This window comes from Parasteatoda tepidariorum, chromosome 6, assembly GCF_982258835.1.
Source record: "Parasteatoda tepidariorum strain Cologne lab strain chromosome 6, Ptep-v5.0, whole genome shotgun sequence".
NCBI classification, from domain to species: Eukaryota; Metazoa; Arthropoda; class Arachnida; order Araneae; family Theridiidae; genus Parasteatoda; species Parasteatoda tepidariorum.
The window spans coordinates 64,922,785-65,211,142 of NC_141760.1; the positions used below are offsets into that span (position 1 = coordinate 64,922,785).

At 28.5% G+C, this 288,358-nt stretch overlaps 2 protein-coding genes and 1 long non-coding RNA gene across 3 annotated transcripts; 1 reads left to right on the forward strand and 2 right to left on the reverse strand.

The window, feature by feature from the left end:
• Positions 1-12,925: 12,925 nt before the first annotated feature.
• LOC107439547 (acetylcholine receptor subunit alpha-like 1) lies at positions 12,926-233,281 on the reverse strand. Its single transcript, XM_016052181.4, has 8 exons — positions 232,819-233,281; positions 152,514-152,558; positions 81,851-81,960; positions 68,577-68,757; positions 62,915-63,402; positions 61,171-61,313; positions 53,592-53,821; positions 12,926-15,800 (listed from the first exon to the last, which is right to left on the reverse strand). The coding sequence occupies exons 1-8, from the start codon at positions 233,035-233,037 to the stop codon at positions 15,624-15,626; spliced, it is 1,593 nt and encodes a 530-aa protein (XP_015907667.1). The 5' UTR covers positions 233,038-233,281; the 3' UTR covers positions 12,926-15,623.
• On the forward strand, positions 49,369-57,279 carry LOC139425147 (uncharacterized). Its single transcript, XR_015434710.1, has 2 exons — positions 49,369-49,604; positions 56,948-57,279. It is a non-coding gene; the product is annotated as an uncharacterized LOC139425147 (long non-coding RNA).
• Positions 103,263-105,382, reverse strand: Cdc45 (cell division cycle protein 45). The gene has a single exon (XM_016052180.4). It carries the CDS (start codon positions 105,206-105,208, stop codon positions 103,553-103,555), a length of 1,656 nt encoding a protein of 551 aa, XP_015907666.3. The 5' UTR covers positions 105,209-105,382; the 3' UTR covers positions 103,263-103,552.
• Positions 233,282-288,358: the final 55,077 nt, after the last annotated feature.

Consider the following 288,358-nt stretch of genomic DNA (forward strand, 5'->3'; position numbering starts at 1 on the left):
AGTTTTGGATAAGTGAATTAATTCTTATAAGAATGTGTCTCTTTTTTTACTTAATAAAAAAGGTTTTTATGTGTAAAAAATAACGGAAACACTCTATTTTAAATTGTAATGCATTTGTAATAATTGGCTTTAAAATGCATTTGATTAAATATTTTTCCAATGAATATATAACGAATTTTAATTGTATGTTTACTAAATTTGTTAAGTCCTTATTTTAAAAGAACTATCATTTTGTAATTTATAAAAGAAACATCAATTATAAAGTAAATTCTATTCGTAAAGTACATTAGATCATTAATGAATCCTAAATTTTCACTATGCTTATTTTTCGGGAAAAAAATAGAACAATGGAGGGAAAATGAAAATTATAATTACTTTTAAATAGTAAAATAAAACTTAAAAGCGTGCTGGTTAAAATTAAGCACTGTGAGTTGTAGGTTATTTGCAAATTCAGGAAAAAAGAAAATATGAAATGTTTCCTCATTTCCTTAAAAGAAAGAGGATATTTTCTAGATCAAAGGTGTTATTAATTGATGTACTTAAAGAACTAAAATCAGTAATTATCGAAAAAAAAGTTCACACATTTACACTAAATGTGATGATGATACGAAATATTCAAATAGTTTAAAAAAAGTATTCACGATAAAACGTTAAATTATTTGTGAATGGGGTTAGTAGAAGAAATTCAGCGCTGTTCTTAAATGATGCTACTCTTAGAGGAGTTGGAGTGATTCTCTAAATTTAAAAAAACATTTTAGTCTTAAAAATTGCAGCGGTCTGTGAAAAGGGAATGTATATCTTCACACATTTTGGTTAAAATGGAACATTTAAAATCAGCAGAATAAATATTTCTAAACAACGAGTTATTATATTTTTTAGTATTTTTCATCAATGTTTCCTCAAAATTACTCCCCTGTCAGTACTTACTCATTTATCTTCCCGCCTTCGTCACTATTCTTTTCTTTGTTCCCCTCTACGCTTGGACAAGAAACATTTTTTTTCCTGCAGAGCTCATCTTCACTATGTAATAACTCTCGGGGGGAACTGATTTTTCCATGATATAGATTAATTAAAGCTTAGTAATCCTCGAAATGAAAGTGATGGCGATCCAATCTCCATTTTTGTGACAAATGGACATAAACAGCTCATCTTCACTATGTAATAACTCTCGGGGGGAACTGATTTTTCCATGATATAGAATAATTAAAGCTTAGTAATCCTCGAAATGAAAGTGATGGCGACCCAATCTCCATTTTTGTGACAAATGGACATAAACAGCTCATCTTCACTATGTAATAACTCTCGGGGGGAACTGATTTTTCCATGATATAGAATAATTAAAGCTTAGTAATCCTCGAAATGAAAGTGATGGCGACCCAATCTCCATTTTTGTGACAAATGGACATAAACTGCTTTTCCTCCTTGGTCTTCAAATATCATTAAAATGCACTGTTAAAGTTTAAAAGTAAATGTTGAAACATGATATAATAACATGTGTTTGTTTCGAAACTGTTAGTATAAGTATAAACTTATGTAACGTAGCGCGCAGTGTGACAAAGGGGTAATATATATATATATATATATATATATATATATATATATATATATATATATATATATATATATATATATATATATATATATATATATATATATATATATATATATATATATATATATATATATATATATATATATATATATATATATATATTTATTTATTTATTATTTTTATTTTTTATTTATTTTTTTAAATAAATACGAATAGGAAGTACATTGAAAATCTCTTGAATAAAAACCCATTACATGTATGTTTAAGTAAACAAGTATTGCATATAAACTCGTGCAAAACATGCATTTATTAAAGCACAACAGTGAGACTAATAATTTGGTCTAATTATTATAATATTCTAATATATTACCTGATATAATAATTATTCTATATTTCTATAATATATCTTCTAATTTATCCAATAGTCGAATTTTTATTATATATCGTAAAATTTAACCGATTGATACGCGAACGCAAACAAGTGTTAACAGGTTTCAGTCGCGTAAAAACAATAAAACTGTATAGTATCATAGAATCATAGTATCATAGAATCATAGAATATAGTATCATAGTATCATAGATTTTTCATAGAATATTATAGTACACCTAATAATTTCGCCAAATTATAATCTATTAGTATTATACAATCTGGTATCAAAGAAAGTAGGTATAAACTGTCTTACGTTTCAAAAATTGGATCGCATCTGTTAATACCATATTGCAGAAGCTATGTAACTGTGTTAAGGACAACTATGTTAAATGAAATAACCACATCATTTGATACATTTTATTAACCATGTAACAATTTTACTCACAAATCTACACAAACACTATCACCAGCAACAACAAAACTTTTCAATTCAACAAGATGGAGTTTAAAATTTAAGAAAATTATTCGAAACGCTACAAATATGATCCGTTGCATAAGAAAAATAAACAATAAGTTTGAAATATCACAAATCATAATGATTTTATAGTTTTACATACCTTGCACAAGAGTTTTACATACTTTTCAATTTCATACAAAAATAATTTGGTTTATTGTATTTTCTGACGAAATATTAAAAGATCCCAAAAATAGGATTGGAAAAAAGCACTAAACTGAAATAAGAAATATAATTAGAAATCATGAAATATAATTAGACATGACATCAAAAAGTGAATAATTTAACTTATTTGCAGTATTAAATTGAAGAATTAAAAAGTATTGATAATTTAAATATTATAAATTGAGTTTTGTATTAAAAAAAAAACCAACTAAAAAGGGAATTTTTAGAAACACAAAATGTTTCTTGCTCCGAAAAGCACAAGTTAAAAAAGAGATTAATTTTCAGAAAAATTTATTCCAAATTTAGCATATCTTTTTAGAAGAAATTAAAAATATAGAGCATAGTTCTTTCTTTAACAATTGTCCTCTTTTAAATTTTAAATGAATATTTAATTTACATTTTACTTTAGAAGAAACATGTTGAATTCAGTTTAAAATTTTACATAATTCTCAAGCATTTCCTATAAAACAATTTAATAGCTAATAATTTGTTATGTTATACCCATATTCGACAAATATATTGTTAGAAAGCATATGAATGATGCCTTTTTTAATCTTTTGCCAAATTACACTTAAATACTTTAAAATGGTTTAAAAATTTTTATACCTTAAAATTCAAAATTGTTCGACTGTTATTAAATAAAAAGCAATGGATTTTTACAAAAATTTCTTTCTTTCATGAAATTATTTTTGGAAAAATGAATTTTATAATTGAGTGCAAAAATTTTTTAATTCGCTTAAGAAAATCTCGAGACATGGTGACATACGCAAAAAGTAAAATTATCATTAGGAGGTCGAAATTTTTGATCTACTCCCTATATATTAGGGATCTAAAATCAAAATCCTTTGAAAAATAGGTATGTTAATTCAGAGAAAGTGCGTTTTTGTGTCGGATATCATGACTTAAAATATTGTCTGCACTAGTTAATTAGCCTATTTTGAGATCACCCCCTCAAACCATTAAGATTGAGTCATAGAACGTAAGGATCAGATCATTAGATCAAAAGTTATTCAGGGTAGTCTGTTTTTTTTCTTCCTTTTCTTATGGCGCATGGTACAAATATTACGATTCAGCAATATTTCTGATTGGATGAGTGTGGCATGAATTAAGTTTTAAAGAAAACTCTCATGAGAGTTTCTAAATGTAGGCAAATATTTGGAAAACATTATGGGTAAAAGTATCACAGCATACTTTAACATTTAAAATTTTAAGAACAGTTTTGATAACTTAAAACGAGATAATGAAAAAGAAAATAAACGGTTTTAAAATTATTTCCAGAAATAAAATTTAACTAGAAATGTTCGTTATTTTTTTAAAAATTTTATAATCTGCCTTTTTTAAAAAATACATCTAAAAACTAAATGGAGCTTTTTGGTCCGTGGAAACTTTTAAAATATGAAGCATGCAGTTTTGTAAGTTTTTTCCAGTAAAAAATAAAAATTAAAAAACATTTTCCTGTGTGAAATAACAAGTAAATAAATTTTTCTAGTGTAAAATAACAATTAAATACATTGTTATTTAACCATTTTTTCCGAGAAATTTGTGACGGAGAACTATCTGAATAAATATTTTTTTATTATCACTGTGACGTATATTTTTCAGAGTTTAGCTTTTGCTAATTTGAAGGGTTCTGATCACATCTATAAAATATTAGTAATTCAATTAGAGGTAACACTTCCTTTTGAGAAATCTTTAAACAACGCTAGTTTTTTTTAAAACTTAAAACTAGTATTGACAAATTCGACTTAATGAAAATATATAATTATTCAACTTGACAATAATCCTATGTTTTTATGATAGATCGAAGATGAAAGTTCTATGAATAAAATATTGCAACTGAGTTCTGAATATAATTAAAACAAATGTCATAAAAAATTGTGTTCCACTAAATGATTTTTCCAATAGTGCATTTTATTTCTTAAATAAAGTATTATTTTCATGCACGAAACTTTTTTTTGTGTCTTAATGAATGTAATTTAAGCATTTTTAAATGAAAATAACATCCCGTTTTATAAAATTTCAATACTTGGACAAAAATGGGTTAAAATAAACAGTATTTAACTTCAAATAACTGTGACGAAGAAGCAAATTATATATAGTTATAGAAATAACTATCTCAATAACTATTATAATAAATAACTATTTCACAATAGAAATAACTATACTTGGTCAAAATAACTATACTTGGCCAAAAATGGGTTAAAATAAACAGTATTTAACTGCAAATAACTGCGATGAAACAAACTATATAAAGTTATTTCTATTTCACAATACTTAGCTTTTATTTTTTGATACCAAAAACACTTAAATAGAATTCAATGCCTTTATTCAATTTAAATCCAGACATATGCACAAAGATAATATCATGAGTTTTCTTTTTCAATTTCACTATCCTTAAATTTTATTTATCTCTTGAATTCAAAATACCTTTGTTAATATAAATTATGGATAGCATGTCAGAAACAGCATATTAATGAAAACTGAAGAAAAAAACTGATGATCATTAATTTTTATGACGTAAGACTTTGAATTGAGTTACAACTGGTTTAATATTACATTTGTGATGGTCAGCATAAATAAATGCAAAATTTTTATTATGTTTATGCAAATTGTTGTGAAAGTTTATTACACATACCACACGAAGGATTTTATTTTATTATTTTATTTGAACAGTGGGCTAACTTCACGAATTAAAAAACTCGAGTTAGTCATACTATCGCGATCGGAGAAAACTTTCTAATGCAATTTGAAACTAGCATTTAGCTTCTTTTTGCTCCCTAACAGATGACATAACAATTAAATGGGATAGAAAAGCAATACGCTTATTGGAAATTAGAAACCTGATTCTCAAAATAGACTAAGAGTTGGCTCTCTATTCTAATGAAGTATATAATTCAATATATATATATATATATATATATATATATATATATATATAATGATTCATTATCTATAATAATATACACAACGCAAATGCCATAAGCTGATATTCAAATTCTCAGATTTTTCGCTTTATTTACCGGCAAAATAAAAGTAAAAAATAGATTCGCTCATAATTAAAATAGAAGAAGAGTTGTTTCGTTTTATGTGACCGAAATATATCAATCGTCGTCAAAATGAAAATGCCGATGATGAAAGCTTTATAACTGGTAGGAGAATAAGAAACCCAGTTTCCAAGGAAAAAAAATAAATAATAGGGAAAAAATAAAGGAAAAGGTAAGAGAAACACCGTAACCGATAGGACTGGAGTAACTGAAGAATGATATTTTCAAGTGTAATGCAGAGGTGGAGCTGAACTGGGATCATTTACTAGAAAATGAACTGCGTAGTTACTCTATACATACAATTTGAATTCTTGTTCAAAATCTACTAAAAGGATTAATGTATTTTATCCATGTATTCTTTGTTAGTAAATTATGTTAGAGATCTAGCAATGTTAAATTACTAATTTAAAGTTTCAGTTGAAATCTTGTTTTTCCGAGGAATTCAGAAATATTGTACATCTTTACGTAATAAAAAATTAGTTATTTATCAATGATGAAGTAATATAGAACAAATTTTGACCCTTAATTTCAATGTTTAAAAAAGTGCATTCTTATAAATTGTCTAATTGACAAAAAAGCATTGTATCAAGATAATGTAATGTTTCTCTACAATGCATTTAATAAAATGTTTCGAGTTAGTTGGTTTTTTGCTGAGTCATTCAAACTCAAATGGAAATATAATGTACAGTGAGTCATAAAAATTGATCTAATGATCGAATCTGTACGTTCTAGGAATTGTATCGAATTTTAACTATACGACTTTTTTTTAAATTCGATTTTCTTAAAATATTTGACCGATTTCGGTCAAATTTTGTATTTTGCCATTTAAAATTACGTTAACAATTAAAATTTAAAATCACGAAAAGAAATTTATACCTTATAATTCAAAATTCTTTCCACTATTATTAAATAAAATAATAAAAAATAATAAATATTTACTAAAAGTTATTTTTTGCATGGAATTCCTTTTGAAGTGATGAATATTATAATTGTGAGCAGCAAAATTTTTCGATTTACTTAAAAAATTCTCGAGATATGGCGAAATAAGCAAGAAATAAAATCACCATTAAAGGGTTCAAATTTGAATAGCTCTCTAGATTGCTGCTACCCCTAAAATGTTTTGGTCAGAAATCTAAATCGATCAAAAAAGGCATATTTATTGTGTCTGATTTTGTACCTTAAAATATTGTCTGAATTGATTAATTAGCATATTTGAGGACACCTCCTTAAACCATTAATATTAAGTCCTCGAAAGTGAAGATCTGATCATTAGATCAAAAGCTTTTCAGGGTGGTCCGTTTTCTTTGGAGCACTGTACACTAAAATAATGTGGATAGTGCGTAAAATGGTATTATGTCAAAGTTGTTTAGTTGCTGAAGGTGAAGGTTTTTTGTTTTAGTTTGGTCCTTTAATTTTTAAACAGATATAAAGTAAGTGGATTGTTGTAAAATAATTTTGTTAGTGCATAAAATAGCATTATAAAACTGTTTATTTTTTAAAAAATGTAAAGGTCTTTTGCAATAGCGTGGTCCGGTAGATTTTAAGTGGATAATTTCAAAATAACGTGTTAAGTGCGTAAAATTGCCTTATGATAAAAATAGCTTAGTTCAAAAAAGTGAAGGTCATTTGCTTTATTGTGGTCCTGTTATTTGTAAGTGGTCCCAATTGCTATAAAATTAGCCAAAAATAGTTTGGGAAAAGAGTATACATTAATAATAAAGGATGTAAAGGACATAATTGGTAGAGCAATATTATTGCTTTGGGAAATATTATTTATTATACATATTTCCTAATTCAAAAACTATACGACTTGTGAAGTTGTTCAAACTATATTGAAATATGCAGAACTACAAAGGGGGCGATATATAAAAAAATGCGTCAGTTTAAAAATTATAATGTATTTTTTCTCATGCAATTTTTCACGTTGATGATGAATATTAATTTTTGATGCAGATATACTTTAAGGGCACAAAAACAATTCGTCATTATTTTCTAAAAAAAGCAAGTTATCATTAAATAAGTTATGCAGTAAAATCCAATTTTATACATTACACTGTTTTAGTTTGTACTATATATCATTACATGAATTGATTAAAAATGTGTCAATTGCATTTCACATTAAGATATTTTAGAACTTTTGAAAGAACGTAGCGTAGTTTTAATTTTAAAAACAAATATTTAAACAAAACCTTGTTAATTAGGGAGGTAAAATTTAAAAACAATTTATTTTTATTTTTTTTCTAAATTAGTAAAAATTTAAAAAAATATATTTACATTATGTAAATAAAATTAATATTTTCTGTTTGTTTTTAAATAAATGAAATTTTAAAATAGTTAATGAAATTCAGTTTTTTGAGCGTATTTTACTTAAAAGACCTTGAATGCATTTTAAATTAATAAAAGAATAAAAACCAGTTCTTAAATTAAGAAAAAATATTATTTATTGAATTTTTTTTAAATTTATTGAAGATTGTTTAATTGAAAACTGTATAAAAATATACTAAGCTGAAAGCTCAAACGCTGTAATATGCTGCGAATAATTTTTTTCATATTCAAGATTGAATTTGGATAAAAATATAAGTACAGTCGAACTCGTTTATAACGAGCTCGGATTTAACGAGAACTCGGATTTACCGAGGGAAACGAGAATATTTGGTTGGATCAATGTTAAGTCTATCGAACAGAAGTCGCTTTTAACGAGCAAGACCCGATTTTAGCGAGCAATATTTTTCTGTCTTGCAATCTTTTTTCTCATCTTTTTAGTCTTTCTGTCTTATCTTTTTTTTCAAAATGATGTGAAATGAGCGAGTTCAAAGTAAGCTGACAGACTATTTTAAATATCTAAATTAATGAAAAAAATAAATGTTTTGGTAAGAATCTTTTCCTTTATTTTTCTTTCCGTTTATATATTCTTTCCTTTAAGACTGTAGCGCAACTAGAAATTTTTTTGCTGGTTGGGGGGTTAGTTGTCATTAAATTAAGAAAAGTATTTAATTAAATTAATTAATGTAATTAAAGTAAGTATTAATTAAATTTTAAGTCAACTCAATCATTTGACCTCCCAAGCCCCCCCTTCTGGTTGCACGTCTGCCTTAAGGACCCGTTTATTACGAGCACTCGGATTTAACGAGTACATGTTACGGTCCCTTTGTGCTCGATATAAACGAGTTCGACTGTATCTCGCATAAAGTTGACGTGAGCACAATACTTTATGATGTTTTCAGGAAAAAATTGCCTTGTTCTAATTTAAGTATTCATAATTTAAACTATCTAATTATATTAGTTGAATAATTTATTTTTGAATTCTCTCTAGTAGGTAATCAGCTTCATTTTAACGAGAGTTTATTCTTTTAATAGTTAGAAGAAGAAACTGGGAATATGAATAGAATAATTTCTGCAAGTAACTTTTTTATTAGTTAATAAAATTATTATTAATTATGTAACCAACTAACTAAAAGTTTCTAGTTATACCAACTCATTGGTTAGGTACAATTGGGACAATATGGCTAAAATTCGGTAGTACTGAATTAGAATTTGCGATCTCTTCTATCTCTTTCTATTAAATTTTTTTTTTGAATAAAACGAAAAACTTTTTATTACAATAGTTAAAAATAATGTACTGCTAAATATAAATGTTGTACTCTTTCTATTAAATTTTAAAAAACTAATGAGAAAATAAATTTTTCAAGTTGAATTATTTTTAGTATTTTTGTATTATATTTTGATTATAATTTTAGCAGTTTTTTATTAAAGATTCAAAAAAGGTTTGCAATGGAATTTTGATTTTTAAGTATTTGTAAGTAAAATAACACTCGTGTGAATTGAATCTATGTAGAAAAATAACTAGAGCTTCTCTTACGTAAAAAAATCACAAATATAATAACAAAAAAATTGTATTGTTTAGACTTAATGAAAACTCAAATAAACGTACAGTACTGGCTAAATTATTATAATAATTTGATTTATTTTTCTTTTTTTAAGTATGTAATGACTTTTTCCAAGAAATAATATTTTTTAAAAATCACAAATATTTTCCTGAAGATTTCAAGTTCATATTTATGCCTGTAATTTTACCGAATCTTTATAACACTGTTTGTACTACATAACATATCAACGAAATTTCCAATAGTATCAGTAATGCAGGGAATAAGGTAAGTAAAGCCTTATTCTGTTTTGAAAAAAGAAACAATGATAGTAAATAATGATAAGGAATTATCCTCTTGTATTATTTTTCCATAAAAGTATGAAATGGAAACTAAATAAAAATCTATTGAATCAATGTCAAGCAATATGAAAGGCAATATATGTTCCTACCAAATACTGAAATGCTCATGCAACAGAGACCTAAAATAAGTTTAAAATTAACGTAACTAATACTTTTAAAATAACGTATAAAACAAGTTTAAAAATAAAGATTTTTTTCTGCTTTTTAACTTTAACATATAAGATAAAAACGAAATTATTATAATAATATGTCCAGTACTGATTATAAATTGCACATTATTCATATGTACGCATTGCCTGTAACCCACCACGTCTCAATTTGTAACAGTAATAAATAAAAATAAATAAATAAAATAGTGTTAAAACAGTTATGAAATTGTTGCAATAATAAAATATTACATTATATAGAATAATAAAAACAATATTATTCAAAAATGTAGTTTCGAAGAACAATATTTAATAACTCGTAAAAAAGTTGATTTTTACGAATAATTAAAACTTCAATACAATAGTACAAAAAATAAATATTCATTTTACACATATAATATAGAAACATTTAAAATTCAAATATGTCCTAAAATAAAATATCACCATATTGAAATCAATGAGGAATATTTATAATGACTAAGGCATAAACTTGTACAACCTGCGACATTGAGATGGTGTGCAAATATGCAGTAATAACTATGAAGGCAATTCTAACCTACACATTTTTTATCAATAGCCTAGTTTAATTCTAGTTAGCAACAACCAACTATGACAAAAATATTTCAAATACGACTGATTCTATTGCATTTAAAAAAATATTTTTAAATGACAATATATCTAATAAATTAAAAATTGTAAAATTTCTACAAAATTGAGTTTGTATAATTTACAGACACAATTTTTGGTTTCCATTTTCAAAAATTTTAACCATATTTTTCACAATAATATTCTAAAATAGATTTGTATCTATACTTAAAAACATATTTTCAAATTATATCGAAACAGCATTATCTAAATGTTTAAGTATAAAATTTATGTAAAAATATTTGTAATTTCTACAAATGAAGTTAGCTCATTTAGTTACTAAATCTTTTCAGAAACAATTCAAAAATTGGTTATGATAATTTAATGATCTCATGCTTTAAATTGTGAGTTTACAAATTGTTTGCAAAATTATTGTAATGAACTAATCATGAATTCTACAAACTCCTAAATTGAATACAAAATTAGAGAGTAATTTTATTTCATTTATTTACATTATATTCGTTGCTAGTATATTTGAAGCTGGCTTACTCTAAAAATATACCAAACACATTTGTGCAAATTATTCCTCGAGATTAAACAAAAATGATTTAAGTAGGGAAAATTTCCCCTGTGCGTTGTTGCTGCTAAACATTGTTATAAAAGTTGTATTTAACAATAAAATGTTACAATATTGCACAATAACTTAAACATTTTATTTGGATTCGAGGAATAAATACTAAATAATATTATTTACATATTTATAATAAATGTACAATAAAAGTAAAAAGAACAAAATTCAAACTATTCACTGAATTTGCAATCTTATCTCTTTTAAAAAATAAAATTCTTTACATAATATTTTTTGATATTTTTTTATCACTCAAATAATAAACAATTATTGTTTAAACTAAGAAAAAAAAAGACATAACCGAAAACTTTTTGCAGTTTTGAGGGAAAAAAGTTTCTCAGAAAGTCCATGAAATAATGAAAAACCTACACTAGCAGATAAGTCCCAGAAATTAAGCAAAACTTTTATTATATTGTAAAGAATTCCGGATCAAATTATGGTATAAAGTACTGCCACTTTGGGTGCATCAATCGCAAAATCCATTTTTACTGTAAAATATAACATCTTAATTTTTACAGTAATATTTATTTAATTAGAGTGATTCCGTGATTTTTCTTCAATTATTGCTATAATAAATACAGTATATCAGATTTTTTATTCTGAAAACAAGTTCCGTTAAAAATGGCTTTTATAGTAAAGGATATTGGCACCCTGAGTGCCGGCACTTTTCGGCATTTCAAAGAACTTTCAGCACTAATTTTTACTGTAATTTGATTTGGAATTTTTTACGGTGCAGTTATCTAGAAACATGTATTGATAAAAATTCCCTAGAACATTTGATTATTTGTCAAAATTTCCCCTGAACTTTCATTTCATTATTTGGTAAAAGGTTGCTTGAACATTTGAATATTTGGCTAAACTTTCTCTTACTAAAACATTAAGTTTCCTAGTAAATTTAAAATAAAAAATCCAAACTTTTCGCCAAATTGTCATAAATTATTAGTAAAAGTAGAATTCAAAATAGGATTTAGAGGCAAATACAGTAGATTTAGATGAAGTATCGAAATTGAGATTTTTTATCGATAATTTCTAACTTGTGAGTTTTATATCATATTTTAATACAATCAATGCTCTACACATTCTTATCTTCTTTTTCTTATATATTCAATCAAAGACATTCATTAGATCTTTTTAAGAAATGCAATCGATAAATTTTGCACTAGATAGTCTACATTTTCACAATAGTTATATTTATTTTGTTTCGATACATAAAAAAATTATGAAAATGATTAAAAAATTTTTTAAATTTATGATTAAAATGTGAAAAATTTTCAATCGAAAAAATGGTTGGATTAAAATATTCAAACTTGGTATTAAATATACGACAATTGACTAAAAATATCAGATTGAGCCTCTTGTATCAAAATATTTTTAATCAAATACTTATTTGTACATTCAAGAAAGTTTTTTATATTTATAACTTCAGAAAGCTTAAATAAACTCGAAAAATTTAAAATTTTAATTATAAACTGCATTTATTAAAAGCTGATTAAATATGCTGTTTATTTATTTCCATAAAAATTTCAAATTAATTTAGGTGCCTCTTAAAGATTAATAATGTTTGATTAAAAATAAATTTTATTCTAAATATAAAAATGGGTAAATTAATTTTGAATTTAAGCATTTGCATTAATTAACATTGCATTAATTAACATTGAATTAATTCATAATTATATTTTAACATTTTCCTTTAGCATTTATTTTCTTCAAATTTGGCACTTTTTTCTCAGATACAAATATAATTTAGCTTCATCTTTTTTATATACATATTTACAACAGTTTTATTCATCATATGAAAACCATGTATGTAGCTTTCATTTTGAAATTGACTTCGTGATGATCAATTTTCGAAAATGCATAATTTAGTTTTCCTTTTATTTGTTTCCGTTTAAAATTATTATATGAATATTACTTTAAAAGAAACTTTTTTCTAAAATTTATGCATCAATATCATAAAAGGATTATTACGACTTATGGTAGTAATAAAAGTAATTATAAAATCCATAAAAAAAAAGCTATAACGTATGTATTTCCTTAAATAATACTCATAAAATAGCGCTTTTGCTCAAAATAAACAAGTTTAATATTTAATTCATATGTTTTACACCTGTAGAAACCAATTAATAAACTATGAAATGTAGTTTTTCTATTTAAATTGTTATTCGTTTTTAAAAAAAACTCAATATCTGAATAATTAAACTTGTCTAATAGAAAAACTCAAACTATGAATCTTTAAATAAAAAAATTATAATGCGTTTAAATTTTTGAAATTGACTTTTATGCAAAAAGTTTGTTTAAGTAATCAAACAATTGCTAAATTATGGCACTGGCACTAGGCTAAAAATCATGCTACTCTAGTTGAAAAAGTAAGTCCATGGTTTGCATACTGACACATTCAAAACAGAGTTTTAAGTTAAGACAATTAAATACCTGTAGATTACTTGTGTCCTTTAAAATTAAATTATTTACAAAGAGAAAAAAATCAAATGATGTTAAACAAATATTAGTAAATTTTTTTGATGTGCTAAATAGCTTGCTATAATAATTATATGCTCAACTATATTTAAATAATGCTTAACTGTATAATTATTTTAGCAATTTTTTTTTTAATCGAATAAAAATTTCACATCAAATCCAATCCAACTGCATTAGAATTACACGGACTCTTAATAAACATGATTTTAAAAATTTTTTAAAAATTAGAATTTTAGATAGTGTTTTTCCTTTTAGCAAATACGTTACGAGTGTCATTAGTGTTAACATTTTCTTTTCATTTTAAATAAAAGTTTATTAAAGTAATTATTTTGTCTAAAATATTAGTTTTAAACTGTTTTCTCATTCTACAACACTTTATTTAATGTTGCTGTCTCCTAATATCAATGTTTAAGGAAGCTTTACATACCTATATACTTAAATAAACATAAAACTAACTTGAACATTGTAAATAACATAAAATAAAAAATAGGTGATTTGACTAATGTTTGATTGATGTCACAATAATTTTTGATCCAGTATTTGGGCTTTCAGGAATTGAAATTAAATCTGAATAGTTCGTGGGTCTAAAGTACAGCCAGCAAATGACTCAAGACTTGTTTTTTTTCCTTGAAAAACATGACTTTTAGCGAATGATTTGGTTTTTTTACCCTTAAGATATAAGAGAAAATCCAACTGTTATCTGGTAAATATGGTCCCAATAATTTAGTCAAGAGAACATTTCAGAGTTTGGACCGCTTAATGTTAGTCATCCTTGTTACGTATTTCGCTATAACTCATGAACTATTTAAGCAATAAAATAAATTTGCACACTATTTTAAAATTGTTTTCTCTAACTTGTAGATCTACGCAGCTTCACATAGAAGGATACAAGCTTGTCTGGAAAACAAAGTGGTCAGTGCATAATGCTGCCCACATTGCTATTTTTTTTGGAACTTTGAGGCCTTACCCTCCTTGACCTTTTTTAGTCAACAATTGACTGCTGCATAAGCGCTTTACTCTTGAAGTTTTAATAAAGAAAAAGAGTGACCGATGGAGACTCACGAGCATATTTTCTTCATCGAGGCAATTGTGGTGTTCCTCGGGTACGTAACTCTGGGCCTTGTGCCAACGAACCCGCTTCTGCTTGAATCTCCGGTGAGATTGTTGATGCTTTAATCACAACGAGGCATCCGTATCTTGCTCGTGAGATTTATTAGCTTAGGTCGCATTTAATGATAAATCTTACAGTTAAAGGTTAGACCATCTTATCACTCAGATTGTATATTGGTACATGAAAATCCAACCACTAAATTAAAAGATATTTCGGGGTTTATTTTACATATCTCACACAACATTACAGCCAATTGTGGAAGAAAAAATTTGTAATCCGAAAATTTTCAAGATATGCCTCGTTTTTTTAAAATAAAATTTAATATGAAAGCGTTTGTAAATACCTGCATACTTCTAATTGACTCCTTAAAAATATTTATATTCGTTTTCTTATTTGGAGTTCCATTTTTTTTAAATAAATTATTCAACTGTAAATGTTTGTGTATTGTACAAAATAAATTTTTATTAATAAATCATATTTTATCATATTTCTTAGAGAATGTATGCTTCAACATTAGGAGACAGCAACAATTTTAACCTCACAAGTAATATTTTCATACATAAAACTTAACAAAAATCTCTCCTGGATAAAAATAAATAAAAACTCATAAAATCTAGCTTCTTGTCAACCTAATACCATGTTCAAACTAAAATCATTATCTAGTCTTTCTCCTAAGGATGATAATTCATCACATTTTCATCAGTTGACATATGAGGAGGATAATTAAATGCTGACAGCCATCATATTTTATCTTGGCTCTTAACACACGAAACACATCATGATTTTGATTCCTCTCGCAGACTATGTGCTACACGTCCAGAACATGACCCACTTTGGAGCTGATGACGTCTATTGGTAGATCAGTGTCGTAGATCAGAGGAGCTTGTAGAAAAATGCCTGCTGTACCGATAACACAAGCTCCCGTAAACATCCATAAGAAGAGACGATCGAGAACCATAGCAACATACTTCCATTCATCCTTCACCTGTCAGATAAGATAAGAAATTACAGGATGCAACTTTAACTAATCACTATAAAATGTTGCGAATAAATAATATAAAGTCTTTTAAATTTAAAAGATAAAGATTTTTAAATTTAACACTAGATTGCCCAAAGAAGTCACTTCGACTGTTTTTTCATTTTAATTACAAAATGACACAATTTCTTAGAATTTTGTGACTTTTATAAATTTTTTTATAGTTGTTGACGTATGCCTGTTTAGGCAGAGGGGGTGCGATTGTTCTTATTTTTCAGTGGCGCCATCTATGGCCAATAATTCATTTTTATTGCTGATAATTACTAATAACTTGTTATATAACTGAAAATAATATCAAAAATATTAAAAATTAATTTTAAACAAATTTTTTTGTAGATTAGTTATTCTTTCACAATGTAGTAGTTTTGACTGCTTTTGGGCAATATAGGTATTTCAGTCTTTCCAGTGTTAACTGTAAAAATTTGAAGGAATTTTTTCTATTGAACTGAATAAGTGAATCAATTGATTATTTATTTAAAATTGTTAGATTTCACTACGGATGGAGAATATGAAAAACTGTAGATGACCCATCCCAAAAAATGATTATAATGCAACATTGCACACATTTGGTCTCTGGCGAACCTATGTTCTCAATATGAGAGGTTGGTAGGTTCTTTATTTACGTCGTACTAAAGCTGCACAATAGGTTACTGGCGACTGTCTTGAAAACATACCCGAGGACGATCCGAAAACATATAATAAGAATTTCAATCCTCTGCAGAGGGGGTAGCTCCTCCGTTTTGGTTGGCAACGACCTGCGAGCTAAGCCGAACACTTTACAGTAGAACCATTTAACGAGGACTAATACCACACACCCTCGTTTCATGAATGCAAACAGACTGCATTCATGAAACTTCACAGACTGATCCAAGTAGTCACCCACCGGCTTACTGACCACAGTCATTAATGCTTGATTTCGGCGTTTTATGGGGAATCGTTTCACTGCAAAATGAGAGAATGGAATAAAATTTAGTAAAAAGGTTTAATAAGACACGCGTTTAAGAATGAAAATAAAACCATTATCCAGTTTTTAAATGGTTAAAGTGATAGAATTTTGAAATATTTGAATGGCGACAGCTATTTTCCCCCCATAGAATTGTACTTTTTAATGAAAAAAAAACTTTACACCAAGTGGGAATGATATTTTCTATTTTATGCCCTAATAGTGGTGACACTAGACAGATATGAAGAGAAAGACTGAGCTTCATTCTCATTGTCGGCAATGATGATTCAGTACAGATAATCGTTGAATAATTTTTTCTTTCTCTCTGACTATCACCATCGTTTTTAGCCTTAAAAATATCATTCCAACTCCATTTTTGGCTTTTTATAATCAGAAGTTATATCTGTGTAATAGTTTTTAGCCTTATTTTTGAGCACATGCTTTACAATTTCTTTTTTACAAAAACTTCATTATTTTTTCTTTTCAACTGTATGATCGTCACGAGATCATATACTAAAAAACTTATTTTATATTCATCTTGCGTTTTATAAAAAAATCAAGAGCAAATATGTTTTATTTATAATTTTTGCCACTTTCTAAACACTGCTGGTGATAAAGGCTCGTGGATACTGAGGTGCAGAGAGAAACAGAGTCTTTAGGACTGTTTTGTGAGAAACAAAGTACTCAATTGTTTGTTTATATCAACTTACTTTGAATTACTTAAACCTATAGAATAAGAAAAGTTGTTAGTAAGCCAATTTATTCAATAAAATGTAGAAATTACAAAACGTTATCGTTTTCAAAATCAAAGAATTTTACAGTCTTGACCATACAAGGGGGCTAAGAATTCCGAAATTCGCAGAAGAGGTTTTATTTATCCGATTCAATGAATTATGAAAACATAACAGTAAGTAAGTTTACTGTAATGAATGTACGCTGCAAAAAAGTCTGTATCAAATTACGGAAAAAATATGGCACTTCTTTACCGTAAAATCCATTTTCACTGGAACATGTTACGGAACAAAAAAACTGATATACCGTGATATTTACGGTAATAATTACCGTAAAATAACTGAATCACTAATTACACAATTTCTCTAAAAATTACGATTTTACGGTAAAATGGAATTTATAGATGATGTACCCAAAGTGCCGGTACTTTATATCATAATTTGATCCCAAATTTCTTACACTGTGTGCTAAAAGAGGAAACGATGCAAAAATGACTAGTTTTCAAACTGAAAGAACGACATATTTTTAAATTGACTTTATAATGAAATTGACTACATAATAAAATGCATAAGGTACTATAAGTATGAGATATAGATAATTAAATTTAAGACTATTTAGTTATGGTTTATCTAAAAATAATTTCAAAATATTTTAGAGAAAAGTCTAGTCTTTGTCAGTTATTATTGCTGGTGATCCTGGAATATATAAACAAAATAACTGCATTGCAATATATGCTTTCATTTTTCTTTCCAATTTCTTTTCGTTTTTTAGAGTAAAATATTTATATTCCAATCTATTTAAGTCAATTTTCTCATAAAATATTATGCATTTCACTAGAAAAATGAAGTTAAAAAAATACCAAAAAGACAGTTTTTGCAAATAAAAGCTTTACTTTTATCGGCTTAAATGAAAGATATATTTAATATTCAAAAGAAGAAAAAGGAAATTTACTATTTCTGTTTTTACCTTTTTTTCGGCGTTAGATTATGTAAATACAAAAATCACAAATGAAAGAAGAAAATGAAGTACGATTAGCATTGATATCCGAGATAAATTTTGTTGAAGAAGACAAATAAATTTTTTTCTCTTAAAAAATAAATCCTTAGTAGTTTAATCATTCAAACAAACAAAATTTTTGTTTTTAGCAACGGATTGCTTTTGTAAAAACAAATGTCATTTTGAAAAGCTATCTGTTTATGCTATCTATTTTTTTACTAAAGAATCTAATCTCGATTCAAATTATATTCATAAAAAAAGTTTGTCGTAGTTATTTTTTAATCAGAAATCCTAAGTGCTCGCTAAAACCATCGTTATGTTTTATACTTTTGAAACACTATAAAAAACAACTAAATCACTTTCGTTTTTTTTTCTATTTTGCTCAGATTGTTGAAAACCGTAATCTTCATTAGAAAGACTTAAAAAAAGTAATTATTATTTGTTTTTCGTGTCTTTTTCTTCAACTTTAATGTGCACTTAAAAAAAGCCATTAAACAATTCAAATGTTTAAACATTTCTTTGAAGAAGCAAGTTTCGTTATAGTGTCAAAAGGCTTAAGTTTTAGATAACTTTAAAATAAATACCAGAAACTATTATTTTTTTAATAAATAAAAACTAAACCATGATAAATAGATGTTTTTTAAAGTTAAAATGTTTTAATAAAAAGATTAATTAAAAATGACACGTAGAAAATTAAGAACGAAGATTTTTACTGTAACTACGAAATTATAAAGTTTAAACTCTAGATATTGAGGTTAGAAACTAACTTCTACCGTTTTTTCTTTTTTTAAAATTTTAATATTTTGCATGTCATTAAATATTTTTGAAATTTTTTAGATAATTTGAAAGTAGATATTTTTTTCTACCGTAAAGCTTCTTTTTCTGTTCAAGTTTATTTATGTTAATTTTGAAATCATTAAAATGTAATTTCAAGTTGAGGAAAAGGAGAATTTTAACACCACTTTCGTTGCTTTAATCAAGGTGTTAAGGCTACAATAAAAGCTGCTCGTGACGTTTGTGATGTGCATGGAGAAGATGCCATAGCTGACAGAAACACTCGAGATTAGTATGACAAGTTTAAAAATAGAAATTTTGACCTCAAAACGCGCCTTATTTTTGACATTTTGTTGAGAACGATACAGAATGATTACAGAATTTTGCACGAAAATTAGGGCAAATGACAAGAGAAATGTCAGAGAAAAGGAAATTCTTTCATACTTTAAACTTTTAAAAAATGTAGAAACCTCGTTGCCGGCGCAATAACAGATTCATAATAATCTAATTTTAAGTAATGATTATGCTTATACTCCGTTACAAGTTATAAAAAAGCATAACAGTATAGGATTTAAGTATTCATCCGCTACTGCATGTAGTTCCGTTTGATTTCGTTATCTTATGGAAATCTAATTCGTACTATTGTTTTCGATTTATATCATAGAATTATTAAAATAAAGAGTTATAGTTTCGAAGTCTTACAAGAATTGCAGATTTGGTGACGTATTTCAATAAATAAGGAGAACATTCGTTCGCAAAAAAATGCAACAACTATATGTACATTGCAAGATCATTGGATTTGGTTGGATCACTAAAAATGACACGCCTTATGCTGACATGCTTTTAACAAATGAAATGTGCGATAAAAAATTTTTACATTTGTTTCGCTGTAGAAGAAAATTGTCTGAAAGAAACAATATTTAATGTTCTTTCATCAGTTTCTTTAAATGCGACATATATTTGTAACAATTATTAGATATCATTTTTATTAATTCTTATTGCTTGTAAATTGATTAGATTTTGTTCTCATTTCCCATGATTTAAGAAAGCTAGAAAAAAGAAGGCTGAGAAACGTTTCAAGAGTTGGCGATGTTGATACACACGTTTGCGCTGTGAGCTTGGCATCCATTTGGCGTGCATTTAGATGCAAACAGGCTCTCTCCATCGGGATAATGGTTTCTCTGGAATTGCAATCGAGTATAGTAATGAAACAGCCGAGATGGTGCAACACCTCCTAGAAAAGAGTAGGCCTCTGCACGGGTTACCATAAATATCCCTTAGTAGTCCAAACGTAATGACATATTTCGTATTTTCAACCACTGCGCAGCTTGGTACCCCGAACGTAATGACATCTTTCTTATTTTTCATCAACTGCGCAGTTAACTTCGTCACATCGGACTACTAAATTGATCCGTGCTGAGGCCTTCCTTATTCTAGGAGGTGTTGGATGGTGTTAGGAAATATGTTTATACAAATGAAAGGTAACGATATGAAGAAGATATGAAGAATAGAATAAAAAAAACCCTTCGAGACATAAAAATGTAGCATAAAAAATGTGTACTTTATTCCTCTAAATAGTAATAAACAGAAACAAAACATCTATTAATTAACGCTTCTAGAAACATTCGGCTCGAAAACCTAATAATATCTCTGTCTGTTTTTAAATCATGCCAAAATCTTCACAGTTATTACTTTTTCGATTTTAAAAAGGTTTTTAGTTTCTTTTGAAAGAATGAAACATATAATCAAAATAGTTTTCATTTACACAATAAAGTTTTTTGTACCTGGTGGAACAAAAAGTAAAATTAACATACTTGGATGGTAATGATTTTCTGTTAAAGAAAAACCATAATTCAGATCATAAAACCAAAATTGCGGCATTTAAATCATTTATTTGGCAGTTTTTCAGTTCGTATAGTTACGGTTTACCAGAAATTCTGTTTTTTAAAATTATAAATAATTATAAATAAATAAAATATAATATAATTTAATAAATATGCAAAACCGAAAAGTAAATGTAATACAATATGTCATGTAATTTTAGTAAAATATGCATGAGTTTTATGCCTTACTTTAAGGTATCATGATAAAACTACCAAGTTTTTATCAAATTTTCTACCAAACAGCATGGTAATAAAACCATATCTTATTGTTCATTGTATCAAAAGTGATTACCAACTTACTTCGGCAAAAATAACCGAATTTTTTTTTTGTGTGTGTTTCACTAGAACCAGAGACAGGAAAAATATTTCTATTTTCTGATGATGTTTTTTTTCTCAGTCTGTTAACAGAAATTAAAATTATTGCTTTGTAAATAAGTAGGAAAAAATTATCTATTAAGATGCCAAATTTTTAAACAAATTAATTAATTCAAAGGTACAAAAGCATTTTCTAAACTGTTTCATGTTGACATGACTGGCATTTTAATATCTAATTTCAATTAAAATGTATAGCTGGTTTTGATAAATTTTACCTTTAATTTACCTTTTGAGTTATCTACTTAAAAAAAAGGTTAGGCACTTTTTAAATCACCATATATTTTGAATACCTTTAAAATTTCACCATAATTTACACAATTATTAGCTTGTTGACATAAATAAAGCACTGACAAATACAATCTTTCCTTTTGTAATATGTTAAAAAATTAAAAGTATAACGGAAAATAAACATATGATAAATTATCATTTCTGGATTTATTAAATAATTTTTCGTTATATCAATCATAATATAAATACATAAATTTTCATCACAAAACCATTAGTATTAGTTAGCTAAAATAATTTCTTTAATCATTTTATAACAAACCATGTTACCTTTAAATTGCAGAAAGTCTACAGAATAGTGATCCTAACATTTACTAAGTTGACTAGAATGGTTTAAATTAACATTTTACTAAAAATGCAGAAAGTTTACCGAATAGTATACTTCATAGTGTAAGGATTCAATCGACATACTTGAAAGATCATGAAAATTCAGGAGTTGTCAAGAACAGGACAAAACAATATGACTTAAACTGTGCTTCAATATATTAATACTTCAAAATGTTTTTCTTTTTCTAATGACATAGGAAAAATCATTCATAATTCACTTAGAAAAACTTTTAAATTAGCTGTTAAGTTCAGAATCATATTTACTTATCGTTATCTTTCACAACTTAAACAGCTATCAAACTAACTCACCAGCTAAACTTGACGGTTCCGACAGCGTAGGAGTGAATCAATATTAAAATTCCAAAGGCGAGCATTAATTTCTTATTTTATATACCATTTGTTTCCACAAAACTGCGATTATTTTGATAAAATTTGCTTTTAAAGACCTACTTAATCACTTTACTTTCAGAGAGAAGCAAACAGAACGAAAGATAAAAAAAATAGTTGTTATTGAAGTCTCTTTTCATTACTTTTAATAATCTATGAGCTCTGGAGAGAAGTTTTTGAAGTTGTTTAGAGAATTAAATCATCTAGAAAAGTGAATCGAAGGACGACAAATATTCATTTATTAATTTCTTTCTTCAAAAAAGCATTACTGATACGTCATTATTCATATTTTCGAATGAAAATGAAAAATTTATAACTGTGTAGGTTTTCTAAAATGGTGTTGCTTGTTCAATAAAATAATTGAGCTTTCTTAGAATTGATAAAAAATGATTGTGAATTAAAGGGATATGAAAAACAAATTTATGAATTTTTTAAAAAAAAGGTATGCATGCACTTTTTTGAAATTTTTGTACATTTGTACTTTTTAATGAGTTTAAAAAATAATTTCACATTTCCTCTAAGACATTTTAAAAGCTTTAAATTTAAAAGTGTATCTTTTTAATTGAGTTATTCTTAATAAAAATATTAATTTTGTTACTTTTCTTCAGTAGTTTTTACTTTAAAATGAAAAATAGCAAATAAAACTAAAATGCTTATATTAAGAAAAAACATCTATTCAAAACTACCAGAATATGGTAAAATTTACCGAGTTTCTGGGGAAAGCCAAAAGACACGGTAAGTTTTACCAAAGCGCTTTGGTAATGACTTTTGGTAAGGTCAATAATAAAAAATGGTTTCATTGCTATGCTGTGTGGAGTTGCCATGCTGTTTGGAGCTGGGATGTTGCTTCATTCCCATGCTGTAATGAGTGTGGTAAAATTTCATAATTTTATCCTACTACCTGAGAGCACGGCATAAAAGCCATTTACTCAGTTGCATTTTTACTAAATGTGCGGTAATAAGAATTATAATTTTGAAAACCAGAATGTCCGGTTCCGGTAAATCGTTACCATACGAAAGGAAAAAGAACCGCATTTTTGGCACGTCTCTCTGTAATTCTAGGTTCAAGAGATTCTGAAACCAAGAATTTGCAAGAATTTTTTTCACTTAATTTAACATCATTCGAAAGCGAGAATTTAGATATTTTGATTTGTTCTAAAACATGTCACCACTTAGACTTGAGGGAACTTTTCGGATTTGCTTAATGAGTTTTGCTGCCATGAAAGGGTTTATTAACTCGGAAAATTGGAATATTGTGTGTGTGAAATCTAAGGATTTCAGCAAATTTTTTTCTGAAAGCATGTTAAAGACTATAAATGTATATTAAAAACTTCATGTGGCCATCCCCTTCAGGATTTTAGAAACATAATTTTAAAGTTTAAAACAAAACATTCTAAAAAGATCATAGATAAGAGGAAAGAGCTCACATCGATATCACCATTAAAAGTTTTATGGCAAAGAGAAATAAAGTAAATCTTATCAAACACTCAAATTGATGTAAAACACATAACCTTTTACCATTTGCATGATATTTAATTGGAGTATTTTTTTCAAAAGGATAAAGAATATCAAAACTTTTATTCTTCATGCTACCTTGAAAAAATTAGTGCACAACAATATTTGGGTTGCAATTTGCAATGTAAATATTCGTTAATGGTTTTACCCAGGATCCAAACCAGTTTTAGTATTAAAACTAATGTAATAGACATGAATGAAATTCGGTATACAAATGACTAATAAAAGAAATGTTATAAACATTAATGAAAACGAGAATGAATGGCTTAATGTTAATTTAGATTTTTTTTTTTATCATTTTAGCTCTACTTTCATCAGATAATCACTATTGATAGCTATTTTTCTTCCATGATACTTTCTTGAATGAAGTTAACTTTGGTTTTAAACCTAAATGGGTGTATCTTTAAAATAATTTGCACAAAACAAGCTTTTAGCGCATATGCAGAATTGTTACCACATATTATATTGCCCAAGTACTTTATTCGATCCATATTAGAAAATTGTGCCGGGGTGGCGCAGTTGGTTTGTCGTCGGCCTTTTGAGCCCAAGTCTGCGGGTTCGATCCCCGGCCCAGACACCGGATTTTCGGGATGCAGAAAATCCTCAAGGGCCATGTCGTATGATTATGCGGCATGTAAAAGATCCCTGGAGTGCCTTATTGGCTGTTGGCATTTCCGGCAAAATTAAAATTCCTAGTGCACTTTAGCATCCAAATAGAGTCTCGGTGCTGCCATCTAGTGTGGCAGAAACTAGACGTCCAAATTAACATGGCCAACGGTATCTCACCCATTGTGGTGGTCCTGAAAGAGTGGATACCACTTCTGGAGAACGCACCAGGTCTGCTCATCGGGAAGACTTATTGTGCAGCTCATAGGAAATTTAAAAAAAAATATTAGAAAATTTCCCACTCATAGCTTTTTTCTTTAATCAATCTACGCGCTTCAAGATAAAAAAAATAACATTTTTATGTGGGAATGTAATCTTTTACAATTACCAATCTACGCAGTCTACATAGCACAAAAAAATTATGTTTTATTTTAACAATGGAATCAGTAAAAAATTACTCATTATGTATTTTCTTTCACGATATATACACTTAGACTAAATTACAACTGAAATATTTCGTATTCAATTATTTCCCAGAGTTCATTTTAATGCTCAAAAGCCTTATTTCAAAAGCGTATTTAACGAACGTAGAATTGTATACGTGCATGTTGACTTTTCAAAACAATTTCTACAAATTGAAGCAGAAGAGGTTGTTTGGAGTGAATCAGTTTAACTGATCTGAAAGGATTAAACATTGATGGGTCTCAGGGATTATCTTTTGTTCCAAACGAACACACAACTTATTTTCGAAGGCAGATAGATTCTTGAATAGACGATATAATTCAGTCTTTTCTATTGAAACAGCGCATGTATCTAGATTTATTTTGAATTACTTGAGCATTTAAAATGTAAAATATTGAAAAATAAATCTTATTCTGTGAAAGACCATTACAGTTCATTGCAATTTCTATACTTTATTTTACGATCGTCTCAACTCTTATTACATGAAATCTTCCATTAAAAGCCTTAATTAAAATCTAATGTGCTTAAACTATGAGATATACGTTATTATTTTAGACTTTTCGTTTAGAGCTAAAATATATGTTTAAAAGTAATAGTTATTTTAATATGTTCTGACTATTTCTTTACAAATTTATTAAACGTTGTAGGATGCTGTATTATATTAAACCTGTAGGTATTTAAGAACAAAAAGTAAAATCATGATTTAACAAATATTACGTAAGCAATGAGCCAAAAGTGAGAAATAGTTGATTCTCAAGTTATTATTTTAACTTACATTGGCAAGCAAAATAATTTTAGTAAAATATGATTTAGCAAATATTACGAAGGCAATAAGCCAACATTTGAAAACTAAAATTAAACTAGTTACACTGAAAACATTATTTTAATTTTAATTCACTTGTAAAATATTTTTTAATAATTACCAGAAATTTAACTAATTAATAAATTTTTGCTTACTTATCAATGTAAGATTCAATTAATTTATGAAAGATTTCTAAAAGATTCCTAAAAACTACATATAAACTACATATTATTTGGAATCATACTTGATAAATAAAAACAATTAAAGCTTATATGGATTTAAAAAAATGGGAAATTAAACACAGGAAATTCACAATGACAATATTAATTAAGAAGCGCAAAACTTTTGTGATGCTTAATTTAAAATGTTAAACCTTTACTTAATTTAATGAATTACATAAATGAAACAATGCAAATAATTGCAATTATACAAATCCTTAAATTTATATAAGTTCAGATTTAAAAAATACGAGCTTTGATTAATAATGTAGCAAAATGTTCAAAAACACAAAATTGCTTTAAAGCATTGGCAATCTTTTTTTCAATGCAATAGTTTTTCTCTTCTTTTTTTAAATAGTTTCTGAAAGTGTTGGAAAGTAGCCAAGCAAAAGTTAAAAACTTATCATGACTAGAAAAGAAAAATAAATGATTTCAAAAGAAAAGAAATCCGTTGCTCTAAAATGGTGACAAAATTCGATTTTGAACGTTATTAAGCTTTGGTGAAGAAAAATAAATAAAAATAAGTTTCTACTGCAAACTTAATAAAAATGAAAGAATAAAATAGCACATTTTGTTTTTGAACTTGTTGAAATTTTAAATGCATATACACAAAATTAAAAACAAGTTTTTATTTTTAAATACAATATTCTTTTATTTTTGTGTACATTTTAATTTAGAATAATTAATGATAATGTTAAAATTAATTGTTAAAAAAGTAAAAAGAAAAAAAAATGCTTTTTATGAGTAATAATACTTACTTGTATTTCAGAAGAATTTAATTAAAGCTTGAGCAATTTAGACTAAAACTTAATTTTAAACTTTTTAAACTAGTTAATATATTTATATTATTAGTGACGAAATAAATGTGACATACAATTAACTGTCTAAACTTTAAATACTATATCAACATCCAGTCGTTTAAGAAATGTTTCTTGTGGGTTCTGAAAATTCTAAATAAAAAAGAATCGTTATTACACTAAATGGGTGCTTGCACTTCAAGAAGAAGACCTCCCATACCCACACATGAAATGTATGACATCAGTGCCAGCCAATCTTTATCAGCAAAATAATGTATTAAAGTTGAACTAAGTTTCTCTGCATAAGTCAGAATGTTAATTAACAATAAGTTAATTAACAATAAGTTAATTAACAATAAGTCAATTAGCAATAAGTTAATTAACAATAAGTTAATTAACAATAAGCCAATTAACAATAAATCAATTAACAATAAGTCAATTAACAAAAAGTTAATTAACAATAAGTTAATTAAATACATAGCCGTATCCAACATCGAATTAGTTGAAATACATTTCTTTCTCGTCTACTTCTTTTACTTAGATTTGTTATTTGTTTATGTATTTTATTGTAACCGTGAAATCAGTATAACAACGAAGTCAAGTATCAACGACTGCGGTCGGTAAGCGGGTGGGTGACCACTTTGATCAACCTGCGTTGGGACCAAGGGTGCACCGTATTGGTCCTCGTTAAACTGTGCTACCAGAAATTTCTCGATTTCGAGCACAGCTTCTCGGGCTACCAAAGCAGAGGAGCCTTCCCCTCTGCAGAGAATCAAAATTGCGATGGCATGTCCACGGATCATCCCCAGGGATGTTTCCCAGACCCCTCGTCAATAACCCTTTATGCAGTTCTAATACGACGTAAATAAAATACCTACCTACCGTAACAGAGAGATACTTTTGTTTTGTGTACCTGGCAATTTCGTTGCATAATTAGTTTCTTTATGTTCCACATGGTTTCGTGATGGTCTTTATGTTAAGAGTCTGTGTAAATATATAGTGAAAGCATTGAAATCTTTGAGAAAGAATCTTTGTGTATAGTTTTCAATACAATTTAAATGGTGTATGAAAGTTTTGATTGTACAAAAAGTTTACACCATGATCACTCGCCTTTACTCCAAACGTTACATATTTTCCCTTCTGAAAACTCCAATGTTGAAGAATGGAGTGTCTTCAATGTTGCTTTTCCTTTGCAGAAATTAAAGTTCATCGTTAAAAAATGTGTGTATGTTTTTAGTTGTGCAATAAGTGTAATACTGATATTTATATCTTAATTTTTAAGTCTCAAGGAATAAATGCAAAGATTTTCCCTCGTAACTCAAATGTCAACAAAAAAGTTTAATTTTATCTGTAGACGTAAAATAGCATATTATAAGAGATTAATTTTTGTTGACATCAGTTATTGCGAAAATGAAAAAAAAAAACCTTTTTTGCATTTTGAATTTTATCAAGCTATTTTGAAATTTTTAATTTCAATATACAAAAAAGAAAAAAAAAACAATCTTTAAAAATCATTACTTAGTAATCCTTAGAAATTTTTGAATCGTAGTTTTCATGTCAACTCAGTTTTAGTGAAATTAATGAACAATTTAGTTGCGAGGGGAAAATTAAAAGAAGAAAATAGAAAAGATATTTTTAAAAGGACAAAAATTCCAATATAATTGTTATAATATATCAAGCAAATATTTTTTTCAGAATCTAAATCAACTCAAATTAAAACACGAAATCTTCTTTAGCATTAACTGTTTTTCGAGTGTCTAATGGGTCCAATTTTTTTTTCAGGAACTTCAGCATCTATACAATAAGTTTTATTAATAATAATCTTTAGAAAAATTTCCTTCATTTTTTTAATCAAAAATTTTACAATATTTTCAGAAATTAGTATAAAGCAGAAATAAGCATGAAAAAATCCATAATTAAAGCAACAAACCCAAACAATTATTTCTCTAAGTAAGCTAAGTCACTGCAAATGAAAACACGAAATTCTCCTTGGCTAACGAAGTAATTGTTTTTCGAAAACCTACTAATACTCCTATAAGAAAAATGTTACCTTATCACTTTATTTGGGAACTTCATAATAAATTTTATTTAATCTAGGAAAGAAATATTTTTTCCTTCTGCTTATACTTAAACCAAAAAATGAACACTGTTTTCAAAAATGTTATAACTAATTTTAATACAAAAATTTATATTTGTTTTGTTAAAAAAAATGTGCATTAAAAAAATTCATTAAATGAAAGAAAATCATTGCAATTGAAAACACGAAATTCTCTTTGACTAACAAAATAATTGTTTTTTGAAAACCTGCTAATGTACCTGAACGAAAAATATGCCCTTAGCATTTCATTTGGGGACTTCCAAATCTATAGAATAAATCTCATTAGTTAAAGAGAAAAGTTTTTTACCATGTATTTATTTTTAAACCAAAAAATGGGCGAATATTCAGAATTTTTAAGACAAAATTTAATAATTTCTTACATTTAAACAAAAATTAGCAACAAAAAAAAAAAAAATCCATCAATTGAAAAAAAAAGTCATTGCAAATGAAAACGCGAAATTCTCTTTGACTAACAAAATAATTGTTTTTCGTCAATTTACTAATATATCTAAGCGAAAACTACAAATTTAGCACTTCATTTTTGGAATTCAAAATATGTACAATAAATCTCATTACTCAAGGCAATAAATTATTTTTCCTTGCATTTATTTCTAAACCAAAAAAATAACAATATTTTCAGAAATGTTGAACTAAAATTTAATAATTTTTTAATTTGAAACAAAAATTAGCATGAAAAAATTCCATCAATTGAAAAAGAATCATTGCAAATGAAAACACGAAATTCTCTTTGACTAACTAGGTAATTGTTTTTCGAAAACCTTCTAATATACCTAAAGGATAAATATCAACTTAGCACTTTATTTGGAGAATTCTAAATCTAAACAATTAATTTCATTAATAAAAGAAAGACATTATTTTTTCTTGTATTTATTTTTAAACCAAAAAATTAACAACATTTTCCGGAATGTTAAAACTAACTTGAATACAAAAACTAATACAAAAATAAACAATTTGTTAAGTTAAAACAAAAACTAGCATGAAATAAAGGTCCATAAACAAAGCAAAAGTCATAATAACAAACCCAAACAAATATTTCTAAGTAAGCTAAATCACTGCAAATGAAAACACGAAATTCTCTTTGACTAACAAAATAATTGTTTTTCGAAAATCTACTAATATTTCTAAACGAAAAATACCAATTTAGCACTTCACACTTGGGGAATTCAAAATATATATAATAAATCTCCTTACTCAAAGAAATAAATTATTTCTCCTTGTATTTCTTTTTAAATCAATAAACTAATACTATTTTTAGAAATTTTGAAACAATATTTAATAATTTAATACTTTAAAACAAAAATTAGCAGGAAAAAATTCCATCAATTGAAAAAGAATCATTGCAAATGAAAACACAAAATTCTCTTTGACTAACAAAGTAATTGTTTTTCGAAACGGAAGCTACTAATATAGCTAAATGACCTACTAACATAGCTAAAGGATAAATATCACCTTGGCACTTTGTTTTTAGAATTCAAAACTAAACAATAAATTTCATTAATCAAAGATATGCATTACTTTTTTCTGTATTTATTTCTAAATCAAAAAAATTAACAATATTTTCGGAAATGTAAAAACTTATTTTAATACAAAAACTAATACCAAAATAAACAATTTGTTAAGTTAAAACAAAAACTAGCATGAAATAAATGTCCATAAACAAAGCAAAAGTCATAATAACAAACCCAAACAAACATTTCTCTAAGTAAGCTAAATCACTGCAAATGAAAACACGAAATTCTCTTTGGCTAACGAAGTAATTGTTTTTCGAAAACCTACTAATGGGCCCCAAGGAAAAGTGTCATTCCAGCACTTCTTTCCTAATTGGACAACCGTCTGGGGAACCTCTTTTCACCTAAGCGTCCTTTACTAATAAAGCAAATCTGTAGAACATACCACTTTCACAGAACATCACTTTATATTCTACTGGTAATCAAACTGCTAAGGGCTCTTGCATGGGTATATTGTACTTTACTAATGAATCATTGAAAATTCACTTCTTTACTAACAAGCTTCTCTAAAAATGGAGGTTGTTCCGCGAATAACGAGTTATTAAACTTCACACGCTTTTATAGATCGGGAGACATCATTAAAACGACGCTCCAGAAAAAGCTTATCAAAAATATTTTATATCGTCTGCTGTTAATAACTTAGAACCATTTTCTAACACACGTCTCGTGCTTGAACAATTTTAAGACGCAATGCCGAGAAAGTTAATTATTTAATTTATTAGAATCTGCGTTTTAAGTCGTTTCGGAATAATTTTATAGTAGTTAGATGTAATGAAATTAAATTAAAATACATTCTCTTCGGGGGTATGTGTTAGTTTGAAGTTCTTAATGAGAGTAATAAGTCATTTTTAATTACTATATTCAATACTTAATGCTGTTTTAAGTTGTGGGTTGCATAAAGTACTTGTCTTCTATTTTCGTATTAACGTTATTACAACTGCTTAAAACTTTTCTAATATTTAATTAACGCTTTCTGGTAAACTAGCCCTATTTAAGTAGAAAATAAGAATAACAGTTTTCAATATGTTAATATCTGTTACTTTAATTAAGAAAATTCCTTTGGAGAAACGGAGAACGAAAGTAAAAGGCAAAAGAGCTACTATTCCTGGCATGGAACATATTGAATAAACCTTTTAAAATAGTTCATTAAAAGTTATAGTTTGAAGAACATTTAAATAAAATAGTAAACATAAAAATTTACATAATTTTAAAATTTAGATTCCAAATTTAGATTGTTAATGAAAAAATCATAAAATTGAAAAGAGCTTTGACTTAATGTGATATGAAGAATTAAGTTATCAGTAATTTAAATGAAAATATAAAAAAGCATTCGAATTCAGCCAGTAACATTCGAATTCAATTTGTAAACAAATCGAATAATTATAGAACTAAAACAGAATTGATAGTATTAAAAATATTAAATGACCGTTTAAAGTATATCTTACTTTTATGAACATTTTATTTGATTTTAGTCTAGAGACTAAAATGGAAATAATGGATGTAATTGGAACTACATAAGTAATATGCATTATAATGATTTTTAAATAAAATATATATTAATAATTAACTCATTTTCATGAACATTTTATTTGATTTTAGTTTCAAGAGTGTAATTGGAACTACATAAGTAGTATACATTAGAATGAATTTTAAATAAATCAAATAATAATTATCATGATCACAAAAGCATGAAAAACGTTGCTTAGTGTAAACGCAATATAAAATGTACCTTTACGTCAGTATAATACTTAATCTTACATCTTTATAATAGTTTAATCTTATAGTTAGAGATGATATTCATACACAGTAAACATTTTGGTAGTTTGTCAATATTTCTGGGGCTGAGGTAATCTAAATAGGTTATGGAACCGAAGTTATAGTGTGAAAGTTATATAAAGTTGTCAAAATAACAGTTGCTTGAAAGAGTTAGTGCGAATATATTATTAAAAATGTTCTAATATTAAAATTTTTTTTCAATGAAGCTATAAATTGATTCTAATGAATTTTCTGTGAATAAACTGACAAATAAAATGAATACATAAATAAATAAAACTATAACAATGAAAAGTTAAATTAAAAATGTGACTACATGCTCTGTAAAAAAATTAGTTTACTTCAACACAAAAAATGATGACAACTACAAACCAAAATTGTCTAAAACTTATTAATTAATTGTATACTCATTGATTATACTTATTGTTTTATATAATTGCGGAAAACACGATATTTTTAAACTTCCCAGCAATAAGATCCTTAGAATTATAAAAATGAATTATCATAGCATTAATTTAGTACACTTAATAAATGTAAAGTTATTGTAAATCATAATAAAATCAGTTGATTTATCTTCTTGACAATTCCCACTTTAGATAATAGAGATAGAAATAACAAGACAAAGCGGAGAAAAATTGAAAATTATAAATTTTCCTGATTTGACAAAACGGAATGAAATCAAAATCAAGTTTGAAAAAGGTTAACCTTGAAGACGGTCATAGTATTAATGTTTTTTCCCTCCTTACTTTTCCCCTGCTTTCTCATATCGTATCAACTGTTTATACCACCATGCAATAAAAAAAAACAACGTAAGCAAAGCAACAATAAAAAATAAAAAATTGAGATTTTTTTAATTTGACATTTCTGCATGATAGGCTATTTATTGTAAAAAATATTTTTTCAAAAGTAAATTTTATTTTATTTGGTTTTTAAAATTCGATTGTGGAACTTCTAACATTAGCAATAAAAAGCAGACAGTTTTCAAGCCACTTTTCTCAAGAAACATTTACGTTTTTTTTTTCAGTAGCACGGAGGTATGTACTAGTAAGAAAGTCTTTCTTTTCGTGGTTCTTTTTTCTGTTCGACAAATCAGGAACTGTCCAGCTTTCGTGAGAACTACCGAATAATGCCTGATGCCATGAAATCAAAATCACTTCTGAATGAGAAAAATTGAAGAAATTACAAGAAATTCTCCCAACTTTAAACAATATGAAATGGAAATCCCGGCACTCCTATTTGAACTTGGTAATATTTAAAACCACAGCAACCTGCAGCACGCGAATATATTGTCTGGAAGAGATTCCGTGAAGACAGATAATAAAAGCAGATCAGTATCTCGAATACAGTTTTGAGAGAATCTGACTTTTTCTTTCGTTTTATAAAACATGTTTGAATTACGGCTTCAAAGCACTTCTAGCAAAACAGTCTGAAATTTTATACTTTAATGAAAGTTTCATTTTTAATAAATTTTAACTAGTTGCTAACTGATAAAAATTTCTTTCTAAAGCGTATATCAACTTGAATTGTGGTTTACTTAAATAAAAACCAGCATAATTCAATGACTAAACGTAGGGGGACATAAAAAAATGAATATTAATTTATGCCTTTGCCGCAGGGTTTTACAAAAAAGCGGGGTTTCCCAGATGAAAACCAGCCCATTGGGTTTCTTAGGGTTTAATCAGGGCTAAAGAGAATAGAAGGGCTAGTTCACTCCGCTCTTAGAGCTGAAGCTACGATTTCCCTCCTCATGACGTCACTGTGTCCACAGATCTCGGAGATTGCAAGCAAAGATATGATAACTTTGCATCTTTCTCTTTGTAAAAATAAGTTAGACTTTTTCTGGTTATTAGCCTTCAAACTTTACGTAATTAACACATTATTTCCGTTCATAAACATAGTTCAAAAAAAACTTTCTTGGTTATTATATTAAAAAAAAATACCATTTTAAACTTATAAAAATGTTTTGCTAGTTGGTGAAAATGACACGATAAATACTTTATTTTAAAAAGTTCAGTTTTAACTTTAACTATTAAGAAAAATGAAGGCATATATCGACACTTTTTTTATCTACATATTCTTTTATAACGATAAATTAAGTTAAATTTAGAATCCCTGATTTTAAAATATGTCGTTAATAGCAATTTGTTCATACTTAATCATTAGGAAACATCAACCTTAAACGCTAATTACTGAAACAAAATAATAATTTAGGTTCATAATGACATTAGAAATTTTACAATTGTTTATAGACATTTAAATTTACGATGATATAATTTATAGATATTTAAATTGAAGAGAATATAATTTTTAAAAAAAATCATAAATATGTAGATAACTACATTAAAAAATATGTTATGAAATTAGGAGAATTTCAACTATATACTATATATTTTATTTATACTTTTTATTTACATTTTAATTTTCTTTACCTTAACCATTTTTTAATTCTTTTCACCTGCCTTTCTTTATGAAGTAACGAGGCGATTTCTATTTAGATAATGAATTTTTATAAAAGTTCTTTATGACAGAATAAATGTATTGCTGTTTTATATTAACTGTGTCATTTCGGAATCAATTCTTTACATAGTTGTTCATTTACTTTAGGGAACACGCGAAAAATTATACTTTTTCCTTTTGTTTTTGTATCAGAATTTTTGCAAGTTGCAATCGCGCAAACTGGCATTTCGATAATAGTTTTAAATTCTTGTAAATTCACTGCAAAAACTGAGGAAAGTCATTATAGAAAATAACAAATGTCTTAGAATATCTCGCAAAAAGAAATGATCCAATATTAGTTAGAGCTAGTAAGGCCAAACGCTCCGTTCTGGAAGTAAAAGTGCGAGCTTTGCGCCAAAGTGACGTCACTAGAGTGACATCGGAGGATCGGCGCGGCGAGAGATACTTCAAAGGAGTGAACCAGCCCTTCTATTCTCTTTAGCCCTGGGGTTTAATTGGGTAATTTCAAACTTAATTGAATTTTTTATCATTTATTTCATTCTTTACAGTCTTTCAGTAATTTCTGCTGCATTAATAAATACTATTCGTTTTGCTATAAATTATAGCATTCATAACTACGATTATCAATAAATTTCATTATCAATGTCATTTACATTGACAAATTAGTAATAATATTTTTAATGAGAGTAGTCCAATTACTTTCGTAGATTTTACCTATTTTGTTTTAGAATGGAGTTTTAAAAAACTACAAAAATCGAAATGCTTAGGGGAAGAGATAAGTTATATATTTTAATTCAAATGAAAGACATCAATTTTCCAAAGAAATTTTTAACTTGAAAAATTTATTTATGCAATGGTGCAGTGTATTACTTTGTGTCCTATGATACAGCGAAAGAGGTGAAAAAGAGCTTCTAGAATAAGCACCAGTATTTAAACAATAAACAATACTTCAGAACAAGAATTTTGGTCGAGTATTTCACTAGTTAAATGGTGCTAGATTTTAAAAGTACAATTTAATACTGTAAGTAAATAGACTCACAGGTCAAAAAATAGTAATTAAAATACATTTTTGTGAATAAATTATTTTATTATTCCATTGAATTGTAATTCTAACAATATTTTACATTGTATCTTGTTATAACAGTCATTTCAATTGTATTATGAATTAGTATCTCAATTTTTTCTAAAAATAACTTAGTACAATATTTCCACTTTCAAATATTACGCGTTTTTAAAAAGGTTAATTTATTTAAAAACGCAGAATATAGGAGTAATGGAAATATAAATGTTTTAATGTATATGGTTTGTATTTTATTTGATTATAAGCTTGAAATCCAGAACTGTTTGTTAATAATAAAATGCAATTATGACAAAACACACTTGGGTTTTTTTTTCAAGTGTTTTTTTCTTTTTTTGGGGGGGGGGGGTTGGATAAAATCATAACAACCCTGATTTGTTGTAAAGCTTTATTCAAATTATAATTCAAAAGAATTCTAACATCAAAAACTTGTCTAGATAACTCTCACTGATTAATAATGATTATTTTTGATGGAAGAAAATAAATTAGATAACCAATATACAAAATAAAGCTTTAAAACTAACCAGCAATCTAATTTTCTGCTTTTTAAATATCTACAAAAATTAACTACTTAATTATATGCTAATTAATATTTGTCTTTTATTATATCCCTACATATAACATAAACATCAAAATTTAGTTATTTCAATGAATAATATTTCAGAATACTACTAGCATAATTCAACTATCCAAAATATATTTGTTTCAAGCTTCGTATTTATTGTTAATAATTTTCATACGAAATAACAGCATTTCCTTAGTAACATATATAGTAAATAATAATTTTCATTCTCGATAGCGACTGTTAAGTAGATAACTTCAAATAAATTTACTGCTATCCCCTGGGATAAGCGATTAGTCAAATATCCTCATACTACCCCCTATTATTAAGATTAAAAGGACATTCTCCGGCAATTATCACAAATCTTTTGACTTAAGTACTAGTCTGGAATCTTTTACGGGGTGAGACCATCATAAAGGATCTTGAAATCTGGTATAGCCTAGCATCAATCAGAAACCTTACCATCCCGCTGAGAAAGGGTTCGAGCCCAGTGGGGTAATTAACCCGGGTATTCAGGGCTGGGATTTGATAAGCTCGTCGAGGTATAATGATGTTCAAGCGACCGCATTATGTGTGTTATGCTTCAAAATAATAGTTTGTCATTGTTATGACTTGAGGATGCTTTTAGTAGACGTGAATGGTGAACGTGGTGAAGATGATATGAGCTATCTGGCATAATATTTATATAAGGGATATGATAAGCAAGCGGTATAATTCAAAGACTGTCATCAAATTTCAAAAAAATCATGCAAGAAGTAATACGAAAAATAATCAAAAACTTTTATTTTTTGCGATTAATTAGTAAATATATTTTACATTGTGAATATGTTTTTTTAATTTAATGCATTTATGTGGGCTAAAAGCAATTTTATTAACTATTAAACAAAAATAAAAAATTGCTAAAATTAATGTGATACTTTCAAAAATTTTGTAAATATATAAATGAAAATATATATTTGCATTTTACAATCAAAAGTTATGTTAATAGTTTGCTTTAAAACCTAGTTTTTTAACTTATTATTTTTTAAGACATTATTTTATTTCCCTACGATGTTTATAAATCCCTAAGTTATTTAATAAACATTAAATAAACATGCATGACAAATTTGACTTAGGTGATAGAAGCTACTTGCCATGGATTAACATGATTTTAATACTGAATAATCGATGACCGGATATCTAGTGGTCAGGGCGCTCACTAAACATCAGAAAGGTTCTGGGTTCAAACACCAGACAAGGCATGGGAATTTTTTCATTCTCTGTCCTAGCTGTGGGAGAAAACGTTCGTGTGGAGTATAAGTTGGTCCACGTAATAATATAAGTGGCCAACAAAATATGCTCTACTGATACCTGAATTACGAGTGTTAATGTAGTGGGTATTGGAGAAAAAAAACATTGAATAATCGGATTTTTTATGAGGTTATGCAGTCTGACACTGTGAAAAACTGCAATATGGTATACTGTAATATGGTAATGTTTACATTGTTTCTGGCTCTATGGGAAAGGCGACAATCTCAATAATTTTTAATGAAGTGCTCTGGTAATGATTTTGGTAAGATTAGCAAACAATTTGACAATTTTATCCTGATACCTTAGAGCAGGGGTGTCAAACTCAAAAGCTAACTTGGGCCAAATAAACAATGCTTAACTTCAGGTGGTCCGCAAAAAAAAATCAATGTTCATAGAAACAAATATTTTTATTTTGAATAGCACATTGTAATAAACATATATAAAGTTAAATTATTGTTTGATACTTGACATCTCTTCTCTGCTACTATCTTTCCTATTTCGGGAGAAATTCTTTTGGCCGAGACTACTTTCAAAATTGACCCAACATGAGCGTTATTAATACGGTTTCGGACAGGAGATTTATTTCCATTCATAACAGAAAATAATTGCTTGCACTGATAAGTACTTCCAAACATGGAAATAATTTCATATGCGAATTTTCGAGTATTTTCAAACCTTGCCGGTAAATATTTGTAAAATTCAGGCAAATTTTGCAAAAAAGGAATTTTGCCTTCAAATTTGAGTCGCACTGAATCTCAATCACTTCCATTTTCATACTACTGGGTACTGAGTCTATATTTATTGAGAAAATCGACGAAAACAAACAAAATTTGTTTTCCGAGGAATTAAAGTCTTTAAACCTTGTTTCAAATTCCGTTCGAAGATTTGAAATTTTTTCTGCGTATTTTTGATACGATGCAGTATCCCTGGAATGGCAGGTGCCGCAAGCCAATTAGAATTTTACATTTTCGAGCGTACAATTTAAAATGATCCGTATAATTTATAAATAAAGTATATTATAATTTCATATGCTAGTTTCCTTTCTAATTCACATTTCTAATTTATTTTTACTTTGTTTCGGATATATTTACTGGGCCACAAAAATGTTCATCTCGGGTCGCATGCGGCCCGCGGGCCGCGAGTTTGACACCCCTGCCCTAGAGCATACCATAAAAAACATTTATTCGTTCAAATTCACTTTTCAGTTTTGTATTTTTTACTAAATATGAGGAAATAAGAATAAAGTTTCCGGTAAACCGTTGCCGTATGAATGGAGAAAAATTACAAAATAAATGCAGTATACAATACAGTAATTTTACCAGAATTTCTTTCTTCATTTAGAATTAAAGTATCATATGTAATTCAAAGTTAAAATTCATATAATTCAAAAATTGAAATCAAATTATACCTTTCTTTATGATTTATTAGTTATTTTTCATTCTAAATATTTCTTTTAATTTCAATTAAATTTTCTTAATTTTGTTACAGGCCTAAAAGATACTCAAATTTAATTTAAGGTTTTCAAAAAGGAATTTAATGTATATATTTAAAATAATATACATATATTTTACATTCAACAAATACTACAAGAAATTCTGGTAAAATTATCGTATCTTAAAGTGAAGACATTTCTGGTAAAAGAAAACATAATTCTCTTAAAGAAAAAGCCAAAGTATAGACATTTAAACATTTCATTTATTACTTTTTCCGTTCATATGATAACGGTTACACCGGAAGCTCTAGTTTTCAAAATCATAATTCTTATTACTACACATTCAGTAAAAAAAGAAGTAAATTTACAGTACAAATAGATTTTATGTCATGCTCTAAGATATCATGATAAAATTACCAAATTTTGCCACATTTACCAAATTTTATCACATATTATAAAACCATATTTTATTAGAAAAACCAAAGCCCTTCGATAAAAATTAAAGAGCTTCTTGGTTTTACCATAGAGCTACATACACTTTAAATTTTACCATATTCTGGTAGTTTCAACCATATTTTTTCTCAGAGTGTCCCCGTCAAAAATTTATGAAACAATTCTTATATAAATGAATCGCAAATTTAACATTATAATAAAAATTTTGTACTTTCAGGGGAAGAAAATTAAAAGCTTTCTTATATTTCAAGAAAAAAAATTTAAATTATAATTCAGAAGAATTTGTCGTTCTAACATCTTCTTAGTTATAAAAGCACACATATCCTATAATAATTTTAACTCGAGCAACCCCTATTACCTTAGACATAATTATAATAATTATGCATCACGCAGGCGTGTCTTAATCAGCAAATTCTATATCCCGGCTATATCATGCGTCTATATTCCCACAATTTCAAATCGAGCCTCGTTGATTAGATCTTTGGTCCAGTATTTAATTAAGCTGAATAATCAACATGCTTTGCGGTTTTCAAGGCAATTAGACCCCAGTTAACTGCACTGTTATTTCTAGCCCATGGCAAAAGCATTCGAACTACTGGTTAGCAATACTAATAATTAGATAGAAATGCAGAAATTTATTTATTTATGCCCGTAAGATACATGTGTTTTAGAAATATTATCATTATTAAAAAATCAGTTTAGAAAATGGTTCTTCTATTTATACAAATACTAGCTGAATACCCGCTTTTCGTTCATGTACAGAACTGAAAGACATATATCAACGTAATTAATTAAGTTAAAACATTTCCATTTTCTTTTATTTATTATTATTTATTGCCCTTCCAGCTGTATTTACATTATTAGATTAAGCAAAAGATGTTTTTAGAAGTTCGTGCCATCAAAGCAGGGATAAACTATATTTAGTATCATTTGGCATAATAATATTATTCGATGTCAACTTCAGTCGATAGTCAACAATTACAATTAGTATTACTGAATAACAAAAAAATATTTGAATAGTAAAACACTACATCCTTAGGCGAAAAGTAGGTGCCACCTTTTTTGGCGTTGAAATACACTAAAATAAATTATTGCTTTTAAAACATTTCTATTGCTCAATACATAGTAGAAAGTGTTTTGAAAAGCTAAAATTACTTATTTAAAATGTGCTAATATATTTATAATTTTTATTGTAAAAAAATGTTTCCAAAAAGTATAGCCCTACTCACTTTTCCTCACTAATCAATAATTTGCTTTTTCGATTCGATTAGGGTTACCGTGTTAAGTTGAATACTTTGGTTACCGATTCTTATGAAAAAAAGTTTAAAAACTAATGCAGTTCCATTTCCATAATGCATTTAGAAAAAAATTGCTACCGTAAACAAAGAATGCATAATAAAAGAATTTCATAACTTATATTCATTTTATGCTGTTTGTACTCCAAGATGACTGGTTCTTCTTTGTTTCTGCACTGTAAAAACTGTAGTGTAATATCTAGAATTAAATTTTGTGTTTGAAAACTTTAGAAATTGTGCTTTATTTCAAGTTAATACCGAATCAAGCGTTCATACACGATTTGAACTGTGTAGTTAAATTTAAGTTCCAAAACTGAGAAAGATAGAAATGTTCAAACGCATTTACTCCATTCATAAATTATTATTTCTAATTTTGTGGTATGCTTGAAACCGTCGAAGGAATACCTTTTTTTGAGTGCTTGAAAGTAAACTTTTTTTTTTCAATTTGTATATTTTTGTATCGAATGAAGCTTCTAATCGATTAATACCTTATGAAGTTATTACTTTTCATGTAGCTGAGGACAAAATTTTGCTACGATTGCTAATCTGTCAATCTCATGAACAGCTGAGTAGGGATTCGAGCCTTGATCCTGGACTACTGCAATAAGAAATTTTCACTCATGCGTAGATGACAGCACCATAGAGCCACTTAACACAAAAAGGTCTAGTACTTCGCAACTCTCACGATAGATTGGCACCACCAGATAAGCCAAATTTCATTATTTACTCGTCAAAACACAAGTCAACCACAACCCAACAGAAATACCCATTACCTAATGAAAAGCTTAACTCCAATTAAACTCCCATTTCCAGTTAAATTTCATTTTTTCGGTTTTGAATCTATTCTAATTGTAAATGGTTACAAAACCTTATAGTTTTGTATTCAAGGTTTTCTAACCATACCAGTTGTAAATGGTTTCAAACCCGTGGTAGTAGTAGTAGTGTTAAACACTGTTTAACAATTTTAATGTCTTTAAGAAAAGACATAGGTTGCAAAAATATAAGACTTTAAGTATTGCTTTGTACAAGGAAGAAATTGCATGGACTGATCCTATAGGAGCAGATTATCTCGAGGAGCAGCTTTTGAGACGCCATGGGATTAAGCTGAACTTTTCCCGCAGCGACACCTGTCAGCTGAGTTCCCGAAGTGCAACAGTATTCAACAAAAAGTAATGGCAACGTGGGAGTGAGGGAATCCTTTTCCCCCTTTTCGAGAAGATTCATTCGATTTCCTTGTGGGCCCCCTGATGTACGTCTGTGCATCAGGGAGGCGTGGAGTCTGATTTTTAGAAGAAATTGATGACGATTTTTTGAGCATGATACAAATCCATTTACATCTATAAAATTGTTCTATAATTTTTAATTTGTGGCCTGTGTGGCTGTAGATAGTGATGTTTTGCATTTATACGTTTTTTAATTTTTTTAAAAAAAGAGTGCTGTCTAACAAATAAAATGTGGTGAGTTTACAAATTTCTGTATTTTTGTTTTATCTGTCTCATGTGTTTTTTAACTCTAGGCAATCCATTCCCTTTCAGCTATTTATTTTTCTTTCAGGTTATTGCGACTACGCAAATCTTTTAAATTATACTTTTGGCCATGTTTCGAATCAAGATGTTACGTATCCGTTTACAGGATATTGTTATTCTAGTAATTTGTAATTGTTTATTCTAAATTAATTCTTAATGGTTCATTCTAAATTAATTATTTAATCTTTTGTTTTACTTTTTTAACCTTTTTCCCTAAGCCATTAAAAACACACGTTATTATTTGGTGCCTTAGTACCAGGTGTGAGCTTGAGGTTATTTTTTTAAATTTTCATTATAAATGATATATATTTTAAGTAAAATTAAATTTTGGAATGGATTGGACTAATTTTGATAATTTTTTTTGATAAATATGCTGCAAAATTTATGGCACATGGCATATTAAAATAATACACGTGCATGATTCATATTTCTTCATTCTCTCTTCCTCTGCATTATTGTTGTGTCTCTCCAATGATTTTGATAATTTATTGATTGAAATATTTAATTGTTTGAAAAGTAATGCTTAATCGCAATAATTTTAATTAAATGAATGTCTTGTGTGGTTTCAAAAGTAATGAAAATTAAGTGTATATATGTTGAAAAATTAGTATTCTTGATCTTAAGGATTTGTAGTGGACAATTTTAAGCAATAGTTATATGAAAATAGTATTTTAAATGCAGTAGGGCTATACATTTTTACCATTGGTTATATATATATATATATATATATATATATACAGTTTTATGAATATTATATTGATAACAACTTGATTTTTGTAATTTTATCTGTGATTTTTATCTTGAATATTTTTGAGAGTGTATTATATTTCTATAATTTAACACTTATCTAATTTAATGGCAAAATCTAATTTTTCTTTGGCGAATTCGCTGCAACCTTTCAGTGGCAGCAGGGATGCAAATTTAAATTTTTTTCTTAGCAATTTAGAGCAAATAGCTATATTAGAGAAATGGGACGACACAAAGAAATGTCTAATTCTTAAATTAAATTTAACAGGAGAGGCATTAAGAGTAGTCAGTGAAGCACACACTGAAAATAACAATGAATTTGAAATAATAGTAAAGATACTTAAAGATAAATTCTTAAAAAAGGCAAATTATGCTGAATTGCAAAAAAAGTTTAACACACTTATGCAAGGTCCTAATCAAAGTATAAAAGATCTAATAGATGAGGTGGAGAAAGCTACCAATCAATATTTGGAAATAAATAATAAGAGTAGTGAGGAGACTTTGAATTTGGCTAAAAAAATGAAGGCTCAAAAATTGTTAGATAGTATGAGACCCGATATTCGACTTGAAGTCATGAAAAGGGGAGCCACAAGATTTGAGGAAATAGGCAAAATAGCAAGTGATGTGGAAAATGCTCTGGCTATTAATGAAAATCATGTAAATAATTTAACGAAGACAACAGATGTAGATATTCTATTAAAACATCAGGTAGAAAGTAATCGCAGGATAGAGGAATTAACTCAAAAAATAGAGGATTTAACTAAGAATAAATCTGTAAATAATATTTCAAGAACTAGGAACTTTGTGCAACCTAAAATAACTTGCCATATATGTAATAAATATCACTTAACAACGGAATGTTGGTATTATCCAGGGAAAGATATGAATAATAGTAATAGAGTAACACCTTATGATAGGAGTCGCAGTAATTTCAGAAGAGGATTCAACAGAAATTTTAGGAATAGGGGTAACAACAGTAGGGACAGAAGACGAAATAATTTAAACTAGTTAATGGTTCTTGTAACAGGTGGAATGAAACAGGGTTTACAAGAACCAATAACAAATCAAATGAGTTAAAGCTGGATAAAAATACAAAATTGAAAAAGAAGGAAATTTATAAACAAAATGTCAGTCCAAATTATAATAAAAAATATAAGAGTAGGATATTTATTAGTAGTAACATCAAACATAAAAATTTTAATTCAGATAATAATGATAAAAAAAATCAGGTAATAACAAATTCTAACTGTAATTCAAATAACAATCAGAGATGTAGAAATGATATAAATAAAAATAATGATGAATTAAAAGACATAAATGAGGAAATAGAATTAAGAAATAAGCATGTTATGACATGTGGTGATATTAACAATTCAGATGCTCTTCCTATTATAATTTTAAAATTTGGAGATTTATTAATACCTGCTTTATTAGACACTGGTGCTAATTTGAGTTTAATTGAACCTGCAACTGTAAATGAGATAAAAGAGAAGACTAAAGTTAATTATTTATCTCGATCAGTAAGAATACATACCTTAGATAACAACACTATACCATACTTATCAGCTATATCCTCAAAATTTAAGATCAAGACTAAATGGTTTAATGGAACCTTCTTTGTAACTCAAAATTCTTGGCATTACAAATATAAAATTATCTTGGGTTATGATTTTATACAGCATAACAAAATTATTTTGGACACACCAAATAGGAAATTAATTATGGGGCATGAGTCATTTGAATTTTTTGAAGATACTCCTCGTGTGATAAATAATTTATGTAATAATGTGCAGATAGATAAAGATAATATTGCTTGTGCACCCGAGAAAATAGTAATTGAGCCTAATACCCAAAAATTAATTAAACTAACTGTATCTCAAGATATAAGCAATTGTAAACAAATATTATTTTCTCCTAATATTAATAAACTAAAGTATACAATTTATGAATCATTAATTGAAATTACTGATAAAAATTTTGCAACTATGATTGAAAATAATACTGACAAAAGAATAATTATAAATAAAGGAACTAAAATTGGTAAAGTATTCGAAATTGAGAAAAATGATATTATGATACCCACAGAGGATGAGCATTTACAAATAAATCATTTAAATTTGGAAGAAATTCATAAACTTAGAAAAATAGAAATTAATACCAGTGATTTTGACTTAACACATTTGAATAAGGATGATGCAGACAAGATGCTCAAAATTTTAATGAATAATGCTGAGGTTTTCTCTAAATCTTATGCTACTCTAGGCTCTACTAACGCAGTTATCCCTGAATTTAAATTATTACACCAATTTCCTATTCAGACTAGACCGTATCCAATTCCTAATATTGCCAAATCATTTGCTAAAAAAGAGATTCAAAAATTGTTGGAAGCAGGCATTATTGAACCTTCATCTTCAAATTATTGTTTTCCGGTAATTTTTGTCAAGAAGAAACCTTTTGTTAATGACCCCAACTTACAAAAATTCCGCATGGTCATTGACTATCGCTTACTAAATTCTGTAACTGAGACTTTTAAAATTTGTTTACCTAAAATAAATGACATTTTACATGACATTTCTGGAAAAGCATTCTACACGGTTTTAGATTTAAAGAGTGCATTTTTTCAACTGCAATTGAAAAAGCAGGATAGAGCCAAACTTGCATTTTGTTGCGAAATTGGAAATTTTCAGCCCACTCGTCTTCCTTTTGGATCTCGTAACAGCACTTCTTATTTCCACAATTTAATTTCAAAGTGTTTAGATGATATAAAAGGGCCTAATGTACAATATTTTTTAGATGACATAGTGATTGCTGCTAATTCAATAGAAGAGATGATTAATTATTTGATTAAAGTCTTTGACAGACTTAAAAAATTCAACTTAACTTTAGATCCTGCAAAAATTCAAATATGTAAATCTGAGATAGTTTATTTAGGTTTTAAACTTCATGCAAATGGTTTTTCCCCAGCTCCGGATAATGTAAAAAAAATTGTAAACTTTCCTATTCCTAAAGATGTCAAGCAAGTACAAACTTTTTTAGGCATGATTAATTATTTTCGTCATTTAATTTATAATTTTGCTGACATTGTTAAACCTATAGTAAATTTAACTAAAAAAAATGTTGAATACAATTGGAATGAAGAATGCCAAAATGCTTTTAAATCTATTTCAGAGCAATTACTACTTACACCTACTTTAAAAAATATTGATGATAGCAAAAAATTTTATATTGTTACTGATGCCTCTAATAATTCTTTATGTGGTATTTTAATGCAAAGAATTGAGGAAAATTTTGTACCTATAGAATTTTACTCCAGACAACTGACTTTTGCAGAGTCCAAATATCCATCAATTAGGCGAGAACTTTTAGCTATTGTTGATTCAGTTAAACATTTCCATCAACATCTTTATGGTAAAGAATTCATTGTTTTAACTGATGCGAAAGCATTAACTTTTCATATTGATTTGCAAAAACAACCAGAGATTGTGAGTAGGTGGCTTATGTATTTACAGGAATTTAATTTTCAAATTAAGCATATAGAAGGTTTAAAAAATCCAGCTGATTATCTATCCAGAGTGCCCATTACTGATGTTGTTGTTAATAATGTAAATATATTTGAAGTGAATGAAAATCTTAAAATGGAGAATATAATTAAATTTCAACAAAATTGTAACAAAACTAAAGAAATATTGGCAAAACTTAGAATCAATGACAAATTCACTTCAAAAAAATTTTTTGTAAATGATAAAGGAATACTTATGATGAGAATTAAACCTCCTAAACATCCTCATAAAACTATTAGTAGAATTTTTATACCCGAATCTCTTAGAGGTGAGGTTCTTAAGGCAGCTCATGCTGCACATTTTGGTACTCTTAAAACATACAATTTAATGAAGAGAAATTATTCCTGGTATGGCATGTTAGCTGATACACAAAATTTTGTGGATTCATGTGATGCTTGTTTGGCAAATAAACCTAAACCAAAAATTACTGAAACTAAATTTATTGAGAAAAGTGATCTCAATGTGGGACAAAGATTGTCAATTGATATTGTAGGAAAATTGCCTAGGTCTATTGACAACAAATTTTTTATTTTAACAATTATTGATAATTATTCAAGATATTTAGAGACCATACCATTAACAAATATAAAATCATCAAACATAATCAGTAGCTTAAATGACTATTTTTCTAAATTTGGGTTAGCTCAAGAAATAATTAGCGATAATGGCACTAATTTCACTTCTGATGAGTTTGTTAACTTTTTAAAATCATTAAATATTGAACATAGAAAAACTTCATTTTATTATCCTTTATCTAATGGTTTACTGGAGAGATCTCACAGAATTTTAAAAGAATCAATAGCTTCAATGTGTCACAATAGTTGGGAGTGGACAAATAAACTTTTATTTTTCAAATTGCATTATAATTCCTCAATAAATGTGGTTACAGGTTATACTCCTGCAGAATTGTTTTTTGGTCGAAATTTAAATCTCCCATTAAATGTAAGTGTTAATGTCAACAATGAAGAAAACCCATCTAATTACATTAAAAAATTAACAGAGCACATTGCAGAGACCAGAGAAATAGTGAGGCTTAATGAGAATAAATATTTTGAACTACATGAGAAATACATAAAGGGTAGACCAACTCCTAATTATGAGTGTAAGGATCTTGTTTATTTAAAAATAAATACTGATGTTCGTTCTTTAGATCCCAAATATGAAGGTCCTTTTGAGGTTACGAAAAAGTTTAGAAATAACAATTACCTAGTACATATAAAAGATGATAGAAGAGACATGTACAAAAAATTTCATGTCAGTAAACTTTTCAAAAAAAAGTCATTAAGAGAGGAACTAAAGAATGACAACTCAAATGATCATGATATCAGCATTGAATATTAAGCTAAATAATGGTTAGAGTGTTTATCATATTTTTGTTAGGGTATTGATTTGACAATTTTAACTCAAGGTTTATTTAAATGTAAAAATATATAGTTAGCAAATTTTGTTTTGGTGGTTAGATTTTTGAATTGCATTTTTCCCCTTCGAGCTCAAAATTTTATATTTGATGAAAACTGGCTGGTACAATTATCATTAAATATGGAAACATCCCATTCAAAAATTAAACTTTATTTTTTTTCTTGGTTTTCTCTTTCTGATAACCGTTTTATTTTTTAGCTATTAATGGATTTTTACTGTCCTTGTGATGCAAATTTTTAGTTATATTGTCATTTCAATAACATCTGATTAAGATAGGGAGTATAGTGAATTTAAGGAAAATTTTGATATAGTAAATAAAATGAAATATGAGCAGAATAAATAAGTAAATGTGCTGAATTGAGATAATAATCATTGCAAATACTAGTGTAGGATTCAAAATGTAAATAATTGCATAACATATGACAAAAAAAATAATGCAAACACTAGTATAGGAGTATGAGGTAGATCTAAAAGATTGTCCAATTAGTGTCATATGTTATTATATAAGTGCCAAACATGATATTGATCAAAAAAAAAAAAAAAAAAAAGAAAGAGATCAATATCAAAAAATTTTTTTAAAACTTATTGACATAAGTTACTGTGCATTTTTAGATACTGTTTGACAAAATGTTATTAGGTGACAGTATTGTTGGTATAATGAAGTTTTGTATGTTAAGATTTTTTTGTTTTACAAGAAAGAGAGAATGAAGGGATAGGATGAATACTTTAACAAATTTTTTTTGAGACAAGATGGAATAAATTCACCACCATTGTTTTGTAATTGTATATGTATGTTATATTATTCGGATACTCACCATTTTTTTTATTCTCTTAACCACATGCTTCCAAAGAAAGAAATGTGTAAGGCAGCTGAATTTTTTTTTCTTCATTTTTTTTTGCTATTTTAGTGAAGCAATGTTAAACACTGTTTAACAATTTTAATGTCTTTAAGAAAAGACATAGGTTGCAAAAATATAAGACTTTAAGTATTGCTTTGTACAAGGAAGAAATTGCATGGACTGATCCTATAGGAGCAGATTATCTCGAGGAGCAGCTTTTGAGACGCCATGGGATTAAGCTGAACTTTTCCCGCAGCGACACCTGTCAGCTGAGTTCCCGAAGTGCAACAGTATTCAACAAAAAGTAATGGCAACGTGGGAGTGAGGGAATCCTTTTCCCCCTTTTCGAGAAGATTCATTCGATTTCCTTGTGGGCCCCCTGATGTACGTCTGTGCATCAGGGAGGCGTGGAGTCTGATTTTTAGAAGAAATTGATGACGATTTTTTGAGCATGATACAAATCCATTTACATCTATAAAATTGTTCTATAATTTTTAATTTGTGGCCTGTGTGGCTGTAGATAGTGATGTTTTGCATTTATACGTTTTTTAATTTTTTTAAAAAAAAGAGTGCTGTCTAACAAATAAAATGTGGTGAGTTTACAAATTTCTGTATTTTTGTTTTATCTGTCTCATGTGTTTTTTAACTCTAGGCAATCCATTCCTTTTCAGCTATTTATTTTTCTTTCAGGTTATTGCGACTACGCAAATCTTTTAAATTATACTTTTGGCCATGTTTCGAATCAAGATGTTACGTATCCGTTTACAGGATATTGTTATTCTAGTAATTTGTAATTGTTTATTCTAAATTAATTCTTAATGGTTCATTCTAAATTAATTATTTAATCTTTTGTTTTACTTTTTTAACCTTTTTCCCTAAGCCATTAAAAACACACGTTATTAAGTAGCACTTTATTTACATTGCACTTGAGCTGCATAATAAGGTATTTAGTAAGTAAAACAGTTGTCTTATAGTAAGATAAGGATAGATTTCAATGTTTTCATACATAACAGCTAGGCTAGCATACCAGAAAAAAAATCACGTTACATATACTTGATTAGGACAGATTTCTATGGTATAATTAAAAAAAAAAATTAAATTTTGAATTTTGATTTGGAGTTATATTAAATGCTTTCCAAAAATATTTCTATTTATAATAAATAATTCAGGTGCATATTACAACTTTTTAGTTGAAAAATATTTTTTTTTCAGTTTCTTAACATCAAACGAAGCTCATTTATCACTTCAATGACAATTTTTTATGCAACACATTAGAAAATTTCGATGCAAAATTGTAAGAAAATTAATGAGAAAAAAAAACACTTTCTTATGAATGTTTCTTTTCACATTTAATAAAAATCCTTCATTAAGATGGAAAATTACAGGTTTTGAAATCTATCGTCTCATCAGGTTAAGAAGAGAGTTTTTAGATAAATGCTGAAAATTTTCTTTAACGAAAAGTTTATAACGTCGTCTTAAGGAAGCGATTAATCATTCTTTTTCATAATAACGTGTGTCTGATAGAGCAACAGATTCTTTTCAATTTAAAAAATTAATTACATTCAAGATTTTGTAATCCTTCTGAAGTTTTTTTTTATTATTTTTAATTTTTCAAAGAAAATCAATGACGTAATCGTCTTGTGCTGTTCGAATTATTTTTTATTCGAAATTCTCTTTTGATAATGACAGGTTGACATTAAACCATCAAGGAGCTAACTTAAGCCGGATTGTAATCAGTAACTCGATTAGTTATAAAAGCGATCAGTTTGCATTTCGTTAAAGTTACATATCTTGGATTAATAACATTTTTTTTTTTTACTCTTTAGTTTCTGTCAAGAAATAACTTAAAATCCGTATCAGTTGCTTTAAAGAAGCCTTCAACGTAAGTGACACCTTGTTAGCTTTCATTTCTTAAGCTCTCTTTTTTTAATAAAATTTAATTAATTACTTGTTTGTTCTAAAGTGACATTAAAACTCACACTCTCTTTTAAAAATGTATCTTATAGATATTTTTTTTTGTCTTCTAGGAAGACTCCTAGACTTTTTAAATGCAGACAAAGTTTATCGAAAAGCAACGAGCAGACAAATTAATTTGTAAACATTGTCTCGAATCTAAATAATTACAAAGAAGCGGATAAATAATTAGAAGTTTTCTTTTGTTGTAATTTTTACGCACCTACACAACAATCAGCAAAAGTCTTAATACTTTTTTTAAAAAAACAAAATTTGTCATTTTTGCATAGGCGGGTCGAACAGCTATCGTTACGAGGACCCAATCGCAAAAGGACTCTATCTTTATATTTTATTTTGAACACAAAATTTAAACATTCAAAATATTCAACAAAAAATAAGGTATACTTAGTACTAAGTAGACTAAATTACAAATGAAAGTACATAAATGAACGTTCTATAGTTTCAGTTCCATAAACAAGGATTTTCCTCAATGTCTAAGCTACAAAATATAAATTCCAAAATTTAAACATTCAAAATATTCAACAAAAAATAAGGTATACTTAGTACTAAGTAGACTAAAGTACAAATGAAAGTACATAAATGAACGTTCTATAGTTTCAGTTCTATAAACAAGGATTTTCCTCAATGTCTAAGCTACAAAATATAAATTCCATTTTGGCGTTTAGATACCGAAGAAGGTATAGTATGCTAATTTATGTACTTTCATCTATACTTTATTCACGTTGTTGTTGTTTGCTTTAACATACGAAATATCTTTTCATTTTTAAACATTTTGAAAAAAAAGAAATAGCATTGATTAGTAGTGGTGAATATATTTTTTTGAAATATTTTTCTAAATTATTGCCGATGAACGAAATAGTTGTATGAAAACCAATCAGCTATTGATGTTGAACAAAAAGCAAAGGAAACATCTGAATAGCTTTCGATTTAGTGATGACTTTTTATTTCACTTAATGTGATGGCTGTCTTAACGGTTTGACTGATATACTTTTGAAATGCCAAATAACTTTTGCAAACAATATTGCAGAAAACGAACGATTTTTAAGTGCAACTTTGTAACTTAACTTATCACCTGCACTAATTAATTAGCGCATTTAAGGTCGACTCAAATAACTATTAAGATTGCCTCATAATCGAAAAAATTCCGATCTCTAAATCAAGGTTATTCATCTGTGTTTTCATTTTATTTTGTGCACTATATAATCATGGCCATAAGCATTCGTATCTTTGCAAATATAACTAGATACCTAACTTAAAAATTGTAAAATCTCTCTAAATTGGAAGACATTTTGTAATACGAAACCCTCTCGTGGTTAACCCAACAGGTTTCGTTCAGTAATTGCACTTTCAATGAAAAAATAATGATTTCAAAAAAGTGAATTTTCTAAATGTATTTTTATATTAAGATCAAAGGCCATATAGGAAAGTAAGTTAAACACAAATATTTTCAAACTACATTAAAACCATTGAAATATTCAATAATATTTATTAAAACTATGATAAATAATCTGACTTATTTCTCTTGTATCATTTTCTATTATCTGAAAGTTAGTAATTCTTCAAAGTTAATAAATAGAAATGCGCCAATAAAAATTCAAGATAGTGTTCAAGAGAAATTCAAGTTACAAGAAATCTAAAGATTTGTTTTTAAAGTTTTTACAGACTTTGAAGTGGGTAGAAACTTTATGCTTTCATAATTTTTAAAATGTTCGAAATTTAATTACCGAATCAAGTTTCTACAGACTTTGAAGTGGGTAGAAACTTTATGCTTTCATAATTTTTAAAATATTCGAAATTTAATTACCATATCAAGTTTCTACAGACTTTGAAGTGGGTAGAAACTTCACGCTTTCATAATTTTTAAAATGTTCGAAATTTAATTACCATATCAAGTTTCTACAGACTTTGAAGTGGGTAGAAACTTCACGCTTTCATAATTTTTAAAATGTTCGAAATTTAATTACCATATCAAGTTTCTACAGACTTTGAAGTGGGTAGAAACTTTATGCTTTCATAACTTTTAAAATGCTCGAAATTTAATTACCGTATCAAATTTCTACAGACTTTGATGTGGGTAGAAACTTTATGCTTTCATAACTTTTAAAATGCTCGAAATTTAATTACCGTATCAAGTTTCTACAGACTTTGAAGTGGGTAGAAACTTTATGCTTTCATAATTTTTAAAATGTTCGAAATTTAATTACCGTATCAAGTTTCTACAGACTTTGAAGTGGGCAGAAACTTTATGCTTTCATAATTTTTAAAATGCTCGAAATTTAATTACCGTATCAAGTTTCTACAGACTTTGATGTGGGTAGAAAATTTATGCTTTCATAATTTTTAAAATGCTCGAAATTTAATTACCGTATCAAGTTTCTACAGACTTTGAAGTGGGTAGAAACTTTATGCTTTCATAATTTTTAAAATGCTTGAAATTTCATTACCGTATCAAGTTTCTACAGACTTTGAAGTGGGTAGAAACTTTATGCTTTCATAATTTTTAAAATATTCGAAATTTAATTACCATATCAAGTTTCTACAGACTTTGATGTGGGTAGAAACTTTATGCTTTCATAACTTTTAAAATGCTCGAAATTTATAATTACCGTATCAAAGTCGTCTTGGTTGTCAATATGTTGGGCAATAAACATTGCATTATGAATGGATCGGAGAATCTGGCGTGGATATCGTCTTCTCTCTGCAGACACCGGACTGGAATCCAATTCCCTGATAATAATTCCTTGTTCATCAGGTGTAGATTTATCAGACCTTAAATCAAGTAGCGAAGATGAAGATTCTCGAATCATTCTTGCAACTTTAAAATCTAAGGAAGACTCTGTCAAAGGAAGAGACAAATGGAAATTGTATTTTTTATTTACTGTAATCATACCAATATGATTTTTGTAAACATTTCTTAAAAGTTTTTACCGAAATAAATTAATAAATAAATAAATAAAAGTTAATTTACAAATCTAAATTAAGAAAAGGGTACATATGAAAACAAAATGTTTTAAAAACTATGTTTCAAGTGTTCTATGTTTCAACTATGGTTTATGATTCTAACTTGCCGACAAGCCTGTGTAGGGGTCAGGGAACTGGACTTTCATCAGATAGGTTCTGGGTTCGAATCCCGGACAAGGCATGGCTGTTCGTTCCTTCTCTGAACTATCTGTCCTAACTGTGGGAGCAACGTTGGCCCACCTAATATAGTGCTGCTGAAAGAGTGGCCAACAAATCTGTCCTTCACATGCCTGTATGACGAAAGGTCATTCTCCAGGTAGGCATTGGGGGAAAAAATTCCAAGTTTAAAAGCAAAAAAGTAAAAGAAAAAGCTTGTCAATTTTCGGAACAATATTTACCCCAGTTTTTATCAATTTTTTTAAAACCTAAGGTGTCGCGGAATGAGGTGACAAAAGATGATCATGACTCATATTGAATCTTCAAAAGTATTCTTCATAATTTATTATTATTTATTAATTATTCAATGGTATCCTTCAAAAGGAAAAAAAGTTTAAAGCTACAGCTCATTGAGTTTTAGATGTGCACTGTAACAACTGTGATGTACTATATCTCCGAATTTGATGTTGAATAACTCAAAGAATTGAGTGGATAAACAGTTTTTTTTTTTTTTCAAGTTAACCCAAAATCGAGCTTTCATGTACAGTGAGGTGCCATGAGATTATTTTAAAATGGTTTGGAAAAGTTTGGAAACCCTTAATTAATTTTTTTGTCTCAAATTTTCTCGATATAGAAATTTTTTTACAAGGCCTATGTGCATACATAGGTACATACAGAGTAAATGAGTTGAGCGTCTACAAATTTGAAAAGGTGATAAAGTTCATAATTGCATAGCAACTAAAATCTTGAAATGTCATCTTACGCCACTAGAGATGCTTCTCTGGTATTATTGGTGTTATATAATTGGCGCAAATAATACTTTTATCTAAATTATTTTAGTTTCATATTTTGCGCTTTGTTTGAAATTATTATCAAATATTGATTAAAATAGGTGCAGAAATAGTTTTTAATGGCCATTTAAGGATTTGGTGAGCTTGGTAAGTTATTTACCAAAACATTAATCACGTAAAATATATATTTCTTGACCTATTGGAATGCAATTTTGAAAATATGTACTAGAAAACTTAAAACAAAATTAAAAATAACATACAATTACTTTAATTTAGATAGTTAAATTTACTGTTTAAAATTCGAACCAACAGCTAGTTCGTAAAGAAGTAGCGCCCCTAGCACCGTATGATTACATATACGGGCATGGGTTGTTGTGTGATTCCCACAGCTCTACCCATAGATCTCTACATAGATTGGAGATTTGATAGTCGTAAACTCAGAATTAGATCGGTTGCTCAACGCCTGTTAGAAAATAAAAAATATATATTGGGGAGCAAGTAATAGAGGGTTCGATTCCCAATGAAATGACCCAGGTTCGAATCCTAGTGGTACTGGTTGATACGAATTCTGCTTTCAGCTTGCACCAACCACAGTGCTGATATAAAATATCCTCAGTGGTAGACGGATTAATTAGTTAGAATCACCTTGCCATTGGTCTAACCATGGGATGCTTACGTAGTTTTTGAAACTCAAATTATGTGAGTTAGCTCCATAAAAAATTCCTCAACGAAAGCTAGTTTGCCCCAATGGTCATAGAGTTGAACATTGATAGTCGTAAATTCAGAATTGGGTCGTCTGTACAGAGCTTTTAATAAAAAAAAAGTATAATTTATAGGATTGCTGATACGGAACAAAGTGAAAGATAAAGAAGTCCTCTGGGATCCTCAAAAATGGACGTTTCTGGGAAAATCCTATTAGAGCTTTTATTTAGTTATTTTTTGCTGTTGTATAGTTATGCTTTTCGGTGTGCTGGTTAACTATTATGCTTAATCATGTTGTACACTCTACCAAATAAATATTAACAAAGAAGAAAATTTTGGGAAATTTTCAAGCTGGTGTTTCCTTTTAATTTTGCAATTTACTATATAACGTTAGATTAATGCATTTTTAATATTCTTGATTTCTATTTTTAATCAAAATTTAAAAAATAAATAAATACAATCTTCTTATAAGAAAAAAGTGATTAAAATGTATAAAAAAATGATTCTAAGAACTTCTCTTATTTCGAAGTAAAAATACATCATTCTTACTTATTTCACTTTGAAATTTTATACATATTTAATGCAATCAGTGTTCCGATTTTTTTTTCGAACTCAAACTTTTCAACGCGTCTTTTTCTCTGACAAGTTAAGAAAAAAAATAATTGAAAGACGGTGAAAAATTATTCAATTTGACTAAAAGTAAAAACGGATTGCATTGCCAAAAAAAGAACAACTCTAACTTTGTGTCAAGGATTCTATCTGAGTACTTCATAGATTTCCTTCGAGATTTTCTATTTACGGTGTCTAAAGCGCGAAGAGAAAGAAATGAGAATTTTTATTTATTGTTACCCAGTAAGAGGAAAAAAAAGTCCCAACTTTTTCCATAATTACATTGATATTTAGAAAGAATCTTGTCTCCAGTTTAGAGAATTTCTCATTTGTGTGTTTTTGTTGTGAAATAGTTTCTGACACAACTTGTATTTGTTTGTTAAAATTCGAACAAATAAACATATGTTAAAATAAAATTGTAAATTGAATCCGAGTGTTCTGTTGAAAAAGTAATTCATTGTTTTTGTTATCTTCTTTGGTATCTGTAGAGGGTTTACTTGACTTCAAAACGTATATTAAGAAAGAAGAAATGAAACAATTGTAATATTGGTTGCTTTTTCGAAGAAGGTGGCAATGATGAGAGTAGAGTTGTTTTCTTTTATTTGAATTTAAGCAAAAGTATATTAAATAGTAATATTTGTGTTAGGTCAAAATAACTACTAAGCATATCTTTAAAAAAATGTCAAAATGAATCTGAATGTTCTGTTTAAATATTAATGCATTGTTTTTATTTTATTTTTTAGGTATTCGGGGAAAATTTCTAGGACTTCAGAACATGTCTTGAAAAATGTGACAGTAATAAGAGACAATAATAAGAGAAGAAGACTTTTTTTATTTAAGAAAAACATTTTAAACAGCAACATTTGTATTTGGTCGAAATTACCTCGAAAGCTATCTTAAAATCCAAATTGAATCTAAATGTTCTTTTTAAATAGTAATCCATTGTTTTTGTTTTCTTCTTTGGATATCTGTTAAGGCTCTACATGATTTAAAAACGTACATTAAGAAAGACGAAATGAAACAATTGTAAATTTTTTTTTTCAAAGTCGTAAATAATAAATGCAAATGGATTGTTTTTGTTGGTTTATTTGAATTTAAGATAAAGCATTTTAAAAAGTAAAATTTACATTTCACTGAGAAGCATTTAAAATTAAATCCTAAATTGAGCTTGAAAGTTCTGTGAAAAAGTAATCCAGTGTTTATGTTACATTTTTCCAGTATCTATGGAGGATTTCGGGGAACAGAACATGCATTTAATAAATCTAAGGATTCAGAATGTAGAATTTAGAATGTACGTTTAATAAATCTAAGAAGAAATAAATAACTGCAATTTTAGTTATTTTTCTCCAGACGATGGTAATGATAAAAGAAGATGGGTTTCTTTTTATTAAATTTATTTGAATTTATAAAACAACACGTTATAATACTAACATTTATATTTAGTCGGAATTGATTTTAAATAATCTTTTTACCTAGAATTTCTATTCTAAAGCTGTTTCTGTTACAAGCTCTGCATTTCTTTAACATTTAACGTGAATGAGACTTGTAAGTACAAATAACAATGCTCCTTTCCAAAGGAATTTTGTGTTTTTCGTTCGCTTTTGTAATGGAAATTCTTTACGGGACTCAAGAATAAACAGATGCTCCCAGTAATGCAAGGAAACAATAGAAATACATTAACATATTTTGTTTTTTATATACTTCCAAAGTAAAAACAATGAATTACTTTTATTTAACATTTCACTGAAAAAGAAACTAGATTTCTTAATAGTTAGACTACGTATTTCAGAAAAGTATTTCGTGGGCAGTGGTTAGATCATCGATTCGGAAAGCTGTCAAGACCCACAGAACATATGAGTTAGACGTACTCGTAAAATCTATGGAATCGAAAGTTCTGTGGTTGGTCACCAAGCATTACCATGGATACAAGGATCTGGAGAAAACTTCCTTCCCCTTCAGATCTATGGCTAAATTGTGGAAGTGGCCTTACGAATGATTGGTGCTGCCATCTATCCGAAGGGTTCTGAAGTCACACTTTCACCTTTGCAGTGCTCCTTCCTGGCTTAATTCATGAGGCCAATTTGGGTGGCTAACTTAGTTTGTCTAAATGTCATTAGAAACAGTTTTCGTTAAATCGTATTTGGTATTGCAATAAGGTAATTGTGTGTAGAAATTTTAAGTTTTTATTAAATAATAAGGATAATATTCGAATAAACAATTTAATGAGTCGTTTTAAGGTAAATTTGCCGACTTACACTAAATTCAAGACTCTGCGGGGACTTAATCATTCCCTGGTATCATTCTAATCTATCCTGGTGTCGATGTAAGCAAAAAAATAAAGATATTTAAAAAAAATATATTTTAGACATTCACGAAAACAACAATGGGAATGCCAACATTCAGTAAACTTCAACGGAAGCCTACTCACTTGTATTGTCCTAGAGAATCAAATGTACTTTATTCAAACGTTTTTTTATTGTAGGTTTTTATATTTCTGTTTTGAGGTATTTTTAAATAGATAAATGCTTAATAAAAAGAAAAGACGTCAAATGTTTTAAAAGTTTTGATAAAAGTCATTAATTATATTTAATTAATCTAAATATTGCTTTTTATTCAGTTTTCCCTTTCAAGAACTTGTTCCGAATGAAAAATTCAAAACTTAATTAAGAAGAATATTTTTAGAGAGAACATATTTTTACGAAATCGCGACATTTTTTTTAATGTCTCCGAATTCGAAAAATTTCTTCTTTATGGCGAAATATCTAAGAAAAGAAAAGGAAAGCAAATAAAAATGGCATCGAATTTCCAGACTTTAATAACCTACTTTTCTGCAAAGATAAGATTCATTCCATTGGAAATAAGTTTGGAATTTCTATGATGCCAAAGTAAACAGATACTTTTTCCTTAACTTGAACTCAAACTAATTTCCAATCACATTTTGAAATGGGTTCATTATTGATAAATTGGGCTTTCGCATAATGATTTCGAAGTCATTTGCGCAAAGATAAGCTTTCTAAAATTTGCTTATCATCATCGCAAACTGTACCATTATTCTGTTTAATTAAATAAAGAAATATTTTGATTATATTTTTCAAAAGTATTATAAAAACATTTACTAACTACTTGTTTTTATAATAAAATTTTTAAAAAAAATCGATTTTGTAGAAAATAGTTTTCAATAATATATAGTTTTTATATTAATTTAGTATTTAATATAAATTATTACACAACAGTCAACAACACATCTAAATAAGAGGTATGAGAAAAAATATCGATGATTTGAAAAATCATCTAAAGAAAAACTTGAAAATAAAGTTCTGATTTTACTTAGGAAACAACGTATTTCTCTCCAACGTTTGTAATTAACAGCAAACTTTATCAGAAGATTGCATTGTTTGTTTGCAGTGTGCTTGGAAAGCCAAATTAACCAAACTTTGAATTAACAACGTATCGCAATCTGAGGAGAAAATTAAGAGACGCTCATAAAAATGTTTAAGTTAGAATAATCCGACATGTAGCAGGAATTATCGTTAACGACATTATCTCAAGGCAATTTTTTTAACTTATCATGAAATTTGGAGAGAATAAAAACTTAATTTCCTAAGCAGAATGCAGCACATCGTAAGTTTTAAATCCTTCCGTTTTTAAATTTTTCCAATCATCATTCATTATTGGGACTCCTTCTATTAATCAATACGTTAAACTCCAAGAAAAATTAGTGTTGTTTGCTAAACCGAATATTGATTTAGAAATTTTGCTTATTTAAAAAGTGACAGTTTATCGAAAAAATCTTAAAATTATATGAAAATAAAAAAATGAAAAAAATGAATAGTTTGTTTGAAAAATTTAAAAATAAGTTTAAAAAATAAGATCAATAGATTTGTTCAGTCTGCAAAGACCATGATATTGTGCCAATATATGATTTTAAATGGTTAGATTGCAGAAAGAAAATTAAAACGCATGAGAACAGTAGATGCATTTAACGAGTAGCGATTGCTCTTAATATATAAAATTGTTATGCGCATTATCTTGAAAGAAATTGAGAAAGCAATTTAAGTGTGGGTTCCTTAAAGTTATATTTTTAAGCAAAAACAAAAATTTAATGTTCATTTTAATTTCAAAAGTTTATATTTCCGGTCCGGACGAAATTTCTATGGGGATATTATGCTATTATTCCTATGGAGAGAGTCTGTTTGCATCTAAGTGTATGCTAAACTCCATGTGCTAACGCATATCAACATTGCTGGCTCTTAAAACTACATTGCACAGCCTTCTTTTTGCTTGCTTTCTTAAATCGTGTGAAATGAAGAATTCAAAACTTATTGAATAATCAATTAACAAGAAGTAAGAATTAATAAAAATGATATTTAAAAATCGTAACAAATAATCCTCTTTCTATTCGCATTTAAAGAAACAGATGAAAGAGTAACAGATATTGTTTTTTGCAGACGATTTTGTTCTGCAGTGAAACAAAAGTAAAAATTCCTCATCTTACATTTGATTTGTTAAGGAAATGTCAACATAAAGACGCGCCATTTTTAGTGGTCCAATCCAATCCAGTGCTCTTGCAACATCATATAGCTGTTTTCTTTTCAAGAACGAACGTTCTCCTTATTTATCGAAACATGTCACGAAGTCTAGGATTCCAGTAAGACTTCGAAACTGTAACCTTTTTCTTTTTAATAATTCAGTGCTATATATCGTAAAAGACTGCTCAGAATTAAATTTGTGTTTGAAGTGTTTAACTTCTAAAAAAGCTTTTAAATTGTTTTGAAAGCATATTTGTATAATTTGATAATGAAATAAAACGGAACGATTTGGATGATTACTTAAATCCTATACCGCAGGAGTCTTTTCTCACCTTGCAACGGATTATAAGTGATATCGCATAATATCAAGCATAATTGGAATGTGTATAAACTTTGTTTGGTGGTAAAAAATTGAAATACACTAATAAATAAAGTACCTGGAAGCTTAGATTTGTTTTTCTTGGAAGATTGTTCTTTTTTCTTTTTCATATTATTCCTTTGAGTATAATGATCCGTGTATTGGGGTGACTTCATCAACAAAACTTTTGGCAAGATGTAAATAAACAGATGACGTACCCATCTAAATACAGAACATTTTCATTAAAAACACACATAGTTTTAGCACAGCAGTTTAAGTTAAATGTATTTCTTGGTCGATACATTTTGCATTACTAAATACTTTAAATGCGCACCTTGAATATTTTTTTTAAGAAATTGAGAAGCTGAGTTCACCAAACACTGTGATTTCTTCTCATTCATTTTGATTTTTTTTCTTTAAAAAATGATAATTATTGAAATTTTATGTTCGCCCATTTTTTATTGAGGAAATTGTAAAAAAAAAAATGAATGATTACTTGGAATAGAAAAATAAACAACTGTGCTTTAAAAAAATAAACTTCTATGGGAATAATGAATGAGTGATACGATAAGAAGTTATCAGAAAAAAGTAATTTTAACTATTAATAATGTATAATGGTAACTTTACTTTGCGAAATAGTTCAAAATAATAATGGCTCTTATGTCTCTTAAGTCTTATTTTTAAAATTTCCGATAGAATGTTACGATTTTTATCTGACGACATCTAATTTCTTTTAGTTTTTTTTTCAATTTTATTTGTTCCCTTTCTGTTTTTTAGCTAATTTTATTTGTTTTTGCTATTTTTGGACATCAACTAAGGCTCGAGCTTATAAAATAAAAATTTCGATAGAGATAATATTTTTCACAACAATTTATAAAAAATAATTATTTGAAGCAAACAAGAAGCGAGAAAAGCATTTAAGGTGGCAATAATTTTTAAACAAATTATATTCACTTTTTAAAAAAAATAAAAGATCTCGAGTTAAATAAAAACTGACCCTTTCAGCATATCGAATTCCACTCTGTATTTGCATTCCGGTGGCTCGAATGATATTTTTTTAGCACAAGTTTAATAATTCTGGGATTAATAATCGAATCTCTCTCTCTCTCTTAAACTTTAAATATTTATAGTTAATGGAGGTGAAACAAAAGTTCTCACGCGATATAGCGTTCTCTTAAAGAAGATAATGAATTTTATTTAACATTAATTTATAGAACAATTTCGTTTAACTCTCTAACGGACGGACTGAGAGCCATCTGGCATACAAAAACCCCTCAATCCAAACGCCAAGAAGTTCACATTTCCAGTAAATAAATACAGAATATGTAAATAGATAAAACAGAATATGTACATAGATGTAAATATATAAAAGAGATACAAAAATGGGAAGAGATTCAAAAAAAGAGATACAAAAGTTATCAAGCAAAAAGAAGAAGAAAAAACTATTAATATCAAATATTCTGGCTATGACTTAATTACTAAAAAAGTCACTGAAATTTAATATAACCCAGTAAGCGATACATATTTATAGTTAGAGCAATAAAGTAGCGTAAAAAATTGATTCTGAACAGATTTTGATATTCGATTAAAAGGAGATAGTGAATAAATGAGTTATTCTATTGGATTAAAACGTTAGCCGTTACATTGATTAAGGAAAGAATAAAATAATTTATATTCGCTTTTAATAAATATGATACAAATTAAATAATTGGTTTAATTTAATCATTACAGGATTGAGAATTATGTTACGCCTATTATGACATCACAGTCTGCAATATCTATCAGACAGAAAATTTAGCAATACAGGCAGCCAATATGCTTACTTTGGCATCTTATGAAAAGACGGTGATCTGAAATGTACGTTCAGGACAGCCACTGCAAAGACCACACTTAATGTGACTAGAATCATGGTGAAGAGGAGATACTTTCCGAGCAAAGGCATGGCCAGAGACGTTGATGGAACTATCTCGGCCAAGACCAGAAAGAAGAACGTCAGAGACAGCAAGATAGAGATAGACAAGCTGACTTTCTCGCCACTCTCGGAAGGAAGGTAGAAGACTACGACAGATAGGCCAGAGATACCGACACAAGGAATGATGAGATTGACAGTATAGAAGAGGGGTTTGCGACGAAGAGTCATGTTGAAGGTGATGTCTGGGTAAGGTTCCATGCAGCAGGAGTAATACTTCTCGTTTCTGGTGGCAGGGGCAGCCATAATGTCCCATTCGACGCTTAGGTAAAATTCACTAAGGTCGACCCCTTGTGGTACTTGGGAGGAATTGGCTATCTCATGAAGGTGTTTTAAGTCCACCTGTGGAAGAAAAAAGTGCAATTTATTATAAAGACGAGTTTTTGATGAGTTTCATCTTTCTAGTCTCCAGGGCAAAAATAAGAAAATTTCTAACCTTTGATAAACAGAATTTTAAATTATTACTATCTTATTTATATCTTTGCATAAGACCTCATTTTCGAACTGTATTTTTTCTTAATTTTCACAATTTCTGACTTATTACAAGAATTAAGTGCTTTAATGACTTAAATTTTGTTCACTCGCCTTGTCTGAAATAATAACCAAATGGTAAACCACTTATCCTCTATGGCAGTGTTCCCCAACCATTTTATCACCACGGACCTGTCAACGTTTGATAATGTTACCGCGGCAAGCTAGGGGGGAGGGGGCATTGATTGTTTATATTTTAGATGTATTTTGATTTATCAATTTAATTTAATTGTATTTAGATAAAGTACAGTTACACCAAAAAATAAGTATAAAGTGATTTAACATTTTAACTTACATGAACGTTAAATCAATGAAAACCCTGAGCTTGTTTCTTTGCAATGAGACGGTTCCATCTGGGGGTAATCGGAGACAATGATACATTACAAACATTAAAAAATTTATGTCACTACCTTCGGGGGCCCCTTTTTTGTAAATAAATAAAATTTTAATGGAACACAAATATTTTTAATTTGGGGTATAAACCTAGGTATTTAAATTCAGTTTCAATGAAATGGGCAGCCCGGCACCATTTGATCCACAGACCGGTACTGGTTCGTGGGTGGACCGGGGTTGGGGAACACTGCTCTATGGTGCTTGCGTAAGGTTTGAATAACTCATTATTATCTATTTTATTTTAAATATAAGGGAGAATTTTTGTACTACTAAATTTGTTTTCATAAATACACTTTAAAACTTTAGATTTTATTTTTGAAAGAAATATTAGTAAATATGTTTTGGTTTAATCTGTGTATTTTCTACGTTGCTTCTGTTTAGCGTCTGTATGAGTGCAATTCGGCTTATATCTTTCATAAAAATAAAAATTGATCAAATTTATTTTGAAGCTGATGCAATTTTACTTTCAAAATAAGATTATAGATAGAAATGCATACGATCATTCAATTCACTGACAGCCGAAACATACGAGCCACAAACTTTCCCATTCCAATCATGTTCAGAATTATCATCTCAACAAAAAATATTTCTTTAAAATGCTGCGTACCATTAACAATCTTAAAATAGGAACTGCCTTTTTGGAAGCTTCAAAAAAAACTTTATATAATAAGATGAAATAAAAAAGTACATCTTCAAAAAGACAAACAACAAAAACCTATTTCTTATAAAACAAACGTGACTCTTTTCCAAGACCTCCTTTCACCGACTCGTTACCCACTGCCCATCACGTTCGCTCAATAAACTAACTGGAGAGACAGCTCTGAAGAGTAAAGAATACGCTCTTGGGCTTGTGGGTCTTGGCGAACATCTTCTACGTGTCCAGCGCCAAAGATTCCAGTCACGAGAACTTGTTTCTGCACCAAAGAGTCAGAATTCTCAAAGAAGGAAAGATGCATAAATCCCCTTCAGTGTATATATCCATGCATTGCTTTTGCTGTTGCTTGAATTCAGAGAAAGATTTCAGCTTTTTCCAGGAAAAAAAAAGGAATCGGAAACAACTACTGACGTTCGAGCGAACAGCGGAATTTGAAACGAAGCTGATGAGAAGAGCCTGGGAGAGTTTCTAATAACTCTCGATGACACGAGTTGAATCTTTAAGCAGTGAAATCATTAAAAATGGTGGAGCTCTCATCAACTGGGGTATGAAGGCTATAATTTATGAGCGAAAATAAACAGGATTCTCTTCTTTATTGCCATCTTCAGATATAAAAATAATGGAACAGAACTTTTTCGTTAAACTTCTTTTGTTAATTATCTTATCACTAGTTTCTAAAAATAACTCATAAATGCTACAAGTGAAAAGTTTGTAATGGAACAAGGAAGAGCCACAAGAAAAAAGAGAAATTGTTTTGCAGAGTTGAAAAAATTCCGGAAAAATCAAGTACTGCAGAAAATTCCAGAGCAAATTACAGTAAAAAGTTATATTGCTCAAGAGTGTCAGTACTATTTACTGAAAAATCCATTTTTACCCATCCATTTTTATGTTACGGAATAAAATAATCCGACATATTGGTATTTTTACAGTTATAGTTACCACAAAATCACTGAATAATTCTAATTAAATAAATATTACTGTAATAACTACGGTTCAATACTTTACTGTAAAGTGGGTTTTTATGAATGATGCACCCAAAAGTCTAGTACTTTATATCGTAATTTGATCCAGAATGTTTAACAGTGCATTTTTATTAAGAAAAAGCACTAGGAAAAAATTACGTCATATACTGATATGGGAGAGAAATAACTATCAATAGCTCGAAATGTATGACAATTATCTCAACTTTGGAGAATAAAATAAAAAGGTAATGAATCAGAATTTTAACGCTTTCCTCAACACTTTTTGATAATTATCATATTACAATTTTCTACTAATAACTGAGGGTTGTTAAGAATAAGGAGCATGTTTCAAAATAATGAGAAGCTGATAGAAAAATAGAAACTATTTTTCAAAGATTTGAGAAAAAAAATATTTTCCAAAACCACACATTAATTATCAAATAGAAATAAAGATTTGAAAAAAGAAATGTAGAAAACTAGCCAAACACATGTTGACGTGCCATATGCTGAAAGATAATACAGCATTTTACATTTTTAATTTCATTTTCATTCAGTAAGTAGGAAAATTATTAGAAATGTAATTAATCATAACAGTTTCAAAGAAAGTGCGACGTCTTTCATTTAATTAAAAAAGATAATTACACTCTTTGAAGCTATTGTATTTCAAACTAAAAAAAAAAAATCTCAGTTTTTTTTGTGTGGAAAAAGTAGAAAGAAAATCTGAATACAGAATTTAGAAATAATTAATTCTGACAAAGTAAATAGGAAAAACCAAATTAAAAATCCCTCCTTATACTCGTCGCTATTTGTCCTTTATTATTATGACAATAAAATATCAAGGCATATTTATGTCACAATTAACCTCCTAGTTGCTATGAACAATTCGTATGTAAAAAAGGCAATAAAGGGCGAAAATAAATATAACAGATTTGCTTCATAAAAATTCCCTTGCTCATTTAATGGGCGCAACAAAAATACTAAATTATGCATTCTGTTTAGAAAGTCAAGAAATACAGAACAATGCGACTGTGACTTTGGTTGGGCGAGTTTATTTTAAAATATTGCCCACGAAGGGGTGATAAAAAAGGAACTTTTGTCACTAACTTGTAGCCCTTTTTCGTTTACTACCGCCAAATACTTGAGTTTATATCCCCCCACCTTTTAATCTGTTTGCAACGTCACTTGCAGGATGCACTCCAACCATGTTTAGTAAAGTGATAAATTTCATGAGAAAAAAGTTTTTCCAAGAAGTGTTCTTCTCTGAATTTGAAATTAGATCTAATTATTTCAGTTGCTTTACATAAAAATATTGTTCGTGAAGAGCTATTTTTTAATATTTCAAGCATATTTTTTTATTGTTAAATTCGTTTCAGTAATATTTTAAATAATATCCAGCTTAATAACGAAGAAGAGAAAAGAATTAAATTTGGTAAAATTTTATTTATTCTTATGTTTTGCTTATTAAATAAAGTATTGTTTTGTTATAAATAACCAACAAAATAATGAAAAGGAAAAAAAGGTCGTTATTTATTTCAAAGTTAAAGAATTCATTCGCAGTTTGAGCTACAGCCATTTTTTACCACATTATTAATTAGTTATTGAAAAGTTCAGAAATGCATTTCACCACTTTAATTAATATTATTAAATAGTTGAGAATAAAATATTATAATTGGAAAACCAAACAAGCAAGAAATTAAAAAATTTGTTTATAGAATTTTTAACATTTAGCAAACAATTGAGAATCGAAACAAATTGGCGTTTAAAAATAAACTATTGATGAGTGCTATATCTAGATAGTGCGTATTTTTTAATCTTTGAGATTCACCAAAACATACTTTTGAATTATACTAAGTTTTCGATATTGTGTTAGTGAAAAAGCTTTACACCAGTAAACCATAAGACGCGGACAAAAAAAAATCTAACTTAGACTAACTGCAAAGTACCCTCCTCACAGTACTCTGTAAAAAATTCTAGATCACGTTACGGTAAAAAGTACCGGTACTCAGGTTATCGGCATTTTTTACCGTAAAATCCATTTTTATTGAAACATGTTAAGGAAAAAAAATCTGTTATACCATAATTTTTATAGTAATAATTAACGTAAAATCACTGAATCAACACAAATTAAATAAATATTACTGTGAAATTTACGGTATAATACCTTACTGTAAAATGGATTTTACAGATGATGCACGCAAAGTGTCGATACTTTATACCTTAATTTGATCCGGAATTTTTGGCAATATAAATAATGTGTGCTTACAAACCAAATATCAAACGTAAAACCACAAATGTATTAACATGATTCTGAGTTCAAGCATACGTAAGAGATACCATGCTCGCAAAATCCATTTAACTCTTTTTATCTCTTAATGCTTTGCTTATTAGCTTCTATCTATGGGAATGCACAGGGAATTAAATATCATAAATATACCAAAACGAAACAATACTTAATGCGCATTAGAGAGTTTCGGACAACTAAGCTAATATGAAGCATACAGAACTAAAATCTTCCCTTTAAATTGAAAAAGAAACTCAAATCCACAGAGATATTAAGATGATTGCGAGATCTATCGTACGTAAGAGAAGCCATGTTCATAAATCCCACTTAACTTTGTTCATCTGTTGATGTAACGTATGAAACTTTTATGTATGGGAATGCACAAGGGATTGACCTTGCAGGTTTCCTATCATCCTAATAAACATTAAATACAGCACATCATCAATATTCCAAAGCAAATCTATACTTATTGCATATTGGAGAATTTCGGACAACTAAGCTAATATAAATCATATAGGATCAAAGATTTTCACTTTGCATGAAAAGAAAAACTGAAAAACCACAGTGGTATTAAGATGATTGCGAGATCTAGCTTTACCTATAAGAGTTCACAAAACCCACTTTACTCTTTTTATCTGTTGATATAACACATGTAACTTTTATCTGTGAGAATGCACATGGGGATAAAGCTTACATGATATCCATCATATGTCCAAGATCCGAACTTCATGAGACAGCTTTGCCTGTCGAAAGGAAAGTAGAGGACGTCTATTTGGCAAGAGCTCTTGTAAATGGCTGGGGGATTCCACACGACACGTCCTGTGCTGTGAATGATGGCTTTCGTCATGATGGTCACTTCGTAGTTGCCGTCCGCACTGAAATAGCCATAGAAAAAGAAAAGATTCTGACGTTAATATAGAATTGATGAGAAGGATTAAAGTGACCTGGCATGGATAGCAATAAATGCTATTGTCGTTTATCGGCTAATTCTTTTATTTGTATTTATTAATTATCACAAAATAATTAAATGTTGACACACAGTGAAAGTATGATAGCACGTTTTTTAACATAGTAATTAAAGCAAGAAAAATATAGTTAATTTAGGGAGGTAGTTAAATATATGTAAGCAAACCAAGATTAAAGATATCTTAAAAACGCTATTTTCATATTTGTATATATGTGTTAGCATATCTTACTTTTTGCTGTCTAAACATAAAACATGGATTAAAATATTATAGCCTTTTTTCATCTTTTGATAATAATGCTTTTGAACGGAGACAACTGGTAATTTTGAAGCTAGGCATAGTTTTTTTACATTTTCTTCAGATTTCTTTCCTTTAAAAACTCATTTTAATAAGTAGTTTTTCAATTAATGAATACTGTTAGAGCTATTTTCATTCAAACGCATTTTTTAATTTTACTTTTTGAAGGTTTTTAATGACCAGTAATAAAGAATAATATTTTTTTGAATAATATTTTTTTCAAAAACGGCAAATGAAAAATGAAATTTTTGTTCTTTCAGAAAATGATATTGTGAGTTAATGCTTACTTTGGTGGAGTGATTTCTCATTAATTGTTTACTATAGTTTTTGCATACTTATAGAGTTATCTTATAATTGAAAAGTATTAAAAAACAGAATCCAAGCTGCAAACATTTAACTTCTCAAAGCTTGGTAAAATTTATGTTTAAATAAAATAATAATAAATGTGTAATTCAGTTTGCATTCCAGATTTTGTACTTGTAATTAATAAATATACTTGACATATGCTGTGAGGTATTGAATTGAATGCACTGATACGAACTTTCTTAGTCCCCTCGACACTTTTGATTTAAAATTACGTTTTAAATCAAGGATACAGGAGAAATTGTTTAACTTTAATGATAGTTTTAATACCTTATAAACCTTAAATTTATCAATATCAAGTAATGTTAGCATATCCAAATGAGGATAGTGTATGCTTTTTGCTGTGTATAAACAAAGTATAACAACGTGAATAAAACACAAATTTTTCATGTTGTTTTGCTTTATTCAGCTGTTAGTATACCTTGTCTAATGTCTAAATTATATGCCATATCGCCACAAGTTATGTCCAGTTTCTATTTACTTAGAAATATAACTTTGATCCATTTAATTACACGAAATAAAGTTTGCTAAGTCTCAGAATCTTTTAGGTATATTCTTAAGAGATATAACCTCTATTTTTTTGCATTAAAACATGGAAACCAAAAATTCCTGACCCTAGTTCAATATAATTTAGTTTTGCAGAGTTAACTTTGCAATAAAGAGTGCAATAAGAGCTTAACAATGAAGTGAACTTTACTTAACAATGAAGTTAAATCTTGATGATCATTAAGCCTTCATTAAATTTATAATGAGAACTTCGGTCTACTGCAATTTCAAATGAGAGAAATGTAGAATCACATAACTCTGTAAATATCTTATTTGAAACAGGATGCGATTAGAATGCGAATTCTAAAGAATATAAGTGAGGTATTTCAAATTTTAACTTTTTATCGATCATTTGGGAAATGGAATCGCAAACAGTGGAAATTATTCAAGCCATGTCATTGAAACTTAATTCTAACTATGCATTTGAAATGCTGCAGTTCATTTTAGTTCAATAAAAAAATCTTTTGTGTTACCCTACATGACATACTCTGAAATGGTAACCTGGTTCTAGATCATATTGAATCAGTTTATCCAAATTTTTTTTGTTCCTTGGATTCTTTTATTTTTTTGCCTTAAAATTTTATTTGGAATGCATTCATAGACATAATGCTTTCACACATTTGCTGGCGTTAATTATAGTTTGATATCCTACCAACCTTTGACTAATTAATATCAAATTGTATAAATTTTTGTGTTGTAAATAAACTATATGTCATATCGGCAAAAAATATATTGCATGAAACATGCAATAAAAGTACATATCTATTTAGAAAACAGCTTTTTATCCATTAAATTCCGTAAAATAAAGTTTATAAATGCCATAGAATACTTCAGACTTAGCCAAGTGATATTCCCAGGAGATATGACCTCTGGTTTTATAGAGCATTGAAACAAAAAAGAAAAAGAAAACTTCCTAACACTAGTTCAATAAAATTTACTTTTGCAGATCACTAAGCCTTCATTAAACTTTTAAAAGAAACTTCTGTCTGCTGTGATTTCAAATGGGAGAAAACTAGAATCACATAACTAGATAGATATTTTTCCGAATACCTTATTTAGAATTGGATGCGAACAGAATGCGAATTCAAAAGAATATATCTGTGATATATCTTCTTTATCTTTTTATAGATCTTCTGGGAAATGGAACCACAAACAGTGGGGGTATTTCAAGCTATGTCCTTGCGGCTATAGAAACCTAATTCCATCTCTGCACATGAAATTCTACCGTTTCTTTCTTTATTTCGCTTTTTTCACTTAAAAAATCTTACAGAAATGTTCATAGTTTTTATTTTATTCTATCCTAGCTTTTAACGTTATTCTTTTTTTCCAGTATTTGTCTTTCAACAAAGTGCTGGACAAAATAAACAGAAAAAAGTCTATATAACGAAGGAACAAAAACATTTTTCGATGATTGAAATCCTTTTTTTTTATTTTTAACTTTAACAATTTCTTAAAATAAGTTGTTGATCAGTAAGAAACTTTGAAAAAAATGTTCTTTGTCGGAGATGCAGTCATTAAAGAAAATCTTTACATCAAAATTTATTTCAAAGACTCGTTTACATTTTAAAAAAAAATTATTATTCTGTTCACTGTCACAATGTGCAATAAACGTAGAAGTGTGTTCAAATTTCTTCATAGCATCTAAAATGCTGCGATATTCAGTTTTTCACATGAAGCAAAACATTTCAGTTTGTATGGAGATGAACAAAATAAATGATATCGAATTAGTCTATTTCATACTTAAATGACAGTGACCAGTTGATCTCCAATCAACTGCAAATTAGTGAAACAAGAGTGGAAGAGTTTTTTTCGACTACATTTCTTTTATCCAAATCCATCAAAACTGATTAATATTTTATGAAATACAACTGCATTTAAATATGTGAATATCACTTTAAAATTAAATAATTAAACTTTAAATCGATGCCTGAAAGACAATTCTGAAAGACTGTACTCTTTCATGATTACACAGTGAAGTATTTAAGAGTAAAGTATCATTCAAAGTTTGGCTCATTTTCAAAATAATGTTTTCGGATAGTGATTTCAACTTTTTTTTAATTACGTCTATTGACTACAAAGTGATCGAGCTTCTTTCGGCGGAACCTCGACATTATTTAGAAGAAAAAAAGTTTCGTTAGCAGCTGTGTATATGCTAATAAGAAAGATTACTAATTATTAAAAAATATTTAATGTGAAGAAGGAAATATGTAGTATTATGAGTTTGTTCTTGATGTATACATATGCTGAAAATAAATAAAATAGCTAAAATGTGGTTCTCATTATAGAACTGTTATAAACATTGAGAATTGTTATCATAAAAACGTAAATCTTTATTCTTATTTAGTTATTTTATTTTGAATAGAAATTGATGGGAAATATTTATACTAATACTTTTTCACAAATGTATATTTTCATAATTTAATCAATATATTGTTATGAAAAAAATATTTTTCTAATTTTGCTAATTTTGTTTTTATAGGCATTTTGCATAAATTGATTCATACGAAAAACCTAAATATGAAATAAATTATGGATTATTATTAGGATGTAATTATAATTATTACTAGTTAAAAAAATCTTAACTTTTGAGGCCTCAAATTTAGCTTCCGATTATATTGTGTCAACTTTAGACGTAATAGGTTTACCTAGTTACTATTGCAACATTATATTCAAACTTGCTCCTTTTTTTAATTCTTGGTTGATTTTTGGATACTATAAAAACGCATCAAATATTTTTCTATGAAATTTAGAAAAACTCATTGAATATATATCTAGTTAGACTATTTATAGAAACTGTGCGAATATTGCTTTAAAATTTTACATTTAAATTTTATACTCATAATATATATTACATGCGTTGATGCCTTTTACATTAAATTTGTTTTAAAAGAAAATATTACTTGTTAAAAATTAAATATTACTTTATTTATCGTTTAATAATTGTGTGACTAAAGTGACTAAATGTCCTTAGAGATAGCACTAAACACATATCAATATTTTTATTTTAAATCTTTAAATTTTGGAAAATAAAAATTAAAAATGTAATAATAAAAAAATTATATTAAATAGGGTTGATAAATATATATTACAAGTTAATACCTTTAAATAAGGTATAAAAAATAATAATTTACAGGAAAATATCAATATAAATTTATTAATTTTGCTCTAACAGGCCAATGACATCTATATATTTTCTTTGGACGCCAAAGATTATTACACGTGATTTTTCTCTACAATGAATATGTATGAATATGTATCAAAAGATTTTCATATATAGTTAGAAGAAGAAATGTGTTAGAAAAAAGTTGTAATTTTAAGATGGGCCTTGTTTTTATTTAAATATTTCGTATAAGATCAAGTATGCAATATTTAATGTCTAATTTGAGCTACCAAACATCACCGATTTAGACTAAAATTCATTAAAATTTTAACTATCTTATTTTATTTTATCTCTTGAAAAGAATTTGCGTTTAAAAAAAATACTTATTTTTTAATTATTTAATTCTTAACATTATGTCATTGATTTTATTTTACTAATATTTGAAAAAAAAGCTTTTTAAACATGAAATCTTAGAAAGCATGTTCTCAGAATATTTAATCTGTTACACAGTAAAAAATGGATACTCAAAATTCATACGATTTTCTTCTTTATAAAAGAAACCGATTCCTCTCGGGGAGAAGTTTCAAATTGAGGAAATTAGTACCATCATTATTTGTGGATGATTGTGGATTCATTTATTGATGCGAATTTCATCAGAAAAGCTAGTGTTTCGTTAGGGTTAATGTAGCATATACTGGTTAGAAACATTATATGCTGCCTTAACACTACAAGGAAACAACATAATTTTGGCAATAAAAACCAAAATATACAGTATTTAAACCACTCATTTGATAATTTTTCAGTTCACACGGTAATGGTTTACAGGAAATTCTAGTTTCGAAAATTATATTTCTTATTACCTCATATTTGGTAAAAATGCAAAACTAAAAAGTAAATTCAACGAAAAAAATTTTTTTACACCATGTTCTAAGGTACCATGATAAAATTAAAAAATATTATCACATTTACCAAATTTTATAACGTATCATAAAACCATATTTTATTGTTAATTTTACTAAAATCATTAACCGGAATCATTTACCGGAAATTCTAGTTTCTAAAATTATAGTTCTTATTACCTCATATTTAGTAAAAATACAAAACTAAAAAGTAAATTCAACGAAATAAATTTTTTTATGCCATGTTCTAAGGTAATAAAATTAATAAATATGATCACATTTACCAAATTTTATCATCTACCAATAAACCATATTTTATTGTTAATTTTACCAAAATCATTACCAAAGCGCAATGTAAAAAACTATCGAGTTTTTTGGTGTTCCCATAGAGCCAGAAACGCGTTGAATTTTACCATATTCTGGTACTTTTGACTATGATTGTTTTCTCAGTCTAATGCTTTAACACAGCTGATTAGAAAACACAACAAAAAATAAAAAGAATACCCGGATAAGACTAAAATTCGAACTGCTCGACAAGTAATTACACTAACCTTTATACCATCCCGCCACACGCTGGAACCGGCTCTGTCAGGACCGACAGAATGACAAAAAAGCTCTTCCCCAGGTCCGCATACTTCGAGAGTGTACGTACTAATACGAGATGTAATGTTTTTTGTTTTTTTCTTTTTAATGGTGGGCACTTGAGGATTGTCCCATTGGCCACAGGAATGCCAGAACTGCTACTCTTTTCTCGTTACCCAGTGGGCACCTGTGGCGAAGCCACGGCGGTGGAGCAGCGTCGCCCACGTCGCGCAACCACAAACTCGTTTATAGGGCTGGTCACATTGACACAAAGGAGAAAGGACATAGAACACAGAGAGAGAGAAAGAAACATCCATTTGCTGAGCGGGATTCGAACCCGCGGCTAAAGGCTCCGCAGTCAGACACGCTAACCACTCGGCCACCTGGTCGGCCGAGATGTAATGTGAGAGTATCGTATTGAAATCACATCCGTGTGATCTTGAGACACCAAAGTCAGAAAGGCTCGTTTTATATACGATGACGTGGGGTAAAAGAGAATCGCGTGATCACGTTTATGTGATCACGGCTCTGAAGAGTTAATAAAATAAAAAAAATGGTTGAAAATCTCTTAAAATTCAATGAGAAGACACATGAGTGAGGAAGCAATTTTGTCAAATATCTGAATTTTTACATTTCAATAAAAATCCCGAGGTCAAAAACAACGAAATGCAAATCAAAAATTTCTAAGTATGTGAGAGATGTTAATGAGAATTTTATTTCTAAGAGTGTAGCTTAAATATTCCGATAAATGAAATAAAAGATGAAAATTGTCAACACAACTAATATATTTTTTTTAACCCGGTAAAAAAATTAATAAGTCTTAAGTCTTAAAAATGTTAGATTTTAAATAGCAAACATAAAACTCAAATCAGCTGGATGAAAGTAAAAATATATTTACTTTTAAGAGATTTCTTCCCGAAGGCGTTCACTTAAATTTTCAGAAACATTTTGAGAAATGTTTATTTAACCTTATCGCCGAATAATCCTTTTCCATTTTCTTACATCGGTTAATTCTTCAATAAAGTAAATAAATGAAGCGAAAAATCAGAAAATAGAAGTAGTAATTTTTACAGAACTGAAAATTCAATTGTTTTTAAAAACATATTTATATTTTATGAGATATATTTTCTGTAGAATGTTTTGTATTTTCTATTTGGCGACTGAGCTTTAAGCTTATTTACATTTTCAGCATCACGGTGCAAAAGAGGGCTCATCAGCTAAATTGAGCCTTTGAACTAAAAAGCATTCAACCATGTACTTAACAAGGTAAGCGAAAATTTTGTTACGTTGAAATAAGCTGAGTTCAAAGATAAGATAAAGCGTTTCATAAATGGTCCATATTGGGCCATTAAATCGATAGTTTTAAGTACCAAAAAACAGATTTTACGGATAAAGAGAAAGGCTAAATATTTTGTTTTGCTGCTGACTCCATTCGATTTTAAAAGCCTGGAGTATTTTGAAAGATGCTGCGATAATTGCGTTATGTATTTGTTTTTATATTCTATTAAGCGCAATTTCAAAAGGGTTCTTTTCGTGAAATATATATTTAACATTTGTTTTATTAGGGGTATCATCTTTGAAACATCGAGGTAGAAATGTTCGTTCGAAGTATTTATTTTTAATAAAAGTAAGTCAAATTTAGTAAATTACTATCTTCGTTTGTTTGAAGATATGAATTTTGTCAAAATCACTGGGCTTAATTAAGCAAATCAATTAACACTATCAGTTAGAAAATAAAGTATAACATGATAACAAAAAAGAGTGAGTACTCTGTTACTGTCAGGCATCGAACCTGATCTGCAAGCAAACCTATTAACACTTGTGCAAAGCTTACACAAATTTTAAAAAACTGAGTTCAAAGATAAGATAGAACGTGTCATAAATGTTCAATATCAGGCCATTAAACTGTTAGTTTTAAGTACCAAAAACTAATATGCAGGAACAAATGCACTAACACTTACACAAAGCTAATGGCAAATTTGAGCTCAAACAGTTTGTCAAAGTTAGTAGCAGTACGGATCACTATCAGCAAGGCAATCAAAGCTATTGCTACTGTTGATTTTGCAAGACAGGCAGATGCACCTTCAGCAGTGTGATCAGAGACAATGACCAACCAGGACCAATGAATGGTGGCACGTCATCTTAACAGACGATATATGCATACAGAATATTGTATGCAAAACCAAGATTGCCACATCAGGGCTTGATGGCATCATGAAAAATGCGCGTTACCAACTTGCAATTGCCATCGTCAATCATTCATAATGATTAGATTGGGTGCTATTCGATGAGTGTGTGGATCACCTCTTATTTGAATTCTTTTCAATTTGAACTTTAACCATTACATATCAGATGTATTAAGACCCCTGGCTCTGTCCTATCTTCGATGCCTTTTTAACGCTGCTTTTAAGCAGCAAAATGCACGACTGCATTTTACTCGAACTGTTATATGCTTTCTTGATACAAAAGAAGTAAGAATTACCTTGGCCAGCACATTCTCCAGATAATTAAGCAATTAAGAAACATGTTGATAATGATTTCCGAGCAATTGACTCGTAACAAATCACTATTTACTTGTGTTAATGAACTGCTGCATAATTTTGAAGCTGTATTAGCAGGCATCTCCAAAAAATACGATAAAATATGGATCCTGAGCCAGACGAATAAATGATTTTATTTCGGCCAGAAATGACAACATCTGGTATCGATTTTTCTTAAATTTAATTGCTTGCACTTTCGAATATAATGCATGTGTTCAATAAATACCATTCTGCTATTTAAATTTTTTCCAGTCGCAGCAATTTCAATGGCGATCAGTAAATACAATCCTTTTGTAGTTTGAATATTTAAAAAAATAGAGATAAAGAAAAACTTTACAAGGTCAATAGTAAAAAATCCACAAATGTTTTTTTTAATTCAGTTTTTTACGCAATTACAATTATCTGAAGTGAAGTTGATTTGCCCATCTTTCATTAAAATATGAAATTGTGTGCTAGGAATTTTAATCTAATCGAACTTTAAATAAACAACTTAAATTTTTGAAGGAAACAAATGCTGTTTTCTGTAAACTACTATCAACACTATTAACTCTTTAAATTAAACGCTCTTTAAATTAAAGAATCTATAGTTTGAGTATATCACTGATCACTGTTTACATTAAATTCAATGCTTTGAAAAACACAACTTTTTACGTTGTGAAAATTAATTTATGCAAATCTTAATATCATAAAAGAGCTAGAATAGACCAATAGTGGGAAATATGAGAAAGTTTAAAAATTTTCACTGACTAGAAATAATTATAAATGCTTGTAAAATGTTTTCATAAATGAGTTAAAATCTTCTTTTAATGTATGTACGAAAACATTTAATTTACAAAGAAATCGCCTTAAATTTTAGACCAATTTTAAAAAGCTTGACTGAAAATTCAGCACGTTTGTAGCACAATTTAAATTTTCAATTGTTCATAATTCAAAAAGTTTTACTAAGAAAGACAGTATTCTTATTCGATTTGACATTACACTGCGTAGTAAGCTGAAGCTGTAATCTGACTCAAGACTAGATTTTTATAAAAATGTCTGGGATCTTCATTACTGGCATTATATAATTTTATCAAATAGCCAGTTATACATTTCGTTTCAATAATTGAAATGTTGACAATAAAAAATCTCCAAAATGATGAAATCGATACTAAATTCGGTTCTCCAGAAACTAAAAATATATGTTTACTAAGCACTATTCCAACTCTTATCCATGAATGAAAACTTTTCTTTGAAACTTCAAGAGAGACCTATAAAATTCAATTTTTTTTTATCTTTCGAAACCATTGACTCTATAATTTATAAATAAATAAATCTGGTTTTAAGCTTGTATTACATTTCATTTCAATGATTGAAATATTGATACTAAGAAAAATCCCCAAAATGACGAAATCAATCAAATAATATGTAAATTGAAAATAATCATCTAGAATTGATCCTAAATTCGGTTGCTAAGAAATTTTAGACTAAAGATAAATGTTCGTTAAGCACTATTCCAACTCTTATCCACGAATGGAAACTTTTCTTCGAAACTTTAAGAGAGACCCGTAAAGTTCAAAAAATATTTTTTTTTTATTCTTCGAAACCATATTCGAATTGATATTGCACTGTATAATTAAGTCACAGCTGCAATCTGACACGAAGCAGAAAAACTTGATCATGATTAAAGTTTTTGGTGCCCAGCTGGTTTGCAAATCGTAGTGCTCCAGGGCGGAAAGTTTGTGAACTGACTGCCTTGCATCGACGACTAAATCGAATTATGCCAAGTATTGGATGCATTCGCTTGGGGTTGACGGAAGTTTTTAGGGAAGGTTCTTTGAAGCATAAGCAAAACTTCTTTTTAAATTTACATCATAAGAATAAGAAGTAGATGGACAGGAATGAAGCATAAAAAAAAGTTATTCTTGAATAGCGTACCAATTCGATGATTGTAAGCAGTTACGGAAAGAGAAAGAAAAACATATTGCAAGAACGAAGAGCGTATTGAAGATATCGATTTTTTCACAAACAGTGTAAGGGGACTTTGAAAAAAAAAAACGGATAAAAAAAGGGAAATATTAAATAACTGAGACGTGAAAGAGAAAAAAAAGAAAAGTTCTTGAGCTGAAAAAGTTTCCCCAGCGCCGTTGTTTGCAGTGCTTAGCATTCGTTTTCAGAAATTTGAGGAATGTAAACAGTAGAATATCACTTTTTTGGGAGGTCTTTATTAGGAATATTTTCTTTTATTTTGATCGGTTTTTTCCCTACACTTCTTTTGGGAAAAGTTTAAAAATATGTTCGAAGAAAGCATACATTGAACTTTTCTGCGTTCATAACTTATTAACGATTCGAATTTTTATAACAATAGAAAAAATGATTTTAAAAAGATACATAATAAGTGTTGAGTTAAAGTTTTTTAAAAAATATCTAATTTACATAAAGATTTCTGAGGAAATGAAACAATATAAGAGGTTTTCATCATTAGAAAATAGTTTTTTTTTAATATTTATTTAACAGCAGTTTTGTCTGCTATCGAACAATAGTTTCCAGAAATGAGAAATCCTATTAATATATTATATGAATACTATATGTGTGTATTTCAAAACTATATTATAATATACACTCATATCACTATATTCATATCATATCACACTCATGTCATATCATAATATTCACTATATCATAATAATACTCTGTTATATTTTATAAATACATTCGATACTCTAAATTAAGCTTTAAAACGTAGGTAAAAAAACACAAATAATTAAAACAGGAAGCTTTTGAAAAGCAAAATACTGTTATCTGGATATTGATGACATGTCAGTTATATTTTTAAAATACTAGGAGACTCCAACCTAGTTCATCAAAACTTTCACTTTCATCATTGCATTTTTTTAAGTTGAATTTTTAAAAAAAAGCAGAGATCATTTCGTTAAAAAAATATATAATTATTAAAATTTTATGTAAGCATATTTCGTTATTATGTTAATCGAAACGAAATGAACGATTATCTGTAATTGAATCAACTGTAATCAGAAAAAAATTTAAACTTGAGAAAACAAAACTTGTGACAAAAAATGAAGAAATGAAAGAGAAGTAACTTTAGTCGTTCGTTAATGATGTATAAGTATAATTTTATGTAATTACATGAATTCTATTTGGATATGGTTTGTATATCTGTTGAGCTCCTTAATTCAGTGTTTTTTACATTTCTAAGAAACTATGTATAAATGATAAGATTTTATATCTACCAACACCAACATCTCTCACTCTCATATTTTTTTTGCTACTTTGTGACATTGACTAAAGTCTGATCACATAAAATCATTATCTCGAGGGAAATACATGTAACTTTTTTACGACAATGAATAAATAAACACTAAAGTAAAAATAGTGCGGAAAAAATTGAGAAAAAAAAACATTGCAATAACTTTCGAATAAATTGGAATTTCAACAAAAAAAATTAATAAATTACATTAAGTTCGCTAATAAAAATTGCACTTTCAGCACGTCAGATTTCAACTCTACGGTTGCAAGTCAGTGAACTGCAAAGCAGCCATGTAGGTAATTTTCCTAAATTTATATTTTTTAAGTCTATATTTTTTAAGTTGCAAATTTCAATAGTAATATTTGAAAGTAATTTTTTTCCATCGTGCTTTCATATATTTTTCTAGAAACCTTCGTAATTTCAAGTTAAGTCTTATAGATTTTCAGAAGTAATACCATGTGAAACATAAATATGACCACTCATAACATCATTTTACTTTGGAAACTGATGTAAATTGTAAAACATAGTGATAAAAAAGGTTGATTTGAGCAGTATATCCAAAGAATAAAGGGACGAATTTGTTCATCCCCCATAGTTATTTTCACGTAATAAAGGTCTCACAGTAACACACTGTTCCCTGTATATTGTTGAAGTCAAGTATCACTGGCAGCGGTCAGTGTGCGGGTGTGTGATCACTTTGATCGGGGGAAAAATCGTCTCTGCAAAGGATCAAAGTTGTGATGGAATGTCTTCGGATCATACGAATAACTCCAAGAAGAGAGAAGGCCACAGCAGCGATTACCAAGAAGTTTGATCTTTGAGTAATCAAAACGTAGTGATATCTTTTTAATTTTCATCCATTGCACGGCTTAGTAGCCCGAACGAAGAGATATCTTTCTTATTTTTCCTCCAGTGCGCAGTTGATGTTCATTTCGTTGGAATACTAAATTGACCAGTGTCGAGGCTTTCTCTCTTCAAGGAGGTGTTGATTATACTCAGGGAAGTTTCCAGACCATTGCCAGCAAGTAGCCCATTGTGTGGCTCTAGTGCACGTAAATAAAGTATTACCACTACAAGTTTTAAGGTCTGGCGTTATTTTGAGTAAGAATTATTCCTCATCGACTTACTAGCGTTGTCTGCTTTTGACTGTGTGAGCCTGTAACACATTTGTAACTGAAACTAGCTAACTTCAGCTTTGATAATTTCGCTATTGATAATTTCGCTCCACCAAAAATAAACAGGCTTAATAAAAACTTTTTCAGATACCTAATAGTTTTTTGTTTTTTTTTAACGGTAACTAAATATTATTCTGTTTAGAACAAAGCGTTTTCAATCAAAGCATTTAAAGTTAGGAGTTGCCTGAAATAACTTTCAAGTTGTTTTGTACTTACTTTAGAACTAACATATTAATTCAAATTTTTTATAGACTTACTTATTATAAAGCACAATGTCAGGTAACCAAATCTGCTCAGCAGGTACGTATAAATGTTGAACACCGCCATATTCATCTGGATCCCATTTCAATTTGTGATCAAACCATTCCTGAAAATAATTAAAAAGAAAACAAAAATTAAAAACAGTACAGTATTTTACATTAGACTACATCCAATTTAGCCATATGAACATCTGCAACTGTTAAATATCTTTAAAAGATTGATTTTTTTCAAATTCTGAACTTGTTTTTATGCTGATTTTTTTTCATTTTCCTAAAATATTTATGGGGGGGGGGGAATTTTGAAATTTCTAATTACTAAAGGGGACATGCATCCAGTTTTTAACACAATATGATCTAATAAAGCCCTTAAAATACTTTAAACAGTTACAGTTTTTAAAGTTCCTTTTATCACAAAATAAACGTGAATCTAGAATTTGAATATACTCTGTTATTAGGCAACAAGCGTCATAAATACAGTTTAGATAATATACAAAATGACTTTCAAAATTAAAACTTCTTTACTGAAAAATAATGCTTTTAATTCGGTTTGTTTCAAATTTGTGTGTGTGAGTTCTATATTGAAGAGGACTTTTTAACAAACTAAGTTTGCTTTGCTTCGAAAATGAAAAATACTATTTTTCATCAAAACATCATTTCTTTTTTAACCTCCTTCTCTTTTTGCCTTGCGTTTTAGCTTTAAGAAATTCAAATCATTTTCTAAAGTTTTATTGAAAAATTCCATTGAAGGAGAGTTTGAAATTCTCTAAAGAGTAACATATTTGCTTCGGCAGTTTTCTTTTCGAAAATTTCTTTTAATGTTGTTTATCTATTTTGCTCGGCCCTCATTTTTATTTTCTCGTCAGGAAGCTACTCGAATTTTTAAGATATTCTGTAAATAAGAACACGGTTCGGCGGAAAATTTAATGAACTACGTCATCTCGCTGTCGCTGGAAATTTAGCTTTTTCTTTAATCAACTTCGATACTCATTACAGAGAAGGGGAAAGAAGAGATTTCCCTACGCTCCAGAAATGAAGACCACCACCGATCTGAGCTATAAGCTGAGCGATAAAAAAAAGAAAGAAAAAAGAAGTACTATAACTTCAACCAACAGACTTAAGAAAGTAAAGTCGTAGTTCCAGGAACAAAAGAACTGAAAAAAATAAACGGCAGACGAGAACTTTAATTAAGGCTGTAACAGCTGCTAGTTTGTTAGCATTGATAATGATGTTCCTCTTTAGGTTGGCATGACAGTTATCACTGCTCGTTTCTGATTATTATTCTCGGGACTAATTACTGCTTTTATCTTATTCAGTTCAGCTTTGAAAAATGTAAAAGCAATATGTTTCGATTTGTTGGCAGAAATTTATCGACCATATTTGAATTCCTGCATTAATGAGAACATTTCTTTTGGTCTTTAATTTTTTCCCCATTTTTTTTCAGGACGTTAAGTTAGTCGAAAGTTAAATAATTAAAAAATAAATGCAAATTTTCAGAATTATATTCATTAAAGTTTAATGAAAGAAGGAGTAAAGATCGCTTTTTTTTTTCTTTTTTAAAAGGAAAGAAGTGCATCTAATTTATTTAACAGTTCTAGAAATTAAATTCAGTCAAACTAGTTTCTAGAGGCAAAAACAGTAATAATTAAAAAGCGTTAGAAAAGAGTTAAGATGTAGGAGTTAATTATGTTTATTTAAGAACTAAAAAATTTTTTTATTAACTTTGTTAGAAGTTTAAGGTTTTACAAAAGAAATAATCTTAAATAAGGCATAATTAATATTAAATATTTGCACTGTACTAGATTTAATATTCATGTTATGAATAAATGTCTTTTGTAATCAGTGCTGTGCATATTAATTAAGAAATTGTTTACAAAAACATGTAACTAATATTTCCTTCACAGCATGTAACTAATATTTCCTTCTTAAGCAATAATTATAAAAACATAAGTTATAATGCAAATATATTAGAACAAAAATAATTTCTCCATCAAGAATTACTTCTTAATGCATCGAAGATAAAAATATTCAGCCCATAGCAGTAATTAAAACAGCTGTCAGCAGCTTTTTCAAAATAAAACCTAACTATTTTAAAATTCTCGTCCAATAACCAAGTTAAATTATATCTATAATAATATAATGAAAAGTTTGCGTGTCTGTCTATCTTTTCATTTATACTAGAATTCTAAAATCTGAACAGTGGGTGAAAAAAAAGCAATTTTTACTCCCAACCCTAAAAATCGTTTAAAAATTTAAGCCTTAATTAAATCAAGCCTAAATCAAGCCTTAATTCAATTAAATCTTACAGGATCGTATTTGCGCCATCGATATTAATAAAGCTGAAGACATTTCTATTTCTTTTGTAATATTTTAAACATAGCATCAATGATGTTTGCTTTCTTAAAACTCTCATTAATTAAAAAATGAATTTATTGCATGTTCTTAAATATTTGGCTATTTTTTATTCCTTATGTCAGATAAATTCAATGATCAAACTGAATGTGGTTGCATAGAAGGACACAACACTAAATTAATATTTCTTAAATAATCTGAAACCTACGTGTTTATTTTTTTAAAAATGATAATGCTTTTAAAATGCATTTTTCTATAAAACTAAATTATTTAAGACCAATTGGTATTTGAAATTGAAAAAAAGGTAAGTTTCGTACGGAAAAGCAAAATGAATGGAAGAATAGTACAAAACCGTTTAGGGGAACGATAAAAAATCACCATACTATTATTAAAGACAATCATGCTCGATTAATTTTGGTAAAAGATACTAATTGGAGTAAAAAAATTAGTTAGTTATGTACTAAAGAGCAAAATTAACCGCTTACATTACAATGTTCCGAAAATGAAACCTGTATTAAAAAATTGAATTTAATGAGCAATTAACGTTCAAATAATATTATTTTTCATGCATTTGAAATGTACTTAATGAAATATAAATATATATATATATATATATATATATATATATATATATATATATATATATTATATATATATTATATATATATATATATATATATATATATATATATTTCCCCATAACCATTGAATTTATAATTTGTAAAGTTTATCATGCTCGTAATATAACATACCAAATATCTAAATTTAGTACTACGACTACAATACTTACAAGCTTTTAAACGGATAATATCACCCTCTGTTTGGCATCAGATTCGAAATTTTATTTTAAAATCGAAATGTAAGTTTAAAACCTGATGTTCCATTTTAGGAACATAGGAGTTTCAAGGGTTCTATTTTTAGATTTCCAGTTATGCAGTGGGTTATGCTGTTGCATTTCATTCGGTTGGTATTGTGACACTCATTCAAGATAAATAATGATGTTTGCATAGAAAATATATTTTTTAACTATTTGTAATAAAGTAACTTCAAATTATACACTTTTTTATTGAAATGCATATTTTCCTTCCATTATAAGAGAATGTATTGAAACCTTTCTTTTCCTTTCAGAATTCCATATTATAAACTCAACATTTGTACCAGCACAGTATAGAATGACAAGGAAAGGAAGCATCTTCATTTAATAATATGTGCATTAAATTCATTATAGAAAATTCGTAATATTGCGATTTTTTCCATTGATAATTATTAATGTTCTCTGAGGGAAAAGGGTGTACACCAATAGATGTTCAGAAAACAGGATTGACTACAGTCAAATAGACATCAATAGATTTGTTAAATAGACATCAACTTGATTGTTAATAATTTTTTTAAACTTTTAGTTATTCCGCAGTCAGTTCTAAAATATATCGGAATTGTGGAAAAATTTATTTAGAATCTTACTAGAACATTAAGAATATCCAAATTGTACTAAACCCTGCCAAAAAAAAAAAAAAAAAAAAGAAAAGAAAAAAAAAAGATGAAAATTAGAGCCACATCATATCTTTAAAACATCTAAAAACCATCTTTTGATGAAAAATAAAATCCTCATTAAATTCAGTGAAAATAAAATCATTGTCTTAATTAAATAAGCAAAATTCTTTGCTTATAACTAATATATCTTCCGAATATATAAGTATTTCTGTGTCTTTCCTCCACATTAATTAATAATTAGTTAGTCTGCCTTTTATCATTTTTCACTTGTTACACATTATTAAAAACGCCCATCGATATGACAGCATTAAAATTACTTTCTAATTGCTAAATTACTCATACTAGGTGAAACAAAAATAAAATTTTACTCCGAAACCTGCATCCGCAAAAACAACACTGATTTAATAAAATTGGATACATTTAGGTAGTAGCTCTTTCCTAACACTTTATTTTGATTAAAACTGGCAAGATGGTGGTGATATATTCCAGAATTAATTATATTCTCGAAGCACCATTGTTTGCAAGTTTTGCTTCACGAGTAAAAATTTATACCCTGGCATTAGAAATTTGCTTGAAGTTTATTTTTCTTTTTCAGCCCTCCTAGTTCTTAGGCTATCAAATTAAACATGGCCCGCCTGTCTTCGCTTAAAAGCATAATTATAAGATTCGTTGCGTCTAATTAATTATTTACCTCATTATGTTATTACTTTATCGATCGCCTTCAGCTCATTTTTTGTTCTTCTAACTTCGATACAATAAAGGTTTCGGAATTGTAACAGAACGATGGAATTATATTTCCATTAAGAGCACTGATGTTATTTCTGTTTAAAAATAAAGAAATGTACTATTTTAACAGCCAACTTTACAGCAAAATTTCGAATTTTAGAACTTTATTAATTCCCTCTGCCCAAATAATTGTGCCTATTTCCATGCTCTAATAAGTATGTAAGTCAATGATATGTATGATAAGCCCACCGTATTATATTACTTTTATTCGTTAAATCTCTAATAATTTACTATTGATTGTTTTCAGCTCAATTTTAGATCTTCAATCTTAGTATAAAAATTTGTGAATTGTAAAAAACGATTGGATTAAATTTCCGTATTATATTACTTTTATTCGTTAAATCTCTAATAATTTACTACTGATTGTTTTCAGCTCAATTTTTGATCTTCAATCTTAGTATAAAAATTTGTGAATTGTAAATGAACAATTGGATTAAATTTCAGTATTATATTATTTTTATTCGTTAAATCTCTAATAATTTACCATTGATTGTTTTCAGCTCAATATTTGATCTTCAATCTTTGTATAAAAATTTGTGAATTGTAAATGAACAATTGGATTAAATTTCAGTATTATATTACTTTTATTCGTTAAATCTCTAATAATTTACCATTGATTGTTTTCAGCTAAATTTTTGAACTTCAATCTTAGTATAAAAATTTGTGAATTGTAAAAGAATGATTGGATTAAATTTCCATTAACACTATCTTTCATCATTGATGCTATTTCTATTTTCGTTTTTTTTAAAAAAAATGCCTTACCATCTTACATTTAATTTCAGACAAGAAATGTTCCGAACTTTACAAATTCCATTTCTGAGAAGAAAAAAAAAGTTTTCTACTACTATCCATACCGGTACGTGCACTTAAGAAAAGCTTTCTTTCATAAAGTGAGCTTATACTATTTTTCGATCATTTTGTATTTGTATAATATAGCTTTTCGTAGCGGGTGTTCAAAAAAGGATTATTTGGTAAAACTAAGAAAAATGAAAGGATATCGAAATGTATTATTTACCACAGTCTATTTAGGAAACTAAAAACTTTATATTAGCCACCATATTCAGCTACAACATTTTACAATTTATTGACGAAAATAACAAGCAAATATTATAGTTAGAATAGTCTGCCAACTTAAAAAAACATCGTTTTAAATTTTTTTTTCTTCCAATTAGTAACTAATCTGTGAAAAAGCTTTTTTAACTTGAATTATGAAACTCGGTGAAACTTGAATCAGTTCCATTAACAAAACATACCGTACCTTTCTACCTTTTTCTCTAACTGAATTTTTAAATCGTCGGTAATTATTGGGATCAAAGTACCCTTAAATTTTCTTCATTAAATAACTGTTTGAAAAAAAAATTACGATGAAAATTAGAAGGAAGATATCTATGATAGATATCTATTTTACAATGAAGATATCTTCGTTGTAAAAATTACGGTTTCCAATCATATGTAATTTCTATGTTAGGTTTCCACACATGAATTTCTTCAATGCATTTTTCATTTAAAAGAATTGGTTTCCTAGAAATATTCTCATTTTCAAATATTTATTCCCATGAAATATTTTTATTTCCAAACATTTATTTTTGTGAACTATTTTTACTTCTTCATCTTTGATGTGATTCAACTGTCCCTTACACTATTGTATACAGCCCGAAAAATATTTCTAAAGGGTATTTTGAAGTTTTTCTAGTTGAAAATAAAAAATCGATTTCATTTTTCTATTTCCTGATTGTCATATGACTTTATTGTACAAATAAATGAGAATTCAATATGACTTTTAAAATACGAATTTGTATCAGTTTATTTTGAGGCACTTTCTTTCGAAACAGTATTTTTAAATAGAAAAAGGGGAAAGAAATTCTCATTTCTTTTCGGGATAGCAACAAAGAATTAAAATATCAAGCGTGTGAGCTGTCATAAGCATGAAATCGTAAACGTGCATGATTGCAAATTTATGAATGAATATTCTTTTCTGGTTTGTAGAACTGAAAGCAGAAATAAAATGAGTTATAAATTGGAAAGAATTGCAAGTTTAAAAGCGAATAGTTCATATCATACAAAGGATTATTAGATAAGTTATGTTTTCAATATAGTTATATAAGTTATGTTACAAAGATTGCATAGGAATCTTTGGGGGTTGGATAGCGTCAGTGAACAGTGGGCATACCCCACTAGAACAATTTATAATAATAATTTTTCTAAAATATAGCCCAATTTTCCAACATACTTTGTTGCATTGCATCGTGAGAGTAGAATAATCTATGCAAACATTAAAATAAATACATAAATAAAATTAACCGTTCCATCTTTTTACATGCACTTACCTACTGTTAAATTGAAAAAGATTTTTTGCATACCATGACATTTATTTTAAAATTGCACAATTCTTAATTTAATAAGAACGTCGATCATAGAGCTAATCAAGTTCTACGGTGATCTTTTGTCTGCTTATTTTGCTTTAAGAATTAAATAGACAAGTCTCTAATAAAAAATAAAAAAACAATAAAAAACATATAATTTGAAAAACAGAGGCAATTAATCAAACGCAGAAATTGTAAGAGATTGCAGGATTATTCAGTAAAAAAAATAGATCTTTTTATTAAAATAAATAAATGAAACAAGACCATACACTACGTCAGTCGAAAGTTTTCTAGAAAACAATGCATTTCAACAATAGATTTCCGTTTTTCAGGCTTTGCTCTTGAATTATGCGATGTCCTAGTGTGACTATTGTTGATAAATCACTTCCATTCTAGGATATTTTGGAAATGGGGGGAAAAAAAGAAAAGAACTCTTAACACATACCCAGATTTCGATTTATTAGGGAACAAACAACCTAATAGACTTTCAATTTTATAAAGATAGAGGTAAACGATAATATTTATAAATTAATGAGCCGTAAGAGAATTTTTGGGAGATTTTTCTAGCTAATTTTACATGGCTCTTTATATTTAACTTCATTTTACAATACTTTTAGAAAATCAGAACACATATAGAACAAGGAAATTTTCAAGGAAAACAATGATGAATGCGAAGCAATTATGGGGGTTGGTGAGCGGAGCCTCCTGGTCTTATTAAAAAAGTTTTTTCCTTCATTATAATTTATTTTAATTATAAGAAAACCAAAGTTAAGGCAAAAGAGTTTCGACCCGCCCTACATTAGGGCATGCGAGGGGAATCCGACTCGCCAAAGTTTAAAAAAAATTGCATTGATCAGCTTGAAATTAAAACGATCAAACTTCTCATTTAAAATTTAAGGCTGTCAACTTTCTACGCTTTTCGTAAAAATTTATTGAAGTTGTAGCTATGTTTTTGCTTTAATGTAATATTTTTTTATTCATTTAAACTAATTTTTCACACCATTACTTATAAATGATTTAAAAACCCATATGCAAGGCCACTTTGTTGTACCTCTTTCATGGTAAAGCTTTTAAAATATTCACAAAATTACAAAAAATTCTGAAAGTTTTGGTTTTTAAATGTCTACCGTTCTATAAAATATTTTGCAAAAAGCGTAATAGTTGGCAGGCTTATGCAATACATAATTGTAAAATTTGGTAAACAAAATAGTTAATATCTATATTACATTCAACAAGTTCTCTTTTCACTATGATATAAATTATATTCCCATTTAAAGGTCGAAACATGATAAACATACAGACTAATATGCTTAGAATCACACCGTAATAAAAATTCTATTTATGAGTTCTAAGCTACTTTCGGTTTGGTTTCTATTTAGTAAAAACAATATCACAATATATAAAGTTATATATTGATAAAAGAAAGAGGTTTCTTTAATATAACAATAATTTTCTCAGTGTATTAAAAAATCGTAAGAGCCACCAACGTTTCAAGTGTTCAACTTAACGTTACATTTTGTTTTGCTGCGCAAAAATTAAGACTTGGGGAAGGAGAAAAATCCTTACTACCTTACAATCAACTCTTAATTAAAAAACATTATTTTTAATTCGCTATAATTAATTCTCATCGAGAAAACGGAGTTCCAAGAGCACAACAAACATTCAGATTAATATGCTTGAAATAACACAATAATTAAATTAAGTCCCCTTTATGAGTCATAAGCTATTTGGTTTAGTTCATTATTTATAAATAAGAGGTTACAACATATAAATCTAAAAGTAGGTAAAAGAAAGAATTCTTTTCTACCTAATAATCAACTTTTAATTAAAAAAAAAGTTCTTATTTTATTCATTATAATTAATTCCCATCAAAAAGATGAAATTCTAAAAGCATGACAAAACATTGCTTGAAATTAAGCAATAATTAAATAAAATCTTATTTCAAGGCTTGAGTTCTTTGGCTTAGTGCCAGTTTAGAAAATAATAAGGAATTAAAATTTATAAAGGTAAAAGTTAAAAAACGATCTAAGTTAAAGGTAGAGTTCTTTTCCTTGCCATATTATCTACCTTTTTTTTGTTCTTATTATAATTTGCTATAAACCCAAATTCTTTCATAAAAAAGTTCATATAATTAACGCAATCGTTTTTTCTTCTTTTTTTTTTTGTATAAGATAAATAGCATTGAGAACAGTAAATAGAAATCAGCTTTAATTGAAAGCAAGCTGATTCGGAGTTGCAGAGGTGTATGCTTCAAAGCTAAATATCTTTTAATTTCTGTACACTCGAGCACATTTAATAAGATGAAAGAAATTCAACTCTCCAGAAATAAAGTAATCATGATAATCACTCATGCGATGCAAAGTTTAATTAACGCTTGAGAAAAGTTTAACATCAAGCTTAAAAAGGGATTTTTGGGTCTCCTAGGCGGCGAACACACTCGACATAATTATTCATTTCTGAAATGCAGTGTTAAAGTTTTAAGGGGTGCCTGGATTTCATATTGCCATGTGTGAAAAATAACTCTCCTCATAAATTGCCTCGATTTCGGAAGAAAATGTATTTTATTTCTTGTTCCTCTTCTCTCTAAAAAAACGAAAGAGATTTACATAAAATAAAATTAGGCTAGTTGTTTTAATGACACTTATTTCGAACTATAAAAGATACTTAAGATATAATGAAATACAATCTCGTGTTTAACGAATTATTTACTAAGCAATTACAGGAGATCGATGAAGATTTCAACTAAAGCTCGCTCGATATTTCTCTTTTTTAGAGAGCCTTTAGATTTTATTGATTTAAAACACACATTTACTAATTACAAAATTTAAAAAAAAAAAATTCTATTTAACTGAATTTTGTCTGCTTATGCTGATGAATTTCAGTCAATGCTTATTTAATACTTAATAATCATTTCATTGTTACATGCAGGGGTGATTGTGAGTCCAAGTCAAAATTCCGGAAAATTTCTTAAGTTAAAAAGAGAAAAAATTAAATCGAAAAATTAGAAGAAAATTTAAACAAGGTTTTTCCTTTTTCTCAATATTTCTTAGTTTACTTAAAATATATTTAAAATTTTACACATACCTATGATGACCTAGAGAAGTAATTGAAATTTACAAATATGTCTTTCTTTCTTGAGTTTATGATTATAATAACTATTTACTGGTAAAAAATGATTAATCTTGAATATAAGCTTATAAAGTAGCTATCCTTACAAACAAATAAAATAAACTGTGTTTTTAAGTTCCACCTTTGAAAATTTGATTTCCGAAAACTTTTGTGATCAATGAGTTTTTGAAGCATCTGAACCTTCGATCTCCGGAAACTTCCGGATCACGGTTAACGAAAAATCCGGATTTTTTCCGGAGCACAATCAGCCCTGTACATGTTTATATTACCTACCAAATATCCTTATCCTGAGTAAATTTATATATACCCTCCCTCAATTATTAATATTATCATGTTCTAGAAAGTGATTGAAAACCACTGAATAATTGAAAGAAAGAAGGAAGGATGATAACATCACTTCTACATTTATGTTTCAGTCACGAGATTCTATTCGAGGTGATACAAACAAAACTGATTTGAATTTATCGGCTTTTGCTCTATATAAAACAATAAATGGTGAAAAAATTTCCTAGCGATAAATAAGAAAACCGATTCCAGAAAAAAAAAAAAAAAGAACTTTTCATCATAACAAATATATATCAACCAAAAATGTGATTTTTACTTTTTTTTTAAGCATTAACAGTGAAAACAAATTCCCTTGATGTATCTGCTAAAATGCAACATCGAATTTAAAAAATGAATTCGAAACAAGTAAGAAAAATATAGCGTGGGGGAGCAGATTTTCTACAATAACAACATAGATCAAGATATATAATTATATATACTGGATCAAGATATATAATTCTTGTAAATTTGCGAACTTTTAAATTCGACTTGAAAAAAGAAACCTTAATAAATGCAACTTCATTTAAAGGATAATTGTATTGAAGAAATATTATTTTAAGAATTGAGCATTCTATTTTTTACTAAGATGTCGCTTAAAAAAATGCAACTAAATTAGCCATACTTGATGCAATCTGTTAGACCGGATATACTAAGATTTACGCAAGAGCAGCCGATCATGGCGTTACTTCCTCACTTTCAGTTTTAGAACGATATGATGACTAACATCACACAAGAGCAGTACTGATTGGCAATTTTCTGGGTTGAATTTCAAGATAAATCTTTGCTTGAGTTTTCGTCATGAAGAAATTATATATATGTATGTATACAGCAAAACCTCGTTCGATCGTTCCTCAATGGATCATTCATTACGAATGATAGAGACAGAAAAATGGCGAATGCGGGTCAATTTAAAATAACAAATAATGACTTGAAAATGCGTGAAAATTAGTAAATTTAGAAGTAATAAGAAAATAAATATGTATAAGAAATTTTAATTAAAAAAATTATGTACTTTATGCAAAAATATTTATAATGAAAAAGGATGAGTAAATGATTATTAATTTAAAGATTTGGAAATTTCGGCTTATATTAGAAATAAACGCATACAATAATTTTTCGCCTTTTATTACAGATAGATGATCAGTTTTCGAATCTTCGTGTGGGTGTAAAAGTTCCTCATTGTTTCAAAGGCTTAGAGACCTTCCGCAAATGTCCGCATTCAAAATGTTCAGCCTCCATCGGTATCTTTTTGCACTTCATTTTCTACAACCACTTCTTGAACCGACAACACCACAAGTTTCAACATTTTTATCAACAGATGCACAAATATCAAACCTGTTTGAGGTGTTTTAAGTTAACAGTAACAAATCCACATTTTCTTCACCATTAACTCAAAGAGTAACTGCTTCTCTTCTTAAAACAAATTAAATGATATATTTTATAACCGTCGTTGAACAGCCGACCATTTTTGGGTTTACGACAACTAATGTTCCACTCCGTAGCCTTGTAATTTTGAACCCAATCCAGAAGACAAGGGAACTCCTGGATCAAGTATTGGGGAAAATTTGCTTTCATGTAGAATTTTTTGATGGAACTAACCCGCATTTGCGTACATGCAGAGGAAGACCACAAGAACCTCCCACAGTTAGTCTGACGGCAAAGGGACTCTAACCCATGATCCGTCTACCACTGAGGATATTTCACCTCTGCACTATGGTTGGTGCAAACCGGATGTGGATTCGTATCAACAAGTCATTGTTGGGATTCGAACCCGGTTCGCCTCATTGGAAGGCGAACGCTCTATCCCCTGAGCCATCATGGCTCAATTCAATATTTTTTTAAAACACCAAAATTTTTAAACGACATATGCGAATATCTGTTAGTTTCAAAAACAATCTAGGTATTATTAACATTATAAGAATAGCATTTGTGATGGGACCACGAGACAGTTAATACAATACGATACATACAGGAAAACACAATGGATCGACTATATATATTTATAATAATTACTTTGCCTCTGCAGTAACACAGCAAAAAAATTTTTAAAAAATCGATAATTCATATACAATATTGTCTGGAAGATATATTTTAGTGTGAAAAACAATAAAAGGAAAAAAAATTAAAAATAAACAAAAAAAAAAGTTTTTAAGGACATTAAAAAAGTATATATAAAACAAATAGTATACTTCACCACACCAAGAAAATAATTGCCAGTGATGACTATCATTAGCCAATTAACCTCATCATATTGGATTTTAATCTCAAAATGGAAAAATTATTTTGATCAACTGTGTTGATTTCAGGCATGGCACTTAAAGTAGGGTGCGTAGCCAAATCTTTGAATCAAAAATAAACACTTTTTAAAAACTTTTCAAGCACTTTACAAAAATTTTCAAGCACTCAAAAAATTCATATTCAATCAGTACTTTCCCACATCACTGAGTGAATTCAACTTGACCCTGAACTCAGAACAAAAGTACTCTTACCCCCTACGTCAAAAAAAAGTGTTAGAAGTAAAATAAAATAAACAAGAACAAAATTAAAATAAATTAAAAAGAAAAACATTTCATAAGGATCTGATATTCTCTATCCGAATTGGAGCACTCTGGTTTCGGTTTAAAGTGTGCGCGCATGCACAAGTCATAACGTGGATACGACATGAAGTCCGCATGAATGATTACGTAGCAAACTCCCCAGTTTTCGTGAAATGCATAGGATCCACCAGATATCACTGAAGGGAGAGAAAAAATTTTTCGAAAAAAAAGCACTTTTTAAAAACGCCAGCTGAAAAAAGCACCTTTAAAAGCTTTTAAAAACGAAATCCCCAAAAAAGCACCTTTAAGTACTTTTTACAAACGCTACGCACCCTGTAAAGAAGACTGCTTTTCCTTAAATTACCAACATTTCACAGTAATTGAATGGAAATAAATGTTTTTAAATCTTATGCTTCGAAAATGCATTATTTATCTCTCAATAGCAGCCTAGAGCTTTTCGATAACATGTGGATGGGATATTGTTTTTAATGCTTAGAGCATAAAAGGACGGTTGAATTATAAATATCCACTCTCAAATAAATAAAATAGCATGCTCAATAATTTTATTTAAAAAAAATTATGACTTTCCCTGTTGAATTTTTTTCCACAATAACTTGTTAAAAAAATACTTCCCAATAAATTAAGTAGAAATTTAAATGTTAAATAAAAAAGAATGGGATGACACCACCTGTTTAAAAACAACCATACCTATAGATTTAATACAATTACTGAAAAGTAAGTTAGATTGAAAATGTTGCACCTAAACTGTAGTAGTTGGGGCAACAGGTTACTGTTTTTGATTAAACATTTATGATGATCTAAAAGCAGTAAAAAACGCAAAAAATTATTAGCCTAATATTTCCCCAGAACAGTATTTTTTTTTAAATTTCCCCCCAAAATTATAGCACCTATCCGAAGTAACAATAACTGTTTCAAAATATTTTTTGAAAATAAAGTCTATAGATTGTTAAAAAAATTTTCTTCAACAGAGAAAAAATTTTACTTACTTTACAATTTTTGAATTAACTAGCATGTGTATTAAAAATAATAGAAATAAAAAAAAATGAAAATGATAGTATGTATGTTATAAAACTAAAATTATACTGCTTTATAAAACTAAAATTTAAGTCTCACCCATAAATAAACATATTGAATTTTTTTTTACAAGGGAGAGTTCTGAAAAGTGGAAATTTTTTTATAATAAAAAATTTTGAGAACAGTTTTTTTTAACTAAACCAAAAATTTACCCAAGGGTGTTTGGATTTTCAACAAAATCCACTCGCACAATCAGATATATTTTGCACTCCTAGATAGTGATAGAAATCAACCGAAAAAAGATATCAAAATAGTATAGATGCAAATCAAAGCCTAATAGGATGTCAATGGTCAAATTTTTTTTTTTTAATATTGATGGTATTTCATCGAACTTTTTTTTTTTTGATTTAGCACAAAAATACTACTTGCAAAAGTTGGACAAGTTATGCTCTCTTCCCAATGTTAGGGAAGGAAAATCGTTGAAATTTAAATATTCACTTTTTAACTCGTTATCATTTAAAATTATAATTAAGAATAATTTATTTTATTATTTACTCTTAATAATTTAAAACAATTAAAGTATCATTAAAAAACAAAAGATGATGGTTACTTTCAGAGCAAATATTTTTCAATTGAGTAATACAGGGTGCATAGCCAAATCTTTCAATAAAAAATCAGCATCTTTTAATTACTTTTTAAGCACTCAAAAAATATTTGTAAGCACTATATACATTAACAATATGCAAAATAATTTTCAAAGATTTTACATGATCATGGTAAAATAACCAGTTTCTGACAAAGAACTCTTTTCTTGATTATATTTGCCATTATAAAAAGATGACGAGATTCTTTGGTTCGATATCACACAGTGGAAAATGAAGCCTGAAATTAAGAATATCTTGCAAAATGCAGCAGTTATACAAGAGAGGGCAAAAATCTCATCGCACGCAGCTCAGCAGACGCATGTGCGAACTCGCAAGTATTTTATCAAACATGTTAAATGATTGGCGCTTTCCTACGCTGTGGACCGATGGGAAGCTGAAATAGATTATGATTGAATGAATTGTGAAAATGTTGAATAGAACAATATGAAAAGCAAGCATTTGCATAATACGTGGCAAAAATTGACATGGCAAAGAAAACTATCTCATTTTCAAATAGAGAAAATAAGCACTTTTTAAAAACACCCAATTACAATAGCACCCTTAAGCGCTTTTAAAAAATGAAAATAAGCACCTTTAAACACTTTTTAAAAAAGCTATGCACCATGTAATACAAATAGTAATCTATTTAAATACCCTAATAAAAGCCTTAAATTACAACATATTTATGTCAAGGTTGACATGGTTTTAATTTTCATGTCGAAAAACCCTTTTTAGACAAAGCCCTAAAATTTAGGTGTAAGGATAATCATTAGCTATTATAAATATGAAGTATTTACAAATAAACTTACATATAAAATTACAAGTGATCAATCAATTACATTCTTGAATTATTTTGACATGAAACTACCTTCTTGTTTTGACAAATACTGTCAAAAACCCTTATTTTGATATAGAAAGTATTAAATAATTAGATATAAAATTGTAATTTATTCCATCCGTTATTTTGTTTAATTATTGAAAGTAACAAACAATCACCTTATTCATTATATGTAAGGTCTATTTTCAATTATTCCCATTTCAACCACTACTTTTTCCAAGGCATGCGATTACAAAATAATTGTTTTGAAGCCCTCTGTACCCTAAGTTCATTTTCCAGTTTAGTATGAAAATGCACTTATTCATTACAGGATACCGTAAAAGGTCCCCATACTATTACTGAACAATTAACTATGATGTAAAATTTATTGAACTCAATAGAAAGATTAATTTATATAAAGGATATAATTTATTATACATTACTTAATATATTAAAATATAAAGCTCAGATTAATATTTACTATTTTTTATATGCATAGTTTAATAATTTCATATCAAGGACGAGTTTTTTCGACTTTTTTTCAATTTAATAAAAAGATTTTAAAAAACACTTTTTCGAATCCCCGCCCCTCCAAAAAAAGATTCGTTTTTTCCTACCCATGCAAGCACAATTTAAAAATTAAATTTACATAACTTTGAATTACACGTTGCAATTTAAGATCACACATAGCATTTTGCGATTTTATATCAAATATCATGTTTTGTTTTAACGCAACTTAAAAGTCACTTATATTTCGTGTTCAAGTGACTTAAAAATTATACATTGGAATTCATATTCACGAGATTTTAAAACAAAACCTCAAGATTGGAATTCATGCAAACATCGACATTCGTAATTAGGCGATTTTAAAATCAAATATCAAGATTCGTTTTCAAACAATCTTAAAATTAAAATATCGAGATTTGTATTCGTGTGATTTAAAGATCATACATTAAGATTCATTTTACACAATTTAAATAAAATCTTGCTTCAATGTTTTTGAAATGTTGATAACATTTTGTGGATAAATACTCCCAACATACACTTCTTTCTTGTTCAAATTAAGGCATTTTTTCAGTAACTTAAAATAAGTGTTTTTGCACACAAAATTTTTGGTTTTTAACCAAACTCACCCTTGTAGTATAATTCAATATAATTATATAAAAATTTAAATATTTTTAAATAAATCTGTGAGTTTCAAGCAAATTATGCAAAAATGAGGTGGCGATGAAAAGTTTGAAACTAGTTAATCAATTGCTTGCCGCAAGCTTTTTTATTAAGAATTCGTGTTCATGGAATTTCATTTTATTTTATCGAAGTCTGACAATATGTCACGAGATAGCGAAAGGAGCTCTGAAATATAAATCTATTTTAACACTATTCACAAAAATATATAAAAATAAAATTAAGTGGAACTTAATATTAATTGTTAAAAAACTGAAATTATAGAAAAGATAAATTTGCTTTCAAATAAAAAAAAATAAAAAAAACGGTTTTCATTAATATGTCAAAAATATATTTAAAAAGAAAACATAATTACAAAATAAGAGACCAATCAGAAAATAAAAAACATAAAAGGGATTAATAAAATGTACGTTAAAATGGGGTTAATTAAACACACATTTTGAGATTCACATGTTGAAAAAAATAATATTGTATTAAAAATAGCAAAATTTCAAAAATAGGTGAAAATTATTATTGATTACTGACGAAAAATTGATTGAAAAAACTATGGAATTATTTGTCAATTAGTGAACACTCAGTTGTACAATTTGAATTTCCCAAATCATAAAAATCGGGATTTAAAAATAAAAAAAAACATGCGGAAATCAACACCAGTAACTACAAGCAAAGGAAACAAATCGGAACTCACATGGATTTTAATCAAATCTAGCGCATCAAAAGTAATTACTCAAATGTGAAATTAAAATTCTGTGTGCTGTAATAATAAGGAAATTTTAAAAACAGAGAAAATCAATTTCATTATATGGCAACAAAAAAAAAATTGGGATTTACGATGCTATCGAGGACAAAAAGTGATTATTGAAATGCTTGATTTCAAATTTCCATGTAATATTAAACATTAATTTGATTTAATTGTGGCCAAATAAAAAAGGGGCAAATATATCACATTGATTAAGTAATTTTTCTCTAACAAATCAAAATTTGCAACAAAATTGTTATTCCTTAAAATATAAGTTTTAAAAAAAGAGGAGGAAAAACAGAATTTTTTTCTAGCAAAAGATCTTTTAAATGCTTGATACTTCGGAATTACTTTTTGGATTAACAATTTTTTACATTTGTGTTAGCCTGAGAAGCTCCTTTATTTTAGCCTAAGTTATCATGAAATTTTTTTTTCAGCCTCTTGTTCATGAAGTTTTTCCGAAGTTGCAATTTCCTTTAACAAATCTGCGTAAAAAAGGAGTTTTGCATGTGAATGAGAAGTTAAGTAGGAAAACAAAGGATGCTGGTAAGGACAGAATAAATGTCTCGTTAACAAGTAACAAAATTTATATTTTAGATTAGCAGAACTGAGAAAAATTTGTCCGAATATAAATAATTTATTAGCTTAAGTCTGGGAATCATTGGTCTTGATGTTTGGGAAAATCCGTGAACTAGCGGAAAAAATCAAATGGTGGTATGTAATGATTTAAAATTCAAAATTAGACTTTGATGTTTCACCATTTTATTTTTGCACATAAATAGGACTATAATATAAGTAAAGTTTTGATATGCATATCTGTAAAAAAAAATTACAATATGAAAGCTTGATTGATTTACAGACACAATTTCAATGAATATTTTTTTTTCTCTTTTTAATCGCAAAATACTAATAAAATTACCAACGTAATAATAGAAATTTTATACCACAATAAATGAAAGATTTATTTCTAAAGGTCTTTAAACATTTGTTAAAAAAATTATCTTTAATGACATATTAAATAATGAAAACAATCATTTTAAGAGAGATCTTTAAAGTTTAAATCCTTATAAGTTTAAAATAAATGCTTTATTTAAGAAATTTAAACTCTAAATAGGAAAAATAATTAAATCAACTGTTATATGTTAATAACCTAGTTAACCAGATAGCAAACTCATTGATATACAAGAAGGTAACTTCACTGTTCAAGTATTTAAATGGCCATTTATTTTTTTTAACTTTAAAAAAAAGTATGTCGCTTTCATTAAAAAGCAAAAGAAACAAAACAATCATAGGACAAGATCTATATATTTCATTGCTTCTAACTTTAAAAACTTTCACATTTAACAAAATTGGATACATTACTTTCAAAGAATATTTTGAGAATAGGAAGTTAATTTTCTAAGATACTATCGACAAATACACATGAAAGTAGTAGGTATTCTAAAAGTATACTGTATTTTTAAAACATACTATACCATATTCTAAAATACCTTAAAACTAAACTTAAAGTAAACAGAATAAGAAATAAAAAAATTAAATTTTATAAAATTAATTTAATTAGTTTGTTAAGAAGAAAAAAATATTTTTTTTTTTGCTAACATATGTACAGATAAAAACATGCGTAAAATCAAAAAGCATGCCAAATAAAATCTGTAAAATGATTTGAAAAATGACTACTGAAAAACTTATTAAGTTCATACAACATTGTAGTGCTTAAAGTATTAATAAAAAAACTTTCTTTAATAGAAAATCAGGGTTGGCAGGTTTTTGACATGTGACAGTTTTTGACAGTTTAAACCATGGTTTAAACCGTCACGTCAAAAACCTCACTGTCAAAAATGTCAAAAACCTATATTCATATGTGAAATTTAATTAATACATAAAATTTATATATTTTTTATAAAGGATAGTGTTTCTAAATATGTTCTAGAAAAAATAAATTTAAAATTTTGAAGAAACACTTATATTTTGAATAGTAACCAAAATCTTGTACTTTTGAAAGCTCACATCTTTTGTAATATTATGTATTCATTTTCATGTGTTATTGAAAATCTGCAGTGATATTATTAAGAAATTTATTTATAACCAAATTTAGTGTATAGTATAGATTATACTAAAAATTAGACATTTTTAAAGATAAACATTAGCAGTTTTGCACATTAGACATCTTTTAAAGAAAAATCTTTTTAATATTCTTTTAAATCTTCTTGATAATCTTTTTAACATAAGACAATACAAATTTAAGTGCTTTCTGTTAAATACACAGAGTAGTTAGTGTCGATTTACAGTATATTCAGCCTATTCATTTACTATGCTGAAAATTTAGTTTATCCAAATACTTGTGAATTTCATTTTGCGGAATACTATATACATAGTTTTGTTGAATATCTAAATATTCAGCTGTTAAATAATTACTTCTTGCTTTCAAGATATGCATTATTTGTATTCTTAATACAAGTGGGGGAAAAAAATTAAGAGGTAAAAATTGTTTTAAAATGATAAGTGTAATAATTATAAATAAATATAATAAACAATATGAATTACAGTGGTCGCATTCCCCCTAAAATTCATAAAATTCCTAAAACTAGGTGCAAACCCTAAAGTTCCTAAAAATCTGATAAAATTTTGTTGGTGTGCCTAAAAAATTAGAGTTATAGGCTAATTATAAATAAAAAAGCAATAATCTAAAATATAAGAATTTAACTACAGTAATTAAAACTGTTTTAATTTTGCCACCTGGGAATTCTTATCCTGAGAGACGTTTTTCGATAAATAAAGCAATGCTTAATGTGAGTCTCCATGAGAATACTATTATGTCTCTTAGACTAATCAAAGATACCATTCGAAATTATGGAGGAGTGTTGAAGATCACCACAACACTATTGAGGGCAGTAAAAGAATCTCACAAATCATATCAAGAATATATTAGAAAAATGATCATGAGTAATTTGTTTTTCTCTAACTTCTAATATAAATTGCTGATTTGAAATCTAATAATATCACACAATAGTTTTTCTTAATAAAGTAAGGTAAAGGGTAATAATAAAGTTTTGATTAAGAAGGTAAAAATTAAATAAAAATCCAAGTTGGTGTTAATTTATTTTTTCTCTTGATTTATTCTCACTTTTGCCTGTTCCTGAATTATGCACTTAATTTCTTATAGGTAATATGTAAAGTTGAAATTTCATTTTTACACTTTAGAGATTTCATTCTTGACTTAATAAATTTCAGAGCTTTATTTTATGGCTTGCAATTATTTATGATATGTGTGGATGAATTGTAATAATCTTCTGTTATGTAATAAACTACCGTGTGATCTGTGTTTATCCTAGCAAAATCATATATTACCCCTAAAATTTTTTGAAAAAAGTTCCTAAAATTACCCTAAAATTTTAAAAAACTTTGTTGCTACCCCTGGAATTATATTTATCATTATTCATAAATATAACTACTTTTAAATTCAAATTAACAATCTGGATAATAAAGATATTCGGTATAACATTAAAAAAATTTTTCATACACTTGTATCAAGTTTGTATTTATACAACATAACTTGTAAGTTCCTTATAAATATTAGTTATATGTTCCTTATATGTCAAAAATGCATAGTAATAAACTTTTAATTTTCTTAAGTATCAAAAAAAAATTTTTTTTTTTCAAAATATATATATTTAAAAAAATTTTTTGCAAAATTTTTCTGCACATGCATTTGAATATAAATTTCTGAGATTTTAAATCTGTTATTTTACCTTAATTTCAATTAAAAAATATTTTAAAACCTGCTGATTACCTATAGTATAATTAAATTTCAATATAATGCATGGCAACTGTTGGTAGTTTTGAAGTTTATATATTTTTTTGGCAAACTTTAGTTTTTGACATTTTTGACGGGTTTTTGACGGTTTAAACCAGTATTATACCCTTGTCATGTCAAAAACCACTTTTTGACGTCAAAAACCCAACCCTGTAGAAAATCAAAATGAAATTTTGAGGCAAAAGAATATACTCAATTTTGATTTAAAAGAAAAAAAATTTCCAAAATTTATAACTATACACAGAACATAAAAAAAATTACAATAAACATCATTCACACACCCACCAGAACAAACAGTCGAAATTTAAACATAGAAAGTTCATGTAAAAAAGTTTAAAAATTTCAAATAAATTAAAACTATAATAAAATTCAGACATTCTAAACATTCACACTCTACTCTAGCATTGTATTGGCAAAAGAAATAAGTGAATAAATACGTGGAACAATTAATGTTCAAAATATATAGACTATCAAAACACTTTATAACTAACTCAACAATAAAAACAAAGCATCCAAAAATTTAGCCTGATCATTCCTCTTTATATACACAATAGAAGTGCAAAACAAATCTTGATTGATAAAAATTCGTGCTTGTTCAGCTGCTTGCTCAAACGCCTTGCCAAAGAAATTTCTAGGTGATCTCTCTGAAAGCGGAGGGATACCAACAACTATGCACTGATCATATTCCTGTTCATCGGGAGCAAATAGAATTAATGGTAGAGAACCGGCACGGTTGCTCCGGCGCGAACAGACATGTGCTTCTAACAAAAAATTACCTAACATTGTTAGACAAGAAGGATAACAAAAGTATTTGAAATCATGTGTTGAAGTTGGTACAGTTGCATGCAAAAACGGTCCAGCAGGTCTAACATGTTTTAAAGCGATAAAGTTCTGAACTTGTTTAAATATAGCTTCCAGTCTCAATTTAGCTAATTCGATGCCTCTTTTAATGGCATTTACCTCCCCTTTTCTCAATGCATCAGAAGCATCCTGAAATTTATCAGCGGCAGTTTTTTCTTTCTCCGTAGATTCCAGAAGAGCACTGATGGCAAGAACAACATCGGTAGCACTGAATTTTCCTTTGAAACCAAACTGCGAGTTAAAAGAACCGAAGACCATCTGATCGAGCCTGTATTTATCACAATTGGCTTCCATCCAAGAACACACATTGTTCCTGATTTCCATGTCCATGGACAAAAACTTTTGCCTGCATTGCGACAAGGGCAATCCTATCGATGCAAGAAATTCTCGCATATTTTGCTTGCCCTTACCACTCCACAACTTAAACTTACATGCCGTATACTTAGAATTAAGCATACTATCATAGATTGACCAATGCCTGTACAGAGACAAATTTAATTCCTTGTCAAAGGAAATCTTCATGCAGCTAACGGAGTTAAAGGTTCCAACATCAGCACGATTCAGGCGTGTAACATGATTTTGCATTAAAGATGCATTCATAATATATTTATCGGATTCCACCTTGTTCATTACAAATTGTTCTGTAAAGCCAATAATGGACCACCACAAGAGATCATTGTTATCTCTAGACATTTTCCAAGCTAAATCAAACATGATGCAAGACGAAGATTCGCCAAAATAACTTATTTGACTATACTCAAACATGATTTTGTTACGGTTTTCTTCCCACAACCTTTTATCGCGACGTCTCATTATGGTTTCTTCAGTTGGCCTGCCCATTTCCTCATCTTCATCAGCTGAATCTTCATCTCTGAAGATGTCAGTGTAAGCAGGTATGTTTTCACAATCCTCTGGTTTCATAACCAAGCGAATTTGGGTTTCACTGTAGATGTTGTAAACATTTATAGGTCGCTGACTGTCACAAATAAAAAACACTACATCGTCTTCTGGTTCAAGCACTTCGACAAGATCAATAGTACTGCCACAATTGATCAACACAGCAAACTTCAACTTCTCTTTATGTTTTTTAAAAGATTCGACAAGAGATGTTTTACTGTAAACTGGAATCAAAGTATATAATACATTATCACATTGGAACAGATATTGCAATATTTTGCACGCACAGAGAGCGTCCACGTCATATCCCACCAACAATAATATTCGGTTCGAAATTGTAGATAAGACATCGTAAAACTCGGTTCGAATATTTGACACAAACATTAAGCTTCAATACTCTTGATCAATCAATAAACGAGCTAAACGGTAAAAGTTAGGAACTTGATTTTAATTCATTTAAAGCATTTTTGTAAGTAAACAAATCGAAGAAACAACCTTCTTTGAGCTTTAAGTAAGAGAATTCATAACTCACCCGCGCTCAACTTTTGAATAATAACGACAAACAGTAATGTTGCCATATCGAAAATCAGTGAAGTTTCTGGTTTGCAGATGTCTACTCCAAGCGGTGGCTTAGTAGTCAATGATCTAGCTGAGGTGAACCCGCTTTACAATTATTTACTTAATTTTGAACAAGTTATAATAAAAAAGAAAAAAAAATACCACTCTTTATTTTTAAAGTCTTCAAAAACTTATTATAAAGATTGTTAAAGATTGCCAGATGTATAGCTAGACTCTCGATTACCCTAGTTCAGATAGACAAAGTGGGGCATCCTCAATCCTTCGAAATCCGATATTTTTAATCCGAAATGAAATAAAAAAGTATTTAAAATATCATTTTTTCGTATATTGAAATTGTATAAATCTGCAAATCTGATTATCCTGTCAAGTCTGTTTCGTCGCGATCACAACGCTCAAATACGCCATCTAGGAAGAATACCAATCCCATGTTTAAAGATCATGGGCTCAGATATATGGGGATGTACTACAGCAATGTTTTGCCCTTTCATAATACTTTTTAAATTTTGATTATCCACAAAAATTTTTTTTAATTGCTATGACTCATACTTCATGAGCTATATATAATGAAGTTTTGAATTTCGCATTGTTTCCAAACTTAACATTCTTTAATCAGTTAAAAAATCAAGACGAAAACTTACGTACTTCCTTACTTTCTATAATACATGCTAATCAGCAGGGGCGGATCTACCTAAATGCTTTTTGGGCTGCAGCCCAAGGCCCCGTGGATACAAAGGACCCCAGTCCCCACTGAAAACAATAGGTGATATTTTGAATTTTAAAAAAATATCTAATATTAAAAAAAACTCTTATAAGGTTGGCAACCCCGAGATCAATCAACCCAAGCATGTGCGCGTCTATCGAACGGAACGGGAAATTCCCCATCGCTTGTTTTTGGCCAGTGTATTTTTTCGTGTCTATTACGGGGGACTTCCCGCCGAGCCGCTTAACGCCTACGTAATTTTTTTTCCGCACTTCTGTTCTCGTCGTCAAAGTGACAAACTTGTTTAGTTTACTAACTTGTTTAAAAAATCATGAAGATTCTAATGAACATAAGAAACCAATGTTAGTGTGGTTGACACGAAAAGAAAATAGATCTGTTTTAGACAAGCAGCTTCAGAAACAATTAAGAAAAGAAACAGAATATTATCACTATGTCCTAAAACAGGTTATTGCAGTGGTCAAATTTTAAGTATAAGGGACTTAGCATTTAGAGGTTCCGAGGAAGTATTTGGCTCTCCACATAATGGTAATTTTATGGGTGCTCTGGAGCTATTGGCAGAGTTCGATCCATTCATTCGTAAACACATTGAACAACGAGAGCTGCGACCAAAATCGATAATATCGTACTTATCAAAAACAGTATATGAGGAAATAATTGAGATTATGGGCCAACATATAATTAAACAAATTATAACTCAAATAAATAACGACGACACAAAGTATTATTCAATTGTGGTGGATTCTACTCCAGATCTATCTCACAATGATCAACTTGCTATTGTATTACGATACTATTTTCGGGGAAAAGTGTATGAAAGATGTGTATCCTTCATTAAAATTTGTAGTCATACTGGCTTACATTTATTTAATATTCTACAAGACGTTTTAGAAACAAATGGACTACTACTGGATAATTGTAGGGGACAATCTTATGACAACGCTGCTAATATGGCGGGTCACTACAATGGTGTACAAGCACTACTAAAACAAAGAAATAAATCCGCGGATTGTGTGCCATGTGCTGCTCATTCCCTTAAGTTGGTGAAGAATCTGTTAAGGTTGCAACCAAAATTGTGAACTTTTTTGGAGTAGTGCAAAAAATATACTTTTTCTTTTCTACTTCGACCCATAGGTGGGAACTATTAAATCGTGAAACAAAACTCAAATTTACGTTAAAAAGTTTAAGACAGACTAGATGGTCTTGTCACTATGATGCTGTCAAAGCTTTGAAAAATAATTATGATGACATTATGAAAATTTTCGAAAGTTTCAGCGAAAATGAGGATGAGAAAGTTGATTTTCGGAAAGAGGTACGAAATTTATTCAATAAAATGGCGAAACTCGATACTGCAATTTTGATTATTTTTTTGGGAAGAAATTTTGGGGAGATTTAATTTAGTTAATAGAAAAATACAGAGCCCTGGATATATATATGTAGATATTTGATATAATTGTGATATTTGTGAAGGTGACAAGTTAATTGTGTCATTAAAAGATTTCGTGAACAACATAAGGCACCAATCAGATCAGAAGCTAAAGGAATACGAAGAGAAAGCTAAAAAATTAAGTACTAGTGTGGGAATTGACAACAATGGCATAAACAAGAGACGCATTACTCCAAAATTTCCGGATAAGTCTACAAATAAATTCTCAGTATACGGCGCAGAAAAATTTAAAAGAGACACTCTAAACGTTGTGTTGGATAAGCTGATTATGGATTTAAATAAAAGGAGCCAAGTCTATGAGATGTATAGCAAGAAATTCAAATTTTTAATGGATTTGCAAGACGAAAATATGGAAAACATAGATCGTGTACGTAATATTTTTTATTATTATCTAGAACACGTAGACGAGCATTTAATGAATGAGTGCAATCAGTTAAAATCTTATTTACTTCAGCCTAAGCCAGTCTTACACCTCTTGCAGTGAAATTTTTATGCTAATTTAAGAAAAGAAACTTTGATGTTTTCCAAATTGCTATACTATCTTAAAGATTTTTTTAACTTTGCCAATCACTAGCTGTGAAGCGGAGCGCTCTTTCTCCAGGATGTCATATATAGAAAACAAATATAGGACAACAATGTCAAACCATCGACTAAATCATTTATCAACTCTTTCCATAAATTCTGATTTAACGAAGGACTTACAATGTGATGAGCAAATAAAGGAATTTGCAGCACGAAAATGCAGAAAGGCTGCTTTATAATTTATACAACATAACTACACATAACCTGTCAATTTCTTTTGCAATAATGTTGTACAGTTGCTGTTTGTATACACAAATAAAAATAAATACATAAAATTATTTTACTGTCCTATTTTTTTCTATATGCTTATCTACATCACTACAGAAAACAGTTTTTTTTGTTGACAAAATGGCTATTAGGGCCCCTATGTAGTTTCAGCCCAGGGCCCCACAAATTCACGATCCGTCCATGCTAATCAGGAATGCATGCAGGAGCGGATCTACTTAAGGGCTTTTTGGGCTGCAGCCCAGGGCCCCGTGGATACAAAGGGCCCCAGTCCCCATTGAAATCAATAGGTGATATTTTGAATTAAAAAAAATATTTAATATTAAAAAAAAAGATATTATAAGGTTAGCAACCCTGAGATCAATCAACCCATGCATGTGCGCGTCTATAGAACGGAACGGGGAATTACCCGTCGTTTGTTTTTGGTCAGTGTATTTTTTCGCGTCTATTGCGGGGGACTTATTGCAGCGCCGCTCTATTGCAGCGCCGCTTAACGCCCGACGTAATTTTGTTTTTTTCCCGCACTTCTGCTTGCTCTCGTCGTCAAAGTGACAAACTTGTTTAGTTTACTAATAACTTTCTTGACTACCAGAAACTCTCTGATCCCACTAAAAACTATATTGGTATTCAGCAAGAGGACGGTAATACCAAGGCGGAAAGAAATTTAGAGAATATTAAGTTTGATTTTGAGAAATATGTTGACGTGGGCTTGTGGCCAGAATTGCTAAATAATGATTTTATTAATGACATACTCTCACATGAAATGACTGACTTTTAAAATAAAGATCCAAAAAATATATATTCAGCTTCAAAAAAGAAATACAAATAACAAAACAGAACATTTTCAAATAGGTATTTCATTAGGAAATTGAAAAATGGTCAATCACTGGAAAGATCTTGGTTATATTATTCAACCAGGATTGGTACTGTTTTTTGTTTGACTTGCAAACTTTTTTATAAAATCCCTTCTCAATACACAACCGGATTTTCTGATTGGAAACACATAGGAACTTGTTTAGAAAATCATGAAAATTCTAATGAACATAAGAAATCAATGTTAGTGTGGTTGACACGTGAAGGCAACAAGTTATTTGTGAAGGCAACAAGTTAATTGTATCATTAAGACTTCGTGAACAACATAAGGCACCAATCAGATCGAAAGCTAAACAATTAAGTACTAGTGTGGGAATAGATTACAATGACATAAACAAGAGACGCATTACTCCAAAATTTTCAGATAAGTCTACAGATAAATTCTCAGTATATGGCGCAAAAAAATTTTAAAGAGACACGCTAAACGTTGCGTTGGATAAGCTGATTATGGATTTAAACAAAAGGAGCCAAGTGTATGAGATGTATAGCAAGAAATTCAAATTTGTATTGGATTTGCAAGACAAAAATATGGAAATTATAGATTTGGAAAGTGTACGTAATATTGTTGATTATTATCCAGATGACGTAGACGAGCATTTTGTGAATGAGTGCGTTCAGTTAAAATCTTATTTACTTCAATCTAAGCCAGAGTCTTACACCTCTTGTAGTGAAATTTTTATGCTAATTTATGAAAAGAAATTTGTTGATGTTTTCCCAAATTGCTACCCTATCTTGTTGTTGTAGTTGTAGTTCATTTACGTCGCACTAGAGCTGCACAATGGGCTATTGGCGACGGTCTGGGAAACATCCCTGAGGATGATCCGAAGACATGCCATCATAATTTTGTTCCTCTGCAGAGGAGATGGCACCCCCGCTTCGGTAGCCCAACGACCTGCACGCGAAGTCGAGCACTTTAAGGTAGCACAGTTTAACGAGGACCAATACCGCGCACCCTCGGTCCCTACGTAGACTGATCCAAGTGGTCACCCACCCGCACACTGACCGCAGCCAGTGATGCTTGACTTCGGTGATCTGATGGAAACCGTGTCTTAACGATCAGTTCCACTGCGGGACGCTACACTATCTTAAAGATTTTTTTTAACTTTGCCAATCACTAGCTGTGAAGCTGAGCGCTCTTTCTCCAGGATGTCATATATAGAAAACAAATATAGGACAACAATGTCGAACCATCGACTAAATCATTTATCAGTTCTTTCCATAAATTGTGATTTAACGAAGGAATTTCAATGTGATGAGCAAATAAAGGAGTTTGCAGCACAAAAATCCAGAAAGGTAGCTTTATAACTACACATAACCTGTCAATTTCTTTTGCAACAATGTTGTACAGTTGCTGTTTGTATAGACAAATAAAAATAAAAAAATAAGTAAAACTATTTTATTGTCCTGTTTTTTTTCTATATACTTATCTACATCACTATAGAAAACAGTTTTTTGACAAAATGGCTATTAGGGCCCCAAAATAGTTTCAGCCCAGGGCCCCACAAATTCACTATCCGCCCATGAATGCATGGGAAGTGTTAACTTAGGTTAAGAGTTCTGCTATTCTCGAACTGTTGTCTATTTCGATCTCCAATACGACTATTAGATGTTTGTCTCTATGCTTCTGTTCCACTTTTCTATATGATTAATAATATTGATAAATGAAAATTATTTAAATTAAATTTAGAAAAATGTAAATAATAGAGAAAGAAAATTAAATAAATTTAATTTTTATAATTTTTTTTGTATTTTTTAAAATTATTTTAAATCATTATTTTTTAAATATTTCTATTTTGGGACACCGGGAAACTGCCCTGCTACCCCAATGATAGATGCGCTTCTGAAGTCTGTTTACTTATTTAGAAACATTAATAATTTTCTTTTATAAAATAAAAACACTTAAGTGCTTTAAACTATTATTTAATAATTTAAAAAATTAACTAAAAATAGCAATATGTTATCATCCAATAGATGGAAATTATTATTATATTCATAAATCGTTAAAAAAGAAATTAAAAAAAAATGCTTTAAGCAATTACAAAATTTTGACAAATTTGTTAAAAAAGTCAAGTTGTTTTCAAAACAACATTTTACAATTAAAAATTCTGATTAAAATTTCTAATTTAACTGTTTTAGTAAAATGTAAAATATCGAATTTAAACTATTATTATTATTATTACTATTACTATTTTTTTTTTGAAAAATAGTAACTTTATTTTTTGTTGGAATAATTATTCTCTCTTTGGAAAAATTTCTTTGGAAAAAATTAATTTTTTCAAACTTAATTTTTCATTAAAATATCTTTTTTTCTTTTCTTTTTCTTCCTTTCTTTTTTTTCAAAATGTAATTAGTTTCTTAATGTATTTTGAATCTGTAAATCTGATAAATAGTTGTTTATTTAATATTTCAGTTAACAATATAACCCTAAATAAAACAATTTCTTCAAAAGAATAAAAATTCAATGCATTATGATTCTCTTCAAATCGTTTCGGGTCGTCAGGCTACCGAAGCGGAGGAACCATCCCCTCTGCAGAGCATCAAAATTATGATGGCACGTCTTCGAATCATACTCAGGGATGTTTCCCAGGCCGTCGCCAATAGCCCATTGTGCAGTTCTAGTGCGACGTAAATGAACAACAGCAACAACCACAAATCGTTATGATAAAATTTTTTTTTAAATGTAGGCTTTTAACTTCTTACAACTTTAAAATTTACCTCAAAATAAATAAAGATCTCAAAGAGGAAAAGAAATATAAGTCTAGATTTTAACAGCTGGTAAGGAAGTAGTATTTTGGAAATATTTGATAAATCTTGAGCAATATAATTTAAAGCACTCCAAAGAAACGGGGGGGGGGAGTAAAATGGAGGCTTGTCACTTGATTCTTAAATACATATAAGTACTCTTGTTAAGTTAAAAACAAAGCAAAATAATAAAAAGTGAGATAACGGATGCATAAAATTTCTAATTTAATCAATTCATAAAAAAGATGCATGTGTAGTAGATTTTTTAAGGAAAGTCTTATTTGAAACAATCAAATTAATCAATGTTGAATTTAAACAAACTTGATAAGTAATTCAAAGGAAGGAAAAAAAAAACACCCTCAGAAAAATAAAATGGAAAAGAAGACATTTAGATTCGGCCAGGTATTGAATAGACTTCAAACATTGAAAAGGCGGATCTATTGTAAAAGACGTTTCTTGTATTGTATTTAAAATGAGTCGAAGTACATGAAATCAGCAAGAATTTAGGATGATATTGTAAAAATTTATTAAAGGGTTTGAAGGAGTTGACGTTACCAAAAATTTGTAAAGGAAACAACAATAACAATTTCTTTTAAAAAATTGATTTTTTTTATTTATTTTTACATCAATTCGTCAGCATACCTATTTTAACTCATGCCTCCAAAATTGTTTAAAGTAAATAGGAAAGTTACACATTTTTATTTGGATTGACTTACGTATAAGTGTCATAAGCTGTCAGAAACTTCAAGCAGTGAAGTGATTTGATTGCGTTAGTAACTTCTTTAAAAATTTAAACATAAAATTTTGAGTCAAAATATTAAGAAATTTTCCTATAAGTTAGAGTTTATGGTTAAATTAATTAGCTATTCTAATATAAACTGAACCAAAAAATCTCGATGGTGAAAAACGACATTAGCAGTATACCTAGTCTTTCCCAATGACTATAAAAATTCATATTTTTTTCTTATCTAGATAATATATCGTGGGTATAACACTAAAACAAGTTATGACCACAGCACCTGTTTTAAGGAGAGAAAAAAGAAGGTATGAATTAATGGTAAAGAGTTGTCCGGTTCTAATCGCTAAAACCTCACATTATACTCCACATACGGCGAGTTTTTGATTTGCTTAGATATAGCTAATATAACTAGATAACCTAATATGAAAAAATGTAAATGTTATTGCCAATGTGCAAAATATACCTAAAATGCTGCTTATAGGAAAGCTAAAAATCGTTCGCTCAGGTATGAAATGATTAGTAAAAATGGGGAATAAAAGTTAGGCATTAGTGGGGAAAGTTAGGCAAAATAATAACTCTCATGTTTCACTTTGCCTAAAAATGCCAGGCATTTTTACCGATGATTATGGACCATGGCATGATTATAGACATTCTATAAAGGGTCAGCATTTTCTAGGTTAACTGTAACAAATCGAATTAGAAATAAATAATGAGTTATCTAGTTTTATCACTATATTCGGAACATTATTACTGAACATCCTCTTATGAATGTCCGAGGCTAATGTCCTATAACTCAAAAAAGGAATTTATAAAAGATTTAACTCTGATAGGCTAATAAAAATAAGATATAATAAACAAATTTATTATGAATTTGAAGTGTATGATCTATGCATTGAAATTTAAATTTTTTTTGATTACAACTAATTTATGATGTATTTTAATCAACAATTTCAATCATAACTTTTAATTTAAAAATGTTTATAATTCACGCATATTCCGTTTCCACTAACAAGTTAGAGCATGCAAAATGGCGACGCAATTTTTTTCGACGCATTTTATAAAAAGACGACATAGAGATTTTTCTTACAGTGATATGAAATTTTTTGAAATTTAAATATATTTTTTATTTTTTTTATTTCCAATGGCAAGGCAAAAATAAAAATAAATGAACAGGAACAGAAGTAAAGATGACACAACAATAAATTGACCGAAGTCATTGCCTCATAAGTTCTCTGGCCTTCCAATAAAGCCCAATCTCGGAGTCGCCCCTAAGGACTGCACAGTGGTGGAGGTGGTGTCTATCCATAGGAATATTAGAGTTACAGAGGGGGCAGTAAGGGCTTGAGAAGATCTGAATACGGTGAAAGTGATCTGCAAGGCAATCGTGTCCGGTTAGTGGGCGGAATTGGGCCGCAGCGTGCCGACGTGGACTGCCAGGAACCCTCATAAGATCTTCAGCTTTCCAGCGCTTAGATTTTACTCTGTTATTTATTTGTTAACTGAATTGCCCTTTTAAAGTTTGCTTTAAATAAAGCTTCACAGAATGAAAAGAAAGTGGAGAGGAACTCGATTGAAAAAGCCTCGAGCCCTTGCTCTTGAAATTTATATTGAAATATTAAAAATAAATTATACCTGAAAATCTCTTCTCTTTCATGAAAATCTTCTTTAAAATTATAAATTAATAATTTCTTTCCTTTAAAAAAAAAAAAATTAAAAAAATCATTACCGATATAGTATAATTTTAATGCTTAACTGACTGTCATAAGTTAAATAAAATCAATTGTCTCTTTGAAATTTACTCACTAAATAGCGATTCAATAAAAAAAAAATTGATTTTAGTTTTTTCCATTTATTTTATTTTGAAAACACATTCTGTGCTCGAAGATTCAAGATTCTGGGTAAGAAAATTTCCTTAGAAAATGTCTCTTTTCTTTCTTCTCAAAAGTAAATATTTAATGAGCTCAAAATTAAATAATTAGTTTAAGCAAAGATAAAGTAACAAAAAATTGAACAAATTGTCCCATTTTTGGCTCACTATCAAAATTTCGAAATTCTGTTAATGTTATTTTTATACTCAATATAACTTACGACATTGGATACTTTCTGGGAGAGATCCTAGTATTTCTGATATCACTGAAGTCGTAGTTGGAAAATGCTCACGACCGTGTTTTGAAATTCATTCATCACAAGAAATATATTTATTATATATTAATCGCACTGAATATATTTATTTAATTCGATATCCTAACGTTAAAGGAAACTCTCAGTTTAATTCTAGAGCAAATTGATGCAGATAAAAGTTATTCGACTTACGATCTTGTGAATCTGTAGATTTTGAAAAATATTATTGTGAAAAGGCGCGTAAAAATTCCGCCAAAGAGTGATCCCTTATAATCGATCGAAGAAATTTCAGAAAAATGTGTATTCAGCAAAGCTACATTGATACAATATTAGAAAGCACTTCTGTTTGCGGATATAATCATGTGAGCTGATGAACAGATTATATCTTTTCATTCTTTTGTTTTTTGTTTTCCGGTTTTTTAATACATATATATTTTAAATAAATTTTTTTCAATATTTTTTAAAAATATTTCATTTTAACAGTTTTTTTTAATCTCTTTTCATTAATATATATTATTTTCCATGTTATTTATTATTCCCCATAAAAATATAGAGAAAGCATGAAAAAAGATGATAAGATTTTTTATAACGTAAAAGAAAAAATATGAATTATTGTTTTAAAAAAAATATTCAAAAATTAGAAAAAACACGAAAAACAAAATAAGGAAAAAATATATTCTCGTCATCAGCTCACTCGATTATATCCGAAAAAATTGCTTTCCAATATTATACTAATATAGCCAATGCAAAATATATCAATGAAATATAAGGAGCAGCAAAAACTGAAACGGAAATAAAATTTATTAAGCAAGGAAATTAAAATAAAACAAAAAGTGCAAAGTAAAATAATCAATCAAAAAATATAAAATAAAAATAATCAGGAAAATATAGAATAAATCTGAAAATGTAATGTGACAAGCGAGTAGCGAAATTTAATGTGCTTACACTTACTTACCAGCGTTTTTCAAAAATGATTTAAAATGGTTTCGAAACAAGTTTTCCAGATTACGAAATATGAAAATAGAAGCTTAAATGGAGAATGAAGAAATCAACTTATGGCACATTCTTACTTTGTTTGATTAGTTAGCTACCTTGGATAGGCCTGAAGCTTGATGTGCGCAAGATAATAATATTATTCTGGATAATTCAAGAATTATAATTAATAAGGCTAAATTTTAATTATAAAATTTTTGTATTAATATGGTTGAATTTTAATTATTAATTTTCTTATATTGATGATTTTAGAGAACTTATTAACATTTAATAAATTTTTTTAACTAAATCTTTATTAAATATTAGAAAATTTAATAAAGATTCCACGTACACAAATTAACTTTAACATCTCCTCAACTTACTTACTTTTTCACATTAAAGATAAGCGTACAAATCGAGGTAAAGGGGGATTAGGATGTTATAAACAATCTATTAATAGTGATAAATTAAATGTAAATTCTATTTGAAACAAGGAAAAATATTTTAATAAACATTACAATATTAAATGAATGAAAGATTTTGATTTTTCCCTTAAAAATAATGATATTTAAAAGCTTCAAGATCTTATTAAAATTTTTTCTTTTATTAATTTCCGCTTCAAAATTCTTTATTTCGATTTTTTTAAAGTCAAAATGAGAATAATTTCACCAAAGAAAAAGAAGCATTTAGATAACTTATATTTTGTTATTAACTTTCAAAACCCTATTTTTGATTTGATTAAATTTCATAATATTTTTGAAAATGTAAAAAATTTGTTTCCATTCAGATATTTTAACATAATTAAAAGCTATAAATGTAATAAAACTCTTGGTAGAACTATTTTTAACTATAATGATATTGGCAAAAATTTAGGGAAAATCAATTTATCCAAATATGAATGTCACTGTGAAGAAGAGAAATATTATGAATTTGATGATAAACATCATAAACATATTATTACTGGTAATTTAAATATTTTAGAAAACTTAGAACTAAGAAATTTAATGTTAAAAGGCACAAAACTTAGACTCATTTACTATAAATTAATTGATAAAATTCTAAAATTCTTTCTTAATAAATTTTGTTTAAAGATATCAAATAGATTCTCTTCACATTTAGGTATGTTAACGTAATAGAAATGGACTGTTTATTATTATTTTAAAAGCTTTATTTTTAAAAATAAAATTTTTTTTAATAACAATATCAATTCAATGAAATTTTCCAAAACTGATTGACTAATTAAGCAACAACAATTATTTAATCCCCCATAGACAAAGGTAACAATAATTGCTATCTTATGTTAAAAATTCTATGTAGAACTTTTAAATAAGGAGTTAAATAATTGTAAAAAAATTAAGCTTTGCAATATAAATAATATTATTGTCATTTAAAAAAAATATCTTTATAAAAAACGATGAAAATTAAAACTAATAATATGCAATTTCCATACTTAATAACCAGTCCTAAATTTCATAAAATAGCTATTAAATTTGGAACAATCACTTGTGGATCTAATTCTTATCTAACTAAACCTGGTACTTTTTTCTCCAACTACTTAAATAAAATTTTTAACTATGTTATTAAAGAAGGGTTTTCTTGAATTATCACTAATAGTCAACCTATTTTAGAATTTATTAAATTATTCAATTGCGACGTTTGATTCCAAAATCTCCTAAATGGCATTCCTCTTTCTAAACTAAAAGATGTTCTTTTGAGTTATTGCTATGATTATAAAAATATACTTAATTGCGATTTTGAGTCTTGAGAAATTCCAATTAATTTTTGCCTTTTTAATAATTGTCTTTACAATGGAAAAAATATATTTGCTCAAATTGATGGAATACCACAAGGATCTAATTATTCCTCATCTAATTCTTACCCGAACTTACCTCTTTCTTAGCTAACTTAGTTATACAATATTCTGAAAAAAATAATACTCTGAACACTAAATTAGATTTATTGATGATTTAATTATCCTTAATTTTCAAAATTATGCAATTTTGTTAAAAGAAAATAATCTTGCTTCGTAATCAGGACGATAGCATTAATTTTAATTTTTCGGATTTAAGTTTCAAAAAAGTAGAAAATATCTGCCTTGTTGATTTATACGATTAAGGAAATGATTTTAAATTTCGATGATTTTAAGTAAATTAATTACTTATGTTTCCAAAAACATTCATTTAAATACCATTTTTAATTAAATTAATAAAAATAAAACACTTTGTAGTAATGTTTATTTATCGAAAAAACAAACAGACGAATTCTTCCAAAATTTATATATATCATAAAAAAAAAAAAAAAAAAATGGATATCCAACTAACGTAATTCAGTTCTACATAAAATCGTTGTATGTAATAATTTAAAATTTCTTTGTTATCAAATTTATATTTATACAATGCGCAATTCCAACTCGGTAAAATCGGTTGCCAAAAGTCTTCTAATAATAAATAAAGATTTTTTAAATTTTTTTTTATTAAATGTTAATAATTTTTCAAAAATCATCAATAAAAATCATCATAATTATAACGGTGGTAACGACACCTACAATGTATAAAGAAGATATTTGACAGTAAGTTTCTCATACAGAAATTGAATTTGAGCGTTGTTCTTGAGTAAAAACGTTTTTGTTATACCTTGTGTTGGAAGGAGAATCAGAGCTTAACCAGGGGGCATCCGGAGAATACTGTAGACTCTAAGTGCGCGCACGTGACCTCTCAACAAAAGGAAAAGAAGATTCAAAAGGTAGGCTTTTTGGCGATCCCTTGCAACACTTCGGAAAAATGGGCAAGGGAGGCAGAAGCAACTCCAGGAAAAATCCTGGTTGATGTAAGTTGGGCGCTGCGAGCTGTGTAAGAAGGAGAAATGCCAGCACATATCTGAATTTCATCAATGCCGAATTGTGGCCTACTGGGATAGCAGTTTATCATCCCAAAGTATTGCTGCTCGCTTTGGTAGAGATCAGGGCCGGCCCTAGACATTTTGGCGCTCCGGGCGAAACCCTAATTTTGCGCCCCCCCCCGTTTTTTTTAAAGTAAATCTCATGCGACCATATCAGAAAGTCAAGAAAACATTGAAAAAAATATGAAAAAAAAAAACGTTTTATTAGAAACTCAATCATCAGATAACAAGATAAGCAATTTAGCATTTAAGGCAAAATAACAAAGATTAAAGTGCAGTAATGCTAACTAAACTAATATCCCATATTATAAATAAATTCTAACTAACCAAAGTAATTAAAATGCCCTTTTTCTAACTTTTCTTTCGGCAAACTCACGAACCAGTGATTTCAAGTCTAATTTGTCACTTATTTGGTGTTCTAGCTATCATTGCCAATCCATTGAGACGATTTTGCGTCTGCATCGTTCTGAGGTAATTTTTTATTATTTTTTGTTTTGAAAAGCTTCTTTCCCCTGAAGCCACAGTAACTGGCAATGTAAGTAGGATTCTTAATGCTATGCTGAGGTTTGGTGCTAATTTAAGTGTAGCGATAAACTTGAGAACTTCAACAGGGGTTTCTTGTTTTGTTAATAATGACGAAACAATGCTTATTTCATCGGCTAGTTCCAGGGCGTTAAGATCGCTTGAATTTCCATCAGTTAAAACTATTTCCAAATCTTTGCAATGAGCCAGTAGCTCATTTCTGGGCATGTCTTTTAGACCAAAAATATTATACAAAAAGACCAAAATATTATATAAACCAAAGTATTATTTAGACCAAAATATTATTTAGACCAAAAATATTATATAAAATACAATCAATTCTTGAAAGGCGGGGGTTGAGTGATTTTGTCATGTTGAATTGAATTCAACTAGGTTTTGCCTTAATGTTTAAATATATTATATTATTTGAATTATGTGCTTAGAAATAAAAATGATAAATTCCGCCTGCCGCCTCTCAATCTTGTCAACTATCATTTTGGCGCCCCTAGATCATTGCACTCCGGGCGGTCGCCCGGATCACCCTGCCCTTGGGCCGGCCCTGTAGAGATACCATGACTGTTAGCAGAATATGGAATCGACGGATTCATGACGGTCATATGGTACGCCGTGCAGGATCTCAGTGGCCCTCTATCAACAGTCGAGAAGACAGACATGTTATTCACATGGCCTTAAGGGATCGTACAGCAATGTCACGAACCCTGAGTCAACAAATGGGGTCATTTGCAAGACAACAAGTGTCTGCGCGAGCAGTTCGACGCTGTTTACAGCAGCATGAACTGTCAGCACTGTGACCATGGCTTCGGCTACCCTAGACGCTGCATCACAGGCAGGAGCGCCTCAATTGGTGGGATCAACGACGAACCTGGACGTAGGAATGGCATGACGTCGTCTTTTCAGGCGAATCCAGGCTCTGTATACAGCATCATGATTGCTGCATCCGCTTTTGGCGGCATCGTGGAGAACGCTCATTATTAGCTTGCATTCGACATCGTTATACTGACCCACCACTTTTGTTCGCCTTGCCGGCACTTTGAACAGCAGCAGTTACATTTCTGATGTGTTAGAGCCAGTTGCTCTGCCTTATCTTCGAGGCCCCCATAAAGCTACGTTTCAGCAGGACAATGCACGGCCGCATGTTGCCCGCACTGTCCTGATCTTCCTTGACACAGACCATGTTCTCCTGTTGACCTGGCCAGCTTGTTCTCCTGATGTCTTACCATTTGAAAACGTCTGGTCAATGGTTGCCGAACAACTGGCAAGCCACCACTTGTCAGTCACTAAGGTCGATGATGTAAAAAGTAACAAAAAAAATGAATAAATAAAAAAAATGAGAGATGAAGATTGGCTGTTATAAATTTTAACATTTATAACGAAACTTTTAAAATATAAAGAGATAAAGACTATTTAAAATGTGAACTATTTCAAGATTATCGTTATACATTGTTAACAAATAAAATGACTTCTCATTTATTGCTTCTTATTAAATCTCATATTTTGCGCTAATTTTGTTTCAAGTACAGTTGATAGATTTTCAAATCCAGCCATCCTTACATTTCATTACGATTAATATCGTAAATAAATGTGTTTCATAAATTATACAAATTTAATATTTTTTAAGCAGAATTATATTTTTCATCAACTTTTAACGGAAAAAAACAATGATGGATGAGACCATGGGGGTTGGCTTGCGGAGGGGAGAAATAAAAGTAAAAAAAAACTAATAAAATATGTGCTATTTTTTATGTAACCGTAATAATTAATCATAAGAATTAACCAGCTTAATAGTTTTTTTTATGAAACTTGACAAACGTATTCATCAAATTCAAAGAACGCCTAAAAAAAGTTTGTCTAATTTAACAAAAAATGGAAATATGCTTTTTATTGTTTCCGTTATTTTTTACTATATTCCTTGCATGTCATGTTGATTTCAGTGCAAAATTTGTCTTATTAATATTTTGAAACATTCACAGGACTTTATGTTTAGTAGAATTGTCTACTCGATGATCCAGTAGAAGTTAGGTAAAAATTTTAATTTCGCTTTTGGTGATAGGTGGATGTTTTAATTTAAGCAGTATTTTTGAATCCCAAAAACATGAAGTGTGTAAAAATTATATAATAAATATTTGTTAAAGAGCGAAGATTTTGAGCAAAAAATTTCCTCTTTGGGTTGATTTAATGATGTTATTCACGCGTTTTATTTAATTTAATTTTTAAGCCTAAGGCGAAACAAAGACAATTAAATTTAGAAATTTAAAAATTCGTTTTCTGCTTAATTTCTAGTAAATTAAATTAACTTAATCCAGTTTCTGTTGTTATACTTCTGTTGTTATTGTTCCAACGATAAATTCTAACAATAACTTATACTTTTACCGAGTTTCGAACATATTAAGAATTAAATTTGCATAATTTATGATGAAATAATTGTTGTACATATAAGTTTTCTTTAAGGCAGTCAACATAAATTTTAAGTATCTCTCGAATATATAGTGTATTAAGAAGCAAAGCTCTATTCAAAGCAAAGTTTCGTTAATAAAGTAATTACCGTTTGGAACATTTTAACGTTTTCATTAGAACAAAAAAAAAAAAAAAGATATAGACACATTCTTCGAGTAAAGAGAAGTACTTACGAATTCAAAATGAGAAGTTGAAAATGTTCCGAAAGCATCCTATAGTGATTTCAGCAATTTGGAATACCACTCTTTATAGCCAAAGAAGGAAGAAAAAAAACTTAAACTCCAAATCTAATTAAACCAAACACTTTTCTAGGAATGACTACTTTAATTAAGAAGGAACATTGCGTGCTATAGATGCATGGCAGAGGCAGAAACTTTATTATACTTGCTTATCAATCATAATTAAAATGTAGTTTTTAATTAAAAGCAACATCTTACGAAATTAGTTTTAATGATGTTTGTGTTTCTTTAAAATTCTTTAAATGTTTACTGTGATTTTCTTTTCTGTTTTATTATAAGCAATTAAAGTTTGAATGCTTATTATAAATATTTATTTAAAATTATCTTTCCAAAAATTTAGTGTTTACTTAAATAATGCAGATAATTATGAAATTATTAAACGTGTTTCAAACATGTTTACTCAAATAGGAAATATTTTGTTATGAAAATATAATTAATATTTTAATAATTAATATTAGTATTAAATATAATAAAAAAATATTTAAAAGAAATTGATTGGTTTGATATTTGAACAGAATATGAAGAAAAAATTAACGATGATATATTTGACCCTTTGATCGAATTTAATATATATAGTAGAACATATTAGACTTATAGTACAACAATAATTTTTAATAGACTTTAATAATGTTTAGAATACGAGATTTAGTATTTTATTTAACACTTTTTTCAAAAGGTCAGAATCTTTAATGTTGAAATGTAGAAGACCTAATTCGAGTTTTCTAATTAAAAACTCATTTGATGAACTGAGTCTTCAAAATTTGAACATTATTTAAAATATTCAATGTATCTTGATTTATTTAAAAGCAGTAAATCAGAGAAAGAACATCTTTCAGTTTTTAAAAGAAAAATAAAACTTAGAATTAATTTTTTTAATTGCTATCTATTCTTCAATTTGAAATTGCGTTTTTGAAATTTGAATGGAATAAATATGAAATACACAGAAAATATATTATAAAACATAATGTAGAAAATATATATAGTTCGACAGCTTACCCATTATTTTTCTAAAACGAAAATGAATCGTCTAAACTATTGCTGTAGTATTAAATCTTATCAAAAAATCGTTTTATGCATGTAATTTTTCTGAACAAAAAAAGTGTAAAAATGAGAAAACGATTAAAAAGCAGACTATTTGAAAAATCGTTTTTTTTCGAACATATAATCACTTTAAGCCATTGAGTATGAAAGGAGAAAATTTCGAGATAAATTAATATTTATAAATTTTATAAATTGTTGTTTAAAAAAATATTATTAAACCCTTCACAAACAGCATAATAATTAATCATTAATCCTAACTTAATAATTAACTCATTAATTATGAATTTCCAAGTGACGTCATCGTGTCCATTAGTAATTTGCGCATGCTCACGAAGTACTTTTATTTTCCTTTTAAAAACAATGTTAAAGTGAAACTTACATTTTGTTTTGCATTTAACTGCGAAGTGAAAAAGCGTGATATAATTTTATTTCTACAAAAAATTAATCGCAAAGGTATTTCAATATGCTTTTAAAATAAAGAAGAAAAAAAATCATCTCGCGTGTAAACACGAGATGATTTTGTCTCTTCTTTAAAGATCGACAGAAACATCGTTAAAATAGGAACTTTTGATCTTAAAAAGAATAAGCGTTTAATAATTAATAGGTAAAGTAACCACATTTAATCATACACGTCATCATACTTTTATTCTGTGCATATTTTTATTCTGTGAAGTATATACTTTTTCAACAAAGTATATTTAGTTTATTAAAATAAATAAGATAAAAACTGAATTGTTTGAAAGCTAATCTTTAAATAAAAAAGGAAATAAGTTATAATTTCAAAAAAAATTCGAGAAAAACGTTTCATCTGTTTTAAAAGAAGTTCTTGTGTTTCACAATTGTATCTCGCTTAACAAGCTGCGCTTTGTTCCAAATGCTGGAGTATTCTTTCATTATATGGTTCATTACTGGTTGAGTAAAATAAATCGTTTCCTTCCGAAATAGATTTCGAGGTTGTCAGTTTCACGGACGAACCTTTTATCCGCTTTCTCTGATTGGCAGATTTTTTTCCTGCTCTTTTTCCATTTTATTCTTTCTTCTCTTCACCAATTTTTTTTCTCCAGTTTCTTTTTGTAGAAGTGTGCTTGTTACTGTTGGAGCGTTTTAACGAAACCGTATCTTCTGGTTTTAAATTCTTAAACTGTTCTGGATATTTTTATGTTGTTATTTTACTAAGAAAATAGAAATTTAAGGCTGAAGTCAATTAAGCAACCTAAATTTTAATGATCTCTAAAGAAAAATAATTTAATATATATTTTATTATTTTCGAATTCTGGCTTTGGAAGGATTTTTTAATGCAATGTTTCAGTATTATTTTTTATCATACATCAGGCTTGGAACGAAGGAACTGTTTTGTCCCAGACAAAAACGAGATTTTCTTAGATCTAATTACAGAATATTAACGAAACTTTGAAACTTGATTTAGTTTCTTAGGCTGTTTTTTTAAATACATAGAATAAAAAAAATTCTACATTATCATTACGGTAAGAAGCATGCTAAGAATTACAAAGCAAAAATTATGAAGAAGATAAAATGAAAATAGGATTGACATTGAAAAGTAACTAATATTAATTAAAATGGGTAATGTTATATGCTCAATTTCTAAAATTTTTTTTATCAATTTCAGATTGTATGATAAAAAAGTGTTTAAAATATAACTAGCAGTTTGATAAATAAATTTAAAAAAATTGAAAGATATGGAAATAGATGATTTTCAGCGTTCTGTCACGCATGTTTTATAAAGAATTATGAAATTTGTCAACAAGTTTTGCTACTAAAGGAGATTAACAATAAAACAGTGTCTTTTTAGAATTATCGCTTATTGCGAAAAAAAAGAAGAAAAAAAAACATGGTGTAGTTTATGCAAAATATACTATCGGGGTGATATTTTATCTAATTATTTTATAATCAATGTTTTAGTGGAATACATCAATATACAGCAGTAATTACTGTTTTTATGTACTGTAAAAACTGTGGTGTGTTATGTTTTCGAATTTGATGTTGAATAACCCAAAAATTTGTGTGAAAAGAAACACTTTATTTTTAAAAGTTAGCCCCGAATGGAGCTTTCATATACAATTTAGAGGTTGTAGTTTCATCTAAAACATTTATAATGTAACATATTTACATCAAATCTCCCCCTCGCATTCATGTGATACGTACAATATGTTGACTTCCGAAAACACCGCCATTGGCGTACTTTTTATATCATCTATAGAATGTTTATACTCGATCACGAGTAGGAGCGAATATGGTCGATGTTTTGCTATCAGCTATATATTTAGGGGGGAAAAAAGTTCGCCTTCACATAATTTATGTCTGATTTTAGTCCTTCTAACATGGGCATTTATATTATTATTTTTTAGTCTCTGTAAACTGCATTAAATAAATTTATAATGCATAATTTCTACCCGTTTCCACTCAGTTAAACTCAGTTCGAATTCGCCTGAATATTCTTTCTATGGTAGGCGCATGCTTGATTGATAAACTAATTTTATTTTAAGAATAAGTGTGTACATGCACCGTAAATAGTTAATTTTTATTTTATATTGCCTCGTAAAAATAGGAACATATTATCATAAAAATTTACTGATATAATTAAATACAACAGAATGAATAGGAACAAAATAATGTGAACTAATAAGAACGTAATATATATATATATATATATATATATATACCTTTGTATTAATAACAACATTAAAACTCTTTCGTTTTCATAAAATGTCTTTGGTAAGGAATGGGTGTATAAATTCTATTGTGGGACTTCAAGGCTGAAAACATACCATTGAATTGTAATTAGATTTATATTTCAAAGGAGGAGTTATTTTTAGAATCTTGGCGCTCCTTCACTTCCATATTAGGAAGCATTAAATGATTTTCCATAATGCGTAGAGTTACTAGGTATGTACGACTGGAACCTAATTACATCATTTTCTGTTAGTATTTAATGCGAGACCGATGGTTTTCGTATGTCTGTTGTTGAATAACGTGTTCCATAAACGATCTGCCAGAACCATGCGGAGTTCTGTCCACAGCCCCTCCCTTGTGGAGTGGGGATGTGAACTGTTATAACCACCAGCCTACCTTTAAATAACCCTTTTTAGAACGTATTATGGCTTATGACTGCATTATTAAAGCTGAATACAACAATGATAACAAGTTATTATATTATATATATATATATATATATATATATATGTTACTATATATATATAACCTGTTATTATATATATATATATATATATATATATATATATATATATATATATATATATATATATATGTTACTATATATATATAACCTGTTATTATATATATATATGTATATATATATATATATATATATATATATATATATATATATATATATATATATATATATATATATATATATATATGTTACTATATATATATAACCTGTTATTATATATATATATATATATATATATATATATATATATATATATATATATATATATATATATATATATATATATATATATATATGTATACATACGAGTTTCTTATTAATGAAATAATTAAAGCAAAATTTTATTATAGATTTTCAAAAGTTATTTTTTGCTGTTTTATATAATGTTTTCTAAGTCTTAATACAAATAAAAAGCATAGGTTGAACAAATAATTATTTAATTTTTCGGAATTTCAGTCAAAAGGAAATAAAAATCAAAATATTTAACAAAATTATTAGGTAATTACTAAGATACAGAGACTTTCAAAAAAAGATTCAAATTATAAGCTTCTGATTACTAAGATACAAATACTAATTATTTTTTAAAGAATGCAATTTTCACTATCTAAAGAAACAATATTTAAAAAAATAATAACAATTGATAAAAATCGTTCATTGTATTTCATATAATAAACATGACAATTAATATATTTTGCTGATTTAATGGATCCATATTTAATCTCTAAATTAAAATAAACTGTTTATTGAAATCAAAATAGCTTAATCTAAAAAACGCTTTTTTTTTGGTTCAATATTCCTAACGTATTTTGACAACAAATTAATGTTTTTTTAAATTTAAAACAGAGATTACCAAATGCGATTAAAAAAAAGTATGCTAATGAGTAACATACAGCAATAAAAATATTAATAAATATTGTGAACAATTTTTCGGTAATCTGAGAACACTGTTTCGTTATCTTTATTCAGTTAAAATGTTTAACGAGATAACAAAATAAGAAAAATCCACTTTTTTTATTGCTTGGTAGATTTTTTTATGGACATTTTATTTTTGCTACACTTAGTCTTAGTTTATACTTTTTATTTCAATGCATGAAAGATATATTTTTACACATTCTTTCATAGGAATGTGTTGTAAGAAAATTATATTAAAAATCATTATTAAAAAAATCTTTTAAAACTTCTTTTTTGTATTGAGTAATGTCCATAAAAGTTTCTTAAAAATACTGAATTATACATAAATTTCATAAATTAGTGAAAGGTTTAAGTAGTGATAGCTCAGTGGTTGAGGCACTGAATTGTTAATTGAGGGATAGGGTTCCGATCGCCAGTGGTGGCTTGAAATCCACCCAGCTTCAGATCGATTGGTATCAGCTTATCTGGAAAGTAAAGGTAGCCTGTGCGCAATGGCAACAACATCGCCCATCGTTGGCGAAAATAATGTGGAACCTCAACCACCATGACCCCCCTGATCTTTAACGGGCTATAGAGGAATTTTTTTGTTTTAGAGATAGATTTAAAATAAGAATGCCTTTATAGCCTCGTATGCTTCAAGATTAGTGAAGGGTTAAAAACAGGATAATGCCTTGAATGCTTTATAGATCAGTGAGACGTTTGAAATAGGAATGCATTTAAAGTCTCGTATGCCTCATAGATTAAGTTATTCTGTCTTCCACGCCTTTAAGTGCTCCCGTTCTAACATGTTTTGTAAAATATGCTATGAAAAGTTCGATTTTTTAGAAATTTCAATTATTACTTTTAGACTTTCAGATTATTTCAATAATTTAATTACTGTATATCAAAACAAAGTCTGATATTTGGCTAAAAACACGCATTTTGTCATGAAAATGATTGAAAGTATTTAAATTTATTCATAGGCTTTCGCGTTTATTTTTCAGAACAAAACATAAATTCCTTAAAATATTTATTTCACTATATCTCCTAGAAATTCCAGTTTTCTTTTTTTCAGCTACTGGTTTTCGCCTTGTTATTCTAAAAATTTCACACACATGCTTAAAACTTTCAACAAAAATATTTACTCAATACTGCGCGTACACTTCAAACGGTGTTTATCTGTATAACTGTGTATAAATAATCGAAATAAAGGTTAATTACCAAGTTTTGAGTTTTGAAAAAATTATATTAGTTTAAAAAATTCTAAAATGTAGAAATAGTAAAACTTTGCTTGGAGCAATTACCTATAAAGATTTGATTACAGAAACAGAGCTTGAAAAATGCATTGTCATCTTCCATGATGATGATTTATTTAAAATTTAAACAACTGTTTGATTATAAGAAAACTATAAATTAAACCTTGAAGTGGTGTAAGACTTTAACGGCATTAAATGACATTCATAACATTCATATAAGACATTCAATGACCTAATTCCAGAAAACAAATTTTTAATCAGTGGAATATTTTCATTCGCTTTCTGATTTCATTGAGTAGGTGCATAATTTAAAAATTTATGATATATATTGGTTATTAAATATGTAATGTACGATAATTAATATAAATTTGTGAGAAAATGTATATATTTTTAAATTGTTCATGTTATAAACTTAAGATTTGCTAGCATGCATGCTTTTAAAAATTAAGAAGAAGTTTCCAAAGTACTATTATTTAGTAATTCTTTCCTTCAATATGTAATGCTAAAGAGCAAAATCTGAAAGTTATGTATTGTTATTATAAGTTTATTTGCTGAGTAATTTTAATAATTGAGTTAAACATAAAGCATCTTTATCATTTGATTGCTCAAATCATAATGTGCGCGTTACAACTTTAATAAAACAAAAATGCACTCTACTGAACTTGTGCTCTTTTTCTGTTATAAGCGCTTATAGACAATCTCATAGATTATTCCTTTGTTTCAGTAATTAACTGTGACAGCACCAGGGAACTTAGAAAATTTGGTAATTGTAAGTTGACTATTTCAAAAATGTTCTTGATTTTTTTTTATCGAAATATTTATATTCTTACAAAATTTTGAATCCATTAGAATTTACTAACATTTACGCCAAGAAGTTTTCATGTGATTTACTAATTTTATCGGTTATTTTTTTTTTTAAAAAAGAATTAGCTACGTTAATAATAAACATCTAATAAAATCACGTACTTTTGATTCTTTTATTACAAAATTGATAAAATTCGCGCTGAATTGTTAAAAATAGAACTCCCATCACTGTATTTCACTTGAGCAAATAACACCGTGTTAGTATTCTGAATTTTTATCCTAATTAAAAGCTTAAATAATATTAAAATAACGTAATAATGCTTAAAAAAGTAGAGCTCTTAATTTAATGTTTGAAAATTGCATTCTACTTAATCACTTTAATTTTCACAGTCCTATATTTTTTAGTAATAAGAATTTTAGCTTTTTCGGATTTAAAATTGGAGGATTTTTCCCTCTTGCTAAAAGGAAAACATGTGTAGTCAATTTTTTTACCAAAAAATTAAGTAAATAATTTGTATGATTTTGCTCTAAAAGTCGGTGATTTTACCGTAAAAACTGCTACTTTACAACAATGATTTTACTATAAAAGTCGGTAAAACAAGCTGTTAAAAAATTTAGATCAAGATATTGCGTAATATGGTACGAATCGTAATATGGTGCACACCTAAACCATATTATCGATCTTAAATTTCCCTTGTAATTTACTCGTTACATTCTCGTTGTAATTTACTTTATTATTTATTAATATATTACTGAATCAGGGCAATTTTGAAATAAATTAGATCATTTTTGCATCAAACTAGACATTGATTGGTATGTATTTCGTGTATTCTTACTGGATAAAAAATTCGACACTGGATATGATCTTTAATGTATAAAAAAGATCCAAATAACTTTAGAAGTGATCAGCGTATAATTAATAAGAGTTATATCAATATTTACCAGTGAATTCATTTCTCTTATATTTATGGCTGATATATTTATTCTGTCAAATTTTTTAGAACTTAGTGTTTCTATTCTTTTCATCATGTAAATAGAATTTTCTATTATACTTTCCACTTTTAATGTATGCATTTATTTTAACTCCTCATTATACAAAAATATCATTAATATTTTTTTCAAAATCAAATATGCCCTTTTAATGAAAATCTATTATCATTTCCAGAAACCATGCTAAATGAAACAATATTTGAATAGCTTGTTATTCTTTATTTAATTCACCCATTTAAAGAACCAAGCTGACTGTTTTGAATTATAACACCATTAAATCTCCATTAACATTACAGCCAAGATTATTTTTTCAAACAAGAGAAACAATTCTCTTACTAAAGGAATTAATAGCCACATTTAAAGAAACGAATTTATATTTTTGTTTTTATTTTTCTCATTTTCCACCATTCTGAAAAGAATGTACGATTCCGAAAAAAAAGACACATCAAATTTGTGTGCAATCGTTTTGAATGATTAAAAACTCCATTAAAGCCCATTAATTTGACTTGTCAGCGGGGCTACGTTTCCCGTTTTTCCCTTTGAATTGCATTCATATTTCAAGCTCTTCCCGGAACACCATTACCGGAATAAAAGGACATAATCCAGATGGTTCTAATTATTAAGTAGACATCTCCTTTTACAAAACGTATTTATCACAGATTGCATTTATGTCGTTCTTTGCTATGGGAATAACACTATTAATTTTCGGAATGCCGCCTCTTTCTTGTTCGAGAATGATGCCATTCTGAATTTCCTATCCAGTTTTGACGGTCTGTCATTCATTTTACCTGTTCTTTTTTTGAAAATAAAAAGGGATTCTTGCTTACATTTTTGTAAACGTTTTTTTCTCTATTTATTGAATAAAAAATAGTGAAAAAAATATTAAATATTATTGAAAAAATTTTTTTAGCTGCATTTTTGTAACAAATATGTTTTATGCAATTTTTTGTTGTTTTGAGTTTGACAAATGATTCGTTCCATTTTTTAATTTTCTTTCATTTAATTATTCCAATTTATAGTTTTTATCTTTTCCCGTTTTTATTACTTTTAAAAAAATGGGCAATTTTGATGTAAGGAAACATCAAATTTGTCCGCAATTATTTTAAATGATTACAAACTTAATTAAAGCTAATTAATCTAACTTGTCAGCTTCCCATTTTCGCTTTAGAACTGCATTCCTATTTCAAGTTTTTCCTGGATTAGTTTTACTGGATTAAAAGGATATACTTCAGATTGTTCTAACTCCTTTTACAAAGCGTATTTCTCACAGACTGCATTCATGTCCTTATTTTGTTTGAGGATTGCAGTTTTAATATTCCGAATGACACCTCTTTTTTGTTCGGGAATGATAATATTTTGAATTTCTTACTCTGACTTGACGGTATGTCGTTCATTCTATCGATTATTTTAAATAAATTTTTATTCATATAATTACATATATATTTTTTAATATCAATACATTTGGTAAGACGGAAAGGAAGAAGAAAAAAAATAAAAGGATGTTTTTAAAACCTCTTCGGCAAAGAAAAACAAAAAAGAAGTTTCTGTTCGATTGTTTTAAGTACGAAAGAAAATCAATAAAATCAATTAATGCTTTTCAATCTCTGCATATTTTTTTTTAGTTCAAACAATACAGCGTTGATGTAACTAACATAATATTAAAAATCAGATTAAAAGTGCTTCAAATTTTCAGAAAACTTGCATTTTCCTTATACTGACACTTTGCTTGCAAAAGTCTAGAGATCACTGGCTGCAAATAAACAAAACGCCATTTTCATGAGCCTAGAGGCCACTGGCTGAAAATGGACAACAATTTATTTTCATAAACTTAGAGGTCACTGGCTTAAGATGGATAAAATATCATTTTCATGAACCTAAAGGTCGGTGATTGATGATGGACAAAATTTCATTCTCATAAGCCTAAATGTCACTGGTTGAAGATGGACAAAAACTTCATTTTCATTAGCTTAGAAGTCGCTGGTTGAAAATGGTCTAAATTTAACAATTAATAACAGTTAAATAAAAGGGCATATTATTTATAGTAAAAAAAGCCTTATTTTACCTACAGATGGAGCCTTCGAAAATTAACTTTAAATGTTACTGAAATCTTTCTTTTATCTACAGTTTTAGAACGAACTGAGTTTTATTCTACTTTTTATTTCTTTTGAACTTGATAAATGACTTGTTTCATTTTTCAATTTGGTTTCATTTAATTGGCTTTCAGAAACAGAAAACGTAATGGTATTGCAGCATATGGAGAAAGAGAAAAAAAGTTTTTGGAATATGGAACCATTTATTCGCTTAAAGCTTCATTCTTACCTTTTATATATTTTTATGTACTTGCGATTTCTCATTAAAATTGCCTTATATAAGCCCTTGATCTCTGAAAAATCTTATAAGATTATAATTCAGAAGAATAATTTTTAATTTTCTGAAAGGAATCATTATTAGAAATTTTTTTTCAGAACAAACCAAATAAAAAAAAAAGTTCCGAAGTTAAAAAAAAAAAAAAAAAAATGTTAGAAAGAGACCTTCCTTTCCTGCCTTACATTTAGAAAATAAGATAAAGTAATTTCCTTTCCTCAATTTCTAGCTGAGATATATGTTCTTGAAAACTGTAATTTAAACCAACCATTTTTTATTCCTGACAATATATTATTACATTTATTATTACAAGTTTTTTATTTTTAATTTCTAAAGATAATATTATTTTAAAATTAATTTTTAAATTATAACTAAAAAAATAATGTTATGGCTGTTTTTAGTAAAGAAGATGGACTGTAATAATGCTTAAATTCTTACAAATTCTTAGGGCAATATATTTTCTGAGAATGTTATTTTTCGTATTTTTACCAAGCAAATAAAAAAAAAACGTTATTTTTTTCCTTCCTTTAAAAAAAAAAAAAAAAAGAGAATGGCATGCTGCGTAATAACTACAAGCGTTTAAAGTAAAACTTCATAGAAAAAAATAATGTAGTTTTTCTATCTGAAGACAATGCTTTTATCATTCAACAAGCTTTAACAAACACAGCAATAATAACATAGAATAAATTCAACTTAATTCAAAATAGAATGAATGCAGTTTCACTATACTTCTACTCTATCTACGAAGCTTTGTAAGACTGAAAGTACAAAGTCATAAAAAAAGAGAACTACATGTTAAGTAGTAACTACGGGCGTCTAAAGTAAAAACCCATAGAGTAATGAGAAAATAATGTAGTTTTTCTCTTCGAAAAAAAGACAATGCTTTTATCATTCAAAAAACTTTAATAAACACCTAGATAATAAGGAATGACATATAATAACCAAAGAACAAATTCAACTTAATTCAAAATAGAAGGAATGCAACTTTACTAACCATGGCTTTTATCGATGAAAATTTGTAACACCAAAAGAAAAAAAAATCAAATGTATTTTTGCTCTTAAAAAAGAGAATTGTATATTGCGTAGTAACTATCAGGTGTTAAAAAGTAAAAATTCATGGAGTAATGAGAAAATAATTTAAATTTTGTAATGTAGTTCACGTAGTAATGTAGTTTAATGCAGTTTTGAACTGCGAGGCTTTGTAACGCTGAAATTTAACATTACCAAGGATATTTTATTTAGGACTTAACCTCCTTAAGTCTAAATCTTACCTAAAAATTAATATATTGTGTGAATCGGAATTTCACGTCAGATAAGGATATGGTTTTTCCTCATCTCATTTGTATTTTATTCAAGTATTGAAGTAAAAATCTATATGAAATGGGCTATACAAACAGTTGCAAGTGGAGTAATGTAAAATTTACTTCCATGTAGCGAAAAAACAATCGTACCAATCTACCCATTTTTATCTAAGATAAAAAAAAGGATTTAAAATAATAAATTATCCGAATTGTTATTATTTAGATTCCAAATTTGTGAAAACTGAAGATGTGAAATAAACTGTAAATTTATTTGAAAACTCAGAAAATCAGTGTATGTTTTTTTATTTCAGGGAGAAAAAAACTCTGGTAAAATTACCGTACTGTATGGTAATGGCATTTATGGTAAAAAAGAACACTCTGTTTAATAAAACAAAAATATGCATTATTTAAACCATTCATTTGGTAATTTCTTTCGTTCATATGAAAACAGTTTTCCGGAAATTCTGTTTTTCGAAATTATAGTTGTTAACATCACACACACATTTAGTAAAAAATAAAAAACTGAAAACTGAATTTAACCGAATGAATGGTTTTTATGCCTTGCTCATAAATCATAAAATAATCATGAAATCGTATAATCATAAAATTGCCAAATTTTATCCCATATTGCAAAATCATATATCATTGTTAACAGGGCCGGATTTAAGCTTGGTGGGGCCCTAAGCTATTGAAAATGATGGGGCCCTTATAAGTTCAATTCCATTTCTATACACCTAAAGTAAACTGTCATTATTTTTTATTGTTGAGTATTAACATTACATTATTAAAAAATTTGATAACATTACTTTATTGTTAAATACAGGGTGTTTATAAAGTCCCTGACCCATTTTGATGTTTAATAACTCATAAAATAATAAAGATGGATTAAAATTAATAACATAAATGGTTAGATAGACTCAAAAAGTTTCATGACCCTTGTCAATGAACTTCCACGTGTGCCCCCTTCGTCGCACGGAGAATATCAAGTCGATAGTCAATTTCACGCCAGGTAGCGGCGAACATGTCGGCATCCACAGAGGCTATTGCTGTTGTAATTCTGGCTTTTAGGTCATCAATGTTCGACACGATCCTCCTGTAAACATTGTCCTTTATAAATCCCTGAAGAAAAAAGTCCAGCGGCGTTATATCAGCTGATCTGGGTGGCCAAGGGATTGGACCTCCTCGCCCAATCCATCTTCCTGGAAAATGGTCATTCAAAGAACTAAGAACGATGATACCCTAATGAGGTGGTGCACCATCTTGTTGCAAAAAGACATGTGGCTGAAGCTCTTCTAGTTGTGGAAAAACGAAGTTTTCCAACTTGTCTAAGTATACGACTGATGAGACCATCTTTTCCGTAAAAAAGAAAGGCCCAATGACTCGGTCGTGCATTAGTTCACACCACACATTAACCTTTGGGGAATCCCTTTGTGTCTCACGGTATTCATGGGGGCTTTCAGATCCCCATATGCGCACATTATGGCGATTAACAATGCCTGAAACATGAAAGGATGCTTCGTCGGAGAACATTATGCGCTTCAAAAAATGAGCATCATCTTCTATCCTTCCTACCATATCTGTTGTAAACGCCATCCACTTCGGCCTATCGTCCGGTTCCAAACCTTGAACAATTTGAACTTTGTATGCATGTAGTCTTAATTGTTTCTTAATAACCTTATACACCGTCGAAATTGGCATATCCAATTCTCTTGCAACTGATCTTACAGATCTTCTAGGATTGTCTAAAAATGTCTGTCTGACATGCTCAACGTCAAAATCACTTGTGCAGGGACGTCACGTCCGGAATATTTCGTATCTGCGATACTTCCAGTTTCTAGAAAATTCTTTTTCCATCGCAAGATGCTGCCTTTGGATGGAGCATCTTTTTGGTAAATTCATCTGCAATTTCTCTGTGCTTGCACTATCGATTTCGTTTCTATGAACCACCATAAAATCTGTGCTTTCTCTTGTGGTGTATGCATTCTCCTTAATATCCACTCGAATAAAACATCACATAGAAAAGTACTACATAGAACAAACACATCAAAAGTAAACATAACATTACAATAGTTGCCAAAAACAAAAGAGAGAAAAATGCAATTAATAAGCAGACGTTATTTAGAAAAGTATAGATATTCAGACTGGAAAATGAAATTATCTGAAATTAACCACACGCGTAGACGATATTTACAAAAGTAAAGATGTTCAAACCTGAAAAGGAAAATATATGAGTTATTCCATCAATAAATGCCATAAGTTTGTTTATATCTTCATTACTTTATGAGTTATTGAACATCAAAATGGGTCCGGGAATTTATAAACACCCTGTATATTAATTGTGACGAGACTATTATGTAGAACCTTTCTTTTATTGCACGTATTTTTTGAACGAGGGAAAAAGTTACAAAAGAAACACATTTTAAGCACAGAGTAAAAATTTGGCGTGCTGGGCCACTATATATTTAACAGAGTTTTTTTTTTTTTAGATTCATTTTGAATATATTTTATTTGCAATTCTCAATGATTTTTTCGCGAATTTTTCGCTTTATGTTACAAAATCTATGAAACTTAGAAACATGAAATTTTGAATGTGCGTAGAAAATATGCAGAGTTAGAAAGAAACCAATAAAATACAGTTTGATTATTAGTTTTATTTTTTTTTATGACCGCCCTTGAACTATCGACTCAATTTTGAGTTTACGGCTACTAATGTTTAACTCCGTAGCCTTGTAATTTTGAACCCAATCCAGAAGACAAGGGAACTGCTAGATTAGTAACCAGAGGTATTTATTTGTTATGAGAACTTGGAGGACTTTGTGACCCCGTCAGATTTAACATGCACCAGTCACCATTTTATGCATGGGTATTCTTATGCTGGCTGGATTCAAATTCCCATTCTCATGAACACGAGTCCAACGCCCTATCAACCAGGCTCTCCCGGCCAAATTTATTAGTTTATTTTATAACAGCCGACCCAATTTCGAGTTTACGACTGCTAATATTCAACTCCGTAGCCTTGTAATTTTGAACCCAATACAGCAGTCCCTGGAGCAGGTGAGGGCTGTTATATTAATACTGTTTGTATAAATAAAAAGAACATTTCGTAAGCTGATAATATTTAATTGATGTTTATATTGAAAATATTTCTTCATTATTCTTGCTTCTTTTTAATTATTTTAAGTACATTTGCTAAATTTTTGTGCGAGAAAAAAAATTGTCATTATTTATGTAAATGTTTGGCTTATATTTTTAAGGATTTATGAAAGGGTCTATTAAATATCAGAGAGAATAAATGTCATACGGGTTTAAAGTATCAGCTCGGCTCTTGATGGTGTATAGTGGCTAGGATGTGAAAGAGCAACAGTCCCGGGCATCCAGCCAAAACGAGCATTCAACATATCAATGGAACACACTAAAGCTTTATATCAATTAGTTTTAGATAATTACAATTGTAGAATAAATATCTTTTTATAGAATGAAATGTTTTAAAAGACAAATATCTGTTAATTTTTAACATTTAATCAACGAAAAAAAGAACCAATATTGAAATCTAACGAATTTCTTCTTAAGCATAAAAGTCTCAACCCCAATAAATTCCTATAAAATGTCTTCTTCAATATTCTTTATAAACAATACTGTTTCTTAATGGTAAGATTTTAGTTTACAATCAACTTATACTCTAATGTCATGCTGCTGGTAAAATATGCAATATTTTAAACATTTCTGTACTAAAATATAAGAATTCTTTTTTTTTATTTCCTTCGAAATTATTTCACTTTTCTGCGTTTTAAAGCAATTAATTCTTAGAGCTTTAAAGATATTATTGCATTTACAGAAGATTTTGAATTTGGTCTTCTGTTTTCCAAGTTTCTTCGCAAAAACAAAAAAAAAAAAAAAAAAAAAAAAGAAGGAAAGAAAAGAAAAGAAAGAAAGGAACACTGTATTTCCCGAAATAGCGAAAATTCCCAAACGTATAATCTGTTAAGAAAACATGTATTGTTATGTTATTCAAATGTCATATTGCTCGAAACAAGTATTTAAAGGTGGACAAATTTAAATTCCTAATCCTTTTGCAATTATTCTCTCTTTTGTTTCAGAAACAAATAATTCTAAGTATTTCCGCAAAATTATTCTATATTCAGAATATTCGGAATTAGGTTATTCTGTCCTTTTTTTTAAAAAATATTGTATTCCTTGCATTGACGAAAGCTAGCTAATGGCCTCATTGTCAATGTCATTTACTTCGTCTTTCTTATCAATGAGGGCGCTGCCGATCGTTCTATTATTGTAATGAATGGGGGTTCTTTCTTTTCTTGATCCTGCTTTGATCGAAATTCTCATTTTAGTTTTAAAAGAAGAGGCCTTTTCAAATGGAAATTGTGTGCTTAAAAATCGATTCGCTTTCAAAAGAACAGCAACTGTGTTGGTTGGTGGTGCACAGGGTTTAGCTTGAGCTTTTTCGATTAATTGTTTTCATTTCCATTTGTGTAAGGCTTTTGGAATGTTGTTACAATTGAAAAATTGGAATGCTTGTTTTATTATATGTATGGCTTCCAGAGTCATTAACATTCGAGTCGATATTTTAAATCTTGATGCATTTACTTAAGAAGACTTTGGCTGGAGCCAGTATTTATATTTATGTTGTGTTTTTGAATTTAATTTGAAATTTGGGGAAGAATTTAGAATTTGCATCATTAGAAAAGAAAGAAACATTAAGTTTTATTAAAGTTTAGTTTGACAGTCATTAGTATACTGGAATTTGCTTTGCTTTTAAGTCAAAACGAGATGTCCAATCGATGTTTATTTAAAATACAAAAGTACTGAAACGTAAATATTTCGTAATACTAGTTATACTCTGAAATTTATCTTTAGATAGATTTACGAAAGACATTGTTGTAAACTGAATGTACAAAAGCAGTGTTCTTCTCCTTTTGATTTTGTAGGAGTCGCGCTTTTAATAAGCGATTTAAATTTTAAAGCTACTTTTATTGAAGAACAACTTTTCTATTTCTTGTCGATAGAAATATTCGAAATGTTTTTGCTTCATGCATTTTCTGAATAAGCTAACGCAGATCTTCAAGTATTTTTGATGTAAATGACTTTTCAAACTCTATTTCATTTCTAAGACGCACTTTAATTTAGAACAGAAATAATAAAAATTTAAAAGTTAAGTTTGAAACAAATTTTTGCTTCAAATTTTGTTATTTTTTACAACATGACTGTTTAAAATTAAAAATAAAAAAAATTATTGATTGATGCAATTGGTCGTATAAGTTAAATAAAATAGCATTTCAAAATAATAATAGTGTAGCTGTTCAAAATTAATAAGCTAAAGCATTAGTTTTCACTTTTTTTATACATAGATGTGATTTTCTTTTCAAAATATATTTTATAGACATTCCTTAGTTAAAAAAATTACAAAACTAAGTTAGACACAAAAAATTCAGCAATTTTTTGCCGCACAACTTTTTACGCTCTTGTCGATAAAATTTTTAAAATATTTTGAAATAGATGTATTTGCAGAAAGGATATTTTTCTCTTACTTTTCTCTCGAATTAATAACGTGGAAAGTAAGTTGTCAACGAAACAAAACCTGATAAAAACATAAAAATATGAAGGAAAATAAAATTGAAAAAGATGTATTACAAAGAAAACAAGGAAAAAATTACTTTTAAAGATGAGAAAGAGAATTATTAATAAATAACTTTTATTAAAAAATATTAAGAAAAAAGTTGCAAAACAAAATAAGGAAAATCTGTAATCTCGTCGTTAGCGCATATGATTATATCCGCAAAAAAGGGTGTTTTCCAATATTGTATTAATATAGACAAAGCAAAATTTATCAATACAATAGTGTAAGAAGTACAAAAAAAAAATCGAAATGAAAAAGAAATATCAAGCAAGAAATGCAAAATAAAAATTCAAGAAAAATACAGAATAAAACACAAAATGTAACATATGAAGTGAGTACCGAATTTAAGCGTAGTGAAATTAAGCGTGTGTGTATATATATATATATATAAAAGATCAAAATGAAGATAAAACAAAGGAAAATTATAGACATATGTAAAAAGGGGGAGTGGAATAATAATGAAAAAAATAACAAACAATTGATTAAAACATTAAAAAAAAAAGGATGAAATTTTTTTAAAAAAGCCGGAAAATAAAAGATATAAAGATAATAAAAGATATAATAAATAATCGTGTAGGCTGATGAAAAGATTATAACTTTTATTTTCCTGTTTAATTTAAAAAAATTCATCCTTTTTTTTTTAAATTTTCTAATCAATTGTTTGCTATTTTTTTCATTATTATTCCCCCCCCCCCTTTTTGCATATGTCTATAATTTTCCTTTGTTTTATCTTCATTTTGAACTTATCTAATGAGTTCTGTTTACTTGCAGCTTATGCGCAATGAGTGAAACTTATGTGAAATTGTCGTTTGTTATTTTATTTTATTTTATTTATTTATAATTTTTTTTAAGAAAAATATATTAAAAGAAAAGGAAAACTTAACGATCGTTTTCTTTCATCGCGATGAAAGAAAACGATTGACTATATTTTCCCTAAATTAATTTCATCTATTAAATATAAATTTCCTTTTAAAAGCTTTTAACTTGCTGAATTAGGTTGAAAGACACCAACAAAACTTCAATAGCTAAAAATTTCAAAATGAGCAAAGAATAAATAATGAAAATTGTTTGGTATTTAGAATTCTTTTAAATGCTTTTATACTGTGGTTTTCACTGCTTAAAATAAACACAAATTAAATAAATTTTCCACTTTCTTTTCCCTCGAGAGCCTTGACTTCATTTCTTAAAGCGACCTTCTGTCCAATGTCCACTCGAATCAAATCTATCCATTTAGAAGATGAAGTAACTAAACCTTCCAACCAGAATAGAGACATCGTGAGTGGCCACGCGACCCCAGGGACCAAACTTCGATTCTTCAAGGTTCTCTTGGCGCTGTGGGGAAATCGACGGATTGTTGCACAGTTTCCAGACATGCCCGCAATCCCAAAGGGTCTTTAGTTTCACTTCTAAGATCTCTCACTCGCCCAACCATGTCGATAGTTTTGCCATCAGTTCCTTTCAGTTGGGCCAATTCTTAAATCCAACGGTGAAACGAAGTCACTCCCTTAAGAGTTTTAAACGGCTTGCTTTTCGAGAGAGTCTCAAGCTAGATGTGGATTGCGAAAAGCTTTACGAATCCATTCAGATTATGCAAATTCGGCAAAAGGGTATGGAAGTTACTTAGCGCTTATTGAGATTCTATTCGAGTTCCAGTGACATAAGCGGTGCATGCGGCGTTTAATATTCTAAGAATGCCTTTGCAATATTGGCGATCACCTTTGAAGGAAATCTTCCCACTTTAGGGCTTTCTCAAAATTGTGCCTATGTAAGCTAATATTGTTGAGAAGATAGCTATTAGTATTTAATTTGTATTTGTAGTGATGGTCTACTAAGCAAATATTCTAAATTATTATAAAAGTATTTTATTTCAAAATTTGCTATTTTGATTTACTAATAATTCCATACGAGATCCCACAATATAAAGTAATGGAAATATTTTTTTTCGAGGGGGGACAGCGTACAAACTCAGTAAATAATTTTCAACTGTTTATTTTACAATACACATATTAAAAACGGATTATTCTTAGTAACTTTTAAATTAGTTGGCCTTATCAACTTTAAACCTAATTAATATTCAAGCAATTCAATTTTCGAGAAATATTTCGAATGTGGTGCGTGTTTTGATCAATAATGCTCTATGGAGCCGTGATGGCCAATGAGGTGAGCTTGGTTCGAATCCCACCAATGACTGGTCGATACGAATCCGCATCCGTCTTGCACCGACCACAGTGCTGACGTGAAATATCCTCAGTGGTAGACGGATCATGAGTCCTTTTGCCGTTAGGCTAACCTTGGGAGGTTCTCGTGGTCTTCCTCTCCATGTAACGCAGATGCGGGTTCAAAAAGTCCTCCAGGAAGGCAAAATTCCACCAATACTTGATACAGGAGTTCCCTTGAATTTTGGATTGGATTCAAAATTACAAGGCTATGGAATTGAAAATTAGAAGTCGTAAACTCAAAAATTGGGTCGGCTGTTCAACGAAGGTTATAAAAATAAAAAATGCTTTATAGCCAACTTAACACTAGTTATTCAGCTGATTTAATTATTTGTGGACCTTGAAATAGCAGGGAAATCGTAGTGCCAATTTTAAAAATGTTGTTCAGTTCATAAAGGCGGTTAAAATTAGGATGATATAAAACTCTTGCAAACAGTGCGAAATCTAACCTACCATACCAAAATATAATTAAACGAGAAATTTTACATAAATTTTAATATCTTGGTATATTTATGGCAGAAATAGCTTTGCTAAAATATAAAAATGTTTAAATTTTTCGAAATTACGGGATTCTAATTGCTTAAGTATAAAATTTCTTTGGAAAGGGTTGAATAATTTCTGAGGAAAAAAATTCTCAAGAAATAACATTTTTAAAGTGTATCCACCATTAGATTTTTTTTTATAATTCTGTAGTTGAAAATTGTTTTTCTTCAAGAAAAAAAACTGTTTATCATTTCGAAAGATAAGATACAATATTTTATCTCGAAAGTGAGTTTAAGTTGGCTTGTAATAGTAAGGCAAAGGTTCTTAATACGAGTCGAAATCAGTTGAACAGCTCCTGAGAAATCATTTTTCAAAAAAGTCAGACATTTAAAATTCGATTTCGCAGAAACTATTTAACCTGTTTCATTCAATTTTTTTATTTCGTTACATAAAATTGCATTTTTCAAAATGATTCAAACAATCACATTCTTCGTGTTTCAAAATTTGTTGGACTATTATTAAATAAAATAATAAATAATTATTAAAAATGATTTTTTTACATGAAATTATCTTAGGATAAACAAATTTTATTATTATGTTGAAAAATTTTCGATTTGCTTGAAAAGTTCTCGAGAAATACTTAAAAAGTAAAATTAACATTAAGGGGTTCCAAACTTTAAACCGCTCTCCCGACCAAACTATCCGAAATTACGGACACCTCTTATATTTAGGACATCAGAAATCATAATCCGTTGGGAAAAAGTATGTCAGAGAAAGAACGTTTTTGTATTTTTTATCGTATTTTCGTCAACACTTACTGGTTAGCATAATTGAGATCACCCTTCTTGAACCATTCAGATTGGGTCCTGGTACATGAAAATCCGATCATTAAATATAAAGTTATCCTGAGTGATTAATTAATTAATTTAATTTTTACACACTCTGCATGGGGCTGGAGTAATTCAATTAGGATACGACAAATTGGACCCAAAGCAAAGAAACATGACTGTATTACAACCAACAGAATGCTTCAGAGCTTTGACCGTCGTCTTTGCACAGCCTTCGACTGCTATTACAAGAGATTATTTTTGGTTAAGTTTGCATTTTTCGGTCATAATAAGTCACATATTAGGGAATAGAGGTGTCACATATTAGGGAACAGGGATTTTGCATATTAGAAACTATCCTCTATAAGGCTTCTCTCCTATACTATTCATCTTTATCTTTAAAACATCTCACATCTGCGAAGTCAAATAATCATGTGTACAATCATCAAAAAATTCACAAATATGACTTTTAAAACGTCTTATCGGTTTTTATAGAGCTGAAATTTCTTTTAAACAAGCTTTTAGAGGAAAATATTTGCTTATTACATGCAAATCGAACACTGATAGGTACTATAAAAGCCTCAATATTGTTTTAAGTAAAGAATACAGTTTTCATTAAATGCCTGATAATTTGCTTGGTTTTCAGAATATATAAAATAGAATTATCTATGGAAACAGTTTAAAAAATTCCATCAGGATAGTCTATTTCTGTTCGCATGGACATAAAAAGAATAAAGATGAATTCCTTTGATGTTTGTGATAAGTGTATAAAGAATATTCATTGGAATGAGTAGAGATTTGATAGATGATTCAATTGTGTCATGGACTTTCGCATCATAGAAAACAACAACGATTCTTTCGTAAAACTCATCGGAACAACAATTCGCTCTCTCTGGAGTCCTAGTGTTTGAATTGTCTTTTTGCCCCAATCGTCACAGGTACTTAAAAATTAAACTTTGTGACATGTGTTTCCTCTTATCCGAGACAGACCAAAGAAAAGCGATGAATGGAAACACAAGAGCGGAACTATTTCTCCCTGGATTCACGTCTGTAATTGCGTCTCAGTTCCATTCATTGCCCGAATGTCGAGAACGTCTCCCTTGGGCAGCATTCGGAAGACGCGAAGCAGAATGAATGACATGAATCGTTTGCGTTTCGCATGTGGCAAGAACTGTTCTGGTATTGTGGCTGGAAGGCGCTTAACTTCGACGACGTCGTGGAGGGCGGAAGTAATGACTCCAATCATGAAAAAGGAGAAAAGAACTGTCTCTCTCTTATTTGTGGCTATTGTTGGGAAACAGTTGTTGAGGTAAGTGTAGTACGACAACGTGGAGTTTTAAGTTCTCTCAGATCTTTAGGAATCTGTCAGAATCTGTCAGAATTTTTAAAAAAAAATGGTTAAATAACAATTTATCAATTTGATTTTGACTATATTCAAGCAAGACAGTCAAATAATCATAAAGAAAATGGTTTTCAAACTGTTAACAGTGAGAAAGCTGTTTATTAATTGATTTCACCTAATACGGTCAATACGGTAAGAACCAGAATTTTATCGCACCAACTAGGCCCACCTAATGGAGCCATTTAGTTTCTTTCTGCTGGATACATGTTACAGCTGAAAGGGCAAATTTGCCAATCTCAGTACAGACAAACCGGGGGTTCGAGTTTCAGAGTTGATGCCAAAATGTTTCCATCATACCCTTCAATATATGGATTTTCAGTATTCTGCAGTCCCCAATTTATGACTAATTACGACGCTCTCATTCAGGCAGAGATGCAGCCTCATAAAGTTGCTTAACACAAAATTGCACAGCAGTTCCCATATCTTACGACAACGAAACAACCAGATAAACTAATTGAACCACATTCCACGGTTCATTTGATAAAACACAACTCAACCCCAACCTTACCCCAATGCCCATTACCTAACAAAAAATATAGCTTTAATGTCCAGTTAAATTTTTTTCTTACGGTTTATAAACTATGCTAATGGTAAATGGTTAAAAACCGTATAGTTTTGTATTCATGGTTTTTTAACCATACTTGTTGTAAACGTGAAAGTAAAAAATGTTCCTTACCCAAAATTTTACGTTAAATCGGAGGGAATAAAATGTAATTTTAGAATGAAAATTCTAGCAATGTATATCCAAATTAGTTGCTTAAATTTATTTAAAAAAATATCTTTATCTTTGATTAATTTTCTTTTTTGTTGTTGTTGTTGCAGAAAAACCAAGGTTCAGAAGAATGTCGTACAGCAACAAGATAGCTTAAGACTTCGATGTTTAGTTCAAGTAAAACGTTCCTGAAGAAGACGTCGAGGGTAAATTTTTCATGACAAATTCCATTTCACCTGAATTAATAATTTAAACTTTGAAATTTAGAAAAAGTGAGTACAGATAAAGTCAGAGTAAACCATGAAGTTTAAAATGCTGAATTTGTGTTTTTTTTTCTTCATATATTAAAATGTAAACAAATTTCTGTCGGATTACTTCACTGCCGCGTAGTCTCGGATAATCCCTTCATGATTTTCTTACAGTTTGAAAAATTAAATAGCATTTGAAATTTAAAGGTTTACTCTAGATTTTATTAAACTCACTTTTTTTCTTTACTTTAATTCTTACACGACTAATACAATTAAAACAGAATTCACCATCAAATGTTTCTCCCCTTGTTTTGTTAACAAATTAAAGAAAAAGTATTTCTCAAGAAGTTGAAAATACTACAAAATTCTAAAAAAATAACAAAACATAGATTACAAATTCTTCCAGTCTTAAATTTTGTTGCTGTTACGAAACAGTAGGGGTCTTTTATTGTCCTGTGAGCTACAGGCAAAAAGTTTGATTTCAGCAGGAATAAAAATTGAAATTATGCAAGAAAATAATTTTAGCTTTCTTTGAATTAAAGAATTGATAGTTATTTTTTCTGTAAATGTTTGCTCGTTCACATTGGAGGTGGAATTGAATATAAGGTTTATTTGCACAAAATCCAAAGGAGGATATGCTGTGCCAAACAACGCGTGGTAGCCGAGGAGACGAAAGAGGCAGAAAAAACAACCCAAAAGTGGAAGATACGCTTAATTCAGAGGTAAGGAAAAAGCAAGACCATTAAGCGTAGGTATGTTATCTGTTCTGGTTAGTCCCTACCGTCCTCTCAGATACCGCGGTTTCCTTTGTTTTACTTCAATTTTTTTTTATCTACTTTTTTGCTTGCAGCTGTGCCGTTCTTTATTTTATTTATTGCTTTTACCTTTCAAGTGGTACTGTTCTGTTGAAGAAGGTCATCTTCAATGGCTTTAAACTTGTCAACTCTTCTCAATTTAAGCAAAATAAGTAACTTTCAAGTATATTATACTTTTTTGAATTCATTTTTAACATAATTTTTTAAAAATTTATTTGTATCAGCAAAGGCCTTACAAGTTTCAATGACTTGAAACTTGTCAACTTTTCTCCAATTTAAGCAGCAGAAGTAACTTTCAAGTATATTACATTTTTTGAAATTCATTTTTAACATCATTTTTTAAGAATTTATTTGGTTCAGCAGAAAAGGCCTCAACTCTTCTCCAATTTAAGCTCCAATTTAAGTAACTTTTAAGTATATTACATTTTTTAAAATTCATTTTTAATATACTTTTTTTAATATACTTTTTTTAATATAATTTTAAATTTATTGTTTCAACAGTATTGTTTCAAAATATATTAATTTGTATTTTTATTGATTTAATTGAGTGATTTAAATTCCTAAACAGTCAGTTAGTTATAAAAACAAGAATTCATTTAATCCATTTCATCACGTGGGCTTCATATCTAAATGAAATTAAAAGTTGCAGTTTTATTTCACTATTGTAAAAGAAATGCCTTTTGTAATTTAGCACACTTGATAAATGTGTCACATGCTTTTTATGCCTAAAAAAGAAAACATTACATAATGTTCTGAAAATTAAAAGAAATTAATAGTTTTTCTAAAATAAAACGAGGATTAAAAAAATATTGTTGATGTTAAATTCAGACTTTTTTTGTGATAAAAGAGTTATTTCAAGAAAAATGTTGTTTAAAAATTTAGCTCTTCACATCATTTTTATGAAAGTAAAAAAAAAGTCACTTTAATGTCACAAGCATTTTAAAGTTATCGTTTTCATTATTTTTACTTTGAAAAATAACAGTTAGTTATTTTACTCACATACTATTTATAAAATTGCTATAAAAAAAGAGCATTTTACGCTCGTTCTTATAAATCATGCCATTTGGAATGTGTGAGTATTACCAAAATGTCCATAAAGCAAAAAAATGAAAAATGTAATGCTGTACAACCTTTAAACTAGCACTTTAGAATCGCAAAGAAAAAAAAACTAAGTAAATGTAAAGAAGCAGTTTTCGTATTTGACAGCCTTTTAGAAGAAACTTTTTACTTGTTATAAAACTGACGAAAACAAAAAGACTTTAGAATTCTTGTTAAATGAAGGGAACATTTTCTTTTTTTTCCTTCTTTCATTTTTTTTTATTTTGTTGTTTTATAGTATTTATTTTCTTTGTTCTAACCTTAGCAATTTTTTTCCTGCAAATGTTTCACTGTCAAGTTTTTTTTTTCTTTTTCGAAAATGATGTAATGAGTTTGCGTGAGGATTTCTGAAAATGTTTTCTTGGTCATTGTTACTTCAGTAAAAGATGGTCTCTAATAACAGAAAGTTTGTTTGAAAAAGTTTAGCATCAACAACTGTCAGAAATATGAGTGACATAAATTTGCTTCATTTTTAAGAAAGATTCGCAAATAATATGTACTTTGCCTAAAAAGCAATTAAAACGGGCAATTTTTTAACGTGTGTGTATCATTTCCACCATATTAATAGGGAAATTTTAAAATGATATTTTATGATCATTTAAAAATATTTTTTTAATTCTATATCAATTAATTTTAGGAATTAATTGATTTGTAATATTTTAAATTATGCCTTTTTAATCATTAATAATACATTTTATTTTTCTACTAGTAAAAAACTTATTTCCCGTCTTCTATTTATAAAGGTAATAAAGAGGACATAAACATTTTAGGAAGATCAAATATTAATCATTTTGGGTCTGGTAAAAATTTTTAATGCTTAATACATAAACGCATACTGAATAAAAATATTTTTCTACAGAACAAATAATTTGAATACAGGAACTTACAAGTTTATTGTTTGTTAAGACTAAGTTAAACATGGAGCTTTGAGTTGAATCTTTAGCAATGTAATTTTTGTCTATAGTAGTTTAATGAGTCTTCACTGCAAATGTAAATTGGTAAGTTAGTTTTTTCATCGATATCATTATATCATTATTATGTTTTATTTTTTATGCAGTGTTAAGTGTTATAATGAAGATCCGATTAATATTAAAAAAGTGAAATTTATTTAAATGTCAAGAAGCTTTTCAACATTTCTAATTCAAAACAAAAAGCTGACAATTCCATCCGTCGAAGCAATTTTCCATATGTTGACGCCATAACTTAAAAAAACTACAAAACATTCCTCAGACGATGATTTTAGCTCATACTTCCTTTCATTCCACATTTCTGAACAAAACTTTGTCTTATCTTTTAACTTAACCGGTTTCACTAAAATCTTTCGCAAAAAATGGGGCCAGAATTAGTCAACTCCGAAAAAGTTCCAAAAATGTCGTCTGTTTTTTTTAATCTATTTGTTGAGCTTCAGCTTGTTCTTGCTTAAGTTAGCTTTTGTTTTTGCTGACTCTTACTATACAATGAAATATTTATTTTTAATTGAGAATGAAAGTGCCACCTAAGTGCCACTTTTTAGTAAGGATGAGTTTTAATCTCTAAGAGTCCAATAATTATAGTATGAAATAGGGTGTTTCTTCGGGAAAATTAATGTCCAAGATATTTTTAGGCAAAAGCTTTGCTATGTTTTTGTGACTGATACATGAAAACTCCCATACTCATCTCCATAAGCTTCCTTTTTTTTTTAGGTATATGGGGGTAATTTGAAGACAAGAATTGAATTTGTTTTAAACAGGCAAGTGAGAAATAGTTTCAGATGCATTTTATTTCAACACGCTAAACTGAATGAGGCAAATCTCGAGATGGTCAAACCAATAATTTTGAAGTTGTATGCACAAGTGCAATTTTGTGCATGTACATATTTGCGCATCTGATATTGCTATCTAAAAACGTTAGGAACTGTTTATTAATTATTTTTTAATTTGAAATCGAATGGAACTATATACATGTCAATAGAACAAATAGTTCAAAAGTTGGAAGCGATTTTGTGTTTAAAAAGTACTATTTTTGATATGACTTATCACACTTTTTACTCCTCTATATAGAGGTTACATGAACAAATGATTTTCCAATAAAATTTTTTATCCTGAAAAAAGTGAAATAAGTTTCTCCCTTAATTAAAGGATTAATTTTAAGTTATAATGGCTTTCTTTATACTAAGTACGATTCAAAAATGCTATTTTTTATATATATTAGAAAAACCCCATTTGAAGATATTAGCTATTTTATAACGCGTTTGGTCTCACTCGATTAAACGTAATTAAATGTATAGAAAACAATGCATATGCATAAATATGTGTAAGCATAAAATTCATACTTTGTACTTGTTTTATACTTGTTACCCATTGGCAAAATTTGGTTTGGATTTCATGCCGTCCTCACTTTTCAACTACAATAATCAAGAGTATTAGTAGCAGTGCTTATGCGTTGCTATGGCGACTGCAGCTGTTTGATAATTTTTTTTAAATTCTTTTTTTTTCACTTTTAATTTTGTTATGCATTAAGTTGGAGGGTTTATTTCCGAGATATGGGACCATAGAGATCCCATAAATGCTTCTTGAGTTGTGAATAAAAGAAAATTTCCTCATTTGAACAATATTTTTTGTTTTTATTGCTTTAATTAAGAATCAGAAATTCTGATCTACAGTTTAAACTGGATCGTTTTCAACACTAATTCAGGTGAATATCATAAATGAGGATAGTCCAAACTGATTGATACGGTTCCAAAAGTTAGAGTTGAAGCAAAGAGAAAAACGATGCCAATGCCTAAACTTACCTAGGCTAAAAAAGTCAAAGAGCGTAGGCGGGAATACCTTAAGTGTTACACACAAACTGCAAAACGAAAGGACTCTGTTCGCAAACGCAAGCATGAAGTCTGTCCCTCACAAAAGTACCAAAGTGGTTGAGAGAATTGAACCCGACCAAAGAGCGAATGGTGACTCTCCGAACCCCTTTCATGCAAATACGAGAACTGGTGTTGATCACCAGTTAGGGACAAAAGAATCCATTGTCAACGTACCCAATAACTTGCACAAGAACGTAGACAGTCCTGCTCGCAAAATAAATTATTCATTCACTATTCATGTAAAATTGAAAAAAAGCCTAGCTTTCGAATCTTATTTCATGTATGAATTTGTGAATCCGAAACGGGTGTATGATGCAGCTTACAATCTCCATCAAACACCATTCTACCAATCCGAAAATTTTAATATTGATCTAGATTTAATGTCTATTCAGTTATAAAAAGAATTTACACAGAATGTGTCTGAGCTGCATTTTAATAAGTTTGCGAAATTGCTTACCGAGCAGTTCAGAATTAACACTTAAAGATGTCTAAGATGAAAACACTATAAAGTTTTTTTTTCTTTTTTTTTTCCAAAAAAAATTAGACAACAACCATTTTGCGAATGGGTATCCTGTGATCGCCGCAAGGCGAAAACAATTTTATTCATTTTGTAGTGCATCGGATTTATACTGATGCGTTTCTACATGGAGAAAAAAAATTTCGGTAAAATTATCCTACTGTATGGCAATGACATTTCGCGTAAAAAATTCTTAAAATATAGAACCAAAATATACAGTATTTAAACTATTTATTTTTATATTCTGTTTATTTTTTTTATTTATTTATTGTTAATTACATAATTTGATATTGCTTATTATATAATTTGATAATATGATTATCTACACTTGTTTTTAAAGTGCTTATATCTTCTAAACTGTTTGTCTGATCAGCTCGAAGCTAGTCTTATTTAATTCAGCGTAGAAATTAACATTGGAAAATATACCTTACATTTTCAGGTAGTTTCTCCAGTCTCGCAGTGGACTGGCCGTTAAGACACGGTTCCCAGCAGATCACCGAAGTCAAGCATCACTGATTGCGGTCAGTGTGCGGGTGGGTGACCACTTGGATCAGTCTGCGTAGGGACCGAGGGTGTGCGGTATTGGTCCTCGTTAAACTGTTCTACCGTAAAGTGCTCGACTTCGCGTACAGGTCGTCGGGATACCGAAGTGAGGGTGCCATCCCCTCTGCAGAGGATCAAAATTGTGATGGCATGTCTTCGGATCATCCTCAGGGATGTTTCCCAGACCGTCGCCAATAGCCCATTGTGTAGCTCTAGTGCGACGAAAATTAACTACAACAACAACAACAACATCAGGTAGTTTCTGGAAAGAAGTGTAAATTGTATGCATATGTTCTTAATAAAGGTAGTAGTTTTTACATAAAAATTTTTGCGTCTTTTAAATTATTTGTTTTATTGGCTTACGCTTAGTTTCATTAAATTTAGAATGAAAAAATACATAGAAAACAATATCACGCGTGTTTAGATAGCAATATCAGATGCGTAAATAATTGCAACTACAAATTTGTACATTTTTTGTTAATACAAACCCTTATAACTTTTAAACTATTAGTCTAACCATCTCGGGATTAGTTTCATTCATTCAGAGTTAAAAATATATCGGGAAATATACCTCACTTGCCTGTCAAGGTAAAAAACCACACAGTTCTCCCTATCAATTACCTCAATTTTTCCAAAAAAGGTGAAGCGTTCACAGGGGAGTAGGTGAGATTTCAGGTATCGTTTGTAACAACAAGAGAAGTCTTTCTATGAAAAAAAATCTTGAGTATTTATTTTTGCGAGGAAAAAGTCTTAATTTATTGGATTACAGATTTTTTCAAAATATATTTTTGATATCTCATATAGAAAATAAATCTGTCTTTTTTTTTTACTCTGGTTAGTGAAATAAGTTTTTTCCAGAAAATATATTTTAATAAAACTAGTTGAAAAACATCATTTTAGAGATTTTTTTCTAGCTATTGTAAGTTGAAAAATAGCAGAAATTCGATTGCAATTTTCTTTCCTAACGTGTATTTACTGATTTATTGAAAGAGCGTCTTGCACGATGAATGCTTTTGTAAATTTTATAAGTTTTTATTAGAAAAGATGAAATCGATAAACCTCAATAGCACTCGTTTGTTCCACTTAATACCAGAAATTGCTAGAAGTTAGAAATTGTTTGGGATATAAAACAGAATTCAGAAACAGGACTCAGATTTCTAATCGCAGTTTAAAAAAATCAAATTTCATAATTTTGATTATAGTAAATTAGATTGCAATCCCTTCAATTATATGCATGAAAAATTTATAGTAACATCAAAATGTTTAGTATACTTAAAATATGTTCTATGTAGTAAAATGTATTTTGGATAAATTTTATCTGATGATTTATTTACTTCTTCTAGTAAGTTTTAAATGACACTTACCTGATTAACCCATACGTTTGTCGTCATAATTTGATTTCGTAAATTCTGGAAAGAAAAAAGAAAATTATTCAACGATAATAGTGTTGAATAAAACTAACATTTATGTTAGATTTTGTAATTGTAATTGCAAAAACTATTCAGAAGACTATTATAGTCAACTGAAATAAAAATATGTATAAATATCTATTTTAAAACACATTTTATGATGAATTCTTTAAAGGAAAATCATAAAATCAAAGTCTAAATAGTGATTTAATTGATTTTTAAAGAAATATGAATTAAGCATTCCTTTATTTATAGAACAATTAGTTGGATGTAAAGGATACAAATCGAATTTTGATTAAGTCTTAAGGCTCTGAGGCTCTCTGTAATTTATCTGGAATAAATTAATTAGTTCTTAAAGTAAAAATTTTTGCAATAAATATAATAAAATATAAAGTTTCATGTGCTTTTTTTTTCTTTTTTTTGAAAAAAGCAGTCATTATAAATATTGAATCAAAATTATTTTTATGTTTTTTATGTTTTATAATTTATACTTAAGAAGTCTAAGAGCTTTTGTTTCCAAAACTATCAAAAAATTCTCGTAAGTGAAAAACTTGAAAAAATAAATTTTATTTCCTTAGAGAAACGTAATTCTAAAGCTCGAGTAATAAATGCATATGGAAATATTTTCAAAACGTGTATAATAATTTTGTTTCCTTAGATATTAAAAATTATGCATATGTATTTACGTAGTTTGATTAAAGAAATAGGATTTTTTTAGGATAACTGCTTTTTCCGATTTCTAAATCCCAATTTTCAGTTTTTTTATACGATTATACCAAAAAAATAATTCTTCGTTTCTCCAAAAAAGTATAAAAAACACAAATTACGGTGCTTTAAAATAATCATGCATTAAATTAGTTTCAGTCCTGCTTATGCTATTTAGAGTCTAATACATTTTTTAAGCATCATTAAATTTATAAATTATTTTCCTTCATCTCTAAATAATCCCTTTTTGTTTGTTATCTATTTTTAAAGCCCTTTTTCTTTGTTATTATATTCATAAAACAGTTTCCATTAAGTTATTTATTTTTATTAAGAAATTATTTCGATAAATAAAGTAAAAAAAAAACAACAACGCAGAAAATTATTTTGAAGTCAAATATTTTCCTGAAAGACAAAAATGAAAAATAAAAATCTCTAAGAGATGCGTTGAATTTCCTCGAATAATAATAATAATATTGTTTACTTATTTCTCTCACGTTTCAAACTATATTTCCTTTCATAAATTTTTATATATACGAACTGAAATGAAATCAGTCAGGTCACCCGACATCAATTGACATCAGTTGGTATATAGTGATTTCAATTTCCTGAATTGACTTTATATCACGTACTACCTCCCTAGTGTAGAAAGTTAGAAAGGAATTGATTCCCGTTTGGATTGGAAATAGTTTTTCACCTCAATAACTTTCTAAGTTGAACGTTCCTTCCCAAAGGGTATGTATCCACTATGAATAAACGTGCCAACTCATGAATATTTGGTTTCTTTTAATAAAATTTATATTTTCGTTAGAAATCCATAAATATTGAGAGAGATTTTCTTATTGGATTTAGAGAAAAAGGTTGAAAAATACAAATTTAAAAGAAGAAAAACTATACATTGTTTGGAATTTTAGAATTTATTGAACCATAATATCGACTAATTTTGATGTAACCATAACATGATGATAAATTGACTACTTTTTAAACTTTATTACGTGATATTATGGCTTTTAGAGTTCGAATATATGTCGACGTTTTATTTTAAAAATGAAATATTTAGCTATTTTCTTAATAAATATAAAGTACACGCTTAAAAAATTTCTGGTAAAATTAGCGTATTGTATGATAATGATATTTCAGATACGAGAAACTATAATTGTAATTTTTAAAACTAAAATATACGATATTTAAATAATTCATTTGGTAATTTTTCCGTTCATATGGTAACGCTTAGCTATAAACTCTGCTTTTAAAAATTATAGCTCTTATTAATATACATTTAGGCAAAATTATAAAACTGAAAAGTAAATCTAACAACAAAAAATGGTTTTTATGCCATGCTCTAAGAAATTATGATAAAATTACCAAATATTACCTCATTAACCAAATGTTATCAAGAATTATAAAACCGTATTTTGTTGTTAATTTTACCAAAATCATTACCAACGCGCTTCCTTGATAATTGCAGAGTTCTTTTGTGTTCCGAAAGTGCCTGAAACATGGTAAATTTTACCATATTCTGGTAATTTTTGCCAGACTTTTATTGCAGTGTATATAGCGTTTTAAGCAAACGCCACCTTTAATAAATTTTAGAAACTGAAATGAAATCAATCAGGTCACCCGACATCGTTGACATCACTTCATATATAGTGATACCAGTTTCATGAATTGACTTTATATCACGTACTACCTCCCTAGTGTAGAAAGTTAGAAAAGAATTGATTCCCGTTTGGTTTGGAAATAGTTTTTTATTTCATTGACTTCCTAAGTTGAACGTTCTCTCCCATAGGGTAGGTATCCACTTTGAATAAAGCTGCCAACTTAGGAATATTTGACACCTTTTAATAAAATTGATACTTTCTTTAGAAATGCATAAAATATAGAAATGCATATTTTCATTAGAAAAGCATAATTGAGAGACTTTTTTTCAATTTGATTTAGAATGCATAAATACAAAAAAGATCGAAAATTACAAAAATGTGAAAATTAAAAACTTGTACATTGTATGAAACTTTAGAGTTTATTTAACCTTAATATCATCTGAATTTGCTGCAATAATAATATGAAATTGAAATCACACAATATTATGGGTTAACTTGGTTGGAAACATGGATCAAATTAACACCTTATTAAAATTGGTGTAAATTTGCACCTTAATAGGATTCGTTGTATCTTTAATATGACTCAATGTCGAACCGGTGTTTTTGAAAGTATAGAGTCGGAGTTTTATTTTAAACATGAAATATTTAGTACTTTTTTGCACTATGTATGGTACGGATAGAAAACAGCTTGGTGAAATTTCCGTACTGCAAGATAATGATATTTCTGATAAAAACACGTCATTTTGTTTGATAAAACCAAAACATACGGTATTTAAACTATTTACTTCGAAAATTTTCCGTTGATATTGCAATTTTGTGTCTGAAATTTTGGTCTGTAAAATTATAGTTCCTATTATATTCTTATATTATTATTATGAATTTAGTCAAAAATACAAAACTGAAAAGTAAATTTACCAAATAAATGTTTTTTTTCCTGCCAAATCTTAGGCATCATGTTCAAAATACCAAATTTTATCGCATTTACCAAATGTTATCACTTATTATTGAATCATATTTTACTGTAACTTTTACCAAATTCCTTACCAAAGCGCTTCAGTAAAAATTACCGAGCTATTTGGCAAAAAAAAAAAAAAAAAAAAAAATGATAAATTTCTGGCAAATTTTGAGCACAATATTTTCATTGTATATAGAGTTTACTGTAAACACCACCCTTAATCTATATTCAGAATCTTTGTAAAACTTATAGTCTAAAGTATTGCACATTTGGGGTCAAAAATTTATGTTTAAACTCGGAAAAATAAGTAATGAAATCGTGATAGAAATCTATGGAATTAGTGCCGTGAAAGTGGGATGGTAAACAGCAAAACCAATTTTTCTTTCTGATGGACCTTGAACCTGATTTCTAATTGAGTCGCTTTTTAACTCCTCCCTGTTTCATCAGGCAATCAAACAGATTTATACGTTTTTAGTCCCTCCATCTGCATAAGTGATTGGTTAGATTTTGATTTCGATTCTCTTTCCTCCCCCCCCCCCTCAGATATTTATTCGCGACATCTAAGGTGTATTCCTTTCTTTCGGCAATGGTTTTAAAACTTTAGATAAAGTTTTAAAATACACGACAAATTGATCATCCTTACAAAGCACTCTGCATAAGGGGCTGTTCAAATAATAAGTTAGCATGTTTTCAGCAATTTTGGACTCCCTCCTTTTCAACAAAATTATGCAAGTCACAACCCCTTTTATTTTGCTTACAAAAGAAAGTCACAGCATCTCCCCATTTTCTTAGTTGAGGAGGAAGTAGTCTAATTTTAGAACTAAATTCAGATGTAACTAACGTATGAAACAAAACTTATGCTTCAATTTATTTTATCATCTTATGGTATATGATTTCGTTTAGAAAGCTCTTGTAATTTCCTTCTCTGAGATCAAAACTTCTGACCTATTAAAGCACAGTTTTTCTAAGTTTTTTTTCCCCGAAAATTTTATTTCAAAGTTGAAAGTTTTCTATGTTTATTCTTATAGTGTTTTTAAATTATTTTGAAACTGAAAATAAGGTGATTTTGAAGTCATATTTAAGCAATGATCAAATGTCTCGACCACTCACTTATCTGAAATTCATAAAACCCTTCCCACTTGAAATGCTCACTTATTATTTTAACGGCCCCTTAACACAGAAAATTTTTTCTGGAATTTGAGTTGAATTTGAGAAGACAGATTGTGAGTTTTAAAAGCTACTGTGGTGCTTCATATGGTCAAATTTGATTATTGATTTTGCACTTTTTTTTTGAGAAACAAACCTAAATCAGTGTTCTCAAAGACATACGTATATATATATATATATAGATTAAATTAGAACTTTCAAAACTATAGCATCAACAAGCTGCAAGGCATCTTTCTAATAATATGATATAAATTTACTGTCATAATTAAAGTAAGAAAGGTATATTGTCGTAATTAAAAAACTGAATTCTTTATAAATTCAAGAAAAATTCATTCCCAATGAAAATAAATAAATTCATAGTTATGGAATGTGAATTATAATTTTAAGAAAATTATGAAAAAGGAGCATATAGATTGAAAGCTTTGAATATATATGTATAAAATGAATGGGTGTATAGATTGAATGAAGTGTAATTTATTAATTATATCAATGCGTCATTATTACCTGCATTTCCAATTATTCTATAGATGAAATTAAATTTTATTTTTAAGCTTTGGCAGTATTGGCTGTTTTTATTTTTATCAGAGTTATTTTAAAAATAATAATTTTTGTTTAAATATGAAAACATCATATCGTTAAAATTTTAAACAAGTTATAGTTTCAACACTAATCCATTGTATACACATTTTTTGATGATGTGAATAAAATTTTTTATAATAGAATATCTATAATTCAGGAGTTCGGAAAATGTAAATAGGCAAAAATGCCGTTTTAATAGTTTATTCTACATTTCATTTGATTTAATATATAAATTTTTTTTGCTATAAACTTGATATATTTTTTTAATTTTTGTATCAAGTTTCAAAAATATTTGTTTATTATCCCCATAGGATTATTATTTCAATATTTGCTTATTTAGGATTTTCAAGTGAAGAAAAATATATGATATTTATAAATTATAATAGCAGTATTTGTAATAGATATCCTTTATTTGTTAAATATAAGGAAAAATTGAAAAAGAACAAGCATTTATTTGAATTGTTTTATTTAAAGTAATTTTTTTAAACCCATTAATGCAGGAAAAAAATTTAATGATGCTTAATATAATAGTTTTCAATTGTTAAAATTTAAGTGTTCTAATTATAATTTTGTAATCTTTTAAAATAAATGCTCGAAAAATTTTTTTTTGTTAAAAAAAATGGGTAATTTTAACATGCGATTCGTAACTATTTAGATAATGCATATCTTTCTGAATGCAAGAGATCTCCATAAAAAATAATACATATTCTAAAATTTTTCCTTTTAATTAATTTTGCAAAACTTTATATTAAAAAAATTTATTGCACTTCGTCACTCCGCTTGTTTTTTCTTAATTAAATAATTCTTCCATTTTAATTTACAACGAAAATAAGAATAAACCTTTAATAATACTGTTTGCTTAAGGCACTTGGTATTATAAAAGAAGATAAAATGATGTTTGTTTGCGTTTGCTTACAAAAAAACATCTTAAGTTTGAAAGAAAAATACCCTAAGAAAAGCATAATGTAATTTGCATATCGTTAAAGGAGACGACGATTTGTACTTTTTTCCTTCTCATTATTCTCCAACGTATCTCTCTCTGCAAACGAAAATATAGTTCAGAAAAATGGAATAAAGTTTTAACAAGCATAAAATAATGGAGCTTTAATAAACTTCGCTTTGCGGTTGCTTTTTAATAATGATGCCTAAAAAAATAGGTAAGTAGTGAATTACAATTAAGGTCCATTGCAAGGTTTTTGAAAAGCTCAAAAGTTTTTAGTTTTAATTTAAATCTAAAAAAAAGTAATTTACATTTTATAATAAAACTGTAATTACAAATAGTACAATAAGAAACATCTACCAACATACACGTACATTTTTATGCAAAATAATATTTAGTGATCGTATAGGAATAATAAAATTTGTAAGAAGATGAATAAAGTGCTTGTGCGCACCACAGGTACACTTATCAAAAAATAGGTAAGATTAAAAATGTTAAAAAAGTTTCAATGAAAAAAATAGTGTGTGTGGCATTTACAGCTCGATTCTTTACATTGAATACGACAATATATAAATTGATACAAATTATTAGGAGGAAGAGAAAAAAAAGAATTAGTAAAATTGGCATTTAAGGTACGCGGAGAAAAAAAAATTCTGGTTAAATTACCGCACTGTATGGTAATGACATTTCTGCTGAAAAAAGTAAACATAAAGTTGATTAATAATACTGAAAAACAGGTAATTAAACCATTCATTAGGCTATGCTTCCGTCCAATGGTAACAGGTTACCGGAATTACTGGTTTTTATTATCAGAGATTTAGTAACTAAAAGGAAAATTTAAACGAATAAATAGATTTATGCTATGCTCTAAGGCATCATGATAAAGTTACTTGATTTTACCTCATTCAATACATTTTATAATGTATTATAAAATCAGATTTTATTGTTAGTTTTAACAAAATCATAACCATAGCACTTCGATAAAAATTACCGAGCGTTTTTGGGTTCCCATAGAGCCATAAACACAGTAAAATGTACTATATTCTGGTGGTTTTGGCCATACTTTTTTCTCCAATGTATAATTCTCATCAGGAAATAGATACAGCTATACCCACTTTGTCTAAATATTGCAGATGATGCTAGTAAAAAGTAGTACAATTAAATTTTATTGAATGAAATTTTAATTAAAGTTCTTAAAAATTCGATGATTCAAGCATGGTGGCAGATGATACATTATAAATAGTTACAGAGGAAGTAATTCTTGCCAAGGAATTTTAAAAAAAGTGACAAAAAATTCTAAACTGAATTTAAGAAACAAACTATAAATCCTGTTTACTATTGTTTACTTAAAATAGGTATTACATTATCTTTATATTGGCTAACATTATAATTGTTGAAAAAAGGAAACATAAATTGCAATTTTCACGCGTTTAAAGCAAAAGCATAAAAAGTTTTAAATTTAATTCTTAGAAACCAGTACATCAAATGTACTATAATACTGAAATTATTACTAATGTTATATGTAATATCCAGAATGCTTAAAGTTGATAATATTGCTACATGCCACACGTCAAATAAAGCTAGGAGACATGATAATATTCCCAGCACTTGAATAATATTCTGGTAAATTATTAGTGGAATATTGAGGTTGAATTTCAGGTTTACGACAGTTTAAATATTTTATTCTCGTGAATGATGTTCAAATTGGTTCTTCTATCTGAAAAGTATGAATTATAACACTTTTCCTTAGGGTTATCAGTAATAGGCACGTATAAGTTTTCTTCAAAAATAGACTGATTGAGTAAAAAATTCAACTTACTGGAAAATTATTTATGTAGATAAAAGAAAAACTGGATTTAAAAAAGAACTAAATGATAAAGTAAAGAAAAAACTAAACGCATAACTAATAAACAAAAGCCAGACTACCAGGCTCAAACTCACGACCATCTGCTCTATACTGGCAAAGTGAGCGATGTTTTAACTAATTATGAAACGGAGGTGTTACACATGAATACATCATTTAACTATTACTTTACTACTATTGAATACATCGACGCAAAATCTTTAAAATAAAAACCTTTAAACTGAAAAAAATTCTTATGGATTTAAGAAGACGGGAACAAAACATATTAGTAAATTTGCTTTAAACAACAATAGAATAGCTAAATAAATAATCCTAGCAAGCTGAAGAGGTAAGTTACTACCTTATTAAAAACTTCATTCGCTTCAAAAATATACAAATCGGAAATAACAGACATGTCTCAAGCGCTCAAAAATAGGCTCCGGTTTTCAAGAAATGTCCTTGACGTATGGCAAGTCTTGAAGAAGTTTTTAATCAAGTAACAATGAAATCGCTTTAAAATATTGATTGTCCATAAACTGAGACTTAAAGAACAATTAAAAATTTACTAGGGTGCATAATAAAATGCGAGGGGACAATTAACGACTTTTTTAAAATTTTTAAGGTGCATTTTAAAATTTGTAAGGATTTTTTTTACTACTTTCGTTATTATCCGTTACTTTTAATGCGTATTCTTAATACGTTACTTTTACTTACTATTACTTACGCATTTTAAAGCGTTTTTGTTAGATTAAACAGGTTATTTTAAATTTTTTTAATAATTTAAAAAAAAATTATTTTGTTTTTTGGAATATATCATATAAGTATTTATATTGTAGTAGAAAATTACCTAATAGTAACTAACCTAAAGGAAAAAATTCAAAATGGTTGACTTTTAGCATTTTTCACTTAAATTTACGAAAATTACGAACTTACTGTTGCCAACAACGAAACATAAACAACCTTTTGAACGATGCCATTCATGTTGGTGGCGTTTCAGTAACCTTGTCTTTTTTACAAGGCAAACGTACATTTCCATTTCTTTCTTTTTTTTTTTACTCCAGCCGCACGTATGCACGTTCGAGACAGATAAAGCAGGCATAAAAAAATCCCAGCATCCAATTCCTTTGAAAACCTAATTTCGGAACTTCATTAAGAAGACCGAAGCCCCGGGTCAAGAGGTGTATGAGAGAAATGAGAAAGGCAGGGGCGTACCCACAGAAAAAAGGGATCCTGATTTAATTAGCAACGAAGCAGAATAAACAGTGTTCGAGTACTGTTCGGTCTAATGAAAGCAGACAGGGGCGGGGAAAGAATTATCGCCCCGAGTTAATGCCATTAGTAGTCGTTCTCAATTATCTCCCTACTCCCTGGTGGGATTCTGGAGCGAAAACAAATTCATCTAATTGCAGACTTGCCTCCTATCTGCACGAAAAAAGTCAAAGTTATTGCAACCTGCTATAACGCGACAATGAATCAAGTGGCTACATCGTCGTCATGCCATGGAACATTTTTGTGATTTATATGGGAACACCAGGCGTTTACATTTTGATTAAACGTACTCCTGTGATTTAGGAGCGACGCTTTTGTTTACTTTAAACTAGGTTGTCTTAACTGCTCTTCCAGTAAGAATCTTATTTTATAAAAATATTATTAATTACTGGCTGAGTACCCTTAAAATCAAGGATGGATTGAAAAATCAATTAAAGAAAAACAAAAAGAGATAGAAAGACACGCTCTGCTTATCAAACGAGTTATTTATCTTCTGCAATTTTTAACACTAATTTAAAAGTTTCTCAACAGATGGAGCAGATAGCTTCAAATCATAGTAAAATATTGTTTTCAAATCAGCCGCTATGTTCATTAACAGCGTATTTTGTTATTTTTCAGTCAGCAGCACCCTCTGTTTGCGAATTTTTCAATCTTTGATGAGAATAGGACTCTTGTTTCCTAAATAGGCTGTAGAAAACTGTATATTAAAACTGTATCCTTCCATTTTTATTTGATTGATTCTTCAAATTTACGGTCATTTTTGTGACACCCGGTATTTGAATGTACGTGATATTGATAAAAATTTTTTTCCAGTTATATTTTGTGAACTATTGTAAAAAATAGTAAAACTAAATCATAAACGTATACATAAGTGAATATTGACGATACGAATTAAAAACTTTATTCAGCTTTAACTAAAATGTATAAGCAGGTACAGCACTTTTTGCAAGAAACCAATTTGAATATAAGTATGTTTGAAAAACAGAGTTTTTTTCGCATGTAAGTACATTGCGAATGTACTTTTACGTTGCACGTACTTAAGCCGCAATGGTTAAGCCAATGAGCTGTCATTGTGAAGTACTGCGGTTTGATCCCCAGTAGCGACTTAAAGTAAACCCAATAACAGATCGATGGGTACCAGCTTGTCTGAGAGGTAAATATTCTAAGGTCCTGAGGTCCTGTGCACTATGCTGACCACATTGTCACAACCAGGAAGTTAGTCATGAAATTGGGCAGCTTTAACTTCCATGATCCCATGGCCCACTTGAGCTGTTGTGGGAATGCTTTTACTTACATGTACTTAACTTTTAGTATTTACATGTGAGAACATCTTCTTTAAAATAAAATATTTGCTAATAAAATCAAATATTTTTTTAACTATTCAAGTTTAATTGAATTCTTGCACTAATTTCGAATTCCTAAAGATCATTTTATGTAAAGTTTCTATGTACAAAAAAGCAACTAAATGAAGCAAAAAATAAACACCAAATCATCGAATGCCTCAATTTGATGACATCTTTTAGTTATCAAAACTTTTTATTTATATTTGTTGTAAGATCTATCATGAATAGAATTAATATAACCTATTGGGTTTTTCTCCATAAGTTTGTCCTGATAGCTCTTCATAAACAATCTAGATGAACTGTTTTAAAGATTGTCATTGAAGGTATATTTATCTGGAGGATTAACCTAAATTAAGCAATTATAATATGTTGATTTAATTTCATGATATAGTTTAAATCTTTACAGTAAAACTAACTCTGCAAACGCAACTGTTTCATAAAAAATTTGAAAGATTTGATGCGAGAAATTAAACAGCAATATCGGCAAGCGTAATAAACCTGAGAAACCTGTGAAAATTTGATAAAAATTTATAAGGTGGTAAGTAGGTTAAAGTCACGAACTAGGCCCATAGAGCCCATACGCCAAATATCTGTTGTCTCGCCGAAGAACAGCAACCAAGCACAGCACGGAGCGCCGGGCATTTGGACTCGATTGGCAGAAGGCCCCGAGTCATGCAAGATCAAAGCACCACATGCCTCAGTCGACGGGCAAAGTAGGTACGTCTGGACGAGACTCCGAACCCACGGAGTGGCAGCGTCAAACCAGAGCTGACGGGCTGGGCCGACAGCAGCGGGCGTACGCCAACGCTTATAAGGTTGTAAATCGAACCATGAATTTTTTCAAATTGAACTACACACTTTTAAAAAGTTTAAAGAGGGTTGCACCATAATATCTTTCACATTTACTGCAAAATTAAAAAAATAGTTTAACAAAATGATTATACTTAAGCTATCCTACGTTTCAACTTAAGCAGATACATAGTTTAATTTAGCACTTAAATGCTGTTGTATCAAGTTTACATCATTTAACGATTAAAAGTATTAAAATTATGGTTCAACTCTTAACAATTTTTCTGAAAGAGTTTTATCATAGGATCTAGTTCAGAAAGGAGGAATTTGCACAATAGTTTTAACCTTGAACAATATTATGTTTAAAGCAAAGTTGAACAACATTGTGATTGAGCCCGGACTATAAATTCTAATTGTGTTCTCGTCTGTTCCATCTTGGTGTCATTTCTTACGTCAAGTATTCTTGTCAGAACATTTCTATATGTCAGTATGTCAAAATATTTCTATAATGACGCCAGTCAGTAAACACAATGCATTGTTTTACTTTTTCTGTAACTACAAACTCTGGAATATGTTTCTTAAAAATCTCTAATAGTAAAATATTTTGCTTTATGCATCGTACTGCGAGGATGCTATTCTATTTTATCATATGTAAACTTCCCGATGTTGTTTGCTTTCAAAAACCGGTGACTCCGCTTTGTAAAAACTTACTGTATTTATTTTCCCCGAATCAAAATCGGTTTTACCATCGATTTAATATCTTCCGAGCCTTTACCGCCCAAAATATTGTAGTCGAGAGGAAAACAAATATTGATCTCCAGCTAAAGTTCACAATACTTTTTGCTCTCGAAGAATGCCCCCTTTAGGGTAAAGAGAAAAAAAAATAGTACCAGCTTCGAATCAATCAAATAGACCTTCGTGACCCGATCACCTCTTGTCCGGGGCTCCTTCGTGGACGTCACGACCTTATAATAAAATCTCTTCCTGTAAGAAAAGAAAAGAAAAAAAAATGTGGGAAAAAGAAAGGGTAAAGAAATATTCGAGAGTGTTCCATCCTGTCGAAGCAAGCAGCCAGAAATGAGGGGATCACGAATATGTGACACGAGCATGTGTTGCACCCGGAAAAGATGCTCCGGATCTAATATCCAAGTATTTCTTTTTGTTTCGCCACTGGAGCAAGTGTCAAAAGGGTTATGTATTAGTAACAGCAAGAGTTAAATCAATAAACAAGCTTATTAACTGGAGAAATCTCTGATGCGCAGGATTTTTCTTAGTTTCATGTTAAGTTTCAGACGAATGACGTAGAAAAATAAGTGACAGATATATTAAAAAAGATATATAATGAAATGCGTTACTTCTATTCTTTAGTCTAGCGGTTCTCAATTTTTTTTCGTCTACGGAGCCCTGAATAACCAATTTTCCTTCAGCTAAACAGCGAGATTTAGAAGAAAATTCATCAGCATACAGACAAAATAGTAATAAACTAAATAACATTATTTATTTTGAAAATATTTAAAGAATTTAAATTTCATTAATCATTTTGACAATATTCAATGAATGAATGAAAGGAAAAATTTGTTCATCGTGTACTTTGAGCGATACTAGTCTTAAATTTGGAATTTTTTTGTCAGACAGTTGAACTTAAAGGCTGAAAGGGGCATCTAGCGTGGCTCAACATTTGATTTTATTGTATACATAAACTGAAAATGAAGGAGCTGAAATACGGTTCTTGTTCAAATAAAAATGAAAAAGGACGAAAATAAGCGTTGAGAATAGTTATCAGATCAATAATAGAAAATTAACAGGACATAAATTCTATTGCAAGGTTTCGTAACTGATAATGTCGCCTTGAATCTCGGAACTCCTCTGATTTTTATACGGCACCCAAGAGTACCGCGGAACATGCGCATAAGAAGTTATTGAAGAGCTTTAAATACAAAAATAAGTATCTTAAATGAGTAATAACAAGTAAAAATAAGTAATTTTTGATTAACTATTTAAGAGACTACAATAAAGTAGAATTTATTAATAAAAATAATTTGCTAATATGGAACCACCGTGAAGGACCGGCCATTTGCCACAGAGGTAAACGAGCCTTTTAATCTTTGAAAAACGTTGTCAGTGATTGCTTGTACGTTGCTTTGACGATCCTTATTTCCATTAGAAGCTTTGGCTGGAGCAATCTTGAATAAAAAAAATAATAGCGATTTATGAAAAAAAAACTAGTCTAATTAAACGAAAAATAGTTCAGCACTAGAAAAACTGTCTGGGCCGATTTGGTGCTTGAGTGCTTTTTGCTGCTCTGTAATTCTAAAACTAACTTGCTGAAAGAGTAGAATATTTCTGATTTTTAATAATTTGATCCAATTAAGTTCCCATATATTAACTAATATGTTAGCCTTATATAACATATATAGAGAGAGCCTTATGAATAGAATGAAGGGAGGGGCTTGAGTGTCTCCTTACATATTTTGGTAGGTGTCCCATAACCCCAGGTATAAGGTATTTTTTGGCACATATAAAGTACCCCAGTTTAATTAAAAGAACAAGAGTATTTTTACACATCTATAACTATTATTTGTGCAAAAGAGGAAATTCAATTACCTCAGAAACTAATTTAAAAACGTGGAGCTGAAAAACAAGCTCTCCGATCAATAAAATATTTTCGTTAACTAAATCGAATGAAAAACTATGAAAGGGCCAAAATGACCTCTCCAGTCTTTCTAGGTATGCAGTACTATTCAGTCTTTCTAATTCTAAAGTTAATATTTCGTATCTTGTTTCATTGTACATCACATCAAATCACTTAATTTTTTAAATTGAGAAATATACTAGCATAAAAGCACAAAGCAAATAATATTTTGTAAATTGTCCAAATTATAATACAATATATATCAAATATATTCGTATTAAATTTTCAAATACTCTATAGAATAGTAAAAATAATTTATGAAACTGTTGACATTAAAATGAAAGATTACATAAATTTTTATCATATATTTGCTTAAATATTTAAAATTAGAATAACAACTTGTTGGGCAAATATCTCTAGAAGTTTAAAATATAATGTTCACTGACAGAATGCAATTTGAAAGCTATTAAAGGATACATTTACAAAAATTAGATCAAAAAATCATTTTTTTCACAATTATTTGGATTTATGTTGATCATATTGTTATTTGCATATTTAAAATTCGAAAACTATTTCATTAAAATTATCAAGTTTTTTATTATTATATAAACAATGTACAATAATTTGCTAACTCATTAACAAATAACAATAAAATTTAAAGCAAAATTTTTACTAAACATATTTTAATATTTTTGTATTAGTTTCAGTCAAAATAAGCGAAAAATATTATATTTACCTTTTTAATAATTTATAGCTATGAAATACAGCATGAAACACGCCTTTTTTTTTCGTTAAAAGGAAACTCTTGTAAACACTGCTAAATAATAATTTTTCAAAATTGCTTTTATTTGCAGTTATTTCGATAAAAAAAGAAACTGTTATTCATCATTGGAATTTTTTAATTCAAGAAATCAATTATTGATAATTTTTTAAATATGAGAAAAGAAAATCAAAGTTCTATTTTTATATTTGAATACAAATACGATTCCGATAATCTGAGATATTTCTTTAGTAAATATTAGACTGTTTTCTATAATTAAAAAATACGAAAATATATTTTTGCTTGTAATCAGAACGCCAGAAAAAAATATATGAAACGGACTTTGGTGACCCATGTGGGTTACAGGTTTCATATATTTATAAATATCTATTTGATTATTTTTAAAGTTGTAACATTGTTATCAGTAGCTAACAATAACAGCAAAAGCAAGTTATGCATTGGTCAGTAACTGTTGCGCTTCTTATTATAGGAACAGGCAGGGATAGCCTGGTCGGTAGGGTGCTGGGCCCATGTCCGAGAGTCCGTGGGTTCGAACCCCGCAGGCCGAAGTCTCCCCGTGTAGTAAAGTGACTGATGCACGTTAAACCTGTCGAATCGCAAAAGTCCTCCATGTTCCCATAACAAATCAATACCTCTGGGGGTACTCGATTGGAGATCGATTGGCTCCCTGATTCAGGTCAAAATTACGATCTGTGGATGAATGAATGGTTGCATGAATGGGTTCGCCCTATAAACAGGTGCGACGTATGGTGTGACGGTAGTCGAATTCTTGGCCATAGATGGCGCCACTGAAAAACAAGAAACTCACACTCTGCCTTAAAATTTGCTCGGTTTCACCATGCAGACTTGCCCGTGTGGCAAGTCGCATTAGAAACAACAACAACATTATAGGAACTTTCGGCATTATTTACTTCACTTCGTGTGATATATTGAACCAATTAGATCTTTTGACTCTTTTTCGTAATTATTACGAGTTGCCATTTTAAGTATTCTACAATTTGCTAAATTTTGGCACACTGAGAGGAAAAGTATTTTTAAAACTATCGGTATATGATAATAATTACAGTATTTCTGTCTGTATGGGAACACCAAAACTCTCGGTAATTTTTACCGAAACGCTTTGGTAAAATTATCAATAGAATATGGTTTCATAGTAAGTGATAAAATTTGATGAATAGGTTATTTTAACAATTTCCGGTGATCGTTAAAATACGAAAGGAAAAATAACCAAATAAATTGTTTAAATACCCAATATTTTGGTTTTATTAGCATTATTAATTTTTTTTTTAAAACAGAAATGTCATACATTACGGTAATTTTGTCAGAATTTTCTTTCTCCGTGAACCTAAGGCATTTTTCGTTGAAAATTTCCATTTTTATATTTCAATTAGTGAATTAAAAAATTTGCTTTTTAATTTGACTTGAATTTAAAATCTTAAGTTCCATAGTAAAATCAAGTAAAGACTTCTGATAAAAAAAAAACAAAAAAATAAAAAAAAAACATGCAACTGCTTAATTCAGGCTATAATCCTCAATTCGTATCACCAATGATTCAACCATTCTGCATGCAGATTTAGGATCACGGTTTCTAAACCTTCAATTTAAATGAGTATATTCCCTATGCAGATTGAAAGCACTTCACGCATTGCATGTGAAAGTTGAAGCTTCCACTGATTGATACGGACACTAAATAACCAGGATGCATTAACGGATGGAATTTAATGGCCTGGAAAGGATCCCGTTAAAACGTTTAAAGGAATTATGGGATATCCTCTATTATTTGTTTTAATATACATTAGAGAATATATCTTAGGAATTTTAATAAAACGGTATTTGTTAATTGAGTTTCAATAGCAATGAAGTTGGAATAATAGTAAAAACAACTGCTTGCGTATTTTGAAATAAAAGATAGAAAACTGTTATCATAAATGAGTAAAATGTATCACCTATCTGGCTTAGATTCCAATGAAAATGTGTGGATTTAACCATAGTTTAACTATAATGGATAGTATATTGAAAAATTTATTTTATTTAAGTAATATGTTTAAAGTAAATGAATGTAATTGTTTTGAAAAAAAGGTTGCTATTTAATGAGTTAAAAATCACAAATGTTAGCAATAATAATGATCCAAGCTTGGATTTCTTGAAAAAAAGAAAAGACTTTTGAATGAAATATTAAAAATTAATATTTTAACAAAAATTAAATATATAGATTGGAGTGACTATAATTTAATTCTTTTTAAGCAAATTTTCAGTATGGATTTGACTGTAGTTTATGATTACAGTGTGCAATAGCCTTGCCTGCAGTTTTATTAGCTTGAGTTAAATATTAAATAATCTGTATTAGTTATTTGTTTATTGTAAGCTGATTTTTAGTGAATTGGATTTTTTTAAAGTAAGAAAAAATTTTATTGAATAAAATATAAAAAATTATTCTCAAAAGATAGTTTGATACGATATTCATTATTGCTATAATTTAAGTGACTAAAAATATTTGTAATATTATATTGCACAAAAATATTTTTACTGTAATCGAATTTAGTACTTAAAAAGATTTCAAGATATCCAGGACAAATTCAAATGCCGGAAGGTTTTTAAATTTTTATTGGAATGATAATACTGATGATTTAAAAGTGGAGAATGTTCAAGAGTTGTTCATATTTACATAAAGTATATATTATATTTCAAAGTTTTGAAAAAAACTAGAACTAATTTGAATGTCAACACCGAAAAGTCCCTGATACACATGCAAGTTCAGACTATTTGAGATTGGAAGCGGACAGCTTGCGTGTGCGCATGGTGGCTCAATCATTTCTGACCATGTAAGGATAGGTCTTCATCATAATGTCTTCTAAAGCAAAGATGCAAGCTTTTTAATTTTGCTAATTGCTCCGGATACCTGTTTTTTAATGCTAATTTAATGACAGAATAAAAAAAAATTGGATACCACAACGGATTATAAACCATTGGTACCTTTTTTTGGGCAGTAAATGGGGAACAAAGAAAGCATAAGCTGTCATTTTGAAGTTTCCAAGTAGTATATATATTTTGGATCAGTATTTTCGAAATGTTAAATATCTCGAGTATTTAATGAACTTTCAAAAGACGGTATGATTTCAGCAATTTAGTCAGATGGATCATATTTTTATCGGTGATACACGTTGATGGATTTTCGTCATAAATTTCATACTTGACTTTTTCCGCGCATCGAAAAATGCCATATGTCTTCGGTAGACTTAGTATTCCAACAAACAATCATTACCTATGGTTGTCTTTTTAATCAAAAAAGTTTCGACAGAAAACTTGTCGAGTTTCATACAAAACCTAATGTCAATCCTTTGAACTCTGTATGGTAGTTTGCTTATGAGACAAAAGCGAATTTCACGAAAGTGTGCACTCTTTTTCCCCGGATGGTCAAATATTATTGTACTGTACATGTACTGTAAAAAATTCCTGGTCAAATTGCAGTAAGAAGAACCGGTACTTTTTACTATAAAATCCATTTTTATCAGAACATGTTATGGAACAAAAAAAATTGATACACCGTTAATTTTTGCAATAATATTAAAAGTAAAATCATTGTATTACTCTGATTAAATAAATATTACTGAAAAAATAGCGAGATAATATTTTACGGTAAAATGGGTTTTACGGATGATGTACCAGCAGTGTCAGTTCTTTATACCATAATTTGTCTAGAATCTTTCACGTTGTATAATCTTACTATAACCTCTTTGAATTTCTCAACTTATCTGATAGAGTTAGAATATCTGTAAGTTTCATGATAAATTCAGAAATGGCATTCCGGAAAAAACCACTAGAAGCAGATAAAATTTTTATCAATTATTATTGCTTCTCTTTTGCCCAATAAATCAACTTTTTCATGTTCACAGAGAAAAATTTCACGTACAAACTAATCCAAATATTTTAGATTTATCAATTACAGTGGTTTAAAGTTGGTTTAATAAACCCATTCTTTCATGTTATTGAAAATGATGGAAAATATCTTAATGAGAAGTACCTAAATTGCTTGAAATATCCCATATATTTTATAGTATGCCATCTAAACTTAATTCTATAATTGAATAAAATTTAATACAATGAGAAAAATAAAGCTTGGTCAAAATTACCAGAATGAAATTTACTTTGTTTATGGTTCCATGAGAACACCAAGAAGCTCTGTAATTTTGACAGAAAGTGCTTTGGTAAAATTAAGAATAAAATATAGTTTTATAATCTGTGAAAAAATTTGGTAAATATGGTAAAATTTTGTATTTTTATCATGATACCTAAGAATATGGCATTACAACCATTTTTTTGAATACATTTACTTTTCTGTTTTATATATTTTACTAAAGGTTTGGTAATAGGAGCTAGATTTGGGAAAACCAGAATTTCCGGTAAACAACTAACACGTGAAAGGAAATATTACCAAATTAATGGTTCAAATACCTGATATTTTAGTTTTTGTTAACTAGAGGAATGATTCTTCTTTCTAAACAGTAATGCCACTTAGTAATTTTAAGAGAATTTGGTTTTTCGTGCAAGATGCTAACTGATTCTAGTAACTTAAATGTATGGATAAACTCAGCGCGTAAAAAGTTTATTTATTCTTTAGTTTCTTACTGCTTATCATTGCTTCTTTTCTGCGCATTGAACCATTTTTGCATGCTATTTGACATACAGGCAAGCGCTTTATACAAGCATACCCAAATGCTAAAATTTTAATTAATTTCATACTTTTTAATTCCACTTAAGATCAATTCTATAAATTATTAGTAGGGTTAAACGAAATGCTAATTTATTCTAGCAATTTAAAAATGTCGAGGAATTCGCAATTAAAAATTTAAATTTAATTATATATCAAAACATTGCAGTTATTTTATTTCATTTGTGAGTGTTGTTTTACTTACATAATAATTAACTTCATTAATCTGATTAAAATATATTTCTGTAAAAACAATCTTATTAAATGAATTTACGGAGATTGCCGCATTAATAAAAATTTGCTTTTGAATATTTTTGAATTCTGCTTTGAAGGAAAAAGTTATTCAGTCAAGGAAATACAAATTAAGCACTTTGTTTCAGTGAATTAAGTTGTTTCAATTATGAAAAATAATATCATACGAAAGGAATTTTCATTTCTGAATTAAATTTATTAGTGTTTTGTATTATTGAATTAACTCTGTAACCTTTTTACTTCTGCTTTTTCCAGAAAATAATAGAACGTCATTGTTTTAACAAATTACGCTACTTGTTAAAATTTAATTGATGAAACAGGTATATTAAATATGAAACTTAAGTTAAATCAAAATTTTTAGAATAAAAATATGTAGTACTTACTGTATGCATGGGCAAACATGAGCGCTAATTTGATAAATGAAAGCTCTTATTAAATAAACTGATTACCCTTATGTCTTTTCAGAAAAATAAAAAAATAATTAAAACAATTTGAAACTCTTCATTTTTAACAATAAATACCATATTTCAGGAGCTCTTAATTCTTAACATTAAATAACACAGTTTAAAAACGCTTCTCTCAGACGTTTCCGAAACGTTATTGTAAAGTTCTGCAGTTCTTTTTGAAAAATAAAAATGTTTCTTTTAAAACCTTACGTCAATTCATTTTTTGTTGAATGTTTGACTTAAGGTATCCGACTAGGCCTAGAACGACAATTTTGACAAAAATTTTAATTTTTTTTTATTCACTAGTTTTTTTCTTCACACACTTCTGTTTCTAAAACTGTTTTATTTGTGAAGATCAGCTAACTAGAAATGAAGTTTTTCTAGAATAATATTAGCAACATTTACCACAAAAAACTTGAAATGTAAACTTTAAACACGTTTATTGAAAAATCTATTTTTGAGTAAATTTAGAATTCTTAAAACATTATATCTTAAAAACTTACAAAGTAATCAAGTTGAAATTTTTCACAGTTATTAATTAATGTTTTGTGAAGGCAATGACCCACTGATAAATGTGTATATAGCATGATTGTTATTTAAAAGGTTTTTTAATTGCTACCCCAAAAATTTAAAGAATTTTTGTGTTGTAACATTCAAAAGCTTATAACTTTTTAAATTTTCAAAATTTTTCTTAGTTTTTGGGTCATTGCCTTCTCCTATGTCGTAAAATGATACATGTAAAAGGAAAACTAATTATATTAAATTCATTTTGTGTTAGAGTGTTTTGCGTTATTCCATTTTTTTGCCGATTTTTTACCAAAAATATACCATTTTTAATATTTTTTATGTTTGTATCATTGTTTTATTACTTTAGTAGCAAGTTTTAAGCCATAATGTTTTAAAAAATGTACAAATAATATTACATAACAAAAATTTTTAAAAAAATGCCTCCGCACCTAGTCGGATACCTTAACGATTTTTTTAAACAGAAATTGCCGAAACATTTTTGAAGCCGTGTGGCTCAGACAGTTTAACTGTTTTTGACTTTCATTTTACTACATAAGTATTTGAACTCGCTGCACGTTTTCGGATTTGAAAACTACACAAAGATAAAAGTTTCATTGAGTTGGATTGTATAAATTTAGTGGTCAGTTATTAATTCAGTATCATTGGTCAGTTAGGTCGATATCAATTGCACAATGCACAAAAAAGTGAAAATCCCTAAAAAATCCCTAATAAAAACCTAATATTGGATTCCCCTAGTAGTAGGATACCCCTAATATTGAATTTTCTCGGACTAACATTGTACATGTTATTGTTTTGGGATCTTAAATATATTAGTTAATTCGTGAAGATGATATTTAAAGTTACAAAATGAAATTCAAAAACGTTTTCTCTTTATATACATATCTTTACAGTCAGATTTGAATTTTGACTCTTTAAATATGGTGGGTTCTACCCGCAAATCAAAAGTTAATAAAGCTTGGTTTGTTCTACCAGATCACAATTGGTATCCCCGCAAGCGTCCTGGAGGAGCCCTTGACCTTCAGGGTACACGTGCCGACCTAACCGCTACCTCTAGATTTGTCAGTGGGCATACTAAGAGCCTCACTTTCAGTGGACAAATCAAACTTTTTCCAACTTGCAAAAATTTCAACTCCAGCAAGGCTGGTCCTCACCATCTACTTGATTGCATGGATTTTCACCATGGAAGAGGTTCTTGAGAGACCTCTCCTTTTCCTCGATTTTTTGAAGACTCACGGCCTCATGGATCTGGTATAGCTCCGCTAACCCAGCTGGGATTGGAAAGAACAACAAATATGGAGAGTGGCAGCAATTTAGAAAATGGGGTTTCAATTGTTTGGTCAGGAGTTGGAACCTCATTATGCTTTTTCGTTCGAAAATTCGACCATATATGGAGAACTTTTCCAGCGAATCAAAAAGTTTTTGAAAAATAGTTTCTGAGTTATTGAATTTTAAAAAGTGGTATACTTAAAATTTCATTTCTTGAATACTATCCGACAGATTTTGTTTAAATTTTGTATTTTGTCATTCAAAATTACAGGTTTTAAAATAAAGTGAGCATTTGTATACCTTACAATTTGTGTGCAAACATTTTTAAATTAGTTTCAAAAGTTTTAGAGATGTAAGCAAAGTAATCAAAAAGGAAATTAAAATAAAGAGGTCCAAACTTCGACTGTTCTGCTTATTAGAAAATAGATTATAGATTGCAGGTATCCACTCTTCCCAGCTCTTTAAGTGTCAAGAATCTAAAACCACATAAAAATGTATGTTTATTCAGAGAAAGTTCATTTCGCCTCTAATCACGCAAATTTAATCATTTTGCTTCAAGTAATAAGCATCTATTAAAGTTAGGCATTTAAACTATTAAGATTGAGACTTAGAACTTGAAAGAATCTGTTTATTCAGTCAAAAATTATTAATATTATTCATCTTTCTTTCTCTAATTATTTTTCTACTTCACACATTTCTCCATTAAGTTTAAATCATTTCGCTATTTAGAGAGTTTATGTAATTAATTAATTTTTTCTTCGAAAATTTTTTATTTTAATTTGTAACGAAAGCTTGAATCCTGGCTGCAAGTTGCTTTCTCTATAAATTAGCCTCATATAATATATATATTAATGTATAATCGAATAACTGAATTACAAAATATTCTTGCTTTTTTTAGGACAAATGGTAAAAAATCTGGAGGAAACAAAATAATAGAATATATTATTATCGAAACTAAGCTGCTAAAAATTAGAAAAAAATGTTGTTAGTTAGGCCTTACATGCTATAGATAAATATACAATCGTGCAATAGAATTGAAAAACATTCTAGCTGCTTGTTAGACAAACGATCTTGGAGAAAGCAAAACAACAGAATCTATTTGAATCTAAACTGCTAAATATTTGAGCAAAAAGTTGCGATATCCATAGTTAAGCCTTATATAATATAGCTTAATGTATAATTGAGTAATTCAATTGAGAAACATTCTTGCTGCTTTACAGAAACAAGAAGTAGAAGATCTTGGATATAGGAAAATAAAAGAATCTATTAGAAACTTAGTTGCTAAAAATTTGGAAAAAAGTGGTATGTTCAATGGTATGTTTAAATCTTATTACGTGTTTAACTGAATTATTTGTTAGTGAGCCTAAAATTTGGGAAATTCATTTTCCAATTACTAATAAGTTTATGAACTTGAAGTTATAAGACTAACTTTTTCTAAAATCATATTATTCTTGTTTTCTAAGTTTACTTTAGTCAAGATGACATTAAGTAAAATATAGAAACGTTCTTTCTGTGAAAAAGAACACGTGAATGAATGTACCGATCAATACAAAATTAATGTATAGAAATATAGATTGATAAACATTCAGTGATGATTTCATTTTTGATTGCCTTTTCAGTTATTTTAAAAAAAATAATCAATTGTATGTTCAGGCTAAAAACTATTAATTTAAAATAGTTCTTTATATCTTTATTAATAAAAATTATTAAGTGAAGGTTTATAAAAAAATCCTCATTGGGAAAAAAAAATCAAATTTTGAGTTGAGTTGGATGATAAAAGAAATAATTACTCTCTTGATGGTTACGTTTAATTATCTTTTGAACAAAAAGGAACTTTCAGAAGATATTTCGGAACAAGGAATAAGATAAATTAATTAATAAAGGTAAAATCCTCTCGCAAAAAATAGATATAACTGGGTAAAAAATTAAGAATGACGTAATAAAGAAAGGCAGAATATTCAACCCCCATTCAACATAAAAGAAACGGTAATTAAAGAATCACGCATCCTAAATATATTATATTTGTATTATTTAAATTGTTTTTCTTTGCCAGTGATGGTTACGTACAGTGCGCAAAATAAACAAAAAAAACGGGAAGTCCCTGAGAAATCAAATTTTAAAAAAAGTCAAAAATTTAAAATTTGATTTCTCAGGTACTAGTCGGCCGATTATGCTCTAATTATTCATTTCGCTACATAAAATTGCATTCGTTAAAATTATGTAAAGATTGTACGCCTATAAATTCGAAACTTTTTCTACCATTATTAAATGAAATAATGAAAAATAATGAATATTTACTAAGTTATATTTTTCATGGAATTTAGATAAACGAATTTTATAATTGTTTTAAAAATTTCTTAAATTTGCTTAAAAAATCCTCGAGATATGGCGAACTATACAAAAAATGAAATTAAAATTTAAGCGACCAAACTTTGGGGTACTTTCTTGACCAAATTATAGGACCATATTTTCCAGAATCCGGCTACCCCCTATATTTTGGGGGTCAAACATCTGAATCCGTTGAAAAAAAGATATATTCATTCAGAGAAAGTGAGTTTTTGTACCTCATTTCGTAATTTAAACTAACGTGTGCACTTATTAATTAGAATATTTGACGTCACCCCCTCGAACCATTAGTATTGAGTCCTAGAACGTGAAGCTCTGTTTATTAGGATCAAAAGTTACTAAGAGTGGTCCATTTATTTTTTGAGCACTGTCAGTGCTTGTAATGCTTCTTTGGGTCCCTTTTTTCGATAAACATGAAAAACATTTTTTTCAAAAAATATGTGCATTTGAACAAATAACGTGTGCATTTATCTATTAGCACATTTGACGTCACCCCCACGAACCATTAAGATTAAGACTTAGAACGTAAAGATCCGATCATTAGATCAAAAGTTACTCAGGGTGGTCGATTTATTTCTTTTGCACGCTGTTCAGTGCTTGTAATGTTCCTTTGGGCCTTTTTCTCGATAAACATGAAAAACATCTTTTTAAAACTATTTTTCATCATATTATTAATTTCTAATTTCTGTGACTCAAAAATAATGTGTAAAATTATTTTACAAAATTTTCTCAATTTAAATAATTTAGAATCACCGTTGATCCCGAAATGTGAGATTATTAAATTATTCAAATTAAAGATACTTAAAAAGAGGGTTTGGGCAAATGGATTGCAGATTCGTAAGTAATGTATGCTCTTGAAGGAAACGATTATTATATTTTTCCTAAAGAATGTTTGCCCCATTTTACAAACATTAATTGAAAACAATATTAGTTTAAATCTCAAAAACAATTTTTAAGCAATTAAATCCCAAAAATAAATTTAACAGTTTAATATTTTTGTAGGAAATATTATTATATCGTTCGAAATTATAAAAAATGGGAAATATATCAAAACAGGAAAATAAAACAGAGGAGTTATTTATAGCATGTAGAATTGATAGTCAAATGTTTTGACATGTTGCATTAAACTTTAAGTGATTACTACTCTCAAAATAGTTAAGCAGACGGGAAGTTTTGTGGAATATAGCCAACTTTAATATTGTTGATCACCAATGCTCTACCAGATGAACTTCTCTGTATGTTTACAAATGCTCTGCAACTACAATATACAAAAATTGCTCGAATTTTTTTTGCAGCTTTTTTAGTTTTTATCACCATTTGTCATGTAAAATGGACAATATAAGATAATAAAATATATTTATGAGTAATTAATATTTATAGAACTTCTGAATGTAGGGAAAGTCAAAGAAATAAAACAAATGGCCTCTTTTCAAAATTAATTATTTGCATTAAGATCTGTAAGCTTAACGTATCCGTACCCATGTATAACATAAACTTGGGAAATAAAAATTTAAATGAAAGTTACGTTTTTATGGTGAAACAAAAATTTTTTTTTATTGTAAATAAAATAGATGACTTACTTTTTGAGAACATAATGTATTTAGTAAATTAGAACATTAGTCAAACTGTATTGTTTTTCATTTAATTATAAAAAAAGGAATATATATATATATATATATATATATATATATATATATATATATATATATTATTCCTCTACTGAGTCTATTTATTAATCTTTTATTTATCTAATTATTATTCTATTTTGTGGTGAAATGTACAATTTTAAACACGTTATATATAACAGGTGGTAGCATTAATGTTGCGACAAAAGTTTCGGATAGTTAGCGCACCTCACCAGGATTAAAACTGAATAGGAACCTATTTCCAAAATGGTCATCATACGCTACTAGGGATGCTTTCCTGTTAGTCCTAATTGTTCCCGATTTTTCCTAACAATTCCTATAAGCTTCTCTGGCGGCACATGATGACATTTCTGGGCATGGATTCCTATGTAGATTTAATACTGATGAGTTGCCCAAACTTCTATGAAGATTTTTCGAAACATTTCCGTTGTTCGAAAATTGACAAAAGGTTGATATTAAACAACTATGATAAAAATTTTAATTAAAGATAATTAATAACTATAATATGTAATGATTTCACTGAAAAGCACATTTTTTGTTGCTTTTACACAAATACTTATTATTGCCTAATTTTAATTTGGGTGTGAAGATTTCAAATTTTAAGGTAGTTTTAAGCTTTATTATTCACAATTGTTTCCGATAATTCCCTTCGATTCATAATACGGAAGCATTTCTATCCCTATTATTACCTATTTAAAAGCACACAAACAAACAGTTCACAATAAAGAAGTGCTCCTAAACATAGAGAAGCACCCAGTTCGAATGTTGCTCTCGAAGTCTGAATGATGACAAAATTGCGTGGCATTCCTGTTTAAAGAGAGAGATGTGAAAAACGGGACAAGGTTCTTGACCGCTCGGTTGGCCAAGCACCCTATTTATTCAACATCCCTATTATTGCCTATTTAGAAGCACGCGAAGAAATACTTCATAATAAGGAAGTGCTCCTAAGCATAGAGAAGCACCCAATTTGAAAGTTGCCCTCGGTCAAAATTGCGTGGCATTTCTGCTTAAAGATAGTGATCTGAAAAACGGGACAAGGTGTTTGGCAACGGTTGGGTGGTGTGTGTGTCTTTAGTTAAGTTAAATTATTTTTTTAACTGTCACTGTAAAAAAAAAGGATGCTATTCCCCGTTTTGGCTTGAAGCCCACCCAGTTTTGGATCGATTAGTTCAGCTGACCTGGGAGACGGCCGGTGGCAACGTTGACCACATTTGCACCATCATGTCTAGTATTACCATAATTAGTAATTCTAGTATTTTTATGTCATAATTTCATGTCATGCAATTGCGTAGTTTCAAATTTCAGGACTTTCCTGGCCTATAGCGGGTGTGCTTTTGAATATTTTTAGCATTAATTATTTAATATTAAGGATATTTCATATTAACTTAATGTTAATTTTTGTATGAATGAGCAATAATACTAAAAATAAATATTATTCTAGGATCAGGGAAAAAGTGTTAGAATTTTTACGATAGTAAGAAATGTTAAATTTTCGACAGCGAAAAATTTTAGTAGCAGTTTGATCCCATAATCTAGGAAATTTATGAAAACTGTTTTTCCTTTTCTTTTTTCTTCTTCTCGTAAGCCTTTAACTGACCAGTTCCTATGCTTCTAAAAAGTCTTTAGCGTTGAAAAAGAGAAGGCACTTTATAATAATCCAATATCCGTACATATTTTCCGACAAAATCCAACAAATGAAATAACACCAAAAAACAGAGCAGCATTTTTTTAGCATTGCTTATATCTTCCAATTTTTACGAGGTGACGTGAAATAATAATAAAAAAAAAAATCTCAGCAAATAACAAATAATAGGAGAGAGAGCAAAAAAAAAAAATCTTCCTAAAATCTCCGAATGTGAGGAGGAGACTTCTACACCGATACAAAATGACATTTGATGAATGTGCCTCTTTGGCTTCATATCAGCCAGAAAATGGTAAGAAAAGGATGGAGAGAGAGAGAGAAAAAATATCGACGCTGAGCAGTTCTTCTCATCACTTTCTTTCTTTTTTTTTCACTCCAAAAGAGGGACCCGATAGAATCGGTTTTGAGACATTTCGCTGATTTAATGGAGTTTATTTCTTATCTGTTCGCGGTCCGTTTGAAGGAGTGTATAGAAGGATTTTAATTCTACTCGAATGATTTGGAGTGTACAGTTAAGTAATCATTTCGCAGTATTAGGGGCACTCTCTATTTATGGTATGTAGATAACTCCTTAGAGATGATAAAAGAAGATGGAGATGCCTCTTTTTCAATGAAATATCATATTGGATTTATCAAAAGCAATGGACTACACTTAGATTTATTTCATTTTTGCCCAAAACAAAATTTAACTGATAAGAGCCATAATAATTCATGTCGGCATATGGATCTTATATAGATAGTGTATTAGGCATATTTTTAATGTTATAATGTATTGTCTTGTACAGAAAAATCTATTTAAGTGTAAGAATTTTTTTAATTTAACGCGTTGAATGCCACGATTATTTTACGTGGCTTACTCGTCTGGCCAAAATGATTTTCTCAGTATGTTTTGCATTAATTTCTTCAAACCATTTTAGCAACGATAATAATGATAAAAAATTAAAAGCATTAAAAATTTACTCGAATTATGTGTTACTAATAATCTTAGCTGCGCCGATCACCGGTGACCCCCATGGCATTCAACGTATTAAAAAGGCGTTATTTATCTTAGCCTATTTCTCATATATTTACAGTGTCTTATGAAATAATAAATTTCATGCACTGCAAAAAATATCCGGTTCAAATTACGTTATTTTGTGTACCGGTATTTTGCGTGCATGATCCGTAAAATCTATTTTATTGTAAAATATTGCAACGTAATTTTTACAGTAAAATTTATTTAATTAGAGTAATTCAGGGATTTTACGGTAATTACTACTGTGAACATTGTGTTATAACTGGATTTTTCTTCCGTAACATGTTAAGGTAAAAATAAATTTTATGGGAAAAAGTACCGGTACTCTAAGTGCTTGTACTTTTTTCCGAGTCTTGATTTGGAATTTTTTACAGCGTGGCTAAAGTAATCTACGCTGACAGATTACATTGAACTAATATCTTTTAGAATGAAATAATAAAAAAAAAGCAGAATAATGTCTACCATCGAAATTTCTTACGATTAAGAAATGCTTTTAGGTCACAGTTAATTTGTAGAAAAGCAATTTTTTTTTGCATGTATGAAGATCTTAATAGACTTAATTTTATCTACAGCTTTGAAGACAGTGCAAGATATGAGACAGTGCAAGATAAGAGTCTTATTTGAGTATTTTTGAGCGAAACATTATAAAATCCATTTTGAGAAGAGTAAAAAAAAAAGGACAGTTCTGGAAGATGATACAAAGCACCCAGATGTCATAAAATTTATCAAGATAAATTGGTTAAACTGGATTTGCTGAGGTTTTCCGAATACATGATGGTCAAAAACTTAGTTGGTTTTGGCATAGACGCGGGGACGAAAAAGATGAAGAGGACTCAAACTGCGATAGATAGACACAGTTGAGTGAGATTTTAGAAAGGTTAAGTACTGGAGGATCATATTCACCCAGAGGGTTGCTTGGAAAATATAATTGAAGGAAAATCTTTACATACATTGAACTATCATTCGACTGAAGATTATGAGTATCAGTAAGCTACTTAAAGGTGAAAAATACGTCAATAATAATAATAAGAGCCATGGTGTCTCAGGAGATAGAGCGATGGCCTCCAGGTAGCCCAGGTTCCAATCGAAGCTATGGCTGGTCGATACGAATTTCACACCCGGCTCGCACTGACCACAGTAAGTACGAAAAATATCTTCAGTGGTAGACGGATAATGAGTTAGAATCCCCTTGCGACAGGCTAACAGTGGGAGGTTTTGTAGTTTCTCTCTCGATGTAACGCATATGCGGGTTAGTTCCATTAAAAATTCCTCCGCGAAGACAAATTTCTGCCAACACTTCATCCAGGAGTTCCTTTGACTTCTGCATTGGGTTCAAAATTACTAAGCTACGGAGTTAAACATTGGTAAATATAAAGTAACTCTTCTTTTTGAAATTGTATCTGTTTTCATGGGCTTTGGACAAATTCTGGTACTTTTCATCATCACAATATGTTTGTTACCTTTTTTCAATGTTTTTCTTTTTTCTTCTTCTTTTTTTTTTGATGCCTCGCCTATTATGTTTGAACACTCAAACTCCTAAATTCTATTTTCTGAGTAACTACTATTGTTAATTTTCAGAATTCACTAAATTCTTTGAGGCCTTCTGGTATTGCCATGGATCGCCACCAAGCCTACCTTTTTGAATCCTCTTTTTTTACTGAGAGGTCACGTGCGTGAAATTAGAGTCTACAGTATTCTCCGGATGCCCTCTGACGGAGGCGGAACGGGGTTAATCTTTGATTGGTAAACATAAACTTAAAATTGGGTCTGTTGTTCAACACCGGTTAAAAAATAAAAATAGTAATAAAAATAATTACTTTTAAAACATGAGAGAGTAAGAAATATAATAATATTATCAACTATTTACATCAGCAACAACAAAAAATTAACAAGAGTCTGCAACTTCAGCACATTGTTAAGAGAATAAAAAATGTCAAACATCAAGCTTAAGTAGCTTTGATATCGTTTACAAAAGAAAATTAAATGATTTCCTGAAGTTAAAAATAAGTTAATAAGAAGAAAGATACTATAAATTAATTAATAAATATATTTATTATCAGTGTTAGTAGAATATCAATGCTCCTTAAAGATATTTTAATCATTGTTAGAAATAAAAATAGTCTTAATTTAATTTTTAAAAAAATTATTTCTCAGGACCTATTTGACTCATTATATTCGTTTCCACCAATTTATTTTTTTAGCATAATAAAATAAAATAATAAATATTTATTAAAATTTACTTTTTACGTTAATTATCTTTCTACAAAAGAATTTTACAATTGTGTGTAAAATTTTTTTCAATTCTCTTAAAAAGTTCTCCAGATGCAGCGAAATACGCAAAAAAATTAGAGTAGAAGTAGAGTTAACATAAAATACTTTAGAACCAGACTCCTAAACAAAACTGTTGGGACCATATTTTTTATTTATTTATTTATTTTGAGCTTCAGAAATCCGAAACCATCGAGATAAAGGATTTATTCAAAGAAAGAACGATTTTGGGTCCGATTTCTTAATTTAAAATATCGTCTGCAAAATTAATTAGCATATTTGAGATCATCACCCTGAACCATCAAGTTTGATTCGTAGTAAGTGAAACTCCAATCATTAGATCAAAAGTTATTCTGGGTGTTATGTTGCTTTTTATTATTATTTATTGTGCAATGTACACCCTTATCCATAACATTTCAGCATCTGGCAGCGGTTTGAAAGGTTCCAGGTTCAGTCTCAGTCGGCGCCAAAGAACATCTCTCTAACACTCTCTTAACGTTAGTGAAAAGGCGCACGCAACTCGTCTCGTGCTATGGTTCCACTGACAAAAAAATCCCCTGAACCACAAACAACACCAAGTTCAAACTAAAGTCGTCAAATTTTAAGGATAGACACATCTTTTATACTCACGATAGCTTTACGGTATAATCTAATTTTCTGGTCGATGACCGTAGTACTTTTGGCTCCCATCCACTCGCCGTAATCTTATTGAAAAATTTCGCAGAATGTATTTGCACTTTTTTTAGAAACATATGGAGGGCATGCTGAGAGCAAAAATATAAATTTATAATCAGTAACTTGTAATTGTGGAAAATGTTTTCCCTTATTATGAGATAAAATTCAATTCTGCATGAAATATTAGTTTTCAAAAAGTTTAAAAATACCAATGTGGTTGTTTTAATTTTTCTGAAATCATTTAGAAGGCAAAAAAAAAGGAACTCTTTTTGTAGTATAGAAAAATGACTTATCATCATTAAAATCATAATTAAATCATTTTTCATTTAGATTAATGTTTATTTAGTTTTATATTTTATTTCGTCATGTTAAAGTATTCGATGTTACATTTTTACCGTAATTTTATATTTTCTCTTATGCTTATATTATCAAATTCATATTTAGCCAATAATTTTATTTCCATTCAAAGTGTCCATGTTGTAAGATGAGCGATGAAAATTGTTAAAGTGAACTTTAATTTTTTTTTGTTTCAGTGTTTTCGCTGTGTTACATGTTTGGAACATTTTGAAACTTTAATATTCATCAACTTAGAAAAGAAACGTAGTGCTTAGCTAATTTTGGAAAGATTCATTCTTTTCCTCAAAGAAGTCGAAAAATTTATAATTCAGGGGTATAGAGCTAAACGCATGATGAAATTGTAGTGACATTTGCAACCAAAAAGTAACGAATAACTATTTTAAATTGTAAATAGGTCCTTTGCCTATTAGGGCCAAGGAATTAAAATCCTCTTCTTGAAAATGTAAACACGTTATTGCATTAGTTTAATGTCAATTGCATTTGTTGAGTGTTTCACATTGAAAAAACTTTAAGTATCGGGATGGTTTAGGTAATAGAGCATTCGCTTCTTAATGATACATTCCAGGTTCAAATCCCAGCAATGTCACTTCCATAACTGTTCCTGGATCACATTAACCCCGATGCTGACGTAAAATATTCTCCATTAGTTGAAGGATCATGAATCATGAGCATCTAGCTGCCAAGTAATTTGATTTTTCTGTGGTTTTCCTTCCTATGTAACGAAAAAGTCTTTAACGAAGACGAATTTATAGAATTGTTTGATCCAAAAGGTTTCCTTGTCTTCTGGGTTGTGTTTAAAGTTACAAGTTTGCCGAGTTGGTAACTGATAGCCGTTAATTCGATTGTGATTTGCAAGTAAAAAATGTATTCAGAATAATGAAGTAGGTATAAGGTAGGTATAATAATCTGAAAATTGCTTCCGAACAAATGCTTCCGAGCAAGCTCTTATTCATTAATAATATTCTAAAAGCATTTTCCACAAAATCTATTATGTAACAAAGCGGACTGAATTCTTGAGATAAGAAAGCTTTTTCTGATAGTCCATACAAAGGATATCAATCAAATTCAGTGGACAATGTCCATCGAATCAAAGAGCTCAGGGTCCAGTTCCTCGAGCTTCCTCTTCCATCACTTGGAAGCCTCTTTGTGGCTTTAAAAACTTTGACTAACAAAAAAGTGGGAAATGTTGATGGGGAAAAATGAAGTTTGTTCAATCAAGTGAGAGGTTACTTTTCTGACATATCTTATCCCGTTTTCGATAGAATGGCTAAGACTCCTTAAATTGGATTGACTATAACTACAAAAACTACCCAACGGTAGCAAAGATAAGCTGAAAAAACCCCCAGAGATAAGCCGAAAATATCTAGGAAATGCGTTTAACAATAATACAAACGATATCGTATTTCATTCTTTATAAACTCTTTTGCTTTTGTGATTTTAAAAAGTAAACAATAATGTAATTAAACGTTACTATCCTATAGAGAATCCCATTTCTCATTATGGTAATTCTAGACTTAATCATAACAGATCCATTATAATAATACTTTTCTAGAATTCATAGCCATAATAAAAATGCTTAGTAACATTACTAGAATCATATTCGTTTTATAATAATTCTAGTGACCTCTCTAGAATCCTATTCTAATTATAATAATTCCAGTGACCTCCCTAGAATCATATTCTAATTACAATAATTTCAGTGACCTCTCTAGAATCCTATTCTAATTATAATAATTGTATTGACCTCTCTAGAATAACATTTACATTATAATAACGTTAGGACGTTTTTAGAATCCCATTCCTATTATATTAACGTTTTGACGTTTTTAGAAACTCATTCCCTTTGTAATAATATTCTTGACCTTTTTAGTTTAATGTGTTTTTTTTAATACTTCGGAAACAATTTTCTTAAACTTTCTGTTTCTTGAAGCACATTGGACCACTGTTTTCTTATCTTTCTTCCTTTTCTTGATATTTTTAAAAATGTTTCCCCCACCTTTCAGACAAACAACTTTTTTTAAATGTTGCAACTTTTTCGTAATTGTCTTCTGCAACTCCGTGTTTCTCTCTCCTATTATGTTTTAAATCTAAGCAAAGTCATTCCTTTTTGAGCTGAAACTACATTGTGTGAAACTACATTGTTATCTAGGATAATTCGAGCTCTTTCCGCATTGTTTGACTTTAATCTATAATGCAATTATTGTTCATCAGTGCAATTTGTTTGCTGGTGTAGTTATTTTTTTCCTCCCTTTCAGTTTGTACAAGTGATATTTAACTCAGAGGGGTAACTGAAAAATTTCGATACGATGTTTAGTTATTAAAATTTTATTTAACAAGTGAGACATTTGGCTTAAAAAAAGTTTAAATATATATTTTTGGAATTATTTCATTCATAATAATAATAAAAAGAAAATCTTTGCCTGGTCAACATTTGCTAAATGCATCGTAACATTTAGTAACATTGCAAAAAAGATGACAATGTTTTGGTCTTTGTTTTATACAATTAGTAGTTTTCAAACTTTTCTCTAATTTTCAAATTTTAATTCTTCTATTTATTTAAAAGATCAAATCACCATTTTGGGGAGAATAAAATGTTTGTTAATTTCAAAATATTTACGTAAAAAAAAGAAAGAAAAAAGCAGGCCACATTGATGCTGCAAGGTTATTCTTCATACAATAATAATTAAAGGGAAATTAACATGAAGAAAAAAAAAAAAACTGTTTTTTCAAGTAATTAAAATTCAATCAATTTCTCTATGTATCGCTACAATTTATCTTCATTCACAATATCAACGTATTACAGCAGTAAATTAATTTCAACTAATCAATAGCTCATTTTCGAAAGAATATACTGAAAAAGAATTTTTATTTTTTATAACATGAAAGAAAGATAGAAAAAAGTTTTTTAAAAATGTAGTCCCCCCCCCTCAAAATCCTACTCCAGTTTTTCATTTAGAATTTGATTGCTAGATTTCCTTTAGTCAGGAAAACGATCACCATTTGACACGCTAAAATTTTAATATATAGCGCCATCTGGTGACTGATATCGTAAGGTTCTGAGAGTTAAAAAAATACGCACTTTTATTTTTCTATCAAACCATAAAATAATGGATAGTCTTCGTCAGAATAGGGGAAAATAATTTTGAAACAAGACATTAAATAAATCGAACTAGGAAATGAAATGTGAAAGAAAATTTTATCTCATTTGTTTCGTTAAAAGAATTTATCTTTACATTTTGAACCGTATTTTGATCTCCAGCTTATCGTTTTATGTCTCAATTTTTAGTAGCAGAATTACTTCTTTTGTTAATGAAAAATCTAAGCCAATGAAAAATAAAATTTTATTGCATATTGTATTTACTTTTCAGCATAAGATTTTCATAAACACCGATAAAACAAAAAAAAATCAATACAACTATAAAATAAAAAAAGAGAGAAGAAACTCAAACATAAAATTAAAAAAAAAAAAAAAAAAAAAAAAAAAAAAAAAATTGAGGTTTTTTCTTCCTTGTAACAAGTTTAGACTTGTTATAATTAGAAAGAGGGAACTGAAAATCAATAGTCAGCTTATTATGATAAATAAATTTAAGAAGTATTTTTCATATATTTATAAAGCCAACATTTCATATAAAATGTGAATTTGAATGTAAAATACTTTTTATTCTGAGGTTTTGAAGGAAAGACATTATTACATTTGGCGTAATTATTCGGACAAACATATCATACTTAAAAATATGTATTGTTAAAAGGTAAAAAAATTTAAAACACTTGTCAGAACTTACGCTTAAATACTATACTAAATATTAGAAGCTTAAAGTAAGAAACATTTATTTAATAATTAACTTTCTTAAAGCAAATAATATCAAGTAAACATAAGCGAAAAACTGCCAGAAAAAATACTTTTGCTTCCTTATAGAAATGAAAAGGGAGGTCGGTAGGTTTATAATATCCTGCCACGACGACGCTCGAATGAGAATTAAATTTGAAATTACAGGGAAAACAATTATAGGTAGAGTGTCAAATGAAGAAAAATGAAAGATAAAATGATAAAAATAAAAGATAAAATGATAAAAATAAAAGATAAAATGATAAAAATAAAAGATGAAATGATAAAAATAAAAGATAAAATGATAAAAATAAAGATAAAATGATAAAAATAAAAGATAAAATGTTAAAAATAAAAGATAAAATGAAGAAAAATGAAAGATAAAATGATAAAAATGAAAGATAAAATGATAAAAATAAAAGATAAAATGATAAAAATAAAAGATAAATTGATAAAAATAAAAGATAAAATGATAAAAATAAAAGATAAAATGAAGAAAAATAAATCGGATAAAAAGGGGTAAACTAGGAAACAGAGTTGATCGTAGGTGGACCTCGTTTATGAGGAGAGGTTGCATAACTTACGAAAATATTCTTAATTCTTTGCATTCGCAGTTTATTAGCAACGTATATTATATAAATTATTAACTGTATGCAGTATCAACTCATTATAAACTCTATATATTAATTTTTTTATCATCATAAAATTTACGTTGCAATTTACGCTTAAGGAATTTTGTTTTGTTTAAGTTTTAAGCAAAGACTTTAAACAAAAACTAATTTAAATGATACAAATTGCTCAAAACTATTCCTAACCAACAAGATAAGGTACTATTAAGCAGTTAAGCAGTACAGATACAGCGAATAATTTTTGGGATCATATAGCGAGGAAGTAAAACCTGTATAAAATTTGACATTTATTAAAAGCTTATTTAATTTGTTTATACAGTTCAGATAAAGTTAATTTGCTTAGTTTTCCAGAACATTAAATAAAGATATCACAGTTACATTTTCATTGAAAATATCAAAGTCAAAACATTTTAATTCTTACGTAGGAATTGAAAAGTTTTCACATAAACGCTCGCTTTCACAAATGTTTCTTATTATTATGTAGCTCTGAGAACAGATTGAAACTAATGGCAGCTCAAATTTAAAAAAAAAGCAGACATTGAAATAAAAATAAAACGTATGCCTTAATCAGTATAATTAACAAGAAGTGTTCTCATTAAAAAAGCTACACTTAGAGTAATAAGGCCAGTATTAAGATTGATGATGTTATATTAAAATCAGCATTGTTTCTGATATAATCCTTGTTTCTGATGCGATTAATTATTATAATTTTTTTTATTAAACATTTCTTTACAAATGTCTTAGGCATATTCTGTTTCACAGATGAGACGAATATTAAAAAATTAAAATAGAGGTTTTGAACCTAAATCGTTCAACAAATGATATCAAAAATCAAAGGAACCAGATTGTTTCAAAAGATCTCATTTGTAGACAACCTTAACAGGTAAGATGGATAGAATTCAATAAATTAAACTACATCATGATCCAGTGAGAATAGATTGGACACACAAGTATTTGTCATATGGCTATGATTGAATCAATTTGCTGTTCAGAAATGAAAATAAGTGTAATTTAGGTATTCCAAGGATAATAGTTATAAATGGCATGACCAAAGAACAATCCGAAGTGGCGCAATTATCTGACATTTTTTATTGTTTAGGTTTCCTTTGGATTCAATGTCCAAACAAGTTGAGTATTTTTGAGTGGTCGTCAAAACTCTGTCGACTATTAAAGCACACTATTTAGTCCGTTGCTACTTTTCTGAGACATATTAAGTGGACTGAAGTGAATTTAAATGCAACATAATGCAAGTATGCATAAACCCATGTCAGTAAAATAATGGCTGAGATCTAGAAACATAGAAATTTCAAACTACATCCCTTGTCATAATTTAATCCCATAGAAAATGTTTGGGGCATCGCATAGCTAGTCGTATATGGGGACATAAAGCGGAACTCATGTACTTAAACCAAGAGAAGCCATTAAAAGACCATTCTTAAACATCGATCTAGAAAACGTTCAAATACTCGTACTTTTAATGGAAAACTGTTGAAAAATTATTAAAAAAATCTCAAGTCAATTAATACAATTTTGTATTTTATTTTCTCTGTATAAATATTGTCTTTTGTGGCTAAACTTTTGGGGTAGTTGAAATTGGTAACAATGTGAATATTTTTTTAGGTGTTGTTTTCGTTTTCTGTGGTATCTTTTTATCAATTTATTACAATTTCAATAAAATTACTGGGAAAAAATATTGCATTAATTTAGATATTATATAAAAATTTTTTTATCGATACTTTTGAGGCCCCTGTAAAACAATTGTTTTTAGAAAATGAATTTTCATTTTTTATTGTAAAAATGATTTTTCTTTCGGGAAGAACGTCAAAAATCAGATTTCAAAAATCGAAGTTTGAAAATTTGTGAGTAATACCAAAAATACAATTTCTCAAACTAAATACTTTTTAGTGACTTCTAGAAATATATATTGTGTGAAATGATAAGTATAAATCATCTTTCTAAATTTGAAATTTCGGAAAATGTGATGAACAAAGATGTGCCGTCTAAAGCAAAAGCATTATCCGGTACTGCATGTCAGTTTATATCATAAATTAACTAATACTTTTTCTAAAAATCTGAAAGTTTGGAACTATAATCTTAATTATATTAAACATAAGAATATGCAAGTAAATTTGGTTAATTAATTTTTTCTTTACTTTTCTATTATGCAAGAAGGGTTTTACAAATCTTCTATGCAAAATTTAAAAAAAAATAACTTTAAGAAAATGATGTTAATTATTGACATAACTGCAAATACTATGTATAATTTGGAAAATTAATTAGTTTATTTCAAAGAAAAAATTTCAAGCTTTAATAATTTTTTTTCTCATATAATTATCTATGATTCTTATTAATATAAGTTATAATTAAACATTTTATTAATAAATTTTATTATCATTATGATTTTTTTTCAATAATATAATTATATATAAATATTCTAATATATTACTTTTATTTAACGTTAAAAATTTTCGAAAATTAATTGTATATTTTTCTTTTTTAAAATATATTTAAAATTATAAACATTTTAAACTTTGTATAGTTATCTTCAATAAATTTTTCGATCATCTTAAATTCGAAAATAAATTGAGAAAGCCATCATTAGGGAAAAAAAGAGCATAACTTAAACCACAACCGTACTAAAATTCAATATGGCTTGAGAAATGAAACTGAGTCAAACGAAAAATTATAATTAGAAGAAAGCATCACAGTAAAATTTTCAAAAAATGAAAAAGAAACGATTCTTTTGTTGTTATTTTATCTTTTTGAGATTACTGAGGTAAAATGTTGAAATGATTTTTGACAAAAATGTAAAGGTTATAGCTTAATATGTGGAGCACGGCGTGTGATGCAGGACGCGCTGTGACATATATGATCGTTTCATCATGTGAACTTGTGCGCTCAGTAAATTAATGGAATTTTCTCACTCCTATCAAAACAGTTTAGTAAAATACTATTATTTTAACTATTTTTTCAAATATTTTTTTAAATTATCTAAGAAAATGAATTAATCGCACTTTCAATATTATTAGTTGAGATTGAAACTTATTTAGTTGTAATCATTCTTAATGAAGGTTTCAATCGCTTATAAATAGATTTGGAACAATTATAAATAAATGTAGGCCTAGCAGCCAAAGAATATACTCAAAATGAATATGACCTCAGAATTTTCTGCTACTACTAAAAAAAAAATATGAGGCATCACATGAGAGTGAATCGACGGGCTAGACTAGCACTTAAGGGGGACCCCATACTGAATATTTCAAAAATTCGAAAAAAAATAATTGCATTTTTCGAATCTTTGTACCCTTCCTAATGTCTGTCTAAAACGATTTTTCGGTACCTAACTTCGGTTGGAAGTTATACCGGAAAATAGAGAGTCGTCGCTAAGCAGGTAGAAAGGTCCGTTCGGCCGGATTTGGAGGGGTGACATTCTTTTTGTGTCTCATCCATTCTGTTGACTGTATATAGAAACTAATTGTGGGCATTTCATTTATAGACCATTATATATATGAAATTAAACGTTTTCCCCTACCATAAGTCAAAACTTTAAACTCGTTTTTCTCAAAACACTGTTTTTTGACGTGACCTAACACGTTGAGTTTTAAGAGACTATACAACGAAATAAGCTGTTCTTTATTTTAAATTACGTAAAAATATATTCTTTAGAAAGTAGCATAGGATTTCTTTGATATTTTTATATTTCGATTTCATATTAATATTTTAATGAATATTTTTTTAATGAAAAACTTAACATTTTTTTTGAAGTTGCCGCCGTTTTGGTAATATAGCGAATATCAAAAAACCGCAGTGCTACTTTTTAGATAATGTCTTTATGTTTCAGAAAATCTAAACAAAATCGTTTTCCTATGTTTCAGGACTTCTAAATCCATAAGGCCAGTGAGGTGCTACTTTTTGATGAAAGGCCACACACGGAGCTGCCACCAACTTATTTTTTAATATCTCTCTATTCTAAAAAAAAGTTTTTGCAGTTAATTTTGTCCCCTGAAAAACTTTTTAACTACGTGATGAAAATCTAAGATTAAGGAATCAATTCATTCAGAATCTTTCAGGGAAGACATTTAGGGCATTCAAATCTTTTACATAATTTTAAATTTTTATTTATTTTAGTTTTAAAGCATGATTTTGCAGCTAATAATGAAGAATAACCGCCGTTCAGAACAGCCAATCACATGTCTGAAAACGGCAAGCTTAAAAAAGCGATTTACAAGTCTGAATTTTCTTTTTCAGAGATGCAACCAATCACAAAATAGTTAGAATTTCATTCTTCAGTTTTACAACATCTCAACTTATTTCGTATTGATATATTGATTAATCTGATTATTTGTTTTCTAAAACGTTAATTCGTAAGTTTAATCTGGTTCCGGCATATAAGATAAAGTTGAATGACAAGGAATTTAATTAATATGCAATACAGTAAATAAGCGAAGAGATATTTTATAAAAGTATTTAATGAAAAATAATAACAGCGAAATATATGCGTTTGCGAAGCGTTCTATTTACATCTCTGAATGTTGCCACCTATTTTTATGAAAGTTAAACTATTCTCTGCTATAATAAAATTAGACTTATGCGAACCTTACATTCTATTGATCTAAGTGACGATGGGATTTGTATTTTAAAAAAATGTGATAAGATTCGCTTAAAAAATGTTGACGTTATTATATGGGACGAAGCAAGTATGATTCCCAGAAAAGCAATAGAAATGATCGATAGAACTTTTCGTGATCTTCTAGCTAATGAGATACCATTTGGTGGTAAGATAATCATTTTAGGTGGAGATTTTCGACAAGTGTTACCTGTCGTTAAAAAAGCTACACATATGCAGGTTATTAATGAAACTATAAAATACTCTTTTCTTTGGCCATTTTTTGAAATCCTCCATTTGACAATTAATATGAGAGTTAAAGCTGGTAACCAAGAATTTGCCAATTGGTTGTTGACAATTGGCAATGGAGAACTTTTACATCTTGATGCAAGCACTCCTGATCTTTATTGTAAAGATATCATTTCTTGGTTTTTTGAAAAAATCGATTGTCTTAATACTAACTTCATTAATCACATCATATTATCACCGCAAAATGAGGAAGTTAACAAAGTTAATGAAAATATTTTATCACGTGTGCCAGGTGAAGAGGTTATAAGTTATAGTATTGATAAGGCCACACTATATGGAGTAGATAAATCAGACGGGAGAGAAGAAGAAGCTACTTTAAGGTATTCTATTGAATATTTAAACTCCATAAATCTCCCGGGACTGCCACCTCATCAGCTCAAATTAAAAGTTGGATGCATTGTAATGCTGATCAGGAACATATCTATTGTTGATGGCCTTTGCAATGGAACTTGATTGACTGTTCTTAAAATAGGGAAAAGAGTATTGACTTGCCAAATTGCTACTGGTAATAAAAATGGTAGTATTGCCAATGTTCCAAAAATAGAATTAAATACATTATCAAGTAATTCTTCCTTACCATTTGTGCTTTATCGACGACAATTTCCTGTTAGATTAGCTTATGCCTTAACAATTAATAAGGCCCAGGGCCAAACCTTCGATAAAGTTGGGCTATATATTGAACGGCCTATTTTTTCTCATGGTCAATTATATGTGGCATTGTCAAGATGCACAACGAAGGAGAACATTAAAATATTTATTAAAGATGATCCTGTCATTAACAATATTGTATATAGAGAAATATTATAACATATATATATAATGTCAAATTTATAAATGTATTTAGCGTAAAGAAAATGCTATTGGTGCATTGTTTATTTTAATTCCGCAAAATTAATGTTTTCATTTATAGTTATTTTGCTGAATATTATTAAAATATTTTTTTAAAAATTACCCTGTTCTTAACAATATTGCTTATTGAAAAATATTATAGTGTTTGCATATATATATATATACATATATATTGAATTAAATGTGTTAAAAATATATTCATTTCTTTGGGACAAAGTCTGTATTATTGTGATTATCATTTTTTTTAAACAAGTTTCACATTAAGATTATATCTGCACATTGATGTTAATTTCTGACAATTTTGGCTCATTTAAAGAACAAATAGGACATAGAAGGAACTGTAGTCAACGAAAAAAAGTGACATTGATATTGACACACTGCTTATTCTGCATTTAAGAAAATTAATTCTTTTCGATGATAACAGTTAATATTCAGTTTAATATTGAAATATATGAAATCAAAGCATTCTTGGTTTTGCGAAGCAAACCAAGCAAGAATTGCGAAGCAATTCTCCGGGGGTTGGCGAGCGTCAGCGAGCAGGGGGCAGAGCCCTCTAGTTTAGTAAAAGAAATTTTTTTAAAATAGACTTAAATTGTAGCTAAATAACATAAAAAAACAAGGAGTCTCTGCATTGTCTCTATTACTTAAAAAAAAATTCAAGAAAAACTTTAATATTTTACCATCTCAGGGTGGGGTCCCCCTTAAGACTTGATGAAAATGATGGAGAAGAAACATTTTATCGACTTGGTATTGATAATATTAAGAAAATGCAACGTATTGCATGTCATTTGTTAGGATTTTTTTTTCAAAACACAGCCATTTCGTGAAAATTTTTTTTTAAAATTTTCCCTACAATGCAAACTACATTCAAGTAGTTTAAAAAATTAAAAACGGGATCAATTTATGGATTATTTAATTCAGATTATATATATATATAAATAAATACAAGAAAACACAGCAATTTCGGGCAAATCCGTGTTAAAATTATCTATTAATTTTTTTTTCCTTTGATAATTTATATAATTTTTTCATGCGCTAATTCATTTCGTGTAAATCCGCGGCTAAAATTATTTGCGAAACAGGCAATTTATGTTTCTCTTTTCTATTTAATATTTTTTCTTAAGTAAACATCTATTTTCTAAAACTATTTATGGTCAATTTTTAAAATTATCCAGTATAATATTAAATTGCGCACATCCATTTCGGGTCCATCCTTGGTAACTAACAAATCAATGCACAGAATAACAAATCACTTCAGCAGTGCAGTAAGAACGACACTTTAAAATCCTCTTGTTACACTCAATTTGCGCTTTGTTTTCATATTTTGTAATCTGGCAATCTTTCTGCGAAAACATTTTTAAATCATTCTTGAAAAATTTTTCGTCCATGTAAGTTTATCTGATTTTGCTACTCGCTTTATAGCCCCTTTTTAATGTTTTTTCTTTTTATTTCATTTTATTTTCTGTTTTTACATGTTATTTTTACTTATTTTTACTTTTTGTGACCTATTTTATTTATTGTTATGTTTATTCAAAAAAATTTTTGAGTGCTCCTCACACTATTGTATTAATATATTTTGCTTTGGCTTTATTGATACAATATCAGAAAGCACTCTGTTTTGCGGATATAATCGTGTGGGCTGAAGAAAAGATTATATCTTTTTTTCCGGCTCTTTTTTTCCCGGTTTTTTTAAATAAAATTTTATTCCCCCCCCCTTTTTTTAAACTGTTGTTTCTTATTTTTTTACTTATTACTTATTATTTCCCCCTTTTATCATTTGTCTTTATATATATAAACTGCTGTTTGTAGAAAATGCAACACCATGAAAGAATCATCAGAATCAAATGAAATTTAATGCAGAAACGACTTGTACTGATACAAATAAATGATGAAATTTTCAAAACAAAAGAAACAAATTAAGCGTCCGAAATCAGTATTTGGTGCAGCCACCACGCGCTGCAATAAGTGCTGCTATACGACGTGGCATGGAGTCAAACAGATGTTGAATATCTGCTTGAGGAAGAGAATTCCATATCGCTTGTATGCGCAACCAAAGTTCGTCTTTGGAAACTGCAGGACGCGGATCACGAGTGAGACGCCGACCAACCATATCCCACACGTGCTCAATAGGCGACATATCCGGCGAATAAGCAGGCCAAGGAAGAAGTTGCATGCGTTGTGCTGAACAGAAGTCTCTAACAGTCCGCGCAACATGTGGGCGTGCATTATCCTGCTGAAAGATAGCTCCAGGGATGCCTTGAAGGAAAGGAACGACTTCGGGCTGTAGCACTTCACGGACGTATTTGTTGCTATTGAGATTACCCTCAATTCGTATCAAATTGGATCGTCCATGATACGAAATCGCACCCCAGACCATCGAATCGCACCCCAGACCCAGACCATAACTCCGGGTGTTCGACCACTATGTCGTTCAATAATACACAAATTGAAGCGTGATTCATCTGAAAAGACAACTTGGTGCCAATCAGCTCGCCAGTCTCTGTGCTCAAGAGCCCACTGCCGACGCAGCCGTCGATGATCCGCCGTGAGGGGAATCCTGTATAATGGCACCCTTGCACGCAATCCACGGCTCAGCAGACGACGACGAATTGACGAAGCCGACAATTGTACACCTGTAGCAGTAGACCAATGTGCTGCCAGCTGCCTGGAGGAAGCTGTGCGATCATTCACCGCCATGCGGAGCAGGTGTCGATCATCGCGCTCTGACGTCACCTTCTGTCGTCCAGTGCCTGTTTTTCGAGTTGTTCGGTGCTCGTCGGTCCACTGCTTCCAAACTCGCATCACTGTGGAACTGTTCCGCTGCATACGAGCTGCTATTGCGCGATAGGAAAATCCTCCTTCTCGAAGGCCGATTATCCTCCCTCGTTCAAACTCCGTAAGTTGCTTGAATTTCTTATTCTTCCGTCGTGGAGGCATACTCAGGTCTCACTAAACGTTTGCCACTAACAAATAATCATAGACTATTTTCAACGTCCCGCTACAGCACTTTATTTATACGCTTTCAGCATCAATTCAGAGGGCGCTGCGCGCGCCACGCACGCGCGCCACGCACGCGGGATGGCTCTGAAACTTTATTAATTTGCATAATATCCTATAATTGACATTTGCTGCGAATTTCATTTGATTCTGATGATTCCTTCATGGTGTTGCATTTTCTACAAACAGCAGTTTATATATATATATATATATATATATATATATATATATATATATATATATATATATATATATATATATATATATATATATATATATATATATATATATATATATATATATATATGTATATATATATATACGAGGGTTGTAAATTAAATAGTGGCAACTTAACCTTTAAACTCACAGAAGGACGGGCATGGGCAAATTAGATATGGGAGCTGTGAGGTGGGGCTGTTGTTGATGTGTAGAGTGCAAAAAAAAGTTGATTAGCTTAGAAGGGTAGTTGTTGTGTAGCGTTAAAGTGAGGAGTTTCGTTTCCATCGCTCTAAAGCATGTTTTCAAAAGGTGATCAGCGGTCGTGGCTTACAATCGAGGTTGCCTGTTGCAAAAATGCAACAGAATGCTATCGAGGATTATTTGTCGCCTTTGGAGCAAATGCTTTACCATATAGGACAGTAGCACGACGGATTCAAGCATCTCGTCTTTTTTCGTCATTAAGCCTTTTCACAACATGCTTTAGAGCGATGGAAACGAAACTCCTCGCTTTAACGCCACGCAACAACTACCCTTCTAAGCAAATCGACTGTTTTTTGCACTCTACACATCGACAACAGCGCCACCTCACCCCACCCATACCCTATTTACGCATGCTAGCCCTTTTGTGAGTTTCAAGGTTAAGTTGCCACTATTTAATTTACAACCCTCGTATATATATATATATATATATATATATATATATAGATAGATAGATAGATGGACATTCTAAGTTCCGATATCAGACACAAAAACGTACTTTCCCTTATTGTTAATTTTACTTTTTGCGCATTACACCGTTTCTCAAGAACTTTTTAAGCGGATTGAAAATTTTTGGAGACAATTATAAAATTCGTTTGTCCAATGATACTTTCATACAAAAAGTAAATTTCAGCAAATATTTATTATTCGTTATCATTTTATTTAATAATAGTCCAGTAAATTTAGAATAGTAAGGTGTGCAATTTCTTACATCATTTTAAAGCATGTAATTTAAAATGGCGATGTACAAAATTTCAGTGAAATCGCTTGAATAGTTCCTGAGAAACCAAATTTTAAATCTACGACTTGTTAAGTGGTTCAAATTTTGGATTGCCTCTCCTGACTAAACTAAGGAGGCCATATTTCTCAGATTGGGCTACGTCCTATATCTTGGGAGTTTGAAGTCCGAATCCGTCGAAAAAAAGGTATGTTTATTCAGAAAAAAATGCGTTTTTGTATCTGATTTCATAACTTAAAATATCGTGTGCACTAATTAATTAGCATATTTCAGGTCACTCACTCGAACCATTATGATTGAGTCTTAGAACGTGGAGATCCGATCATTAGACCAAAAGTTATTCAGAGTGGTCCGCTTTTTTTGGCACACTGTTCATTAAACTAAAAAATGCAATAAGAGAAGTGAATTTCAGTCGTTGAAAAATTCTTAAAAAATATTTGTTTTTTAGAGGCTTTTACTGTGTTATTTCATATTAAGAAAAAAGCATAAATATTTCATCATCTCAGTGAAAATTACTTTCATTACATTGTTACCATTATTATTATTATTTTGTATTATAATATTTAAAAATTTTCAATGTTTTGTGTCCCAGACTCTCTAAATTGAAAGAGAAAAATTACTTTTAATATTGTTCAAAAACCTGCCTATTTTAGGCTACACATGATCAATTTTAATCAAAATCTGAACCGCTTGCTTGTACTACTTAACTCATAAATAAGCTCTGTACTGAAACGCATGTCTTGCTTGTCGCATTTCCCGTCAATCACTGTCAAGTATCTGTTATTTGGTCCCTTTCCTGCTTACAAGGTAATAGGAAATGCTTGTTTCATGACGTCACTCACATATGGCTATGTTATAGATCGCCTTAATGGAACGAAGGTATTGTTTATAGGAGGCTCGCCGAAAATCCAGAATGTTCGTCACCAAGCTACAGCCGGTAGGTATCATTAGAGGTCGTGGAGAATGCAATCAATGTGGTCCAAGAAGGTTTATGAGATCATTTTGATCAATAATGCTTCCCTTTTATTTAGTCAGCTTAACTTAATCAGTTAACTTCAAATAATGCTTTGTTCTACCTATTTCTGGAGCTAATCGAACAGCTCAGATCTTATGAGTGGCTTTAGATTACCTTGTAAAAATGCTTGGAAAGATTATATTCTGAGAAGCATTCCGTGTATTCTATATATTAATTATTTTACTGTTTTCTGGAGAGAGTATTTTGTTGTAAATAATTAATCAGTTTTATTAAAAAAAAGATTAATTTGTAATTTGGTTAATCTTATTCGCAATTTTCTACAAGAATTTTAATTAAATAATGTCAATTAAATTAGAATTAAATTATAACTAAACAGACAATGAAGAATTTGCACAAAAAATTCTATTGTTGGCTATATTTATTTTCAAAATGTTTAATGATGGTAATATTACACTGAGAAAATAAGTACGATCAAAACTACCAGAATATGGTTTATTACCGTGTTAAATTATGGTGTTTTTGGCCTCCATGGGAACACCAAATTGCTCGTTAATTTCAACCGAAGGGCTTTGTTAAAATTAAAAATAAAATACGGTTTGATAATAACTGAGGAAATTTGGTATATGTGGTAAAATTTAGTATTGTTTGATGATATTTTAGAGCATAGCATAAAAAGTATTTATTCGCTTAAATTTACTTTATAGTTTTACATTTTTTACTAAATCTGTAGCAATGAGAACCAAACGTTTGAAATCAAATATTTCAGCTAAACCGTTACTTTATGAATTGAAAAATTTCTAAATGAATGGTTTAAATTCCATCTATTTCGGTCTTAAACCGGAATTATGGTTTTTTTTATTACCAGTACCAGAAGTTTCCTTCCCATACAGTAAAATAGCTTTACTAGAATTATTTTTCTCTGTGTGTCGACAGGAAGTATAAACTGAAAATTTTGAAACAGGTGATTTATGGTACTGCTCATTAGCTTCAAAACAGATATTATTTACTCAGGGTTTCCTAAAAATGCACAAATTAATTAGATTAAATAAATATAATTGTTTGTTCAAGCGAAAATACTTATTTCATTACATTGTTTCACAATCTCATTAGAATTTAGTTTTAGAACTTCCCGTCATTAAAGTAAACCACATTATTCCAATCCAGGATTAGTTGGTCAGTTAACGCAAAATTTTGGATTCAGTGTTATTCTCATTGACTTCTGTCACCTCTAACGGATAACTTTTGATTGTAATGCTATATCTCTGAGTCATAAATTTTTTTTAAATTTAACGTTGAAAGTTTTGCTTTTGGATTACGCACTAAAAAGATATTTTTATTTTTTCTATGATCAATATTTAAAGCAAAAAATAAAGGATAAATGTAGTTTCACAAACAATGGTTATTAAGATATTAAAGTATTATAATTAGTATGTTTTTAGGAACAAAAATAAAAAGTAAACGTAAGTGTGCTAAGATTGATGAATATTAGTATATATTCCTTCTATATTACGTTATTAGGTTTTATTTTTGCTGGGAAGAACCAAAAAAATTCCAATCACTAGAAACGACGCAGGCAAACCATAAGAAAATCCAATTAAATTCGGCAAATAGAACATGCAAACATGGAAAAGTAAGCAGTGTTACATGAAAACAATTCAAAAAAGTTAAACAGAATAAATAAAGACCATTCATGCAAAATAAAAAACAAAAATTAACTAATAGTTTACCACAATTTCTTGCTTAATACTGTTTTTTCCATGAATTTTAATCACATACACTGTTAGAAATTTTTCGAAAATAATGGATAAATATCAATTTATTTAATTGCTATTTCACCATATTCAAACAAAATAGTCAAAAAATCATAAATAAGATGGTATCCAAGCTGTCAACTGTAAGAAAAATCGCTTATTAACTGCTTTCACCTATTACGATCAAACAACTAGAATTTTATCGCACCAACTAAGTCCACCTAATGAAGTCACTAACTACCTAATGACGCTAATTATGATAGCTAAGAGAAAGGGATAAAAACCATTTAATCGGCAAAATTTAACTTTCAGTTTTGTGCTTTTACTAAATGTGTGGTAATAAGAAATATATTTTTAAAAACCATAATTTTCGGAAGTTACCAAATGAAAGATTTAAATACCGAATATTTTGCTTTCTTAACCAGAATTATGTTTTTTATTTATTTATGTTTTTAAAAGCAATGTTACATACAGTAGGATATATTTACAGAATTTTTCTTTCCTGTGTAGAAAAGACCTTCAACGTAATTTAAAGAAAACAATTGTCAATTGATTGGTTTCCATATTGTTAGAAATTTCTCAGCATAAATGGTAATATAACAATTTATTTCACTTAATATAACTTATGGTGGGCTGTAGCACCATTGCAGAAGAAGAATCCATAAACAAATTCGCATTATAGTTCAAAATACTTTTTATGTAAAGTTCAAATGCGAATTGCATTAAATCTCGGCTTTCATACTGACTTTTCTTTGTTAAAAATAAGTAAAAATAAGAAAAAAATATCTCAGCTAGCACAGTCACTAAATAAAATAGCAGGTGCAGCATTCTGGTGAAAATCACGTAAATTTTGGTAAAAAGAATATAAAAATACTTTAATTTCTATAACTCTAGAATTCAAAAAAATATTTGCAAAAACTAAACACTTTAAATCTATCAAATTCCATCTTTTAAATCACAAATTTTGAAAACATTGTTTGGTAAAAGTTTATGCAACTAGGAACACAAACTAGAACAATATTTTGTAAAAATGACGAAAAGAAAACGTTGCTTGAGCAAATCAAGTAACGTTAAATGAAAAATGATAGGAATACGAAACCTTCGAAAGTATTAGCTGGCATTTGCTTACAATTAAAATCTGAATTAAGCAAAAGTTACCTAAATATTTTCTATTATCAAATAACTTGGAATCTGATACATAATGCTTGAACTTGATTTTTAGCATTAGGAAGTAGTTCATTTACTTACCTATTGATTTTGAACTCCTGTTAAATAAATTAGGATTAAAACTGTTATCATTAATTACTTTCAGATTCTGAAATAATGAATTACGAATAATGTTGTTTCCAGGAATGAATGGTTGTTCTTTAAATAACTTATTTAAGTATTAATTTGATTAAATTATCATCTGCGTTTACACAAATTTTGATATTTTGTTTCAATCTCTAACTCAAATGTATTTTTTAGTTTAAAATTTCAAAAGTAATGATTAATGAAAGAAAACGCATTAATTAGGATTTAAATGTTGATTATTCATGTTTGTGTTACTCTGTTTAATAACAGATAATTAACTTTTGACTAATGACCATTAAGGAACGTTGTTTTTCAAGAATTCTAAAAAAGATGAAAATAATTGCTTTGCTCAAATTACTTATTACATTTAGAGTCAGAAGAAAACTTTTTTCAAATGAGAAAAAGCACTGTCTGTTTTATTTATGAAACGAAAATTTACTTGCGTTTCATTCTTTGAAAGCATTACTTAAAAAATAAACATTTTAGCCATTGTTCAAACGCATTCATTCTAAAATTATGCTAAAATAAAAGGCAGCAGTTTGCCCATCAAATTAACAGTATTCTGAAGTTTACAGTAAAAATTTGTCCTTAGTTTTACGATTTGAAACCAATTACAACTAGTATGGTTAAAAACCATGAATATTAATTTATACCTTTTTTTAACCATTTACAACTGGCATGGCTTTAAAACTGCATAAAAGAAATTCGATTAGAGATTGGAAATCAATTAGCTGCTTTATATAGCTGCCATCTATGTGTGAATGGGAGTAGCGTATTCTCATATCCCAGGATCACAAATTGTGGAGGGCAGGACACTAGAGGCTCTTCATGTATAAAAGCGAATTGAGGAAATATTGTAGTGTCAACCCTGGAACTTGAACCATGGTTCTGTCGTCATGAGATCTATACACTAGCCTTCTCGGTTGTAAAATGTACCAATCTGCAAGAAACGAGGTAGCTTTCTAAGGTGAGGATAGTTGGTGCGTTAAAATTCTTGTTGCTTAAAAGTATTAGAAAACTTATAACTTGCTATATTTTGAAATTTAATCTATGGTAAATATGGTATCTATGGTCCAGTTTTTGAGTTTCGCAATTGTTTGTATTTGAAAAAACAACAACAATTTTGTTTGATATTATAATATGCTATGCTTAAATATCATTTATTAAAACATCAAACAAATTTTTAAAAATTTTGGAACTGGTTTGGGGAATCAGGAAGATTATTTTCACGTATTAAAATTATAGAAGATTGCGAATTTAATAATTCTTCTCTTATTTACATTTCATGCAATAAGTTGTAAATTACATTTTAGACACTTAAAACAATACATATTAATATGAAATATAAAAAAAATAATCGATTGTTTAGCTGTCGCCAAAAACAGAATTTAATTCAAAAGTCATGCACATAATATTACATGCTAACTTTGTTTAAAAAACGTTTTGAAGAACAACTTTCTTATGTCAGTATTTTATGAAAACTTAACAAAAAATTCGCTTTATTTGATAGCATCTTGTTGCCATCAATTTTATTTAAAGCGTAAATGTAGTAAAAAATGTAATAAGTGAATACATAATAATATTGCATTTGTATTTTTTTTAATATGCCTCGTTGAACTAAAACTTTAAACCAATAAGGATGTTTAGTAACCATAGCAACATCAGATAAACTTGGAATAAAACAAAATAAATTTACGATGTCATAATAAAAGCAAATGAAAACAAACACAAAACACTTCTGAATCTTACAAGATAACTGCAATATATACAATAACTGATAATAACCCTTTAAAATAAGGGATATTTAGTGAAAGTTACAATGATAAAAGAAAATAATTTTTTCTAGAAAAAGGCTCCCAGTAATGTGTAAATATATCTTTGCGATAAAAGTTCTTTTTTTTTCTTGGCGACAAGAATGTGTGAGGAAAAAAAGAATTCAGCCAATAATATGCGGCTGGATGAAAAAAGGAAAAGAAAAAAAAAACGAACTGTGTAGCCAAAGAAAAAGTAATTGGTTTTATTGATCAAGCTTCTCATTCTTTTATATCACTGAAGGTGATATTTTTCATTGTTTTATTTAGTTCATAGTTTTAGATTTAAAGGGGTCATCATATACAGAACCGCATTGTAATTTATTCAAGCAAAAAACCGGAAAGGGAAATTTGGCGTTATCGATTTTATTAAAATTTATCGTTTACTGAAATACAAATTAGGGGATTTAGGTTTGAATTTTTTTAAATCAAATATTTAATTTTCTTTTATTTTGAAATCTTAAAATAAAATGCTTTAAGTAATTCGTTATTAAATTTTTGAATTAAAACTTCTATTCTCGAATTGAAACTTCTATTCTTGAACTACGCATTAGAGCGTATGTAATGTTAAATACCGCGAGATGTTTTTTAAATAGTGCTGATATCCACATAAATACAACTGAATAGTTAATTGGAGGATATTAATATCCATTGTGGCTGTAGTATGAGACACAATAATCAAGATTGGTGCTTAATTTAGAAAAGAATTCTTAAAGATTGGTGGAAAAAACAAAAATGAATATTCATGTTTGAACAGAATGCTGCAGAAAACAATAAACAATAATACAATGAACAATAAAATTATTTTTAAAAACATTTAACATCCAAAAGTACGCGGAGAAAAAAAAATCTGGTATAATTACCGTATTGTATGGTAATGACATTTCTGGCGAAAATAACCATAATTCCGATAATAAAACCAAAATTTATGGTATTTAAAATTTATTTAGTAATTTTTGTAATGGTTTTTGTAATGGTTAGTAATTTTTTTAATGGTTTGTAATGGCTATTTTTTACTAGAAATTCTGATTTTTAAAATTATAGTTCTTATTACCAAACATTTAGTAAAAAATATAAAACTGAAAAGTAAATTTAACCGAAAAAATGATGTTTATACAATGCTCTAAATTATCATGATAAAACTACCAAATTTACTGCCAAAATTTATCACATATTTAAAAATAATATTTTATTGTTAATTTTAACTGAATCATTACCAAGACAGTTTGAGGAAATTATCGAGCATTTTTCTACCCCCATAGAGAAAGAAACACGGCAAATTTGACTATATTCAGGTAGTTTTGACCATACTTTTTTCTCAGTGAATTTTTTCTCAGTTTACAAACTATGAATATATTTTTAGTCATATTAATATCTTATAGGTTAAAAAACATATAATAATGATTAATTTTCCCGAACGCTACCCTAATAAATGATGAAAGATAACCATTCCTCCTTATTGCAGAATTCTTCAATATTGTCGCGATATGGAATAGAAATAGCAGTTGGTGTTTTATGCTGTTATTAATGATTTCTGGAAGAAAACTCTTTTTGAACTTTTTGGGGCCTTAAAAACAAGAGAACTGAGAATTATTTTTGGCAAGGCAACAAAAAGTATGCCGCTATAATAATGTATATGAAAAGAAATAAGATATCATTCATCTTCAAAGATTTATAGTTAAAAATATGCTCAAATATATATATTAATATTCGCTTACATATTTTAGCTGATATATTAAAAAAAAAGAAAAATGTTTTTGCTTAAAATTGTACTTAGATGGTTTGATTTCATAATTTTGATGTCATAAAAGTGTACTATGTTTTTTATCATGACACTTTATGCTTTTCTGTTTTTCATAAGAATTTTGCTTTAATCTCGAAATAAAATAAAACGTTAAATATTGAGTTACAATTAATTTCAGAATTACTTCATTTAAGTTTCTAAATTTAAGTAAAAACAATAATACCAACAAGTGTGACAGGTCAATTGAAAATTCTAACTACTTTTTTTACACAAAATTGAAAAAAAAAAGAATTCAGAGAACTTAAGAATTCCTTAAAAAATGATTTAAAATCAGTAAATTTTCACCTTATTTTTTAAAAAAGTAGTACAATGCTTGTTTTTGAGTGTTAATCGTACACTGAAAAAAAAGTATGGTAAAAACTAACAGAATAAGGTGAAATTTACCATATTTCTGTCACTATGGAAAAACCAGAAACCTTGGTAATTTTTAACTGAGTGCATTGGTTTGGATTTTGGAAAATTTAAGAAAAAGTATTGTCTTATAATGTGTGATAAAATTTGGAAATTGTGGTAAAATTTGGTAAGTTTATCAGGATATCTTGAAGCATGGTATAAAAGCCATTTATTCGATAAAATTTACTATTAAGTTTAGTACTGTTTACGAAATGTGTGGTAATAAGAACTATAATTTTGAAAGCCAAAATTTCCAGTAAACCGTTATCATATAAGAGGAGTACCAAATGAATGAGTTAAATACCGTATAATGTGGTTTTATTAAACATAATTATTGCAGATAATAACAGAATTATAATTTTTATTAGAGATGTCATTTCCATACCGCGTTGTAATTTTAACAGAATATTTTCTCCTTTAATGTTATAAAATATTTATTTAAAGCATCATTGAAAATCATAAAAAAATATTGTATTGCATATTTTATTTTGTAGCCGACCCAATAAAAAAATTTAACATTCATTGGTTTTTTAATATTATTTTTCACGTATTATCTCTCTCACGCGCAGTATCTTCACGTAGTATTGCACGCATTTTTATGTCCCATCTACGTGAAAACTATAAATCTCTCCATTGCTTCGTAATTATAATTCTTGTAATAATAATTGTTTCATTTTACACCACTAGCAACAAAACATAGAAAATCATAAAATATGTGTACAGGGAATTTTGAAATTATACTAAAAATCGTTTCATAAAATTCAATATTTACTAAAAAAGTAATGCATATATGAAGTATTTCTTCTAGTATTGGCACTTATCGTAAGTTATAATTCTTGTAGTAACAATGGTTTATTTTAAGTTACAAAATATAGAAAATTTTAAAATATATGTATTCATAAAATTTTAAAATTATACTTAAAATCTTCTTAAAACAATTACTAAAAAACGTATATAAAGTATTTCTACTAGTATTTGCACCTACTGTAAATAATATTTTGCACACACAAACCTTATCTCTTGGAAAATAAAGTGGAAATTCTTTCATGTCTAGTAAAGTGCCGGAATGTGCTGAATTTCCTGAAAAGTTGCTTGAATATGATGGAATGCCTTTAGGTAATTAAACTTTGGATAGAAAACGAAGATACTTTTGGATGATCAATCAAATGTAGATCAAATTACTTTTTTTAGAAATAGTTCACAGACATTCAGGTAGCTAAAAGTTTTTTTATTTATTTTTTTGTGGCGAGTTTTACTCGTAATTGAAAACATTCTTTTAAAATATGATTAATAACATTTTAGATACACAAAGTCAGTGTATCTGAACTTTAGATGATTTTGAATAAAAACTCGAGGTAACTAAAGACGGTAACATAAAATATATAAAGAAGTATAAATGCAGGTACAAATGTACTCATACTGCTTAATATATTTTAATCTGAAATAATTTTGGAGGAAAAAAAAATTTTTCGATTTCATTTGAGTAAAGCATATATTGTATTTTTTTTACAGCATTTTTTAAATTTTCATTTTATTGATGCGAATCCAATTCATTTTATTCTCCGTTTCATTTTTCTTAAATATATTTTAATTTTTTATCAAATTAAAAAAGAAATTTATACAAATTCATCATTTTTGTCTGCATCTTATTTTCTAAACTAAATTTATTTAAAATAATAATTCATCGTAAATAAAATTTTGATGAAATTTGAAAATTTTACACTCGTTTTCAACTTTGTAAGTGTCAAAAAAAATTTCGTCTCATAAAATCATGCTGTCAAGAATGTCTTTGGTTTGATCTGAATTAGAAAAACTCTTTATATAAATTACTTATAAATTATTAATCTTCTTTACTCTTAATTCCATCTAAATATTAAATAAATTGGATTAGTCGCTTACAATTTTAATCGCAAGCTTTATACGTGAATTTTATCCATAGCAAGTATTTTGAAACTTTTTTATTGCTAAGGAGTTTCTAACAGACTTTTACAAAGATAAAAGTTACTCAATTTAATGATTACAAAATAACTTAATTTGTTAAGTTTTTCCCCCCACGGATTTAGTTTCCGATTCTGTTCTGTTCTAGAATTTAAGCAATTTGATCGGTTACCATTGTAGCTTTAACTTGCAACGTGTTATTTCTGATCTTATTTAAAATTTGGTTACCATGAGAACAAGTTAAATATGTTTTACTGAAGGGATGTTTCAATCGACGGTGTCAACCTTCATCTATCAAAAGGTACCCCTTGATTGAATCAAGTCAACATGTCTTATATATTAATGAATTGGTATTTAATATTTATAGTGGTAGTTACACCACATTACTTCCCATCCAGAATTTTATCTGTGATAGAATTTGATGAACGAATATCACTAGTTGGTTTATGCTGTTTTTTTTATTTATGTCATTTTTGCTCATTCTACTTTTTTCTTAATTTTTTTTTATTTATAGCATTTTGTTCATTATTTTTCTCTTCATTTTTTTGTTTATAGCATTTCGCACAGTATTTTTTCCTTATTTTTTTTGTTTATAACATTTCGCTCATTATTTTTTTCTTCAATATTGTTTATTGACCGGGAGATTTTATTTACCTGACCGGATTTTTTTCTTTTCTTTGAGCAATTGAGCTTTGAGAATTCGATGAACGAATACGACTAGTTGGTTTATGCTGTTTTTTTTTATATTTATATCACTTTTGCTTATTCTACTTCTTTCTTAATTTTTTTTATTTATACTATTTCGTTCATTATTTTTTTCTTCATTTTCTTTGTTTATAACATTTCGCAGATTATTTTTTTCTTCATTTTTGTTTTTTTGTTTATAGCACTTCGCTCATTATTTCTTTCATCAATATTGTTTATTGACCGGGAGATTTTATTTACCTGACCGGATTTTTTTCTTTTCTTTGAGCAATTGAGCTTTGAGAATTCGATGAACGAATACGACTAGTTGGTTTATGCTGTTTTTTTATATTTATATCACTTTTGCTTATTCTACTTCTTTCTTAATTTTTTTTATTTATACTATTTCGTTCATTATTTTTTTTTTCATTTTCTTTGTTTATAACATTTCGCAGATTATTTTTTTCTTCATTTTTGTTTTTTTGTTTATAGCACTTCGCTCATTATTTCTTTCATCAATATTGTTTATTGACCGGGAGATTTTATTTACCTGACCGGATTTTTTTCTTTTCTTTGAGCAATTGAGCTTTGAGAATTCGATGAACGAATACGACTAGTTGGTTTATGCTGTTTTTTTTTTATTTATATCACTTTTGCTTATTCTACTTCTTTCTTAATTTTTTTTTATTTATAGTATTTCGTTCATTATTTTTTTCTTCATTTTTTTCGTTTATAACATTTCGCAGATTATTTTTTTCTTCATTTTTTTTTGTTTATAGCACTTCTCTCATTATTTCTTTCATCAATATTGTTTATTGACCGAGAGATTTTATTTACCTGACCGGATTTTTTCTTTTCTTTGAGCAATTGAGCTTTGAGAATTCGATGAACGAATACGACTAGTTGGTTTATGCTGTTTTTTTATATTTATATCACTTTTGCTTATTCTACTTCTTTCTTAATTTTTTTTATTTATACTATTTCGTTCATTATTTTTTTCTTCATTTTCTTTGTTTATAACATTTCGCAGATTATTTTTTTCTTCATTTTTGTTTTTTTGTTTATAGCACTTCGCTCATTATTTCTTTCATCAATATTGTTTATTGACCGGGAGATTTTATTTACCTGACCGGATTTTTTTCTTTTCTTTGAGCAATTGAGCTTTGAGAATTCGATGAACGAATACGACTAGTTGGTTTATGCTGTTTTTTTTTATTTATATCACTTTTGCTTATTCTACTTCTTTCTTAATTTTTTTTATTTATACTATTTCGTTCATTATTTTTTTCTTCATTTTTTTTGTTTATAACATTTCGCAGATTATTCTTTTCTTCATTTTTGTTTTTTTTGTTTATAGCACTTCGCTTATTATTTCTTTCATCAATATTGTTTATTGACCGGGAGATTTTATTTACCTGATCGGATTTTTTTCTTTTCTTTGAGCAACTGAGCTTTGAGAATTCGATGAACGAATACGACTAGTTGGTTTATGCTGTTTTTTTTTATTTATATCACTTTTGCTTATTCTACTTCTTTCTTAATTTTTTTTTATTTATAGTATTTCGTTCATTATTTTTTTCTTCATTTTTTTCGTTTATAATTTTTCGCAGATTATTTTTTTCTTCATTTTTTTTTTGTTTATAGCACTTCTCTCATTATTTCTTTCATCAATATTGTTTATTGACCGGGAGATTTTATTTACCTGACCGGATTTTTTTCTTTTCTTTGAGCAATTGAGCTTTGAGAATTCGATGAACGAATACGACTAGTTGGTTTATGCTGTTTTTTTTTATTCATATCAGTTTTGCTTATTCTACTTCTTTCTTAATTTTTATTTATTTATACTATTTCGCTCATTATTTTTTTCTTCATTTTTTTGTTTATATCATTTCGCAGATTATTTTTTTCTTCATTTCTTTTTGTTTATAGTACTTCGCTCATTATTTCTTTCTTCAATATTGTTTATTGACCGAGAGATTTTATTTACCTGACCGGATTTTTTTCTTTTCTTTGAGCAGTATGTTTTCAAGCAAATCAACTGCTTAATGTGAACTATCCATCAATGTTGGCAAGTTCATATCGCGTCCACAGGTTACCATTGAGGAGTTATAATTATCGATTCCAAAGGGACTATTTAGAAATAGTGCACAAATTAATTGTTAATGTTTTTGTTTGTTTTTTAAATGGTTGTTTTTGTTTACTATGTCATAGGTTGACTGCGCAAATTTTAAATAAAACTAATTACAAATGTAAATTTTACATATTTTCAGTTAATGATAACTAATTATCTGTATTATAAAATACTGAATAATAAGATAAATCATATAAATACTTTGCAGTGTAATAAAAGAACAATACCTTTAGAGTTAATCCTTTAATTTTAAATAATAAAAGTCAAAAACTTAATAACAACAAAGATTATTATTGAGAGGGAAAATACACTTTGCTGGTAAATACAGTTGAATAAGAGACAAATTAAATATTTAGAGGAAAATACTGTTTTAAATTTAATAAATTTTTTTACTTATCTTTAATTTCAGTTAATTAATTAAAGTTGATTAATTTGTAATGGCAGCCAAACATAACTGGACTTAATTCGGTTAATTGAGGATTAGGTCATGGCTTTTTTTTTTTGTCCAGTGAGAATGCAAGAATCAGTAAGACGATAGCTATGTTTTTAATTTTATTATTTGTATATTTACTGAAAAACCTTATTTTAATCCGCATTCGAATCAATTTAATGGCTTCACGGCAAAAATAGTTTTTCAAGAAACAAGAATATTTTTAGCAATATACTGAAATTAATTCTTTCAACTAATTGTGATTTTAACAATTTTATATAATGTTTCGAAAGACAACTACAGTTCTAGTTTCTTCCCTAAAAATGTATTTTAATTGCATCAACACCAAAAATATTGACAATTATACACCAAACTTTTCTTACAATGTAAATAAAGAAAATAAATTTGGAAAAGATTTATATTGTATTAGAAAACAGTTAAATTATAGATATTTTAATTAACTCGAAAAATACGTAGAATAAAAGTTGATGTTTTCTTTTTAGATTATTCTCCATTCCACACAGAGAAAAAAAGTATTGTTAAAAAAACCAGAATATTGTAATATTTACCGTGTTTCTCTGTGCAGATATTTGAATACTAATTTTCTTTTAACCCAAGTGAAATGTAATACTAAATTGTGTACCACACAGTGTTTCTTAGTACTGAGAATGTAACCTAAGACATTTAGCAGTTTCTAGTTACAGTTATTCCATGAAAATATCAGAATAAGGTATGAAAAGAATATTCCACGAACTGATATGAATATGCAAAGTATACTTGCATAAGGGAGGCAGAAATGAAATATTTTTAAAATATGAAACTCCATCAGGAAAATGGTGCCTTTATGTTATAAAATACTTTCTATTAAATTACATTAAAAGCTTGATCATGATACATTCTTAAGGGTTTGTATAGTTTTAACGCTTGTAAGTCTAAGAAATACATCTATTGTTTTAAAGGGGATGATTTTATTTTGAGACTTGGATAGTGTCTTTCTTGGAAATAGAATATTGTTAATAATGGATTCCCTTTAATGGGATTAAATCAAGAGGAGCTTAAGAGTTCGAAGAACTGTCTCGGTAAAATATTACTCAGCTTTCTAAGAATTTATGGAAGGGCATTTAAAATCCCTTGATAAAAATTATTTTTCTATTGTCACTAAATTGCGTGGTGGGGGATGTAAATTTTCACAAAAAAATAATTTTTTTTTTTTGCTGATCTTAAGTATGAGGGAAATTGATGGTCATGTCTGGGAAAAAAATTATATTTCATTCTACTTGAAAATTTTTCGATTACAGTTCACATATTTAAATTTACTTTTGAATTTCTCCAACATAGTAATTTTTTAATTAAATAATTAATTAAATTTTGGTTTCAAGAATTCTAAAGACGTAGACTTTAAAAAGTTTCGGATCAAAACTGTTATAAACTTTGGGTTCTTAGAGAGCATCTTTCGTAAAATTCATTTTACCGTGAACTCAATTTTTAATGTGAAATATTATACCCCAATTTTTACAGTAAATTTCATTTAATTAAAGTGATTCAGTGATTTTACTGCAAAAACTACTATATATTAGATTTTTTGTTCCTTTTTATGCTCCGGTAAAAATGAATTTTACTGTAAAAAGTAACGTGAGTACTAGTATTTTTTACCGTAATTTGATCCCGTGTTTTTTACAGTGTTAAAATGTGGCCTACCCAGCTTCAAATATAGTTTACAAAGAACAAATTTTTGAATTGAATAAAATAAATCTCAATTAAAGATTTTTTTTTATTGCTTTCATTTTGAATGTTCAATAGAATTATTCGGTTGTTAAAGATCAGTCCTTTTTGTCATAAAATATTTAATTCTCCTAAAACAAGGATTCACTACTTTTTTTTCATATGTTTATTTCCAAGGAAATAGTATTTATAACTTTAATTATTTATTTTTTATTTACTTTTTCATTAATGACCTATAAATAGCAGATTATAAATAAATCATTATTAGTTTTGTTTTGATTGATCTCTGTCCTATACTTTTCTATACTGCAATTTTACCTAATCAATTTTTCGCATAATTATTTATGATCAGTTTGCTATTTACAGATCATCCTTTATGTTCACATTCATTTTCCGTTCGTAATTCCAGTATTAGAGAATGTTTGGATAAATTTACGTTAATAATTTGACTCCGTAAATTCCATTTCCGAAACTTTTGCACTCTATGCATTTTGTTTCATTAGGTAAATATGTTATTTATTAGAGCTAACTTCTCTTAGTCAATTATTAACGATAACTACATACTAAATCATCACAAAACTTTCGAAAGATAAATTAAAACCCTTACAATTTCACAAATAAAATTCCTTAGGACAATTTAACAGTCATTTCATTAATAAACCATTTAGTTTTTGACGAAAAAAAAATCACGCAATTAATTGACGAAAATGTACCGTATATATTATTTACTTATGCTCAGTGCACATGTTACTTATTATAAGCAATTTTATCAAAAGCAATAAGTCTTATGCTGCATATCTTTCGACTATGTATCGTAATGCTTACTGATTCTGGTAAAATTCATGTCCTAAAATAAATCGAAATAGAGCTTTCTTTATATTACTGTCTTCAATCAGATCGATTTTCAAGAGAGAGTGTCATTATAAACGAAGAAAATTACATCAATTTTGAGTATTCATTTTTATAGGGTAATAAATAAATTTTCTCCTTATCAGATCATTATCTTCATTGTTATTAATCTAGTCATACTACATTTCGAAATAAGGTTTAGTAAATAGATATGATAATTTAAGAAAAAAATTGTTTTCGACTGGATGTTAGGCAATTCTTACTGAAATAATGCGCTGAAGTCCACCAATTTTGTTCTCGAGTTGCGTCTCGTTATTGTTGCAAATAGTGGTTAAAAAAACCTGCTTAAGAAGTTTGCAGCGCCACCTGAAAATTAACTTAGTAACTTTACTTAGAAATATGTCGCGGTTAAAAGTAGTTGTCTAAGTAGAATGCTGCACACTTCTATGACTTTTCACTACCTTCCATTCTTCTTTAGTTTTTTTTTCAAGCTGTCGACTATCTTTGGCACTCTTGCTTTTATTGTATAAATTAAAGTTGTGTTGCAAAACTAGTTAATTGTTTTTAAAAAAATGCATAGTTTTGAACTAACTACACATCAAAATACTACTTATAGGGGAGAGTGGGGTCAATTGTAAAATTTTTGACTTTACTATTTTTAACTAACAAAAAATCCAATATATTATTAGTATTAATTGACAGACGAGTAAAGTAGACTATTCTCTACTAAAAAAAAAACCTTATTTTAAATGTTATTATATTAGTTATTAAAAATTTTTGACAGTCGTGCACTTGTTACAATTGTCCCCACGTACGAGGTCAATTGTAACAGTTCATAAATTCAACTAAAACATAGTTAATTATGCATATTATCATAGTTGTGATATATTTTTTAATTGATCAAAATAGTTGTGATATTTTAGGTGTAAAAATAATAATGAGCAGAGACCTAAAGGGTTAAACTTTCAACTGTAAGGGGTTAAAAATTTTAATTTATGCTGTGAAATGTGACAAATAAAATAATGCACATGCAACATAATATAAATGATATAGGAAACTATTGGTGGTTCTTAAAGAGTTAAGCAACGGTTTGTAAACATAAGAAATGGGACCTAAGGGGTTAAACAATTGCAATTGAAATTATGAATTTTATTTTCAGCTGTTACAATCGTCCCTTTACTTATTGTTACAATCGTCCCCAAGACGCCATTTCAGCTTCACTTGTTAAAAAATATGCTAGTTAATTAACAAAACTAATCCTTTTTTTGTTGAAATGTTAATTAAGGTGTCCACTTACATATTCGGTTAATAATTTTTATTTGTTTAAATAAAATTACTTTGCTACAATATAATATTCTAATTCCAAAAAAAGTACTTACGTAGCGTGAAAATATCTTTTGTGATGTAACTCTTTCAAAAGTACATAAAAATGGTTGCTAGCAGGGGTGTACATGTAGATTTATTAAATACGCCTTGTGCTCCAGCTAGGAACCAAATCTAGAACCCGACACTCGAAATTTTTGCTTTGTTACAATCGTACCCTGTCACAATTGACGCCACTCTCCCCAACTATACAGTTTGATGCTCAGAATTTAAGATAAATTATATTTATTGTATAAGTTAATTTTTGAATAAAATAATTATGGTGCTTTCAATTTTCAATTATATTTATAATTATGAATCTTCACTTTTTATAGTAATTATAAAAAAAAATATCTATTTTTCCTTTCAAAAGCTTTTAAAGAAAATTCCACGAATCTATTTTGTTAATAATTTAACGCAAACTTAATTTACATGATCTTAATATCAACCATAAAAACTTTCTCCTTTTTTTTTGGGTGGGTATTTTTTTATGCTAAAATGCTGCTTACTTCCCGAAATTTTTCAAGCGTATAAAGTCATTAAGAAAGGGGCACATTACTTCATGTGACTTGATAAGAACTTCAACCGTCCTATTAACAGCTTATTTGATGTAATCCTTAAAGCTACACATTTTTACTTCAAAGATAGAATTTTGATAAAAATTATGTCTTCCAAGAACATAAAAAAAAAATAGAAAGCCTGGTCTTTGGAAAACTTAATTAAATTCCAAGCTTGTATCACCATTTTTTTGTTATCTTACGCTAAATGGTGTTTTTTTCCCTTCTAACTGAAACTTGCGAAAAAATAAATTTCATGACTGACAAGTGTAGGCGATAGGAGAGGTCGTATTCAATGAAAAAAATGTGACGAAAATGTGTAGCAAAAAATAATCCATCATCTTACAGTATTGTATAGATATTTTAGGGTGAAAAATAAAAATGCACGTGTATTGGGGTAATGGATGGAAACATCTTCTTCGCTGAACCTTTTGTTTGCATGTTAAAACACTGGTGGCGCTGGGGTTGCTTAATTAATCCTGTTTTTATATATGAATTGATGGCATCGATTTCAAAGTGTAAGTTGTAGTAACGTCCGCTCATTAGATATTTAAAAGATAATATATCATCAGTTAAGTCATATTTCATTACTCAGCTTCCATTAAACATCACTTAATTACTTTAAAATATTGAACCTCGAAGGAGTTGCAATTTTTCATTTTAATTTACAAAACAAAACAATTTTTTTAAAAAGTGAAATTAAGCATGAAACAAACTTTGGTAATTTTTAAAGAGTGATGATAGTTTAAAAAGCTTAAACTTACATTTTGAAAGCTTAAATTGGCAGCAGAATTTTGTACTTCAAATGAGGGAGATTATTTTTTTTAATTAAATTTATATTTGAATAAAATGTTGCTTTTAGGAATTAAAATGATTTTCTCTTTAATAAAGATTCTTATTATAATTGCTTAATAACAATTTTAAGCCAATTTTTTCAATGAAAAATTGAATTTTTTGATTTTCTTAAAATTAATATTGGTAATATGTACTTTTGTGAACATTGTAAAAGTTTAAGTTAAAAATCAAATAGACGATGCTTTTTCAGTATACAATGTGCATCGTTGGTTGAACCTTTTACACGGTGAAAAAGATTTTGGTAAAATTACAGTACTCTATGATAATGAAATTTCTGTTAAAAAATTAACATAATTCTGTTAATACAACCAAAGTATATGGGATTTATAAGCCAGTCATTTGGCAATTTTTTTCCATTCATATGGTAACAGTTTAACTCTGGTTTTTTAGAATTATAGTATTCTTCTTGCCAATCATTTGGTAAAAATACAAGACTAAACGTGAATTTAACCAAATAAATGGTTTTAATGCCCTGCTAGAAAAAATCATGATGAAATTACCAAATTTTGCCGTATTCACTAAAATTTATTACATATTATAACATTATATTCTTTGGTTAATCTAACCAAAATCATTACCGAAGTACTTTGGTAAGAATAACTGCTCTTTTTGGTGTTCCCATAGAGCCAGAAAGTTGGACCATAAGTTTCTCCATATTATGGCAGAATTGAACGAAATTTTTTTCAGTGTGTAAACTCTAAATGACGCTCTTTCATAAATTTTTTTTTTATGTTGGTAGATATGATGACTTTTACGATTTTCACCACATTTGAATATAAATTTATCAGTCAAATATCTGCGATTGCGGGGCAAGTTAATCCAGCAATGTGGTGTTGTAGGCATGAAATTTTATTGTGTTTAAAGCTTTTATTTTATTTAAATGGTACAATAAACTCCCTGAGGGGCTATACTTTTCACCATAATTTTATCCGGGATTTTTACAGTTTAGAGTTGTGTTTCATGTTAAAATATTTTCACTGACATATAATTTTTTAAATAAATAATTAAAAATTTGATTTTAAAAAAAATTGCTGCGAAGTGTAAAAAAGTTTCAAATTAACCTATTGAAAAAATTATTTTATAAATGTTGCTTATATTAATTCGCAAAGGTTGTTAATAATTGATAATTTAGGTTTCCTGCTCATTATTCTTTTGAATATTCGTTATACTTTTATCTGTTATATATTTATTTGAACAGTAGATTTTTCTGAAAGAAAGGATTAATCTGATAATAATTTTTGATTTAACGATCATTTTGCTTGGATAAAAAGTTTATTCAAAATGATAGAATTTAAATCGAACGAAGTGCCGTGATATAATATTAAATCTCATAGACACACACAATATTCTGTAAATATCTCCTAGAATATAACTTTTGGAATCTTTGTAAAAATTCATGAATCCTTGTAAAAAGTAAAAATCATATACCGAAAATGCAATGCTGAAAATTGACGATTATTTTCTTACTTATACAGTATCATTCTGGAATTTGTCAGCATCCAGCCATACAACTGATGCAAATTTCTAATTAAAATATTTTCCTAAATTATATTAGTTTGGGATTTTTTACTTCAAAATAGTTCTGAAAAAAAAAATAAATAAAGAGAAAAAAAATTATAAAAGCATTTTTTATAGTTTCTTCACAGAAACTGACTATTATTTCTTAGAATGCGAAGCTCTAATATTTATATAATAATTTTATTTGTCTTGAATATATTACATTCTCTTAAAAAAAATGGAACACAATTATTTATTTTAGTTACATTAATCCTGTCAACTGAGAACCCCCCAAAAAAAGGAAATCTAAAGTTAAAAGTTTACTTTGTGTGTTATTATCTCATATCACATATGAAATAAGAAAACAAGGAAATATTGCATTTCTTTCTTTTTTAAGCTGATGGACAACATCAAACTATTAATGTACATTTTAATTGAGTTCTAACTCATTTTCCTAAATGAAAATAATTTACGATTATTTGTTTCAAATTAATTCAAATAATAATTAAACAACATTTTTATAAAAATATTTTAAGGTTTATGTAGGGAAACTAACTATTAATTCGTAAGATGCGAAGCTGAAATATTTATATAATAATTATGTTTATCTTGAGCATATTAATAATTATTAAAATGCTTCTCTTTTAAAATAAAAAATCTGCCGTCATGCATTTGAGTCCTCATGCCTACTGAGTATCATAAAAAAATGATATCCTTCAGTAAAGATTTCCTCTGTGTGTCGTCATCACATATTAAATAAGAAAATAATGAAGAGCAATTAAAAATGACATTTTAATTGAGTTCTAACTCATTTTCCTAAATGATAATAGTTTGCGATTATTTCTTTAAAATTAATTCAAATAATAATTAAACAACATTTTCATAAAAATATTTTGCGATTTATGTAGAAAAACCAACTATTATTTCGTAGGATGCGAGGCCGAAATATTTATACAATAATTATATTTGTCTTGAGAATCATTATTGATCATTAAAATGCCTCTCTTTAAGAAAAAGGGAAACTACAGTCATACATTTGAGTCTTCATGCCTACTGAGTATCATAAAAATGATATCCTTCAATAAAGATTCACCCTGTGTGTCATCTTCACATATTAAATAAGAAAAAATGAAGAGCTTGCATTTTCACTTTTCCCTAATCAAATGGACTTATTCGTGAATTTGTATGAATTATTATGAATCGGATGAACCATTTACGAATTTTAAAGCATCCAATCATGTAATTGATGCAAATTTGAATTGAATTGGGATTTAACATGTTCCTAACTGATACTAAATTATGATTTCTAGTTCAAAATAATTCTGAAAATGATAAGAAAAATGTAAAAACTTTTCCTGATTTCTGAAAAGAAGCTGACTGATTCTGAACCGAGACTAACTATTCTTAGAATGCAAAGCTCCAATATTTATATTAAACTTATATTTATCTTGAGGATATTACTTATTAACAGAAGGATTCTCTTTAAGAGAAAAAAAAATGAAAATCATAATCATATATTTGAGTTCTCATGTTCTTTAATCCTGCCTACTGAGTATTACAAAAAATAAATGATATCTTCAAGCAAAGGTTCATTCTCTGTGTTATCATCACATATGAAATAAGAAAATAAGGGAGAGCTTGCATTTCCTTCTTTCCTTAATCGGATGGACTTACATATAGATTCCAAGTAAACGTAGTTAGCACGAGAAAAAGAGCGCCTGAGATTCTTTTTTTCTCTTTTTTTTTCCTGGAATGCCTGATTGGAGCTGGTTGCTAGGCAACGGAGATGCTGGTACTTTTGTGCCATCTGACGCTAGATATTTTTCTTTCTACTTTATATTTTATTTTTTTCCCTTATTTTTATGCCTTTCTTTTATCCAACGAGGAGCTCAGGAATTTTCTTTTCCAAAATCTAGAACCTTTTGTTACTTTATCGATAAATGAAATATCGACGTCTTCGCGTTATCGATATCTAAAGTATCTTCCAAAATAGTGGAAAGTGGGAGTCGTTGAACATCTTGTGAGGTTTCTTTTTTTTTTATTAAAAAATGGATATTTAGATTAAATAATTTTAGTTTTCTATGGCTATTCCATTTTTAATATTTAATATCATACAGATTTTTTCTTCGCATTTGGAACATTTGTTTCATAAAATGACTTCCATACCAATTTATTGAGTAAAGAGAATTTATTATGAGTTTAAATATATTTTATTCCTTTGCTTTCCCTGTTTTTTCTTTTTTTCACAAAAAAGCATAATCAAATGATTCATCTATTTAAAGCATCCAAATTATCTATTCATTTATTTTTAATTTTTTTATATTTTGTGAGATTTATTCAGTTTTTTTTCTGTCCTCAAATATTTTAAATCTTTGTGGTTTTTAACGCTAACCACAAAGTAAACAAAATAACATAAAAATTCATTTAAATCAATTGTTCTAACGGAGCCCAACTAAAATAATTTTGATAATTGTAGTGTCTTATTTAACTTTCTTAAAAAAATAATCCTGCCCTTAGAGAATTAATCTTGCAAACATAGATTCTTCTACTTCAATATAAAAAAATTTCGGAGCAAAAGTACCGTACAAAAGTACAGGCAATTTAGGTGCATCATCCCTAGGGTATTCCCCAAAAATGTTTCCTAGGGTAATTAAATAAAAAAATTTAAATATGAAAAATTCTATATGGGGAAGATATAATATTATATAGAAAATCTGACAAACTTTTCCTCTTTTGATTTTATTGAAAGTTATTAATCGAAATTTTGAAACAGTTTTCAAGCTTTCACTACCACTGTATTTTTCAGAAAAAGTCACCGTGTTAAAGTGGGGAAATGTTAACTCTTAGTTAACTCATAGCCTTAACTCTATGTTAACTCTTAGCCCAAAGAAAATACATCAAAACAGCATTATATAAGGAAGCTATAAATTTATAAAAGTGGGAACCATGGAACCATTGCCAGAAGAAAAAAATGAAATTTCTAAATCTTCCTATTTATGATCTCAATCTTTGATCCTTCTGGTATGGATTACAGGGCTACGGAGTTGAACTATGATAGTTACAAACTCATAATTTGGTTGGTTGTTCAACGCAGGTTATAAAATAATAATAATTAAAAAATATTGAAGACACACGTCATTACAACACATCAAAACAATCATTAGTTCAGTAACATACGTCTTATATGTTTAGCATTTGCAGGTGATTCAATTGTTCTTCTGCAATAAATTCACATCCAAAAATTGTACAAATTACTGGAGTTATCTACATTTAAATCCTCAAGTATATTGTTTGCAAAAGACTTAAGCAAATATTTTCGGACTTAGGGTATTAGAAAGTACTACACGTTTAGTTCACGTTTGCGTGAAAGTACGTTTAGTTCACAGGAATAAGCGATGTATAGAAGAACCATTATTGTTAAAATATGCAGCCTGCTTAAGTCTAGAGAGCATGAAATACGTTGGTACACTATCAAATGTTAAAATTTTAGCTGATTTAATAGCGGGCAAAGATTCTTTTCTTGAATAGGGCATTCTCTCACTTTAGGCCATCAAAATCATCTTATCAAAATTACTTTGACTTTATCAAACTTTAAGAAAAATGTCATTGTTTTTTAAAAAGGCGGATTTACTGCAATGATGTTGATGCATAAGGAGGAAAACTAAGCAGCACATATTTGTCTAAAATTTAAATATCATATAATGGGAAGCTTAAACAGGCCCTTGGCCAACTACTATTTGAAGCAGCCCCAAATCATCATATTTTAAACACAGAAAATTAGGGCAGAGTGGAGTGACATTGAGTGGGTTGTTTTGATTTCGGAAAAATTATTTCTCATTATCTTGTCATCTAAATTACTCTTTACTGGTCAAGAAGAAGGACCCGCCATATTGGCGTTTTATTTTTGATTAATTCACGGTATTTCTGTAGATAAGTTTGTTTTATTATAACAATTATCTGATGCTTTCTTGTTTATAAACTATCGTAATTTGTTATTACAGTTATAAGAATTATTTTCATTCCAGCTTATTATACGTTTACTAAAGACTCCTACCCTAACAAACAACAAGGATTTAGCCCGATAAATAACATTATTCCGTTTCGTTTCGATAACCTCTGCTCGTGGGGTAAAGCCGGATTGTACCCGAACCGGCACCCTTTTTGGTGTCAGCCTATGCCGAGCTCACGAAAGCTGACGTGCAGCGAAGAGAGAAGATAACTACATACAAGGTTGAACAAAGGTCTTACTTACCGGGGTTATCATGTTATACCAAAGGTAAGACAGGATAATCCCGGTCCTACAAACCCGTTCTTACCAAAGTAGTGAGGTAAAATCGGGTGATTTAGTTTTTCTAGAAAAAAATCATTTATTAAAAAAGTAGTCTATCTCTGACTTTACAAGAATGACACACTGTATGCGACTAAACAATGAATATATTGGCTAAATCAGACAGTTTATAAATAGATCAAGCAGTTTAGCACCCACACCAAACGAATCTTAGCACCTCGGTACTACTCCACCTGCCCTATTTCGTATTAAAAATACATGAAATGCACGCTTTCTTATCAAGCCACCCTCTTACAAATATTAAAACAATTTTTCCACTAGTTTTAATTTCGGACTAATTTTATTTTTATAATTGTAGAAGTAAATCTACTTAAATGCAAAAATTGTCTCTAAAATAAAAATAATAGAATCTAACAGCTTTGATGTAAAGATAAAAGATTAAGGCAAGAATATAACATCAATTAATAAGCTGTAAACGATTAAGATTCTAAGATATATTATTTACTCCCGATTTCATCTTCTTTTTCACGAGGGACACTTAAGATATATGCATAAACGGAGACTTTTTCTCCTTCTTTTCCAATATTTGCACATCCACAGAACATTCAAGCAACCTCATCGGAGTTGACTACCTTCAATAGCTGGGAGCGAAGGAAAATTTTTCGTCCTTCCTAAGATTCAAATACTTCCTTTCATGCCTGTTCCGAAGGAGCATTTTTATCCGCTTGATTAAATATCCGTCTCTTCTTTATAGAAGAACCGCTGGAACGTGGAATCAAGGGGAACATATTTCCCAACGGGCACCATGGTTGAAGTAATGAACTGTGAGAACATTAATTCAAAATTCTCGTGTTTGAGAAAAGCTAAAGAAAACACGATAGCCCGAATCTTTTGCTACCTAACAGCTTTTAAGATACGGGATAAGACTTTATGAGAAAAAAAATGGGGAAATATCATAGCCTAGAGCGTATCTAGAACTAAAATAAAATCAGTCAATTGAATATTGTTTTTGGGATAGATATTATTATAGGTAATAAAATTGCTTTGAAAAAATTGAAAATCGCCTTTGAGTAAAATTATCGGCATTTGATTTTTATAGGAAAGAGTTAAAGGAAAATGCTTAGCAACTTTTAATTTTTTTATTTGGTACTATATGTTTGCTCAGAACAATTAATATTTATTATGTTTACTATATAAATATTAGTCGCTAAACAAACCATGAGCTGTTTATTTACCTGTATATGCATTTTTTAAACGTTTCAATATTTAATAATTGCCTAACTAGATAAGAGTATCAATCATATAATGGTCAGGAAATACTATAGCTTTTAAGATATGGACGTAATAGAAAAAAGATGAAAATGTTATAGCTAGAACGCATCTGGAACTAAAATAAAATCAGTCAATTGAATACTGCTTTTGTGTTAAATATTACATTATAGAAATAAAATCGCTTTGAACAAATTTCAAATCGCATGTGGCTAAAAATGTCTGATTTTTATTCATATAGTTAAAAAATTTAAAAAAAAATACTTATCAACTCTCAATTTTTTTGTTTGGTGCTCGATATGTTTGCTCAGAACAACTAATATTTATTATGATTACTATACAAATAATAGTTGCTAGAAAACTATGTGCTTCGTTACGTGATCGTATGTACTTATATATGTATTTATTGTTCGTTTTAACAACTAAAAACTGTCTTAACAAGTTACCGTCTTAATAATTTGATGCTTAGGTTGTACAGTAACTTTAAAGAATTTATGAAATGTGCCGGAAATATCATAGCCTTTATAGATATTATAGGCAACCTCTTATTTTATCACAAATTTAAAAACTTAAAAAAATAATGAGACAAAAAAAACCCCCATTAATTTGTGAATTTTTTTTTGTCACTTCCCTGTTTAGGCAGAGGGGTGCGATTGTTCTTGTTTTTCAGTGGCGCCATCTATGGCCAAGAATTCGACTTCTGCCACACCATTCACACAACCACAAACCCGTTTATAGGGTGGGTCACATTCACACACACAGAGAAGAAAGGACATAGAGCACACAGAAAGAAACATCCATGCCTTGCCCGGAATATGAACCCAGAACCTTTCTGATGCAAGGACAGTTCCCTGCCCCCTACACAGACCGGTCGGCGATTTGTTATTGTTATCGTAGTAATAAGACATTCGATTTTAATCCAAAATTAGTAAAATATGTTTTTGAAAAAAATTAGCATTCAATGACGTTTTGCTTAATGCAGTTAAAATTCAATGCTCAAAAATAATGTTACTATATATTGCTATAAAAATGCGTTTATACATTTTCCATTAAATTATTATTATTATACTGTACTTAAAATACTGTTAATAATCGTGCTATTATATGAATATTTATACATTATATATTGTACAAATCATTGCTAATTTACTTTCATTTTCTGCTGCTAAACTTCATGAAAAATACCGTGAATAGACAATGATAAAAATCTTTTAAAATTACTCTAAAAATGAACTATTAGCTGTAAATTAGATAATGTAAAATTCTAGAATGGTTTAATGGTAAAAGTAATATTAATATAAATACAGATAAGGTTTGACATGATAAATTATTATAAATAACACTGAGAAAAAAACGGTCCAAACTTCCATAATATGGTAAAATTTACAGTTTTTCTAACACTACGTGAGAACCAAAAAGCTCAGTAGTTTTTACCGAAGTACTTTGGTAATGATTTTGGTAAAATTAACATTAAAATATGGTTTTATTATCTGTGATAAAATTTAGTAAATGGAGTAAAATTTTGTAATTTTATTAGGATATCTCAGAGTAAGGCGAATTTTTTTTTTTCGGTTAAGTTTAATTTTAAGTTCAGTATTTTTAACTTAATGCATAGTAATAAGAACTATAATTCTGAAAACCAGAATTTCCGGTAAACCACTACCATAATTCTGTTAAGAATGTTTTAAAGAAACAGTTTATATGGTAAATTTAGGTTTTTATTACAATAATTATGTCTTTTTTTCCTTTACCAGAAATGTCATTACCAAACTGTACAGTAATTTTACCAGACTTTTTTTCGCAGAAAAATTCTGCAGTCAATTGTCCATAAATTTTCCAAATTCCAAGTACAACTTGTTAAATTTCTAATTTAAAAGAAACAACTTCAAAAGAATATAGACTAATATTAATTTAGTTACAAAAAATAAATACGGTGAAGCAAAATTTAAGTGAAGAGCTAGGAAATATTTTCTGCATAAGAGAAAACCAAGCAAAAAACCATCATTTATAAACTTTTCCTGCTGCTAACCTTAAGAACACGTTCCTGTCTAATGCGTAGTCAAAACTTTTTAAGGCTATTTCTCACGAAAACAAGCTATTTACTTCTAAAAGAAATAGTTCTATTAAACATTCAAGGAACTTATCGATAAAAATAAAAAGCCCTTTTATATGAATAAACTGAGGAAGAAAACAATAAAAGTGAAAATGAACCAAAAAATCTCTCACAAAAAGGCTTAAAATCGATTCCAATACTCATCTCTGCTCGGTAATTGTTTTAGAATGTGTTTGATAGAAGAAAAAGAATCTCCAAGCAGATAATGGCCCAAAGTTTTTGTCTATTTCGGGGTGACCCTTATGGCTGTTCGCTAAAAAAACGAAATAAACCATTGTAACGGATTATTTTTCTTCTTGTCATTGTCAGTTAAAAGTTTTAACAATGTTTTACGAAAGAATTGTTTTTTACTGGTTATCTCTTATCAAACCAGTGCATTGTCTTATACAACTTAAAACTAAGTAATTATTTAAAATGAATTTAAAAAGAAATATTATTAACAGGTTTTTTGTTATAAAAGTTAATTTATATTTCTTAAAGCGCTTTTAAAACAATTAAAAATTTTCAATGCTTTTATGGCGATTATTACGTAATGAATAATTAATAGTTTAAGGATTATATAGAACTATTATTAGACTTCAATAAGGATTATTACAACTTTTATTGCGCTAGCATAATTATTGCATTAGTACTTAGTGCGTTGCTTTTTAGATTTTATAATGTCTAAATAAAAGGAAAATTTTATAATGTACTAGCTTAATACCAGTTCTTCGTATGGGGTTAAAATAAGTAAATAGAAAAATAAATAAATAAATTAGTACTGAACAACACTACGGAATCATGCGTAAAACTGAAAGATACAAACCAAAACAACCAATAAAGTTAAAATATATCAATTTTTTTATTTACTATTATCTTTGCATTTGCCGGTCGCTTTACGTTATTAGATTAAGCAAAACACGTTTTTAGAATTTCATCTCTTTAAAATCTGTATTCAGTATCATTTGACATGGTTTCATTGCTCGAGGCCAACTCAAGATAGAAAAAAATTACCACAATCAAATGATTTTCTCTGGTATTTATCCCTATCGAGGGTCAGTGAGAAACCACTTTCCACAGTAACCATGTATCTTTATTAAAACTGCACAGTATTGGTGCAGTTTCAATAAGTACTTAATATACCCTAATGTACCTATTATTTCCTCAACCGATTATATCTGCTCCAATTTCCATAACATCAGAAGGGCCTATAAATAAAATTAATTAAGCATCATTGACGCCAGTATTAGCTTGGTGATTTTTTATGTTCCTCCTAAATGAATTTATATAAATTCTTTATTATATATACTTTTCCATACATATTTTTTACTTATTGTGAATTCAATTTCCATCGTTTTTAACGATTTATTTTTATAGGAAACGTTTGAAAAGTATAATTGTAAACAAAATAAACAAGTGGCTTCAAATTACTTTACAAAAATTGTTATGGTGACGTAGTCCTCGCAAACAACACTGATGATATTAATTAAATATTTGAAAAAAAAAGAAAAACAGAATCGTCTATAATTTAATTTTAAACAGTGTCTAACGCTTGACCTATGAGAAAATTTCATTTCTTAAACAGCTCCATCGAATGAACCAATTGAAAATTTCGAAGAAATTTTAAGATCGGAGGCTAAATTTTCATCTTGCAGCAGTTGTTCAAATTTCAGAATGGTAGAACAAATGGTTCTGGAATTATAAGAGAGACAACGCACTGATACAGAGACGCTAACTCCATATTTTATTATCAAACATCAGTTTATTTAGAATTAAACTTTTATATTGCAAAAACTATTTATTTAAGTATGATTGCATCATCACCTAAAAAAATATCATCAGAAATCTTTAAATATTTTTAAATAAAATACACTAGCAAAACACCTAATTTGTATAGTCATTCAAGAAAATTTTCCTTCCGTATCAACATTTATGTTTTAATGTTTAAATATTTGCTTTTAAAGTTAAGGGTAAAATCACTGATCTACTAGTTACACAATAATATTTTTAACTGTTTGTGATTTCGCTTAAATTATTTAACTACTTCTTCGTAAAATCTTTTTTAATGGCAAGTTGAAATAAATTCAATATACACGGATTATCTAAAAAAATGCTGCAATATGTTATAAGAATCTTACATTTTTCTTCTGAACATAATCTTTAAACAAATTTTAAAATAAATAACCGATTTAAAATAGTATTTGAAAGTTAGCATGTGGTTTTGATTATAAAATTAAATTTTATACTTAAATTTGGAAAAATTAATTTTGGGAAATATTGTTTATGAGAATTTTTTAACTGTTATTTAAATTTAAGAAGAAATATTTAATTATTCCTCATAGAAAAGAAGTAATGTATAGAATTTGTAATAACCTTGGACACAATATAGAAACATTTTATTAATTTAAAGATTTATCCAACAATATACTTTTATTTCGTTTCACGAAAAGTTGAATGCTTTCTCATCAACAAAAAAAGTTGGAATTAAGTTATCATTTACATGTTTAAGATCACATAATAACCCTAATATTTTAAAATAAAATTAGTAACTATAGCATAATTCTAAGTTTTTAAATTCTTCTGCTGAATGGAGATGAAAAAACATTAAAAACATATAATATAATTATTTTTATTTACTAATTATGTTAAGTAATATAACATCAACGATCTTTTTAAACATAATATCATTTGCGTAACAGTTTTAATTTAATAAAACATTGTTTGCCATACAAAATATGTCATATTTATCCGCTATATTTAGAGACAAAGAAGAATCATTATTAATTCAAATAATAATACGTTCTTAATGACGGTATGTTGAAAGCAGACGTAAATTAGCAGTTCGATAAGTACATATAAAAAATGCAATAGTTGAACCCATTTTGTAGTTTTTTTCCACAAGCATATGGACTTCTTTCATGATTGAATTGATGCCAATACTTCTATTGGGCGATTAATCATTGGGTAACGCCTATGCACCACGTGACACTGACGTAATGTGTCTAAGATGCTTATTTGATTAAGTGCGACATTTCGTCAATTGATCGAGCCCATCTAATTAGTTTCAGCGCGGTTAAGCTTAGCTAATGATACGGAAAATTTACTACTTCGAAAGAGTCAGAAATCGAATGTCTTTTTAATTTCAGTTCCAATTTTGTTTGACTTTTTCTTCTTTATTTTGAAAAAAAAAATGAAATCACTTCTACGATACTGATAAACAATAAATATGCATGAATATACTTGGAAATTAAAATTGATGTTGCAAATTTTTTAAATACCTCCTATTCATATAAAATTTTTGAAACATTTGAATTATTATAGATATTTGTTTGAATTCAAATTGATATTCAAACTAAATTATAATTTGTAACCTGAATTTATACTTTTTTAAGGAAAAAATATGTTTGATATTATTAATAGATATCAAGACACATAACCACTTTTGCATAAAACCTTAATATAAATGAAGAAATTATTAAATTTTATGATATAAAAGAAGAAAAATAGCGTAACTTATTTTTATAAATTATTTTAATGCTCTTGAAATGCTTGATAAAATGCTCTTTAATAACAAACAACAAGAAGAGTATAAATTCTCAAAACAAAAATGTTAGAAAAACCGGAAGTAAATTACATTTCACATTTAGAATATGCTTAAGTTAACAGATATGGGGTGTTAAATAAGGAGTCAATATTGTTCAAAGGATAAGGAGTCAATTTCATTGATTAAGCCTCAACGTACAACTTTTCCTCTATAGCCCATGCAACTTATCGAATTTTTATAACTATAATTTGACTGCTAAAATTTAATTTAGAATTCTGAATTTTTTACATTAGTTTCACGAAAAACTTTTATTATTTATTTTTATTAGAGCTAAAATTTGCGGAAGAAAAAGATTCTATGTCTTTATGAGCACTTGATAAAAGTCATAAGAATTATGATATTGACCTGAAACAAATTTTAATAAGCAGTAAAATATGCTTCTTTAAAAGTTACACAAGCTCAAAAAATTTAAAAAATGAAAAATTGGTTTTTAAAATTAAAAATGCTTTTTATTCGGATTTTTATGAAAAAGAAATATTTTGACCTACAAAAATATATAAAATGTTTAATAGTACTTAAATGTTAGCATGAGTTTAAGCAAAATTTTGTCACCGATTTTTGCTTTCACTGAGTGGGTTTCAATATTTCTGCTGTAACCCAGAATTTTTTTTTGTAGCATTGGTTTCAAATTGCTTCGAATAAAGTTGATTTTAACGTGTAATTTTTTCTATAGAAATTGTAAAGCCTACAATAAAAAATATTTAGAACCCCAATTGAGTAATAATAATATTAGTATACAATAATATTGAGTTATAAATAATATTAGTGTATGCATTACTCCATTAACAGAAGGATTTGACTTAAGAGTGGAATTGAAGCTAGACAATATTAATGATACAATTGATTTAAATTCAGATATTATTTAAAATATTCATTAATCATTGCACAATTTTTAAAACAATTTTCTTAAACTATTATGAGTTTTAAAATATTTTTTAGTTTGCAGAGTAAAGATAGGGCAAATTATTTTAAAGCAATGAATTCCATCACTATGACGGCCACTTTCACTGAAATTGACTATTGATATATGACATTAAATTGCATTTTTGTCATATATGCTTGTAGCAGTTAGCATTAGCGTTAATTTTAGAGATTTCTTTATGCAGAATTAGGTCATGTTTTTTGGTTCACTAAATATGGTTGTTTACGGGATATGGCAAAAACGTTCTTCTTTCATTGTTGGAAATTTTTCGGCAAAAAATGATTAAATATTAATTTTCTTAATTGTTATTTTACCATATTTTAACAAAACAGTCATATAAGCATAAATAAGATGGTGATAAAACTGTTAACTGTGAGAAAAACAGTTTATTAAACTAAATGATAGCCAAGCACCTTACCAACAAATTGGTATAATTAGGACGTAATGCTATTATTTTTCATGGATTAAATTGTTCAGTATAATCTCATATTTACACATGTTCTTAGTCCAAAAAACACGTTTTTTGAGTTGTGCCACTATTGCAGCCCATGAGCGATATGTAGGCTTCTAAAACCATACCACGTCTATCAGATGTGTGAATTTTAGCTTTCACTCTAATGCAATACTAAGTATAAGTCTGCTATAATAGAATTGTAATAAAGACTTTTCGAATCAGATATAAGATCAAAGTCAATGAACATTAACAAATTATAAAGTGAAATAATACATTTCTATTTTCTTCTTTTATTAAATGTATTTGATATAATTAAAGATAATGTTATTTAATATTAGTTTAACATAATATTAGTAATTTATTTTGATATTTTTCACATAATTAAGCTGACAGACATGAAATGCGTTAACTTATTTTTTTGTTCTATATATTAATTTAGGAATTGTTTCATATTTTCTAGCAATTTTTAGTTTAAAGCTATCTAACACATTTACCCAGAGAAATGTTTCAAGAAAATCATAAAATTAGCTAAAATAAAGAAATATTGACAGGTGAAAAAATTATATACCTTTTGTATTTGTTTCGAAATTAAAAATATTGAAGCGGTAAAAAATATATCGATATATTAAATTAGATGGCAAAAAATTTATTAAATTTATTTCAACTCTGTCGTGAATTAATTTAAAAGCAATGTAATATATAATTAAAAAAATATAATATGGCAAAACAGCAGTACGATTACTACTTAAATATACATGTCTACATGAAAACTTACCACATCAATACAATGTAAGAGTGTCAGTCCTAGTTTGATAGTAGTTGTGTAGCTATTGTTCATTAGCGGGTGAATAAGTTTGTTATAATTGCTCATAAGATCATCATAATATATTTTTGCATAGGCAGGGATATGAACTCACAATCGATAAACACAAACAAAAATGATGTAAAATAACATGCATTTTACACTTTTGTTTAATTTAATTATTTAGTTAATATTATTACATAATAATTTTATTTGTTTCGCACTTTAACATAATTTATTTCAATATTTTTTACATAATATAAACAAACAAAAAATAAATTTGTTTATTTTCCTTTCAGTGTTCCTATATTTTATTTTAATCAGAGTTTTCTTCTTGATTTATAAGTAATTCATACTTTACTGCTATTTAACATGTTGACTAAACATTTCATAAAAAAAACACATGTTAAAATATCAAAATGTTAACATCAGGAAAAATGATTTGTGTTTATACTTGTTTGAAAATAAAAAAATATTATTTAATTAAAATATTTTATTCACTACATGATTAGCACTCGTAATATTGTATACATATGAATTATAATTAATATTATATACCACAGCATAAATATACATGCGTATATAAAAACTTACCACATCAATCAGTTGTGAGAGTTTCAGTCCTAGTTTGACAGTAAGCGTGTCGCTGTTGTTTACTACCGGGCGAATAAGTCTGTTATAACTGCTCATAAGATCGTCATAAAGTCTTTTTGCATCCGGATTTGAGCTTACAATCGAGGAACACAAACAAACAATAAAGTATGCTAATTTTTTCCAATAAAGAATTCCACGAATAGCTTTAATATTCGACATATTAAAGCCAGAACCAAACTTTCACCGAAGGAATTTGAAACACTTTATGGCGCACTTAAGTAATAAACCGAAGACACCTACTGTAAAACAACTGAATAGAAATATTTAATTAAAGGTATTTGCATTCCAAAGCTCGGTGTTGTTAAAATTTTAAGGAAGCTAAGGGTTGATTCCGTTGTTTCAAATTCACGCTTCCATCGGAGAAGACGGCCATTATTGTTTCGATCGCTGCGCCATCTACCGACGCAGTTGATCTCCAGGAAGAGTAACGGAAATAAAATCCTGGAAATGATTTTTGCATTAGTCGGCCGGAAACTATAGTTCCGGTTAAAAGATGATGTTTTTATGATTCTGTAGGAATTTGATTGGGCGATTTTTACTCTAATGTAGCTTTAAAAAAGTCTAAAAATCTTCAAAAAATAATCTATTAGAATGAGGAAAATTAAAATGCGAATTAGAATTTATGATTTCGATGTAAAACTGAATAAAATTTTTTTCCATGACATAGATTCTTTTTATTATTATTTTTGCAAAAAATAAAAATATATATGCTTGCTTTTATTATACTTATGAGCCCGCACTTGATTTTTTGTGGGCTAAAATTTTTTTTTTTAAATTTTACCATTTTAAAGAAGTGTTTTTAGATAAGAAATTTCGTCAACTTTTGTACTTTTAAGTATTCAATATCAAACGTTAATGATTTTTAAAACTTAATCTATAAGTTAAATAAGAATTAAAATTTTGAAAATATGATAACAGCTAAGGCTATGTTATTGCTATTATGCAAAAGTATTTGCAATAAAAATATAAATATTACGCCATTATTTTTTTAATTTTGACTTTAAAGTAGTAGCAAATACGTTGTTTAGTAAAATGCTGAGTTATTCTACTTTCAGCTACTGCACCTGTATACTTTCAGCTCCGCTACTGTATTTCAATTCAGTGTTATGCAAAATGTAATGTATTGTATAACCGTTGTTAATATTTTCTACTTGTTAGGTGAAATATTTTTTCACTAACTGAACTCTGATTCAAAAATGCATGAAATTAATATACTGAACCTAGTTCTCAAGAAATTCGTTGATTTATATTTTGTGTTAGTAAAATGAACACGGGGATAGAAAATTCTAGTTAAATTACTAATGTACGGTAATGACATTACTGGTAATTTTTTTTTTTAAAAATGCATAATTTCCTTAATAAATACCAAAATGTACGGTATTTAAACAATTCATTTGATAATTTTTCCATTCATGACGTAACTGTTTTACAGAAGTTCTAGGAATGAGGATCGAAAATTATAGTTAGATTTTGTATTACCACACGTTTTGTGAAAAATACAAAACTTGAAGTTAAATTTAACCGAATAAATAATTTTTATCCTCTTCATTTCGTATACTTCTAAACATTTGTTTCGGAGAAATATGTTTTATCTATGTATTATAATTTATTATTGTACCTTTTAAATTAAAAAGAAACTATTAATAAAAATAATTTCTTAACATTTTAAAATTTTATTCTGGTTTAAGAAAAAAATACGTGCGTAATATTTTTACGCATAATAACTATAAATTGAGCAGTATAAAAATTGCAGCACTACGAATTTGAACTTTTATATTTAAAATTGGATTTGATTAAAAAGCAATGACGAAATGTTATTATTCAACAAGTCTGTTTCATCATTTTTTATCAACAGAAACGCAATATAAATAAAATCACACAAATCTCCGTAGTTATTAATTTTTATCAAAACTATTCAATTCATACTGTCAAAAAAGTAACTATTAATAATATTTCAATAATAAAAGAAATAAATTGGTTCTCTACCCAATTAATGAAGTGTTTCTTATTACAATGATTTAGAAAAAAACATGATATATGAAGTCTTAGTGTAGTCATGAAAAATCAGCGAAACTTATATTATCAGTCATCTTTATTTGATGAAATATTAAAAAATAATTGCAATTTACACATATAACAAGGGAAATATCATCAAACTAATAAAATTACAATACTTAATTTTTAGGATGTTTATAGTTAAGTACTTGTAAGTAATTTTTAAACATATAACATACGGAATATTCTTTCTAAACTATTTGGATATTGATTTTAAAATTTAAAGGTAACTTCATTAATCTTACTTAAATTCAATATTTGAAGCAAAAAGTCTTGTATTTTTAATTAATTTTTAGAAAATTTTATTTTAAAATTTCTGATGTGAAAGTTACACACCGAATTGTGCTTAAACAAACTTATTTTTCCAAGTTAAAAAAAAGTCTTATTATATAATGTAGTCAATTTTTAAGAATAACCGTTTCTACATACTAACTTTAAACTTAATGTCTTTTTTAAAGTAGATAATAAGTTTAAATGAGGAAAATACAATTAAAGACAAACTAATATTTGCAAATACTTTCCAATGAAATGTTAAATGTTTTATTATAAGCATAAAAATTATTGTTGGTTGTTTCAAAGTCTTATTTTCGCGTTTTGATATATTTAATATCTATTACGAAAATGTAGATAATGGGGCATCTAAATAACTGCTGATTCTTAAAAAAAAGAATTTCAAGGTTTGCAGTAAGTTTTTCCCCAGTTCGGTCATAATGACCGATTTTGCACGTTTTTGATTTGTCGCAACTTAGTGATCCTCAAAATCCAACAGATGATAAACCAAACGTTATTTTGTGAAAAATAGACATAAACAGTTCTTCTATTTGGTTGTATTATGAATGACGTCTGTTGTATTATGAATGACGTCTGTTGTATTATGAATGATCCAAAAGTTTCTTCTACGTAATCAACGTCACAATTCATATGTCAATCAGGTCCGACTCACACGCGTGACGACACCTAAAGGTATCCAATTAAATCTGACCCAAAAATTGATTTTGAGTTAAAATAAACTAAGCTCAATTGCTGTAACATTAACCCCGACAAGCACAACTACATGTTAAGGCTCAACCATGTGATTTAAATGAAATGGTTATGAGTAATCAAGTATTCTTCTTCTCGAGTTGTAAGTACCTTATATCACTAAAAAGAAAAAAAAATGATTACTAGAGTGGAAACCATATAAAATTGAATTTTATTCAATTTTGAAACCAACGATATCAGTAGACAAAGACAATACCCGAAATTTGCAATTATTTGCTATTTTTCATTATTTATTTTAATTATGGTAAATAACTGTAATGAAAAATAACTGGTCTTGAAGTATAGAGGTAATATTTTACATAATTTGAAACTACTTAATTGGCAAAATTCCTAATTTGAGCGTAATCGGTAATATTGTTCTTGAGAAATGAAAATAAAAAATACGCCATTATGAATACGCCGCGTGAAGAAGAAGAAATTGAATTTAACAGCCCAAATAAAATTGATCACTATTCTGCTTTAACTGTTGATGCTATATTTCCCAGATTATGGCTACTGCCTCTGTTTTTTGTAGACCGAAAATCCGATACCGCCAAAAAAAAGCAGATTTATTTAGTGAAAGTACTTTTAATGTCTGATTTTATAAGTTTAAATATCGATTGTTCAATTAAATTTACATGTTTAAAATTAAATTCTCAAATCATTACGAATGCATCTTAGTGCGCAAAAATTAAATAATTATACTAGAAAATTATTAATTTATAGTCGGTTTAATCTTGCGTAATGTGTGTAATAGATTATTTATATTAATCTATCTAGTAGATTTTGTGCACCGAGAAAAAAATATGGTAAAAACTATCAGAATATGGTAAAAAGATATGGTTACCGTCTCCATGTTAACGCTAAAAGGCTCGGTAATTTTTACTGAGCTGCTTTGGTAATGATTTCAGAAAAATTAACAATAAAATCTGGTTTTAAAACATGTGATAAAATTTGGTATGTGTAGTAATAATTCTCCAATTTTATCATGATACTTTAAAGCACGGCATTAAACCCATTTATGCGGTTAAGTTTACTTTTCACTTTAATATTTTTTACTAAATGTGGGGTAATAAGAACTATAATTTTGACAACCGAAATTTCCAGTAAACCGTTGTCATATGAGCGGAAAATTACAAAACAAATTATTACCGTATATTTTGGTTTTTATTATGGATGATCTTTGTTTACAAAATTTTAACACGTTTTTGAACATTTACTTGAGTGTACAATTAGATGCATTGATAATTTATAAATGGTGCAAATCTATTTAAGAAAGGCCATAACTCCAAATAGTATTTTATTTCCTGCCTCAAACTCATGTCTTTAATCATCAAGAAACAGAAATATCTAATCTGACAGCCATTATTTCCCAGTTTCAGACTTAATCTTTAAAGCTCGAATACATCAAAATTCATTTAATTTGAAAAAAAAAGGAGGCAACCTTTTCTAATGAAACGTTAACCGTAAAAAAACTGTTATGGCAACGTTATTTGTCACATCTATTAAACTTCAAGCTGATACTTTGCGTTAAATTAAAACATACGTCATGCGTGAGGAAGCATTTTTGATTATATTGATTAATTCGTTCTCTTTAATCCCCTCCTTAAACGAATTTCTAAATACCTGTTGCTATGGAAAATATTTTCGAAGTAATAAAAATACTTTTTCATCAAGCTTTTAATGGGGAAATGCTAAATTTTCAACTAAAAGCTAATATCATAAAAAATGTTGGTTTTATTAATTCAACTAAAATATAATTTTAATTAAAAAGTAAATGGACTGTAATAATGTTTTTGCTGTTATCCAATATTTTAAAGAGATTTATCATATTGTTTTAATAATGAAGCATGATATAAGGGTGGAATAACATTTTCATTAGACTGTATAAGAAACTGCTGATTATTTGAAGATAAAACATTTCATACATAAAAAAAAATTCCCTTTTGAATTTTTAACGAATGATTTTCTAACTGTATCCAAAATATTTAACTTAAAAAATTAAGAACTTTATTTTAAAAATGCTGTTTTAGTTAGGAATGTTTCAATAATAGGAAGATAATACTATGGAATTTTTACTCTCTCAAAATCATGTTTACGAAAAAATATAAGATACTATTATATTTCCCTTATACTAGTTAAAATATTTCATTTTCCAAATAAAAAGAACAAAAATGTACCTCAAAATTAAGATTTGTTATGTGCCTTATTGTAAGATATTATTAAAAAGCAGAATCAAAAATGATTAAAAATAATATTTAATGATGTATTTTAAGAACAATAAAAGTATATTTAAATTTAATAAGAATATGTTGAAAGAATTTTTAGATAATAAAGACTCTGCTTTTCCCAAAACGTAAACGTTTTTTAATGATTTACGGATCTACAGAAATAAAAATATATATAACTGTTTTTAGTTTTACAAATGTCTTAAATTTTAAAGTTTAAATAATTAACTAATTTGAAACCTTATGCCTGTAAGATCATTATGTTAAGATTTTTTAAAAGACAATCAACAATAAAAAAACAGTTCCGATATTATTTTACCAATTTATTGAAAAAGTTGAAACACTATATTTCAATTAAATTTTTTTTATTCGAAGAAACAAAAAAAAAGTCGAATGTCTGTAAATCTAACAATGCCTTTTGAAGGCAGTGAATAAACATAATGGCAGTAATTGGAACTAATAATAGCCGCAGAAGGTCAAGACAATTATTTAGACACAATCGAAAAAATCTTATACAGTTATATTTCTCTGATTTATTTAAAAACTTCTATTCCAAAATTTTTTTATATCAGTTTATGTTTCACGACGAATTTTAATTTAAAACATTTTTAATTGCAGTATCTGAATCTAAAAATGACTCAAACAACAGGATTTAACATTTAGCTTTAAAAAAATATATATAAACTTAATCAGAACAAACTTGCCAAGTAAAATGCATTGATGATATACTAGCTAATGATTAAGCTAATAAATAAGCTATTGATTGCGATTTGAAAGAATGTTGAAAATGTAAGAATTTGGAGAAAACATTATCTAAAATAAGTGATTGGTATTTACCCTTTATATATCCGATTATACACAATGTGATAAATATTTTCTACCTGCTGAACATTTATTCTTTGTATACAATAATTTATGACTTGTGTACAAAAAAATAAGCAATCTATAAGTCAGCATCAACCTACATTATGAGGCCTGGATAGCTTGGTTGGCAGGGCACTGGACTTACGTTCGTGAGAACGGGAGTTCGAATTCACTCCTCGTGCTCTAAATTGCGAATTCACTCCTCGTGCTCTAAATTGCGAATTCACTCCTCGTGTTCTAAATTGCGAATTCACTCCTCGTGCTCTAAATTGCGAATTCGCTCCTCGTGCTCTAAATTGCGAATTCACTCCTCGTGCTCTAAATTGCGAATTCACTCCTCGTGCTCTAAATTGCGAATTCACTCCTCGTGCTCTAAATTGCGAATTCACTCCTCGTGCTCTAAATTGCGAATTCACTCCTCGTGCTCTAAATTGAGTCTGATGCACGTTAAATCGCACGGTTACGAAATCTTCCATGTTCCCATAACAAATTATACCTTTGGCAGTACTGAATTGGAGATTGATAGTTCTGAGGTTCAGGTCAAATTTACTGTCTTTGGATGAATGAATGGATTTAAGAATGGGACAGCACTATAAAATGGGTGCAGCAGAAGTCGAATTCTTAGCCATAGATGGCACCACTGGAAATCAAGAATAACCGCACCATCTCTGCCTTAATCGCCAACAACAACAAAAACAACCTATATTTTGCAGATCATCCACAAAACCAAAACAATTAAAAAATAATTAATTTTCTTTCATTATTATTATTTGTTTCCTTTCTCTTTGAATGTGCGTGATTAAGTTTTATTAAGTTTAAGTTTAAAAAAACATGATTTTAGAAGTTCAAGTCATGAAAATAAAAATCAACTTCAAATCAAATTTTACCACAATCAAGCAATTTTCTCTCTTAATTTTACATTTTAGTGCATAAATTATTTTTGCGATTTATTATGAATTATTTAAGTTTATAGAAACACGTACCGAAAACGTAAATATAGTAGAAATAAACACGTAGTTCACTCAATGTTAAAAAAAACTTGAATTCACGAATTTTTTTTTTTTGTAATCCCTCGATAACTTGAATTTTTTCATCCATAGATAGTGTAGATTTTTCGTCTGAAAATAAAAAAAAACTATTCCAAAAAAAAAAAAAAAATTCAAGAATAGAAAACCAATTCTCATAATGATAAACTTTTTTTAAAAAATGGGCATAAAGACGGCAGTGGCTTGGAATGATGTGTCTTTCTCTACGATAATGAATGGCTTCAAGAAGGCTGGATTCAATAAAGATCACGAAAGTAGTCAAACAATCAATATCGTTAATTCTGCTGAAAACTACACCAAAAGTGATTGGGACAGATTGACCGAACTCATGAAACTTGATGACATGGAATTTCATGATTTTGTAAACGTAGATGATGCAGTAACAGTGTGTGGTCAGTGGGATGGCAATGATATCATCGCTCAAACGAAAGCTTCTTGTGAACTATCAGAAGAAGAGGATGAGGAAATCGAAAATTTACCCCCCAACGTTACTAACAAACAAGCACTTTCTGCAGTGGACACTGTAAGGAGATTTATTAAGAGGCAGCCAAATATGTCAGAGGAGACATTTAAAGCTATAGTCCACTTAGAAAGTGTTACAGACAAACTTCCTTACACATCTCTAAAGCAAACAACAATTGAATCTTTTTTTAAATGAAAGTGTGAGAAGTGTTTTTAGAATAAATATGGAATAGTAAATAAGGTATGTAAAGAGCATTTGTCTTTATTCTACCATCGATAACATGCGATTTTCGATAATTCGAATTTTCGGTATCTCGAATTTTTTCTCCTCTCCCTTCAAGTTCGAGATATCGAGGTTTGATTGTATATGAAATACAGTATTTTACATACTTGAGATAAATAACTACGCACTAAACTAAAAGATAAACGAATGTTATGTTCATTGGAATATAATGTTAGTTCTTACTTATTTTTTGAGGTTGACTGCACATGGATTTTTTTGAAAAAAAAAAGGAGCATTAATCAAATTGACTGTAAATCTTTACTAATTTGTTACTTTATTGTGTGTTATCATTGCAGAAATTGTTTTCATTTAACAAATTGTATAAAAGAATACACAATGACATTAAGTAATGTTTCATTATACAAATATAAAATAATAAAAAGAAGGAACATCGCAAATTTAAGACTCTTATAATCTCTGGCAGAACTTTATAAATGATAAAGTTTCAGGAAATCGTACGGATTATAAACAACCCGCTTTTCCATTGTAAAATATTTTCATTATGAAATATAACGTAAAACTTTGACAAAAATAATGCTTTATTTAATCCTATCTTAATACTATCTGACAAAAGGACATTGAGAATAAGCAACTTAGAACAGGAAGATGAATGCCATATTTGCATATGAAAACATTTCACATAAATGGATTTCTCAGATACCGAGTATCCATCTCAAATGAATTGGTTGTGGAGCATTATTCATTTTATTCATGTTATTTGAATATTTTTTTCTAAAAAAGAAGATATTTGTTTCTGAAAATGTTTTCTATAAAAATGTTACTTCAGAGTAATGTAGAATAAAATGGGTAAAGTAAATAACTGCCATATTGCAAATTACTTATTGATATACAAGTTTAATTTTATCCCAATCGGATTATATAATAAAAAATCATTTTTGAACAACATAATCTTTTCAATTATTCTGAAAGTTTCAAATAAAGGACTTTTTCGGAAACAATGAAAAGTCTCATTGTTTCATTTTTTTATTTTAAATGCAGTCATTATAAAAACATTTTGAACAAAGAAATTTTGATAAATAAAATATTTTAATTAGCAAAACAAGAGAGGTATAACAACTAATTAATGAACTCTGCGTTTTATTTTAGTTGGCATTAATCTTTAAAACCTCCTTTATTCCAACTAAGCACTACTCTAAAGTATTGCTAATTTTTTTCTTAAAACTTCAATTCTATTAAGTGATTATGTTTAAATGATGTAATTTTCGTAATACCACTATGTTAATGACGTAATACTAGAACAACCAATTTAAAAAAAAACATATTTACAGCTAAATATTTTGATTTCTTTTATAAACATTACATTTGAAACTTTTAAGCTTATGACATGGCTTTAGACAAGAAAAGCAATTTAGTAATAATGCCTGATAAATTTAGTTGTGTTATTTTTGCTGATAAAAGTTAGACAGGTTTCCATAAAACATTGACATTGGTTGTTTATTTTCCTATTCAGTTTCCAAAAAAGCCTGGTTTAATAAAAACTTGTTTTATAAAACCAAATAAATAATTATCCTAACCAATTAAATAAGCATAGTTTATAAAACAATTTAAATTTATTAGCTTATATCGAATGAGCCAAAGTTTGCTTAAATAAATCAAGTTACCTTCAATCCCTTTAAATACCCGTACTTTTTTAAATGCACTGAACAGTCTTCAAAAAGCTGATTGAGCATTGATACACCGCTTCCAGTGGCTTCTTCTAGTGCCCAAAGTATTTTGTTGCGAAATTCACATCCCTAATGTCCTATAAGAATCGTTCTACAGCTGCATGAATGCTTCAGAATGTCATGAATGTCAAAATGTTTCAGAACCCTTTTGAGTTCTTGATGGTCTAATTGATTGTAGGTCTACAATAACGTTATTAAATGAGAAATCTTTTACCAACACTGTGAGCTGGTGCGTTTTAATAATTATGTCGCAAAAGATCGTCATTGTCCACAAAAGTTTACGCCTTTCAAGACACATTCATGTCAATAATGTACGTTACTAAGTTGGGGCCACTCACATTTACTTTTAGAACCGACGCTGTATTAAAAGAAAACGTCACAAAATATTTACTTTGAGTATTGATCTTCTTTAAAAAAATTAATTTTATTTCTTAAGACTTGATTTTATCAAGTCGCAGTAAAAAGACCGTGTAACATGTAAAACACTAAAACAATAGTAATAGTAATAATGAGTCGAAAAAAGGCGAATTTAGAAAAAAATATATGTAAATTTTATGTATACTTGGGTACTGGCGTTGGGCCCAGTGACACATAAGGCTCTTAACTTCCATGCCAGCTCTTTCAGTCTAACATTGAACAACTCGTCAAGCTCACCTGCTTTTGTTCTTCTTTGACTTGTTTTCTCCATGCTAACATAGGTCTGTCTCTTTTTCACTTGCCTTCTGGTTCCCACATTAGGGCTAATGATGGTATTTTATTGGGAGGTATTATCAAAATATGATCTATATTTTTATCTTTTACTCTTACATTAAAGGTGATTGATTCTTTTTTGGTTTTACTCTAGAGGGCTGAATTATACATAGTTCAAGGCCAGAGAGTCTTAGAACATTCCTTAGACATCTGTTTTGACAACAATTTAGGGCTTTAGGAATGATATATGCTAAAAATGAATATGTTTACTATTAACGTGTTATTATCTCTCTCTTAATAAAAACTTTGCAGTACATTGATAAATATATAAATATGAAAACATTATTTTCTTATTTTCTAATGCAAACATTGCTACTCAACGCTTTATATTTATAAAACAAGGAAAATTTTCTGGATTATGTAAGAAAATAAAGTGGTTCAAAAATTGGTGACAGAATTTGATCGTTGCAGTATTCAAAATATACATCGTAAATGATTTGAAAACCCTAAAGATTGGAAATTGGAAGGGAGTTGCCATGGAAAGGATTCACTGGCGTTTGTCAGCTGTTGAGGAAGTCAAGGTCTGCAAGGGGCTGTTGAGTTGACAAAGAAGAAGAAAAAGTATTCAAAATAAACTTAAATTTACATTTTAAAAAGAAAGCAGTTGCAAATATTTTTGTAAATTTTTTTTACAAAAAAGAGATTTTAAATATTAAATAAATATGCAAAGGTAATATTTGTCTATCTATTCACCTAAGATATTTTAGGAATTAGTGAGAGAACATGAAAAATTAAATAACATATTTTATACTAACAGTAATTTTTAAAAAAAACCACAGTTGAAAAAAATTTTTTCCATGAAGAAATGATGAGAAAATATTTTCCATGAATATTTGCTACACTTTAAAATATTTGTTTTTTCACAATATAATGCTTCTCGTATATTTTTTACAGAAGTATTTATCTTTTGATTTGATTGTTAAACATCAAATGATAGTCTTAGAATAAGTAAAGTAGTAACAAGATCAAACAATGAAACCTATAACAATGTTTTAATAAATAATTTTTAGAAAAAATATTGTTACCGAATGGTAGGCTGATTATACAACTTATTTATCAATTTCATCAATGTTGCGACTACATACACTATAAATATAAAGATATTTAAGATTGTGCGATGATAACTTTTCATTTTCATAAGAAAAAAAAATAGTTCCTTTTCTTTTTAAAATTTTGACTTACACTACTCTGAAATTAAAATAATTCTGATTGCTTATAACCAATAGATTGCGACAGTTACAAAAGCAGCATCAAATTTGTCCAGAATACTGTTAAGAAATAGAAAGATAACTCTGTCTATTATCAAGCTGAGCGAAGTTTTTCTCTAACCGTGCTATTTTTCCAAACGTTAAAAATAATAACATGAACTTTATTTGCATTTCGATACTTTTTCATTATTGTTGAGTGACATAACAATAGTTTTCGAAGATTTTTCATAAAAGAAAATGAAAAAGCCACTATTTAAGTGCCTTTAAAGCATTAAAAAAAGAAAAGTGTTAATTTATGTATATATTAACTGTCTTAAGAAGAAGTGTCTGAATTTTGGAGCAGATTTATAGTTTCAATATTTAAAAAAAATGCTAAGCTTTCTAAAAACCTCAAATTTGGGGAAAATATTCCTACTTTAATAAAAACCATTAAAAATCTACCATAATTTTATACATATATATATATATATATATATATATATATATATATATATATATATATATATATATATATATATATATATATATATATATATATTCATTCTTCCATTTCCACACATTTTTACGAGTTATATTAACATTTTGAATTTTAAATAAAAATTAATTTCAAACGCTTTCTTCATATTAACGCCCTCTTTTGCGTTAATATGTGTCATTTTTTTGCAATATTTTTATAACTCATTAGATCAAACCTTAACCCCGTCCCGCCCCCGTCAGGAGGCATCCGGGGAATAATAATACTCATTAGATGTGCTTGCAGACTGATCCTAACCTATCAGTCATGAACTCTTAAAAAGTCGCAACATTTTTAAACAGAGAGTATTATTTGTTATAAAGCGTTATTTCATATAATAGTTGATCCTTTGAAGAGAAGTTTGAAAAAAATCCCGTTACAATCTGATCCGTTTTTGTAATTTATCTTCACTGTAAAAAGTTTTAGTGTATTTTAATACCAAAATCAGTGGCAAGTGTTCGTAGATGTATCTTGCTGTGAAATAATTGCCACAATTTTTCGTATTCAGTAACACAAAAATGTATAATTACAGTAGGGTAAGATGCACGTAGGTTGCTGCTACTACTACTACTACTATTAATAATAATAATATTAGCAAGCCATTAATAATAAAAATAAGTTATTAATAATCTATAATAAGTTACTGTAAAGTTACGATATACTATGAAGTAAGAATTTAATATCTATATATGCACTAATTTTCAAATAAAATTGGTATGCTAATCATATGGGCACGCAGCACAAAGAGAATATTGAGATTAATTTCAACTAGCCTTATATACATTATAAAATAATTTCAATTTTTAATATATAATATTAAAAAAATAATATAAAATAATGTATTTTTATAGACAATTTAAAATTTAAAAATAATTTTCCTCTTTACATAATTAAAATCATGCATGTATGTATTAATGACGAGTTTTTGTTTCAGTAGCCATTGTAAAGCATCATTGAAGACAACAACAAACTCATGCCAAATAATTTACTCACTGTATACAAAGTGAGCCGAAGGGACCAAATCGGAAGCGAAAATAATTTAAGTAGGGTGGGAATGCGCGTGAGATTGGTTTATGCTTTTTCCACTTTAGGTGTTTAGATTTAAATTGCACCTTATAGTGTAGGTTTTAACATTTATCTCTAAGAGAACATATACTTCGCTCGATTATGGATACGAATCTGTATAATGAAATATTACTGATTCTTCTTCTTCTTCAGTGGCATGACAGCTCTAGGCGGGCCTTGGTCTACTCAAGGATATCCTGTTAAGGGGAATGCTCTTCTCCAGACCTCTCTATTTTTAGTAATGGTCTTCCAATGGTCTTAATCACTCAACTTGAAATTTCGTAGCAAGTTTTTTTTGACGGGATGGTGCTGTTGGCAGCTTCTCACCTGGTGGGCCAGTCCCCCGATACAATACCCAGGATCAGGCCACCTGGATTCCCCTCCCCCAAGTACCGATTTTAGTCACCTTTTACGACACGTATAGGTAACGTTGGGATGATTCTTATTCTCCTGTCACCTTACGAGTTTAACTAAAGGGAATTAGTGAACTGAATCAATTAAACATCTTAAACTAAGGAGAAAAAATATTAAGTTTTTATTATTTTCTGTAGTAAAAAAGTAAATTAAAATTAAAAAGCGTTGATCAAAATGTAATTGTTCGTCTTAAAATGTAAAAACTCGTAATTTTTTAAAAATTTTGTGTCCCAGACTTATAAACATTTTTGTATTCGTCATATGATGAAAAAGAAGTTATTATTTGAAGCTTCTAGAAAGAAAAATATTGCCAAATTTTGTCCAATCCAAAGCAATAATTTGTTAGATATAAGCTAAAAGAAACCATCTTTCAGAGCAAGACTTTTTCCCATCTGAAATAAAAAATAGATTTTCCATTTGAAAATAAGAGAAAGAATTGTTTCTATTGCGAACTGACAACAGAAGAAAAATCTTTCTTAGAAAAGGAAAGTGGGCAGTAATCAATGAACCCATTTGTATTTATGGATGTTCAATCTTTTACATAAAACAATTTTTTACAAGAATAGAAATGTATGATAATTTATTTCGTAAGCAAAATTATCGATTCTTTAATACATTTTACACGCAATCTTAAGTTTTGCTTTTAGAAAGTCATTTTTATAAACCTCTATAAATAGTTCATTTTATAATAATATTTATTTAAATATGTAAACTTTCGGTATAAAAAAACATTTTCGTCTTCATGCAGATATAACTTTTTTTTAAAACAAATCTATAAAGATGGTGTCAAGTTGTTTATAGAAATATCGGTAAACGATTAATCATGCTTTACGACTATTTCATAATATGTAATATGAACTAACAAAATAAAATATACTTTTCTAAAGGTGTTCTAAGCAGAAATTATTTTACTGTTAAAAGTATTTATAAATTATGTATATTCCTTTAGATTAATGAACGTTATTTGAATATATTTAATTATAGACTATATAATTTAGATATTATTTGGACAGATGTCTTTTAATTTTATAATTAGATATAAACAACGACTTTTTTAAACTCTTTAACAATATAAATGCTGTTAGTTTTGTTTGTGATCGTTATCTTAGAAGCAAATTATTTAAATTTATGTTTGTTTGCTCATTTGCGTAAAAACAAATTACTTAAATTATGTAAGTTTCTATACTGAATAATGTCTGTACAGTACTAGAAGTATAAAACGCACTCTTTTTTTATTTCAAGTCATGTACAGTTTTCTGAATAAATTATGCATTTTTAGTTTTCCTATGCTACAGTTTTAAAAAAAACGTAGCGGCGAAAAGTATAAATGAATAACACCTAAAATACTAAACATTTATTTTACTTAATTAATAATTAATTTTGCAAAAAAGTATTTGTGTGTTATCTAGTTATAATGTTATACATGATCAGAAAAAAAATTCTAACGAAATTGCCATGCCGCACGATAACGATAGAGAAAAAATAATTATAATTCTGGTTAATAAAATCAAAATATACGTTACTTTAACCGTTGTTGTCATAGGTCATTAAGGCAAGGAATGCGATTGTTCTTATTTTTCAGCTGCGACATCTATGACCAAGAATTCAACTTCTGCCACACCCATACATCCCACCCGTTTATAGGGCGGACCCATTCATTCATGCATTCATTCATCCACAGATCGTGATTTTGACCTGAACTAGAAAATGATCTATCTCCAATTCATTACCCTTAGAGTTATAATTTGTTATGGGGACATGGCGGATTTTTTGACGATTTAGCGAGTGGTTTTTGAAATATTTTAACTAATACAAAATCTCAAATGGAAAAGACATTATAAAGAAAACATTTTCTATGAATTCATTTTTCAGTCATGGTAATTGATTTCAGAGTTTATTCTTCTTTCTGGTTATCCAAACACAAAATGAAATACAAACAAACTGGAAAACTAAGTATTTGTTATATTTCAGAATAATTTCGATATTATGTTTCGCATCTAGGGCACGAATCACATTTACAACTTTTTTCTGCTTAAGTCTTTCCTCCTTGCAGCAATTACTACTAAAGCTTCAAATTTTGGCATGCACATTAACATGCACAAAGCCTACTGAATAGACAAAACCAAATACTTTTACATAAGAATTTTTAAAAATTAAATTTAGAATGCATTGTTTTACAAACGAACTAATGTAGATGTGAAATATATTGGCTATTTCCGTTCAAATGGTTCACTCATTTTATACATTATTTATATTTAAAGATTTGTTATCTATGTTACCGGCAAAGTATGAAATCCGGCATTGTATGGAATGCCTAGGCATTGCATGGAATGCCTAAAATTAGCCGGCAAAGAAGGAAATGATTTATATTTCACACATTATCTAGGCATTCTATTGAATGCCGAATGAGAAACCGGCAAAGTATAAAATACATCTCCGATTCGTCAAAATGTTATTCAGAAATGACAAATTCAAAGCGTCATTCGATTTGATATTAATTTATTCGTTGATCTAATTGCATTTATTCAATATTTTAATACTTACTGACGTTAGATTATATTTACGCACGGTATATCCAACACTGATGTTTTTTTTTAAGGTCAAGTGCCACTGCCCGGTATACATTTGAACGATATACCCTACTCTGATGTTTTTTAAGGTCAAGTGCATTGCCAGGTATACATTTGCCCGCTATACCCTACGCTGATGTTTTTTTAAGGTCAAGTGCCATTGCCCGGAATACATTTACCCGATACTCAAAACACTGATATTTCTTCTAATCTATCGTCAGTAAGTATTAAAACATCGAATAAATGTAATTATATCCACGAATAGATTAATATCAAATCGGATGTAATAAATATTTCGGACATTCACCAAAGCGACTAGGTGATTGTCAACATTCACCGGGGAAAGTCAACAACCACCGATTTCGGTCATTCACAGTAACATGCACATCATTTACATAATAACCTCATCAGGACGTTTATTTCATACTTTGCCTAAATAGCATTTGGCATTCTATAGAATGCCTAGGCATTTTATACAATGCCTAGGGAAAGTATGTAATACTTCTCACATTTTATACTTTGCCTTAAAACATTCGGCATTCTATACAATGCCTAGGCATTCTATACAATGCCGACGTTTCATACTTTGCCGGTAACATCTATAACAGATTTTGAAGTGTCTTTTTTAAATAACCTAAACTCGAATCAAAGCAGAGCTTTAACGTGAAGCTGTTAAAAAATCTTTATTTTTCTTTTAGAAAAATGAAATTTAATAAACTTTAAAATACTTGAATCTGTATAAAATAAGACGAACGAAAAAACTTTTTAAGTTAAAATAATTCTACAAAAATCTTCTTCATAAAGATTTTCTATATATGTCTATAAATATTATATTAAGTCCATAAGTCTTATATTTAAGTTTTATATTACCGGTTACTAGTGTACCCTGCCAGAGGAAATAATTATAGGCCTATTAGCGTGCCCACAATGTGCCCCCTATAGGTTACTATATATGTAGTTACTATATAATAGTGTGTTGAATAGGGTTAAAATGAGGAAATTCGAAGTCATTCGATTCAAGAAAGAAATTCGATTTTGATGGGTAAGCAATACAATCTCGCAGAAAACGCAACCGATTGTTTCTTACCCTCACACTTGGTATCATACAGGAGAAACACTTTTACAGAAACTAAAAAAAGTTAATTGAAATATAGTTCACATTTTTTTTTGAATATGCATTCATATTTTTCAGGATGCTATTGTATGCATATTTGTAGGCTAAAAAGTGCTTTGATAGGCTTATAAACAATTACACAATGTTAAGTATGTAATATTATCATTTTTGTGACAGCTGATTTAAAAAAAAATGCGTTTTCAAATTTATTTTCTAAATTAGTTTTAAAACAAGTGTTGTTTTTTTTACTCTTTTTTTTAAACTGCAAAATTTTCTGTGTTCTAATCACAAGTAATTATAGGTATTGAGTCTATAGGTAACTAGTTAGAAAAATATTTAGGATATGATTTTAGTACCATTTTAAGGGAAATAAAAATGTAAAACTTATCTATATTGTGTTAATGAAAGAAACTGAAAGTAGGTAAATAAATTTATCGTGATATAGGAAAAAAAGTGTTGTGACAATAGTCAAAGGAATAGGTCTTTGTCATATGAGTAATATGAAAATTTTGTATCATGGAGCATCTAATTTAAATATGAAAAACTAAGATATTTCTTAAAATAATATGAATTATTCTTGGAAAAAAAATATTTAATTAAATTTTGCAAACGTTGCCTTCTGAGTAGAACAAAAAAAAATAAACTGTTCAATAATTTCTAAGTAAAACATAGGAAAGATACTTTGATTATAGAGTCTTTCTAGAAAATAATTTAAGCATATAATTTTTAAATGCAAACTTTTTTTGGAAGAGAATGATTATAATTCCAAATTTCTCTAGGGTCAAATTGATATCATCTTACTTTACTCTTAGAATTTAATACTAACTTAATAGAAGAAATATTGTGATTTATTTTCTTTCTAGAAAATAATTTAAGCATATAATTTTTAAATGCAAACTTTTTTTGGAAGAGAATGATTATAATTCCAAATTTCTCTAGGGTCAAATTGATATCATCTTACTTTACTCTTAGAATTTAATACTAACTTAATAGAAGAAATATTGTGATTTATTTAAATGAAAAATTATATTATAACTGAAAGAAAAATAAAGGATAGCATAACTTTTAATTTTTTCGAGTAGCATCAGACATTTGAAAGCGACAAAAATCATTCAGCGATAGAAATATATCTCAAGATGATACAAAAACTTTGTTGCTTTTTTTTCTTCTTGAGTATGAGACACATTCCTAGATACAACTGGGATTTAAAAACGGAAGAAAAAAGAAATCAGAATGAGAAAAAAAAATAAAAACAAAAGAAAATGGTAGGAAAAAAGAAAGAAATAGATGTGCAGAAAAACTGACAACATTTATTTTTCAGAAAAATAATAACAGAAAGAAATTGGAGGAGAATAAACCGTTGCAATTCAGGGCTCGTTTCAACTTTTCCAGTGTATCTTTGAAAAACATCAAAAATACAGAAATGAAAGAAAAATACTTCCAAAACGTCTCGTCTTTGGCCTTTATTTCTTAAACTTTAGGGATTAGAAGCTTCTTTTAAAGAAGAAGAAAAAAATATTTTCTTAAAGAAGAATTCTAAGACTGATTTGTCAAAAATAACTTATTGAAATTTCTTAAAAATGCAGGCACTTAAAATAAAAAAATAAAATTCTGTTACGTAACTTGTCACTCGTTAGGAGAAATCTAGTAAATAAAATGAAATTGAATGCTGAAGAATTCCGTTAAAAAAAACAGTTTCGTTCAACGGTGCTGAATATCGATGAGGTTTACATGCTGGTTCATCTACTTAAAATAAATTTTTTATAAGACTTTAAGAAACTTTTGAAAAATGTAAGATATGAAAATCGATTTACTAAATACAGGATTAGCATGAATGAATTTTTGAAAATAGACGGTATATTTTCTTAATCATACATAGTACAAACATATTTTCGACATTTTTACATTTATTACCTTAAATGACACGCGGAAAAAAGGAAAAATAGACCATGTTCTTTTTAATTACAAGTTTCTTCTGTTAGACTCTTTTGATATAAAATATCTATTCTGAAAACAAGTTCCACCACATGTTTTTAGGCACCACACCGGCAATGGTTCTAAAACTACGCAGGGGAGTTTTTGTTTGTTTTTACAGTGTTTCTGGCATTGGCGGCTCATTAACAGTGTTTGCAGGTGGAGCCAATTAATTTATTCTTATAAGCGAATGGCCACAAAGATTTCCAAACCTACCGTCACGTACTATCTTTTGGGGTTGCATTAGAGATACAGTTTACGATAAGTGAATGCCATAAACACAGCAAGATCTTAAAGATTGCATATTTGTGCAGAGCATTCGAAACCATTAACGGTAAGTAACTACACAAAGAAGTTGTCCCGACAGAATCTTTAACGAATGGCTTTGACTCACCCTTAGCTGTTGTGCCCTAAATGACGATGAGCTTCACAATGTGTAAAAGAAACTTAATTTCCTATCAGATGCTTGTCATGTAGCAAAAGGATCTCACATCAGACATTTGCTTATGAAATAAAGAAACTTGGCTTATTGGTCTTTACTTTCATGAAATGGTTTTAATGTGTGAAATATGTGTGTGAAATAGTTTAAAAATATAAATGCTTGAAAAATGGAATTCATTTGTTCTAACACATTATATTAGGATATGTAACACAAGAATAGGCATAAATATGAGACAATATTCTTAGAATAGAACTGAAATGGCTCACATGAGTTGTTATTATTATGCTTATTTCTATTATATAATCTGAAGTCCAGTCTTTCATATCAATGAGTAAACTAATTTAAAAAGTAATGAATAAGTCTTTTCTCAAATTTCAAAGAGCAAAGAACTCTTATAGACAAAAAAGAAATACATTTATACTAAAAACAAATTGTTAAACAATCAATTACCGAGTCATAGAGTAAAGGTGTAAAAAAATTATTTCTGCAAGTTCAATCCAAGAAAACTTAATCATAACTCTCGAATTACGACAATTTACTATATTTCCCACTAAAAGTCTAATACCATACAACGAAATGATGATTTTGTAAAGATTAATTTATACACAGAGAAATAAATTCTAGTAAATTACCTTACTGTATGATAATGACATTTTTTTGGTAAAAGAAATTAAAATATACGGTATTCAAATAATTGGTAGTTTTTTCTTTCATATGGTAACAATCTTAAGGAAAATCTGGTTTTCAAAATTATAGTTCTCATTACCACATAGTAAGTAAGAGAAAATATAAAACTGAAAAAATTAATTTAATCGAACAAATGCTTTTCCATGCCATAGTGTAAGGTATCATGATTACCAAAGATTTCCACATTTCCCGAAATCTTCACCAAGGCTATCCGAGAACATTACAAAGCTTTTTGGTGATCACATAGGACTAGAAACATGGTATAATTGATCATATTCTGGTAGTTTTGTCCACAATTTTTCCTTATTGTACCATTACTGTAAGTTTTTTAGGGGGAATTTACACTGGTTTTAACAATCTCTCTATATATTTCTCATACACGGCGATAAAAAAAAGCCTCATTACAACTCCCCGAATGGCAACGCTCGAAAATCAACCAATGATTGCCGCTAAAAATGTCACATGCGAAATCTAGATTATGTGGCTCAACATATAGCGCTTCTAAAAACGGAAACTGAAATAACCAGAGTGTAAAATATTATGTGCTTATGCGCATCGTATGTTTTGTTAAATAATTTATTTATTATATATCAGTTTATAGATGGTAACGAGAAGAGTTTTGTGGTTGCTATGGTGACTAATTAGAATGTAAATTGCTTTTTTGAGTGAGTGCGAGATTTGTTTTTTGGAACTGCGATGCTGTAATTTTATTGTTTAGTTAATAAATCTTCCTTTTATATTAAACGTGATAGTAGTTTCCTTAATTATTTGATTCGAAGTCCTTGGAGTTTTATTTGAGGTCAGTTTATTTTATATTTTTTGACAAGAGAGAGCATTCTCACCAAATGAGATTTCTTCCGAAATTCAATGTTTTGTTTATGCAGGTTTTTCCATTGCAATTCACTTATTTCAATTTTCAATAGACTTAACAATAGCCAAAATTTTAACCTTTTTAAAGAGATATCAGTTTTAGAAATTTTATCTTAAGATTTTATACTATAGCGCATTTCTAATAGGTTTAACGAATTACATGTCATTTATTTGAATTCAAATTCATTTTAATGACTTAGGTACATTACAAATGCACAAAATTCTAAGAATTCAAAACAATCATTCAAATCCATAAAACTTTTTTTTTAAAAATTACATCTTTTTAGTCATTACTAAGTTAGTAGCGAGTGAAGCGAGCTTGGTTTGCGAAGCAAACCATATAAGGTGTCTAATAATATATCTATATAAGGTGTAATATAACCACATTAGGTGTCTTGGTTATATTAATTTTCTAATAGCTTATCATTATTAATAAATGCTTCTTTTGTGTTGTAAATTGGTTGCCATTTTTTGACCAATTGTGTTTTTGGGAAGTATCTGAGTGAACAAGGGAAAAGGAGGAAAGAATATATGTAATATCACACTCATGATGTCTGATTACATAAAGCCAAGAAAAATGGGGCTTTGCCATGATTTGGAGCCGTGTAGAAGGTAAATGTATAAGGTAATATAAGAAGGTAATATAAGAAGTATGAGAAGGTAATATAAGTACTTTATTTACGTTTCACTAGAGCACGGTAGACTATTGGCAACGGTCAGGGAAATTTCTCTGAGTATGTCGCGAAGACATACCATCACAATATTGTTCCTCTGCTCACGGGATGACTTTAACGGGGCAGCCATCGACCTGCCTGCTTACCAGTAATTTCAAGTGCTGAATTGAGCAGTTAATGGTAGAACAGTTTAACAATGACCGATACCGCTCACCTTCGGTCTCTTTGCAGGCCATCTGCTCACTGGCCGCAGACAGTAATGCTAACTTCGGTGATCTAGCAGAAACCATGTCTTACTATCAGTCCACTGTGATCAAAGATTTCAGTGATTTTTATTTCCAGGTAAAGCAAAGACCCACAATTTACTTAAAAGAAAGCCACGCATTTTTCTCTTTTTTATATATAAATAAGGGTTTTTTCTAACATTCATTTTAAATCTGGGTTGGATAAAAAATTACAAAATTTTAGATTTGAAGGCATAAATAGATTTTCGGCCCCAGCCATAAAGTACCACGGCATTTACTTGATTATAATATAACAATATGACAATAGTATAAGAATATGAATCAATATGCATCAAGTATCAGTATGTAAAAATTACTTTTTACTTTTTTCCTTATTATATGATAAGCATAGGTATTAAATCTAATTAATATTCAAAATTATAAGCATTTATAAATTATTAAATACAATACTTGATAAGGTTTATAACAATCAGAACTGACAAGGCACTAAGCTTGAAATATTTATTTTAGATAACAAATAAAGATATGGTCTCAAAGAGAGAAGGATCTGGAACTGAAACTCTTCATCCCATCTTTCCACGCAGTCTCCATCGCACTTACAACTTAACAATCCATTTTTAAAGTCTTTGTTACAATCACAATCTTTCAAGTTACCATTTCCAATCTGGTGAAAATAGTTCCTCCGAAGCGCTCGAAGTCTGTCGGAAAATATTAGGTTTGAGAGCAAATGAGAAATGCGGTAATCAAAGTTAAACTCCATTCAGAGTGATATTTCGCTTTTAAGATGGTGCTTTTAAGGAATTCCCCCAACAGCAGGTATTGCAATGAGTTCTTCCGAGTGATCCTTTGATATTGAAAACATTCATTTCGCTCCAAATGCCCCATGTGCGTCAGGCAACAATTAAAAATGGAATATTATGAATACTTCTGTGGCTGTTGCCAAATAAGTAGCATTTATATGTTCCTTCCGTATTCTAGGTCTTCAATTATGAGGGAAAGTGATTTTGTTCTTTATAGCTTCGGAAATGTGAACCCATATCGAACAAAAGATTTTTGGATATTTAATATGCATATTTGGTTATGCTGGATGCATGTAAGGAATGGCGAAGAAGACATGCAGCTTTCAGTTTCAAATCCAGCTATATATTTAATTTTATTTTTCAATAAGTATAGCATGCTTTGTTATTTTTCTAGTTTTATTCGGATGAAGGATCATATTGTTAAATGTTAAAATTTTTTTAAAAAAAACTATGGCCAAATTATTAGACTCGCTATAATATTCTATGTAAAATCTGAATTAGCAGGGGATACTATACAGTCATATTGTTTATACGCGACTGAAACCGGTTTGCACTCGCTTACTTTCCTGTTTCAATTGGTTAAATTAGACGATATATAATATAAAATCAACGATTGGATAAATTTGACGACATATTACATAAATGTAGAATATTTATTACATCAGGTATTATATTAGTATATTATAATAATTACACCAAATTATTGGACTCACTGTAGTGCTTTAATAATTTCATGTTTTGCACGAGTTTATATGCAATACTTTTATAGTTAAACAGACATGCACTGGGTTTTAATTCAAAAGATTTTTATATACTTCTTATTTGTATTTATTTTTAACGTATTGCATAATATTGTTAGCCAATTGATATACGAACGCAAACAAGTGTAAACCAGTTTAAGACGCGTAAGAATAATAAGGCTGTATTGTATCACCTGATGAAATAACACCGCATGAAATAAAACCACGTAAAGCTGTGTAGCCTCACCTGATGAAATAACACAGCATGAAATAGCACCATATAAGGCTGTGTAGTCTCACCTGATGAAATAACACCGCATAAGGCTGTATGGTATCACCTGATGAAATAACACCGCACTGCTCTCACTTCAAGTTTTTTGCTGGAAATAAAATTTCTCTCCTAATAAAACTTTTTTTAAAGTTTACTTGTTGCTATAGCAACAAGTACATTGCAAAAAATTTATATTCAAATATCGAGAAACTTTCTTCAGTTTTGATGAAACTGTTTCCTGGTATATGCTTCGAGCAAACATTTCGTCTAAGTTACAAATTAGCTATCGTCACTTCAGGACATAAATAAATCGTAGTAACCAACTTTTCTAATGATCGCTTTATCGTGGGCACCATAAAAGTGGATCAATGTCACTCAAACAGCACAAGAAGAACGCACAGAACAGAAAGATAAATCACACCCATGCCCAAAGCGAGATTCAAACCCTGAATCCTCCTGGAACGAGGATAACTTCCTGCCCGCAAACATGCCTTTCGGCTTATTTCCTCACTTTATTTTCAATCGTCTAGTTTTGTCATTCTAATTAGCAATTTACTACAATGCACTACGATGTTTCGAGTTGAAGAAAAATTTTTGTCATATATTTAAAAGTTCAAGATTCGTGCCAAATCACTCGATTTCGGGGCGAAATGATTCGCAAAATTAACGAAATACAGCTTAAGTATTGTTGAATCGACAAAAGAGAGAGTTTTGTTTCTTAGAGGGTAAGGCTCGGTGATACTGCCATTTTTTGAGTAAATTTGTTGGGAATAACAAGACCTATGACGTAGTTCATCGTTAGCCCAATTTCAATAATAATCCCGGCATAAAGTCGGAGAATGTTTATATTTTTGTTACTTTATTGCCAATATCATGTAGACTCTGTTAACGTTATGGTCGAGAAATTCTAAATTTTTTTACGTTTCTTAGGAAATACAACAGTGAATTGAAAATTGACTTAGTATATATAACACAAAATAAATGGCAATTAAAACCTTTTAAATGGTATTATGTAGCTTTAAAGCATGTTAAATGGCTTTTGTTGAGTTTTATTGCCACATGTTTTCTGCATATTGCAGTATCAAAGCATAACAACAATTTGTTTGGAGTTAAAAATTCTAAATATTCGATTAGAAAGTGAGGAAATATCAAATATATTATACTTGCTATAAACTTTTTATTATTTAAAATGGCTATTACCACTAAAGCATTTTTGAAACTTTTTTGTATGCACAAAAGAAATGCCGAACTGCATGTTTGTTGTTTGCGCTTCATAGCAGTTAACGACATTGGAAATTTGCCAAAAGCAAAACAATACCCTTTCAGTAATTTTCGAAAATATAAATGTTTTTATGATACAATCTCTAAGAAGGATCTGCATTTAAATAAAAATACATAAAGTAAGTTTCCATTAAGTACATTGCCAGTTCCCAAGAAAAATGAGCATCATTAAATACTACCGAACTTCTTCACAATTCGAAAAGAAATATTTTAAACCGTTGTTAATGTAATGCAAATGAACCCAAAATCATTATATTACTTTCAATTTTCAAAGCGTACTAGTCTATTTCTGTCTTAGAAAACTCCCTTCGAAGTCAAACATTAGTTGGTATTCTGAAATCTACTGTTACAATTCAATAATGTTCTTGAAAGCCTTATAAGATGGTAAATATTCCACACAAAAAATCTATATAATAATAAGTACATGCAATAAAAATGTCATATTTTACATGTTTTTAAAATGCAGCATTTATATAATTTGGATAGTAAACAAAATTTAAAATTCTAATTATTTGCTTAGCATACTACAGGTTCACCACTGATACATTCATCACAGAATGTAGGGATTATCTTAGTAATTAAGAATTGCATAGGAAACCATACCAGAAAACCTTATAATTCACTGCTAATTCTTTCCTATTTTGTGTTTGTTATATTTCTTCGTGTAGTTTTGAACAAGTACTTTTATTTATCTAACTAGAGGGCTCCTGCCCCCTGCTCGCTGACGCTTGCCAACCCCCGGAGAATTGCTTCGCAATTCTTGCTTGGTTTGCTTCGCAAAACCAAGAATGCTTTGATTTCATATATTTCAATATTAAACTGAATATTAACTGTTATCATCGAAAAGAATTAATTTTTGTAAATGCAGAATAAGCAGTGTGTCAATATCAATGTCACTTTTTTTCGTTGACTACAGTTCCTTCTATGTCCTATTTGTTCTCTAAATGAGCCAAAATTGTCAGAAATTAACATCAATGTGCAGATATAATCTTAATATGAAACTTGTTTAAAAAAAATGATAATCACAATAATACAGACTTTGTCCCAAAGAAATGAATATATTTTTAACACATTTAATTCAATATATATATATATATATATGTATATATATATATATATATATATATATATATATATATATATATATATATATGTATATATATATATATATATATATATATATATATATATATATATATATATATATATATATATATATATATATATATATATATATATATATATATATATATATATATATATATATATATATATATGTATATATATATATATATATATATATATATATATATATATATATATATATATGCAAACACTATAATATTTTTCAATAAGCAATATTGTTAAGAACAGGGTAATTTTTAAAAAAATATTTTAATAATATTCAGCAAAATAACTATAAATGAAAACATTAATTTTGCGGAATTAAAATAAACAATGCACCAATAGCATTTTCTTTATAGAGCATTATTTTCTTCTATACTATGAAGTTTACGTTTTTCCCGCTTTCGCATTGAGTTGCGACTTTTTAGTAATGTTAGGTCTTTTCTTTTTAGGCATTACTTGTAAATAAACAAATCGAATTAAGATTTAAAACCAGATTAAACTTACGAATTAACGTTTTAGAAAACAAATAATCAGATTAATCAATATATCAATACGAAATAAGTTGAGATGTTGTAAAACTGAAGAATGAAATTCTAACTATTTTGTGATTGGTTGCATCTCTGAAAAAGAAAATTCAGACTTGTAAATCGCTTTTTTAAGCTTGCCGTTTTCAGACATGTGATTGGCTGTTGTGAACGGCGGTTATTCTTCATTATTAACTGCAAAATCGTGCTTTAAAACTAAAATAAATAAAAATTTAAAATTATGTAAAAGATTTGAATGCCCTAAATGTCTTCCCTGAAAGATTCTGAATGAATTGATTCCTTAATCTTAGATTTTCATCACGTAGTTAAAAAGTTTTTCAGGGGACAAAATTAACTGCAAAAACTTTTTTTTAGAATAGAGAGATTTATCATTTACGTTATCTTGTATATATACTGTCTAAAATTGCACTGAAATAAGTTCAATATTCACTGTTTTATTTTAATTTAATGATTTGATGACTATCTTGACAATCACGTAAAATAATTTAACCCTTTAACGATCGGTTTATTTTCAAGAAAACGGTCATAAAAGAGCCTATTTTTTTATCCCTGAAAATTGGTTAGTGCTAACATCTAATTTGAAATAAACTAACTGTGTACTGCCATTTGGTGTGTAAAATGAGAAATAAAATGTTTTCCGGACAAAAGAAATGAATTAGTTTTATTCCTATTGCGCGTTACTACTGAACACTCCTGCCCGGAAATATCACGGGAGCGAGAAATAGAGGACGAAACCTCATCCCGTCATTTTCACAGGAGCGAAGGAGGGGATTAATTACGATAAATCAACTATTTCCGAGCCCGTTTGAATACATATATAGACAATGTTCATCTGAAAGCATAAAACTTACACGAAAATATTATATTTTATGCTAAATAAAAGTATCTGTACGCATCCTTATTTTGAATAATATATGCTCATAATAAGGATGTATTCGGTGACATTTCCGGGGATGCATCATTTATTATCTAAGCGTGTGTATCAAATTGTATTCTTCGAGGGGTGAAGAATCACTTTTTTTGAAAAATTCTTAATTTTTAGAGTTGAAATTTGTCTAGTAAATTTGGCAGTGCATTGAAAATGCATGCGTATTGCTTTATTTTCCTGAGCTAATTGCTTTTTCAGGAAACTGAAAATGCTTTGAATGAATTTTTTTTTAAAAAAAAAGCTTTCAAAATTTTATAAGTTTTTGTTTGAAAGGCGTCCCCCCACAGTCCATATGCAAGCCTTTTTCTGCACATGCATGTTGCATGTCCTTGTAAGTAGTTTCGTTGTCAGTAGTATAGCTGTCTCAAAGTTACGTAGTTTCCTCATCCTTCACAATTTTTCTCTCCTCACACCATTTCGACGAATCTTACTTTCTTCCCATGGTAATTCTTCTAAATTTGAAGTCGGAATGTACTCGAGCGGATAACAATTAAGAGTTCTCGTTATCATGATAATGGAGAGGGAGGAGTGGGGAAACCCCTTACTCATGTTACACTTATCATATTTAAAAAAGGTATAATTCTATCTTAAGCTCTTGCATGACCTTTTAAACTGCATTTATGATATATTTTTTCTATGACTTTGATGTCTTCTATTAAATTTTACATAAGCTTAAGTCATCGTGTCTTTGAATGACGATTTAAAAGAAAATAAATTAAATATTTTTGAAAAATTCTGAAAAATGTATTTGCCGTGAAGTTTTTGCTAATTTATTTATTTTGTTTTTCTTTCGCCAGACTATTTTAAAACCTGCAGTATGCGGATCTATTTTTTCCAAAAAAAAAAAATTTAAAAAAAAAAAAAATTTATAAAGTATTTAAGGAAATAGTTGTTTAAACTAATTACATTTTTGTAAGAATTCATTGTCGAAATGAGTCTCATTTTAAAATTTTGTTTAAACAGATTCAGAAACGCATTTACTTTACTTTTCTTGATGTTCAAAGACAACATAAGTTCTTTGTTCAAAGATTCTCTTTCACACTCAGTTGAGTTCTAAGAAGGAAAATTCTGTTACTGATAAGTATTTTAATATAATTAAGATATTAACTTAAAACTATAGATTTCAGTTTTCATCAAAGAATCAAAACAAAATGATGATAAATCAATTTTAGTAAGATAAAATAACTTTTTTCTCGGACATTGGGGAAAAATTTAGTGTATCTTGATACCGAAGAACAGGACAACTTTATACCAAAGCTGTTGTTGTTGCTCCTAATTGCAAATGGTATGGTTTAGCTACACTAACTCCATAAAACCAAAAATCTCTAAAAGGTCTAAAAACAAATACAGTTCTTTTAAAATCTCCGGAACTGTCTAACCTTAAGCATTTGAGAATTTGGTTGAGGGAGGCCTGATCAGCCTTGTTCCTATGGTACTCCAGAAAAGTCCCCCTTCCTCTTGAAAGGTAGGTCATTTAATGTGGCCACTCAAGAAGCGTGAGGGAGCCAACTTCCCATTCCTGAAAATATTGAGCTGATGACACCATCGAGGTCTTTTTCCAAAGTATCATGGATTATCAGGTGGAATTCTCCAAATTGCGCTTAGTTCCATCCTTTTGTTTGAGGAGATTTCTATGAAATTTAAGTTGACATTGGCATGCAGGATGTTAGTATAGGCACTCTTGGCCAGACTATTGGCAATTCCATTATCGATCAAACCAACATGGGGGGGGGAGGTGCCCATTGAAAGTATATAGAGTGCCTATCAGAAATCCAAACCGAAAGATCTAAAATATTCTGGCTTTGCATATCCCTTTCAGTCGTCCATTGAAAGAGGTGCTGTATAGAAGCACGACTGCCCGATAAAAAGTAAATGTCCTTGAAAGCAAGTTCAGTGGACAATATATAGTCCTTTATAGATTTCTACAAGGCCAGACCGAAAGACAGTGCAAGCGTCCGAATTTCTTATCCCAAAATCAATCGTACCATTAGGTGTCTCAATATGCACGCCACTTCTAGGACCAATTTGGTGTAGTGAAATACCAAGCACAGTTCTTGGTTCTTGGTGTTTTACTACACCTGGAAAATGATTTTTTACACTACTTGGTTTGTTTAAAATAGCTGTCATTATTTTTCCTGTTCAGTAACAATAAAATGTTATAGTAATTATAAAATGAGATACACATAATAGCCAGCAAAGTTATTTTACGATACAAAATAAATTAAGATTTTTTAAGTAAGATGCATATGTACACTAATTTTCAAAAAAATATTTGTTACGAAAAGCGCATGCGTAGCATGAGCAGAATATGACGACGAATTTAAACTAGGCCTAACAATACCGATGCAAATCAAAATTATACGAGGGTTGCTATTTATATTTCTGGCCTTGGCAACAGTAAGTGTTGCTAGGCGACCGCAGACGATTTTAATCGAAAGTTTGATATTTTTAAACATAAATTCATCAGACGATTTACCATTATAGCTTCATTTGTGTTGTTGACAGTAAATTGAAAAGTTCTTCTCTTTCAAAAAATGGAATTGAATCGTGAACATTTTCATGCCATTATTTTTCATAACTTTCGACGTGGATTGTCAAGACAAGAGTGCTTCGATAAACTTAATTCCTTATTCAGCGATAAAGCGCCATCCTACAGCACTGTAAAAATTGGTATAACGAATTTAATCGTGGTCGATGTTCGATCCATGACGAATCCCGTGCAGGTCATCCGAAATCCGTTGTTGTGCCAGAAAAGATCGATGCTGTGCAACAACTGATAAAGCAAGATCGTCATGTGACACACAGTGAGATAGAGGCGTCTTTGGACATTAGTATGACTAGCATCAATAAAATATTGCATGAACATTTGAGCGTAAAAAAAATTTGTTCGCGTTGGATCCCGCATAATCTGACAAACGCTAAAAAAAAGGCTCGTGTCGATTGGTGCAAGGAAATGTTGGAAAAATACGTTCAAGGTACATCAAAGGCTGTGTACAACATCTACACAGGTGACGAATCATGGATCTATGCATATGAGCCGGAAATAAAACAGCAATCAACTGTATGCGTCTTCCAAGACGATTCAAAACCAACAAAAGTTGTTCGAGGACGAAACACATCGAACATCGAGGACGAAACACATGCCTGTTTCTTCGGCATTAACGGTCGTGTGGCAACAGTGGCGTTAGAGCAACGCAAGACGGTCAATTCTGAATGGTACACGACCATTTGTTTGCCAGAAGTCATCGGAGAAATTCGAAAAAAGCAGAAGAACAGGCGAATCATTCTTCATCATGACAATGCGAGCTCTCTCACATCGACTCAAACAAAGGCATTTCTGACGGAGCGAAAGATCGAACTGATGGGTCATCCGCCGTACAGCCCTGATTTGGTACCCAATGACTTCTTCTTATTCCCACACATCAAAAATAAATTACGTGGACAACGATTTTCGACCCCCGATGAAGCGGTTGATGTATTCAAAACGCATGTTTTGGAGTTACCTCAATCGGACTGGAAAAAGTGCATTGAAAATTGGTTCAAACGCATGCAAAAGTGTATTGATCATCATGGAGAATATTTTGAAAAACAATAAAACCAATTTCGATCCTACAGATTTGTTTTTTCATTATTAGGCCAGAAATATGAATAGCAACCCTCGTACGTTGTAAAACTAATTAATGGAATCCATAGAGATTTAAAAAATAAAATATAATTATCGTTATTGTGAAACAAAAAATATACATAAATATTTTGATGGTGAATAGTGCTTTCTGTATGCGTATGGCAGCGCAGAGGGTATAACGACAAAGTCAAGTTAACTGAATTGAACTAAATTGTAAGCAATTGCCATTCGCTTTTTCCATTTAGGGTGCTTAGATTTAAATTACACCCTTTAAATTGTATGTGAAAGTGATAACTCAAGCAAAGTGCTCCTTCGTGCAATTTTTTCGGTTGTTGAATTAATTCAACATTACATTCCGAGAGATATTACATCATCACAGCTTTACAGTGTAGTCTTAGATTCAGGAGTAAAAAAATTACTAAAGTGCCCTCTACTAAAGGTACTATTTATCAAGTAATGTATCATGAGTATGTTAACTCATTAAAACCTGAATTATTTTATATGCTGTGATGCAAAAGATGCTTCCACCAAAAAAGTGCTAATTTTTTTTTATTTTCTTCTGTTAGTTATTAGTTGATTTTTGAAAAGAATAAAAAAACATTTGCTTGTGGAGAAAACAATTCTTTTTCAAATCTGACTACTTCGTATAGAATTCTCTCTATTCCCGTGACATATATGTCACTCAAGGTCAAAGTGGGTAAAGATACCCACCAATCTAAAGGGATCACTACAGAACCAGAAAATATCTCAACGATGGAATTAAATATGCGTAGTAACACTTAAAAAATGATATAATTGTGTGTAATTATAAGATCACCCATTGCATGCATTAAATGTTATCATGTTTCTAATAAATATTCTTTCGTTATTATATTACTAATAATCATTTATAGATTTTTTTTCATTCCACTTTAATTATTAAATAAAATTAATTAAACCCGAAGATCAAAAGTGTTATTAATACTTTAAAAAAACACCATCGTTAATATCCTTTTTCATAAAAAAATTGCTACTATTTGATATGGTCTAAAGTTACTAATTACTTAAAATTTGATTCATGTATTTTTTAATGCTAAAATAATTGAAAATTTTTTTTGGTTTATAATTTGCGCTCAGGAACTAATGTCATTTTCCATCGGTAGTTTTTCTGTATCATTAGAAGTATATTTTTTTGAAAATTCCAGTAACTTTTACTTCTTCTGTAAATATAGATGCTTTCTTTTGTTTTTAATTAAAACTCAAAACGCAAAATGTATCTAGAATTTAGGTAACATATCTTTAATTTCTGTTACTTCGTAAAGTGATATAGTTTAGTTAACTTGTTGATACTTTCTCTTAAACAAATAAACTATTTCTAATTGCGAAAGTAAAGAAAACTTCATATTCATTTCAATTAAATGAAAGGAAAAATAATAATATTTCATTTGATGCTTTTGTTCGTCTTGAAACGTAAAAGAGATCGCAAAAGAGACCTTTATTATGTTTTGGTACAGAAACATGAACAACTACATAAAACTATGAATTGCTATCCCTAAAAAAGTTGATGTGTGATTATGAAGCGTATAATAAAATGTGCTAAAATATAGTGAAATACAAGTAATATAGTTAAAGATGTAAGACAATAGTTTTGGTTCTATGAAAAGTGCTCTCATTAGTGTTAAGAGATAGAATGGAGTGAAATACAGGTCGCAGAATTAAGAGATATTGTATTATTTTTTTATTGTTGTCCATATATATCATTGTCTATATTGTTGTTTGCGTATTCCATTATCACTTTATTGTCTTAACTATATTATTTGTGTTTTATAGCATTGTTTTCTACTCTATTAAACTAGTTGTGACTTGTTTAAGATATTATTTGTTTGCGCATCTATTCAATGCGTAAAATAGTATACAAGTAATTAAATTGGTTAAGAATATTTTTATTTCAGTTATTAATTTAAGTGTTTATTGTAATAATTTCTTTGCATTAATTTGATTTTTTAATTATTCACTTTATTTTGATATACGTTTCTGATAACTTAAATTTCATTTAACTAATTTAAATATATAAGCAAAGAATAAAAAACTTTTATTTGTGCTTATGAGAAATTATTTCTTTATTCTATTGCAAGCGAACAGAGCAATAATTTATGCAAAAACTTGAACCGTTTAAGAATTTTTTTTTCATTTCAATAAGGCACAAAAGTAAAAAAATTTAAACTTTTAATCATTGTGTTTTTGAAAATATAATTTGTTTGCATTCTGTTTGTACATATAAAGAGTTTTTTTTAAAATTGATTTGGTTACTTTGATTTTTGGTTACAAAATCATTATTTCCATTTAATAAGGAAGCGCAGAAGAAGAAAGAACTAAATTATTTAGTTGCTAGGTTTGGGAAGAATTATTTCTTCGCTGTTGTATTGCTTACGCACAAAAAATTAATTTATGCAAGTTACTGGACCTATTAACTATAATTTTATTTTGTATAAATATATTTAAAAAAGAATTTGAGAAACTATTAATTGACATGTGACTTGTTTACTAATAACATGTATACAACATGTTTTAATTGATTTTCAAATAAGGAGATTATTATTTCATTTAAATAGAGTAGAAAAGAAGAAAAACGTGAAACTAATTTATTCCTACCTTTAAATTATTTGTTTCATAGGTATTTTGAAAGAAAAGTTTAAATTATTCAAAATAATATCAGAACTGGTAGTAAAATCCGTTCGCTAAATTCTGGAGCTAGTTTTAAATTTTTCAAAGCATAGAAACCGATCTTTTGTCGAGATAAATAATAAAAAATAGCATTCCAATTTTATATTGTATACTGCGGCTACAATAACAGTCCATTCAATAACTTGTGATTGTAATGATGCCATGAAATTTATGAATGTTCGGATTCATCCAAAGTTCGACAAAGTCTGGTCACACAGATATTGGAAAATCAATTTGTTACCGTTTCTTGTTTATTCTAACACAACACATTTGATATTGATTATATGTTGTCCTTTATAGAAAACACATAAAATGTCTGAAACTTTCGAAGTTCTCTTTCAGCATAAAACTGGCAGAAAAGAGGAAGAAAAAAAAAAGTAAATGGGTTTAGCTTTTCCCGTGTTTTGAATGCATTTTCGCTGTTTGGTAGAAGTTGTGGGATCAGATAAATATGTGAATTTATGGAATTGATTATTATTATGATTCGGGTTTTTTCCCCTCATTTATCAAACAAATGGCTGAATTTCATGATTAGTTTAGTTTTGTAACTTTATATTGATAAATCAGCATTGCATTTTTATATGAATTGATGTCCTAGGTTTCGTTTTGCATTTATTTTTGCTCATGTGCAGCATTATTATTATGTTGATATAAGTTATTCTAAACTGTATTCAATTCAAAATTTTGAAAAAAATAAAAAATATGGATTTTGTATTATTTATTAATACGGCTACAACAGAAACAAAATATTTCTGCTAAAATATGTAAGTATTTTTTTAGTTGTGTAATAAAGATACTTATATACTTTGATTTTTAAATAACTGAGAACTGCATTAAATGATTTTATACTGTATAATTTCTATCCACTTCCGTTCTGTTAAGCTTAGTTCAAACTCTTCTTAATAATGTCTCCGTTCTATGCGGATGTGTGATTTGCATACTAATTTTATTTTAAGAATTAGTATATATACATGTTAAATTCGTTATTATTTTGCTATGATTCCTACTTTATACATCTTGAAAATAACTTTACTGATTCTTAGGTGAATCTTATCTTGAAATGATTATAAATACCAGTGCTTCTGATTAACGAAAATGGTGGTAGGCACTTTACATCAAGCAGTGTAAGAGAACATTGGTGTATGGCAGTGTTTCCCAAAGTGTGGTACGCGTACCCCAGGGGTACGGGAACAGTTCAGCAGGGGTATGCGTTCTTATGTGAAATATCTTGCAACAAATGAAAATTTCAAAATTCTTTATTTAAGAACAAAGCTAGCCGTGAAAATTTGCGATTACGTATTTTTCTATTGGTTATTTTTTACAGAGTTTACAGTTAATAATTAGTGGTGTCAACAGCCAGTTGTAATTTTTAACTTTTAAGCAATTTTTTATTGTAAAAAATTCATTCATATTCTTATTAGTGGTACTCAGCTTTACAAAAAATTTAGAAAGGGTACACAAAAGTCATAAGTTTAGGACACACTGCTGTATGGTAACACTAAATCCAAGAGTTATGAATAGCGTTTCATCACATCAATTTGGCGTGTAGTAGTCAATTTGGCGTGTAACAATGTAGAATAAAATTGTGAGCAAAACTTTAAATTCACAACTAAATACTCAGAGAAGAGAGATGAAAATGTGGGAGTATCTGTTGTAGTATAAAAAAAACTTTGTTTAATGTTATTATAATATTTGGAAGTATTTTTGCATGTTTCATTTTAAAATGTAATTGTTTCCAAAATTTTATGGAATCTTTTCATTGGAAATCTTTATAAGCAGTCTTATAGAATCGCACTTTGAATTTAATTCAGTGTGCATTTTTATTTAATTATTTTATTTAAAATTAAATTATATAATTTTATGGTATCTTCTTTTTGAAAGTCTACATGTAGTTTTTAAGTATTACCGTATATTGAATTTTATCTTGTGCTTAATTTAATTAAAGCATTTCATTTTGTATTTATTTCGATGTATAGTTTAACATTTTTTCTTTTGAAATTTATTTATATGTGTGTAGTTTTCGAAATTCTAACTCTATTTTTATAGTATACCCTTTAATTTAATTCAATCTAAAGTTTAATTACATTACTTCAATAAAAATTTAAATTGATATATAGTTATATTATAACCCCTTGTTTGGAATTAAATACTGTGTTCAGTATTACTACGCTTTTTTTCAACTACATTACTTTATATGGAATTCTATTCTGGGTGTAGGTTTATAGTATCTTTTCATTTTTAACTTTATTTCGTCAGTAGTTTTTTTGTATTACTTTAGTTACAGAATTCAACTTGATGCGTAGTTTTATTTTAGCACTTTTTAGGAACTAAGCCCTATTTGTAATTCTATTATATTCCACTTTTTGAGAATTGAATTCTGTGAGTTTAAAAATAGTAAAAAAACAAATGTTATGAACAAAACTATTATTCCACTGACATAGTGTTTCATAATATAGTATATATACACTGAATTGTTTGTGTAAAATGGAATTTATCGGCATTTTTTATTACTATTCCAAATATATATATATAATAAAAATATGATGTTGAGCGATTTATTGTTCATTTCATTCCCTTGCTGGTTAAGTTGTAGAATCGCGGAGCCCTTAGTTAGGGGATAATTCACGTTTTGCTCAAAACCCGTTTCTGATTATCATGTTATTCTTTGCTATCTTTGTTTTAAGGGATGTCATATTAGGGTTACCGTAATTTTTATTTACCGTTATGAGATTGGTTCTGGATTTATTTTCATATACACCGAAGGGCCATAACATTATGACCACTCTCCATCTATAACAATGGACTCGCCCAGGTTTTCATGGTTTCTCGCCCAGGAACAATGTTTTCATGGGGCACATCAGGACCCATAATCCTCTTAGAATAATCCCTGACGTCTGTAAGCTACTTAAACATAGTTGCAGACCAGGTTCACCCAGTCATGGTAACAGTTTTTCCTGCGAGGGATGGGGTTTACTAACAGGATAATGCCCTATGTCATAAGGGTCAAATCGTCGAGGAACATTCCAGTGACTTTCAAGTCATGCCTTGGCCCCCAAATTCACCTGAACTTAATCCAATAGAGCATTTGTGGTACTACTTGGAAAACCAAATTCGTGCTGCCACGCTACCTCCTCGCAATGTGAGGGAATTGCAGGACCAGTTGGTGAGCGCTTGGTACCAGATACCTCAGACTACCTATCAACACCTTGTGGAATCAATGCCACGGTGGGTGCTAGCAGTTTTGAGGGATGAAGGTGGTCCTACATGATATTAGCAGGGTGGTCATAATGTAATGGCTCTTCGGTGTATATTTATTTGTTTTAAAATCGACAAATATAAGAAGGACCCCCTATTATAAGCTATTTCCTAATTACGTATTGGTTTTTTCATTTTGCGAAACCTAATTAAGTATTCAATGTAATTGATCATGCAAAATTTTACTGGAGATTAATGAAAAAGAAGTCAAATAAGATGAAATATTGTACGAAATGTACATAGTAAAAAAATACTGCTCAAATTTCGGTATCAGAATTTTTGTTGTTTGCAATGTTCCGGTACAAATGGATTTTACGGTAAAAATACTGGAACCTGACTTTTTACCTTAATTAGATTCAGGTTTTTTTACTGTGTACATAAAGAAGAAAATAAACATAATCGACAAATTCTTTAACGCTTTAACATTTTATTTTAATAATATGTTTATCATTGCAATTGTACAATACTTATAGTGTAATATAGTGGTAGAACAATAGTTTTGTATCTAAAATTCATTGCCAGGCAGAACAATAGTTTTGTATCTAAAATTAAATAAAATAAAACTAGCAAAGGGATTTTTTTAGAAACAAAATATTTTATTATCGATAATAAGATTTATTATTGGATAAGTAATATATTAAGTATACATTTTTACTATCCATCCTAAATCCAATTGAAGGTTTCTGGAGAGCATAATATGTGAGAAGGGATGATTGAGGGTTACATAAAATTCCCATTAACAGTAAGGCTGAATGTCAAAAACCACTGGCGTTGAAATATATTGCTTTTCCAAGATACTTTTGGAAGACCTATTAAAACTTTCACCGGAGGATTTTCAATTGACGTCTCCAAATCAAGAAGTGAAAATATCTGAAGGATATAACCCGTGATTTTTAAGCTAAGTTTAGGTTATGATTATAATATGCCAAATGATATTAGACTCTTAAAAATTAAAGAAAAAGTGTGATTTAATATTTTTATGAGGAATTGCTTCTAAAATTAAATAATTTGAACAAAATGATATTTAAATGATATTCAGCGTGAGAAAATATGAATATAAAGAGGAGCAATATAAAATATCAATTCACATTTGCAAACATTTTTCAAGGAACATAAATGAGAAAGATAGTGTACTTTTTCCATTGATTAGCAAATGGTTAAAATGAACTCAGACAAAACTTTTACAAAAAATATTTTAAATGCAGCAGATTAAATGAAACAAGAATGATTTCAAATAAATTGTTTTGATCAAACGAAAATTATTTGATTTATCATGAATAAAGCTATAAAAGAAAAGAGACGTCAATTTTTTTCCCTCACTAATAAAGAAAACATTTTAGAAATTGTTATCGTTTAAATCTTTGCAATCAACAACTTTCGCTTTCTCTTTTACCTGCATTTGAAATTCTGCAAGACAGGTTGCAGATTGCTATCGGTGGAACCTGCAAAATTTCGGTGCACTTCTGAAACATTTTGTTGAGGCTGATAGAACTTTTCTTATGAGAACACAACACTGTAATTTGCCAGAAAATTAATCATTTCAAGGAAGAAATTTTGGATTCATATCAGAATTATCGTTTATTTTAAAAATTTCTTGCAATCACAATATTTCTAACAATACCATCAAGTTTTCAAGCATTTACCAGTATATTACCAGCAATTACCAGTTATCGGATAAGGGTCGGCAATTGATAAACTGCATGAGGGGGGCAATCTCAGTGTCTTAACCACAGCTCGATCACTGTCTTATTTTCAAAACTATACAAATATACATGAAAAATATTGCTGCGAGTATATATATATATATATATATATATATATATATATATATATATATATATATATATATATATATATATATATATATATATATATATATATATATATATATATATATATATATATATATATATATATTAATATATATATATATATATATATATATATATATATATATATATTAATATATATATATATATATATATATATATATATTAATATATATATATATATATATATATATATATATATATATATTAATATATATATATATATATATATAATATATATATATATATATATATATATATATATATATATATATATATATATATATATATATATATATATATATATATATATATATATATATATATATATATATATATATACCGGAACCTAAGCAAAATATAAGCTATATATCTCAGTTTCCTAAGCAAAAATTAAAATTAGAATTGCTTTGATTTTATGTTTATTGAGTTCTTTTGTTTCATTATAAAAAAAAAATTGTCTGGGATAAGAAAACATAGGATTTGCTAAAATCAAATATTTTCTCTCCTTTCAACAAACTAAACTATTAATATCTTATTGACAAAAATATTGCTCCGAACATATATTCCACTTTTAGGATATTAAATATTTCAGCAGTGTAAGTGGAATCATGATCTAATTTTTACTATCAACAATTGTAATTAGAATTCCTTTGATTGGATGCTTTATCTTTTCTTTTGTTTTTGCTTTTTTATAAAAAAAATTTTTGGGATAAAAAAACATAGGATTGCTAGAATCAAATATTTTCTCGCCATTCGGCAAATTAAACTATCAATATCATATTGACAAAACTATTACTGAGAGCGTATACAAAGATATATTCCACATTTAGGATATTAAATATTTCAGCAGTGTAAGTGGAATCATGATCTAATTTTTACTAACAAAAATTTTAATTGGAATTCCTTTCATTGGATGTTTAATGATTTCTTTTGGTTTTTTATATAAAAATTGTTTGTGATAAGAAAATATAAGATTTGCTAAAATCAAATGCTTTCTCTCTGTTCAACAAATTAAACTATTAATATCGTATTGACAATTTTCTTTTTTCAAGAGATTAATGACATATTTTATTACTCTTTTCTTCAGCTTAATACCACCATTAACTATACGGATGCGTTTCATTACTTCCTGGGCAGCTGGAATATATATCCGCCGGCAGTCATTTCAGTTTAGAAAAAAAACATCCAAACCCAAAAAAATATCTCTGACAAATTGTTCTAACGTAGATGAGTAAAATAATGAATAACTATTAAAGTAGGTTTTAATTTTCTAACTAGGTGACAGTAATTAATTACTCTAGTTCCGATATTGATTTCTAGTTATTTTTCTTCCTGCGTTGGGAAAAAGTTCGTAAACTATAGGTCATAAATTACGCAATAAAGCATGCTATGTTTGATTTAATTTCATGTAAGAATTAGTTATTTGATTTTAAATGAAGAGATACTTTTCAATGTTCTACCTATCCAAGCATTTTAATCAAGCGGGTTTCATGAACTATACTTCTAAGTGTATTATACTTAATTTTTAAATGAAATTATACAAAATTTTGAATTTATTTACTTTTGGAAAAGTTTGTCTTATTTATCATTAACAATCTTCCATTAATTTTTAGACTAAGCAATTATATTAATTTCTAGATTTGGTAATAAAATACAAAATTTAGCTTTGAAATTGGCTTCAATAGATAAAAGATACATTTTTGACATTTATATCATAATTAGTTTTAAAAATCATAGTCTGATTTGAATTTGCTTAACTGAAATATTATTATATCATAGTTTATTTAACAGAAGTGTGCAAGATAACAATTTATAGTATCAACTGGAATATATTAATTATAATTTTTCCTCTTTTTTTTATTGTAACATTAAGTTAATTTTTCGATATTTAGTCGGCTTTCTATTTGCAGTTAAGACCTTACATTCAATCTTAGTTCAACTTGGCTTTAGAATGATAAATTAGTGTGAATCATTGTGTACTATTTTGCATAAAATAATACATTTAGCTATGCTTACATATATAAATCCTGGTTGCTTAATAAATTATTAGTTATTACTCTTTATCGCCTTTCGTAACTTAAAGTATATTTCTGTTCTTTTATTTGCTATTTTTCTTAAGTTTGTGTAAAAATTCATATTTATAATTCCCATGATTTCATACATGTCTGTTTAATTCTTTTTTTTTCAATTAAAAAAAATATCAGAATTAATAGTATAATTAGTACATTTTATCGAAACAAATCTGTGTTTTCGTATAATCAATTAATTTTATGCAATTTACTTATTTTTTTAAACATTTTTTAAATGCATTGTAGTTTGTTTCATGGCAAAAATAATTTTAATTGTACAAACACAGAGTGTTATTCAAGATATCCTAAAACTAAAAAGAATATAATAGCGAACAATAAATCTTAAACCTCAAAAAAAAAACTTTTATTTTAAAAATACATTTTAAGTTTGTGCACAACTGAATATGTAAAGCAGAACTGTGCACAATTGGCATTCATGTATAGATATGCATTGTAAATTTCTGCAAACATAGTTTTGTGAAATATTTCTTTGACCTACATAGTTCAATACTGTCAAGTATCTGGAAATTTTTCAAAGTAAATAAATGTTTATTTTATGGTACATTTATAGCAACCTCATTTTTTTTTGTCTGTCATAGGCAAACTCATTTTTAGGAATTCTATGGCCCCTCAGTTCTAAGTCTTTGGTGGCATTTAACAAACTCAAAGGGTAGACGTGCGACATTTTTAACATTCCTGGGGTCCCAACTGTTTGCCACATCATTGCTCCCAAGAATTTAGTCCCCCCTTTTTTTTTCTCCATCGCTTCTCCTTTTCTATCGACGAGACATCCAGGCTAAAGGATTCCTATCATCTATTCTTCCTGCAAGAACCAACATGCCTGTGTTTGCTTAAGAAAGCTTCCCCCCTCTGCTTTGCTTAGCAGAAAAAGAAAACGAGGAAAAGGGGTTCTCTCCGCACCCCTTTCTTCTTGCCTTACTCCGGAATCTCCGCCTCGGGATCGTGTGCGGAATTGGGAAAGCGGGTGAAAGATCTTTCCTAACTCAATATATTCAGTTCAGAAGCAATCTTTTCTCTGTATGCTACGACTGCTATAGCGAAAGTGGGCCCATGCATTGATAAGACATAGAATCATTGCTGGGGGATTAGTAATATATTGCTCAACAGTATATTCAGTGACTAGGATTCATTATCCTTCTCCTATGGGCTTTGTATGGGAGAGAAACGTCTGGATTAAGTGCTTTTTCGTCCCTTTCAGAGATTTAGTAACTATCGGCAATGAAAAGAATGAAGTGATTTATTCATTTCTTTGTTATAAAACAAACATTTCGGCTGAATGTCATGACTTTGTTCCTTTATACATTTGGTTTGTTCAAAGTTTTGCTTTTATTAGTATTTAGTTTATTTGACAAATTTACACTGCCGAATTAGTGACATAGGATTAAGGGCATTTTCAGATACATAAATTCCTATAATCTTCTGTTAAAAAAATCATTAAAGTGGGATATAAGATACTTCCAAAATACAATGTATTCATTTTCTGAAGCAATCTCTTATCTTCATGCTATAGTTACTTTGCCGGAAATAGACATTGATAAGATGTAATGAACATTGATAAGACGTAGAGCTATTGATTGGAGATTAGTACTATCGCAATGCCTTAGACTTTATTTAGTGGTTGAGATTTATTATTACCTTAGATATGATATAAATGTATAGATTAGAAAGCTTTTAGCATTTTCAAAGAACTTTTGCTTTTCCTGACGTTTCAAAGACTTATTAGCTATCGGCAATAAAAAGAATGAAGTGATTTACTAATTTCTTTGTTATAAAATAAATATTTCGTCTGAATCTCATGACTTTGTTCCTTTATACATTTGCATTGCTTAAAGTTTTGCTTTTAATAGTATTTAGTTCATTTGACAGATTTACACTGCAGAGTTAGCTACATAGGATTCATAGCATCTTCAGTCACACAAATGTTTATAATACTCTGTTAAAAAAGAACCATTACAGTAGGATAAAAAATACTTTTCGAATACAATGTATTCATTTTCTGTAGCAATCTTTTGTCTTCATGTTATAGTTAATTTTCAAAAAATAGACATTGATAAAATGTTTTGAACATTGATAAGACGTAGAGCTATTGATAGGAGACTAGTATAGCCGTACTATATTTAAAACTATAAACTATATTTCTCGATTAAGATTGATTATTAGGTTTGATCTTATATAAATGTATCAGCAAGAAATTTTTATTACTCTCACAGTACTGGCAACTTTTATTAATAAGGAAAATTGGAATTGGTGTGTTTTATTCTATGGAGTATTGATCTTTCTTTTGGGGGTTGCTTTTTATTCGTTATAGAATTTTATCTCATATTAAAAAACCATAACTCATGATTGTGCAATTGCTTGACATATTTTAAATATTTTTCCATTTTTTAAATAGATTTTCTACTGATAAATAAAGTAAGTTTTATTATATACTTATTTCAAAAAGTTTTCAAAGATGGTTAACTTCTTATTTCTTTGAAAAGATTTCTTTAGTAAGCATTAGTACAGTTTTCTATTGTCTATTTCCTTTTTTTCTTTAAATTTTTATAATTTCTTTTTATCTCAATTTATTACATTTATTCAAATTTGCTTTATTTAATTCATATAAAGCTTTTTTAAATTTATTGAAATAAATTTAATATTTAAATATTTTTCCTAAAGATACCATATCAAATTAAGTAATTCTAGATCACGAAAATTATTTGTTTGTTTGATATTTTAATAAGTTAAAAATTATACGAGAAAATAATTTAAGTTTAAAATTTCAATTACCAAAAATTTTCTTATTTAAATTTCGTGAAGGCAAAGTGATTTATATTTTATTATCTTATCTGTAATCGAATCATCTATACCAAAAGACAGAAAAATGGAAAAAAAATTACAAGATACCATTTTAATAAACTGCACTGCAATTTGCTCAAAAACATATTTTTAATTTCTATTAATGATTTTGTCCCTCTAAGTTTGAGGCTTTCAGTCCAATAACTTATATAATTTACTGGTTATATCTAAATATTAATTATTTTTGCTAGAATAGCTCAATGATAATTATATATTTTAAGAATTTTAAAATTCCAGATACTTGAATTTACTAATAACTTATACATAACAATTCATACAAAATAATGAAAAAATCTTGAAAATTTCCTTTTTAAACATCGTTTTTGAAATTTTTTATTTTAAGCCATTATATTTCCCATCTGAACTTGAAGACGGAAATAATATGTAACAAAAAAATTATTTTATAAAAATATGTATTGTTGCGCATGGCTTTACTTATAGACGATTATTATAGAATTAACACCACACGGAATGCCGAAAATTATATAAATTAAAACTAATTTTACTCTGTAACTTCATTAACTTATACTTATTACCATTTAGTTCAAGACTTTTAGTATGTAATTGCTGAAAACATTATGGCTATGTATAAGTTTGTGACCCATTTATTTCCATGGCTATGTTAAATGCAGAGCCATTAGGAAAGATTAATTACCGAATGTAGAAATAAAAGACAATATGAGAAATTAGAGAGAGCACGCAAAACTTTAGATTAATTACAACATTTTGAGATGAGAGATTCAATTATTTCTTCCTACTGTTTTGTAAGAACACTTGGCATTATAAATGGCCCTGTATCTAATAAAAAGGAATAATTAATTAGTATTTTCTCTTTTTTTTATGCTGAGTACATATGCTGAATTTAGAACGCTACTTATTCATAAGTATTTTTTCTAAATATTTCTCAAAAGCTCTCCTCAGTTTCAAAAAATACTTATTTTCTTATATTTTTGCTCTTTATGCTCTTTCTTTGAAGTTTAAGAACACAGGGATTATTTGCAAAGGAAGGAACTATTGTTTTATTTATTAAAATTAATTTAAAATTTAATAGGAGACTGAATTTTTTTATTTGCCTTAGTTTTTTAGAGTAGTTTCTGTTAATTATTTGAATTGCAAACATTGTTTACTGTTTTATTGTATTGTTGCATTAAGATTTTTAATAAAAATTCCCTACATATGGTTTTAGTATTTAATATTTTTATGTACTCGAAATGTATGATTTTTATAGATAGTACTACTGAATCGGAATTCCATAGATTAAAAAACTAAATTTGAAATTTTCTTTTTAAAGTTAGTGTTTCTTTTTTTTTTTTTTTGAATTGCTAAATATGCACCAGGATTAAAATAGCCGTCAAATTAAAAAATTAATTACATAAAAATTAATTATATTAAATAATGATAATATTAATAAATATATATATAAATATTAAATAACGATATTAAGTATTAATTATATCATAATAAGTAAATTGAATAATAATTAATAAATTATTAGAAATTAATTATGTAAGTTTGCGGCGCTCTGCTTCGAAAACTAGATATTTTTTTATCCAAATTAAAAATTACTCTCAAACACATTGAAAGATGGCTCTGTTTACTGAGGAAAACCAGAAAATAGTGTTTGCAAAATAAGTATCACTTGCAACATATTGATAACTAACAAACACCTTTTCGAAATGGACAACGGTTTGAATTATAGGGAAAGCATAGATTTCATCTTTTCCGTTATAGCTAGAGTCATTTTTTTCTAGTGGTAACAAAATGTATGTTTCAATCTTAAATTTTTTGTTTAATATATGGGAATTAAAAATGTTTTGCTCACTGTTCATATAAATAATTCGGAAGTGGTAGTTATTCATTTGTTCCTATACATTGATGTGCGTAATTAAACATAGTTTATAATACATTATAAGAAAAATATTTATTATGATCTTTTATCGATAAGTCACTACCACTTTTAAGAAAAAAGCTTTGCTTAAAACTGTATCGCTTGGTAAACGTAAAAAGAACATTCTTTTGCAGTTTTTCTAGACAGCAGTGCGATCGATTGAACAAATTTTATACCTAATTCTGAAACCTTTTTGAGAATAGTATTCCTGTTTCTGGAACAGGCCCAGAAAGCAATAATTTCTATTCTCTTAAAATTGATTTTAAAATTGTCAGTCGATTTCGGAAAACCCGGAATGTACAGGGGTTTAACAAAGTAATGGAAACACTTTAATAGTAACTCATTTTAATCATATTTCTCACGAAATACTTAGATAATTAATTTAAAACTTTAAAAGTATTTAGGTCATGCTACATATCTCAAAATTCACAGGACTTACCTATAAAGTTTGAAGCTTTAAGAGTTTAAGTGACTGTCAAAAAATTACGAACGAAAACGAAAGTATTTGAACACAACACCTTAGGCTAAACAATATAGCAATAAACTTGCTACTTATGTCAATTACGTTGGCTATCATATGCAATAACTGCACAAAATTTCGTTAATCTAGTTTAAATATTCATGGAGACATCGACATTTTAATAAAAAGAACGAAATCTTTTTTACTTGTGTTTTTGCACTATAACTGCTGAAATATTCAATAAAACTAAGCAAAACTCTTTGAGTAACTTTAAATATATAACAAACATATTATTTAAAAATTCGAAAAAAAAATTCGTTCGAAATTGCACAAGACACGAGTATTTAAAGTAATCTTTTAACACTGCTCTTGCGTGGAAAACATTTGTTTTATTTTGTTCAAGAAATTATCTGGAATCGTATTGATTTGGAAAGAAAGCTTTGAATGGTAAGACGTTTTTCCAAATTTAGTTTCGTACCATTAAACGAGATTTAGTAAAAATGACATCTGCATTATGTAGAAGCGCACTTTATTAAATTATATTTTATTTCCTGTTATCATCGCATTTTGCTGTTCAGACCATGATTTTGGGGGTATTATCATTTGATATTAAACTTTGTTTTATATTACATATTTGTATTTGTGGAATACCCCATGTCATTTAGAGCTTTTAATAAAAAATGCAAAAGCTGCTTAGAAATTTATTCGAAACTTTTTACATTTTCAAGATATTCAAATCGGGTTTTTTCCATGAGTTACCAAAGACGATTCGAAAAAAAACTATGAAGAAAATTTTTTTAAATGTTTTCCGCGCAAGCATAGTATGTAGAAAATTACTTTAAATACTCATATCTTGCGCGATTCGTAACGAATTTTTTTTCTTTTCAAATTTTAAAATAATATTTTTAAGATTATTTAAAATTTACTCTAAACAATTTGTTAATTTTACTGGAAATTTCTTCAGATATAGTAAGGAAACGTAAGTAAAATTTTTTTTAATTTTAATTTAAAAATTGTCCATATATCCATGAATGAATCCATGAATTTAGGTTTATGAAGTTTTGTGCACTTATTGCATATCATAACCAATGTAATTTCCATAAACATTCTTCCCTCGTAACTTATTACTGGGCCCTCAAACCTTTAAAAGCTTTAAACTTAATTGATATGTATGAGAAATTGTATGACCTAAGCATTTCTATAATGTTAAAAAACAATTCCGAAAAATAATATTTCTTGAGAAATACCAAAAAATGAGTTAATATAGAAGTGTCTCCATTGTTTAGTCTAATAGCAGCATTTAAAAAAGAAAACAATTTCATCTACTGTACATTATCATCAATAGTATTAAGAAATTAAAATGGCTAAGATAGTCTGGCTGGTTTGTGCGTTGGGCCCATGCCCGTGATATAGTGAGTTTGATCCCCGCTTGCCGAAAACTCCTTGTGTTGGTAATGGTGACTGGTGCACGTGAAATCTCTTGGGTCCCAAAATACTCCAAGTTCCCGTAAAAAATCAATACCTCTATCGTTACTGAATTGGAGATTGATCGTTCTCTAGTTCGAGTCAGAATTACTATCTGTGGATGAATAAACTGATATATAAATGTGTCTACCCTTTAAAACGGGCTGTGACATGTGTGTCTGGCGACGTATACTTGGTCATAGATGGCGCCACTGAGAAAATAGAAACGTGCCCTCAGATTTAAATTCACTTGGTTTCACCACTCAGGCTTACTTGTTAATTGGCAAAGGACATTTGAAACAACAACAACAGAAGTTAAAGTGTTATGTAGGGCTAAGTAAATTATACACAAAAATGTTCTTATAATTTTTTATGTATAAGCCACGTATATTTTATATATAATATTTTATAATTTATGTGCATATAATTTATATTTTTTGTATATTTTATATATACGCCACTACACAACAACAAGAAACTAGTGCATTGATGATATTTATTCAAAACTTATTAACTAGTAATTCAGATATTAAGAATAATAAGAGTACTATATTATACCCTATGTAACTTAAAATATCTATCGGTAAGTGGAAGGACAAGAAGTTAGGTTAGAGATAATGAGTATTTTCTGCTTCGAAGTCTTGCTACCATATTGTTATGCAAGATTATTGTTATGCAGATTAAATCACACTATATTGTAAAAAATTTATTAACTAATTGCAGTATAAAGTACCAGAACTTTGAATGATGCTTCATCTGTAAATTCCCTTTCACCATAAAATATTCACAATAAAATATTATACCGTACTTTTTATAGTAATATTTATTTAGTTGGAGAGATTTAGTGATTCAACTGTAATTATTTTCAGTAAAAATTACGGTATATCAGATTTTTTTGTTCCATAACATGTTCCGTTAAAATGGAATTAGTTCAAAAAATGATGACAGTCTGGGTGCCGGTAATGTTTTACTGTAATTTGATACGAAATTTTTAAACTGTACATACTTTTAAATAATCTGTAACCTGCAGTGTCATTGTATTAGAGTAGAGCCCACACCACTAAGGCACGATTCGAGAAAGACATCCATATTTTTAGCCTGGGGAATGGAACCTTGCCATGTGAGATAACAACTGCACCAAATGAGAGACTCCGCCATTAAATAATGAATATTGAATATCGTCCTGAAATGTCAGAAAGAAAGTATTTTTTTTTAGAAATGCACAGGGAAAACCATTATTTTTCGTAATTCTGTTAGCGTGCCCCATGTTTATATGAATTTAAACAAATAACTTAAGTATTTTAAAAAAGTTTGTTATTTTCTCTTGGTGCTTTTACTGAGAATATTAACAGTGCAGATAAATTCAGAGATGTACACAAAGCAATATCTAAGTAACACTGTATAAAACTTCATGACAAACTACAATATAAAATACCAGCACTTTGAGAACATCATTCGTAAAATTCATTTTGAAGTAAAATCCATTTTTATCATAAAATAATATAAAGTATTTTCTACAATGATATGTCCTTTTTCTTCAACACCTTCATCGGTACCCTGAATGTCGGTATTACGTCGGAATGTGAAATTTATTTAGTCTAAAGATATGATTATAGATTGATAGATTTCGATTATTTAAGAAACCAATTTTTAAGAAAATAATAGATTATGTATTATATTTTGTACAATTTACAAATTGTTTGTTTTAAAAGTTATATGTAAGTAAAATTTTGTGAAAAAAATTTATCTTTATAATTGTGTTCTAAAAGAAGATGTTGAAGCTACTAAGATAAATATTTCATTAGAACATTGAAAAATAACAATGGTTCACACCAAAGTAAACTCAATTTAACATTTATATTAAATCTATAATTATAGATAATATATTGTCTTATTGTTCTCCTGTCAGATGCAAATATCTAAAAATAATCAATTATAGAGCTGTGGTTGGATTAATTGTTACTTGAGGTGGCATATCACAAAGCTCTAATCTCTGTACTAAAATTCCATTCCAACGTACATTGATGAATCCATCATTTCCATTGATCAAAGCGCTGGCAAAACTGCTTACTTTGTTCCTTTTAACCATACAACTAAACAAATCAACAAAATAAGATCTTAAGCAACTTAAAATAGCTTTCGCAACATTCTTTAATTTATTACTAATTCCATGGGAAGTTTCAATTTGAGAAAATAAGCAATATTGCACCTGTGTGAGATTGACCTACGTGAAAATGATAACGGTAAGGTTATCATAATTTTTAATTTAGATTAACTTATTGATTTCATGTGATTTTTTTCAAAAAATAATAAAATAAGAATTAAAACAAATAAAATTTTTTTTATTGATAATTGAGGCGTGTTTATTATTTATAGAAATATACGAGATAGCAGTAGAAATATAAGAAAATATGTTAAAATTTTTAACGTAAATTAAACATAATATTAATTTCGTTTGCCCTATTAACTATTCTTAACAACAAAATTTTTATTTTAGATTATAACTGACGCTAAACAGTCGACCCAATTCTGAGTTTACGACTATCAATGTTCAACTCTGTAGCCCTGTAATTACGATACCAACATTTTGACAAATGTTCCAACATTTTGACTAACTTGTCTTGGAGGACTCTATGTTGGAACTAACTCACATTTGGGTTGAATGGAGAGGAAAACCACAAAACTCCTCAGTTAGTCCGATGGCAAGATGATTCTAACCCATAATCCATCTATCACTGAAGATATTTTATGCCTGCACTGTGGTTGGCGCGAGTCGGGAGTAGAATTTCATATCAACCAGCCACTATTGAGATTCGAACTTGGTCACCTCATAATGAGGCGAACGCTCTATCGCCTAAACTACCGAGGCTTCTAACAACAAATTAAAAAAAAAATGGTTTTAATATGACCTTAAACAGCTTAAAACATATTTCTATACTATTAAGGTGTCCTTTTAATTTCTGGGATTTGACGAGATTTCGGTAAGTATATGTGACGTATCCCTAACTATGAAATTCAAAAAGAAATTAAACTAAGTTCCTAAACAACTTAGAAGAAGGTGTTGGAGTTTGTGACCTATCTGAAATTGATATTCGTAAAGTCAATAAAGAAATTAATTTATATTTACTCAATTTTTTTTAAAGCTTAATATTTTTTTAGCTTAAAATATTTTCTTCATAACAAGAAAGCCATTATTATCAATTCATATTTAGGATCAATGAGGTCATGCGAGAATAAATGCAGAAATAAACATATCTGCTCACAATTTCATTTTTATAAATGTCAAGATGTAAAATGATGAAAAAATAGAAACAACTAGTAATTTTACTAAACATGTTGTATATTGGTTTATGTGAGATTACATACTGATACAATTTATTCTTATGATCTATATGATTTCATTTGATGAATTAAATTCCTATAATGAATTATAATCCTACACTGTAAGAAAGAAAATACCGAAAAGTTTCTAAATGCATGGGGCAGCTACAGTGCAGGTAGTTTTCAAAAACGTTTCGTAATATTTCGTAATTCCTCTTGTAGTGCTAGGCTACCAACAATGTCAACCGTTACCGATCATAAGGTATCTCAACATAGAATCGAGTTAACACGTCTTATATACTAGTGAATTAGAATTTAATAGTTGCAATGGTAGCTACGACACATTACTCCCCCACCAGAATTTTATCTGGGACAGAATTCGATGAATGGATACCACTGGGTGATTCATTGCTGTAATTTGAGAGAGGCTGGGTGAACTGTATTAAGATAAACGGGTTTTAAGCACTCATCGTGAGAGCTGTACTGGGATCACGGTTTTGAGAGTGATTGCTCCTGTGTTGCAATTAGCAGTCGAATGTGTACATGCGCCGGTTGTTTGTTATCGGGACTGAAGTGCTATGTCACAGTCACAAATTTCAAGTCAACTGTTTACAGTGAACTATCTGTCGAACTAGGGGTATTTAAATCGAAGTGGGTGTTTCAGTCGAGGTAGGCGTGTTGGTCGAGGGAGGCGTGTTTAGATCACGTCCGCGAGTTATCCACGTGGGGCTAGACTACCGACTATGGCTCTCATCATCTACCAACACTTACCTCCTGATATAATCGAGTCAGCATATGTCCTATTTACCAGTGAATTGGAGTTTAAAAGTTGTAGTGGTAGTTACGCTACACACTGAAACTGAATCGTTGTCATTGATTCTATTTCTTACTATGATGTGATTCAGTTTCTTGTGTTTGAAAATAAAAAAAAAATGTTTCTCAATTGATCTAAAACATGATGTTAAATGAAGTTCCCTGATATTTTTGGAAACATTTTTGTCGAGTCAAAATTAGTTTATGAAAATTTTTACAGTGTATGAGGAATTAAGTTCTAATTAATAGGCATTTTCCACAATTCATTGGGATCTGTTTGTTTAACTGTAATAACATTGTGTTCTATACAGTGCATAGAAAGCTATACCTTTTACAGTTTGCATAGAATCTCTTTCGTTCGGCTAACATTTACTTGCATTGAGATATAAACTTAATTTAATTATTTTAATTATTCTTTTAATATTTAGATAAAATATTTTTAATGCACGGTTAAAAAATAAGAAAAAGTAACTACGCATTAAACTCCTAAAATTTTTGAAGTAGCTTGTAACAAAAACTTCGCCTTTTTTCACAATTTTCAACGTCTTAAAAAGTGAAAGAAATTTTTGTAGTTGCTTCATTTTCAGCTGCTAGATGATATTAAAGAGCTCATGTTGGAGATTTATTAGGCCTTAAGAAATAGAAATCTCAATTTGAAAAAAAAGAGACAAACAACTTTAAAAAGTGCTTCAAGTCACTTTACGTAAGGAAGTAAAATTTAAATAATAGCGGTATATTCCTTAAAAAAACTGTAACCTTAATGTTCAAACATTTTTAACCGTTAAATAAAACTTTGACAATATAAAGCTTATATTTTTACTAAATTAAATCTATGTTATTCAAATTAATGTTTTGTTAATAACGTTTTGTTAATAATAACGTCTTTGTTAACAATATTCCTAGAAGAAAAACAAGGTTATGAAATATATTCTAAGTAAAAAATATAATCAATTACGAAATTATTATTTATAACAACACATTAAAAAGTTTTGTTTAAAGAAAATTCTTTTAAATAAGATATTTTTTGTAAATACGTCATTTAGTAAAATCCAATTTCGCTGAAACATTTAGTATTAAATTTTAAAATTCATTTTCAATGTAGTCTCTAGCAGACTGAAGATTTTAATGGAAAGTCTCTTTTTACTAATGATTTTTTAAGTATCTTACTTGACTGAACTTTTGATTGATTAAATAATTAATCTTATGCAACGTAGTTAATGTTTTACGAAAATTTATGATAGTAAAAGCGTTTTTTTTTATCTTATTTATTTGCAAAATATAAATAAGGCAGTTGTTAATATATAGCTAATAATAAACCATAATTGTTTCTTCAAACTTTTCTTAAATAAGTTTTTATAAATATATCAAATATGTACTTTCTTGTTTATTCTGCAGAATTTTTTTAGTCTATTTGCTTAACAAATTGAATTTAAAGTTGTAACGAAAAGAAACATTGTAAAATGAAATTTGAAACCGTGCTTCATATCAGGCAAAAAATATTTGTCTAATGTCAATTGCATCTGCATGAGTTTTGTCGCAAGAACATTATTTTAAGATAGTTTTAGATTGTAAACTATTGTAGCAAGGAAATAAAAAATAAACACTTTGAAAAATAAATTAAAGCCATCAATATACTTAAAATATGGGCATTGTATGGGCATGTAAATTCATTTAGGCATTTAATAATCTAATAAAATTTATTAGTTAAATAATGACATTCGTAATAAATATTGAGAATGCTAAAAAATAAGGTAAATCTTGAGGGTATAAGGTAAATCAATCTGAAAAAAAATTCTCGTTTTTTTGTTCAGATTCTTCTAGTATATTTGACGGTTTGAAGCTGTTTAGTTGATAAAATGGTTTGTCTCTGTTTTTTTATCCTAATCACTTACGGATTAAAACCGTCTGGTCAACTTATATTTTTTCACATGCAGTTTTGTTTAACGTACTATAACTCCGCCTATTTTTTTCAAATCGACACTTATTTCCGTTTGAGTACTCCAAATTTTTTATTCGATATGAACATAGCTGTTTTCTTCCTAAAAAACTGGAATATTAATAACAAAAAAAAATATCAATCATATTCAACTGATTGGCAAAAACAAAAAATAGTATAGTTGATTTTTAATTAAAATAAAAATTCTCACCAGGCAAATAAATAAATAGAAGATATAAAAGCTTCAGAATTGTCAATGACTCCTAAAGTAGAATTTCGAAGTTTTGAAAACTGGTTTTTAGTTCGATAGTTTCCAAATAAATGGATAGTAAAATACCTTATTTTCTAAAAAGAAATATTAAATCAATAATTACATTTCTTAATTTTTATCACAAAATATCAAATATTATTTAACTTTTTTTCAAATAAGTTAAACATTACAGGCTGTCTAATGTTATTAATTTTATCTTGTTAAGATAACTTATTTTATTCTTACCTTAAAAAACTAAGTGTACAATTTTTCTTAAACAAAGAATAATGTTTCTTTACTTCTTCGTTTTTGACGTTTTGCGTTTTTTTAATGGTAAAGTCTTGATTAAGTTTTCATGTTCTTTTTTATTCAAGGTTATTTCTTTTATGGAAATTCTAATGGAAATGTTGAATATAAATTGTATTTTAAATTAAACATATGTTACATAATACGTTTTTTTTTATATTTTGTTTAAATCGACATACCTTTGACATAAAATTTTTAGAACTTCCTCTTGACTTAAAATGAGAGGAAAATTTGTTGTTCAGTTAATATATTTCAGAAAAATTTCAAATATTTGCCATTGGTAAAATGATATAAGAAAGAGTAAATCATGAAAAAGTACGAACATTGTTTCTTGTGTCACAAATCACTACAAGAAATCTTCGTCTTGATCTACAGAAGTGTTATAGGAATATTAGTTTGTATCAACTATAGCAGTGTTATCAGAATCTATATTGTTAGATTACTTTTTCGAAAAATTTTGCTTTTCGAAGTACTTGAACTACAACAAAAAGCCTTGTTATGTTAATTTTTACTAGAGATTTTCAATAGCATTTTTTTTTATCATCGTTGGAAAATTACGTCAAAATGTCAAAAAAATTAACAAACCTAAGCGAAGATCAAAGTAAACAAAGAAAATGTAATAAAAAATAACGTAAAAACTATATAAAATAAAAAATTAAAAAAAGATAATATATATTGATAAAGTCTTGATACAAGCTCATCTTTTTTATGTGTTTTAAGTAAAAAACCCACTTCACACTTTTGCTTATCTTCGTAGATACCGTGTAGTATGTTAAATAATATTTTACGTACAGAAAATTACCTAAGTGCATCTTTATATGTTTTTGAAGCAACTT

Bases quoted from the DNA above. Each gene is read 5' to 3' on its own strand.
- Cdc45 (XM_016052180.4), bottom strand. From the start codon at position 105,208: ATGTTTGTGTCAAATATTCGAACCGAGTTTTACGATGTCTTATCTACA.
- LOC107439547 (XM_016052181.4), bottom strand. From the start codon at position 233,037: ATGTCGAATATTAAAGCTATTCGTGGAATTCTTTATTGGAAAAAATTA. The intron at 152,559-232,818 runs GTAAGTTTTTAT...TTTTCTTTCCAG, and splicing joins TCTCACAACTGATTGATGTG to AATTTACGAAATCAAATTAT. The intron at 15,801-53,591 runs GTAATTATAAAT...CTTATCTGACAG, and splicing joins ACCAAGACGACTTTGATACG to GTGAAGGATGAATGGAAGTA.